The sequence below is a fragment of the Poecile atricapillus genome, chromosome 1, assembly GCF_030490865.1.
Source record: "Poecile atricapillus isolate bPoeAtr1 chromosome 1, bPoeAtr1.hap1, whole genome shotgun sequence".
NCBI lineage: Eukaryota > Metazoa > Chordata > Aves > Passeriformes > Paridae > Poecile > Poecile atricapillus.
In genome coordinates this window covers 33,564,566-33,852,923 of record NC_081249.1, presented here as the reverse complement: position 1 = coordinate 33,852,923, position 288,358 = coordinate 33,564,566, and the positions used below count along the sequence as shown (strand labels likewise).

Below are 288,358 nucleotides of genomic sequence, written 5' to 3'. Positions count from 1 at the left end.
GGTCTGCAACAGCCCAAGAACCTTACGGATCCCCTACACATCACACATACATGGAGTAACTAACAATTCTGCACAAGAGTGGATGCCGTCACTCCTTAAATAATACAAAATTACTCAAGTAGCCAAAGCAACCCTAGAAAGAAGGATCCTCAAGATGTCTGCCATTCTTCTAAAGTGACAGAAATTATGGCCAAAGGTTTGTAATACAGAAACGGAGGGGCATAGCAGGCAACACTGGAAATTGCAAACTTCATGACCCACCTGGCTGATGAGTTGCTGTGGTGCTGGAGGGGAATTTGATGGCACTCACCTGAGGAGGTAGCTCTCCGCAGGCACTTGACCCATATTCTCTGCTGGTTTTGACTTCAGCAATTCCTGAAATAACTAATCCTGCTTCATTTGAAGCAGACCCCAGGGTATCTTAAACATAAAATCTCTGGCAATTAATGTTGGCATTATCAGCATCCACTTAGGCAGGAAACTACGCACAGACTTCTACACTCTCCTTTACTCCTCATTCTCCTACATGACTTCCACTCCATCCAATCTCTTGCTGGTTATTTTCTCCTTTAGCACAATGTCTTATTCCTAGTTCACAAGGCCCTTTGCAATTTTTGTCATAACACTGCTTAGGCTGCCACTGAAATGATCATTTCATAGCCACCTCTCTTAATTTTAGCATGAAATCCCTTTCTCTGTGTACTGTTCTTCTACCTTTTAGCAACAGATTTTCAAAGCATAAAATTTATTTCTGGGATCTGCTTTTCTTTCAAAGGAAACATCAAAATATATCAGTTCTCCCCCTGCACTCAAACAGATAAGCATGAGATTTTTCACGAAAGTTCCACCCACTAGTGTCAGAGAGAAAAGCAAAGACCGGAGCATCTGACTTTGACCATAAATGCAGAGGAACTCTCTTGGAGCTTGTTCTATTTCACTGTGTCTAAGACTTACAAAGGTCTACGTATATTCCCTGAGTGGCAGATTGTGACAATACGCTGTAACAAGTCCACCAGAATGAAATGGTGACCAACCCCACTAACCTTATCTGCTCCTTGCCCATCCACCTGCAGAAAGGCAGTAATTATCTTAATTGTGTGGCTAATACCAATTTATCATTGCCAAGAAGAAGATACGCTCTATCTTGAAACATGGTTTTCAAGGTTACATGCAAGGAGGACAGTGACAGCCATAGCAGGCTTTGCAAACAGCTCCAGGAAGCCTTGACTGATGAGGCAACAGCTCCAACCAGAGTATCTGCCCAGTGTGGTACACCCAAAGATTTCACTCAGCCAAACTTACAGGTCTCCTAGCTTATCTTCCCGCTAAGAAATAGTACAATAGTTTCAGCACATACCTGCTTAAATGGTGCAGTATTTGGCAATGAGAGGTTTAGGCTTCTGGAGAAATGCTACAGCAGAGCTTGTGATCTTCCTCAGTCTGCAGGTGGAAAGCCACAGGGCATGGTGGCAGCATGGGGCAGCGAGTCCTCACAGAACTATTCACCCCCCTTTACCTGAGCAGACTCATTAACAAAGTCTTGATTTTGAAACGTGATATTCTAAACAAGCTGAAGAAGTGAAAGTTTCTCTCATTTCACTACTATGTGTTAAATGTTGTCAAGCCAGCTGGACTTTCTGTTTAGGTAGACAGACAGCTGGTGTTTAAGCTCTCAGCAGTGGGGTTTGCGTACTTATAAGTTCCCAGGGGTCTACATGACTCCGATGTTTGTTCTTGCCTCAACATCTTTCAAGTGCTTTTCTTGAATATTGGTTTCTACCTGTAACCCCTCTATTAATACCCATCATAAGATGCTCAAGGTCCAAACCAATGCCAGTCGCAGAGGTGTTTCAGCATCTGAAATGCAACTTCTCCTGTTTCCAAATCTCTTCTCAGACCAGAGACAAATGTTAACTGAACCTATCAAAAACAAAGCTATTGTAGCACTCCAAAGGCAATCAGGTTTTAGGAATGTAAGACTTGAAAGGACTTCTAGATTGAGAGTGCAGTTCCTTGCTCTGACAAGGACTAATCACACAAACACTTTCATGAAACTCCTCAGAAGCTTATCAGGTTCTATCAGGTTCTTTTTTCATTTTTAAACATACAAACATACATATCTGTGTGCATATTAGATTTTGGGCTTACCATACTATGGCAAGATTGTTCTGTAGTATCATCGCTGTAACAGCTAGAAACTCAATGGAAATTTTGTTCTAATTTTCAGGCAAAAAACCTTCATGACCAGTTTCATTTATTTTGGTATTAATATTTTTCTGTAGCTCATCTCTTTCCTTGGAAGCAAAAAATTTCAGAAAATGCAGACAAGCCCCATATTCAGAATGGAGAATACAGTTTAATATACATAGAGACAGGAAGTCCCCAAACAAAAAAAACTTCTTAAATTGTACTGTCTCCTTCAAACTGCACATTAATAAAAATCTCAATGTCTGGTTTCTAAAAAGATAGCAAAAATAGAAAAATATTGTTAAGTATCAAAAATTTTTAAGCCAAAGCTTTAAACATTGTACCAATTCCTAATGAAGGTTTACTAAACTTCCTAAGAGACCACAGTTGTTTCACAGGAAAATGGAAGTCGAGTGTGTTCAACTCTCTCCATTCAGTCCGTAAGAGGGAAAAAATGCAGATATACACACAAAGAAAATGTGTTTTTTTCCTATCAAGAATATCAGGTAGCTATTTTTGGAGAATATAGGGGAAAAAAAATAGAAATAAGATCACTTCATCTATCTGGAGAGATTACAAAAAACTTTTTCCAGTACTAATGTGAGTAAATACAAATCAGAAACAGATGAAACCCTGGGGTCATGCAGAAGTATGACTGGGCTTTGCCATTGCTTCTCCTATCTGCACAGTGCAGCTTTCCACAGACCCCTGCCCTGTTGCACTGTGACTCCAAGTTCTTGGGAGAGCATTGTGATTCATCACAGAAGAGTCAGTGACAGAAGTTGCAAGCAGCTTTCCACTATAACACAGCAAAGCACTTTAAGACTGTTAACAGGAATGTGCTGATCACTTGTTTAAGCAGACTTCTTATAAAATAATTGAAATTATGTCACTGAGAAAAGGAACTTCAATCATGGCTAGTGCATTTTGATCACTACAGAAGATCGTGACATGCAGGCCTTTCTCATTCATGCCAGCTCTTGCTAGTACAATCAGGCTTCTCCTTTTAAATATTTTTAGTATATTTTTTATGTTGAGTTCTAAAATGCACTGTATTTACCCAGGAGATCAGACCAAGTTTCTGTTTCCAAAACATTTAGACAGAGTTTGGTTGGTTTTTTTTAATTTCACTAGAGACTAAAACTATCTTTTCCATCTACCAAGCAATTATACATGTAGGCATTCAAAAGAAAAAAACATTTTTTTTCCATACCCCAATGGACAGTTGATTAAACACACATTATTTTAGCTGTGGATTATCTTTTCAATCTTTAAATCAGAACATGTAGACTGGTAGCTACCTGGCCTCTTGCATGAAGAAGTAGATTAAAAAGTACAAGTCGTACAAAAGGTGACAGAAGCCACACCAACAGAAAACTAGGCAAAACACAAAGTCAGAAAATCCATCACAGAATAGAATTTGGCCCACAGTCTGTATCTGGAAGTGTCTCTGGCAATTTATCCACAACAGTTTAGCTTTATCTCATTTTGAAATCTTATTGATACACTGACTTCATAAAACCATTAGATTGACCTCACATATCCAGAGGCAGAAGATAAACTTTGTCAGTCTTGCTGCTGAAAAGCTCTTGGACCAGACTTTCATTGTTGCTGCTCCCTAGCCAGGTGTTCTCAGCATAGCACAGAATCTTTCCTCCAGCCAACATCCATTTTCACTTATCATCTTGTACTTCATTTATTTCCATATTATGATATTGGTCATGTGAAGAAGACCAGAACAACTCCAGACCATCACCATGCTAATGCAGATCTGCAGGTTTTAGGACCTATGCTGGTCTCTCCAAATGGATATGCTCCTCCTCTCTGTGCCTCAAGCTCCTTTTTGAGTAGTACCAATGCACTCAAAGCCCTGAATGCTCTTCCAGGTTAGCAGTATAAACCTTTTCATTCAAAACCTGAGTGTAGATTGCACCTTTCTTTTGTAACCACATTGGAGTTTTCACATGAGCCACAAAAATCTGGGAACCCTGGGTTCATTGCCTTTTAGCTGGTGGGATTCATGTGCCTTATTTCGCTGGCATTTTTTACCTCCTCCCTCTAGGCTGTTCTGCCAAGAGGAGGATGCAGTTTCAGCCAGTCTTGGGAGCTGTTTCATTCTGTATCAAAAATTTGACTGTGAATCTCTTTAGGCATCAGTCAGATCAGACACCAGATTTCTCACACAACCAAGACAAATGCTTAGTCACCTGGCTGAAGGGACGAGGATGAGGAGATGGAGAGGTACCCAACAATTCTGTCTTGTGTAAAACTCAATCAAGTTGGTATGTTTGGAGACCCTCTATTGGATTGAGCTCCTCACATAAGCAAAAAACCACCTGATTTAAATTAGTAAATTATTAAAATATAAAACAGACTCTGAGCTGCTAAGACTGTCAAAGATGAGGTGCCTGTGAGAATGACCAGAAGTAGAATTTAAGTTCCCAAAAAAATAAAATGTCATAAACTTGTGCAATGACAGACTTAAAACAGTATTTGAGCAGAATTTGTGAGACTAAGATACAGAAGCCACATTTGGAAATTTTGGTTCCTTCATGATTTGACTCTCATTTTCCAGCACCTGAATTTTCCTTCTTCAAAAGAGGAATAGGAGCTCTCTTTTCACAGGAACATTGAAAAAAATGCAGACACACAATAAAGTCTGTGAGGGGATGAACCTTATAGAAAAAGTGCAAGCCTTTGAAAGAGAAATTACAATTCATAGGTGGATTTTGCAAAGTAGGTCTTCAGCCAATGGCAAAGTTCCAGAAAAAAAACATTTTCACTCTGGAGCAGCGAGGCCTTGTACTTAGCCCAGGGCTGTGCCGGCTGGACACAAGTTAGGCTGTGATACCCAAACACCACTGTCTCATTTATAATACCTTGTTGATGTTGTGATGGTTGTTATCACAACATAGTGTACAGGACTCAATATGTGAGGACAAAACATATGCAGAACATGCTAGTTCCTCACTCTGCCCTGCTCCTGATTCAAGCTGTCAGTGTAGTGGAGGAAGAAACTCTGCTCTTCTCCCATATGAGCCTTCGTCTGCTTCCTCCATCACAGAAATTGTCCAGAGTCCCAGACAAATGTTCACAAGCGTTTGTTGTATGCAAATAGCTGCCAAATAAATCATTGTATATTGCAGCACAACCCCTGAGGGGGTTTGTACCTATGGAACTTGCTACTGTCACTCCACTTCCCCATATACCTTAATCATGTTATTCATTCAGCAAGAAGGATGAATGTTACAGCATGAGACTTTAATCCCTCACTGCTGAGAATCTGATTCTCTGAGAGAGAGCCAAAGAGAAAGCAGGAAATCCAGAGGAAAAAAAAAAAACTTAAGATGAGAGTCAAATACCATTATTTCTTGGCACTGGGTTCAGGCAAGTGTTGTATTATAAAAGCATCTTCCTTAAATACTTCAGGAGAAATTTGTTTCATGAGCATACAATGATTGTGCACGTGTGCATGTATGTATGCGCTCATCTGTAAATACAGGGCCTAAACAGGATCATTAAGGCAGAGATTTGCAACCTTCTAAAGCTTCTGAAAAGTACTTCTCTCTCCCTCTGTGGGCTAACTCTACAGATTACAAAGTAACTTTATAAGAATGTTTCCTCTGTCCTCCAACCCTTTGAATTTTTTTCCATAAAGACATAAAATAGCAGCAGACATGGGAGCGAGAGAAGCACGGCATTTAGGGGTAATCTAAGAGCCTGTCTTTTTAATAGCCCCAGTACATTTTAAAGGTATCAGTTTATTTGATAGCTGTGCAGTCAGTGCTCTCTGTATGAAGGGCAATGCCTATTTCATCATGCTGCCCTTGACAGTAACCCTGATGAATCCCTTCCACTAAGATTTAAGCTCTCAGGCCTCTGTTAAGACTGACAGCAAATATGCTAACTACCAGGTCCTAGAAAAATCTAGAGGAAACTAGAGGGCCACTGTGTCACACCCCACAATGCCCCTAAAACAGTTATGGTATAACACTAAATGGCATTGATACTTTTGCTTACCTATATTCAAGAGTGTTTATAAATCAGCAGATGGGAGATGCAATGTCACTGTAGTTCACTGAAAACTTCTCCCTCCAGCCGGCCCCTATTATTCCAAAAACTAGGAAAGTACAAGAACTGGGGGGCAAAATTGCAGATTTTGGAATTTTCAAACAAATTGAAAGAAAGAGCTAACACAACATCGTCCAGTTTAGGTTTTATGAGAAGTGCATCTAACAGATTGTTTTTGTGAACCTTTCCTCTAAGCCTTAGAAGTGATGACACAATGAGCAATCTTCTTAACTCCAGACCCACTTACATAAGGTAAAGATGAGGTCTCACTTTCTTTTCCAGTACATCTTTCTGATCTCATCCCTGCTGGAAGGATTGACCTGTGTTAATTTTCTAGATCCATTTTGATGTAAGTTGTTTGCAAGACTGCTGACTCTCTCTTCTTCTCATTCCATGTCCTCTATCCATCAACATGGGAAACAGTACTGCCTTTCTTGAAAGCCCCTACTTCTGAGGAGCAGCAGAATGACAAAAGTGATGAATTATTGAAGTTAGATATGACAGAGGTGTTAGTCCATTGACCAATTCACCACCTTTAGTAATTCATTGTTTATAATTAATTAATAATATTATAACAGCCATAAACTGCATTGTTCCTGGTCAAGGAAGGGAGTAGGAAAAATCACTTTTTTATTCAGACTAGTGTAAAAGTTAGAATTTTCTCCCAAAACCCTACCTATCAATCAGATTTCCCAATTGGCTGGTGACTGTGGGGGACTCACTACCATATTACGGTTATTCAGTGATGTTGTGGTACAGTGACACTACTTTCATCTTTCCAGTACTTATCAGTCTCCACCAGACAGACTTGACATCTCTTTCTGCTCTGTAAGCCCCTCACGACTGCTAGTTTCCCAGGTGAGAGAAACCTGGAGTGCAAGAACAGAAGGCCTGAATCCCATTTCTGCTACTGCCCCCAGCTCTGAGTGGCCACAGTGCACAGCATAGTGACAACCATGGCATTCCCGAGTCACCATGGATTTGCTGCACACATTTTATAGTCAAAATACAAAAGAATGTAATGAGGACTGGTGATACAAAGCCCTCCACACTTCTTTCTTGCCACCCCTGCCAAGCTAGGGAAGAATAATAGTTAATGGACAATCTCAGTTTACTCTCTTGTTCATTGCTATTGAATATTCTATGTCAACAAATGAAAGTACAATAGTTAACATTACAGATTAATTGTTGCATCTTGCTCTGTAATTAAACAATAATGTGTGACAAGATTTTCAGGAGTAGGAATGAAAAAGATTATGATGAGACACAGTATCTGGCACAAAAATTTTGCTGATTTTGTAAAACCTCAGCTCAACCTTGAGCTGCTACCCAAAAATGCCATATCATCTCACTTTGTATCAAACACAGGGGAATTAAGGTTCAGGACTACATAGCTTGAAATACTTGCAAGACATAACAGACACCAAGAGCCTAGCTGAGGAATATGCTTTATATTTTTAGGATTTTTTAATAGCCTCCTTAATTTTTTCTGAATCAAATTATTTGGGAAATGTCAGCATTTTATATTTTCACGTGATCCACAAGGAAGGTAATTCTACATCAAGTATTTACTACACAGCACTCCACAACATGCAACAGTCTAGATAATTATGCTTCATGGACTCTCTGTGGATGGACCATGTCATGCTAAACCTCAGAGCTCCACTGAATTTCCCTACAGTCACTATTTTATGTCATGGCCAAGAATAGCAACCATATCTTTGATCCACCTGAACCCAACGATTATCCTTGATCCCAATGTGTTCTACTTCTGTTCCAGTGCTTCTCCAAAGCAGAATGTCATGACAGAACGCCATGATTGCTCATCCCCAACACTAGAAAGTCTAGCATCAAGACTGAGCAAGCTTTATTTGTACAAGGGGGAAAGATGATGGCCTCATGTTCATGATTGTCTTCATGAAACCACAGTTGTATGGGCAATTGAAAATTAGTTTGTTAGTTTTAAACACACACATGTTCAATGAAAAGATTGCTAGGTTATGAAAACATATCCAAATCCTTCCAAAAGTGAGGGTCTGTGCAATGTGAACGTAGTGAACAATTCACTGCTGAATGGTTTGATCAGGTTGCCAGCACTGGTTTCAAGAAATGATGTAAAGAATAGTTTTCTCATTATTTCTCATTTAGCCAGATTGTTATCCTGGGTAAAACTTATTTAAGAGTACCAGGATGTGCTGTTGCAAATTAATGACAGTTACTTTCTCAAAGCCAAAAATATTCTACAGGAAAAGGATTACTTATATTATTCACCACTTGTCTGAGGTTACATTGTTTGGATTCAGCCTTAAGTTTAAGACTGAAATTCAGACACAAACATTTTTGCACTCTTAACCTGCAATGTCACCCTGGATATAAATGCGATTAGTATTTTCTCTTAATTATATTTCTGCTAGTACAGCCTGCATTTTCAAAGATGCTCAGTACTTTGTTTTATGCAGTGTGCAGATTTTCATGAGGGCACATACATACTGTTAAATTACAGAGATATTTAGCATAGACACAAAATAGTTATGCACTCTATTTTCTCTTTTTTTCCTCCTTCTCCTCCTTTCTATATAGTCATAGCTCACTGGCTAACTTCAGCATAACAGCTATGCTGTCAAAAAAAAAAAAAAAAATCCAAGTAATAATGGGCAGAGACTTTGTAAAGAAATTCACCCTATTCTGGCAAGACATTTCTTATTATTTTTTAATCTGGAGAGACATTTTTTTACAGAACAAATAGGAAGACATAAGCACTACCCAAGTGACCTTGCAGTCCAGCTTTTGCAAAGATGCAAAGGCAAAATGTCATGCCACAGACCAGGCTTTTATTCTTGGCTCTGCCTGCAGCCTGCTAGCAATGCTGGGCCCTCACCTTAGCTCTCTGCCCCTCAGTTATCTCATCTGTAAGGGAGGGATAAGGCTACAGCATACACTTAGTCTATGGCTGACTTAAAGATAATGCAGAGTAATGGCTGATCTGCTGAGGGAATAACTGTTATTCCCTGTCAGAGCTTGAGTGAATTTGGGTGGGGCGTGGAGGCAAGTGGGAACCCTACAAACCAAACCAGGGAGGATTTCTCCTCCTTAAAGCCAACAAACAAGCTGCTGCACTGTTCTGGCCTAGGGGTCTTTTCAAGTGTGAGGGATATTTCTGGGACTCAGGCTTCCCCCTCACTTCAAGGTGTTGCTGCATAGCAGCTGGCTTTGAAGAAGGCCCATTCTTCACAAGGCTATACATGCAGCCAGCCACGAGCTGCTGTGTACCATGGAATCATAGAATCATGGAATGACCTGGGTTGGAAGGAACATTTAAGACCATCTAGTTCCAAACTCTCTTCCATGAGCAGGGGTATATAGACCAAGTTGGTCAGAGCCCCATCCAGCCTGACCCTGAACACTTCCAGGGGTGAGGCATCCACAGCTTCTCTGGGCAACCTGTTCCAATGCCTCACCACCCACAAAGTAAAGAATTTATTCCTAATATCTAATCTAAACCTACGCTTTTTCAGTTTGAATTAATTCCCCTTGTCCTACAAGTTTTTGTAAATAGTCTCCCTCCATCTTTCTTGTAGACTGCCTTCAGTCACTGGAAAGGCACAATTAAGTTACCCCAAAGTCTTCTCTTTTCCAGCCTGAATGTAAATATATATGAATATATATATGCTGCATAACCAGCGACCATTTTTACAGACCTCCTTCTGCAAAAAAGGGAAAGGGCCACAATTAGGCATAAAGAATGAAATGCAGCAGATTCAGCCATGAATCACACGTGTGAGGACATGCACACCACATATCCACCCTCAGGAAGGGGCAGGCTCTTACCTTTATTGCTGTAGTACAAAAGTAAACCAAAGCGGTTTTTTATAAATATGCTTCTACCTTCTACACTCTTATTGCATAAGATTGTCAAGTGGCATTCTTACACTCTAATTTCATGACATTGCAATAGCCGTAGATCCACCTGAAGTGTTGTCCCCAGAGTCACCAGCTTAGAGGAATGCTTGGACAATGTAAAGCCATGACAAGAAGTTTTATATCACTCACCAGTGCCACCAGTGGCTATATCCCTTTGGATGGGGCTTGTCTAGGCCTCAGCAGCCAACGTCAGTTTCAGCATCCTAAAGCTGTTAGTGTCCAAAGTTTTCAAATTCTGTCAACTAATATGGTCAAGAAAATAAGGTTGTCTCCTGTGTCATATCAAAACAGACATTTCTAGCCATGAATAGAACTTTCTAACCATACAAGTCTGTATTTCCCAGTGGTAATGTTACTGCCTCAGCATCAAGTGTCAAGGAGTGGTGTGGATAAGTCATGTAGTATCTGCAAGACACGTCTTTAAAGAGCTGAAATCCCTAGACACCTGTGGGCAAGGGAGCTCCATTTCAGGCTGAGATAACCCCTTCCGAGGGTTGGCAGTCCATGCTTTCCCAAACCTCAGCTCTGGCACTGTATCATCACCCAGCCACAGCTCTTCAAGATTCAAGTGACGTGAAAGAGGGAAGTAGCACAGCAAATATATTTGACCATCAGATGTTTAAACTGGCCAGCAAGAAGTCTGATAATTGCGTTTTTGTCAAATGGGCAGTAATATTGCATTATTATTCAAAAATATACCTTTACTAAACTAGGGTTAGGTTATGGAGGCTAGCTTTGGAGCAAGCTGCAGGCCCCATGGCCTGCCAGCCCTGCCTGAGAAGCTAGCCTGGGAATTTCATGGGAGGATTCAAAACAATCCTCAAAGACAGAAAACAGCCTGCAGGTGCTGTTTGTCTGTTCCCGTGTTTTCCTTGCAGGAGAAAGTCAGGGGGTGGTGAACCCCACTGACCAATGATGGTAATGTAGCACTTTACTAACCAATAAGAGTTCCCTTTCTGTACTTTCTAGGAACTAGTCTATATAACATGACTGAAGCAATAAACTAGAGATTCTCTCCTGTTCTGACTCTCTTGAGAGTCCGTGTCGTTCTTTCTGCCGTTCCCAATTAGAACGACAGTTAGGTACCTTTTTATTTTTCAGCTTTTCTTGATGCAAAAGGGAGGAAAGGAGCAAGGAAATTACTCAATAAAGGTAATCAGACATTGTACCTTGTTAGCATAAAAATTTTTATATTTTTCATTAGTTTGAGACAGGCCCAAGAGACATTTGAACTCCTGCAACCTTATTCTTGGTATTCATTATTTTCCATTTAAGGAAAAAGTATAAATAAGAACCCTTGATATATCTATTTTATGTCCTTCATATCTTTATATACATTCCTCATTCTCCCCTCTAAGTTTCCACTCATCCTGTAACCTTTTCATTTTCATTAGCTAAAGAGTTCAGGCATTGCCTTTTATAATTTCTATCAATTTCCCATTCTATTTATGCTCTGTTGTCCCAGTTAAAATTACATCATCACAATCCAGTATTTTCAGTGTTCTCTAGTCCTTCATTTTAACATTTTTTTTTCTTTTTCACTACTGCTGCTCACTAATTTGTCCACTGGCAAACCCTTTTCTGCAGCAACTTCAGTTCAGTTAGAAGGCAATGATCAAATTATTTCTTCTAATATGTATTATCATATATTTGTCAGCACTGAATTTCATCTGACATCATCTTCCCCAGTCACCCACCTTTAAGTCCCATCAGAGTTCCTCACAGTCTTATTTCATCTGGACTAACCTAAATAATTTTGCAGATTTTGCGATCTCAACATTTTCATCCCCCAGTCCTCACAGATTATAAATGGGTCTGTTAAATGCTTGGGATCACACACAGCATCATAATATCATGAAAATGGGCCATTTATTCCAACTCTTTTTTTCCTGAAAACCAGCCATGATTGGTGGCAGAATTTTACCTCTGTCACCTCACCTAGAATGGCTGGATTTTGTTGACTTACTTTTCTTCACAACTTCTTGAAAAATTACAACTGTACCTGCTAGTCTCAGAAACTGAACACAAGTAACATGTAGTCCTTATCAGCTTCTCAGATGCTGAATATATATGTTTGAATAGATATAACATCTTTTGACACGAATGCTTCCTTATTCAGGGAAAGTATACTTGAATGCTTGCCTTGTTTAGACTCTTCCCTAAGCATCTGCTATTGGCCACTTCTGAGACAGAAAATGGAATAAATGGGCCTATGGTCTTACTTGGTACAGCCATTCCTATGCAGTAATCCCATCTTCATTATCTGAAATATTAGGTTTCAGGTTGGGTTTTCCCCAGAGTCCCTGGGATGACGAATGATTTAAAGAAAACATTAAGACAAAAATGCTCGAAAGTGACTGATTTTGGATGGCATAAGATGACAGCTTTGTATCACATCTGAATGTAAATAACTTCCTGCTTACTCTCACCTTCGAATCTTTAATGGAGACAGTAAAATAAGACAAATCTTATATTAGTACACCCTCGAGCCCATCAATCATTTCCCTTCCTCAACAGAATACAATTGCCTTTGTATATGATTTTTTCTTACAGTCTTGAATCCACATGACAGTGGACTCAACCACCTTTCAATGAATTAAGAGAAAAATATTTTTGAGATGCATCTAATGTTTCCCATGCTGTTATCACCTATATGCTCTGAATTTACTGTTTTTTCTTTTTTTTTTTTTTTTTTTAAGGAAGAAAAATAGCAGACAAGCACATATATAAAGCAAATAGTTTATAATCCCATCACTGAGGTCAGAGCTTCCCAAAGGCTGTATTTCTTCCTCTTCTTGTGATATTTGTTTGTTTATGGTATTAGGAGGAGAAGTCCAAAAAGAGATTCAGTCACCCTTCTAGTTTTAGGGATTATTGTAACACTCATCATTATTTAACACTAGATTTGAGTCACTCAGTCCTAGGCTGTCTCATTGACATCAGTTCAAGGTACTCTAGCACTAACATCAGGCTCCACGTTGATAGATATTTTAAATTAGAAGCTGAAGGGTGTGGATGAAGGACAAGTTAACAGCACTGACTTTGGGTTGCTCTTTGTACCGTGACAGATGTGTATGCTTTTGACAGTGGGAAGATAAATCAGCACTGAATATTTGGGTAATATTCCTCCTCTGGGCCTGTTATTTGCTGCCAATTTTCAGAAATATGTGAGGTTTAGTGAATTGGTGATTTGGCTTTGTACTTTTGGTACTAGGTCTGACATCTGGACCACCCAGGTGAAAGTCCACTGCATTTCAGAAAGCAGTTGACTCTAAATGGGAATGTCCCCTTACATTCAAACATCTAAAATTATGTTTGGGGGCTGATCCATGAACTCTACATATGTTACAAACATCTGCTTATGCTCCAAGGTCAGAAGAAGATCTCTGAAATAATGGAATTTTCTAAAAAATAATTATTTTTTTGTTTTCAAGAGCCCCAACCCCAGACCCCCAAATCTGAGCATTACAAAAAAAGAAATAATTACAAGGCAGGTTGAAACAACTTCTTTGGGATTCTTTATCATTGACTGCTATTTAGCCTGGAGATGCAATGTTCCACCCACAAATCACATGTTCAGTAACCAACCCACTCAGCACAGCCAGCCAGTAATTGTTTGCTGCACAAAATCTGTAACACTTCATTAGTTCTGCCACACATCTACTTCCACTGAAGGTACCTTTCCAAAACGAAAAAGCACAGAGCAGCATTACAACTTCCATCTAGTTTTAGTGCAACCTAAAAAAACCAAAAAAAAACCAGGAAATGCAATTGAGGAAAAAGGCTGCTCTCACTGTAGTTTACAATTTAAAGCAAGACTATGACCTGCATTTTTGGTTTGGGGTTTTTCGGGTTTTTTTCTGTCAATCTTACATTTCTCCAATGAGACTGTGAGAAATGTGCAAAGTTCTGTGATCATTTCTGACAGTTCTTGGCAGCTGGGCAGGCAAGCATTGGAAAGGATCTCTCTCTCCTGATCCAAGATTAAATTTGGACTGAAACACAGGGCTCATTTAGGCAGCAATTAAAGGACCTTATAGACTGAGGGAGAATGAAATGATAAATGCAAAGAGGCTTATTTAATGGGGATATTAAGTAAACTGCTGGTAAAAATGCCCATTTATCATCCACTGATTCCTAATTGGTTTCCTGTTCCTGCCTGCATGTGGCATTTTCAGAAGGAATTACCTTCCTTTAGTGCGATTGTTGCAAATGCAATAAATCAAGGCCATAGATTTCTAGCTAATTTAGATGGAGACTAAATTGGAGCCAAAGCATGCAAGAGTGCTTGCAATTAATGTTCATTACAACTTTTAGCTTCAAAAACAGGAAGGATCATTTTAATGCACCATTCCCGAGCAAGGACACTGCTTCAAGACTTGGCTGCCCTTTGTATTCTCAACAAAAATCATTTGCCTTTGTAAACCACTGGCCTTCCTGAAACCTTCCCAGGAATCCAGATTGAGGTCTAGCAACCCTATAAGCACCTGTACTTCAAGAAAATTCCCAGCTTTTTTTTTTTTTTTTTTTTTTTACTTATTTGCCTCATCTCTTATAAAGGCCAATTTACCAAAAATAGCTTACATTCACCATATCATTATTGATCTCAGGCACCTGATCCCAGCAACATACACTTTATTTCCATCAGATGGTGTGAGAAGGTACAATTCTCTAGATGAGAAATTAATGAAGTAAACTTTAGATTCCCATGTGCAGCTTCGGTAGATGGTCTGACGTCTTTCAGTATATTCCTTCCCAAGGGCTCAGCTTTGCTGAAGAGAAGAAAAAAGACTTCTTACTGTGGGAATTTTGCCTCTCTCATAAGGTGCTTTAGAGATGGAGTCTGTGTCTCATTTTATGGCACGTTATTGTTTGATACAGCAAGCTGCTTTTGAAAACACATGCAGCAACCCAGGCTTTCTGCAGGTTTTGGCATTTGCCTCCATTTGAGTGTAGACCTGATAGGCAGCACTGAGAATAAACAAAACTTGGGTAGCTGTTGTGCATTTCCAAACACAGCAAAAAGAACAAAAAGTATTCCACTTCCTGAATCCAGCAAAGATTATGGAACTCATTTATACACAGTGGAAAGAATATTGGTTTACTGGGCCTGAATCCCCCCCAAAAGTTTTTATGTATAAGTTTCTCTTTGTTTCTCTTACACACTGAAAAAAAATAAAATTGCTTGCTTGTCTTTTGCTTTCAAAAAATACAATTGGCACAATCTAAATACCTCATAGCAATAAATAGAAAAATGTTTAGAAATATTCTCTATCCTTGGTGTCACAGAACAATCTGTCTTTTCTTTAGACCTGAATCCAGTCACAGACAGATTTTTTTGTTCTCTTCTGCTTGGTCATTTACCATTTAATTCCTTGTTCTCAGCTTGGATCACCACTCACAGAATTAACATTCAGAATTTACAGCTTTCAGTGTTGGCATGTTTGTTGCAAATGATCAGTTTTGAGTGGAATAGGTTGAAACCCAAGTGGGTGATAAAGAAATCCATTAACTTACTGACACACAAATCTTCCATCTTCCTCTATAATGTACCCATGAATGGTTAAAGGCAGTACCCTGGGGAAGATGAGGGTTACACTTATTCTCCTCCCCTTACCATATGCAGATAAATATTCATTGGGAAAAAACCTGACACGGAAATACAAATGTTGGTATTAATGCCCATTCCGAGAGTCCGTGCTGTGGAGGAAATGGGCTGGCAATCTGAAGATCCAATTTCCTTTTCCCAGGCTCTGCTACCGACTTACTATTTCATCATATGAAGAACATTTAATTTTTCCGTGTCTCATCTTCTCCCTCACAATAGCATGTCTGAATTCCACAGATGGGAATTACCATATACGAGCACTAACTACTTTCACTTTTTAATTTTAAGCAGCTTTAGGATATTTACCCTGAATGCCAGGAGCACAGAGAAACACTAAGGCAAGTCTGGGAATGCTCTGCCGTGACGGAAAGCAAGGCATAAATGTTGCTTAAGTGAAACAACCTGTCTAGCTCTTGCCCCAGCCACACTTCTGTTCCAGTGCTTGCAGCACACACAACTGAAATGACTTAGTGTTAAAGGAAAGTGTGGATTATACTGAGAGGGAGAGCACTTAAATTTGCCATTCTGTCTAAGGATTCCCATTGGTTTGATATTTGATTAAGCCAACTGAGGTTCCAGGTTAAGGAAGAACACGTTTAATTTACACAATACTTCAAACAGTATAAAATGACACTTTTAAAGTACATATCCCCTTTTTTTCCCCTCCTTTTACATTACTCTAATACCTTAACAAATCAGGACCTAGACAACCTCTGAATTTAAAAGCCAAAAGCAGATTTTTACCAGCAGAGCATATAAAGCTGTTGGGGCCTGGTGCACTGAGCCATTACACTTCAAAAGGCAGAGAGTGAAGATCTTGGACTGCAGTGCTTTCAATTCCAAATAACTGACCAGAGCTTGATCTGACATTAATGGGTTTTATACTGCTTTAATGCCATTGACTGCAGTAGAGCTACTGATATATTTTTACCAAGGCAAGTAACATCAGAATCAGGTCTCAAACCTCATGGTTGATAAGCTCTCTTACCTAACCAGCTCAGTAATTTGTTTTAAATCCTTCTCAATTTACCATTCTTAAGGCCTCACAGTCTTCAGAAAGGAAGATGCTTGGGTTTTCCTTAAACCAGATGCAGCTTGTCTGCCAAGCGTTTAGTCCAATTAAGTCCCAATTTTATATTATTTTTCAGCCACATGTTACAATAAACAACAGAGTAAAAACCCACATATGGTTTTTGATATTGGAATAATGAAACTCAAAGAAAGAAAGAATTGAATTTCCTGTGGTTACTTTTAAAAATTCAAAATGTGTAATATTTTAATAGACTAAAATCAGTACACATGGAATATTATTTGGTCCCAACTGAATACAAGGTTGTACATTAATGGAAAAGTTCTGCTGATGTAAATGAAGAGGCAGAACACTGTACTAAATAACTGGGAATTTATTACTCAACCAAAACCATATACAGAATTGATATACATCAAATCCACCAGCAAAAGGGGAGAGCACATTTATGTTAAAAGCAGCTGCCTGTGGCCAGTGGTAGTGAACAGATTCTGATCTCACACACCTACAAATGAAGAGTAATTCCAGTGTTTTCACAGGGGCTGCAACACTGCAAAGCAGTTGTGGAGAAAACTTAATCACCCCAAGGTGTAATTAACTCCACCAAGCTCTCATGAACTCATCAGCAAAACACATGTAATACTTCAGTCAAACGTATACGGTCAAGTGTGTTTCATTTCTTTTAAACAATGTGCCTGTCCCATAAACAATTTCCATAAACAGTGTGCCCTGATAATCAATTTCCTGTCTTCTTGTTTTGGTCTGAAATGCACAGATCTGACAAGGCAAGATTAACACAGATTAAGGGCTCTACAGGCCCTCCAACACGAAGACCCATCAATGCATGGTGTTTCCTACTGGTGTTTCCTGCATGCAGGCTCCACAGACCATCCAGGGTAGGGCACATTTAGCTCAAACCAAAGCCATTCATGCTTTTGACATCATTGGTTCAATCCACAATCTGTCACTTCCCACACCAATAATCATACATGCACCATGGAAAGATTAATTTCAGGGGGCAATAGCTAATATCCACAGGGCACAACCTTCAAATCTGGATGTCTTAAAGCCAGCCGTGAAGACTGTAAGATGCTTAGGTGCAAACAATTTATTCCCTGTGGGGTTCAAGGGGAAAGAATTACAGTACTCCAACCCTCTCTTCCCCCTCCATTTCTTCATCACTTGTCATGATTTAGGAAAGGAAAAGAAAAGGAATTAAATAACATGCCGACCTGTACAGCCCATCTCAAAACAATCCTGTGTGAGGAATACTGTTATTAACCTTCCCCTTGGTATATATTAATCCACAAAATTCTTCACATCTGTAGAATATCAGACACAGGAGAGAAACAACTGGTGTATGTAGAACACAGCACAAAGGAAAACTACAATCTGAGTCTCCTGAACAATAGTAAAATGCAGCAATCCACAAGGGTAAAGTGACCACTACAAAATTAACCATGAGGATTTACAGATGAGAGTTAATTTAATCTCTATTATTATGTCAGGTTAAATAGTCTAAGTTAGATACTAATTTATATGGAATCACAATGGAAATCCTACTTCATTAAGTGGATTAAGCATTAATGTATTACCCTTTCCATTTTTATCTTCATTTCATAAAGTGCCTAACAGGAGGTCAAATTAAGAGACCAAATTAACATTTAAAAAAGTCATAGTGAATGTTATACCACAGTGATTCTAACCACACTATTCTTTATCATGATGGTATCAAGACTATTTTAGTCTTGGTACTGAAATTAATAACTGTTGTTTCCACAGGGAACCATTTTTCCTGAATGTAAATCATTCAGCAAAGTCAGGCAGAAGAAACAAAAGCATTACTCTTTCAGACAAAGGTGTAAGCAGAACAAGAAGAAAGCAAGCAGAAAGTGCTAAATCAGGTCCCCATTCTCCCTGTGTGAGCCATAGAAAGGAAGTCCTCAGCAATATCAACTCATGTTTATGACTGAAATCAAGGGAGTCCACCCTAACGCAGTACATCACACCAGCTCTTTTGAAGGCCTTTCTTCAATTACTGATCATTCAAAGCAAGATGATGTGACCATTGCCCACATAAAAACACACACTTGTGCAAAACCTTACATACAGACTCACCAGAGCAGTTCTCCAAATCAAATTCCAGCTAGGCATTCTCCTGTTAATACACTTTCCTAGTCTTTGCTGTTGGTAATTCATATTATCCTTAACTAACATTAAAAGTTTATCACTCCAATGTTATTAGATCAGTTTTCCAAGGAATTTCTATTTTATTTGTGTAATGTTGCTTATATGTCAAATATGTGTCAAGTCTGAGGGCACTGAGAGTTTAATAGCTTGGAGTAACTAGTGAAATCACATCTGGAAAACAGTATTGTTGGAATCTGAATAATAAACTCATCTTACCATAATAACAAACGGGAAAGATTTCTGTATAGAAATACATAACTTTGAAGAAATGTATTTTCTATTCTAATCTTCAGAAGATGCAGTAACAGATTGTAGCTGGACCATTCAATGTAATTAGTGCATCTGCTTTTTTGCCCCTTTGCTCATTATGAGCTTTCATTTGGAATGTTTTTATACATGAGTGAGGACAGATTTCCCGCATCACGTGGGTGGGAAATGAGTAAGAAGAGTACCAAATGCAAACTGAACCTGTCCTCTGTGAAGGACTTGGATGTGCTGTCCTGCTACCCCCTTTTTCCACCAGCAGGCAACCCATTACCTCCAAGTCTTTTCCTAAGAGCTGCTCTTTCTTTGCAAAATATTTTACAAACATCCTATTCCATCAGTAACTGGCTTCCTCACCATTCTCCTACCCCCACACCCAAAATCAGATTTGCTCTTGGCTGGTATTACTTCTCATTTTTGAGGGTTAGTCTTCCTTTTTGTGAGATTCACCTCCCTCCTTAGAAACTTCCCACACAATGAGAAGAACACAGGGACAGCTCTGACCCCTCTGCCAAACTCTGCTTCCTGCTCTTGTCTGTCTTTCAAAGGGCATTGTGGGTCAGTTGCTAACATGGAAAGAAATGGCTGGTGTCAGAAATGGCTGGTAAACTGTGTTGGGAGAAGAGAGGAAACATGACTGGGGATGCTAAGAGAAAGTCTTCCCTGGACAGTTAGTATTAGTTCTGTGGATAACGTGACTGAAAATGTATCTATGGATCAAGTTACAGAACTTCCGCAAGTTCAAGCTATGTTTGGCAAATCCTGAAGTTTCAAAAAATAGCATGTCAAATTCACAAAAATTTGTATCCTGTAAGATTTGTATCTCTGTAGCTAAAAATGTTATTCTATGAAGGGGGAAGGGGAAAAGGGGAAAGGGGGGGGGGAAAGGCGGGGGGGGGAAGGGGGGAAAAAGGGGGAAGGGGGGAAGAAAAGGGGTAAAAGGGGAAAAAGGGGGGAAAGGTGAAAAAATGGGAAAAAAGGGCAGGGCAGGGCAAGGGGCAGGGGCAGGAAGGGAAGGGCAGGGGCGGGCAGGGCAGGGCAGGGCAGGGCAGGGCAGGGCAGGGCAGGGCAGGGCAGGGCAGGGAAGGGAAGGGAAGGGAAGGGAAGGGAAGGGAAGGGAAGGGAAGGGAAGGGAAGGGAAGGGAAGGGAAGGGAAGGGAAGGGAAGGGAAGGGAAGGGAAGGGAAGGGAAGGGAAGGGAAGGGAAGGGAAGGGAAGGGAAGGGAAGGGAAGGGAAGGGAAGGGAAGGGAAGGGAAGGGAAGGGAAGGGAAGGGAAGGGAAGGGAAGGGAAGGGAAGGGAAGGGAAGGGAAGGGAAGGGAAGGGAAGGACACATCTGAAAAGTCCTTTTTTATTATTCAGGATGGGGTGGCTTTATAAGCACCTCTCAATGTCTGTTTTTCACAGCTATTCTTAATAAATGTAGTCTTGCAGAGATGTTTAGTCAAGATGTGCTATGCTGGTCCAGCTGGCAGAAAGATAAACTTCTCCAAGGAAAAATACAGTTAAGGTTGGTTTTTTTAATGTCCTGTCACAAGTACTGTTCAGAGTGAATCCGTGCTATTCAACCTGTATCTAACCACTTTGGCCCACTGTACATCACGGACAAAAGGTTTGTCAGGCAAATATGTCACCAAGAATGTGGGATTTTCCCTCTGAATGTGTGTCTATCTCTCAGCTGGCTGTGGAGAAGGGGTCAGTCACTAACATAGACTACCTGGACTTCAAAATACCTAAACTGGAAGAAATCAATTATGCTCACACCTGAGCCCATGACTAAATATAATACCATTTTATATTGACACACAACAGAAATACAGTTTTGTGCCAGCCCAGCAAGGTCAACCCAGTAAGACTGAAAAGAAGAGAGAAGACAATGAGATGCTACTGTTTGTACTTGGAATAGATAATCCACCATCTTCTGGTTTTGCACAAAAACAAATCATAGATATGTAGATGGGGAAAGGAAACAGGTATGTGTTGGTCCTAGCCTACAGTGCATTTAAAAAGACAAAGCTCAGGAAAAGTGTGTTCGCTTGAAGCTACATCCTTCCTGACCAGGGAAAATTTCTTCCCTTCCTTTCCATTTGGCCAGGGAGTCATTGGTATGGAACTACAGGTGGGACAAGTTGAAGAAAGTCACTTCAGGTGTTCAGAAACACAGAAAAGAGCTTGAAAAATAATGTTCAGCATTTTAGAACTTGAAAAGAGCCCAGTGTGGGCAGGGAGATAACAGACCTAGCAGGCTGACAAACAGAAAATAGCAAAGGGGTAGAGGGGTTGTGGGTCCAAAGAAGCTGCTGAATGAGGTTATGTCTGATCATTTGACCACATGGAAAACAATATTGGAAAACATGCCAGAACGGCCACACTCGTCAGTCATCCTGATGGCAGTCCTCCAACAGGTGGAGTGGATTATGGAAGGAAGAATGATCTGTTCTGTACAAGTTATTGCTGGATAGTTCCCAGATGTGTTAATAAAGCTGCAAGTTATTCAAACAGCATCTCAGGGTCTATTCTGGCTCTTCCTCTGCCTCTACCCTAATCTTGAGAAAACAAGACTGTTAGATAAGCCAGTGACCAGCTTACTTAAGGAGTCTCACTGTTTGTGAAACAGAGGAAACTTTTTTTGGAATAAAACATAAAATTTCCAGGAAAATCAGGAACTAATGGAATTAAAACAATTGGCAAAAATGGGATGACAGACACTTGAAACAGTTCCAGATGCAACATTTCGATGGTCTCCAGAGGTCAGAAATCTGAAGGAAGGAGTTGCCCTTTTTAGATAGGATCACAAACAGAAATCCAAAAATAGTTTTGTATAAAAATGTACAAGTTTACATGGGTCTGATATAATAATGTGTTTTTTTAAGATACCACAAAAATGGCAAGATAGCTTACTGAGTTGTGGCTTTCTGCCTTTACAGGTATTGTCCTCTTTCCCTCTGCAGCTGGAATGAGACTGCTTGTCTGGATTTTCAGTAAGCCCATGGCAATCAGAAGTCAGGAAAACTAGCTTAGTATGTGTTTTTCTAAGCAATGAAAAGAGACATTCAGGCACACAGAAAAATCAGCAGACATAATGAGATTATGATATTCCTAATGATCTTGCTATATTTTCTAAACACTTTTGTTTGAAAGCAGTGAAGTTTATAGCCCCCTTTAATGCCTTTGCAATGTCAACGAACTGTGGCCAAACAGACTGAAATAATAGCTGTATTCATTTAATAGGGTGTTAGCTTTGAAGTTTAATTATCAAGGATAGGAACTCTCCACATTCAGGGAAATATAGACTGAAGTATGAAATCCACTTGGCTGCAGATCATTTCTATACCATGTCAGTGCAAGGAGGAATTTCAATTGCGTGCCTGCAGTAGTGAAATCAGATCTCTAGACTGTCCTTGTTGCCTCTCACAGTCCCAACATCTGATCCAGTCCATACAACTGCTCACTGATTTCCTTCCAAATCCTGACAAATTCTTCTCCTCTTTCCCAAGGGTGACCACTGGGAAATAGGAACTTGATTGGATTGAATTTTTCATTTCTATTGCTGTCTGTACCAACCTTTGGAGCATCCAGCACTGCAGCTTTGGCACAGACATTAATAACTACATTAATTAAAAAATCCTGAGACTTTGGGAACAATCCCAACTATCTGAAAACTCTCCCAAAAGATGGAGGGACCTTCCTCTGCTGTTCAACACTTTGGGCACTTATCTCACCTACATGAGAGGTAACACACTCTCCTCCTAGCACAACAAAAATTGTTGCTTGCATTTCAATAATGTAAATTGGGTTGATCAATCCAGCTGGCAGATCTGACCCTTGTAGTCCATCCATCCTGGTGTCCTTTTTTCCTATGGCCTCAAAGGAGATCAAGAACAGTTGTTAGGATGGCCCACAGACTACAAAAACCATTTGGAAACCTCTTGTACTTTCAGGACATGGTTTGCTATTTGGAGTTACAAGTAGCCACAGCCACATCTGACATGGAGACAGTTCCCAGGCTGGCACTCAACCCCAGCCTGACTAAGAAATTGAGAACAATTATTTTAATGTTTCCAGGAAGGTAAGGAAAGAACACAAATCTCATGCCTGCAGCAAGGCAGATCTACTTGGGAAGAGAGTTACTTCTCAGGATTTGGGGCTCTGTGAACATTAAGCCTAAGGGTTTATAAACAGAATTCCAAATCTCTGAAAATGCCACTGCACTTCATCCAAACAATCCAAACCTGCGGACAATCAAACCAACCTTTTCCAAATCAAGCAACAGCCTTTCTTCAAGTGTCCGTTCTCAGCTTAGAGGCTTAAATTTTTGTTGTCTTTCCTTGAGTTTTTTTCTCAAGCAACACTTAAAATGCTATGTTTGTGGAAACACAAAACAATTTCCTTTTTGCTCATCTCCAATACTTCAAAAAAGATAATGGATTGCATTTAAACATTTCAAAAATTAGATGTGCATCATTAAAATTTTTCACTCCTGTGCTAATAAAATCCATTACCGTAACTTCTCACACAATTATTTGAAACCTCAAGGTTCGGTTTTTCAAAAAGTCATTCTGTATAGTTGAAAAAACACAATTTCTTTGACTCAGCTATTATATCACAGTATCTTATTGCATTATTTTAGGATTACAATAGATGAACCTATAGTATTGATATGAAAATACAAGATCAAATTCAACAGCTTCAGAGTGACTTAAACCAAGAATTTTAAAGTGTTAATCACAACACTGATTGCACAAGAATATGCAATGAACTGCCCATATAGTGTTCATGGTAAACAGCTCTATACCTCCTCTCCCAGTATTAAAAGGCGACATAGAAAAGCAAATATTTCCTAAAAAAAAAAACCCACTTCACTTCTGACAGATAAATCCCCTTAAGCTAAAACAAAAAAAGGCAAATAAGATACAATAATTAGGATGAGTTATCCAACATGCAAATCAGTTCCTGTGGATTGCTCAGGAGCTGCTGAAGGTTATTCAGCAGGTTTATCCAGACAGTGGATTCCTTTAAAAAACTTATATCCTGGGAAAAAGATACAACAGAACAAATAGGCCCTGCCCTTTCACAGAACATCTAGCTGACATATAGCTTACTAAAAGAGTGTAAATGATTTAAAGAAAGGCTAAGCAGAAATGTACATCAAGTGCCATTATTTTATCACCCACTTTAATCACAGGCTGCTGTTCAGGATGGTTTGGGATGTTGGTTGTTACAGAAGAGATTTCTGTACCATTATTAGTACCTCTGAAAAAATGCAGTGAGCATGGAAAAAAAAAAAGACAGCAGGAGGGAGAGAGTGAGAGTGAGAAGGAAAATGTAGCAGCGGTTAAAGCATAGTTTAATAACTCCAATCTCAGTCACTTTTTTCATATGCATTGTATGTGCAAGTCCATAGTACAGCATAATGTGTCATAATTTGGCCTCCAATTCTGACAGCACTGCTTGACTTGGGCATTAAATCATTGCCCCGAGGAATTCACATTCTGGCAATTCCTGATGGTAGGGCTGTCATCTCCTCCCACACATGACCTATCATTTTTGACATGATTGAATCAAAATTAGTCAGTACATTTAGATGTAAATTAGAGACATCCAAGAATAATAATGAGCACAAAAATATAGCTCTGTGTAATTGACACGGCAACAGCTTAGTACAGTCTTCCACAGTGTCCTCGAAATTATTAATATCATGATAACAGAAGTACTGTATCAAAAAAGTGAGAAAACTTTTCCTTTTTTTGTCTTTTTTTTGTCTTTTTTCTTTTTTTTTTTTTTTTTGTTGGAGCATATTTAACTAACCCTTAAATCCTAAGAAAATCTGTAAATGTTCACCCACCTAACACTTGAATTATCCATGTGGTCCTAACCAGAGAAAGACTTAACCAGACAGACAAGGAGCATGTGAAGGCTCTCGCATCCTGTGTCACTCGTGTCCCATCCTTCCACCTTCACCACCATTCCTCTTTCAGCCACTGGTCACTGCCTGCCCCATTGCCACCACAGATCCCTGAGGGGGATGGCCAGGCGTTGCTCCAGGAGATGATGCCTTCCAAAATCCTGTGCATTTTCCAGAGCTGCCCCACAGCAATGCTGTGCTCAGCATTTTCCCCTTATAAGCTCCTTTCTCATGTATTTTACCTACCCAGACAGGTGACACCATCAGGAAGATGCCAGAAGCCACCAACACAGTGCTCCATGCGCCCAGCTCTTCCCACACCTCCCTGGCCACCTCTGTCCAGACAGAACCCAGACACCATTGGGCTCCATCACCTCTTCCCAGACCTGAGGAACAGTGAGGAAAATCCCCAGTTTTCACTTAAGGGAGGAGGGCTGAAACTTTTGAAGATACGCTATGCTGTTCCTTCCCCAGAGCTCTTTCCTTCCCTGGGCAAAGGGCCCTCCATGTCACCACAACCTGGGCAAGTGCCCACACCTAGAGCTGGTGTGAGGGGTACAAGAAAGAGACACTGACTTTAAGGAGGAGAAACACCCCAACTCTCTCAAGAGTGGGGTGTGTAACACCCCCAAAGAGCTCTTCTGTCAGGTGGAAAGACAGGTAAACAGGAGGAGCTCTCAATTTTTCTGTTTCCCTTCATCCAAAAGGGTTGGGTGCCCTCAGGATGGTGCCTGAGGAACCTTGAAACCAGAGCCACTTTACATGCTGAGCTAAGGCAGATAAAAATAGGCACAAGATTTAGAAACATTTCCAAGTGGCTTCTGTGTTTTCCCTACAGAAATGTCATTTAATGTTTCTGGTGGCATTGCTTTACCCACAGGGTGTGCCAGCTCTGGTGTCCTGGAGGAACGGCTGCCCACCATCAAGCTGTCTCAGAGCTGTGGGGTGCATCATAAAGGGAGGGCCTGATTTTGTTCCTATGTCTCCAACAGGAAAATAAATAACTGTTTAGAACCCAAACAGTTCAATGAATCTTTCTCTCTCTTTTTTTTTTTTTTTCCTTTTTTTTTTTTTTTTTAATATATGGTGGGAGCATTTACATGTGTTAATGTGGCACTCAGTGATCTTGATAACCCAAGTCTGTACTACTACCTTGAAGCAAACCTAAAATCTCCTGGGGTCATGCCAACATCTCAATGGTTGCGTACTGAGTATCTCCCTAAAGTCTTTGATTACCATGTTGCCGGGGGAAAAAAGAAATTAGCTGGAACAATTTCTGTGTCAGTTGTATGTGATGAAAGAGGAAGTGCCCAAGATTACTATGTCCTCAATGTGCTTGCCATACTTTCACTCAACAGAGATGTTAATATTTTGAGTAACCAGGTGAAGCAAGTGTCAAAGCTGTTTTATTGGAATATGTTTTTCTGGAAGCCACAAATCATAAAACCATTTCTGGAACAATATTGCAAACACTACAAAAGTTTCCCTGTGCAGAGCATATATGGTCAGAAACACTCTCAGTGAAAGAAGTGCTGGTAAGAAAAAAAATTTTCTACCCCTTGCAAATCAATTTTCAGGGCTGATTAATAATTTCTACCCTGAACATTGGAGTTTTCAGGTGTCTGCCTCTGAGAATATGGCTAATGAGGGCATGAAATTTGTGAGACTTAAATGACAAAGCTTACTGAGTGAAAAATGTCTCCTTGTATACATGGTCTCACTAGCTCTGTTTAAAAAACAAAAAGAAATCCAAGAATATTTTTGTAAGAGAAGAAAAACACAAGCAGATCTTATGTATTTCAGGTAGATACTTACCACTATTTTCTTTCACAAGAGCTTAAGAAAAAATGCTAGTTTTCTATTTGTTTTTTGGACTGTCACTGGATATTTACTGCCTTTTGAGTTTGTCATACCACCCAATATGTGCTAAAGTATCACATCTCACATTCATAACAAATTCAGTAATGGTTCAGTTGCTTCTTGCAGTTGAGAATGACAGAAAAGCCAGAAAAAATAAACCTAAATCCAGGTGCATCTTACACCAGATTTTTCTGGATGAAATTAATTCTGTAGGACCTATCAACTGGACTCAGAAAAGGTGGCAGCAATTAAACTCATGGAAAGATTGTGCACTGGATAAGAATTCTCATTCATATTAACAAATTACAACATTTTGTTAATTTAGCAAAAATTAAGGGCATTTCAAAATACTGCTCAGACTTGACGCGGAATGCTACTAAAAGGAATGACATTTGCAAATGTAAAATAATGTTCTCTGGCAACAAAGGGCTTTGAAATCTACACAGAGTGCCTGGCTTCCCTTCAAGGATGGTGTCTGAAAATGGCTGTCATCTCCCACTTTCTCTTAGCAAGGACCGATTTATTTTAAAGGCCTGTCTCTTTATTTTTTTATTCAAAGGATGTTGCTTCGAGTAGAGACAAGCATTGTAGTAAGTAGGTAGGAACCAAAGAATAAAAATGAGGTTAGAAAAATGAAAGAGGAGTCCCCTATTCTTTATATATAATAAAATATCCTATGGGGAACTGAAGAAAGAGAGGATAAAGACTGAGAGTAAATATATGAAGTAGGAGGTAGAAATAGGACTGTTATGCCTTTTTCGGACAGCTCTACTGGGCACGAATCAAAAGTTTCAGAAGAAGGAAAAATGAAGGAGTTGGCAAAGATCCAAGTGAGGCATATTTCCCAATTTATGGAGGATGCAGCTGAGACCCAATAAAGCTTCAGTGAACTGCCAATGGGAATGAGCAGGAAGAGGAAGGGTCTGCATTTTAGCGTTACCAGAGGTAGAAATCTAAATTCACCATCTACAAATTCAGGATGAGAACCTCTCACTAAAGTTGAAAATAGCCAGGACATAAACCCTTACGCCTAACAACATTCTATTTCAAGTTCTTATATTTTGGGAATGTGATTATGTTCTCTTAGCTTCTGGTAACACCAATTCTGATAAGCTCTTCTTGCAGTTTGCACTACATTTAGCAATCCAAAAACTCAGGACAGGAACAGAATTCAGCACCTCCAAGCAAGCACAGAAATGAAATGTTGTTTCTGAAGTACTTGAGCAGGCTGCTAAAGGCTGCAATAAGCCCACTCAACAGAACCCCTTGCATTTGCAGTTGTTTGTTTGACTCAAGCATACACACCTCGCATTTGAGCCCTACCCCTTCAAATGCATTTACAGTGTCAAATCAAGGGGAGAAATTGCCACAGTAAATGTCATGTCTGTTACATTATATTTCCCCATGCAACAAAGTGGACAGGGTTTTCTTCTCAGTGAGAACTCATGGGTGAAATCGCTCACATGAAGTAGAAGTGCTCCAGTAGGTGCCTGCAGAATCAGGACCCTGCTCTTTAGTCATCCAGCTGGTTGTGTATAGTTCAGCAGACTAATTGCCAAAGCAACACTTACACTTTTGTATCTGCCTTTTTTTCATGTCCTGCTCTAATGGTACCAAGGAAACCAAATGCAAAAAACAAAGGTATTAAATATTACATTATAAGAGAGAGCATAAAGCGCCTTGATAAGGCTGACAAGCCAGCCTTGTGGGAAAATATTACAAAAATAATTCTCTTGCAAACTTTAGCTATGTTCTTTTGAAACAAGCCTTCAAAAATTGAGGCAAATCCCACCTCAGTATGGCATGCAGCAATAATAAAAGACACACGTGATGTACAAAATTTCTGTCTGATAAACAGATCAACCAAGCTACATCAAATTAGGTAATTAATACTTACTTAGTTCGTCAGATGTGTTTAGGGGAAGCAACTGATTCCTGAAAGTGTCATTATGCACACAGGCAAGCTCCTCTGGCATTTCTTTACCGGACTAAGAAAAGCCTGATACAGTTAAAACCATAGGGTCTCTGTATACAGCTGTATTTAATGATTGCCTCTACATTGTATCAATGACTGGTCTAACTAGGACAAGGTGAAAACCCGCCTCCAGCTCTGTAGAGGCAGGAAAGCAGAGTGTACGTTTATTATCACCCTGGTGAACAGATATTCACAACTAAAATAATAACACATTGTTACAAGTAGGGCAACTCAAAATCCACCTGAAAAGAAGAATATCAGTATTTTACAAAAGTGCTTTGGCAAAATAAACTATAAACTGCATCAAACAAATTATTTGGTAATATCTATTTTAACCTCTTTTGCATCCATAGGTAATTTTCCTTGTACTTCTACTACAGCAAATGCAAAACGTTTTGAAAATTCTGATATAGTCTTCATAGCATCATGGAAAAATTCTGTTACTACAGAGCCCTGCAGAGATTATAGAAAAATGGACTTAATCTCCATATTATGTTTTGTTTGCCTCAAGTAACCAAGCTTTTTGAGTGGCAAGTATTCAGCAAAAAACATTTATCTTGAAAAAAAAAACCAAACAAGTGAACAAAGAAAAAACAACCAAAACTACAACATTTTCTTCCTCTTCCTATATTTGAAATTAAATGGGGTTTTCTGGTCTACAGAAGTTATCACAGAATGTGTCATTCCATGACATTGCAGGATTTATGCAACCCCTGATAGCGTCTGTGTCACAGAAGACTGCATTCTGGAAAGTCCTTAGCAAATTAACAAACACCTGGAGGATTTCACAGGAGAAAGAACAGGAGTTTCATACTCAGTTGGCTCCTCTCATAAATTCCTTAAGGTGCTTCATGAAGACAGTCTCACAGAACACTAACATTAATTCAGTTGTCTTTTTAGGCCCCATTTTCTGCTATCTGTAACACAGAAGGTACCATCTGTTGTCATACTGTTTGACAATATTTCACAGTCTCGCATATATTCTTTATGAGTAAAAGTGCATTTTTGCAAGGACTGTTGCACTGTCTTTTTTGATAAGTAACAGGTTTGTACAGAGCAGTAACTGGCTTTATTTGCAGCATTCCAAATCAAAATATTTTCTTTAGACCATATTAGGTGTTACCCAGATTTCAAAACGTCCCCTTTATTCACACATACAAATTTAAAAGTGAGCCTCAGGAAAAGATCATCCTCCAGTTCCCTGGGCTACCTTGGAAGATATTATTTTAACTGCTGGATTCTCAAGAGTTTTCCCTGAACCTTTTACACACACTGTCCATCTGCATCTCTAATACCCTTGTTCCTGAATGCTACACCTGCTCTTAGTCCAACAACACAGATATTTTTGACCAGATGTTCAAAAAAACAAGTGTTCTCAAGTGGCTGCAGTACACTTGGTCTTGTCTTGGATAATTTTTCTTTAATTCAATTGGTTCATTCCATGAGTCCTTCATCTAGAAATTGAATGGGGAAAAAATCAACAGCTCACATGAGCATTCTATGAACATTTCCAGTCAGAAGATGAACTAGAAAACAAACTCAGACACTCTGAACAAACATGCATCTCTTTTTATTGTAAACGTAATAAACTAAAAATTACCCAGAGTTACATTCTTATTAACATTAAAAAAGTGGAACAAAAAAAGTGGGACTGTTTAAGAACAAGTTCCAATGTCCTCCATAATAGCAAATATATTTTCTATTAAATACAGAATTTATCATGGAGATATACCATGCCTCAAAAGAAAGCCATTTGCCATGTTTTGAGGTAAAGGATCACATGGTAAACAACAATCACCTACTCTAGGTTTTGGATGCTTTAAAGATAGAAACCGCCGCTGATCACTTTTCTCCTTGTTTCTTGCATATTTGATCATCAGTTAAATAATAGCATGAACTCTGAGACAGTCATCATTAGGCTTCAGAGTCAACAAGATATTGAAGTGAAAGGACTGAATATAGGGCATTCTGAGCTGCTGTCTCCAGTTATTACAGAAGCTAGAGGCAACGTGGCATCAATTTGCTGTCAGTCCAAGTGGGGAAGGCTATTTTTGCAATTATATGCTAGAGGCTATTTTTAATGAAGGATTAGAATTTGGAGCACAAGATGACAGCTTCCTAAAACAATAGGGCTTGTTCAGCTGCTGTGAGCCAACATCATTCATCTGCTGAGTCGTGGCCCTGATCCGTCAAAGCACTGGATCTTCAAGGAGACTATTTGCATATTTTTTCAGTTTTATTACTTGAGCACCTGGGAGCTTTTTGTCATGGGCAAGAATGGCACTGTGTGGACACCAGCAAAACAGACCTGTCCCTAGCAGTTTACAGTCTAAGATTTCTTCAAGTTTACGGTTCTGTTGGATTGAGGACTCCCTGGATCTCCTAATCCCATTCTAGTAACACAGATGCTACAAGACAGCAGGCAAGCACAGTATTTCCCCCTTCCAAACTTCACCAGTTAAAAAAATGACCAGGGAGGAATATTAATATGACAGTAGGAAATCCTTACTTGGGCTAGAATACAAGTAGAAAAATGCAGTTTACCAGCCCATAATTATGAAGCCAGGCTGATATTTTTTGCACTTAAGAATGGGAATGTGCTCTGTAATATTCTATTTTAGAAAGTGCACCCTCTTCAAAGGAGCCTGCAGTTTGGTTTCAAAAGTCACAAGTTCTTTATTATGTAATTAATTTACCCCATTAAAACATACTGCAAATTCCTTGGCTAAAAGCAACAGTCTTATTGAAGGGGTAAGCTGGATTCTCAGCTGCCAACCCTTAAGCTTAGTGAAGTAAGAGAATTTAAATGGGCTTAAGTTGTCATTTTTGGAAGAGCTCTGTTTCTCTTAGTGTTTTGGCACATCACAACACAGACTGTTGACATGCACAAAAATCTAATACAACATGGTGAGTCAAATTATTTGGCTAGTGTCACTCTGCAGAAGTCTGTCACTGTGTTAATACCCAGATTTGATAGATTTTGGAAAAATGTCATTGTATATCCAGTGTTCAAGCTCTTTCTGCTGGGAGTGTAGTGAAAGCTATTGGACCTCTTATGTTACAGAGAATACTCTCGCACCTGAAGTTCTGTGGTCATCATTTAGCATGCAACTACAGAATATTACACAGAAATGTCTGCAGGTAAATTAAAATAAACTCCACTGTGAGTACAGCTCCATGGGAACTCAAAGTGTCTTACAGTGGCAAAAAAAGAGAACAGCCCTTAGATGCTTAAACAGGGAATGCAGGAACAAGAGAGGATTTATGACAATGGTGAACACATGTGGTGTCCATTCTCTAAGAAGGAAATGGAAAAAATGGAAAATGTGGAGAAAGCATCCCAAGAGCTAAAGAAAATGCTTTACAATGAGGCACTCTAGGAGCTCAGTATATTTACTCTTTTGAAACAAGACTGAGAAGTAACATGACTTCAGTTAGAAAATATCTTCTTAGGTAGAAAATACTGTGAGAAATTCTAGAAGAGAGAAGTATAGCAAGAACCCAAGGGGTGGAAAGCTTAGGCTTTAGATCAGAATAACTGTATCTAGGTCTTATGCTGCAGGAGGGTGATTAAGTTTTGGAACTCTGTTCCACTTGAAATAGTAGTATTCTTTCACATTTTTGGACTTCTTCCATGTAACACTGGTCACTGTTATGAAGATATTCTTTCACTGAAGCACAAGTTATTTGAATTTATGCCTGTAATTTGGGATATGTATGGGTCTGTGATAATACAAAGTCTAGATTACATGATCATATCCTGGCCTTCAACTCTACATGTTCTGGGGAAAAAACAGGTGCAATTTCTTCAACAAGGATTTGCTCTCCACATTAAAATATTCATATTTAAAATAATCTCATTCTTAAGTGAATGATTCTGCTCTCTGAGTACAGTATTATATAATATCAGATTAGAAAATTGCCCGCTAGTAGGCAAACAGGGTGACCATTCCATTCCACTCAATATTATATAAACAGGGAATACCAATAGCCACTACTCCCAAGAGCCCACATTTCAAACCTGATAAATGAGAGAAAAGTGTAGCCAAAATTATGACAGCCATATGTTCTGTTGATTCCACAATTATTCTTCATGAAAGGGCAGTGTATTAAGGATACTACCTTTCTAAGGATACAGTTGGTTTGTCCATATCACTTCCAACCTCATCAGCAATGAGGAAAAATATTACTGCAAATACGTGGATGTTATATCTTTCTTCCAGTACTACTTAGTGCTCACTGGCCAAAGACAATTAATTCAGTCAATAAGCAACCATGGGTTACAAAGGGAAAGAATTACAGTTCAATAAAACATAGTTATCAGTCCAAGTTCTACTCAACTGGGTCATTCCAATAATATTAATTCAGAATTCTGCGTGGCATTACAGCAGGACCAGTGGCGCTTATGAATTTCTCCATACAGATTTTCCACAGGTAAAAAGGTGCATAATAAATACAAAACCTCATGATGTCTTATACTCACAGAGATATTTTTTTAATGATACATGATATAACTGGTTATGGCAAATCAGCTGCTTCTAGGAACTAGAATTGCTGACAACCTTCTGCGCCCTGAATGTCTTCTGCAGCCTCCAAGTTAGCTAATATATTTGTCTAGTGTAGATCCTTTAGATTGAATGTACATTTTTAATGTGTGGTTGTGTATAGCATATGGAAAGATACACAGATAGTTAAAATGCTATAAAAGAGAGGAGTTAAAATGAATCCAGCTAAACAGGAATAAACACACACCCAAGGGAAAAAAAAAAAAAAAAGTGTGAAGAAAAATATACTACTTTTAATATGAGAATGATGAAAAGGGTTTTCTATAGAGACTATGTCCCAGATCAGGGTGCACCCACAGAACACTTGAGGCACTTGACCACTCCCTAGAAGATGCTGGGTTCACCCTGAGAGGACATCCAAGGTCCCACATCCTGACTGCAGTGAGTGCACTGGTCTATGAAGTGCCATAGGAAGGGAGGTGTTTAGAGACTGGTTGATCTCTATCTCTCCCATCTATTCAGCTGGAGGAGCAGACAGAGTGGTTTGGCCCTCCATAGATACGGGGGGAAACTGCAAACCTTGGCAAATCTTTGCTGGTTACATTTGATTTTGCCTGAATTCCACTCAGATATTTATTTTCTAATCAGACACCCCTGAGCTTGATACAGCATGCCTCTTTTGTGGGGTTTAAGCCACAAAACAAATTACAATAGACAAAAAAAACAATAAAATTTTGTATCCTTTGAGTGCAATGTTTTCCAAAGTGACTGGTGATTTCGAAAGGTTTCCATATGACACACACATGTCCAGCAGAGACCACTTTAAAGTGTCCCAATTTACAGAGGTCAGATAGTCTTCATTTCCTTAAAGTCTAGTGCCTTTCAAAGGCATCGAGGTGAGCATTCAAATCCTGAGAAACCTAAAATCGCTAAATTGCTTTGGAAAAACTTGGGCTAAAAATGTACCTAACTGCAAGAGATTGATTTCAGCTGCTTGACATCAAAACCCAACAGTTGCCTTTTCAGAGGCCAAGAGCAAGGCTTACTTTCTCTGATAAAGTGTTCTCCAAAAGGAACTCATTGCATCTGACGGAAAATTAACACAGGGCATAGAAGATCACAAAAGACTATGACCTTTCTCCTATATAAATATTTAATCAGGTACTTGACCTCACCGGATTACAAATTAACAGTAATTGGGACCCAAAAGGTTTCCTCCTCTTAACAATTTTTTTCAATTGAACATGTTATTAAATTGGTTCAACTATTTTTTTTTTTTAGTAGAAGGGAATTTGTTACTTACGAAAAATATATTGAGGGACATTAGGAAGACTGCCATGCCTCTTACCAGTTTTCTGTATCCATGTGTTCCTCTTCTTCCATACAGAGAAAGTCACCCATCTTGCCTGAATTTCATCTGAAGAGATTGTAGACACAGGGCATAATGTAGTTTGTCCTGGACCCCAAATCCCAGACAGCAGGTGAGATGCTTAGAGACCCCTGTTAATATCCTTTTCACCTTGTACGTGTATGCAACAGAAATAGGGAAACTTCCACCAAAGCTTTTGATCATTTTTCAAAGCAGCAAAGGACAGATTTTGATCTAAGCTGGGACTTCAGTTCCATTTAGGACAATGATTTTCCAGGCTGGGAATTTTGTGTGCAACCATCCTATTAAATAACATGCACATGTCGTAAAAATTATATGGGCATGCCTGTCCACTCACAGAGCTCATGAGTCCATAATCTGCACTCAAGCAAAACTACCACTGAAGTTTCCAAGAAGATTTTCATTTGCCCCAGGCTTTCTGACTCTAAAAAAAATGTTTCTTTCTTTCTTCATTAGTGTAGCAGTCTCCACAACTTATGCTATATTTTTATCAACAATGCAATTATTCTCCTTGCATTTTCAAAAGTTCATAAAGCATACGGAAAAAATTCATATGAAAGGAAACAGCCAGCACATTTATGGGAGAAGACTTTTACTGGACATAAAATAATTTGGTTCAGCTGTGTGCAAGTTAAAAGAGAAGAAAAAGCAAATAGAGCAATTTTGTGGGATTCGTTGCTTTTTCTTTACATCTGTAATTCAAAAACAACTTTGAAATGACAATTCTCTGCTAGCACAGATTCATTCTTATCTACAAAGGGCCATGGGCGTTTTTAATACCCTGCCCCATTGGAAAACTTGCCATGTCACAACGATCTCTACCCTTCTGAACAAGAAGGGTCTCTTTCCCTAGGACTACACATGTGCATCTTCCATTTTAGCAGGCATCACAGTGCTCAACACAGCTCTGTTGCAACCTTTCAGGTCTAACAAAACCTGTTTTGGATGCCCAGAGACTGCCTTGGATACAGGATGTGAGGAAGAAGCCTATGGAATGAAGTGGCAGTAGGAGACAGATTGATGTGTGAACTGCCTACAGCATAAGTGAAAGGAAAACTCAAAGAAATTACAGTGGTAAACAGGCCTTCAAGTTAATCCAACTATTTGCCAAATTAATCTCAATGCCAGGGCTGATAGAAGTACAAAGGCGACTTTGAGCCCAGCTTGGGCAGGTAAGTGCTGGTGATTAAAGAGACATCTTGTTCTTAAAGCTTTTTGGTGCTTGTTCATCATTGTCATGAAAACCATGGTCATGCTGGCCTTCACCCTGGCAATAGCCAAAACCACATTAAACACCAGGCCCCTGAAAGCCACAAGTGCTGTACCAGGCTTGTGCTGGGATGGCTAACTGGGGGAAGTCTCCAGCTCTTTCATACAGCAACCTTGTAGCTCTAATTTAAAAGAAGAACAGGGATATCAGCCAAATCCTAAAATTTAAATAAGTTTTCCTATAAGCCCAGTACTAAGATGATACATTTGTCTGAGAAGTCCATTCACTGGCTCAAGTCCCAGAATGTAAACCAGGTGATGTATCTTCACTCCTTTTTTCTGACAGCAGTAATCTTGCTGAGGTCTGTATTTCTGGGCTGTGGCAAACACCTGGTGGCTCTTACAGTTCTTTGTCCATTTTGACTTCTCTAGGCTGTTTGCCAAAAATCACAGTTATACATTGCTCTTTGATTTAGGCTTGTTTCTATGTCTCAGGTACCTATGAAGACATGTATCGCTGACTTTTTTTTTTTCCCCAGGGTTGTCTTGTGCCAAGTGTTTCCTGAGCAAATTCTTTCTTATGCAGAGAGAGTGTACTCTTTAACCATAGATGCTCTGACATCCATGGTTAAAGAATTTCTGGAGTCTTTATGGGTATATATGGGTATCTATGGGATGTGAGATGCCCTTATGTGTCCACTGTGGCGTCCAGCTTACACTGTAGTAATGCACAGGTCTCCTTTAAGTCCTGCATCATTCCTTGTGGATGTTTCAGGTATGTCTGTGCATCTTAAATGGAGCAAGAAGCTTATACGTGGGTGAATGAATCAAGCCTTTGATGTCTTATGTTAAAATGCATACGCTGTAGAAACATTTGGGAGTTCAGAATTTGTGAAGTACAAAAATAACCATTCGCTTTCTTAACAGTTATGCATCAGTTGTAACACACTTGATCACAGCTAAACCTGTGGTCTTTTCAATTAGTGATATGCCTTGAGAGATGCTATGCTTATTCATATAAATCATGTTTCACTTCTGATTTTGGAACCTGAAACATATCAACAATATAGGCATTACAGGCTAACTTACAGAGGCCTACTTGATGCAGTTAAACCAGTGTCCACTTACATTCACCATTTCTGATATCTGCCTCATCTGTGAATAAAGTGGAACTTCACTGGTATGTTTTTTCACCAGTCATTCAAGGTGTCCTTCTTGATGAAGATCTTCCCTATGTTTTGCTTTGCCTTACTGTGATAACTGCCATTCTTGTACTTCTTGTGACTGATCTCCAGATAATCCAATGTGGGCAAGAGAAATGTTTTGGTGTTTTACCATTCTCTTCTTATAGTTCATATGACTGCTTGCATAATTCATCCCACATCCAGGGTAAATGCAGAGCTTCATCCATTTGTAGTAGTCATACACTGTGTTGTAGCTCATTCTAGGTCACCTGGTTGCTTACAATTACAGCTTCATGTCTTAGCAGGACCTCCATATTCACAGCCTTCTCTCAGCCTTTGGAAAAAAAAAAATTGCAGTAAGCTTGTTTGGTAATGTTTCAGTGAGTCCTTCCTTCCATTTCATGAAAAATTATTGATGCTTAGTGTCTTGTCTTTTGATTCTAGACAAAATCACAGAACCTTTTATGGCTATTACATGTTCTATTTAGAATATGCATTCATACATCTGTCCTGTGTCACTGTCATAGCCCTCAAGGCCTCTTCTGTAGATGAATTAGTCATCATTTATTTTCTGAATACTTCTCTTACTAGCTTGAGATTGACAATTTGGAGTTGTTTAATTTAAGAGTTATTTTTCTTGCAATTTTTAGTGTTCTCCTTAATCATTCCTGATGTTAAAAAGTGGTGCTGCCCATTTCTCTTGTGTCATTCACATGTATTTTCACCCCATAGAGGCCTCCTAGTGTTTGGGGTGTTTTTCTGCAATATGCTAAATGGATTCCAAAAGGCAATCCCAGGAAGCAGCATCTGCAAAATGGTGATTTGAAAGCAAATTTTGAAGTGTTCAGTGTCCAGTGGAGCCTGCCAAAACCCTCCCTCTGTATCTAATATTCTGAAGAACTTGGCTTCTGCCATCTCAGCAAGCATTTCGTTCCTTGAGAGCAAATGGAAATGTTTCCCTTTTTAAATGATCTTGTTCAGCATCTTGTGGTCACTGCAAAATCTAAGACCAATCCTTTTTGCTATTTTTCTCCACAGCTACAAAGAACAAGCCTGTTTTATTGCTCTGACTGATCCCGTGAATGAAGCCATCTGTTGTCATGTTTTGCTGCACTTTTATTAGTGCCACATGTAAGACATTCTGCGTCTTCCATTAACTGTACCTGGAATGTCACCAGGTGACCCCCTTTTTCTGCAAGCACACTTCACTTCACGCATTGGCACATTCATGTCTGGTTCAGGTTGTTCCCGGGGCTATGAATCTACTGGGCTTTGGCACACATTTCAGCGACGAGACCAAACTTATGCCCATGGACTACTTGCTCTCCCTAATGCATTACCACAACGTCTTGTTTTACTCTTTGTGCCTTTGAACATCAGTGACACTTCACACTTGGCCAGGCCTGGAATTTGTCCCTTGCTTTCAGATTTCAGTCTCACCTTTGACTTCTCCAACTCCATACTTTCTTTTGAACAAGTGTGTTTCAGTTTTTCTCACTTCTTTCATTTGTGCTCCTGGGCCTAATTTGTGCATCACATGGAGGCCATTTGTGCTTTGTTTTATTAGGCATTCTTTTGACTTCGCAGCATCTTTCTTTGTTGAGCAAATGCACAGCTCACCTCTGCACACTATTTATTCATTTCATTACCTGCTCTAGTCCGAGTGATTTTGCAAACACATGTCTTGTTTTCCTTTCTATATATTGACACATATACTGGACTGGTTTATATTCATTTGCATCAGCGGAAAAAGCTACTTTTGTCTTTTTTTAAAAAAGAAAAAGTACCTGCATTTCTCCTACAGACCCTTTTGACTGGTGTTCACAGACATAGGCTCAAGCATTTAGTCTGAGCATTTGGAGAACTTTCTACTGATTCACCTCAAAGTGTGTAGCTTTGAATAAGGGCACTTTTCATTGCCCTAAATTCACTAGGGCTGGCTAGTTCTGAGTCTGTGCTGTTAATCTCTTGTTCCATTTATGTTAACGATAATATCTCTTCTAGAGGATTTTTATCACCTGATGGAACTTTGAAGATCAAATGTCCACTTCATTCACTTTACTCTTGGGAAAAATATGGTCCATCTATTCACCAAACTTGGTCAAAAACTAGTCCCTTTAATGTTTTATCTGACTTTAGAGTATTCATACAACCTCTATGCATCTGCTTGAGCTTTCTCCTTACCTTTTCAGCATTCACCATCCTTTTAAAATATTGGAGAATTTTATCTACTCTAGGCACTGATCCTTTAGGAGGGAGAAAATGAATTTCTATTTTTCTGCTCAAGGAAAGCTTATCTCCAGTTGGCTCTTCTTTTGTTTTTGTTTTTCTAGACCTTGAAATAGATCCTCTTGGTGGTCTGCTGATAAAATTGCTGAGCTACCACAATTGTTTCTCTCTGTGATGAAAGCAACATCCCCCATCCATAAGTCAGAAACAACTCCACAAGCCACTCTGTGAGCAATCACTGCATTTCCAGTCCTTATGTCTCTACAGGCAATCACAGAAGATTTGCAGATCTGCCAGCTCTCCATCAGTTTGTGAAAGTTAGTCCTAATGAGGACAGGGAAATGTCACACCAGATTACACTTACCCAGATTTTTGCCAAATCCAAAGCACTCTGTTTTGCTTCCCTCTTCCTCTTACCATTTGTTCTCTTTCTTGGACTCTCAACACCCTGGTTTGTAATGCATTGCACAGGCAGACCTTCAGATTGGTGTGCCAGTAAGGCAAACTACTAAATTTGGAGTTGAGCCTGTTATGGCAATGTCATACAACAGGCATAACCTATAACTTCCTACTTTTAGCAATGTAATTTCCAGGAAACCTGTGGCATTATTTTATAAATCAAACAGAAATGGCCATGAAAAATGATGAATCTGTGTAACAGAAGTTTTGAAAGACAAACTAGCACATTTGAATCCAAATGAATGGTCAAGTATCTAATAGTCTGCAGCTAACATCAGCAAACATAAAGGAGTTTGTCTCTCCGTTATTTCTGAACCTGCCTTGCCAACCTTCCTGCCAGGCTTTATGCAGAACTATTTTGAGCAGAACAAAATTGTTTTGTCTCCTCTCCTAGGTAAGAAAACACCTCAGTGACTGTCATCTCCATGAGCTATTTCTTGGAGTTTTTCACTCACTTCTCACCATATGGATACAGAGGTTTGCCTCATATTTGCTATTAGCACACAGATGGAAAGTTGAATAGCTGGACCAGAAATAGTTGAGATGTTTGGGATGGAGTTCTGTGTTTTTCCCCTATTTATTTCTTCCTTAATCTTTCAAATTGAAAAGCTGTTGTGAAGGCATTAACTGTAGACTTAACAAGCCTGGTGCAAGCATTCTGAAGTTCATTTAGATCAGAATCCTGAGGACTAAGCTGGGCTGGTCAATCCCAGAGAATAACTTTCCATGTAGTTTTGGGACTTTAACTATCGTCATGTTCTTCAAAAATGTAGCAGGCAGCTGAACACTAAGTATTCAGCCCTTTTTAAATAGGTTGTACTGCTCATACAAAAGTGAGCCTGTCAAAGGGGTTACAAGGAGTGCTGTTGTGAGAGGGAGATAATGTTAGGACCATTGAATTTTGTTGACTTGGAACCTTGTCCTAAACATGAGGGATTTGTGGTCTGCAGACTGCTCTGAGGAATCATACTGAAAACTTATTTCAAATATATATATATACATACATACATACATATATACATATATATATGTATGTATGTATGTATTTTTAAAAACCCCATACTTCAACATACTGTTTGAAAGTGTGCATGCAATAATGATCCCAAATGAAAATACTAATGTGCTCTAATTCCCTTAGAGTGGCTTGCTCACTTGTTTGCTTTTGGAAATGAAAGAAAAACAATTCCACCTTTATTCATGAAAGAGTATATTGTCTTTAATGTTTAATTCTTTATTCTCATGGTTTGACTTTGTATTATGAGTCAAATATTTGTACTCGAGGAAAGGTATTAATCTCAAACCTGCCTGATTATGTATCTATGCTCAAACACAAGGGAATCCCATTCTCATGGAAAACCACACAAATTACTTAGGTGCCTGCAAGAGGGAATTGAAGGATTTTGGGATAAGGGAAGGGTCTGGAAGCCCATCCAAAAAGAGGCACCAAATTTAAATTTTGTGACCAGAATCAAAGTCAAATTTAAATTTAAATTTCATTAATTGTAAATATTTTCAATTTAAAATATAACTGATTAATGGGAATTTTCTCAAAGCCTACACCATCCAGCTGTTGTAGCATTAGAAAAACTGGGGAGTCATGAACCATATAAAAAGAATTAGAAGGAAAAATGTGCAATTAGCTGGCCATATATGTTATCCAATAGGGATTTTTTAAAAAAAGAAATAACACAAATGGTGAAAAGATATTTTCCCAACAAGTTTTACCTCCTCCATTATTTCTGAAAAGTATTTTTTTATTTTGTAAATAATTTTATTCATGATACTTTTTCCATAAGAATTGTGTTTACTTTTAACAGTACCCACTGTCACACCCTTTATGTTAAAAATCCTGTTCCTTTGCATAAGCCTCTTCTGCTAAAGTGAAAATATGCCATTTCCATGCAAGCAGCCCATCCCACTGTGCATTTCACTTGTGCATTGGGTGTTCTCTGTAAATAAGAAGAAAAACCTACAAACTCTTAGCATCCAAACAATTGTTTCTTTTAATGTAGAAACCCAAGATAAGGTCTGGAATAGGCAGATATTAAACTTGATTAGTCTAAATATATGCCTAAGGACAGCTTTATGGTAATTCTATGTACCACCCCCTCTGCAGTCCATTGAGTTAAAAGCAAAAGCAGACATGAGGCAAACATGGAAAATGCCATTACTGTATTTTGAGAAAAGCAGCAACCTGGTGTCTATGAAAATTTAATAACCATTGACTTCTTTTTTTTTATTTCTTACTGCAAATCCAGGACAAACTTTTATTTGACAACCATATGTCCTTTAAAAGAGATCCATAAGTCTTCAAATAAACCAGACTGTTCTTCCCTCTCTCTTTCCCTCTCTCTCTCTCTCTCAATCCCTCTCTGTCTCCCCTTTTAATGCCCACATCTCCACTATCAGGAACAAATATGATTTCTGATTGAACATCACTTTATTTGCCAGTTCTGTGGTCTTTTCTTATCTTGTTCCACACTTCTCAGGCTTTGTGGTTAAATTATGTATTAAGGTCAATGTCAAAACACGGAAGATCTGTAATCTACAGGGAGCTCCCTTTTATTCGTTATTACAGTGAAGGCTGAGTGCAACTGTCAGGGAGCTTGGGATGTGCTCAGCATGGAGGCTTGCTACACAGCAGGGCTCTACAAAGCCTCTCTCCTTGTTCTCCCAGGACGAACCCTTGATAGATTTACCCAGATAACCCATCTCACTTTAAAGCTCTCTTGTCTCTGCTTCAATCTGAAAGCTGTCAAGTGCACCTATATAGTAATGTCATAAATCAAACGTAAAATGTGTACACTGGAGACACTGCAAGTGTCATGTATTCACTTGTACTTTGAGATCTTCTAAAGTAAAATGGTGTCAGAATAAGGAAGGCTGGGAGGAATGTTTTTTTCCTTAAAAACGACAGAATATTTGAAGAGGTTGGCTGTAAACTTTTTTTTAAAAAACTTCTGTTGTTATAAAGCCAAATTCTGGTTTATCCTAAATTAATCAGGGACAGATATTTAGTAAATAAATAAAAAAAAAGTTTCAGGAGATCTATCTGTAAACAATGTGATTTAATGCAAGACTATGTATTGATTTTGTTTCTTTGGTTTTCTTCTTGACAGGAATTTGTCAACATGGATTTGTATTAGCTCCCAGGTTTGTTTATTAAAGACACATCATTCTTTCCCTGAACTAGAAACAATTCTCTTGCAACAGGAGTACCACATCAGAGGGATCCTAAAACAAGATGCCAAGCATGACAAGAAAGAAAAGGAGCTCTCTATGCAGAATGTGCCATCACTGAACTTAATTTGTTTCATATCTTTAGATAAGGAGAATTTTAATTTTTTGTTTGCAGTAAAGGTTTGCTATTTCTTATTTAGTGGAGTCTGCATTTTATTTTTCTTACAGGAGTAAGGGGTTGGATTTGCAACATTCATATTGCCTCACAATCAGATAACTCCTAGCAAAACATCCTAAAAATTGATTGTGCACTTCAGACTTACTTGACTTTAAATGTTCTGGCTCCAAGCATATCTATTTTGAGGCCAGTCTGCATATGACATGCAAGTAAGGGAACCTGTGAATCATGCTGAATGGGGAGGTCATTAATCTGTGTTCCACACCATGTCTCAAACAAGTTTACATCATTAATCTGCAAAGAGCACTTAGCATTACTGTAAAAGAATCTCACCAATTGAAGGCCTAAAAGAGGATTTTCTCTCCTTTTAAATCATTTGGAAGTGAAAAGTATCCAGTTCAGCTGCGATCCAGAGCGTGTGCATTTTCTGGTGGAGGGCAAGGTGAGGCCCAAGAGGTGTTCAGCTCTGGAGACAGATGTGTGAGTCTAAGCTATAAACCAGTTGGTGCCAAAGGTCACCCCGGAGGGTGCCAGATTTTTTAGACTGGGGAACCAGCCTGAACAGGATGTGATACTAGCTTTTTCATCCCCCTTCTTAGCATGGATTGCAAATCTCTCCAGCTTCTTCACAAACATACCTCTGGTCTGCTTATGTTCATGGAGGTACTTGGATCTCTTGAAGCTGTAAAATCATTCATCTTTATTTCTAGTGCTTCTGATATTACATCATGCAATATTTAAAAAGGTTTCAGGTACAGGCAGTGACTTTTCCTGTGTTCCATACTACTGACAGAGATATCTTTACTACATGAGGTGTTACTTTTGCACTTTGCTAATCTGCATGCTTTGTCTTGCTTTCATTTAAAACAAAGACCTTTCTACATGGTTGTATCTGCTTCATGCTCTTTCAATTAGAAAATGATGCAGAAATATTTTGCCATCAGGATCTCAGTGTGATCTATCTGGAGACGTACTACAAGAATGTAAGAGTGACCATGCTGGCTCAGGTCAGAGGCCCATTTACCCAGGTCACTGGGCACATTTTTTACAGCTTACCCAGGATCCATAACATGGAAAAAGAGCAGATGAGTGTAAAAAAGAACCTGATTTAAAGGAATCCAGGAAGCATTAAAGACTGTCTAGTCTTGTTGTCATCATCTGGAATCTTTTGATTATTCCAAGGAGAAGAGTACTTTGTGCATTTTACTTTGAAGTGCAACTAGATCTACAACTCTATTAGAGTTGTTATGTAGAAAGACAACACTTTATGAGGGGAGCAGTCCCAACCTCAGCATCTCCAGCAGTAGAAATTTTCCTGTTCTGTCTTAAATATTTTATTCATCGCTATTGAAGATGAGAAAGTCTGAAAAAATGGTTTTTCCCGCCATTCTTCAGCCAGATTTCTTTGGAATAATTCCCAAGTAATGGCAATACTCTGTGTTACTGAAATTTAAAAGACTGATCTCACCAGTTGTATCTCTGTATTGTAGACTTAAATTCAGCTAACGGAGACATTGGCTATGACAAAGAAAATACCTTGGCTGAATGCTTCAGTGCATGGATCTTTGCACACCTTTTCTTTCTCAGGCGAGTAGCATTCTACTGAGACTGGTTATTACTGGAATTAAGGATTTGTGTGTTGAGGATTTTGATTTTCCAGACTGAAAGCAAAATTTCCAGAGTGGAAATAAAGAAAAGGTAAATAGAGCTGTGCTTTTAAATAAATGTACAGACTAAGATATCTATAGAAAATATATTTTTCTCTAAGAAAATTAGAAATTGAAATAATTTCACTTTCTTTAACTATACAAGATAAAAAGGCCAACCCGTGTTCAGATTTTACTCAATCCTTCCTCACTTGTAACCTCTCAAAAGTACCCCTGGGTTCCAAAAGTACCTTGAACTTATATTTTTAATGTAGCAAATATTCTAACACAATCTTTTCCCCCTTTTTGTTTTTAAAAAGAGATAAGTAGGTTTGCTGTTCAATGTTCTTCTTTTTGTAGAGGTCAGAGGGTATACCCTAGAAGCTTGTGGTTACATTATTATCAGCAGTAGCTGATCAAAAGAGGAATGAGAATTCAGCAACACAAATCACATTATTATCCATATTTTGCAATTTTATATTCTTTTCAGTGTCAACATTCCTAAGTTGCAACAGCAAGGAAAGTAACAAGAAAAGTCACTGAAACCCTTGCAGATTTTTCAACAGGTCACTGTTAACAGAGAGCAAGTTTAGGGCTTTCTTTAAATCCTTGATTTTATATTCACAAGCTGTTGAGTGTCAAGCTCACCACTGCTCCACTTTACATGTATGCTTTCCACTTCAGAAGGAAAAGCCATGGTGTATCTGAAACAAACCCTATCTGAAGAGCCATGAAAATAACTTCTGACTACCAGGCCTAATTAATGCCTCCATGCTGACCTCTACATCCAGCCCATATCAAAAATGTTACAGCAGTGCTGATTCAACATGAACTCAAGATCAGGCAAGACCTGGTACTAATGAATACTAATGAACAGTAATTACTGGAACTCTGCCACAGAAACCCACTGCAGAGACATATGCTAATGGGCTTTACACAATCAGGCACAGGACTTCATATCCACTAAGAAACTTCTGCTAGACTGAAAGCAAAAGGAACCATATGTCACACGCAACCCTGTTTGCATCCATTTCCACCCTTACTCCCTCATACCTGGCATCCAGTTTCTGTCTCCCTTACAGGCCAGCTCAGACCCAGCTCAGGTCTGGTTTCCTTAGCAGGCACACAGGGTCATTGGCATCAGCTCGGTGGAAGAGTTTGCTTTTCTGCTCTTGTTTCTCCCTCAAGATGGGCAAACTCTCCCCCTCAGGACTGAAAAAAATTTGGATTGTTAAATTTGGAGAAGAGAAAGATCTGGGAAAATTCCATTGCAGCCTTCCAGTACTTGGAGGGGGCTATAAGAAAGAGAGGGGCAAATTTTTAACATGGCCTATTATGGTAGGATAAGGAATAAATGCTTTAAAATTAAAGGGGATTTTTCTAGATTAGATATAAAAAAACAAGTCATTTACAATGAAGGAAGTGAAACATTGGAACGGATTGTCCAAAGAGGTGGTGGATACCCCATTTCTCAAAACCTTTAAGGTCAGGTTGGATGGGATTCTGAGAAACCAGATCTAGTTGAAGACATCCCTGTTCATTGCAGGTGTGTTGAACTAGATAATGTTTAAAAGGAGCCTTCTAACTTAAACTACTCTGATTCTATGAAAACATAACCTAAGGGAAAGAAATTTTAGAAAGATGGATCTTTGTCTGTAACAATTGTGTTGATACTAATACTTGTTAGTGGGAAGATAGAATGGGAATATAGATCAGCATGTATGATATCTGGATCTCCCCTGATACATATAACAAATAAGTAATCTTCCAGAAGGAACACATGATATATTTTCAAACATGATGGTGGCCAGTCTGACAAGCCCTTTTGTAAAGTCCAATGCTGGTCCTGCCCTACTGAGAGGATACCCTGACCTCAGTGAAAATTGCTCCTGACATTACTTTGATTTTCTTTTAATTTCTGAGGCCTAATCCTTGCAATAAAGGAATAGTCAAAGGACTAAATACACTGTAATCAAATCCCCAAGTGAGATGTTTATGCAATAAAATTACTATTCTGAGTTAATTCAGGAGACAAAGTAATAAGTACATGAGTAAAGGAATCAGGCTTAGGGCTGGATTCAGCATCTAAGGCTCTGAGTGTGGGGCAACATAGAGTTAGAACACCCCAAAATGAAGATTGAAGAAGTATTATGTATTCTTCCTTGAAATCACAGATATTTGAATCACACAAGCTCTATAGTACCTGTGTTTTTATTGAAACCTCAGTTCCTGGAATGATATAATTAGAATCTCAACTTTCACTTTACTAAGTGAAATTAAGGCATTTTCTAACCCTGGTGGGTATGTGTAAGAGCCTGTAAATATGACCCACATGATCACTAATGGCTCCAAAGCAGAGTGCTAATTAAAAAAAACAAAAAAAAAAACCCCACGAACAAAACAACTAGTATTCTTTGACTTTATTTAACTATATGATTTTAAATACACACCTTTGGAGTAGGTGTTGAATTACATCACCTGAAACTAAGGGCTGTGTGCAGACTGTATAGAGATTATGCTGAGAGTGCTGACTGCCGAAGGATTTGCACCCATCTTTGAGCACAATATACAGTGACTAGCCCTGGTGGCTCCCACCAAAACCCCTCAGCTACCAGGATGTTGCTGGTCATAGCTGTCTCAGGCTGTTTAACATGCCCTGAATTTGCCATGTGTTAGTGGTAGCTTCTGTGCTGGTCCTCATGACCATAAGCATAGAAAGGAGCTTCAGGAAGGAAAAAATAACCAGCCTCGTCACTTGCCACGGGGAAAGAAAAAGAAAGAACAAGGGCACACTGCATGTTTACTTCTTCACTTGACTGCACACTCCCTACCCCTCCTTCAAAAGATTCATGAGAGGTCAACTTTCCCCCAGCAAGAGATGACAGCACAGCACTTGTTTACCTGATATAAGGAAGAGAAATGTCTGACATGACAAGCAGCCACATGTTGGGCCCTGTAGGGTCATGAACACTAAGGAACACAGGGATCTGTGGTTAGCACTGCCAGTACTCAGCCACTAGCTTTGGTGTGATTTAGCACTCTATCCATTCTGATTTGTTGTTCTTTGTGACTTTTTGGTGCTCAGTTATTCTCCAAGGGTATTTTCTGCCTCTGATCCTCAGGCCCTGTCTTTTTCTTCTCCATTTGCCCCTACTAAATGTATGGTTTTCCTAGTAACTCACACTTTCTCATAATTCATTCTTCCTCTGACTTTTAAGTTTATTGTTCAGTGAGGCATTGTTTTAGCTGGTGTGTTCAGTCAGGAGTGATGGCTGGACCTGTTTGCATTTTAAAAGTTTCTATCTTTTTGGCTAGAACAGAAATATTTCAGATTTTTCCCTTTAAATAAATGCCTAAACTCTACAGAATCTGAACCTACCATATCACCCAGAGAAATGCATCAAACCCATGGATGAGCGGTTTGACATCTGGTTCTTACTTCTGTACTTCTGCACCTCCTCTCCAGCCTTCTCCCTTCTCTTATCCCTGCTGCATTCATATCTTGCTAACTGAAATTGAACTACTAAACAGATGGTGATGATAAACCCATACCAGTAAGCAGAACCAGAGGTGTATTTATCAGTTGTACTATTTAAGAAAAACACGCACCTGCCAGCTAAAAGACCTCAATATACTTGACTTTCTCTAAAAGTCTTTTAAACTTTTATACTTTTGTCTAAAAAGGCAAGAAACAGAATTGTCTTGCTACTGCCTAGTCAATATATGAAAATCCATATTCCTTGTCATCTAAGATGTTAGTGAAGTTATCCCATTTCTAGAAGCAAAGCAGTATTAAATAAAAAAGACTAAAGATAATAATATAATTATATTAATAATATAATAATATATAATATATTGTATAAATCATATATATAATAATATAATTATAATTTTAAGACTAAATACTACTAAAGAGCAGTACTCTTTTTACCTCCTGACCAGCAATATTCTGCCTAGCACTGCCAAACAGCTCTTGCTCATTTAAGTATCTCCTGAAATTCCTGGGGCTGCAGAATTTACAGAAGGTTATATTCTTTTTTGTTATTTTTTTTTTTCCCAAGCAAGAATATTATTTTTTTCCTCCTTGTCTATTGTCCAAAATTAAGAAATCAAGTTAACTACTGGTACCTGGAGCTGACTGCATTATTTCTGGAAAAGATTCACAGAATCTTTAATTAGTCACTACAAGCAGAAAGAAACAAATGTAGTGTCTATCTGCTTTGTTTGTAAAACTGCTCCTCCTCATTTGTTCATCAGAACAAAAGGTTTTCTCTCTGTCAGCAATCAAGCTGTTAAACTAGAACTGGATTTTCTCAATCAAGTATGTTTTGCAGAATTAGTGTATTAACATTTTTGGTCATCTCCATCAATGCATTTTTTTTTCCGTTTTTTTCTCATATAATTTTCATGTAGGTGATATACCCAAAGAAATTCTCAGTGCTAATAGACCAGACTTTACTAACGCAAAGGAGGTACACACTTTCTTAACTTTCTCAATTCAAGCAAAAAACATTAACATCTTTCAAACTATTCAAGAGCCAACAGTGAGATACACCACCCACTAAATTTAACATTTAAACACCTGCCGATTTCAGTGGAACCAGAAAGAATATCTGAAGGAAAATGCTCCTGCCACCAAGGTCATTCACTCATCAGACATATAGTCCCTTAGCCTTAGAGTTCATTAAGTCATAAAAACCAAGGTTTTATGGCAACTTTGGCACCTGTACCTTTAAGTTCCCTTAAAAATATACTGTGCAGGTCTGGAGATGAAAATAGGTGAGTTCAATGCCTTGAATACTTTGATATCAACAGTACAAGAGTCATATATGAGTAGAAATAGATCTGTTTTCACATTCAGCTGTAAGCTTTGCCAGAAAGATTCTCATCCCACCTGGTAGTCCTTTCTTATACCAAAAGACAAAAAACATACTTTTTTCTAACTTGTCCTGTGGAGAACATGGTAAATTTGAGATATTTTTAAAAGCTGGCCTCTTTCAAAAGCTCATCTGCCATTTCTGAGTTCTTCCTTTTTTACATGTGGTAAAACTTTATGTGTATTTTTGTGAAGTATTCCAGGTTTCAAGGAGGCTTGGAATAGCTGCTAATTCATTCCTAACAAAAAGTTTCTCTGGTTATTAGCAACATATTGCTTTCTACCCATCTTGTTCATCAGCATTTGGGCAGTCTGGTAAGTATTTGAAATGTTTGAATGTTCTAAAATACAGCATCTTTTTAGACTAATTGGCACTTAGCTTCAGCCTTCTATGTAAAAACAAAACAAACAACACTGGCAATATGTAGTGTTACTCCCTCCTGAGCTTGCTTCCCATGTCATGCTCTTCAAAGAGCTGCACAACTATTAAGAAAGTTCCCCACTTCTCTCTAAGATCAGATATAATTATGGACTTTTAAATATGGTAGAATTCATGAGAAATGAAAGAGTTAAGCAATTTTAACCACAGAATACATCAATTCCAGATTGGGGCTTGAGCATTATAATTTTACAGAATCAGGTTGCAAGTTGGCTGAACACATCACTGACAACCTTTAAAACACACAGTGAGCATAAAAACTTCCCACAGCTCAGCAATGGAAACAAGTCAGATGTTCAGTGAGCAGGATTATACACAGTATTAGTCAAGAAGCACTTGAAGGATTCAAAGTTTAACGAAGGATGACAACAGGTTCTGTGTTTGCAACTTGAATCCTTAAAGACCAGTCCAAGGTTATCAAGACAGAGGTCAAGTCAAGGCAAAAAAGCATAGATCTTGCAAGGCAAGTCACAAAGCACAGCAAAACTACAATCCAAAGCAGAGTAGAATAAAATATAAAGCATGCCAGATGGAGATATTTTAAAAAGCTAAGGAAAACTATGATCCTACAAATCTTTGGCTGACATCACTTCAAAACTAGTAGAATCCAACATACCCTTCCCATTACTAGCTGGTTATGGGAGCGTTAAGCTGTTAACAGTTATTACATCATCAAAGAAGACATTGCTTTAATATGCTGTCAGAACAACATGCACCCCTTAAATATTTCATAAAGAAATGAGAACACCACTGTGAGGGGAAGCAAATGGTGGTTTAACATACATCTTGATGGTATCCTTGTATTGCATCATTCAGAGCTCAGTGAGCAGGTGCTTAAATAACATATTGAATAACTAAAGTTTCTGGTCTGGAGGTGGACCAAAAGAAGTGCGTCATGAAAATGAATCACTCATCTTTTATGCTTTATTGTAAATAGCAGTGAAAAAGATCTGGATTTGATAATCAATGCTGAAAATATTCTATGAATTCTGCAGATTTAGTGATTGGTAGGAATAGTTGCTCATCTTGGTGACTGCTGGAAGAGTATTGTTACACACAGATGTTTGCCCCTAAGTGAGTTTTTCCACTGACTCCACCGCACCGTTGAGCAGGTCCTACAATGCTGCAGTCTAATTTAGTTACAGGCAGATTAGAGAGTTTTTCAGTGAATCTTTAAAGACATTCTAAAATTTAGCATTCCCATGCATCTTCATTCAATCATAGCTCAGTACTATGGTTTTTTTTACCAAGGATAAAAATAGTTTTGATGTGAAATGTTATGAGAACATTTAAAAAATATTTATAAAGGGTGGAATTCGGACACTAGGTCTCCAAATTCACACAATGTTTGAATGTCCCACTTACAGAAGAATCACCTCTTTCTCCATTATATCCCTCATCTTCTTTTATCCTTCAATTTATTTAATTGTAAATCAGTTGTAGGAAAACCTCATCCTAATATAAGTAGTAATTTGCCTGAGAGTTTTATTCATACTGGTGGTAATTTCATTAAAGTTGTCATCCTGCAATGTTGGAGAAGTTTCTAAGCAGCTAAGTCACAGGAGAGTAATTGTGCAAATGGTTACCTGTCAGTAATGTGAGAGGAAGTTCTGTCAAGAGACAGCACATTTTCAGTTTTTCAGGAAATGCTACTAAGAGTGTTACTGTTGGACCAGGAAACTGCTGGATGTTGCAATACCATTTCAAAGATTCTTGCTCTCATCTTAAGGCCTGTTCCTTTGATAGACAGAACATTTCACAGAAGGCAACACAGGGCAGCCTCCAAGAATCTATATGATTCTGCACCGACGACAGGTATGTTCACTGTTGAAGGCTAGTACTTGTTACTCCTTCATCTTCACCCTAATGAGGATGGGCACATCATACACCTGTATACCCTTATATATACAGAGGTCCAGGCTTAAGAGAAAGCTGTTGACACAAATGGATAAAAATAAAAATCATGTGCATGTATGTGAATAATTGTATTGCAAATGAACCATTTTTTGGTTGTTATATACTACAACAGAACCTACTTGAGGTTCCTCCTCTCTCCACATTCTATAGTCAGCTCCACCAGTTATACTTCATTGATTTGGACAAGTTGTTGAGCAGCAAAGTAAACGTTTAAAAATACCACAAAAAATCAACTCCTTAGTACTCTCATTTAAATACAAAAGCAGAATAATTTCACAGTGCTTTTCCTCCACTGTGTTAGAATACTCAGCTCTGGAAAATGTAATTGCCTGTTGCTCTTCCTGAAATTTCCTCAGCGAGATGCCCTTTTACTGAGAGCTGTATGAACACACAACTGTCTTCTCTAAGAGTGGCAAAAGGCAAACTAAGGAAATGAGAGACAAAATGGCTCCTGAGACCTTCAGAGAGAACCTACGGCAAGAAAATGCCAACAACTCTCCAGGAGCTCTCATATCTCCAGGAGCTGGAGATATGAGATAGCAAATATATGTTTTATTTCTTGATAGCAGCACTCAAGACACAAGGAGTATGTGATCAATAGCACCTCCATGTCTACAAAAGATAATCAGGGAAAAGGTAAAGGCTTTCGGAGAAGTCTGTCATTGACAGTAACCCAAAGAACCACAGAGAAGCAATATATTCCCTCTTTGGTTGTGCAGCTGTTCAGTGGTGTGCTCCCTTTTTGGTTTTTATTTCTCCATAATACTCCTGCCTTGATCTAGAAGTGTTGTCACTCTGTGTAGAAAACAAATCTTCAGAGTTTTGGTACTGAAGTTCTAGGCAATGGCTCTCTTTATTTTGCCACTCTAGCCTTTCTGCATGCCTGAAAGCACTGTGGAATGAGGGTACAGACAGTGAAATCCTGCCGCCCAAAACATAAAGGAGAAAGAGTAGAATTTACGTTTTAGTCAATCCCTGACAGTACTGTGTTATCCCTGCAGATACCATTCTGCTCTTTTCCCACTATATCCACAGTGTCAAAAATGATAAGCCAAAAGCCTTTTTTTGTACAGCTGAAAAGATATATTTCCCAAGTCTCCTTTCAGATTTGATTGTACCATTTTTATCACAGATGAGATTGTTTTGTGTATGCAAGCACTCTTCCTTCTAGATTCTTTATTTTTATTGAAACTATTGTTTCTCAATTTTTCAATAATTTCTTTTAACTCTTTACAAAATCTTCCTGATTCTTTCCCTGTTTCTTTTCTGAACTCAAATATTCTATCCAATTCAATTATCATTTTTATCCAGTTTTTAGCATGAAGAGTCTCACTGTTTAATACATACAGTCATGTATTTCTTCTGTCCAATGCTTAGTTTTTTCTTCAACCGTTTGTACCTCAAAGAAGATTCATATTTCACCAAAATGTCCAGTAACAGATTAAACATATACCCCCCTCTTAATGTGTTGGGGTATGCAGCCCTCATCCAGTTTCTATTGAGAACAATGAAAATAAACATTTTGTCTTTAAAGCAGATCATTCAAACCCTTGACAAGCAAGTACAGCAAATACAGGTAATAACCAGAAGGAGACATTATTTCCATAAATGGAGGAAGACACCAGTCTTGAAGCTATAAGTCTCATGCTCACATGTGCTTAAAATCCATTAAAATACTCCTTTAAAGAAATAGATAAAAAAATCTCAGAATATCATATGACACGATATAACCTATCAGAGTAATAAATCAAAGATTCTGATCATGATTAAAGATATTATCTCTTATTACCTGCAAAAGAAAATATAAGCCAGATATCCTATTTTGTATCCAGAATGTCTCTAGCGGCTTAGCAGCTTTCTAATGAATATCAGCTTAAAATAAGCTCATCTCCTTGGAGAACTGCTTCTGTGAAGGCGATATTCCCAAAGAAAACCCATGACTGCTAAATAACCTTTGTTATACTCATATGGCAATGATCTATTGGCCTAGGAAGCATGTACATTTTGTATAATTCTCAGTAAAAGGTATTTTTTCCCTGGGAGGTTTTAAGAAAATATCCCTTTTAAATGTTGATGTAAAACTAATTCTCTTTCCTGACTGATTAACAAAAAATATTGCTGCTGTGAAGGAGAAATGTCAATGAATGTGACAGCAACCCAGGCTGTCGAAGAAAGACAACGGCAGAAGAAAGACAAAGCCTGTAAGAGAACTAAATAAAGGTACTTTCAAAACAATCTACTTAGATGATGTGAAAGCTTTTAAAATCTTGCACATAAAAAATGACTTTTTGTCACTTATGTGTATTTCACACCAATTTATATTGAAGAATCCTAGCAGGCTTATGATGTAATTCTTATTCATCCCATGAAAGTTATTGGAAAGTTACCACATAGCACCTTTTGCTAAATAAAGCAAATCAAAAGAAAACCCATTATTATTTGAATATGCTTTTCTGACAGATATAGTGCAGTAATGGGGAAACTTTTTCAGCAACTAATCTGTACCCAACATAATTACAGTATTTGATAGTTTAGTTTTGACATATTTGTTACTTACCTCATTATCTTCCTATAAACCTAGATCATCATATTTAATTATATTTTAAAAATTCTCCATCCATGCTGAAAAGTTTTAAGTAGCATTCTTTCCCTTGCTCTTTCAGTACTTCTGGAATATGTTGTTTGATTAGTGCATGCCCTTTCCTCATTTAAATATGCTAAAATACTCACCTCTTCTGATTAGCAGTCTGCCATGCAAAGCCTTTGTGTGGCACTTTCTACTGATTTGTACTGAATTTCACTGAGATCCAAGTATGTGTCTCCTCTTTTCTATTGAACTCATTTATCTTTGACGGTCAGCCTCACATGTGCATTTGGTGTCAAGTGTTGGAGAGAGAAGCAGTCACAGAAAGGCCTCTGCTCCTTAATCTTAATTTTAGTACTGAAGGGAATGTGGATTCGATGCCTAGCAATTGCCTTTCAAGTCAGCAGCAGAACCACAGATAATTATCAGAGTTTGGATTTGAAAATAGTGTGCCAGACAAAAGGCTTCTTGACAAGTCTGCCTCTAGGGGATGGGAAAACGTAGCACGATGAAAATCACAGTGGCCTAGTGCAATGAGAAAGTGGTATACAACCAGTTCTTGGGTCAAGATCCCACAGTGGTTTCAACATATTGTTGGTACAATTCCCCACCCAGAGCAGGGCAGGGTTGAATAGGTGTCCTGTGTCTTGCTGTCTCAGTATTTCTAGAGATTTTAATAAAACAAAAATTCTTCTGGCCTTTTTCTTGCTGAGTATCTTCCATTTCAGCTGATTTCAATGCAAGTAAAAGGCCAAAGCCTTGGCCCTGCAACTACTTGCATGTAGTTACTATATATTGCAAAATCCTGGCTTACCGAGGCAGTTGACAGCTCAGATGGTAAAATGGAAGCCTCCAGCATCCTTTTATCACTGGCACACCTTCTGTGCTAACTCAGCAAATTCGGGAGCTCTGCACTGAAAAAGGTGTCCCCGCAGAGAAGAGAAAGACTATGCTCAAAATTATGTGAAGAACAAAAAACTGGACATGTATCTTCAAGTTTATTCTGTATATTCTACAGATCTTTTGAAGGGCAGTTAGTGTGTCTTTACTGAAAGACAGTAGAGTTGAAATCACTCAGGTATCAGCACTGAAACTTTAGAGTGTGTTCTTAACACCCTCACAAAGGCACACCTGGTTGTTCAGCTCTGCTTCCCTCAGATGAGCACTCATGGAACGATGTGTGTTAACCCTGAAAGGTACAAAAGGCACACAGTGCATCCTACGGATTCAGAAGACTCACCAGCATCTCTGAGGTCCGAACTGAGACTATGGGCTTTAAAGCTCTGTCAACATTCAACAATAGCTGTTCAAACCACTTAGTTGCATTGAAAGCATATGTGAGGGCATCATATTGCAGCCAGCATAATCCATAAGAAAGCATACCATCTGCAGAGCACCTAAGCCCCAACATTCAAATTCAGCTCTGCAGCTCCATTACAGCAAAGCCAGGAATGGGTAGCCCTCTTCTGGGATAGGTAGACAAGCTGTCTTTAGTCTGCCCATATTGCTGGCAGCTTTCTTGTCCATGTGGCTGCTTTTGTACCGTTCAGAACTTGTAACACTTATTCCCCAAAACACATCCATGTGACATGCAGGGGGTCAAATCCCTCTTCAAACTTTCCATCCCTGAAAGAAAAATCAGGTGGGGCCGTAACGGACAGTCAACTAGATGCAATTAAGAAGTGGGAATGGTGAGCAGCAGAGGAGAGAATGCCATCCATAGCTCACTGATTAATCTGTGACAAATGAATGGACAAGATACTGGGAATTCTTCTCAGAGGAGAATGCTGAGATCCCATGAGGCAGAAAGGGATCTTTTGGAAGGAAAGTGCTGGCAGCCCAAGGACCCAAATGTTTCCATCTGAAGCTATAATTTTCCAATGTGCAAAAACAATGGAAAAAGAGGAACTAAAAGAAAACACTTTTCCCCTAGTAAGGAAGTCTGATAAAAAGTGTTCTTTCATCTAGCATTTGATACTCACATACACTTTCCCATTCACAGTTGGATGGAGATTTTTTTTCAAGTTCAACTCTAATTTATTTATCTTAAAGCAGGCAATGTACTGTAATTTTACAATAAAGGACTCCCAATCAAAGCTTACCTTTTCCAGAGGTAATTAATACAAAGATTGTTGAATTAAAGATGTGAGTCTTGACACTTTGGCGGGGGGTAAGGGACATGGTCTCAAAGGCACAAATTATGCCTGAAACAGACCAATTAACACCATGTATCTTCTTTTATGTTAACTTCAATTAAGGTTTCTTAAAATTTTTAAAGTTATTTTCTTCTTTACAATCTCAGAATGTCAGAAATGTACATCAAAGAAAAACGCTTCAGTATGAACACCATAGGTAACGCTCATTTGCACACAAATCTGCATATTGGAAAGGAGTTCAGAGCCCATTTTGCATGAATTATTGCCGGATGTGAGTCAATGAATTAAACAGCTAAAAAATAACAACCATCCAAGTGATTATAAGCTGCACCTACTTATGTTGACATAATGAATTTCAAAAAAAAGCACATCAGAATTTTCGTTAAGTTGTAGTGGAAATAAATAGGTGATTTAAAATACATTGCTAGTCAGGCCTGTGTTTTTTACAATACTTTTCAAATTCATTTTGCTTATCACGTTTCACATATCCTGCACTGGAAAAGGATATTTTTTTTTTTTACCAGATGAAACAGAAATGGAAAAATTTTCACACTCTCATGTCGGCTGGTTTTGACAGTAAATCCATTGACTTTTTTTCAGTATGTCATCTGCGCAGCTTTTATTCTGCAGTCACCCATCTAAAAGATCACTTTGTCCTTGTACCATTTCTCTTGCAACCTGCTGTCTCTTCATTTGCCACTGATTTGCCAGAACCTTCTTCTTTTCCTTGTGCTACTATGCAAGTAACATATTCCTAAAAATTATCACAGCAAAAAGAAATGTAGGCTAGTATGACTACTGCAGAAATTGATTACAAAAGAAAGAGTTGATTCACTGAAGGGTTAAAATTTAATCACAAATAAATAACCAACTAAAAAGCAGAAATCCAAAGGTTTTTAATATAAAGCCCCTTTTTTGAGTCAAATTTATTCCTTCTAGTACCTGCATGTGGCTCCCCATGATTCCAGTGCGCTTACTCCTAATCAGAATGGGCTGCAAACAATAGACTCCTGTGTTGGGGTCTTTTCTCCCTCACAAGTTCCCCACTCATGAAGCAAGATTTATTTTTTTTTTTTCTGAGCTTGTATCCTATTTGTAATTGTTTTACTGATTGCTTTTATTAATATATTTGGGGTTACAGATTTTCCACCAGAATTCATAATGAGTGTTCCACAGGGCTTTTGCTATATAGAATTCAAACCCCCGATTGTGTGAGTGGCATGCTGCTTCTCTCCTTGTTAGATGACATCCCTCTTATAAAAAGAATGGTAGCTTGAGAAGTCTGAAGTTGACTACATTTTTCAAAAATCAAGAAAGGGCTTTAAGAGTAAAGTGCTAAGTAGGATTGCAAAAATTCTGATTGCACATAAGGTGAAAACATTCCACAGTGAGAACGGCTATGAATGGGAGCAGGCTGCACAGAGAGAGTGTGCAATCTGACTGTCCTCAGAGACATTCAAAACGCAACTGGAAAAGCTCTGAGCAGCTTGATCTCACTTGGAAGTTAGGTCTGCATGGGGCAAGGGGTTGGACCAAACATCCTCCAGAGGTCCCTTCTGACCTCAATCTGTACATGTCTCTAATATGTGACTCTACGGCCTCAATATTAATGGCAAAAGAAATTGACTGGGCCAAAAGCCTGATGTAGTTAACAGCAATGTCTACATTTTCTTACATATTCTTCCTGCTCTCCTAATAGCTGCCACACTCACTATGGTGCTTCAGCCAGTGACAATGCAGAATGCATGCCCAGAGCAGAACTTGGGTGTTTTCATGAACAGCATGTCTGCTGTGGGTTGCACTTTTCTATAGGTTACAACATTTATTATAGTAATTATAGCAGCTTGTCCTTTAAAGAGCTTTAGGAGAAGTGGAGCATGACCCCAGCTTCCACTACATTAAAAATGACTTAATCATTCCCAACCACCACAGGAACAAGTAATGGTTAAGGTCAAATGCAGGTTTTGTATGTACTTTGTTCTCTAAAGACCCTCAAGAGTTGGGTAGTTATAATAAATTTTACACCTGTATTACCTCCATCTTTTTATATTTGTGATCACAGGGCAAAAAGAAGAAAAAAAGGGAACAAAAAAGAAAAAGCCAGATCAGCTTAAATTGTAAGGTCTCACATTCCATCTGTTTTAGCTCATTTTTTTGCCTGAGATGTCAGTTTTTTATTTTTTAAAGACCAACGGTGATAAAACTTATCTTTGATCAACAATTCTGAAAACACTGGCCCTTGGCCAAAACTCCTCTGTTTCTTCAGTTTGGGTTCAATTAGAAGACTAATTTTTCATGAACTCTGTCATGAAACTCCTAAAGAACTTCAGCTAAGGATCCATTCTCTTGGGTTACAGGCAACTTGTGCTACCCCTGCTACCTAAGTAAGCCTTTTAGTAAAATCAGTAACAGAGCTTGATCCTTCTGAGCATCCCAAATCTTGCTCACTGAGATGAAAGAGAATACTATTTGTATTAAGAGTAAATTTTGGCCTTAGTAAAGGAGACAAACCAATCTCTTTTGGTTTTAAACCAGAAAAATTCAGCCTGTAATTCTGTCTGTTTTGTTCCTCAGCTGCAGACTGAGAAGAAAGATTATGGTAGCCAATATTTAGCCAGCTGATGGGATTGTATCAGCAATTGTATTATTTGTAGCAATTGTATCTTTTTTTTTTTTCAATGAAAAGCCTGTGTACAGACACTGACCTGCAATAAATGCAGGTGGTCTGTGTGCTAATTTAGGATTAACAGTGGACCATTGTCCAAAAAGTGTGGAATCACTGCTTAAAGCAACCACCACTACTAGAGAGAGAAGGGGTCATCCATTTAGCGCTTCTGAAGAACACAGTCTGACCAGAAGGCTCAGCCACTAATGGTTTACCACCATAATACTGAACGTGTCTAACTCCTGCTCGTTCAACCTCACAGAAAGCAACAGAAATGCAAAAAAAATTAAAATGTCTCTCCTTCTTATGCACTCTTGCTCTATCTGGACATAAACAGTAAGGATTATTTATGTATAATAAATAATTATACATAAATTGGTCATCTACCAAAAAAAAGACTGAGGCCATTGGGCAAGTAGGATAATTCCACACAATATTGTACCAGGGCAGAGTAGTAGAGGAAGGGCTTGTTGGCTGTGAGTATTCATACAGGGACAGGTTATATGGTTATTGAAGCACCTAAACTGCAAGGCACTTGAATTGGTGTATTCGAACATCAAGAAAACAGTGAATGCTTTAATCTGCCACCAACCCTTTATAAACAGAATTGCAGAATTCAGTCTGCAAACGTCATCATTAACCAAACTCTACAGAAATTTCACAATCCTTACTATTAGGCCAAATAATCATCTCCAAAGGTAAATGATGAAAGTAGTCTTACTTAAGTTATTTAAAGCTAGATTAGACAGTTCTCCAGGGAATTCTGGGGGAGGTGAGGGAGAGAAGTGAGGACTTTGTTATGATTAGGCTGAGGTTATAAATAGGAAGATATTAATGCAGGACAGCATTACTGAAACAGCAATGTTGTTTTAAGGGGTTTTTATAATCTGAAACTAGGGACATTCTCACTTTCCACAGCAGTCTCTGCTATCCCCAATTGCTCCTAGTACGCTGACCAGCAGTAACACCTTGTGGCTTCTCATTCATCTGCTGTGCTTTAACTTGTACCTTCCTTCTCATGACATGTCAGAAACAGGGAAATCTTGTGCCTTTTCCAGGAGGTTGTGTGGCTTTTGATTCCAAGGTTTACAGACCACATGCATTTGGTTGATCTAGTAGGGCTGGGACTCTAAGAGCAGAAGTCTTAGAGCAATATGGTCAAGATAAGTGCCATTTGGCACCTCTGTGCTTCAGAATGAGGAATGGATAATTTAAGATGGACACCTGGAAATAGTGGGATGTTTCATCAGCCCCCTCCCATTGTAAGAACTTACATTTATGCAAGTGGAGGTAAAGCAAAGGGTGAAAGTATTTCTAGTTCATAAAAATCTGTCCTTGTACCTCTACCTAAATCTAAAGATATGCACCATGTACAATGGACAGAAAACCCAAGCACTTCAGGCAACATATGCTATCCACAAAGGCAGAGTTCCAAGGGAACCCCTAAAAAAGAAGAGTTTGGTGCTTTGAGAAAATAGGACATCTACTTTTTAATGTCTCTTCTTTTTTTTTTTAATTTGGGGTGTCTCCTTCCTTTGTCTGAATTTTGTTTGTTTGTTTCAAGAAGAATTACTTCTGCCTTGTTAGCTCAATCCAGAAGCAGTGAAAGCTGTGGAAGGTGATTCTTCATCTGTTGGATTTCTAATTCTGACCCATAACATTACATTACAGGTACCAACAGGCACCAACATACAGTGCAGCTTCTCAATAAAACAAGTATTTTCTTCAAGTCCTTTCTTAAAATGAGGTTTATGTGCCTATCAACATGAGCGAGAGTAGTGTGTATCTACACTTCTGAATTCACCAAGAAAATGGGATGTGACACCCAGCATTATGGGATATTCAATTACTTCCAATCCACCTGCACACTTGGCTTGTCAAGGCCATGTGATTTTGTTCTCTTCCAGCTTCTAACAACCCCACAAACATCATTTGGCATGAGAGTTTACTTTTTTCTCTTGGACTTTAGTGTGTAGATTAAAGATGAAGCCGAGGAAAATGTTCCATAGGCACATGCACTAGAGCTGGGCAGATGGCTTCAATAGTCTGGGTGGCATGCATACATGAAAGAAAATGTGATTGAAGATGGGTAAACATTCTGCTGGCCTAATTCCCATCCTGCTCTCACCCATTTTTCTTGTGATGAAGCTCTGCTTGTTGCATTTGCCTGCAGGAATAGCAGGTGAGTTGTGAGGACAGGTATGTGAAATACCTACAGGAGTGCTATCAAGAAAATCACCATTCATCAAAATAAATAATACCAGCACTTCTGCTCTCCCCATGAATGCACAAGGAGACACATTGAGAAGTATATCACACCATTTATTAATTCTTGCCTCAGTTCTTGCCCTAAGTCCCCACTGCTACTTATTAAATACTAGTCCTTTCTAATAGTTAAAAAAATCCTTGGAACTGTGGCATTCCAGAAAGCACAAGCAAAGCTCAGACCCCTCTTCTAGTGCAGCCAAAATCTTTCTTCTGCCTGATCAATGGTATTTTGCTGCAGCTCACACAGAAGAAAAGCCCAGCACTGCGACAAGTAGACCTTCAGAGACCAAGGCCCACCCCTTCCTGCCAGTGCTGTGTGTGGCCTTCTGGCTTAAAAATGCTTTCCTTTTGCTGCAGTCACTATGTGCTTTAAGCAGGAATTTTGTGCTAGACTTTTTCAAGGAAAAAATGTTCTTCTAAGTATTGTTTAGGCACGCAGGGTGAGGCAGAGTCTGCGCACGTGATGCTACAGAAATTATCACTGCCCTGTTTCAGCCACTTGCAGACACTGCACACAGAATTGCTTGTGACTTCTCAACAGAAGACAAGAAGTTGAGAAACTAGCAAGGAGGAGAAATACAGACCCTTCTTCTTTTTCCCATTCTGAAAGAAAACTTTTAAAATTCAGACCTGTATTTCACTCCCTCTCAGTCTCATACATCATCAAAGTTCTTTCAGGAACAGTAATTTGATTTTTAAGCATAAGAATGCACAGAGCACTCCACTCCCAGCCCTAATCTGCACATACAGATATGCTAAAAGACATTTTCCAAATCTCTCCTGCTGAACCTGCTTTAAAATCAACACACAAACAGCAGAACACAGGCTACAGTTGCCCGAACATTAACAAGTTCTTGTTGAAGATAGAATTAGCAGGAAGGCAAGAGGTAAAAAATCACTGTTGCATCATCTCTAACAAAGACTCTGAAACACCACTACCTCTGATCACTGTTATTTCAAGTGATTTATTTGAAGGGTCTCTCAGTTCAGCCAAATAAAGGTCCCCAGCATAAAGCAAGAAGACTATATAAACACTCAGTGGGTGCACTCTCATCCCTGCTTAGTCTTGCCCAATATATTAATTTTTCCATTTCCACTCAGCTTGATGGACACATATTGATTATATCCCATCAGTGTAATTAAGTACATTTCTATCATTGATATCTTCAGAGCCATGATTTCTTCTACGACAATAGTACAAGAAAAAAGAAATTTATGTGTCTGTTAGGCTACGAACTCCTACAAGTATTTATTTAGTGTTGAGCATTGGTGTCAGTGTTCTGTGTCATTTCTTGGCTAGGACTTTGATCCAGAAATGGTCTTACAGGAGGCCATCACAGTATCCCATCATATGGCAAATTTTAAGGTGACCTTTGGAAGGCAAAGGTAGACTTCCAAAAGATCATGCTAGGAAATGGAAGCTCTTCCAGGAGACTGCCTAGCCTGTCTTATTGTACTGCTACCCTCATTCCCATCAGAGGATTTGCATGTGACACTTCTCAGCTATTCACTGCTTTTTACTGTGCAATTCCTGAAGAAACCCGAAATTATTAAGTGGGAAAAAACAAAAATCAAGAAAAACTTGGGTTTATTTTGTAGCATTTGGGTGGCTGGATTCTTTGTTGCTTTTTATGATACAGTGAAACCTGCGTGATGGCCAGCTCCTGTAATAGAGCACCACATTTTTTCACAGCACTAAGCAATCTAGAAACAAATGTCAGCTACATACAAAGATGCAGTAATTAAGTAAACTCTAAAAGTCCATTGGCTGTTGACGTAATGCTTTCTGTAGAAGTTGTGTAGCAGAAGGCAAATTAACCCACAGGTGACTGTCCCAACCACATCTGTAACAGCAAGGCTGCTTCTATCACATAAGCAAACTCATATTCCTTGCATTAAGTCCTGGTTCAATATGTTTTGGAAAAAAACAATGCAATTTCAAACCTGCAACTGAGAAAGATAAACATATATATTAAAAGAGTGCAAAAAAGATTTCTTTAATTATCTGCTTTCTTATATTATCAAATATTTTTGCAGAGCATAAGGCAGAGAAATGAGTGAGGTGAATACAAGGACGATCATTGCTTCTGCTTATCAAAGAAGTCCAACTTCACATGAGACACATTTTCTTTAACTCTTTGAGAAACAAGACATTAAATAAGAGAAAGAGAGAACATACTCAGGTTAGGTTAAAAAAACAGAAGTATACTTTCAGTCTCTTTTTACACCAGTTTGCCAGTGTTTCCCCTGTGTGAATCTTATCTGTACTGCAGCTAGTTAAAAGGGACCAGATTCACCACTTCTTCCTCTCCTTTAGACAGTAATATCTGAGAAAAATACCATCAAGCCAGGAGGACAACACACAGTGAAAATAACCACTAGAAATGCCACGCAGTATTAACTGGAGCTCAGAGAGAGATTCAGAAATTAATTACATCCAAGTAATTAGGAATGTCTATTTCTTGCAAGTCTTGTCCTCCAGCACCTGCCTAGGACTCATGGATAATATTTTTGCCCTTCCAGCTAATAGCATTTAGGGTGGGAAAAAAATCAGATAATTTCACATTTTGCTGAATTCCAGTGGATTCTGACTGGATCCGGTGAAATAAGTCTAACAAACTGCTCGTGTGAAGAACAAGCTCAATATTATAATGTATTGAAATGCTGATTTAGGTATCGTATCAGTAGATTATACTGTCATCTAGTGGCAACTACTTAACTTGCATTCCAAAATACTGGAGATTAGTCTACAGACTGCAGATTCCTACCAAGGAATTTTCTGTTGACCAGCTCTCAAAAATAACCAAATGTTCAAGGAAACTTTCAAGGGCTTTCACCATAATAATGGAAGACTCGGATATATATTGTGACCTTGATCCTCCTGCACACGTTGGAAATAAAAAAAAAAACATAAAAACTATCTCAGAAGATGCATAATCCTCCCCCTGCCCCTTCCCCCCTGCCCCGAAAAAAAATTATCCTACTTTCTGAATAGTGGAAGGCAAAAATCATGAGCTGAAAGTTAGAGAAAAGGCAGAGCCCACTATCAAGAGGCAAAGAAAAACATATTAGTCCCTAACACATCACATTAGGAACTATCTGGCACTATTCTACTCCTTTTTATAGGAATGCATTTTACTTGGATGCCACTGACAAAAGAATGCATAAAGTCAAATACTAACTTGGAAACAAATTAAGCAATAAACTTTTTTTTTTTTCTTCACAGATGTTCAGAGAGCAGAAGTAAAAAGGACAAAATCATTACTAGATGAATATGAGCAGTGGTTTAAGCATGATGAAGAAACCACAAGCTTGTTCAAGAGCCACAGTTCTAAATGCCCACCTCATTCTAATATAAAACTTCCTATAAACTAGTTGATTGATTGTTAGAATCAATCCACTATTGACAGAGACACACACACACACACACACAGAGTGGCATTAAACAGTTTACCAAGCTAAAGTACTGACCCATATAGAGAAAACCAGTAGTTTTCAATTTTCGTATGCCACCAGCCAAAGCATATAGTCTGAAGTACTCTGCTATCTTTTGCTTCTCTGAAGGATAATACAGATGTGAAAGAGATCTGAAAAAGAAGTTCAAGGAGAAAAAGAGGGAAAAGAGCAAAGAAAGAGCAGATTGAGCAAACACTGAAGGGTGGGCCCTAGGGAAAAATGTACAATACCTTTGGGGCCAGATGCTGATGGGAAGTGAGAAGTGTGGACACAGATGCTGTTATTGCTCTTTAATCATTCTGGTGTCCAGAGACAGGGATGAGTAAGACTTGGGGGAAGGGAAGACGCACAGCCCTGTCTGTGCCCTTGTGCTGCAAGACAGAGCCCTGCATCACTCTCCCAGGGAAACCATCGCTCTGCCCAGGGAAACAGGTGTGTGTACACCCATACCTGCATCTGAGAAGCAGTGCTTTTTTTTTGCTTACACTACCACAGATTAAACCAGCTCTTTTGAAGACAGGTCATGACTCTTACAGTCAAATTCTGCCTGCAGCACTGTGCCAGCGTAACTATAGCTCACATAGAAATTGTCTGTGTAAAAGAAAGCAGGCATGAAAAGTAACCTCTAGCCCGCACCAAGAAGGTGTTTTTTCAGATATGCTGCTGTTATTGGTAATTTTTTGTTGGGATTTTTTTCTGGGCAGATGATTACACTGTTTATCCAGACTATTTTATATCCCATTTCTTGCACATCCTGATATTTTGTTTGCTTTTGTGGATTGCTGTGGGAGAGATACTAATGTTTCCTGGACTAGACCTTTGGGTTGGACTTGTGCAGATGTCCTGGTTGTGAAATCCTGTGTTCTCCAATATCTATTACTATCCATCTCCCAAGCCATCCAGCTCTCCAGTGAATTCTCTTTTTATGGCTGTAAAAAGTAAATTTTCTGGCTTTCACAGCTCATGACAAACAGCAGTGTTCCACAATTTATTTATACTTATATTTTTGCAATTTGCACAAATGAAATGATCTACAGGAAGGGATTTTTAGTAGTATAAATACATGTTATCACAAAGAACACATTTGTAACAGCATTAAAGAAACTTCAAAACTAAAAAGCATTTTGATTGCAGCAGGCCATTTAACATGCATACCCCTCACTGAAATTAAGCTACATTAGCTAATCAGTGAAGAAATAAAAGAAGCAATATCTTGGTGTGAATTAACAATGCTGGTTCTGCAAGACAGTTAATTGAGATCTGAAACATAGGGAATTACAAACAAGAGACCAAAATATTCAGAACTAGAACACATTCTTAAGTTTGACTTTAGCACTCTTACTTAATGAAAAAATTCTTATCTTTTCATCAGAAAGGTATGACCAAAAAATCAAACACAGGATCACACGAATCAAACAAGGGATGAGAACTCATTCATCTAACTGTCTGTAGCTCAGGTTAATAGAGAAGAAAAGTACAAAAGGGGGGTGTAATTTTTTTTATCCTGTGTTTCTAGACTTGTATTATCATATAGTTACTGCTACCAGTACTCACTGCCAGAAAAGTAAGCAGTCTTGAACAAGAAACTCCTGTTCTGGGCACTGCACAGAAAGACACAGGCCCTCCTTAGACACCATTCAGGAGACAACAGATAGACAGAGATAGATCATGTTCTGCAAGGACTTAAGAGCCAGGCAGGAATGACCAGTCCCAGAGCATGGACAGCCCAGCTCCAGTCTGTACTTTGAGAACAGCACTTAATCAAGGATAATAAAACCCTCCACAAGGGATAATGTGATGAATTCTCTCCACTGCATAGATGGCAAGACAATCTCAGCAAAAATACTCCCTGAACAAGCACAAGTTTTATTCATACAGATGATGCTGGTGATTGTGCTGTACTGACACATGCCAGGGAAGCCTGTGGTACCCCACAAGGCTGCCTCAACTGTCCAGGTATGATGTCCAGAAACCAAAAGCCTTTCAGCATAAGCAGTTCACACAAACATCTCTTCCACGTTCTGTGCTCTGCCTGGCTCACGACAGAGCAGAAGCCTGGTTTGAGTGTGCCCATGCTCAGCCCCTTGCCCTAACTACTGAAGATGCTAGCCCTGCAACACAACTTCTCTGCTATAAGCTTATCATTTAAGACACACTACTAGATCAGTTTTAACTGCTGAAGCACAAGAATTACATTCTTATGGACTAAGCTAATGCTCATTTTGTACACTCTTATAATCTTACACTGATTATGCATTTCACTTTTTAAAGAAATAACATAGGTAATACAAAAGAGATGCATATTAGCTTGTAAGAATCAGAGTAAATGTATTTAATTTTGAAAAAGTTGATATGAAGAATGACCAGTAAATATAATAAAAATGAAGTGGCTGGTGGTGGAAGTGGTTGATCCACAACTCAATCTTCACACAGGTAATCAAAAGTTGATTGTCCACGTTTACACGTGCAGTGAGCTCCACTGCTGCTCTTCTGATCAAAAATTCCAGTCCTTGATGGAACTGGGTTGCTTAGGCCTAAGACTATGGCAATTAGGGTAAAAAATTGAAATCTGATCTGTCTTGGTAAGGAGCATTTTGTCTCCCATAGATACAGTTTCTCAAATTGTAATTAGTAAAGGTAGAAATCATGAGTGGTACCTAATGCTTTGCAGGGTATAAAATTTCAAGCAGCCCACACACCTATGGAGATGTAAACTAATGGAAGGCAGCACCCAGGCTGCACATGCATGCTTCACTTTCTTCAAAGCATTCTCATCCATTGTTGGACTGACACAAATGCTAAACTAGCCAAACAGTCATTTTTGGGGTACTTCTACAAAATCAAGCTGTGCTTTATTCCCTCAGAACTTTTAAAGCAAAAATCAAATTAATAGAATTTTAATTTTCCTGCCACAGCAAACAGCAAGCATTGCCACAGCTCTTCACAATACAGGTAGCAGTTCCTGTGTCTTAATACTGCAGTCATAGAAGGGTTTGTTGTGCTCTGAATTTTATTCTAACAAAGAAGTAAAAGTAATAGTACCAGAAAAGTCATGGAGATTTTGTGACATTTTGGAAGCTGTTCAGAAAATCCACCATTTAAAAAAGATATTATGTCCCATCCAAACTCTGGTCTCCACGGCCAATCCCAGAAAACAAGGCCAATGGAAGAAATTACTTATAGAACACAGTGCCTGTTTTCAGTACTGACTGAGAAGAACAGGGAACAAGTGCCACATGACCAGTGAGTCTGGAAGATTTTAGAGTTCCAGGCTTCATCTGTAGTGCAGAAATTTAATTCAAGAGCTCCTTCTGCCTTCTGACCCCCACCACCAAGAAAAATTTAAAAAACAGACAAACAAAAAAAACCAACTTGTTTACTTCAAGAGTTTTTGGGTGTTCCCAAAGAATCAGATTTATTTGTTTGCACTGCTCCAAAGAGTTTCAGAAGCAAGTTGGAAATGTGCCTGGTGCTGGATATAATCTTAATGAATTTACAATCAAAATGGATGAGACAAATGCATTCCAGTTTTACAAATGTGAAACCAAAGCCTCAAATTACACAGAAAACCCATGACAGAGTTAGAAATCCAATTTACATTCCTGAACCCAATTTGAAGCTTTACCTATAAATATCTGTATTTTAATTGTACAAGTTTACTTTATAATTTGCCTAATTTACAAAGGTTATTAAATTTGACACCTGAATATAAAAATTTACACTGTTTAAAGAATTAATAGGAGAAAAAAAAAATGCAGTCTTGTGTCCAGTGCAGTTTGCTACAGCTGAACCTCTTCTGAACTTCACCCGCAAAGGAGTTCCTCTTGGCTAGGCACCAGTGCCAGCCAAGGGAAACTAAAGAGCATTCAGGTGGCTGAGGCTGGGACAAAACTAATGTGCCATAACTGTGTGCTACTATATCAAGACTTGTCCTCATTTAGACAAGAATGAACAATCTTGAACAGCAATATCTTAGTTATGAGAAGATTGAGCAGCAATGGCAGAGAAGAAGCAGAACCACAGGTGACATTAATACTGGCCATACGTGTGGTAAAGCACTCTACACTTGTTCTGTCACTTCCCCTGCACTGTGGCCAAGGGAATGCAAAATAACTCTCCTTTAAGTGCTCTTTAAGAACCCATATTCTTCCACAGAGCAAGATCTTGTTGGCTGCCATTTCTCACATGAAGGGTGTGGGGCAGGTGTTCTGCATTGCTGATGGAGTTTCCCTTACTCTGCTATGTAATGTCACCCTGCTAATGAAAGAATATGGAATAGCACTTTCTATTTATGAATTCCAGACTGGTATGGCCATGAAAATCACAATGCTGTTTCATTTTATTCCCTACTCTGATTGCAATAAGTTCTCTATTGTTCTAATAAATTATATATCTTTAAAGTGAGTGCTTGGAGTAGATTTAGATCCTAGTGTTTAGTGCACTATTTTTTTCTTGATACACCAGAGAGACATGAAGTAATATCCTCATGGAAGTTTTGTTCTAACAAATTTCCAGACTTTAGCTAAGTAAAGGATGGACCTCAGCAGTCTGTTAATAACTGGAGATTGGTCCTGACTGTCGAGTGTGAGCTTCCCTTGGGCTGAATTTGCTGTTCAGTATGCTCAAAGGGATTTGTTATTACTGCAGAGCTCACCAGATTAATCTGGTCCCTCTGAGGCATGGAGAAGATTTGACCCAGGCCCTCCTAGTCAAATAATGCATTCCACAGCTACCTACCTTCTAATAGTCCCCAAAATCATGTCTCTTGCAGAACTGATGATATGTTCTAGTTTTAGGCAGTCCTGCGAAGAGCAGGTAATGAGACTCGATGATCCTTATGGGTACCTTCAAATTTGATTTTAATTACAAATAAAGTATCTGATAAATTAAACATATTTCCTTGCTTATGAACCAGCTCTTATTTCTACTGATGTTTTTGTTCACAAATCGCTGCAAACAGTTTGGACAAACAGGGGGTGGTTTGCCTGGATCATTTACTTTGAATATTTGACATTTGTAATTTACACTGGTGATTCTTACCTTAGATCAATAGTCAGACATGTGTCTTTCTTGATTAGATGATAAAATTTAATGAGAGAAGATACAAATAGATAATGAATAATAACAGCTCTTTACATTAATACTGTATTACACATTACCTAGCCCCAAACCCAGACATTAAGAAATCCAGTGTAATAGACAAGCCACAGTTTAAGAGGCCAGCAGCCACTGTCAACTGCAAAATGAGTATAACCAAATTTCTTCCAAGTTCTTACATTGCAGCATCCAGACAGCTCTAACCTATACTGCTACAGTGTCTCTTAAAAAATATGTAAAAAATATGTCTCTTAAAAACTGTGTGTATACACAGTCAAGTTTTTTGTAAGGCACAGAGACACAGAATTGTAAGAGTCACATTTTTTCTATCTCTTTTTCTTTCACCTAAAAATTACATTTATTCAGTATATTTCTGCAGGAACTTCACTAAAGATTTTCCTTAAGTACTTTTTTGAATAAGAGCCAAAAATCATAAAATTAAGAACTTAGGACTACAGAAATAAAATTAATAAGCTAGTGTGCCTGGGGGAGCTTATAAGAAACCACCATAAAATAATAACAACAGTCACAATCTCATAAGAAAAGGGGGGACGTGTGCACATATGTGTGTTTATGTTTATATTCAGTTACTCCTGGAAAAGTGTATTACACAATGTAAGTCAGTAAAGCACCCCTGAAAATTTTTCTAGAAGACACAATAAAGACCATACCAAACATACTTAATATAATAGCTGCTAGGAATAATTTCATGTATCAGGTACACTCTCACATCATGTGCATCCCATGGCTTGTGGGACTGAACACGCAGGGCACAATGGGCTATGAGGGAGATACTTGCCAGTGCAAAGGTACCATATGAAGTCAACTCCACATTCTTCTGGACCTGGTTAAAAACCACTTACAGGGAAACTTAATATGGGCTCTGTTATGCATAACATAAACTCACACATAAAAACTTCCAGGGTCCTGATCCAGAGTCCACCAAGACAGCAAAAATCTCCTTTGCTCTTGATGAGTGTGGCATTACCTCTCCTTTTTTTTTGCTGATTTGTTATCTCAGTCAAAGTCCAGCTCAGCCCTTCAATTGTATGATGACAAGCCCCAGCTTCATAAAAATTTTTCATGACTTCTAGAAATTAATTTTCTATCTAAAAATGGCAAAGCCTTGAAATAGTCACATGAGATGTTTGCATTCTGGTCTTTAGAGACCATAGATTCAAATGTACTTCCCATTTTTAAGTTGCCTTCATTCCTAAGACTTAAAAAATCATTCTGCTTTTGTTAATGAAAACAGGTTCTCTTGCAAAGACACTTGCTCCAAGGATCTAAGGCTTTAAGATAGACATATTTAATGAAAGTACAATGGTTAACTTGTGTTGTCTTATAGTTAACTTTTGTTAACTACATTAAATAAGGCTGAGCCATAGATCTGCAGGAAATAACATCACTAAACAGTAAATTTGGCATAAACAGATCTTCTAAGGAGTGAGAATATTTGTCAAGTCAAATCAACTCTTACAGACTGTTTTAGACACAAAAAAAATGAAGGAATGTCAGAAATGTCAAAACACTTCTCAATATTTTTTCAGAAACATCAACACCTTGTATCCTCATTTTCTAAATAAGACTCTGATATTTTCTATTAGGAAAGGCAATTTTTCCTTACAAATTGAACTGAGGTTCATAATGGAGGTGCAAGAAAGGGTTAAATAAGCTGAAAATTAAACACAAGGATCTGCCTGAAGCCAACTGGGCTTGGCATTGTTTTTTAAAACCAAAATCTTCTAATCTGTTGTAACTAGCTTCAAGGAAACCCACAGCTTCTTAGCTGTGAGTAGTTGAAATTATTAAGAAGGATTTGCCTCCCTAAATTTGACTTCCCATTTTGACATTTCCTCAATGACCTAGAGTACATCACTCAACAATCTGTGCTTCACCTTCCTTGTCTGCATACTTGGACTTCACTTGGATTGTACTGAAATCATCTCATGTCAAGAATGCCATTTACCAGCATAGACTGTCATTTTCTTATCTGTTTATCTGTGACAAGACATCCCTGTAATGTCATTGCCATCTTATTAATTGGTAAAGTAGAATTTACATGTATTTTTATCCTAGTATGGATTATAGCAGCTTGGTTGGTGTGGTTATCTCTATTCCTCTAAGTAATCAAGTGATTTTTCTTGCATGTTTCCAAGCATTCCTAAACTGTTCAGCTCACACTTGCCCCTTGGTGCTTTCTTCAAAAATAATTTTATTTAACTGTGAAAAATAATGAGAAAAACTGTTGAATGCATAGTGCAGCACACAATTCCTTCCCTGCTGGGGGAGGTTTCTTGCCTGACCTACTGCATTCTCACGTTTTTGCTTTCCTCTCAAGGAAATTAAACGAGTTTCCACAACTGAGCTTTAACCACCAGTAAACCGCCAACCCCCTGGCACAGGCCATTACCAGCAAGGTAAAGCAGCTCACACAGAAGCAGGTACTTGTGCCTAATCTGTGCTCTGGGACCTCTCAGAAGTTTTGCAATATCAATTACTGGGGCTAAGCCATCAGAAAGGTATTTACACACAGCAAGTTTCCAAATTCAGTTGCTTTGTATGACACTTGGTGGTCACAGGGGCTGCCAGGTGGCACAGGACAGGGACAACATGAGGCCTCTGCTCCCAGAGGACCTGTGAGGGATGCAGCTTTGCTGCAGGGCACAGCAGCAGCCACAATTAGTGCAATTTCTCAAGCATTTGATGATGAAAGCTCTCTCTTCCAGCAACAAGCAAGGAGCAAAAATATTGGACAATTCCTAGTATCTGTGAGTTTCATTTTGTAGCAAATGGAAGAATTTGTCTCCTTAACCATAAGAACCCAAACAAATGTGTTTATCTGAATTACACACAGATTATTTTCTACAATACAAATGACCTCTTGCCACATTTGCACTGTTTCAAGGACCAGGAAAACCATCCTATTCTGTCCTGTCTCAACTCCCAAATAAAACAGCCCAGGGACTATTCTCTCTCACATCCCCACTCACCCCAAGCAGGATTGCCAAGTCTAAATCATCATATGGCACCAGCCCCAGGCAGACACTGGGCTGCCCAGCAGAGCACCTGACTGCCCAGCCACATCCAGCCCCTTGCTCTGGTTCCAGTTCCTGTACTGCTACTGGAACATCTTGGGGGCACCAACAAACTTATCTGGAAGGGAAAGAGAGAATGTCACTGCTATTGTCTCAAGGATGGGATACTGCACCACACACTCAAGGCTGCAGCCATTGACTGTGGGAGAGGTGGACAGAAGGCCAGGGCACTGTCCAGCCACTTCAGCGCTTTTTGCCACAATCTATCTTCTGAAAATGAAGAGCCTCAGTACACATCCTATGGCCACTCTGGAGTACAAAGCTTAACAGCAACACTTCAAAAGCATGAAGGGGTAAATATTCAGCTGCTGTGAATTTAATCAAACTATGGCAATGAGTACCAGGAGAGGGTATTAACCACACTCAAAAGCACTCACACACAAATGAGAAACCAAGGTGAAACTCAGGTCACCTGCAGGACCTACCATCTCTGTGGAAAACAGAGTAGGTACTAGAGACTGGGTTTTGATAGGTGATTCTACAGCTCAAAGACCTTCTGTTTCACAATTTTCCAGCTTGTGATAGCAACAAATGGAAAAAAAACTTCTTCCAAGCAGACATACATATGTATTTTTTGGGGATGTTAAACACTATGTTAAACACTTTAAATTAGATGATGATTGGTTGAGGGTAATGGTTTCTGTAACTTCATTGCTTTTGTTCAATTCCGGCAATGATACCTCACAAATTCTTAACAGGACTCCAGTACAGATTTAGCTGCTTTGCTGAAGTGGGATTTTATTCTTCACCCAAAGACAAGCAAATGATTGAATTTGCAAAGCAACTTTCTTGAATTCTTCCTGAAACAAAGGTCAAAAGAAGCATGAACTTCTTTTTCAATCTGAATCCACATTTCTATTTTTTTTTTATTAGGACTAGATCCAGAACAGATTTTCTGATCCTTGCTGAAAGTCACAGAATGTCTTCTATCATCTCATTCTCTTACAGAAATAAAAAGTATTCTTAACTCTATAAAATATATGTTTAGCATGAAAACCCATAGATTTGACTAGACATTGTTAATATTTGTTAATACATCTTTCAGTGAAGGACCATGATTATGGATGAGGGATTCTCCCTGGATTTCCAAACTATTAATGCATATTTTTAACAGACTATTAAACTTTTTTATAAAGACACTGTTTTATAGGGTGATACCCTCTGCAACAGTCATACAAGCATAGTTTTAAAGACACAAATTCTACTGTGTTGAAATCTCCAGCAAATTTGTGATTGAATTCTATGCTAAATCTTCAGCATCTGCCTTCCTTCACTGCATGCCAGTATGCACAACCTTTTATTCATGTACTTAACCTGTGTTTAGAACCTCCCATAGGTTCTGAAGATACCACAGAAGACTGATAATTGGTTCACAGGCTACAGCTTTTCTTGGAACTCTACAGCTGCACATTAATATTTGCTGACTTCTTGTTTGTCACTGCTAAGTACCGCCACATTTGCCTTTATTCTTGCTGGGCTCTTCCTGCAATTATAATATCCAGGTTTTTAACATAAAAATACCTTCATTTTAAATAGATTTGAGGAAAAAATTGTGATCAAAAAGACCAAGTTTTTTATTGTACTTTCAATGAAATAAGTTAATTTGAAACATGAAGTAGCCCCAATCTTCAGAAACTCCATTTCCTATGAAGGACATCTCCCAGAAGCAAATCTTCCACCATTTTTTATGGTCTGTTCCAGGCAAAATCCCAAAGAATTTAGTGTAAAGTCATCTTTTTTGACTAAGGTTTGTCCTCCACTGATTCAATAATAAGGATGATCATGCTTTCAGAGATGTCTGAGGAGACACGCACATTTTCTGTGACAGAATTGCACAAGCAAGACATATTAACACCTATGCTGTCACTAGTGTGCACAATCCAGCAAAGAAGATGCTTAAGAAAGAGGGATTCTTCTTTGGAGATTTTATTTGTCTCAGGCTGGCTTAAAGAACATTTTCTCAGAGCATAAGCCTCTTTTTATTCTTTTTTTAAATAGTCATTACCACAGCAATACCTCTGCAAAAAAATATATGGTAAGAAAAAATACATGTGAAAACTTGTTTTCTTTAGAAATCCAGTGTTCTCCAATACTGTTTTGGTTTTTTTTCTTATTTTCAATTTGTCTTGAGGAAGCACTGCTACATGCACTTTGACTGGTTAGAAAAACCAAGCAAGAATGACTACCAGATATTTGAAATGCACATCTATTCCATTACATCAAGATGAATATTGCCCTCTGCTATAAATATGGGGTCCAGTATCTTTCCCATCAAAGTTAGGGGCAAATTTCCCATTGACTTTAACAGTGCAACAGTGGGCTTTTAGAGAACAGACAGAGTGCATTTTTATTTCTGGATAGGAAATACAAAAAACTGAGTACCAAAGTTTCTGATCAAAAAGAAAACAAACATACCTTATGGGCTTTTTAATAACCTTTTCCCCAATAAAAAGCATAAAGTTGGTCTGAAATTATACGTTTGAACAGAAGGCATACTTTCTTTCTAGCCAGGCATTATATCATTCAATCTCTGAACACAGAGATGTAATATAAAGTAATAAAGAGGAAATACAACATGAAGTAAGATTCAGACATATTAAATTGCTTAATGAAAACACAAGAAAAACAGTGAGTAGAAAATATGGTTTCCTTTATTGAGAAAAATTCCCTTTCAAAAGCTTAATCAATAATAACATTCATATTTCCTGAATTATTTTTTACGTTTATTTTTTTAGAAAATTCTTAAGTATCTTTAATGAATATAGATTGTCATCTTTCTTCAGACTAGTCTGGCAGCGTCCTGGTTAGATTGCTCTCTGCTTACTGTTTCCCATATGATGCTGACTGTTCTAAGCAGCATGTTTCACAATTTCATTTCAGATCATCCTTGTCACTGACTTCTATCCAGTAAAATGTAAATACATATTTGCAAATGTACCTAGGGAAAAGGAAATCCTGTAGGATAATGCTGCCGGTAATTTGGAGATTATTTGAATACTTGTTAACACTTAATGTTTTTATACTTTTGTACTGCAGAGCAGATTGAAGCTATGAGAGTATTGTAGACAAACCACCAACATTACTGCTTCCATATTCTTTGACCCTAATCCACTGTCCACAGTCTACTAAGTATCTGGAGTATAGTGACCAGGATGGTACCCTGTGGGGATGAGGTGCTGGGCATAGAGCAGGAAAGATGCAGGTGGATCTTAGCCATTTGAACATCTTTGAAAGTTTGATCTCTCCCAGATTAGCCCATTTCTTCCCTGTTTGTTCCATGACCTGCCATCAAGACTGCAATCCCTACATGTATGTATGGGAGAACTAGTGTTTTGGACAGCAGATATCCAGAAAATGAGACCAGGGCCAGCAGACAAAAAAGAAAACTTGTGGAAGTTGAAGATCCTTCTGGATTGGTTCCTGATTTCTATCTGGGAGTCTTCCAGCACAGCATCTATGCTTAGGTTATACCTACTCTTTGGCAACTGGTCCCCAGCTGATTAAAAAAAAAAAGGTTTTCACACTGTGTTACAGCCAGATCTCCACATTTCTCCACCTCAAACCACTGGAAACATAAGCCCAAAATTCTTCTTCCCTGGATGAAACCCATGAGCGTCTCTTGAGGTATTACTGAAAATTAGTGAATATTCGTCTGAGGTCCTTTTAACTGCACTTCATAAAAAAGGGGGCAGGAAAACAACAGTGTGCAGAGTGCAATGACTGGTTTGAGCTGCACCCAGGGCTGAGCAGAAGCAGGCAGGTGAGGGGGCTGGAGGCCCCCACATACTACACATGCCACACAACACCAGCTGCAGTGTAGGAGCAGCTTCTGGAGATGCTTTGGGTGGTTGTGCTGGCATGAGGGAAGTCACAGAAGGGGGTCAGACACACAGAGAGTAAAACACCACAGAGTATAGAAGTAATCTTATTTACATATCTGAGCTAAATCTGGCTAGTTTCTAGAGTAGGCAGTATGCACATATCACCTGGAGCATCATCTCCTTCCATTATAAACCTCTACTGATGGTTTATAAACAGAAATGCAGTCAAGCTAGAAATAAGCTGTCACACAAAATGCTGACATCTCGAAATACCAAGAGTATCTGAGAGTTGTTTTTTTCTCATTAAAAATATTGGGTTTGTTTTTCTCAGAGGAAGTAGAAATCACACAAAAAATCAACATTACATTACCTAATCTTTCTCATTTTCATTTTTAATTCCCCCAGCATGGGGCTGAGATAGCTCTGCTCCTTTGCACCGAGCGCCATGACAACCAACAGACCCATCCGGTATCTGCACTGCTATTCAGCTTGTTACCTCAGGAAAAATGTACACACCAAATGCTCAAACTCTTTTTAAACCTATTAAATATAAATAACTAATATGATTTGACCTAGATAGCTGAATGTAATGTGCCATAACATCCCAATATGAAAAAAAGACCCATAGTGTAAATGCATTTATGAATGTTATGGAGACTAAGTAAAGTTGCTACAATTAGTTCATCAGTTCTATTTTAAGAGAAGTTTTCCTTAAACTAAATGTTTTCAATGTCAAAAAGGGGAGAATAGCATTCAAGAACTTTGGTACTAAGTGTATGCTAGAATTACAAATTTCTATGAACAGTGCCGTTAAAGCATTTCATACATATGTACTTCTATAAATTATATACATCATAAATCTGGATAATTAATATCCCCAGAGAAAAGCTAGATTCCCTTAAAGATCTAGTTTTTGCACCTTATTGGAACCTAGAACTCAGAGGTAAAATACCACAGCTTTTAGCAGTATTTGTAAATGAAACAAGCTGTAGTTACATGCACACTTAAACACAAATAAGCAAAATAAATATATATTAGTTCCTTGCCACTAGCCATTACACAAACATCACTTATGAATTGGTGTATCCTACTCAACCATCAGTCCTGTGTTTCCCTTTCACCTTGTAGTTTATCTATGTACTAGAAATCCCATGTGATACCAAATGTCCAGCTTGCACTTGACATACAAATACCAGCAATATATCCAGTTTTACTTCTTGTCCTTATAAATTATGATACAATTTTCACAGATAGTTTATTTAAATGTCCTAATCTTTTCCCTAAGAAGCACCATCATTCTGGCAGCTGGCCTTTGCAAGAGAATGTAGCATTCTGATCTGAAAAATTACAAAGGCTGTTAAGATCAAGCTCACATTCTTCAGCTGATGCAAGGCATGCATTTAATTAGCACATCTTTACCTCTGCCAAATTTAAATGATTGCATCTCTTGTTGCTACAGGAAAAATGCATAGTACTTGCACCCTTAACCTATAACTAACTGCTTTAAAGATGAAGGGCTTGTTGTCTGGAGTTGTCTGGCTGATCTCAACTTTATTCAGTTTAATTCTCATGTTCTCTAAACAGTATTTTACCATTATACTGCAGATTTCTCCTCAAACATTTTTTCAGTCTTCTTCCCCTGTATAACTGAATTCACAAAGCCTTTATTTTGTATTTGATTTGATTTTTGTCCCTTAAATGTCTCTCTAAATACTTAATTGCTTTTTCAGTTTCCCAGATAACATCCAGAGACATTACACATTAATGGCTTTGCTTCCAGCTACTGACCAGCCATATAAATCTGTTCACACACCACAACTCTCTTCAAGAAAATTGGGTTCAACTCTGTCCTAAACTTCAATACAAAATCTGTTTGAAATCTGCTGATTTAAACCAGTGTGCCACAAAAAACCACAGTTGTCAATGCAAACCACCCACCTTTGTGACCCTAATGTTTTGACACATTTGAATCTGTCAGGAAGTGCAAAACAAATGAATTTCATTTGTAGCTGGGAGACAAATAAAATTATTTTGGGTGGAGCCTGCCCCATAAACTAATTTCATTAGATTCAGCATTGCCTTTCATCTGGTACCACATCCATTCATCTTTTGCTCAGAAACAGGAAGAGGAGGCTGCTGCTTCTGCCATCCTTGATTCATACCACATGAGCCCCAGCTCAAAGAGGCACAAGTTGGCTTGAGGCTGGAATTTGGTCCACAGGAGCTGACAAAATCACTTCTCTGCTTGAGATCCAACTACTCTCATAGAAATGCAGCAGAAAGAAGGACTGTAGGAAAACATAACTAAATTTCTTGTACATGTTGTTCTATGCAATGTTCTGCAATCATGTTCTTATTCCTCTCCTTCATGACAGTCTAAGTGGGGAAAAAAGAGGTAAACATTTAGCTAACATGTGAGGTCATCTCAATGACTTATTATTGGTACCTTTTTGTTTGTTTACAGATGCAGCAAGAGAATTCATTTCATTAAAGTATCACCTTGGTATGATTTCCAACAGAAAATATGTTAACTGAAATTAAGTATGAAGACTACCAGTATGCAGAGCTGTGCTATAGAAATGTATTGTTATCTGGTCACCTCCTGCATGTTACCCCGTATTTTTAAAGTTTAAATGAGCACCTGAAAGTGGAAACAGGGTTTAAGACTGAGAGGAAAAACATGAAAAAACAAAGTATCAAATAATCCCTGTTGAAGATATTTCTAAACAAAAAGATAAACAGAGAAATGAAGCCCCATATATGACAGAATTAATTGCACTTGACTATTTATGAAATATATGTGCATTTCTGTGAGCATGAAGAGAAGAGTGTTTTCAGCAAGGGAGGAAGACTGACTGAATGACACACAAGCACCGTTAGCCACAGCCCTCGGGGACCCAAACTAAACAGATCATTGCTCATATAAGAAGAAGAAGGTAAACACGGTAGAAAATGTAAAAGTTTGACAAACTACAGGGCTATGGTCTGACACAGCAGAGAATAATAAGCAAAAGCAAAAAAAGGACAGTAAGCGATGTCAGTGGTAGAGAAATCAGCTGCATCACAGGCAGAGGTACATTGTTTTGGGAATTTCTTATTTTTAAATGAACAGGGAACTGTTTTTGCTGAACCAGTGGCTATCAACTCTGGAGCAGTGTTTCCTTTACAGGCAGGCAATATTTCTGAACTGGATTTCAAATGAGGGTCTTGGCAAAAACGAGTGTGGATAATATAGGTGGATCCATTCTGGATGTGTTCATGGAAGCAAAGGTATATGGAAGCACATGCCACACAGATTTCTCAAATCTTTCAGGTCTGAACTGTAGTAATTGCAGGAATCCAGTGTGTGCCATGTTTGCATTTCAAACACCGATCATGTGTATCCCGCCACCTTCTTCAGCAAACACAACCCACAGGAAAACAAGATATTGACAGAGCTGTGTTCTTCCATTACACCACGCTAGAGTTAGGGCTTCCTGGGGCTTCTATGCCTCTTACCTTCAACAGTCTTGAGTCTATCAGTGGGAAACCCTGTTTGGGGTTCAAAAGAGGGGAAAAGGAGATTTGGTATGGTATTTGCTATGTACAATGTATGTGTAAGAAAGATAAAGAGTCAATTTCTACCACTTTAAAGGGTAAAGACTTTGGCATCTTTAATTTTCCTCCTCCCTCTATCACCTCTATGAAAGCAAGGCTGCTTTTAAATGTTATTTTTTTGTCTTGTTTTTTCTTCATTTTCTGTGTTCTATTCCTCTGTCCTTTTCTCTGCCACAAAAATCAATAGATACTAATACCATTACACGAGCAGGAGTGTTAGCTTTGCAATAACTTCTGGACACATAGACATGCAGTTTATAATTTGTCATATATCTTTGACCAACTCTTTTTCCCTTTGCTCTCTTACAGACCTCCCAGAGCTTCATGCTAAGACCAGAGAGCACTGAGATGCCATAATGCACATCTTTGTTTTACATGAATCAAATGGTCAGGAAAATGTTTTCTATTCATACAAATATAAAATCACCTTTGCTAAATATTACATTCATTTTTACAAGACCAAGGAATAACAAAACTTGCTCCTTTGTTTGTGAGACAGATATATGTAACAACATTTCTACTCAAAATTCAACAACTAAACCCACTGTGACAGTAAGTTTTGCCACATGGAAAATGGACTTCCTGTTTCATGGTATCTTTTGAGACTGCACTTCATATGCATTGCATTACAGGAAACAGTTATGTTGCAAGAATATTGTAATACTCCCTGTCATAGCTATTGTCGTGGTTTTGAACCAGTAATTAACAAAAAGGGGAAAAAAGAATTATTTATTTCTTGCTGTGAGATATGGATTAAAATAAGAGCAAACCAGGCATAAAACTTAAAAGGAATAAAGAAAAGTTTATTGACAAACTATAAGAATAAGAACACCAGAATAAACTTTTAGAAAAACTTTTTCATTTCTCACTGCTCACTATTCTTTCGTTCACATGACAACAGAGACAAAAACTTTATAATTTTGATGGTTTAAATAATCTCAATTCTCTTTACAGTCTTTCTATCAGTTTCTGTAAAGAAACAGAAGTTTCTTTCTGTTAATTTATGGAGTTTGTCACAAGAAAACTATTTTTGTTATAGTTTCTCGTTTTTCTGATATCAGCTGCTCAGAGCTACTGTTATCAAAGCCCACCCCTCCCATTTCACATCATTCTGAAATGTGTTATGGGCCATGAGTTTGAGGATAGCATTTTTAAGGATAAGTTAGTCAAAGGCAAAAAAGTATTCTTCATCTGCTTTTGTGAGCTTCACTAGAAAACAGTTTTCTCATTGCCTCTCAAGGCTTCAAATCTCCCAGCACTTCACTATACCACAATTACTTCACTTTTTACTCAAATTTACACTTTGAACACCTTATTCCTCCCCATACTCTATTATGAATTAAAGAAGTTTTTTTCAGGACTTCATTGTCCATCTCCATAGTTTTAACAGAAAGATATTTCAGCTTAATTAAAGCATCTTCTTAATTCTCTACCTTTCTTGAAGTCTTTTTTCTTTCTTGCCACTAGTAGTTTATAAAGTCTCTTTTCATGTTGATCACTCTCCTTTTCTCTCTCTGGATGAAAAGATTAATCCGCAAGTCTCATCTGGATAAGAAAGAGTTAAAATCTTGCCCAAGCTTTTGTAGATGGTTCGGTGATCTCTGCTGAACAGGAGCTGGAGCTGTCTGCGATGGAAAGTTCCTCATAGCTGCTTTTGAAGAGCGTGGTCTCCATCTCTGCTTGCAGCAGGCTTAGAGCTCTTCTCCTTCTTCACTCGGCAGTTTTCTAGTGAATGTAGTTACAGCAAAACCTGCAGCTGAACCAGAGATCGGGCCGGGCCCGGCCCAGCCCGACCTGGCCCGGGGCAAGCCTCATCTCCCGGCCGGGAGACGAGAGACGCGGCGGGCCCGGCCCGGCCCCCGCCCGGCCGCATGGCTTGGGCAGAGAACCGGAGGCCAGCCGGAGCTCTGCCACCCTTCACAGTCAAGAAACAAAGAAGAACTACAGACTTCTAGTTGGACACTTTAAGGTGGAGTTCACAAGTTGATTCTACTTTTCAATGGCTAAAACTGCTGTCAATTCTCAGCAATGACCGATAATTGGTCAAGAGAAAAGACTCCCAAGAGCCCCCAGCAACTTTAACTTCCTTAAAGGTAAACTAACCCCATGACAGCTATATTATGAAATAGTGCAAAAGGAAAGGAAAATGTTTGTTCAGTAGACCACCAAGACAGCATTGAGCTTCAAGAGAATAAATAGTCCAGACCAATGCAGCATTCAAAAATTGCTCCTCTGCACAGTCATGGGTTTTATTTAGACATTTAGAGCAAAGAATATTCTGCTGTAAGAGATATAGAAACCACTAGTTACTGGGAAACAAGTCTTTTATGAATGCTTTTTAGGACAGTTTTATGTGTCTCAAACATATCCTTGACCTGATTTGCCATAAACACATTGCTGTTTCAACTACCTTGAAAACAGTAACAAAATCCAACAGTATGGTCAGTCAGTCATGAAGATACACACGTTTTACAGCATCACAAGTAGCTCAAGGCTGAAATTTCTATTAAAAGAGAAAATAATTAAAGCACTACATTGGAATTGCTCATTTAATGCTGCTTAACCCATCACAAATAATACAAAAATTCTGTTGTGATTTTGAAATCACTACACATTTTAAGCAAATGAAACAGGTGATGAAACATTACAAGGAAAAAGAGAGGCAGGCACATGTCTTTTTATATGATAGGAGAGTATTTGTACTATGCTATTATCATTTGAGAGGAAAAGAGAGATGCATCAGATTTGATAAGGAGGAGAGAGGTGATTCTTCCTTCAGTGAATAGAAAACAGATATATACAGATTTTTCTTAACTTACAGCTACAAATATACTGCATGTCTTCTCCTAATAGCTGGTGATGCAGTTTATAAGCTTCACTTCAGAGAGAGGAAATCTAATATCCCCAGTAAATGTTCAGGAATTTTGTAGTGCTGGTGACATAATGTATCACGACAAATGTGACCTAGAGGCACTGCAGCATAGCAGATACAGTATGTGCACAGCCTCTGGCATGTGCAGGTGCCAAAGAGGAGAAGAAACAAGGAAATACTTTACCTTTAGCACATTCACATCATTCCCATTTCCTGAAAAACAGGAGAAGCACATACACCAGCTCCTACAATGCTGGGAAACAAAAAGGGTCATTCAGCTGTAGCAGTAATGGGAAACTCTGTTTTTCTTTGCTTCAGGATATGGAAGAGCTGTCTTGCAACTGAGGCCATGATCATAAGTGAGGTTAATACAAGTCTCCAACTGTTAAGAAGTGAAGACTCCTGGAAAATGGAGAAGAATTTTCTCATACTCTTTCAAAATAAAATTCACCTGTGTGGCCTTTAGAGACTCTAGTGCTTCATTTCTTCAATATGGCTAGAAGTATTTCATCTTGTTTCTACAGAATGAAGAGGAACCGGTAGAGGTAAGTTACACAGATCCTTTACATCTCAAGTTATTTAGAAGAGATGAATTTGAAGTTTCCTTATTCACCCTCAGAGGAGTTGTCTAAGGAGTTCAATATTCACAGTTATGTATTTTTAAGCAAAATACTTAAAATTATATCAGTAGCATACATGCTGATGGGTGTTTTATGTTCTGTTTATATAAAAGCCCATTCAAGTAACTGTGTTTCAGCCTTTGGGGATGGCAAGAAGGGAGACTTTACTTGATGAACTGCACAGAGTTACCACTGAGGAGTCCCTGCACACATCTCTACCAATATAATTTTCATGTTCTTTCTTCAGCAGACGGCAGCATGGTCATTAGAGAATACAAGAAAGAGTTTTCCAAAGCTTAATAGGCTTCTGCCTTCTACATCTATCAGTGCCTTGCCCACAAGTACAAGCTTTTGTACTTGACTATGGACCCACCAGTATGGGTTTGATCTACTTCAGGTTTTCTAGTTTTCCCCACCTCTCATGTCTGAAGAGGATGCTTTCAAAGTCCTATCCTGTACAACATCATCTGGAGTTCAAAATTCAAAGAGTTTTCAGATGTTACTTAATTTTTCCCTTTCACTTTCCTCATCCAGAACCTCCCTTCCCACTAGACAAGGATGACAAGTCCATCATCATGCATATGTATTATTCTCAGCTGAATTCTTTGTCTTTGGCAATCAGACTATGGTAAATAAAAGGTATGACCTAAAGGGGATTGTGCTTTGGTTCTTATTTGCTTGTAAGGAAGAGAAGAAAGAAAAGGATGATTCTTCTCTTTTTTTAAAAGATGGGTATCAAAAGAAATAATTTAGTGGGGAAATTCTTTATCTACTGATCTGGTATCTTTTCTAAAACAGACTGTTCTGCAATACACTCATATAACCCAATTATATGATTGGTTTTATCTTTTTATGTGCATTTCTTTCTTCCCGATGGCAAACTAATCATTGGACTGTGCACTTGTGTAAAGCAACCTCTTGGACAAATTCTACTTGAGAGTTTTACCAAATTATAGCTGTATTTTAATAAGCCCATGATCCAACAGACAACAAAGTAAACAGGAAAAGCTCTGCTGGAGCCAGACTCTCTCTGGGCTTTTCAGCTGTTTCTATATGTAAAATGATTAGTACATGTTTACATATTCATGCATGGGGGAGAACAAGTTCAGATTTAACTGTCAATATATATATGTGCATACCACAGTATCCAATTTGTTGTTATTAAAAAAACTAATAAGCAAGGCTTTGTGAATTTACTTTTTATTAGAAAAGCTCAATAAACACAAGTGCTGGCTTTCTCCTAATCTGTTCTCAGCAAGTAACCTCAACATAACTTATTCTACCCAGTGAAAATTTTCACTGTTTATCAGTTTAAAATTGATCCCTCTTTTCTTGTTTACTGTTGCAATAATGGGTCTGCAGCTGAAAGAAAATAGGCTTATTCTTATAAATAAAAGAAACATAGTGATATTCATGTTAACATATTTCCCCGGTATTGTAGAGTTATAAAAATGGAGAAAGGGGGAGGGGGTTGCCATTTGTGCAAATTTCTTTTAAACAGATGAAACAAGTTCATGAAGTATGGTTTCCCATTTCTGGCAGCTTCTGCCTGCCTTTATTCCACTTCTATTTTACTGAGTAAAATTATCTTCTATTACGCCTCTCTGTCTTGTAAAGCAATATCCTGCTGGTCAAAGTATTAAATATTGCTGAAGTCATTGATTTCTCAAAGTATTCAACATGTCATTTAGACTCTGATCCAAAATATACTGAGATAACTGATGCATTCCTCTTACCAGAGTACGTTTCACATCACAATCACCTTTTTTCCACCAGGTAATCTGTAATGCTTCACAGCGTTTGCACTGAACTCAGCTGTTCAGAAAACATGGTGTTGACATGTGGCTAGGAAATTCCCCCATGGAGTGCACAACTGCATACTGCTGGCTAAGACCACGCACCCTTAAAGTCAAAGATGACTCTTCCAGCAATATCAAGGGGAGCTGGAATGGTTCCCTTGGTCAGCATACCCTGGCCTGCAAAACCAACAGTATCTGTAAGTTGCTAAAGATGAAATCTTCAGAGGAAAAAAAAGATTTGCATCACATGTTAGCGCAATCATAAAAAATTTTCACCTACTCAAGTGAGTTCCAAGTATCCTTCTCCAAAAATATCTCTTCTACTCTTTGTGGACTTTTCTAAATATCTGGCTTATGTAAATTCACCACAGATAAAACAAAAGCAAATTAAAGAACTGCATTAGAAAGGTTAGTCCCATCTTCTTAAGCATGGATGCTTATTTTATGGGAGGCCAGCAGAGGTCATATGAGGGACAGTGACTTCTTTTTATACTTTTAACCCTCCCTTCTCTCCCTTCTCCAGGAGCAACAGTCTCAGAGGACAAAGCTTGGAGCTGGAATAGCTCTAAGGAGCCCGGCTCATCCCCTGGGCTGCAGTCCATGATGTAGAATGTTCAAAAGCAATTGAACAAACAACTTGTCTCTAATGATGCCCAGAACCTTGGGGATAAGCAGTTCCACACAGACATGTTGGTCTAGTAAAGTACTTGTCTCCTGTTCCATCTGTGTAATATTTTCTACATGCTGATAAACAATAGGGCTGAGCTGAGCTTACTGCCTTACCCACTGGGAAGCCATGACTATTGAATGCCTAATATCACAATCTTAACACTGTGTGGAAAAGGGTTTTGATACTTAAAACATCTTCCCAAAGGTATTTGATTAAGTAGGTCAGTCTCTTGCCTAGTCAACACAGCTCCTTCACTTTATTGCAGAGCAGTCATCAGGCTGCACTTTCAAGCAGTGTTTTCCCATTTAAATTATCCGCCTGCATTAAGGTAACAATTAAATACATGTGGCCTTTTACATCACTGGTTTGACCTTGCAAGTGCAAGTTGGTACACAGCCTCAGCTCTCACTGAGATCACCTGAGATGAAAATCTCCAGCATCTATCTTACAACATCTCGCAAATCATGCTTAGAGCCTTCCTATAACCCCTTTCCTACTTTGTTGCCTATGTCTGCCAACCCATGTTTTTAAAGTGATACCTCTGAGGGGAAGTGAAGGTTTGCTGCTACATCTTGCTTCTACCCAACTGGCACTTTACTGAATAACTTCTATTTTGCTGCATTCTCCAGCAGTCCAAAAAAGTTAGCTTAAAAAGGAAGGTCTTCTCTACAGTCCAGGTGGTTGACATTGGTTTTAGTTCCCTTTCCTGTATCTTAGGATTTAATAATCAAATTTCTACAGATGATCTATCCAACAGAATTTGATTCCCAGACATTGAGGCTTTTGTTTATTTTGAAAAATCAAGCACATTTTATATTTATTTTTATATTATTTTGGTATAACACCTTTTCATTGGAATAATCTTGCTTTAATTTTCTGTACTATATATGTTCTTTTGTTCCCATCACCCAAGTAGCTGTTTAATGGATAGCTACAAATTAGCATTTGTTTGATCTCAGGTGTCTTTCTGCCTAAAGAATTAGTGGTGCTTTTGATAATATATACTCCAAAGGTATATTGTTTTGAACAACTCTTTTGACCTACTTGTTTCCATAATGTTTGAAGTTTCTGTCAATGTGATTTCTCTTTATCATTTTTCTTCCCTTCCCTTTACCAGAGGCTGATTTCCTTCTAACAACCTATTTCAATTCAGTAAAACTCCCTTTATTTTTTAATTTTCTTAGATTATTGAAGTCCCCAGATTCTAAAAACATTAATTTTACATTTTGTCAAATAGAAGGAAGTTCAGTAGATTCAAACAGAACCAGACTGAATAATCCTACCTATGTAATGTCCTTTTTCCTTCACTTTGAAAAATTCAGCAACTGTAGATGAAATTCTTGTTCCTGTGACAGGCTGAAATGAAAATTAGAGTAAGCCTTATTTCATTAGATATAAAATATAAAACTCTTTGTCATTTTAAAAAAATGTATTCATATCACATTATATAAGTAACATGCAGACAGTCCTGATCCATCTAGTAGGCATTTTATTTTACAAAGACCCCAATCTTGCAGATTGAACAGATTTGAACAGAAGAGTCCTTTCACTTCCACTGAAAGCCAGTGAATCTCTTAGGTACTAGGCTTATAGAGGTGTTTTGGCACTTTCAAATGCAGACAGGCTCATAATAAAATTTTAAAAAATGTACAGAAAATGAATTCTCACTCCAGCTCATTTTGGTGTATATAACATAGCCCATTACATTTCAGATGAAACAGGACAAAAAATATAGTCAAACATAATTTTGGTTTAAATTAAAAAAAAACAACAAAAATTGAAAATAATTCTGTCTCACGGAACAAGAAAAGGATAATTTAGAAAATATTCAGGACATTTGTTTTAAAGACCTTTGAATTTGGGAGAAAACAATCTCTCCAAACTCCGTCATGTGTTCAGAGATGTGGTAGGCACTGCATCATTTACATTTCCAAACAATACCAACTGCATATGCTCACAATGATGCAAAAGGATTCATTTGCATCTGCACATATAGTCCTTGCACCACTTGAGGTGGGATAAGGCTGGGATTGCTAAATTCAGCTTTTTAAAAGGAGACTATTTTGTTGAAAAGCAGAATAGCTTCACAGTCAATATAACATGCTTTTAATCATAGAGTGGCTTGGGGTTGAAAGGGACCTGAAAGACCATCTAGTTCCAATCCCCCTGCTATGGGCAGGGACACCCTTTACTAGACCAGGTTACTCAGAGCTCCATCTAACCTGGCACTGAACACTTCCAGGGATAGGGCATTCACAACTTAATAATTATACAGTATTACAAATACACCAAAAAGGCAATCATCAGATTTGAATTATTACACTGAGTTTGAAGATTTTCTTTCCAGGTTATTTCTCAGAGATGACTGCATTTGTCTTCAAGAGTAAAAACACTTTCAAATTACTTTTTATAGAATATGAGAAAAACTTCACTAAGTTTTAGCCAACACTGGCGAAAACCCAAACTCAGAACTGGTACTTGCAATATGAATGAAAGGCTCCCTAGAATTAAAATATATTTGAATGTTTGGTTATATATGACACCATCTATTCTAACTAGAAAGACCATAAATGGTTCTTTAATGATAAATTATTAAAAATTGTCTCCAAATACAGAAAGATTTCTGTATATATCATAGTGATGTTTTCTTGGAAAGAATAAATGACTGCAAACTAAACAAGTACAGACACAGAATAAGAACTCCTGAGATATCTCAAGCTAATTTTGTAATTCACTGTGTAATTTACAGAGCGAGCTTATGAAGTTGCTAAATTAGCATTCCAGGATCTCACTGGAAATCTCCTTTCCTCTACCATTATCCTCAGCATTAGCCCAAAGGCCTTTATCAAGACCTCCTACCCTGCAGACACAGTGCAGTGATACCAATCATGCAGCCGAGAACTGAGCAAGCGTGGCAGCTCTTGGCTAAATCACTACCTGTATCTGTCTTAGTGCTTCACAGGTGTCCACATTGGGCAAGGTCTGGCTTATTTAATAAGTACTTGGTATCTACACTAAAACAAAGAGAAACTTCAAAATAAAGAGAAAATTAAGCATCTTTATGGCATTACACTATAGTGCTTTTACAATGATTTTGAACGTTTATTATTTAAAATCAGGAGTTAAGGAGGGAAAAAGGCAGAAATTGTTATCACAAACTGTCTTAGAGAGGAAACTGATTACAAACATTTGAGAAGTCTTTCTGAACAAGATAATTTTATCCATACAAATTGTCATAATTAGATATTCATTCCCTCTCCCCACCACTGATGAACAAGCTAAAACTGCAATGGTTAAGGCTATGAAGAATTGGCCGTTCCATGTTCATATGGACTTTTACTATCTCTTTATAACTGATTGAGAATGTTTTCTGATTTATACTTAAAAAAAGAAAAGTTTAAACTGCTTGACAAATATTTCATTGTCTCTATACAGCTCACTGCTGCCACTTGTTTGGAAAAATGAAAGGTAAGTTGAAAAATGCACCTTTTCCATTTTCATCTCTAATTGAATTCTCTCTTGACCCCCTTATTCCCCATGGCTGTATTTCAGGTTTTGATGATAAGAAAAAGAATTTTGTATTTGGATAATACAATTTTCTCACTTGCCTTCAGCGACCTTCAGCTCAATTTCCTCTCCCCAGAGACACTGTATATTATAGAATTGAATCAAATTCCTTATTCATAGAAAAAAAGTTCCAATTTAATCTGAATATTCAGCATTTTACACTGGTCAGGGTGATGGATGGCAAATTGAAATGCTTTTGGTTCAGGTAATCAAATGGCAGAATTCAGACTTGTATTGAAAAAAATAATGAAGTCTATTCAATATTCTCATAAGGTGCAAAAAATGCACATTACATGGTAGAACTGGGTTTTTTTCTTATTATCTAACCAATAACATCTCCATCTCAAAAAGTACAGTAAAACATTAAGAATTTATGTAGGTTAGAACACGTGAAAAGTAGCCACCTTGGGGGGGAAATGCAGGCATCATTTTAAGAGTGCTCAGATGAACAAGTACAAAACTGGGGGAAAAACAGACCTGTTCTCAGTATGCAACTGCAATGTTCAATGGTGGATTACTGAAGCCTTGTAATATGTCTTAAATGCTTTTTGAGAAAGAAATACAGACCTTTTAATCACTTCAAGTTGTTTAATATACTAAGCCACTGCAAAGTTTCATTTTCATTCTTGAAAGTTTTATCAAATAATGTCATCAGGTATCTCATTATTTCCAAAGGACTTCCATTTCATTTTGGAAAATCCTCTTGCTATTTGTGAAGATTCAACCCCAAAACAACAATTGAATTGAGCTTGGCACCACACTAGTGATGAAACTTACTTTGACATCTGGGCTTGAACAAGACGTCTCCAGGAAAACAAGTGTATAATAATATGTATAATAAATTTGGTTTGGTTTAAAAATTCCACCAATAGTTACTTTCCTCCCTTCTAGAGATATATGGGATTATGCTGTTTGACTTTCAAACACTGTATACCAGTTATTTCTTTTCTAATTATCTGGAGTATTTAAGCTGCAAGGAATGACTAACTGTAGGCACCACTAACACTTAATTAAAAATGCAATGCAGCAATTGAAATGCTAAGGCACTGTGCTAAAACTAAGTCCTAGGCTGCCCTTACTGACTGTACTAGAGTTTGTGCTTCCTCCATGTTTCTGCTCTCACCTTGCACACACAAACCTGGTACACAGGCATTATCCAGGACAGCAGGATGAGAGGAACTCCTGCTCAGAGAAACTTCCCCATACCTGGCAGACACACCTTCAGAACCATGGAAGAACATTTTTCATCAATTTTCTTTCCTTCACACCACAAGCAAGCAGTGCTCAGACTTGATCTTCCTCTGGGGAAAGACAGAGCTCTGCAAGATGCTGGACATGCTCACAGGGCATTTGTGTTCTCCGCTGGTTGGTGGAGTTTGTCTTACCAGCTTGTATAGTTTCACAGCCACAAGGTAAAGATGGACTGTGAGGCAAGTGGAAAAAGTATGCACAGAAGCACTCTCAAGATCAGGATAAGTGCTCAGACTACCAAGGACAATTAGAAATTATTTCTTTTTTAGAAATAACTACAAGTTAAAGCTCTTAATGATGAACTAATTCTTAAATTAAGAGACATTGGCAGGAAATGGTGAATCTTACTAAGAACATGCGACCCACCAACAGTTGTGGAGAGAAGAGCTGAACTAAGAAGACACACAAATACATCCATTTCAGTCAAGGCCAAGATTAAATAAATAAATAAATAAATTGCATTTTTTCAACCTTTTCCATAAGAGCAATTTAGGAGCCAAACATTACATGCACCACTGTATGGTGTAAGGGTGGTTCTGCAATGGAAGCCACTAACATGTACACTGAGGAACAAGAAAATAAGAGCCCAACTACTCTTCCCAGGTCCCTTACATCTTCAGGACCTGCAGGAATATAAATAATTAAAATGCACTATTTTATAGGTTAAAGTGAATAGATACCAAATAGATACACAAAGTTTGGAGTGGGTTATATAACAAAAAACACAAAAATTAATTTAAGATGTCATAGAAGAGGATTTAAGCATGTGATTTTGAAGCAATTCAAGTAGAAGATTGCCCCCTGTCCTGAACAGGATGGAAGAGAAGTGCATAGTTCTGACTAATCTATTATCTGCATTTCAAGGTCCAGAACACTAAGGACATTTGCTGCATGAGTTTACTTCTGCTTAGAGTTATTTGGAATGTCTTTTGTGAACACATCTATGGGAATATTAGAAGTGTAAGACAGATGTGACAGAAACTTCTTCTACACACTAAAAAGGAAAATTAGAAATATATTTTAATTTTGTCAAAAAGCTGCATTCCACTCTTGCTTCTTCCAGAAGAGTTCTTAGTACCAGTCCTTGTAGAAGGGCTAAGTACCGAGTTAGGACAGTCAAGCTATGTGAGGAGGTGCTTAAAAGTCAGGAAACAGCAGCATTGAAATACTAATACAAACTGGTTTCATGTTACCATGGGGACTATTCCCAAAGGCCATATTAGCCTATGGCCACTAAGCCCCATGGGGGAACTTTCACAACCAAGGGATACCAACAGGCTCTTCTGGAGGGCAGCTCAGATCAGGAAACCAGCTCCAGCCCAGAGGAGTCTGCATCACCCAGATAAATTTAGCCACTGTGAATACTCTTCATACATTCAAATTACATTCTTTAGCTGCAATTATTTTTCCCAGGATCATGTGGAACATTATGCAAGCTTTGTCTTCTTCCAGTGTGCACTTTTCTCATTTCCATAACAGTGCCGTATTGGATCTATACCTTGGCAGTTGCTGACTGCTGTCACATTGACTTCTTTTTTCAGCTGGTAGTATTAAAAGGTAAATGTTAATTAAAGGGACTATTTCTCTAACCTTGTCTCTGGGATAGAATATTTAGTTAGGAACAGTATTGTTCATCACAGCTGCAGCCTATTTGATAAATGCTTTTTAAAAGCCAGACTCCTTGTCTGCTGGATATGCTGCCTCACTGAGGACTGGGGGAGCAAAGCAGCTCAAGGTAGCCTTTGTTAGTGCCCCTCCAGTGCTCTTTTCAGACCAAAGGACAAACATGGTTGTGACAGTGTGAAAAATACTCTGGCCCAGTGTTCAAGAGGCTTTTGTTCTTTGTGTGCTAACCTCAATGAGCACAGAGAAGAGCAGAGGTTCCCATGTTAGCTGGCACAGCACGCGTGAGCTGCTGATATGCTCTGAATGTACGCCAGCTTGGGTAGCAATTTAATAAAGCAGCTGAAGCTAATGCCATTTTTTGGCACCACATAAAAGAGTTTGTTGTAGGGTCACATATATGCATATAAAGGGTCATGTACCAGCAAATTTTCAGGAAATAGTAGACATGCACATTATTAGACTGAATTGCTGTCTGGCTCCAATATCTAAAATATGTAGCCAACTCTTAACCCTACGTCTCAACATTCTGATGCACTTAAATCAGAAAAACGTGTAGGGTTTCTGTGTCTTAAGTGAAATTTCTAGAGTAGGAGAAGAATATCAAGAAAGTAGCAGATTCTATACAGAAATACTTGAAGAGCAATACTGCTGGAATTAGTGCCACTATTGACACAATATTTTGATTAATAAACACTTTTCAAAATATGAGATTGGCTCTAAAATCTTAATTTTAAAGAAATTAATCTGGGGTTTTGGTTTTTTTTTAATTAGGATTTTTGAACCAATAATTTTGTACTTCCAATACTTTCTTTGCAACTACAAGGACTCCTTTTAACATGCACATTTAATGGAAGATAACATTATTTCATAATCATGAGACTCTGGAGCTTTATAAGAAAAACAGTAAATCTTATTAAACTTGTGATAAAATTATTGGTGTTGGCAACCTTGCAGACATATGCCTAGAGCTGCACTGTGTTTTCCTCCTCTAACTACTGTAACTAAAAGGACTTTAATGAGAGCAAAAGAATGTGGCTCTGTCTGACCAGAATCTTTTGGAATTTTCACTTTTCCCTAATGAAAATGAAAACAAATACTTTTCTTTTTTTTTCCTGTAAGCTTTTACAGACATCTGAACTGACTTTCGTAATGAAGAAGGATTAAGCAAACTCAGGAAAATTATAAATGTGGTTTGTATTAGTGTACTAATTAGCTCATAAATTTAGAAATAGTTAATCTTTTAGTTTTGCTGAATTAAAATAGTGGTCAAATCGCAGCTCAGATCTTGTAAATGGAGTAATGCAGTGGTGAATTAAACCCCCCAGAGCATAGGTGTCTGATCTCATAGCATTATGAAAACTGGAAATCTTGCTACTGGCTTTGAAGAGCACAAGGTCAACTTAGCCAAAGTTGTAAAATATTACTCAAGCAGCCAGATACTTACCAAATAATAATAAAAACAATGTGATTTATTAGGTGTGTACTCCTCATTGTATTGTAATCCAACAATTAACTATATTAATTATTTTTAGTTCCATGAGCTAATTAGACCAGTGGTAGCTGGCAAAATTCTGTGGTTTACTGAAGTTTCTATTTAATGTATGTATTTATGTTCACAGATATTCATAAGACCCAGCCCAAGAAACATATATGTTATTACAGAAAAAATTGTGGGTACCAAGTACAAAAATATACTTGTCCATTACATGATTTACATTTCTTTAGAACTGCCAAAGTAGAAAAAGAGTAGAGGCACTGTTTTACACTGCCTTGTTGATAATCTGATGAAGACTGCCCTGATGAAACAAAGAAAAGTAGATTCTGCCTCAAAACAAGTTTAGGTCTCAGTTCTTCAGACTGGGTCCTAGCCAGGTGATGGAGATGCAAGAGCCAAGCACCTGGGCATGGTAGCAGACAAGTAGTTGGCAGACATTACAGGCTGCTGGATACAAGAGCTCAGAGCCTTCTCTCCCCTTTAATGATTGCACCAGGACAAGGTTAGAAGGGAACCGGGCTCAGTAACACTCACTGTGGAGAATGAATGGACTCCCATTCTCACACCCCATAAACATCCTCACGCACACCTTGTTAAACACCACCCCAGAGACTGCATTTCAAGCAGTTTTCCATAAACTCCATGTGACCTGGATACAATGCTAGATAAAACCATCGGATAAAATACAGCACTAGAAGTATGTGAACCTGGGATTAGAAGATCAGGGTGACTTAATGCGGAACCAGCCTTCACATCTGGACTGCTGTAAACATTGCTCAGGCCAAGGCCCCTGTGGAAAAAAACCAACACACCAACAGTAATTCACTAAAACGTGTAAGAACTGCTCATTGCTAGAGCCCTACAGTGATATGCAGTAGGAATTAATTTAAAAACATGATGGCAAACAACTGCTGAATCAATTTCCTTCTTTGGCTTGTAGTGCACCTGCTCTTATAGTATCTACATTTTATACTCCTTTTTTTTTTTTTCTTGCAGAGATGTAAATATTCCTGCATTAAACCAACTGCCCAGGTTGAGAGAGCCAGGACAAGGTCTTATTCTAACTACATGGAGAATGTGATAAGGAGGAAACAAAATGTGTCTGCAAGTACAAAATGTTTAAATGCCTCTACTTGTGACACAAGCTGGCAGGTTATAAAAGAATTTGTTATTATATCTCTGATTTGCTCTTAAGGAGTTTTGCACCATGAAGCCATTAACCAGATTCTATATTACTGCAGTGTTCTACCTCAGGGTGGTAGGAGACAAAGAAAATTCAAGCCTCACATCTCAATATTAGAGTCTTCAGAGAGCATTGCTGGCTGCCAAATATGTACACCAAGTCAGCCTTGCTGACATATTTTTGCCTGCTTATGATGCTACTTCTGGAGGTCATATGACCTCTAGTTCACCGTCCCAGCTCTATTTTTGGTAAGCTGCTGCAAGAAAGGGTGGAGTGGAATGGGTAACTGGTGTGGGTACATATTTCAATGGATTACCAGTTACTACCATTTTATTAATATTTATCTTGATTTTAAATGATGCAGCATAAGGCATGCAAAACCCTCTCCAGCCCAAATTAGGATCAGGACTAGGAATTTGAGCAACAGTATTTTAGACTTTATCTTCCATTTAATGGCCAGTAACATTTACACTCCCCTGAAGTCTCTCTGACTGCATACCATAAGCAGGTTTACAAGGAACATCATCTTGGCAGCACAACCTCAATGAACCCAGATGGCCAAAATTTTCAATAGCAACAACTTAAATAAAAGTGACCAGTTTGTCAGAGGCATTCAGCACACTTGCTTCCAACTAAGTTGACACATCAGGAACTCAGGACGCAGTTATTTTAGTGCTTATATATAGGTTAGAACTAGACTTCAGATACCTAAATTTAAAAGTTGCGAAATATGTCAGCAAAAGCATTACAAAAGCAAAAGCCTAATCAAAATGCAATATTATCCTTAAAGCAGCATTCAAAAGAAGTACTGTAGTTCTCTTCCCTGAATGACAGGCTATCATGTTTTAACCCCAGCCATTAACCAAATACCCCACAGCTGCTCACTCACTCTCCCAGCAGGATCAGGGAGAGAATTGGAAGGGTAAAAGTGAGAAAAGTCATGGGTTGAGATAAACAGTTTATGAGGAAAGGCAAAAGCTATGCACACAAGCAAAACAAAACAATGAAATTAATTCACTGCTTCCATGGGCAGGCAGGTGTTCAGTCATCTCCAGGAAAGCAGGGCTCCATCATACAGAACAGTGACTTGGGAAGACAAGAACCATCACTCCAAACATCCCCCTCTTCCTCTTTCTTCCCCCCACTTTACATACTGATCATGATGTCACATAGTCTGGAATATCCCTTTGGTCTGCTGGGGTCAGCTGTCCTGGCTCACAATCTCCCATACACCCGCAGTCTGTCCATCAGCGTGGCAGCAGGAAAAGCAGAAAAGGCCTTGGCTCTGCGTAAGCCCCGCTCAGCAATACCAAAAACATTTCTCCATTATCAACCCTATGTTCAACACAAATCCAAAGCAAGCCCCATACCAGCCCCTGTGAAGAAAGTTAACCCTGCCCCAGATAAAATCAGCAGAAAGGCAGATGAAAAGCTCCAGAATAAGGACTCAGAAAGGTCCTGAAGTGAACTGTATTTTGATCTTAGGCACGTGTTCCACCTCAACCTGCCACTCTGTTTAAGGATGATGGCTCTGCTTCTGAGACTGGATTAGAGTACATCTGACACAGCCCTATGCAAGCAAGGAAATGAAATGCTCCAAACACGTTTATCCTATCTAACATTAGACTTCTAAAATGTGGTTATGTATACCTCAAGTACTAATTGAAATTCTTATTAAGTAGTGGAGAAGAACACTTTTAAGTTGTATTACAGCTGATCTAGGTTAGATGGCTACATCTGGATAACATTTATCAGGCCTTAGAAATGTTGCTTCAGTACAGAGAGATTGGAGACACCTCTTTATAACCTGTATGTCTAAATTGTACAGACCTAAGGTTATCAGGGAAAAAGCCCAGCTCTCACTGCAAAATGCTGATTAGGAATGGAAATACTCCTTATGAACACCATTGCCCTGTGTCACTGTACACAGTGATAAATAAAGGAAAAGGAAGACTTTGATATTTAGCCAGGAAGATATATTGGCAGTAGTGCTAACATGACACTTGCTGAGTCAAGACCAGTGAAGTAAGGTCAGAAAGGAGCTGTAGGCAACAGAGCCAACAAGAGCTGCATGTGGCTGTTCCATTTCTCCACCGGGGCTAGTAGCTCCACACACTGGAGATATGGAGATATGGAGGGAGGTACTGTGCTACACGGGTACACCAGCATGGTGTACTAACTCCACTGCACTGGGCTGTTAGGCCCAAGCACTTCTGTTATTAATTGGCTTGAGTTATATCAATGCACCACTCTCTAGCACTTATTAAAGAAGTGCCTTGCCTAAAGCATCATCTGTATCTTTTACAGCAATGCTAAGTGTGATCCCATCACTAAACTTTCAGGTATCAGTTGGATATTGCATGCTCCGTTCTTCAGTATTTAATATTTATTCAGTGGATTTTTAAAGGAGCCCATCCTTAAACCACATGGATACATTTCATAAAAGTGGTAAGATGCTAGAATAGATTTTTGCTTTCCATACATTGAAAGCAACGTAAAAAAGGTTCAGCTTCTGTACTCACCATGTCAAGCAACAACAAGGAAATGGAAGTCAAAAAGGATTTCAAGTTTCAATTCTTGGTGGAAGATCTGAACAAAAAGGTTCAGTTTAGGTATTTCTCCACTTTTGGCCAAGTTTGAGCCCCTGTTTCTCTATAAACACACATCCCTACCAGTAGATACGCTGCTGAGTAAACCTGATTCATCCAGAAACATGTTCAAAACATCTGTCTCAGTTGCCAGTACTGGTACAACCTGGGGAGGATGCCCAAAGTGTCTTCTGCATAACAGAAGGCACGTGGAATTTATTCCTCTCTCACACCAATGTTATCCATGACACAGTCTAATGAAGTCAGAGTTAGAATTGCTTTGAATCTATACTAGCATGCATGAGAGAACACTATGACTGTGTGCATCTCTTAGAGGGTTTTTTTTTTCATTTATTTCTTTCTTATTTCTCATGTTCATCTGGGAGTTCTCATTGCCAGTTTCAACAAAGGGCATCATTTCTTTGCAGATGATATCCAACTCTACAAGGCTGTCAAGTCACTCTCTGATCCCATTCTTGCCACCTGTCTTCAACATGTCAATCAACAGATGGCTACACCATCACTAAGGAATGCTTCAAAGGCATTCAAAATGTTTTAAAAGTCCTCTTTGTTCCATGTCTCTTGCTCTGCGATCAGTCTTCTTAATTCAGCCCTTCAGTTCTTCGCCAAAAATCTTGCTGCTATCCATAACACAGGGTTTTAAATTTCTTTTCCCCTACCTAAAAGCTATTTCCATAATATACAGATTTATTCATACTTTGACATCTGCTTCCGCTGTGTTATGTTGAATGTTTTACTCCAGTTTAAAAAATGACATTTTGTCCACTTTGGCTTTCCAAAACCATATTTTCTATCAACCAATGGGCAGGAAACAGAATACTACCCTACAAAAGTGGACACTCCCTCAAGAACTTTCAATGTCTTCTTAAGTACAGAATCTCATTTTAAGCCTTGTGAAAATATATTTCAGTGTCTACAGCTGAAAGCTAAAGCCTTCTGATACACTTAGAAGAGTAATAGAGGGTCTTGCCAGATGATTGTTATTATCAAAATATCATTCTAAACATAATTGTGTTGGACTGTACCAGATTTCTCTCACCACATCTCAGCTTTTGCTTCTCCCCAGCCCTTTCTTATCTCTGTGCCCTCTCTACAAGCTTCCAAAAGTCAGAAAGCAAGCCCATTCCTTCACTTACCCTATTTTACTCTTGCCTGTATTTTCAAGCCTTCCCTTCAAACCACTGTATCATCTTTGGTACAACCCCATTTCCACAGCAGTAATGTTCCAACAATTTGTAATAATAACCTGTCATAAATCTGGAGTGTCTCTGCTGGTAAAGGAAGCGGCAGAATGTGAAATGTATTAATAGAAGTGAAGTGTAGCCACATGAGGAAAAATCGGTGCAGTAGAAGTAGGGAATCTCGTGTAAAAATACTAAAGAAAAAACTATATGGGCCAATGATCAATCACCTAAACCCCAGTGATAAGTACACCCAGGGAGCCACAAAGGGTGTCTCTGAAGGCTGACAACCACAAAATCCCAGTGTATGTCTTCCAGTAAAAAAAAAGGAGGCTGCAAACAGATTGGCACACATCATAAAGGGATTTTCCTTCTATTTGTTACTGCCTCCACCTCCTCTTTCATCCTATCATTTGCAATCCCATATCCCTGGTGGTAACTATAGCCATTGTGTAGAAAGAGCATTTAGTGCTCTCCTTTTAACAACATTTAGCAGATGGAACCAGCTCACTTTCACAGAATCACAGAATGGGTAAATTGTGTGGAAGGGATTACAGTGGGTCATCTGATCCAACCTCTCTGCTTAGGAGGGATTGTCCTAGAGCACATGGCACAGGAGTGCATCCAGATGGTTCTTGTATATCTCCAATGAGGGAGACTCTATAACCTCTCTGGGTAATCTATTCCAGTCTGTGTGGTCACCTGCACAATAAAAACACTCTTCCTCATATTCAGGTGGAGCTTCCAGTGCATCAGTTTCTTGCCTCATATCTGAGAGGTGTCTGAGCCCAACCCCTCAGCATCTCTGCTTTGGATATTTATACACATTAATAAGGTCCCCTTCTAGCCACGTCTTCTCAAGGCTGAACAGGCCCAGCTCTCTCTGCCTTTCCTGTTGAGATGCTCCAGTCACCTTATCCTCTTTGTCACCCTCTGCTGGACCCTCTCCAGGAGATTAACATCTCTTGGGCTGGGGAGCCCAGAACTGCACACTCCAGACGGGACCTCACCAGGGCTGAGTAGAGGGGCAGGATCACCTCCCTCGACCTGCTGGCAACACTGTTCCTTAGGCATCCCTGGACACCACTGGCCTTGGTCCCAAGGACACACTGCTGGTCAGGGACAGCTTGTTGTCCTCCAGGACCCCCAGGTCCTTCTCCTCAGAGCTGCTCCGCAGCAGGTCAGCCCCAGCCTGTGCTGGTGCCCAGGGTTATTCCTCCCCAGGTGCAGGACCCTGCATTTGCTTTTGTTGAATGCCAGACAGTTCTTCTCTGGCCCTCTCTTCAAGCTGCCGAGGTCCTTCTGAAGGGCTGCACAGCCCTCTGGGGTATCGGCCACTCCTCCCGGCTTTGTGGCATCAGCAAACTTGTTGAGGAGATACTCTGCCCCTTCATCACTTTGCCAGCTCCTCTCAGACAACCAGCGGGAGCAGCCCGTGAGACGCCGAGACCTTGGCCGAGCTCTAAGTTGGGGGCAGGCGGTGGCACCGGGGATCTCGGACCGGGCAGGGCAGCGCAGGCCCGGCCAGCCCCGAGCGGCCCGTCGCCATGGCGACCGGCGGCCGCGTCCCTCGGGGCGGAAGGGCCGCGCTCTCGCGAGATGGCGGCGGCCAGGCCGGGCCGGGCCGGAAGGAGGCGCGCATTTGAAGGCGGCGGCGGCGGGAAGGGGCGGCGGCGGAGGCGGAACGGGGCAGGTGAGTGTGTGTTTTCCGTGGCGTGGAGTCACGGCGCTCTTGAGCTGTTGCTGCCTCGCGGGCGAAGTGAGAGGCTCGCCCCAGGGGAGCGAGGCTGTGGCTGCAGCGCGCCTGTGGCTGCGCGCCGGTTCCCCGTGCCCGGGCGGCGCCGGGCTGGCCCTGCTCCTGACCGTTGCTTTCCAGGCGAGGGGCGCTTGAGGATGGCTGAGCGCAGCCGCCCGCGCCGTGAGGGTGTTGAGCCTCAAAAAGTAGGGAAATGAGGTGGCCTTCGTTTTCAGAAACGGAATAACTGAACTGCGAAGTTATAGCGGTTTGGAAAGTTTAAGCGATGCAGTGTTAAAAGGCATCTAGTTCTGCCGTGGGACGAGGATGAGCTTTATGTTTTAATAGGATGTTAGTTTGCTAGCTGTTACTGGTTTCCAAACTGAGGTGCTTGTTTTAAGGCTTGTTCAGCCAAGTATTTGTACATAGAATCATTACTGTTGGAAGAAGCGTCCAAGATCATCACTCATATATATTTTATCATGTGCTTTATGCATATAGGTCAAATTCTGTGAAAGGCTTTAAAAAACACAAACATGAGGAAGCATAGATTTTATTTGAACTGTACCCAATCATGAAGTAATTGGATGCCGAAAATCTTGATAGTGACTTTGGTTCTGTTCTCAGTGTTTCATTCCAGTCCTCTGTGTCCCTAACACACGCACAAAAATAAAAAAAAAATAAAAAAAAAAAAAGCCAAAAAAAAAAAGAACCACCCACGTTTATTTCAGTTTGTTTGAACCTGAAATCACACTGTTGCAATTCTTAAGTTACATTGGTTTTAAAAAACTGCAAAAGTGAATGTTAAATAAGAGGGTTTTAAAATATCAAATGACAGGGCTTTGGGAATCACTCGCATAGGGGAATGCAAGATTTTAAATCCATATCACAACCTCAGAATGAGAATTGAGCCTTCAGTCTTAGCTCTAAATCTCTTGACTGAAAGACTTGCTTATTAAATATTATTTGTTCTATCACCAGGGCTTAGCATAAACTGTTTAGATATTTAGTTCTTAGTATATTGAATTATAAGTATTTTCAAGTCTTGTTTTTCATAATACATGTGTTTTTAATACGTTTTCTTAGAGGATATTTGTAATATTTGTTAGCTATCTCTTTGAGAAAGCCCAGGTGCAGTTTCATGTTCTCTAGTCTCCACCATTTACACAGTATGCTTTTAAAAGAAGTTATCTGTTATTTAAAATAAATTATTGAAGTTGACTGACTGGTTTATGGCTTACACTTATAAAATGTTGTTGAAATAATATATTAAAATATAATTCCTAACTTCTGTTGGTCTCTTGAGGGAATAAATATCAACACTTTGTTTAATAATGCCTGTGAAACACTGAAAGTTGGGTGGAATATTTATATGATTGTCAAATACTTACTTTGAGTTTGAACCAACAAAACAGGGAAACTGGCAGAAAATGTCACCTGGAAAAGTTCTGCAGCCTGCAGTGAAAATGAAGGTGGATGAACTGTTTTTGTGCTGGTTAAGTCAGCCTGCAACTCAGCTAACACTAAAGGACTGCTTGAGAAGAATCAAGAATAAGGAGAAAGCAGAGTTTGGTAACACAGATTCAGGAAACTGCAAAAATGAGAGTCTCACCAGTAAAAGTTCCAATTCCAAGCAGTGCATATTAGGAGATACCAGATTGCCTTTGATGTCTTTCAGTCCTCCTCAGCCTTCTACTACTCTTCCATTGGCAACACCAGCTAGCTCAAGGAACATTTCTAATGTTAGAACAACACGACGATCCTCAGGGACCAAAGAAGTAAGTTTGTTTCTTATTAGATTTATTTGTTTAAATGGAACTGACTTTTGTGTTTGTGGTATTGGCAAACTATGTAAGTAAATAGTTTCCTCAATGGAGGTGTCAGGAGCAGAGTGAAGCAGCAGCCCTGAACATAAAATACCAATGTCTTTGTGTCATTAGTGTTAGTGAATAGGTGGCCTAAGCTTCCATAAGATTATCTTGGCTTCTTGGTATCTAATTGTGGATACGTTGAAGTCCTTATGTTTGTGTTCCTTTTATAACGTACTGCCTTGACTGCGAATATTCCTTTGTCTAATGATACCAGGCACTGTTGTTAGTACAAGACTCAAATTTGGCTTCACTGAATCTGCATATTAACAAAGTAATTGTTTTGGTACTGCATGGTACACTCAGCACTTCCTTCCTAATGAGCTCTTTATTTATAACAGACAATGCCCTCTATGCAAGGATGACAACCCTGCCCCCAACCTGAAATTTTCTTTTTAAGCTTGCAATTCAGTTCAATCTAGTTCCTAGCTCTTTTCATAAATTGTAAAAGCAAAACTGGATAGAAAACGTTGTTGTAACTGTCAAAAGTTAAATGTTGCTTTCTTATGATCAATGATCATAGAATTATAGAATGGTTTGGACTGCAAGGGACCTTCAAGACCATCTGGTTCCAACCATTCTGCCACGGACAGGGACACCTTCCATTAGACCAGGTTGCACAAAGCCCCATCCAACCTGGCTTTGAAAACTCCCAGGGATGGGAAATGCACAGCTTCTTTGGGCAACCTGTTGCAGTGTCTCACCATCCTCACAGTAAAGAATTTGAATAAACCTACCCTTTCAGTTTAAAGTTATTTCCCCTTGTCCTGTCACTATATGCCCTTGTAAAAAGTCCCTCTCCAGCTCTCGTTCCCCTTTAAGTACTGAAAGGCTGCTGAAAGTTCTCCCCAGAGCCTTCTCTTCTCCAGGTGGAACAACCCCAACTCTCTCAGCCTGTCTTCTTTGGCAAGGTATTGCAGCCCTGTGATGAAGACATCTTTGTGTCCTTCCTCTGGTCTTGCTCCAGCAGATCCACATCCTTCTCATGCTGAGGACTCCCAGAGCTGGGCACAGCACTCCAGCTCGGGTCTCACCAGACCAGAGCACAGGGGAAGAATCACCAACCTTGCCCTACTGGCCAGCTGATTTTGATGCAGCCCAGGACACAGTTGGGTTTTTGAGCTGCAAGTACACATTGCTGGGTCATGTTGAGCTTTTCATCCAGCAACATCCTCAAGTCCGTCCTGAGGGTTCCTCTCAATCCATTCCCCACCCAGCCTGTTTTTGGTTTGAGATTTCCTTGTCCAAGATGCAAGACCTTCCGCCCACTTGACCTTGCTGAAATTCATGGTATTCATAAGGACTTCAGAGAGTTGCTATGCTATTTGTGCTATAGGACTATAAATTCATATATTTTAATAATACTGGAAAATTCAAAGATGTTGTAACTCCCAATCACTCTATGTACTTTGGTATCTAACTTATTATGGTGTCCAAACCTGATATCCCAAGGTTTGTGCTCAGTTGGGTAAAGGTAGAGAGGATAAAGCTGGAATATTTAAGAATATCAGTTATTTCTTGTTTATTGTTGATATGCACTGAGTGTATAGACTTACCCTTTAACCCACAGGAGTAACACCATGACTCTTTTGCACTTAAGCATTTAATCTGAAGTGACCTCTTGGTTTCATAAATACTAATTTTCAAATCTATTTTGACAACTTCTTAGCTCCAAAACACCATGTATCCAGTCTAGTGTTTTTCTAGATTGACTTTACAATAATAGGGACTTGTATTTATGTATAATCACCAGCCAGACAGCAGAGCATGACTATTGATTTACTTTGTTGTTGTTGTTCACATTATTGTATTTTCTGTTCTAGTGAAATGCAGAAAGTCAGACAGCAGATGCTCAGTTTATTCTTGTATCAGATAAAAGCAAGCAAAGGAAGAGTTTCCATTAAAACCCACTGTTATTTGCTATACTTGATCACTAACTTGTGTACTGTAATTTCTCTTCATGTGTCTTGGTTGATTGCTTGAAGTAAATCCCATAAAGAAGTACTAGAAGAGATTAATGAAGAGTAACGTCCTTGAATTAATTGGAATTGTCTGTATAGTGCTGAAAGAGAACGCGCAGGGGTTAGGTTGTTGGTTACTTGAGCAGGTTGAGGAGAGGGAATTTCCAAGCAATGACAAATTTGTTTATAGCTTTATAATTCAGGTAAACTGAATTTTCATCCAAAAGTTTCTCAATCTCTAAGTGTAAATGGCATTTGCAGCTGGCATCAGCTCTTAAATACCACCAAGAATTGCATGCTCTGCCATGACAGTGTGTTTTCTCTTAGAAAGCATAATGTACCCTACTTTCTTCCACAAACTACCTCATGCAGTGTCAAAACTAATGCATCTGCTATTGTGCACCTTGCTATGTTTCTCAGATCAAGCCAAGGTTTTATCTACCTCAAATGAGTGTTGAGACCCTCATCTTGTTTCTGTAAGTGGAAGAAAATGTTTCAGATACTGGTCCTATAGTACAAGCTAACGCAGATTTAAATTCTAAGTAGCAGTCCTAGAAAATGGTAACATTTAATGTATTTAGCTCTGTGTGCATGAGGGTGTTATTAGGAAAAGGCTTTTACATCCAGCCATAAAGAGCTAGAGAATTTATTTTTTTTTGACTATATAAGTCAACTTAAGCATCTTTGTAAACTTATTGCGCACCAGAAGTCTCCCAAGGCAGCATACAAGCAGTTAACTTACTTTGGCATGATACATTCTCATCACTGAGCTAAATCACTGCATTTGATTATGGGTAAGGCTGCTGTATGCCTTTTTTCTGTTTCTTAAAATGTTCTTGCAATTTTTTTGACGGATGCCAAACAATAAAGCTGGTAACAGAAAACCACCATCCTTAGGTAATTACCAGGAGGTAAATATGAATGTGTAGGAAAACAACATTTTCATGCTACAGGTTTCTCTACTTGTTAGCAAAACATGTTTTTCTGAACAGGAAGCATTCTTAATTAGAATCTAATTAGATATGTAATCTTTGATACTTTAAACAGTAGCACATGAGCAAAATAAGCTGATGTGCTGATGGCAACCATTAAACAGCATTAAAAGTACCATAGCTGTCAGCTATTGTATTCAAGGCGATATTTTCTTTTTTCCAGAGATTAGCTTGTAATTGAAGCCCGCGGGTTATACTTCTATCCAAAATTCAGAAGTTGCCATATATTTTGCTGAAACACGAATTTATTGTCAGAGGAGAGTTTGCTGTCTTTCAAGATAGTTGAAGCCCTCCCCTGATGAGCAAGTCGCAAGTACTTATTCCAATAAGTACTTTTTGATCATGGTCTTAATGGAATTTTTTCATCTGGACAGGTCACTTAAAGCCATGTTAAGCGTAAACTGTTGACTTAATCCAAATGTACATTTTAAAATCTATTCAGAACTCTACCATGAAAATTTATCTATCAGTGTGTTTTAGTGCAAATGAAAGCAAGACACGGTTTGTTTAGGTATTGTTGGGTTTTTTTCCTTTATGAGAGGTACTTTGTTTTGCTTGCATGGTGTTCACAGTGAGGTGGATATCTGACTGTACCTGTTGTATAAACATGGTAATTGCAAAGTTCTGATCACCTTGGTTATGTGATGTTATGATGTGCTTGTTTTGATGTGGTGTAAAGCATTTGCTAGCACTTGGTATTCTGCAAGTAGGCCTGTGATTTGTGTGTACTATATACTTCAAATAACAAAAATTTAGAGATATAAAAAAATTTCAGCATTCAAATCTCAAATGTTTTCTAAGTGTATTGTTTAAGAAATTCTAGCTCTGTGACTTTGAATCTTGAAGGAGAAATGTTGCAGATATCTTCTAACCCTTATCGCTACTGATAAATATAACAGTGTTTCTGGGACTCTATTGTACACTGTTCATCACATTGTCAGAAATGCCAGTCCTCAAGGCCTAAAAGGTACCACAGGCAAGATGTTTAATCCTAACCAGCTGGTGTGCAAGGCATCTGGAGAGACAATTCACAGAATTCCCTGTGGGCATTTTGTGGGATGGTGGTGCAGAGAAAATGTGGTATAATCAGAAATACTTCGAAGTTATTTTACTTTTCTCTGCCGGGTCAACCTTTTATATCAAAAGTACTTCTTGGAGTATTTTCTCTATATTCTTTATTTGATAAGCATACTGTTCCTATGTGTTATCCTGTGGCAATTAAAGCTCATTTTCTTCCTGTTTCTATAACTTGTAAAATTTTTTACTTTAATATATGGCTACTTACCTTTTTTTATCATGCATAACATTCTTGCCAAAATTTGTAAGCAGGTGCTTGACTTAAACAAGTCCTTGTTAGGAAGTTACTTGATTTGAACAAGATACTGCTACCGTCCATTTTAGTTTAAAGGGAGGCTAGATTAAAACCTTTTAACTTTGACTGAAGTCTGAATAACACTTAACAGTTGCATTTTGAAACTAATTCTGAGGGCTTGCAGTAGAGGGTAGCTGGGCTGGTACCACCAGTTTATAAGGTGTCTGCATCTGCATTGTTGCCTTGCAGAAGCACTGTTAACTCCAGAGCCTGGGCTGTGTGAGCTGTGTTAGCATTGCGCCACACACCAGGTTGCGCTGTGTGGACTGTGTAGTCTAACACAGCCACTCCCCAAGTATATAATCCAAAGATAGTGTTAGTAGTGCCATGTCCTATCACTAAGTGGGGAGGATGGTGGACTTGGCTTTCAACTCAAGCCCGTGACTTAAAGGGAGACTGTAAATAACCTGGTATCAAACTGATGTACTTTTACAATGATAACAGGGTAGTATGAGAGATGTCAGTATTAGTGTGATCTCAGTAAAGCTCCTTCTTATGGTGCCAACAAAGGAAGGGCAGCCAAAAGTTCATATTAAGGTCTGAAAGAGTGCAGCTATAGGTGTTCCTATAAAATCATTATTAGTTTTGAGTGGGATGACATAACAGTCATCAGTGTAAGCAGCACTGGTAGTATGTTGTGTTATTCATCTTAAGCTGTACTGAATAGCTTGGAGTAGAAGAATCATTATCCTGATTAGAGAACAAACTGTTCTTTTTATTTACAATTGAGAAACTGAAAGTTTATTCACTGTTGTATGGTTTTGATAGTGCTCCTTATTCTAAGTGTATCTTGTTACCCTGGCATATAAATGTTACTTTTGTTAGCAGTTATATTGATTTTGTTTACTCTTTATGATTTATTAAAATAAATAGTGAACTTCTGTCCTCTTTCAAAGTGGCAGTTGCACTTGTGTCCTTCTGGAAACTCATATTTTTTGTATGCTGCATCCAGTCTTAAGAGTTTTTGGCATTTCTAGTACTGTAAAATGGAATTCAGGATTGTGTGGCTTTCTTTGAGTTTGATGCTCACCTGAATCCTGACACAGGACAATTAAAATTAATTTAATTTTGAATTACAACATTTATTAATCAGTCACTTCTTTGTGAGTAACTGACACTTAAAAGCAAACCAAAAAAAATTCAAAATTATATAATCACAGTTTACAGATCAGTACTTCCAGTTGCTTCTCTGCCCAGTCTTTCAAAACAGATAAACTTAATTATAGCTTTACATCAGTCATTTAAACAGTACATTTTTTAATGGCTGTTCATTCTGTGAGGAAATTAAGTATTGATATAGAGGAGATAGCATCTTTTTTTTTTTTGCCTTCAGTGATGCTTGACAACCTGTTTTTTTATTTTTTTGAGAGTCTCTTCATATGCCTTACATTTACTGTCAGCAAGAGAGAAACTTGAGGCCAAAAGTATGTAAGGGCTTAGTTCTTTACAAAATTCATAAGAGCGGCTCATCCAGTGAACTAGTTTGTCTGTTGGACCTAGTCAATGGCTGCACAGGATTTTTCAGAAATCCATTTTATGAGAAAAATCTTCAAAATGCCAGTGGTAAAATCAGATGACCGAATCTTGGCAAATAAATTTTGCACACAAAATTGTCTTAAAGTTGTCTTGCTTTCATTGAAGTAATTGCATTGATTCAAGAAGATACTAATTAAACATACTCATTGTTTTTCACAGTCGGCAACAAATGGTTATGAAATTTAATGTTTTAAGTGTGGCATAATATGTAAATAACTTCTTTGTGTTGGGCCGTTAGTGTAGTGTTCTTGTCTTCCAGTTAACCATATGGTACCAATGTCTTGGTAGATAAGATTCATTAGTATTCTGGGAACAACAGATACAGCATACAACATAAAATGGGTCCATTGAAACCTATGGTCACCAAGAGGTGTTTTTAAAAGTGTGTTCCAGTATGTAATGGTAGATGTGCCCTTTTTGCATAGGAATCACATGAAAAATAGCTAGAAACTGTAGAGCCACCCACGTACTGCTTCTTGACCACGGGTACTTGCAGGAATGGTGAGCTCTTGGGATATGTCCCGCTAATCTTGTGCATGCTGTTTAGTTTCGTCTCATATGGCACTAGCCTTGCATATTTGTTCTGTGCAGGTTTTACTAGTAACTTTGGCTGATTTTGGGTTAAGCGAGATGAGCTAGAAGTCTAAAAGGAAAATGTACATGAAGTCTGCATGGAAAAATGTAGGGGGAAAACATCAAGTGAGTGCTGAGGAAATCATTGCTAAATACTTGCAAGATGTTCTCAGTGTGAGTTAGGTTCAGTTTTACCTTCTTGACAAAACAAGGCTTGTAGAACTTATCAAATGGCTTGACTTGATCAGGTTTTTTTGATTCAGCAGAACCAGGGGAACAGTTTCAAATGAGTTTTATTCCTTTAGAAGCTAGATTTGTATTGATAAACAATAAATAATCTTCTAAATTTTTACAAAATTTCTAGTAGATATGATCAATACTGATATATTGATAATAATAATAATAATCCTTGTGACATACTTTGCCAAAAGATAAAGCAAATTATTTGAAATTATGTAATATTGAAAAAAATGGTGAGCTAGATTATTTTTCTACCTGCTAAATCTTTGTGAATGGTCATAATTTACGGCAAATACTATAATTCTCCTGTTGTAACATCAGATTTTAAACAAAAGATCACTTTTTCTCTTACTTGTTTTTAACACAGTAAAATTTTGACTTCTTGGTTGACAAATTTAAGCTTAGTATTTTAGAAATATTTTTCTAGAATTCTTGAAAAAATATGTGAACTTCACATGAAGACTTACAGTAATGGAGGTTGGAGGAAAGTCAGGAGTACTGTTCCTGCTCTGGCAATCTATTTATGATGTTTTACCTCTGTAATATGTCTAATTTCTCAGGTCTTTGTTCTTCATGTGTAATGATTGCCCTGTTAGTTATTCTGAAAGCTGAAGTTCATGTGGTTACCAGTGACCACCTTCTTTGCTCTGCCTTCTTTCTTTGCTTTGTCCTTTGGCACTGTACCTTGCTTGCAATTTTGGAAGTGCACAGCTTTCTATTTATTTCTGTAGAAGTTAGTATAGTTTCTGATGCTTCTATTTCCTGTATCAGCAATGATTTCAGACTGATAAACAACACCAGTCTAGTACTAGTTTGTCTTCTATGATAGAAGTTCTATCAGAAATCCTGTTTTTGGTTGGTAAATTAGCGATCTGTGATTTTTACTGACAGACTTGTAGGACAAAGTCTGTGTCTTAAGCTTTTCAATTGTTGGTTTTGTGTTAAGATCTTCAGGGAGGGACATCTCAAGCGAAATCATAAGCAAGAAGCTGTCCTGCAGTTGTCACTGACACAAAATTATTGTCTTGTGACTTCAGGGACTAAATTACATGTTAGCCTTTGATGCTGGATTTAAAGCAGTAGTTGTACTTTAGTGCATCAATCATTCAAGTCTGGGGAAAGACATTTTTGAAAGGATTAATTGAAAATTCAGTTAATGTCCAAAAGATGGAAGTACTGAACAGCTTATACAATGTTTAAATAAATTGCTGGACAGTTATAAAATGTCATTCATATTCTTATAACCAGACTACTCTGTCAGCTTCTAAATTAAGGTGACAGAATAAAAATAATAACAATCTAGAAATTACTAAATATCCAAAATGGCCAGTGTGACTTTGAAAAGTTCTAAAATGCATATCATTAGACATAGTTGTAAAAGCTGCTGTCTCTTACAGGAAAATCTGGCATTCTGAGTCAGGCTGAACTGATCCTTCATTTCCACCTGGTAAAGCTACTAGTGCATATATTGTGGACTGTAACTTCATCTGTGGATAGTCTCTGTAGCATAACAGTTCATCTGAAATGTAAAAACACAGCATCTTATTAGAGGAAATATGACTTTAATTTGTGTAATCCATACTAGATTTTTTGCTTAAATCTTTCTCTCTTTAATATTCACGTCGTGAGCATCAATTTGTGTCCTGGTTTTCAGGATCTGATGAATAGGGTCATCTGAAGATCATGAATAATAAATGGACTCTATCTGCAGAATTATTCTAAAAACCTTTTTCCCTTAAAATTCAATTTTTGCTGTACACAACTAAATAAAATGTGATTTTTTTTTTAAGATGGCGGAGAACATGAGAATTGTTCTGAAGGTATATAAACCATTCCTTTATTGTCAGGCATTGATTTTATAACTTCTAGTATTGACGCTTGCTGAAGTTAGTCTGTCAAATGCAGTTAACAAACTGAAAAAGGCCCTTGCTATGTCTTTGGAGTCCAGGCTGTGTAATCATACCAAGGTGACATGTATCTTATTTTAGTTGTAATCTGATAATGGCCCATGCCATGGTGTTCATACATGGCTCTCTTTTGGTCATGTGCAGAAAATCTGATCGGCCCCTCCTTCCTGGCCTACCAGCATGACCACGCATCTGCCATCTAACTGCTGTCTTTTTTCTTACTGTCTTGCCTCCTAAGAATTCTGGATTCTCTTAGCAACTGTGGGAAGAACAGCCAGACATAGTTCTGTCTAATCCAAGAGTACTGGAAAATTTAAATAATCATTCAAGAAGGCATTTACATGGAAGACTTCCCGTTCCAATGGGGAGCCCTTGCATCCTACAAGAGAAAAATTATGTATCTAGGCCCAGATGCACATGAACTCCTTTCCAAGACCAAAGGATCAGTTTCTTCTTGTGAAGGCAGATTTCTTAACTGCACAGTGTTAACATTTAGCAGTTCATGAGTATGTCATACTCAAAACACTGTCCATAACATTAAAGCAATCAGTTTCCATAACTGGTAGTTGAATATGGGCCTAATAACTTGATTTCTTCTGCTACATACACACTGTACATGTTAGCTCCCTTGGGTTTTGTGAGTGTACTGTTTAAAAGGGATGAATCCCATGCAAAGGAGAGTTAGGGATGGATAGTAGTACTTTGTTATTCTGTTCAGATCACAAGTGCATTGTTCTCTTGTTCTCTTTTCATGCACAGCAGTTACAATTGGGAAGTTGCTAGCAAGAAATTAATTTTGGGAACTTTCAGTATGGCAAAGGCCAGGTATGGACTATCTGGTTTAGAAATAATTCTTCGTACCAGTAAATAATGGTGATGATCTAGTCACAATGTTTTGTGAGGGTAGGAAAAAAAAAAGAGCTCAGCATTTCAGGATTGTTTGGTTTGTGTTTGCTGGTTTTCTTAGTCTAGCAAATAATTGCTTCTTTTGTTTATCTTCTAGTATATTTATATAATTTATTCTTTGTATTTCCTGCCTCGTAGTAGCTCTCTTTTAGCAGGCACGGTTAGCTGATTGACTTCTTGTATATCTTCCCAAGCTATTTGTTTTCACTAGTGCTTTCTTTCCACTTTTAAAGCTCTAGAATATATCTTTAATACTAAATTAGTGGTGCTGTTACTTTTTTTTTCTCCTATATTGAAAAGTTGCCACCTTGCCTTACTTCTCTTAACTGCTGTCCTACCCCTCACTATTAAGTTACTTTTGTAACTTTTGTGACTAGACTCCAGCAACTACAGTTTTTATATGGCTGAAAATTATTTTCTTGGGAGCTTTCTGTGATGCTGGGGGATGCTTTTTCCAAAGATTTGAGGTCACTTTCTCTTAATCTCTTAAGACTTTAATATGCTGTTGGTCTGTGCTTCTGTCAAGAAATTCTGGTTTGCTAGGCAAATAGTTAAGGTTTTTTTTTAAGTAGTCTTCAAGGTTATATTTCTTCTACAATACCCAGAATATCGTGTTATTTATGTTGTGTTACTCTTGTGTATGTTCAGATCTTTGTTAAAGTGGTAAACTTTGGCCGCAGTCCCTTGAGTCCAGTCCATTCATAGTGTGTATCTTTAGCTTTGGAAGGAAGCTCTGAGCATGCATCTTCCCCCTGTTTGTTTATCTAGCTAATAATAAGCTGCCAGGATACTTAAACAGCTTCATGGCTGGCACCCAAACCTTCACCCAGTGAAGGATTTTGCCTTAGCTTTCACTGGAGAGAATTCAGATTTAGAATAAATGTAGCACTAAACTTGAATACTTCCAGTTCAATCTGGATGAAAGCTGACTTTCCCCTGTGGTTAATTTATGACTGAAAATGTTAAAACAGATCTTAGGGGATTGATGACCACATTGCATTATAAATGCTCAGCCTCCTTAAATGTGACAATACAAACCCCTTTACAATTTAGATGGTGAAAAAGATGTGATTAGTAGCCAGTGAATTTAAGTGTGGTCAATTGCATGGAGATTGTTAATATTTTGCAACCTGTGAACATATATTAACAAATATCCAGGTATATAAACAACCACTAGGTTGGAAACCATAGTGCTAAAATACATTAGGCTAACAATGGGATTGACTTGGAACAGTGAAGTAATATTATGAGAAAGCAATGCAGAATATTCAAAATACTGAACCTGGTTTGCTGGTTAAGTTATGATGGATTCTGAGTTCCATTTGAATAAAGGAGGGAAATACCCAACTCTTTCCAAAATGGAGTTCAGAGCATTTGTTTATACTGAGGCTCATTCAGCAGGTTCAGGAGCTCCAGGCGTTTTAGGTTCCAGACTGGCGCTTTTGTAGGTTAGCTCTCCATGTGACAGTTCATCATCTTAATGACATAATACAGCCACATCAAATAAGACTGTGAATGTAGCAGCAAATGGGAGTGCATCACCTGGTTGAAAGGGATGAAAATAGAATGCACTTTAGGTGAGGAGATACTATTCCTTACCTCAAGTAAGGCCAGTTCTGCCTAACTTGAAACACAATCTGCCTTGCAATTCAACCTTCCTGACCTTCCACATTTTGGTCTGGAATGGTTATCTGTTGCCAGAGTAGGATTCCTCTCCTACTCTAACACCTCAGTCTTTCATCTCAAGTTCCAGGCATGCTGCTGTTGTGTACTGCATGCCCAGTTTTCTGTTGACTTCCAGGTGGCCAAGGTTTATGCCAGGTTAGTTGATTTAGTCTTCCTAAAAGACAGTGAGTGACAGCCAGATTTGCTCAATGCAGTTGGATAGTCTGGTCATGCCAACCACACCATGTCTGACTCTTGCCTTGTCAATTCCTTTCTTGTTCTCCCACTTCCGAAAGAAATAAATATCTTCATAACAAGTTGCAATAAAGAAGCAGGAGGTGAGGACAGGACTGGATACTAAATTAAAACCAAGAAAGCAGGTGTTTTGTTATCATTTACTTTCTAACAATGTGTGATAAACTGAAAAAGGATCTAATTAATACAAATTGTATTTCACTAGTACTTTTTTGTAATTTCCTTTTCTTAATTGAACAAGGATATTTACTGGGGGGTTACTTTATAGAATGGCTATGAATGGATGAATAGGGCAAAAGATTATATGGGAATAAAACAGTGCCGTCCAGTAAAAGAAATCTCTGATGTAGTGGTGAAAGAGTTGTTTTGGGCTGTGTACATTTCTGTGTAATCAGGAAAATGGCCTTATTTAAAGTAGGAGGGATGAAAACGGAGTAGGAATGACCAGGTCTTTTCTTTTACACTGTTAGTAACTAAACTTGTGTATGACAAGGTACAGATAATAAATAGCTAACGCTTCTATCTTAAGAGAATTTAGAGGTGCTAAGAGTGGAATATCTTGGAATAGTAAGAGTTGCCATACTGATAACTGTAATGGTGATATTTGAAAAAAAATTCCAACAAAATAGCAGCATTTCCTAAAGACTGCTGTGATAAAGGTATATCCATTTAAAATATGAAAACTCCACTAGTTACAAGTTAATGTATCTAAAACTGTAAAGGAGAAGGAACTGAAGGTCACTTAATTTTTCACAGAAACTTATCAGATTTGTTTCCATGAAGAATATTGATGTGTACTAAAATTTGGCCTCACCACCCCCGTAAAATGTATTTGAGAGTCAATACACTGAAAATAGAGTGGTAGCAGAGTCTAACTAATGCTAATGAAATGTGACAGATATGCAATCTATTATGTGGATGTTAATGTTTATAAAGCAATTTAAGAAAAAAGTATCTGTCAACTTTTTTTCTAATTTTATGATATCATTTGTATTTCTAATGTAACATTTTGGTAAAACATGATTTAAAGCAGTGTTTCAGTGTAGTAGCATTAGCTTAATTTCTGCTATGGCTTTCCATCTTAACATTTAAATTTCTGAATTCTTGAAATACTGTAACTTAGATTAATGCAAAAAAAAATTATTTCTTGATTATGTGAGCCATTCTGAAAGCCTGTCTGAAGCTTTTTCTGTCATTGCATTCATTTTCCCAGTGTAATAGGCTTCCCACTAAAGGACAAAAGAGTTTAAAAGGATTGCTGGGTAATAAGCCTTATCCTTTGGTGAGGTGGTTCATTGAAGCTAGACAGTGAGTGTTTTGTGACAGAAGGGAAAGCTGAGGGGGATGGGAGGAGGAGGAAGCTAGAAAATAACCACGACTGGCCTCTCTGCATTCCTCTAGGGCTTGGCTTTTTTAAAATTGGAAGCTGCTTTTATAGATGCTCCTCCAAACACGGTTTTCATTTTCCGTACTGTCCCATTTAGACTTTGGAATGCCTGGATGAAAGGACAGGCCCCCCAAGTGACTTCCCAATCTGTTTTTGCAATTCCAGCCAAGTTCCCTTTAATGTATGGAGCGAGCGAAGTTGAGCTGACTCTTATAATATCACAGAACTCGGGTGCAGCTGCTGCTTTAAACAGCACTGTGTGATAATACAACAACTCTGCTGTTTACTGGGACTCAAGTGCCTGGACTGGCACACAGAGACATTATATGAAATCCGAAAGCATGAGGATAAAGGAGATTTCTTTGCGACAAGATCCTGATCTAAGAAAGGAGTTGGCATTGCTAGCTCGAGGATGTGATTTTGTTTTACCTTCTAGATTCAAGAAGAGACTGAAAGCTTTTCAGCAGGTTCAGGTTTGTCTTTCTGTTCTTATGCAATTAAGTTATTATTGTCAACTGTACCTTCACAACCACTCAAACTGCAGGCTGTAACTAAACTAGCAGGGTTTTGATAGTCTGTTCCATGTATGATGATTTCTTCTGTGTTTTAAAAGACTGTGCAGGTAGTTTTGTGCAAAGAAAATGTGTCTGCTGAAGCACATTGCACAACTAAAGTATAATGTTTGCACATAGGTATATGCAGTGAAAAGTTGGTGCATTTAATGCTATTATACTTTTAAAGACTGTTTTCCTTAATCTGCATAGTTATAATATACATGCATTTCCCCAGAGGGTTTAATTTACCTTTTTCCAGATCTGGGCATAAAAAGTATACTGATACAGGCTGTAACTTTACTAGCTCAAACATAATATGGTAAAAAGTGCTTTCATACTTTTATTATGATCCTGAATTCCTTTAGAATGTTTATTTTGAACTTTTTATTTGGATGAGATCAGTTGTTGCTGCTTGGTCCACGTGTATTTTTGCTGTTTTGTAGCAGTGGGTTAAAGCTACAGTTTTAAAGTGTTATTAAAATTGAGAATAGAAGTATTTGAGAAGTAAAATCAGAAGGAAAACTACTTTTGGAGTAAATGTTCAAAAAGATTTGTTATCTCATGGAGTGAGAAAAAGTGTACAACTATTTTTGAGATACTGAAATTTGGTATTTCTTGAAATACCCTTAAAGACATACGGTGGTATCTGAAAGCATTCACTTTGACCTTACCTGACCCTCACTTCTGATTCATATACTAAAGGTGTGTCAGTGAAGGCATGTGTGAATTTTTTTTACCCTTTTTTGATTAAGGAAAATTTAGCAGTTGAATAAAAATTACATTAACTTAGAATTTCTGACATTGTTAGCTATTCTAAATATAGCCTGCTACTTAATTTTGAATTCAGTGCACTAGTTTCCCTGTCAGGTGACCTTCAAGAGAGGAACATAGAGCCCTATGACCCTAAGAATGTACTAGCCTTCTATCTGTTTATTTAAAATTGGTTTCAAGTGGTGTTTATAAGCAATGTTTATTCCTTTGTGCAAAGCAGAGTGTTGACTGTGCTGGTTTATACCATTCAGCACAGACATGTGAGTGAAAGGATTTTTGACTTGTCTTCTGTGCTAAACTGGAGACAGGTTAAACTGGAGAACTTGTTGACTAGAGACAGCAAGAAAATACTATCTTAATTACCCAAAATTAGTAGTAGCAGGTAATATTTAGGCAGCTCAGAGGAGGAGGCAAGTTTAGTCTAGTCATGGCATCCTGTTGTAAACAAACACAGCATTACCTTGTGTGGTGCCCCTTAACTTGATCTGTCTTTCATCGAGCGATAGTTGGATCGCTTGTACTTTTACAGGGCCTTTTTATGTTGACCTAGAAAACATCTCAGTGTAGCATGGTTAAGCATACCTCCAAGCTACTAACTGCTTTAGAAAACAGCTTGTCTAATCTGTAGGGGTTTTTTCTGTTTTAGGATGCTGCTGGCTATAAACTTGGAGTGGAGACAATGAGCAAACACTTTGCATTTTTAACCTTGTCTTGCACTTCCTGGGCAAATGGCAACTGTAGGATAATGTATGATAAATTACTTAATTATATTACAAAATTCTTTAGGCAAACCAGAATTAATAGGAGTATAAAACTAGAATGTAAGGTCTGTCATTGCTCAGTTGGATATAAAGTATTTTATCCAAAGTTCCTTTTATAAGTGGTGGTTTGCTTCGACTTCATGATTTTAAGGAGACCTTTTGGAACTATCATCAAAAACTAAATATGAGTGCTAGTAACTTGGTACAGAAGATGGGTATTCTTTACCTGCCATTTTATGTTAATGTTAATTCCAATTAACAATTAATGGGTTCTAGGTCCATTTCAAAGAATAGCTCTTTATTTGCTACATAATTGTTGAAGAAATTTTATGTTAAAATTAAGACTGCTTAGAAATTTTGTAGAATAACTTGAAACAAAACATCATTTCAGTCGCTGAGCTTTGTTGGTTTTGGAATTTTCAACCTCTAGTTGAAAAGCTAGTCCACTGTATAAGCTTTCAGACAGAATAATTCATTAATGTGATGTAAAATTAGAATCCTAAAGTCAAGCAGAAATGGAAGCCCATCTGTTCTTCCATATTTCTACTACAATCTTATAATTTTATAATTTGTTAAACAAATAACAGATTCTCTTTAAGAGGTTAGTGCTATTAAAATTAGCATCTTAAAATAAAAGATTAGTAATGGTGGTGGATGGTGAAATAACATGTGGCTCAGAATCTTCTCTGAGGCAGGTTGGAATGACTGGGTCTTCCACAGGTTCCAGGAATTCTAAGGCAGTGGCTTTTCATATAGGGCCATGTAAGTAAATAATCTGTGTAGGTAATCCCCTGTGGTTTAGATGGGGTGATCATTAGAGCACAGCACATCAAGTTTCTTGAAAATCTTTAAATAGACCACCAGTAGTGAGGTGGGTTGAAGTAAAACTTCAGTCCATCTTACTCTGATCTTGATTCTAAGACCAAGATCTTTTTTAAGTGCTTAACACCTATGGGGTATATTGAACTGGGAATGCAGCACTTGAAGAGTCACTGTGTCAAACTTGCTTGTTAATTTATCTGAAACTTTGGAGGGAGAAGAAACTATCACCTTGTCAAATGTCTGGGAAACTTAAAGAATATGAACTGAAAGGCTGAGTATTATGTTTTAGCCAACATCTGGTGACATCCCCACCTGTCAGAATAGGAATATAAGCCGCACCATTATGCATGCTATATGAGGAAAATATACCTGAAGTTTGAAACAGAAATAGAATAAAATACACATATGCTTATACATTTGTAACTCAGTGTTAGCTAAACTACAAAAAGCAGTATTTTTTGCTACTTAGAGGCTGCATCACCTTACTAAACTGTGGAGTTCTAACCTTAAAACTAGACTTTTTAAAAAGTCAAATTCATGCTGAATGTAAGGATTTTTAAAAAGGAGCTTAAAAAAAAATCTGGCAGAAGTTTTTAATTAATCTTCTCAATGTTAGTGACAGACCTGTGCAGGCATATTTTTTGATACTTTTAATGAATTATACCTTTATCTGCTGTGCCTACTGGGTGATTCCTTGGTGTAGTTGAATGCGTCACAACTCAGTGTGAAAACGGAGAACTACTCATTTCATGACCACCTGTTAATGATACTAAATGCTGCTTACACATGCTATTTATGTCAGCTGTATGAGAACTATTTCTTCAGCTTCTGCAGTGCCTCACGAGATTGGCTTGCCTTCTGAGTGAGGTAACTTTAGACTTTAGTGCCTCTCGATCATTTTTACATTCCTTTGTTACCAAAATGCTACATAAATGCTCGTGGCATGTTCAAGACAGCAATGAACACAGTCTGTAGGTACTAATGTGTGCTGGGCTGATGTATGTTTGTGATGTAGTGCACACAGTGATTATTTTAGTCATGAGGATACCAGTCTCATTTCTGAGGTAAAACTACTTTCAAAAGATTTGAGGCTGTTGCGTTTACAGCTACAGTCTCAGAAGAAGGTTTTGTAACAATTAGAGGCTTTGGGCACAGCAGCTTTCCTGTTAACATCTGTTTTCTAAGTTAACATCATTTGTAGACCTTTTAACACCACAGTGGGAGGACCAAATATTCATTTTTACATAATGCTTTTACATAAGGCACACAAATGCCTTATTAAAGAATACAAGTTTTCTGAGAGGACCAGAATGGAATACAAATCTCATTCTGACTGTAGCTAATACAGACGCTTGATGATACAATGCCAGTTTTCCAGAGCAGATGCCAACGTTTAAAACAGAATGAAAATATATAGGCTGCCCACTGAGACTTACTAGTTAAGATGAGGTTTTCCAAAAATGGTTCACTGCTAGTGGATTGCCAGGTTTTAAGCTCTAGTCTCTTAAAAAGAAACTGTAAGCAAGCTGGTAGATTTTTACCACTTCTGTAATGGAGACTCCTGGTTCAAACATAAAATGTATTGGCTGCCTATCATAGCAGTTTCTTTACCTGCTCATGTCTGGGGATAAATCTAATTTTTAAATTATTATTACAGGAAATGTATGCTATTTCTATAGAAAAGTCAATATGGTGAAAGTTTGTTACAACTTTATTTCATGCATCATTTAAGAGTAAAGATGTCCGTTTCCACTGCAGCTAAGTTTTGTGGTGAAGCAATTCATACATTGAAGAGTTCAGATATACTTATTTTTCCCTTGGAATAAAAGATTCAATATTCTTTTCTCCATTTTAACTAACACTACTAATAGTAGATGTTGCGTGTCTGTTGGTTGTAGTTCTAGAAAGCCTGAAACAGTTCAGCATCCAGCACATCTTCATATAAAATGTCCTTCAACTTTTACAGGGCAAGAGATTGTTTTCACAATTGTCCAAATCAGAATTTTCAGGGCATCAGCAGACAAGCAGTTGACAGAATACTTGCTCCAGTTGTTGACTTTGTAGCCCCGTAGCAAGGCTGAACTTGGTGACATTTCTTGTTTGAGAGGATTCTTCTTGAAGTCAATTGCATCTAGTGATTGAAGCTTGCTTTGTTGCAAACATGTAAGGATAAAAAGCTATTGCAGAGTTTAAGTGGATGTCTGTCTTAGCTGTATGTGTTACTTTTGATGTTGAGCTGATGGCCTGTCCTGACAAGGGCTGTTTTCTGTAGACAAATGTTAGAATTGCCTCGGGTGTACCTGTCAGTCCCTTGGCTGTGTACAATCAAAATAATCATGTACTAGGAGGAACTTACCAGCTTGTGCCCTGGAAACATTTGGGGAACAGCATACACTGGGAAGGAGTAGAACTGATTTAACTTGTGCAGAGTATTTTCTGAGGAAGATGCAACTATATGACAAACAGCATATATTAGCAACTGGAATACTTAATTTGACATAATTCATAAATTGTAGCCTGTTTGACAGCAACTCACAGGCACTAGTAGTCATACTAGCAGTGACTAATTTTTTTTTCACACTACTTTTGTCTTATCACAAAATGTATTTTTCTGAAGAATCTTTCTTTTTTGCATTTTATACTGTATATCCTTTTCCATTTTTAAGGTAGTAGGTCATGTGAAAGAGATAAAAAATATCTTCACTGGGTAAAAAAATGTCATCCCCACTAGTGGTGGCAAATTAATTCTCAGAGGAAGCCTCACTCTAGAAGCCTTTGGTAAAAGTTTTGTCAGCAAATGAAGCAAGTTACAATGGATATGGATGTAATGTGGAAAGGTCTTGTGTTCATGGTATTGGGGGGCACAGGTAACTGCATTTTCCATTTTATCCCCACCCAAATGTTTTCTGAATAAATCAGTAAGCTCTTCATACTGCATACTTTTGATATTTGAGCTCTATATGACTGTTCAAAGAAGAAAGTGTTTAGCCATATTTGGAGGTGTTTTTACAGCAATAATGCTTTTGCAATAACATCTTCCAGTTCCTAGCAGGATTCCATGATTTTACCTATGTCAGCTCTACCAAGCTGCGAACTGGGAGAATCCCAGTGTTTCCAAAAATCAGAGTTGTAGAACTTGAGTGAGACATCGGTTAGTGCAGCTATGTATTACTGAAAGGGAGGAGATTGGTAAGCGTATGCTATAATGGTTGGGTATCATGCAGAAAAATGCCAGTTTACCTCAGCCTTCGCTAACAAGTGAAAATCAGATTTTGACCATTTGAAAATTTCCCAGTGCTACTTTTATTTGTGTGTATGTGATATGACTTGCCTGTGGTGGCCATTCACAAATGCTTTTAGTTGAATATGCTTTTAAATTCAGTACCCAAGATGGTATGTATGGAATGCATTTCATAGTTTCAGGTGGAAGCTTTTGCTGGATGCCACTGCCTACTATCTCCTCCTACATTAGAACTAACATGCTTTCCCAGATAGGTTTGTATAGATGGTTCAAAGTTTTGCATGCTCTGCTGCAGTGCTTACACTTCAGTGGCTTTTTCTTGAGGGTCATTTTGGCTATTTCTGATTGGTTTGGTTAAATTAAAGGGGAAAAGTGTTAATGGTAGTTGTACCATAATTCTTTATGCCTTTTAGTAAGACTTTCAAGACTATCCAGTGGTGGCCCTCAGCACAGCATTTCCATTCAACCTGGACAGGGTGCTTCTTTCCCATGCTATCACAAAATTAAGACTACTACTACTTACTCTGCTGTCTTAAGAGAAGAAATTAGCTTCCTATAGTGAACAGCTTAAAAAACCCACTTCTTTTTTTTTTTACCTCAGAATCAGAAAGTTAGGGTCTTCTTTAGACTTAATTTTTACTGTACCTAGGATCAGTCCTGATGTTACTGGTGACTGCACTAAACATCACTGAATTTCTTTTGATTTGCTTATGGAATTGCTACATGCTGTAACGTGTCAGTGATCCCAAAATGGGACAGAACAGTGTACTGCTCCATCTCTAGAGTAAAGTTGATTTAGCCTTGAGGATTAACATTTACATGGAACACAAAACCAGATTACCATATACTTTTTTACAGAAATAAATTTGAGAGTAAAATGGCCAAGAATATGCATAAATGAGATGAGAATTATAGTCCATTTATTTAAAACTGAGATGAGTGCACAATCTGGTATGCAGGAAGGAGGCTCCCACCATATTTTTCTGGTCATTTTGAACACAGGATTGCTAACTGGAACATAGACTGCATTGGTAGAGTTGCTGAACCCTGCTTTCATGCATTAACTCAGGTCACATGTATAAAATTTGAAACAGTGTAGTTTAAAGTACCTTTTTTCTTCTAATGGTGTATTGCTACAACTTTATGGGAAAGTATATAAATTTTTCCATTTCCTTTCCCTTATGTAGCACAAATATTGACTACAGACCAAACTAGATGAATTAAATTTTCTGAGTTTAGGCTAACAGCAAAAGTAAGCTAGTGTAAAACTGCAGCAGGGTTAAAATTAATGGATGTTTCTCTCTCACTGTGGAAGGAAAGAGGAGCATGTATGATAAAATTAGTCTCTATAGTCCATCTAAAAACAGCTGCCAGACAGTGACTGAAGGATAGCAAGCTGAAGTCCAGGAAGGAGGAAAACAACTGGAACTAAATTGATTGTTGCCAGAGGAAAGGCTTTTACATATATACCCTGATGACTGGTTTAGCATGGGTTCATTCTCTGTAGGTATCTCACTGGGTTTGATCATATGTTTTATATTTCTGACTAAGCTATGCAAAATGAATCACAATCATAGCATGGTTTTAAGCCTAATGTAATCTGATTTTAAACAAAACTGCCACAGTACTCCCTGATCTTCCTTATGTTAGCAGCAGAACCATGTTGCTTCCAAGTGGCACCAACTGTGTGAGCTTGGATAAAGACAAATAGGGGGGTTTAATTTAGCTCTTTAGCTGTCTTGGTGACCTGAGGCAATTCACCATATTGCTTTGCTGTCACTAGTGAAGCAAGTAAATTCTATGTGGCCATGGGAGAAGGGGAAGATGTAGGTATGCTATGGTGTAGCTTACCTTATACCATGCTGCAAATTTCTTTATTAAGATTTCAGATAAACTAACTGTTTTTAACCTGATTTTCAGTGCAATAATTTTAGAGTAATAGAACTTGGCAGGGGGAAGAACCCAGAAATTTTCAAAGTTTTAAGTTGTCCAAGGATCATCTTTCACAGAGGGGAAAATACAGTTTAGCACATCAAGCTGAACAGGAAGTTGTACAATCAGTGAACTCTTGCAGTAAAATATCTCAGTTTGGCTGGAAAGATGTTAATGAGGATGACACAGAAAGCAATAAAAAAAGCATCACACTTCACCTTAAATAATTGTAAATGAAAATGTCTACTACAAGGGAGCTTATGTTACAGACATATTTCTCTGGGCTTCTGGGGAAAGTTCTGTTTCAGGATAGATAAAGTAAGGTTACTACCAGATCTTTGAAGGTACTTCAGCATCTTACAGTATCTTATGTCTTAGAACAGCTTTTTCACAACTGTCGTCTTTTCTCCAAATGAGAATGAACCCTTTTCTAAATATTAGTAGTGCAAGTCTTTTATGTGATTTTTTTTTTTGAGATTTGAATTTCATGAAACTACTGATAATGTCAATTGTTTATCTAGAGGGGAAATATAGACTTTCACTTTGCCATCAATTAGACAGTAAGTTAAAAAAGAAACATTTCTACGATTTTATTGGTCAGACAGCTTGACAGCAATAACAGAGCAGAGGGATGGGAAGGCCGGTCAGGTGTTCCTTGTGAGGATGCTTACTGATAACATTTTGCTACATTCACAATTACTGGTTCACTTATTGGCTGTAGCACTTTGTATTCTTAAGAACTCACTGAATTTTAATAAAGGAAAGACTCATACAAAAAAAAAATGCTACCCTTTGAATCTCCATGTTGGCTTCCATTTTCTGTTGTGTGTCTCTATGCAGTTATCAGTTTTCATTAAGTGGTTGGTGAGCTTTATATGTGGGTGGTTGCAGGGGTGTTAGAATTTAAAAGGCTGAATAGCATATCTCTGCAGAAAATCCTCTTAGCTTATAGTGCGCTTTGGTTCATCCAGGTAAGTTTAGCATAAAGTAGAATATATAAGAATAGAAGACCTAGTCTATTGAAGAACTAGATTAACTTATGTATTGCACATCATAGAGACAATATTGCAACAGACCTTTTTTCTTTAAAATGCCTAATTAAAAACTACTAAGGAATTGAACTGGACTTCTGTCTGTTTGATAGGCAGAAATATCTTTATAGTATTTTCAGTATTTAATGCCTTTTTTTTTCAGTGGGGGAGATTGTGGTGCATTACTTAGTAAAATCCTAATTTGAAATTGAATGTAAATGTGAGGAAGAATTTTTTGCAGTCCTTTTTTGACCCCATCGTATGCATTGGTTGTATTCATTCCAATGACTTTGCTCTAGTATGGACACCATCATAGAAATTCCTGTCAAATACTATAGCAAGAGCTGACTGCAAACATGTAAATTTTTTTTAAATGCTTCAGGTTGGGCTTTCATTCAGAGAAACAGGCAGAAAAAAATGTTGGTGTCATCAGCATTTCTGCATGAAGTTATCTTATTCTGTAGTCCTCTCAAAATAATGTAAATACCAATCGGTTCAATCCAGACAGTGATACAGGACAAGGGGGAATGGTTTCAAAAGAGGAGAGGAAAAATTCTTTACTATGAGAGTGGAGAGGCACTGGTACAGGCCGGAAAACCACCCAGAAAAGTTGTGGATTCCCCATCATTGGAAGTGTTCAAGACCAGGTTGAATGGGGCCCTGAGCAACCTGATCTAGTGGGTGGCATCCCTGCCTCACAGCAGGAGGGGTTGGAACTAGATGTCCCTTCCAACCCAAACTCATGTCTTAGTCTCAAAGATGTCTAAAAGAGTATTACATTCACAGACATTTATCTTGCTTCTTTTTCCAGCAAGTCCTTTATAAGTGAGGTGTTAGTCCCTTGCATTTGAATCCACATATTCAACTCCTTCATGGCTCTCAGTATTTCTGCTTGGCAGTTGCTACATGCAAACGTTGGATCTAGACATTACTGAGCGTACATTATTAAAATATCTGGAAACAGGTCCTCGCATCCTTATTTCAGAAATATATCCTGTAGCTGAATGATTGTATCATAGCATCAGCACTTACAGTTAAGAGAGAAGGAAAAGCCCATCCTTTTAAAATTTCCACTGTCTTTATTTTTTGGTTACAACAAAGTTAACTGCTGAATGCAGCTCATCAGGTGGTAGATGTAAGAAGGCTGTCTAGCTTGAAGAATTAATTTCTCTCTTTGGAATATGGTGTATCCATGTTCTCTGGTATATACTGATATATTACTGTTTTGTAATTATAATAGTGATTTTATGCCATTTTTATAAATAACTGCTGAGAGAATGGTTGGGAAAGGATCTGGAAAGTTGCAAAATTAATATTAGAAGTTTTGCCCTTTGAACAGTGACCTCAATGGGATAAAAACTTCCATTTCCTCCACTGTAAAAATTAAGGCAAGTAAAGGCTGGGTAGCTGTGGACAGTCCTTACAATTCTGTATGTCAAGAATGTAAACTGGTTGTGTATTTAAGATTTTCATGAATTCTCCTATAGACAAATCTTACATTACAAATTTGTTTACATTACTGCAAACAAGAAGTTTTCAAGGAATACTCTCTTCCCATCTGTTATATAAAACCTAAACTGCCGTGGCAACTTTGCAATACACTTACAGATCCTGGACTTCATATATACTTACTGCAAAGGTTAAAGTTCTCTTTAGTCCTGACACTGCAGCACACATGTGTTTGATGAGTAACTTACAAGCTTATACAGCAGTTTTCCTTAATTCCAAGCATGCTGTTGTTGGTAAACTTTCTCAGCAAGTTGAAGTGAAAAATTTCCACTGACCAAACGAGTCTCTTTTTTTGAGTTCAGCTTACTAGTACAAGTTTTAAAAGTTTTAACTTAAAACCACAGGAAAATGTAAATCACTTTCTAGATGTTAAATTGACTGCTGAAATGGAGTAGTTGTGCAAAAAAGATAAATGAACTGTTCCTGCAAATTTTCCAGTCAAAGATTTGATATTAGCAGACTTCTGGCAGTTCTTGTTAGTGAAGGAATTCCCCAGTTAAAATTATAATTAATTTTATAACAGCCTAATCTCACATAATTAGTGCATTTTGAGTTTCCTGAAATAACAGAACTGACTCCTTCATCAACCAGGCATCACCTCTACAGAAGTAACTAGCACCTGAACAGAAAACAGTGAAGTTTTTAGAGCCCTTTTTTAACACACAATCATTCATTAGAGTACATTCAGGAGAGCAGCCTCTGTTGTACAAGGAGCCTTTTGGTTATTGGAATTCAAACTGAGAGAAGAATCTTTGGCTCTTCTTGGGAAGGTGAGAAGAGGGAAGAGATGCAATATCAACTTTATAGTGCATTAGTTGGAGCTAATGGTTTTGGATGACATGCTTCTCTCTTTGGTACTGTTCCTATCCCTGTGCTGACTGACATTAACAGCACAATTCAATTGTCCCATTCCAAGTTGCTGGTGGCATTTAAGAAGCATTAACATGCTCAGAACATCCACGTGGCAGATGCAGAGAGAGAGCTGTGCTCGGAGCTGCCTGCTGGATACCACAAGGAATGTTCAAGGGCATTTTGTTTCGTGCCCTAGATGGCATTCTCACTAGATGCCTATACGTAGGCACCAAATAATTCTAGCAGAAATGATTGTGAAGCAATCATACACTTGCTAATGCAAATTAAGCTAATGCAAAGCCTTTTTATAGTTTCTTCTTTTGCCAACTTTGAGAAACCAGCATGTAAAAATAGACATCTTTCAGTATAGGAAGAGTTAATTTGTCTTGCCATGACAGATTTGTAGTCTATATTTGGTCTTAGAACTCAACTAATATTCTGTCTTGTAGATTAAATACATTTTTAAAGTAAGCATGCTGAATTCAAACATTTAAATATAACATTTTCATCTTGGAAAAATCATTTTTCTTCAATTGTATATTTGTCTTAAGTTCTGAATTGGTTGTTGAACTTCTTCCTTATGGTCTTTGTCTGTTGTGAGTATGTTCCAGACTATAAGATGAAAAATAAATAAAAAGCCCTTATCGTATAACTCTTTTAAATAACTTGTGCTTGGATAGGTCTTGCTACAAATCCTGAACTGAGATTTCCATATGTGCTTAAGAACAACTTTTAACCTGGACCAGTGGAAATCATTTATTGTGTAACTGAGGTATCCAAATTAGTGCTTCCTGAAAAAATACAGTATCCAATGAACAAATGGTTCTGATGATAGCTTTTCTTTTTCTCTTGGGGTCTTTTCCAGTGTAGTCTTCCCTCTGCTTCTTTTAAAAGAAATTTTTCAATCTGAGGCTGTGGGTTTTAAATATGCCTTGCCTGTCTGTACTAAGCTTCCTTAAAATGCTAGTTTATCTCATGTTATCTGCAACATTCAGGGAATGTTAGTAGTCTGTGATTTGCACTTTTCCTTTTCTCCAACAAGGCATTCCTCATCGGGCACCTCTGAAGAACTGGAGCACCTGCTGCACTGTGCCCATTTGAGCAGCTCACATGGGAATGGTTGTCAAAGAATCACAGAATATTCTGAGGAATATTGGAAGGGACCCACAAGGATCATCAAATCCAACTCTTAAATGAATGACCTGTATAGGGATTGAACCCATGACCTTGGCATTATTAGCACCATGCTCTGACCAAGTGAGCTGATCTTACGTCAGTCCAGGCAGTTCTTGGAAATGGGGGAAAGGGGAAATAGGGTAACTACAAGGGCTCTTGTAAAGTGCTGATGGGTCGAGCTGGGCTTTTAGAATGAAACAAGGTGTTCATCCATTACAGACATTATTTGTAGTGCTGGTGGTGATGTTAGCTAGATAATAAAACATTGCTGTCTTTATACTTCCAAAACTTTTGGAAGTCTGAAGTTGGAATGGATTTTTGATACCCCGTAGCACTCTTATTTTAAGCTGCCTCATCAAGTGGACTGCTGAACCAATGATAAGATATCAAAAGTTGTTACAGGATTCTTAGAAAGTGACAGACATCGACTCCTGGTGTCACAGATTCAAGGTAACTTTTTCCTCCATGAAGTAAAACTTGTAGCATAATTAAGGTAATTCTGCAGCTGCAGACAGGAGTTCTGGCTTAAATGCAGAGGAGGGGAAGGAAAGATTAGTTCAGGCTTTTTTTTTTTTGCATGTAGAGTATTCCAGTAAAGGCTTCTGGGCTGGAACGCTGCAAATTAAAATCTGTTGTCCATAAGCACCTAGTCCACTCATATAAAGGACTTTAATTGTGGTAGGAGAGCTATGTATCTTCATAGGCACTTTGGCAAAGATGATAAGGAATAAAACAAAGGGTTGAAAATGAAAGGTTAGATGCAGCATCTTGAACACATTCATCACTAGGACAAGTCACTGTATAGCAGTGTTTTTACATTTGAATAGTAGTGTAATTGCTAAGTTTGAGTTGTCTCCTAGCTCTGTTGTTACTTTGCCTATTTTCTTTGTTTCTCTGCCCTATTTGACATCCTTTTGGAAACTGACTATAAGGTAAATTCTTCTTTGCTGAACTTAAATGTTTTAAATACATTTCTCTTGTTACAGGTCATTTTGGGGGATTTTTAGTAATACAGTGTATCGCAATCCTTGAGAAACAGATTTCTAAGCTCTCATAATTGTATATACTTCGCCCAAAAAAATTCCTCTGCAGGCATTGTTTATTACAATTACAAAATCTATAATTTTTTAGGGAAAAAAGAAAGCAAATCTTCACCATAACTTCATTAAATAGGTTGGTGGCTTGTAGCAAAATTATTATACTTATTTCAAAAGCTTGAAGATGTAAAACTAGAAGTATTTCAAAAGCAAATTCTTCCATAATGTCTGTTAAGATAGAGGTTGGAAGGTTTTTTCTGAAACAGATAATAGAACTTTAATAATTTCAGATGTCCTCAAGAAGCTGTCCAATGTATCAGTCTTGAAATCTGCTATGCTGAGGATTGAAGTTGTTTTTATTAAATACTTAACATCCTAGAAGAGCTTTTCTAAATGACCGTTTTTGGAAATACTCATTAATTTTTTCAATGTGCTCTTATTTTATAATAGTTTATTCAATTTATAATCTGAAATCTTTTTGAAGGTGTGTTGAAACATAGAATACCAAAAGATTTAAGTCATCTGTGGAGGACTATGTGATTTCATTGTACTTGACTGCCACATGTGTCTTTATCTATTTAGGTTCAAACAAAGAAAGAAGAAACTTTGCCACCATCACATAGTCAAAACATTCCAACTTTTTATTTTCCTCGAGGATGTCCTAAGGAAAAAGTGAATATAGATGCTGTGATTGCAAAAATTGAGAAAACTTTTTCTGAATTTCCAAATGAGAGGGCAACATTAGAAGACATGGGTAAGGTTGCAAAGGTGAGAACTTGCTGGCCATCTTCTTTTCATACTGTAGTCCTATGGAAAGGAAAGATGAGTTCTGTGTGCTTGGTTTTCTTGTATTGTGTGTTTCCATCTCCCACACATTAGTATTTAATGATATTCTACATTGTTGATAGCACAGTTCTGTGGAAATTTCTACATTAAATGTGTATCAAATGACCTTATAAAAAGAAACAAAACATTAAACCAAAACTTGAACTACTTTTTTTACTGCATAAACAACCAAATACTAAAGAACAACATTGTATGTTACTCTCCATTCCATATTGACCAAGAGAGTTAAGGCAAAAACATTGCTAATGTATATTTTGTTTTCAGATATTCACAGAGGTTGAGGTTTTTTTCTCATTCTGCTGAACCTCTGTTGTAAAGACACTGGTAAAGACAGAATGTTTCGGTAACCTGAGATTATAGCTCTCAAGTTATTCCTGAAGAGCTAATTTAGAGTTACAGCAGAGTGATAAAATACTTAGCTTAGAAAGCAGCAGTTATTTTTAAACTTCTGTATAAACAGAAGTATTGTACAGACAATAAGCTAGTTAAAATAAATTTCCATTTTGTTATATTGAATCAGTGCTTGAAATTGCACTGCAGGTCATGGTCTTGGTGATGAGTATGGTACTCATCCATGTTCCTGTCACTTTGTCCAGGGTCAAAGAAAATAGAAACTGTGACTGCTCACAAGAGCAGGACTGGTTTTGCCTCACCAAAACCTTACTGCTAAGCTGAATGATAGGATACCTGTCTTCCACAGCTCCTTCCAGCATAGAAGTGAGGAGGTAGGGAAGAGACCCTTCTCTATCAGCAAGGAAGGTGAAAGGGTCTAGTCACCTACAATTCAGTGATGAAAGACACCTTCCTGAAGAATACTGTCTGAGGACAGTATTCATCAAAACCACTTTTTTTAATTTGTTTGAAGTACTAGTTAAACTATTGCATGAGAAGTAATTGTACTTTCGCACCAGTGACCTTACACATCTTGCAGTTCACAGTCTCTTTGGAGATCCTTGGGGATGCCAGTTTGTCTGACTGCTCCCAGCTGGAATCAGTTTTAGGAAAACTGGGCACTTGGCTGTGACAGCTGCGGACACTTGGACCTTAGGTGCACGTGGTCACACTGGAGTTGGGAATGTGTAGCTGTTGAGTACCCTAAAGTGAAATAGTGCTGCTCAGGGCAGGCTGGCCTGCTCCTTAAAATTGGATAGAGGATGTGCTGTGCATGTACAAGGATGCACATGAGTTGAGCCATCCTCTGAGCCAGACAAATGTCAGTTTCTCCAGTTCAGGTCTGTAAGTGTGCTGTCTTGAGCTTAGCTTAAAGATATTCAGCTCTTGAGCAGCACTTAAGATGGACTCTGTTCAGCTGCTTGAAACATTGACAGACAGACATGTGACTCTCTCAGTTGGTTTATCAGGAATGCTACAAGTTGCCCTGTGTTTTGCTCTCCACTTTTGGATTTCAGTCTAAAGCAGTTGTTTTAAATGGATTATTTCAGAAGGTGAAGCTGGTGTCAACAAATAGTTTTTTAAAATATCTCTTCCCAACGCTTTCTTAACATTTGTAATTTTTGAAGGATAAATGAAAGAGTAACCCTTAGATAAGCAATAAGTAAACTGACCTGATGTATACTTTAATTGTAGGCTTGTGAATGCCCACTTTACTGGAAAGGTCCTTTGTTTTATTGTGCTGGAGGTGAACGAACAGGATACGTATCAGTTCATAAATTTGTTGCAATGTGGCGGAAGTAAGTAGATTACATTTTTTTAGAAGTACTGCATTTTTTTTTTCATTGAAATGTGATATTTTAAGCTCTGAATGTGATCCTGACTGTAAAAGGGAATAAAACACTTTCCCATAATCAACCATTGTCAGCAAACTTGTACATGGGAAAATGTAATTAAATAATACTTTAATATTTTAATATAAACAAATCTTCATTTACAGGGTTTATAGATTTTAAAATGTTTGGTAAATTGCTGACAGCTCATAAGAAAAGTGAAAACCATGGGCCTTGCTTGTAGATGCCAGTTCTGGACAAAGTGCTTTTTATTTCTAGTTCTTCTCTAATTCTAACTTTAAATTGTCCTTTCATGTAATCAATTACATGGTGTACCCACCTCCTTTAACATAAATTTACTGCTTTGATAAGTTCATTTGGAGCATGGTTTGATGTTTGTCATGAACTTTTGAATAAATACTGTTTCATAGACCTTGCTCTAGGATGCTTGCATGAGGTAGCATGAGCAACTTTCTGTAGAATATTAAGTGGAAAAATTGACATTTCAGAGTACTACAGACCTGCTATGATGATGCTGCGAAGTTTGTTCACCTTCTGATGAACCCTGGATGTAACTACTTGGTGCAAGAAGACTTCATTCCTTTTTTACAAGTAAATTGCAACTGAAACTATTTCTAGGAATGCAATAAAATCATGAACTGGCAAAGCCCTGAGTTGTTTGAACTAAACATACTTTTTCATGGTCATCATTAAAGGTCATTGATAATATTTAGGTCAACTGACTTTGCATGATCCACTAAGATGCTAGTGAGTGACTTGTTTTACAGTTAATCATTTTGTATGAGGTGAGGTCTTTTTAAAGCGCCATGGTAAGATTTAAAATTGATTATGGGAATAGCACATGTATTGGAATCTTCTATGTTTCAGAAGGCAGTTAAAGTTGTATAAGTCAGGATAGGCCTTTGGACAGCAAAGGAGAAGTGGGATATGAATTCAAAACCTAGTAAATCTTTGTTGGAAGAGCAGCAAAAAACTACAGAAATGACTGAATAAAACCTAAATTAACTTCACTGAAATACAGTAAAGCTTTTGTTTATCTGATTTATTTAAGAGATCATTTTATTTTTAAAAAGGTTTGTAGTGTTTTTTTGTCTGAAGCCTAGGTGAAAATAAAGTTATCAGTAATGATTTGGGCTGTTAATTTGAACTGTTCTGGTTAAGGAAGCAGGTCTGCTATTCTTTGCTAATTGTCTTATATGGTCACTAATGAATACTCCTTGGGATATTATTCAATTTTTTTTTGTAGGATGTGGTGAACAGTCATCCAGGCCTTTCATTTTTAAAAGAAGCATCTGAATTCCATTCTCGGTATATTACAACAGTAAGTGATTTGTATCTGGAAAAGCTATTTTTTGGTTAACTGAGAAAATCAAAATTAAGATTAGTCAATATGTCTGAGTAACTTTATCCCTTGGGAAGAGTAGAGTTAGAGTAGGCTGTCAGTCTTCATTTCTATATAACTAGAAATCTTGTGGAAAAAGAGTCTTTCTTAAGCATGATAGTTCTTCTTAACATTTGTAAGAAATTGCTGAATTTAATACTAATAAGAGAAGCAGTAAGTTGTAATAGTGTTGGATAAGTTAACGAACATTAAATGAAGAGCAGGCTGTTATCTGAAACACTTGATTGTGGCTGTAGACTGCATTCATTAGAATCCTGACCTTAGTCTGGGATTAATTAAATGAAATCTTGAATGAAACATCTATATTAATATGATTATGTTCAGTATTAAGTGAAATAATGATAATATTGAAGCTGCTTGGCACTTTTCTCTCTGGGGACTTTTCTTCCAAGGAAGGTTTTATACATGAAAAGTTTCATTTCTGTCTTCCCAGGGTTACGTGACTGAAGTATTTGTTCTGTACCCAAGGGAAAAATCAGTGACATTAGACTCAACTGTAGACTAGACAGTCAATTCCACTGAAGTCTCGGAAGATTAAAATTCTTCAAAATGACATTCAGTTCACTTTCTTTGTGCATGTGAAAACTAGCTTAATGAATATTCTCCAACAAAAAAAAACATGCAGTGTTGATCATCTTTTATCCATCTTATACTTTGACCCAGGTTAAAATTGTGGAAGGTTTTTTTTGAGAGCATTTGGGTTTTGTTCGTTACATACTTCTTACAGAGACTTGCTGGCCTATCAAGTCTGTCCTGCTGCATTAGGTTTTGCTTCTTGTTATAATGATTACCTGAGCTCACAGAACTTTCTTGTCAGTTGTGATTGAAGGAATTATTCTGCCTGTGAGTTGTTTTCTTTCTTAATGGATTCTTGGTTATATCAAAGCCTGCTCTGTTTAAAATTGTGAAAGCTTGCTGCCTGTCCTGAAGAACGGTAGGAAAGAAAAGGTCCTGCCATTTCCAGTTTCTTTTCTTTGGAGGAACAGCTTATTTTAGTAGGTCTGAGTCTAGCAATATTGAATAAATTAGTATGAAAGTATTTTATTAACAAAATTTAGTGTAGTCTTCACCAGAAATTGGTGTTTAATCAAAAAATAGCTGTTGAATCAGAAAGTAAGCTAGTATGAAAATATCAACATTTGGAATGCCATTCTGCAGATTAAGAAATGGCAGAAGCACTCTGCCTTTTTCTTGCTATATTTTAGGATGGCATAACTGTTCACAGAATCACAGAATATTCTGAGTTGGAAGGAACCCACAAGGATTCGAGTCTAACTCTTAAGTGAATGGTCCATACAGGGATCAAACCCACAACTTTGACATTATTTGCACCATGCTTTGATCAACTGAGATTGTTACAGTCTTCTAAAATTCTGTCCTGCAAGTTATTAATGATAATAGATTATTTTACCTATGATGAAAGAAGCCATTCATACCTGTATTCAGTTAGCTTAACCTTGCTACATGAAGTTTTATCTGAAGGATACCTCCAGTTGCAAACCAAATGAGCCATTCTTCTGCTGGGTTTTTGTATACGCCTACATATATGTATGTGTATATGCATATACATTACATACATCTCTTTAGCACATGTGTAAGCCAAGAAAGCACTCTGTTCTGCCTGCAAAGATAGGGTATAGGTTTGATGGTCAGTCTAATGGTCAGGTTAGTTACATAAGGCCAAGACAGAGCTGAAATAGGTTTAAAATGTTTGCTGTGACAAATGAGGTACTACGTTTATTCTGCCAGGATGTTAGGTGCATACCTGAATGATGAGTTCTTGAAATAATAGTCTCTGTATTGCACCATTTCTTCTCCCTTCTGAGAAAGCACTCTGCAGAATAGTAAAGGCAGTTCTCTGACAATTTGCTTATAGTCTGCATCAGTTGGCTTTAGAGAACAGTTCAAGTCTGTTCCTCATTGTCTTTACCAAACATTCAATTTTGTTTTTATTTTTAGACCAGTTAAATGTATAACAGATGAGATAATGACATGCAGATGGATTAAGTTGCAAAGCTAAGGCAAAAACCTTCTTAGAAAAAACTGCTTTGTAGTAAAAGCCAAAAATGGGCCTTCCTTAAACTCACAACTGGAATTAAGTTAATTAAGTTTCAGAAGCAGGATAATCTATTCTTCTGTCTAGAGTCATTGAACCAGCTGTTCTTGTTTGAAGTAAGCACTGAGGAGCTTGCTGCTCCACAGTTTAAGCTTTCTTTCAAAATTTCATCAGTACATTACTCTTCTATTTGTGATTTAAAAATGATTGGTAAGTTTAAACTATTGATTTACTGTAATTAAAGTCTGAAGTGATAAAAGCTTAGCTTGTAGTTGGGACGACATATTAATTGCAGGAAAGGAGTTCCTAAAGAGATGGAGATTTTAGTTAGTAACTGCTTTCTTACAAATGAAACACTACACATGCAATACTGAGTCTTGCCAATTAGCAGGTATAATCAATCACCACTTATTGAGCAGTTATTGTTCATAATATGTTTAGGCTTTTTTGTCTGGGTTTTTTGTTGTTTTGGGGGTGTGTTTGTTTGGTTTGATTTTATTTTTTTTTTGTTTAGTGGTGAATGACTGACTTGAAATGTACATCTGGTTGTCTTAAGTCAAACTAATCGAGGAGAATACTGAATTCAGTTAAGTAGCAGAAAAAACATATTTTAAAGTCTTTAGTTTGTAAACTAAACCCAAGAAAATTATACTGAATGCATGAGTTGTCCAAAATAGCCATAGAACCATTAGTTTGGAGAAGACCTGTAAGATCATTAAGTGTTGGATACTCAACTGGATGCATTTGTTTCTGGTTCCAGTATCAGTTATGGCACAAGAACTAGTCATCAACTAGTTTTTTGTTGGTTTGTTTGTTTTGATTTGGTTTGGTTTTTTTTGTTCTTCACTTGGAAAATATTAATGTACTACATCTAATGCTATTAACAGGGGATTTTTTCCAAGGAACTTCCAAATAGAATGAAGTTAAATGGGGAAAAACATTCTCTTTGCACCTGCAGGAAGTATTTGCCAGATGTAGATCTGTTGGTTTGTAGACTTCAGAAATAGCATCTGCTGTACTCTGATCCTTAAACAGTCCCAATTCTATTTCTGTAAATTCAATTATGAAGTAAAACAGTCTTATAGCAAATGCAGGTCTTTAAATCTGAAGTAATAAGATACTTTAATAGGTTCATTTGATTATATCCTTTAGATGTGAAAGACTTGAGGTAGTGAAATCACCAATATACAGATTTTGGATAGCATATGAGTGTTCTGCAACATTACTGAATGAGATATAGCTACTGGAGCATTGGAATAAAACTGATCTAGATGAGTTTAGATGTAGATTTAGAAACAGTGGATAATATGACACAAGAGAAATTCTAGCTAATGAGAACAATAGAAGTAGAGGAAAGATGGAGCTCTCTAATGCAGCTGTACTAAGACATCTTTGAGAAATATTTGGATGGATATTTAATTACCACTGCTAAAGCTTCTTTCCATTTTCTCTTTCTTGCAGGTCATACAGAGAATATTTTATACAGTAAATAGGTCCTGGTCTGGGAAAATAACTTGTAATGAGCTCAGGAAAAGCAACTTTTTGCAGGTACATAATACCTAAAATTTTGTGAGACAGATATTTCTAGTTTAAAACTAAAAATAAGTTTAAAATTTAAGTTTTAAAACTGCATTAACTAAAGGCTTAAAGGAGTAACATAAATAGAGTTTCTTACTTTTCCAAAAAGTAATGAAGACCCAATTGCATTAATTCTCATACATTAGAATATGTTTAAATGTAATTTTTTATATCTAGAGCTGTATACATGTAAATGTGTGTAGCAGAAGTTGGTCCAATCTACTCAGTCTTCAGTTTCACTGTCACACTGTATGGTGTACATTGTCCCTGAAAACAAAAATTGTTCCACTGAAATAGCATTAGATACTAACTTGGTTATGAGAACTCAGATCATTCAACAAATAAATGTCTTACAAACTCTTTAATATGTTCTGTTTATCCTTCTGATAATAGAATGTGGCATTATTGGAAGAGGAAGCTGATATTAACCAGCTGACAGAGTACTTCTCATATGAACATTTTTATGTTATCTATTGCAAATTTTGGGAGCTGGATACAGACCATGACCTCTATATTGATCGGAAGGATTTAGCTCGACATAATGATTATGGTATGACAAACGAAGCATCTTTGTTTACATGTATTAAATGACCTGTAAACTTTGAGCTGAGGAAGTGGTTTAATGCCAAGGCTGGTTTCTGTTGGTGTAGCTGGTCCTGCTGACTCAGTGAACTAAAGCAGGACGAGTTATCTGTGATGCTACTTTGCATCTATGAATACCACATTTGAGGAAAGTTCTGAATTTGAACTCTGATCTTGACAGAGAAGTAGAGGAAATATCTCTTAAGGGTTGGTGTATTATAAATTGTTTTATTTAGTAATTTCGGATTGTTATCTTGGACACAATCCATATTACTGATATTATTCAAGTACCATTATTTTATGGCAAGGTACAGAAAGAGTAGAAAAGGCAAACATACCTTCAGGTACTTGGCTTATTTTGGAGTTTTGCTAACTCAGCTGCAGTGTGTTTTGGTTTAATACTATTTAGCACTAGTTAGCAGGTTTACATTTGCTGAATGTATAATATGCAATGACCATGATTCTGTAATCTTGCACACTTGTTCTTATTTTAAATATTCTTGTAGCTTGTATGGAACTGTTGGGGCTCTTTTTAGGTGCCTTGTGTCCGTCTTAACAGTGTTCCTTTCAGGACCAGAAAGCTTACTTAAGCACAAAGTGATTATGGAGTATTATCCCACGTTAAAAGGATAAACACAATTCTGATTGCTTCTGAAAATTTGCCTGCTAAAGTTTGACTATGCTTAAGACAGTAAGAAAGGAAAACTGCTTTCATTTGAGTGGCTGCTCTATTAAGTTAGTACATTTTAGAAAGAAAGCACGACTAATACAGTGCCACCTGCGATTTAATTTTGCGAATTCTTAAGGATAAATTGAATATCCTTTACAAAGGTAGTGCTCAGTTCAGACATGTCTCTAAAATCCCTGAAATGGTTTCAAAATAGAAACATGGGTCAAAACCATGTCAAAAATAGACCCCTGTCAGAATCAGAAAGGTATGTTTATTATGTATGATCGTGCCAGTTCTGGTTTGACTCTTTGCCAATGTCATGTAAAACTTAATGCCAATGGAAAATATGATTTACATGTCAAAGAACTGGGAAATGCAGTTTTATTAATCAGCTAATTTTATTACCTGTATTACAATTTTATTATTATTTCTGCATTAAGTTTGAATTCAAAGCTGGGTGGTTGTAGCTTTGCTGTGGGGAATTTGTGTTAAGTGATCCTCTCTAAAAGGATTCAAAGGGATTAATGAGCACTGCACTTGATCTTTCTCACTTATCTGTGTATATAAGAGTTCCAGTAAACTCTTCAACAACACAATATAAAGCAAGCAATAACTTGCATAGAGTTGACACTGTTTCTAACTTTTCACAGCAATTTCAACTAGGATGATAGAGCGCATCTTCTCAGGAGCAGTAACAAGGTACTTCTTTTTTATGCTGATCTAAATCCAATTTAATTTTTGCTTGTTAAATGATGTGGTATTCCAAGGGTACAAGATAGCCCCCCTCACAAAGGAGCAGTGAATTTCAAGATTTAGTATTGTAATTTAAACTCTAGTAGTACTGGAGTGGTCTTGGAACATTTGGCAAAGTTCAAGTTCTTCACTCTCTTTACCCATATGAACACTGGCCACTGGATATTGTATGACTTAGCAGGACTGGGAATGAAGAAAGAAGAAATGTTATCATCATTCTTTTTCCATCCTTCAAACCTGAAAAATGTCCAAGGAGAATTGAGCTTTTAAGTACTAATTGTAAAATCAATGCTTATTGCATCAATAAACTTACAAAAATGCCTCCAGTTGAGTTAATTCAGATTTTTGACAGTTATTCTTCATTTCTCCCCTTGGGATTGACTTCCTCTTTTGTATTTATGGCATTTTATTAACTTTTGAAAGGTTTCCTAGCACAGTATCTGAGATGGAAAGCAACTGATAAACAGAAATAAAAGCTGAAATGAGAGATTTATCAGGCATATGTCTAGAGCTTACTCCTTTATCTGAGTCTCTTGGGCAAGACAAAACATATACCATATTTTCCCAGACATCTTGAAGACACAACAGCAAAAAATGAATTTCATTATTGAAATGTAGTATGTCTAGGAACTTCCAATCTGACTTTTTACTAGACAGGTTGACTATGTGCAACTTATTTGGTTGCTGCAGTTATGAGAGTAGAAACAGACAGTTATGTTCTTGCCATGGACACTTACTTCCTGGATATTTCTTTCATTTTTATCTTCATGTTTTCATTCAAAAACTTTTAGCTACTGGAGTTCTGTCAAGCTTTTAAGTTCTCATCACTTCTACTTGAACAAAAATTCTAAAAAGCATATGTACTTGTATATAATATATCATCAAAAATTATTCAAGATGGCTCTTCTATTAACAATTAAACACCTTATGAACACTGGATCGTTTAGGAGTAAATAGTTAATACCAACAAGGAAAACAATCCTTAATTTTGGTTAGTAAAAGCTAGGTGTTCTAAAATGAATTTTCTATCTTTTTCCTCATTGGCCTTCAAGAGGAAGAAAAGCACAAAAAGATGGGAAGATTAGCTACGCTGATTTCGTCTGGTTTTTGATATCTGAAGAGGACAAGAAAACACCAACTAGGTAAGAATTAATTTGTTTCAGCAGAAATAAAAACTGACTTTGTTTTTCCAGCCTTTAAATGGGGACCACTGGTGAACAGCTGCAACTCTAATGAAAGAAGCTAAACTATGAAAACATGAGTGGAAAACTTGCCCAGTTCTTTGCACCATCCTTGTTTATCAGTGTCTCCTGTTGTTGTAGCTGCAGAAGTCTACTTTAGTGATTTTTAAGAGGCTAATTCAATGTTATTGTTTCATAAGTTGTGTGTGTGGTCTGTTTATGAACAGGGACATATTTTAAGGATGTTGCAGCTGTTTCATGATGCCAGTAACTTTGGGAAGCTGTGCAGCTACTATTAGCTGTATGGTACTGATATGTGATCATGTGATACGTCACTAGCTTGTTCAATATGGGAACATACCCAAAATATTGAAGTTTTCATGCACAATTCAATTTTTCATTGTCTCCCTTGATTTGTTTTTATGTAAAACCATGTCTTCTCCTTACCATTAACAAATGTGTTTTCAAATGCACTAATGGATGGCATAGCAAATACCAGCAACTCTTATCACAGTAAGTGGTGTTTAATGACTTTCCATGGATTAGTGGAATGTGCTCTTAAGTCTAGTTTTTCCTTTGAAAAAGTCAACATGAATTCTTGAAATTCTGTAGTAAGTTTGTCTCTTTGCTGTTAATGACTGAATTTCAGCATCGAATACTGGTTCCGCTGCATGGATCTTGATGGGGATGGTGCTTTGTCTATGTATGAATTGGAATATTTTTATGAAGAACAGTGCCAAAAATTAGATAACATGGCCATAGAACCTTTGCCATTTGAAGACTGTCTGTGCCAGATGCTGGATCTTGTAAAGCCACAACATGAAGGTAATTAACTCCTTTTCCATCTGTAACTTGTGTTTCCCTGGATTTAGGAGTTAGTGTAGCCTTAAGAGCACTTGGTTGGTCATACAAATAAAATGCCTTGAGGTTGTCTTTTCACTGAAGTCTGTCAAAGCTTAATAATTGATCAGTCTTCCAACAGCAGGCAGGCATTCTTTCCATACTAAAATTTAATACGCTGCTTTAAAATTCCTTGTCAGCTTTCATTTTGCGCTTGTAGCAACATTTAGTCTTAAGTAAAACCTTGTCACTATCTAGCTGAGGTGAGGCTCTCAGGAAACCTCTTGATGGTTCGCTCATTTCTCACCTCTTCCAGTGCTCATTCAATTGAGTTTCTCTGGAGGGAACCGTTTCAAAACAGTGTTTGTCTCTTAGACCTCTTAAACTTATTTTACATTAGAAGCCTAAGCTGCCCTTAGGAAATGCATGACAAGAGGCTTAAAATTAACAGAATAATAAACTGTTCTGAGTTTTTGGGTATTTTTTACACCCATCTGAACTTTTCTAGAGCTGCATTCTACTCTCCTGCATTTGACATTGTATCATCTTTAGGTGATGAAACTTCAGTTTACATTTTACACCTGAAAAAATATTAAGAAGTGAGCATCATGTTCTATACAATTATGGTTAGACAATAAATTAGTAAGTTGTGCTTACTTTCTTTCTAGTATGAAGAATATTTAAATTACAAGAAGCTTATTTTTTTTTAAAAGACACTTATCATTTATTGAGATACAATTTTTTTGCATGCTGAGAGAATTGAAATGGCTGAAAACTAGAATGTAAAGCTTGATATTCTTATTTAAACAAGTTCAAATGGATTTTCTTAGTGAAAATACATCTCTAAATACAGATAAAAAAATTGTAAAACAAAAAGGAGTGTTAAGTGTGAATCATCTGAAAGCTCCATCCCTAGTATCAGTGGAATGAAGTCTTAGACCAACATTGTGTTATGCCTGGGGGCTAGGGGGCATTTAAAATGAAGTGAGGCAAGCTCTGAGAGGCACATTTCTGTTATATGGTTGCTCACAATCCTGAGCTCAGTAGTTCCCTTCCAGTCTTACATTATTATTTTGAAAATCATTCATAATAATATTTCTGTTCTGCATTTAAAACAAAACAAGATTGATGTATCTCCTCTATGTCATGAGGATGATAAAAGAAGGCTATCAAACACAGCCAAGATGAGTTATTCAGGGTAACAAGAATGAAAGCCAGTTGAGAAGAGTCAATATTTTTTTTTTTTTGTAAAAACTTAACTATGTTTAAAAGGTGGATTAAGAAAAAATCTTCTGGTTTTCTATTACAAAAAACTAGCAGCATAAACTCATGTTTCACTTTTTGAAGCAAAAGAAGACACTTTCATAAAGTTATGCCTAAACTGTGATATCATTTCTATGGAATGCTCTTTGTACAAAAAAGCAAACTTTAATTTTTGGAGACCTGAATTGATTACTTAAATTCTACTCCTGTTCTGTTGGTGTTTGAGAGACAATGGTAGACATCTACATGAGTGTTAAGTGTCTAAGCTCCCATAAATGCAATAAATGGAAACTGGAGAGCATATCAATGAACCAAATATAGGAGTCTAACTTAAACTGGGAGCTTATGTAACTAGGATTCAAATCATTTGCTTGGTTGTGGAGAGCTGCTGCCACTTGAGATGGCATAGTGCATCAGACATCTGTGTGGGTCTGACAGATACGGCACAGGTGCCACAGGGGATTTGTGTCGTTCTGGAGCACCAGCTAAAAGCCAGGCAGAACACACCGGGGCCCTTCATGACAGATGCAAGTGTGGCAACCATGTACAAATGGAACTTGGATTTTGCTTCCCTGTGATGTCCTTGAGTTACACTTTGTTAGAGGCTGGGACAGTATGCTGAGGAAATACTGAGTTCCAAGTCTGGCTTTTATCGAACTCTTCCAAAACATCTTCAGTTAGTTCCTATTTGATTAACAATGGAAGACTGTCTGTGTTCCAGTTGAATCAATAAAGGAGAGCTTTAAGGATAGTCATCTGTCTTCCCTTGTGTATCTCGTATTTTTTAGCCTTTCTGCAGAAGCTTCAATATTCAGCTTTGAAATAAGGTAACATTTCTGAGCAAGCTGACAAATACTTCTAATGCTTAACACATCCATTGATTTGAGTCTTTAAAGTATCACACTGTAAAAATCAAACAAAACACCTCTGAGCATTTAGCTTTCCTCTCAGGCAGTAAATATTGATCAGACTGGACAAGTGTGGCAATCTTGACTCTATGAAAAATTCATCTGTATGAAGCATAGTCATACACTGTCATCTCTGTCATATATTCAAGTCAGGGGAGAGGGCTGCTGCCATAGGACATTCCTACCTGCTACCCAAGCACTCCTTGGGAAGGAATGGCTAACTCACTGGAGACTTTTATCTGTTGAGGAAGCTTAAACTAATACCTTAAATGATTTTTAATAGCTAAGGGAGGTAAGACAGCATCTCACTCCAACACACTGACAGGCTGTGGGATATGACAACCACAGCAAGGAAAAAAATCTGAACCATTTATAAGTTTTGTACACTTTGAAGGACACACCTCTAGGTATGCATTTCATCTGTTTGCATCTCTCCCATTGCTTTCAGGATCAGTGACAAATGTTGTTGAGCAGTGATGATTGAGTAATGATAATGTACCTTTTGATTCCTCCACTTTTGAGAAAGGGTAACTTCAGCTCTAATAATTTTATCTCTAATTATCTTATCTCATAATCTTCTTTACAGGAAAAATTACTCTGCATGATTTAAAGCGATGTAAGTTGACAAATGTGTTCTTTGATACTTTTTTCAACATTGAAAAATACCTTGACCATGAACAGAAGGATCAGTTTTCTATGTTGCGGGTGAGTGTGAAGCTTTAAAAGTCTTTACAGCTATGGGCTTAGCAATTAATACTGTTTTGTGTAACATGTAACATGATTTGTTTAGGATGGTGAAGGTGAAAGTCAAGAGGTCTCTGACTGGGAGAAATATGCTGCTGAAGAATATGATATCTTGGTAGCAGAAGAGGCAGCAAGTGATCAGTGGAATGACGGGTAAGAATGCAGCAGGACCATTTATATGAATCCTCTAGTAAAGTAGAGCCTCACCACCACTATCCTTCATTTAAAAAACACATCCTTCTCAAAAATATGTAATTATTGGTGTATGAGACTACCAAGTATACATGTGAGAGCCAAAACTCTTATTCTAGAATATGCATCTTTACAAGCTCTTGTTTTTAAATTTGTGACTTGGTTAATTGAACTTTCAGATGACTTTTGCTTTCTGTTTAAATCAGTGGTGAACTCATGGAAAAAACCTAAGGTCCTGCTCTATTTTACTGTTCAGAGTGGATTCTTAGTATTTAACTCTTCTTTGCCCTATGTCTTTCTCTGAAAGAACAACTGATGAGCACATAATGCTTTTATAAAGCAATTTTAAATAACAAGAACTGCAGTATCTAAAGCTCATTCTCTGCACAGTCCTGTTAAGTAGATGAAAAAAAAAACGTGATGAAATTCAGTAGTGGTTGGGAATATACGCACGACCTGAGTCACCCTAACCCAGGAAATGGTCAGTTTTTTAATCTGCTACAATCTCCATAGAGACTTTGTGGGATTTTTTAGAAGCTATGAATTATAGATTGATCCCACCTAAAGTGTTGAAGCTAACCTTTTTTAAATACCAGCCTTCACTGCCTTGAATTAGTTAAGCTTACATTTCATTATCCATCTATTCATCTGCATCAGCAGCAGGTGGTTATCAATAATTTCTGGGTTAACAGCTGGGTTCTGCTTTCAGCATCTGCTTAAAAGCATGGCTGCTATTGCTTCCTGGTGCTCATGCACATGGCAGTAAGACCCTCAGTCCAGTATTCCTTCTCTTTTATCATACCTACTGCAGCTGCATTTCATTCTTCCTAACTAAGCCTCACTTCAGCTTTCTTGAAAAGAACTTGAGATGTTTCTGGCAAGTACTTAAAGTCTTGCATTTGACTATTTCTAGCTTATAAGTACTCCACTGGAGCAGTGTTTCAGTAGAGCTGCATTTCATACTGGAGAGTTGGCATGCAATAGGAGAGTAAGCGAACTTAAATTCAGGGAACTATTACAGAACCCTGGTGCTGTTCTGATTATCTTTCTTTATTACAAAATACTGGAAAGCATGTTCTTCCTGTATCTGCCATGTTAGTGTTCCAATACTTAGGCACTCCCTGGCAAAGTTAGACTCTTTCACTTTATTTTTTTTTTGTCTGCTTCTAGGTATGAAGCAGAACTGAATCCTGTAGACCATCAGAAGGCCAGTGTTCTAAAGTACCAAATGGAGAAAAGACCATTTTTTGAAATGCCTTCCCATCTGGCTGATGTAGACTTGGATGAATATGACTATGATGAGGATTTTGAGTAGAGGTTACTTATGGTCAGCACTTGCAGAAGAGAAGGGACAGTCTGCAGCAGGTCTGCTACACACTGATATGTTTCAGTGAGGTTTGTTTCCAGGAAGTCAGCTTAGTTTTGTGCTAAAAATACCTAATCATTACACTACCTTTTAAGTAAAAGAAGTGCATTTATATGGAATGATGAAATTTTTGTATTTATTCAATAGTTTATCGTTTGTAAAATAGATTAAAATATTTATTTACAGATGTTGCATAATTCCTTTTTGGAAGAATAACAATATTTGACTTAAGAGAAAAGTAATCTACTGTTTTTAAGAGAACTGTATAATTCTCTTGAAGTTGATGTGTGGTGCACTGACCATCTCCATCTCACCTGTGAACAGGTATTTCTGTCCTGGTTAGGGAGGTAAGGACACAATTTACACCTGCCATGTGTGCTCATGCTCATAGACAGCCCTCTTTTAGGTTTTATTCCTTGGCAAGGAAGAGACGTGACAATGAGTGTGCAGTTCAGTGCTCATTTACAAGCAGAGTTTTGTTTGACAAGCTGTGCATATTAGAATACACTGAAGTGAGCACCCAAGATAAGTTGTTTTTCTACTCTGTGTAGTCCTTGTTTGCCCCAACTTCAATTTTGCATGCCCTTTTAAACTGTCTTTTTGTTGATGGTCATCATAAAAAGATTATTTAACAGTGAAGTCTGAGTGTTCATACTTGATCCAAAATGGGTGTGTTAATTCATGCAGAAGGAACCAATTTTTTTTTAAATCCTTTGTATAAATGTTACTTGATCAGTGATGTGCACTAATTTGTTGCGGGCATTCAGTGCTTTTGTCTGTCCTCCCCTTTGCTTGTTTGCTATTGACACATTCCATGGATATTCATCAGTGTCACAGCAGCTTGAAATTGTTGCCTCACTCTTAACTGTTAAACAGGTTTTTTTGGGGAAAAAAATGTACAAAAAGATGTAAGTTATTTTTTTGGTTGCAGTGTAGATCTTTTAAAATGTTTAAAAAACATGTTTGTATTTTCAAATAAAGATTTTCATACATGTAATTTAACAGTTCTAATTTTTACATACTGCACACAATTTATGTCTTACTATTAAAGAACCATTCACCATAGGATAGGTATACAGTCTGATTGGGTAATTACAACAAGCTGCATATGCAGAGCAGACAGCCTCTATCAGGTTTTCCTTCGTCCAAAAAAGAGTACTTGCTGAGCAGCTGCGAAAAACCTGTTGTGCTCAACTCCTCACACCAGCTCCTGCAGAAACCTACACTCCTACACAAGAAACTCATTGCTGAAGTGCTGGTGAAGTAATTTTAATACCATTTGTAGGATTTTGGTTAATTATTCCAGTTATAATAGAGACTCACTAATGTCACATTTCTCTAGGATTGGCTGGATACCTTTCACTAACTGCCCAATTTGCTTTGGGGCTTTTAAACAGTAAAGATAGAGCATTTCTGTTAAGCTCTTTTCCCTCAGGGACAGGATGGCCAACTGCCTTTCCAGAGGATGAGCCTGAACATCTGATGTTTCCTACCCTAAAACCCTTCTTAAGAAGGGGGCATGTAAGTGGGCAGTGAACAGCCACAGACTTTCCCAGCATGCAGTGACACATCTGTCACACAGCACTATGGTGCAGAGTCGATCTCTTCTGCAGAACCTAGAGCTGTTGACACTTTGTATTTAATGAACTACATGTTCAGTCCTTCTCTCTATTATACCTGTGCTAAGTCCCTTCTTTCCTAAGTAGAACATACCCTCCTGTTATTGTAGAAGTCCTTTTTCTTAAAATACATGAGCTTGTGAGGATTACTGGACCTTGCCTCTGCAGGGTAATTCCCATCTCCAGCCCATTGTTACAAAAATTAAAGTGTCCATATGCTTGATGTAGTTCCAGGTGTAACTGTTCTCCTAGTCAAGCTGTATTTTGCTTACCTGGTGAGTGCTTAGGCCTAGATCCACAAATCATGCACAGATGGATGAGGGAAACATCAGTCCCCAATCCAGGTAGGGGCAGTTACTGATGGAATCATAGGGAAGCCTGAGAGCCACATGATGTGGGGAGTGGTAGCTCCCCTGTGTCAGCCTGCACACACAACTATGCACGAGGAAAATCATGGATTCACTGTGGCCACTTCAGTGTAACCAATACCTGGGCAACAGTCATGGCTTTCAATTCCATCTTCATCTCCATGCTCAGCCTGTGGAATAACACAACAAATGCAAAGGCCAGCACACATTGCTGCCATTCTTTCTCCAGACATGGTGTGGGAGTATCACTTACACATTCCATAGCAATAGTTCTGTAGTTTATTTTACACAGTTACAATCCAAAATATATATATATATATATATATATTAAAAATAAAGCTGCTATGATTACTTCAATGTACAATTCCAGGTAGCAGTGAGAAGGGTCAGGGAAAGCAGCCTGCACTCCCCAGCCTATTGCCACTGCAACACCCTTGAGTGAAGATAATTTCCAAATTCTTAATGCAAAAATCCCCTATTTTTGAATGGCCATATTTACAGTCTATTTACATTGTCTTTCCAGGGTTTTTCCAAGTAAACACCACATGATCACTGTACAAAGGACTTCTTCCAGAGGAAAATAGTCAGCTGGTCCACTGTTTCTTTGTTACTTTTAAGCCTTGACACAAGCTCCCCAGGAAAATGTCCTGATGCTTATAGACCTCTAAGCATTGGAATTCAGAAGTACTTTCAGATGATTGATTGATGCAGGTTTTCCATTTTACAGGCAGGAAATGGCACTTGCCATCACCCAGCAGGTCCCAGTGTTCACAGCTGGACTCCTTTCTCCCCTGCACCAGGTGCAAGGAAACACACAGATCTCAAACAGTGAAGAACATGGCCAGCACAGCACTGTCCCCACATGCTTCAAACAAGCTTGTCTCACCTGTTTCAGTGTCTTTGATTCAGTGTTTGTCAATACCCTGATTCCAATCCCCCAGCTGCAAGCTTTTCCAAGGCAGCATCAAGGATCAGGATGCAGTTGAGTGATGATGCTCAGAAGGCCCAACCCTAGAACTGCAGCAGCCACATCAGTAACACCCACAACCAGCAATGGTGAGAAGCCAACCATAGTGCTACAAACTGGTTCTGGGTGGATGCCCATGGGCACAGAGACATCTTGATCCATGTCTCCTGCCACCTCAGTTGGTGCTCTCACACCACATTGACAAGTTAAACGATTTGCAGGAAAAACATAGCGTATGCTTCACTTCTGTTCATCCTCAGTGTCTTAATTGTCCTACATCACAAGAAAAAAGAGATTAAGTCAGTCCTCTACTATGACCCCATGTAAGAGCCCATAATCTCAGTAACAGTGTAGCATCTAACCATTGAGCCAGCTCTTATAAAAAACTACAGCTTCCAGAAAAGGAAAGAAGCATTTCCATGCCCCAAAAAGCCCAGAAAAGGCACTACAGGAAAAGGCACCATGATGCATAAGTAGTGCAATTTCTTATGGCTCTGATCTTTGTCCATGGAGTTAAATTTTTCTATTATCTATCTTCAGTAGGAGCTGTTTCAAGTACGTGGGCCAAACTCTACATTTTAACATGCATATGACTGAAAGAAAAGGTAGTAGTCCCTTTTTTCTCATTCTAGTCTTCTTTAAAAAGAAAAGCCCACCATATGTTAAAAAAACATTGGCTGGACTTTACAGCAAAAGGTCATTTAAATAAGACAAAAATCATGTGAAGTCTGAATGTGATTGTTAGATCCCAGACAACCAGAGTCACAGGAAATAAAGGGGTTGCCTGACTCACTGGAAAAATACTGTCTGCCAAACACTGAGTTATGTTCTGAAGTGCAGAGAGCAGGGAAAAATACAGGAGAAAAACCTGAAGGAACTGCTCAGCACCCTGTAGTGGCTGACACAGAAACCTTTAGGGGGCAGAAGGGTTGTGACTAGCTGCAGCACAGGAAAAATCACAGCCTTTCTTTCCCCCCGCTTTCTTTGTACAATCATTCCACAAGCCCCTGATGTACAACATCCTGTCTGAGCCCTTGCACTCCACAGGCCCAAAGTGATGCCTTAAATTTTAGCTTTCATATTTTTCAGATTCTGTACTGCATTAGTATGTAACTCTGAACTTTATATAAAGTGTTAGCAAGTTCTCTTCACAGTGTAGTTAGACAAAACAATCCTTTCCCAGCTGAAAACCAAGGACACTGTTGCAGCTTTATGCCCGAAGAAGTATAAACAACAAGCAAACTGAGGAGAGCAAGCTGGGAGGATGGGACTTTATAACCTGAAGCTGTAATTGGACAATTAACCCCAATCTGTAAATGGACCCAAACTTATAAAAGTGTGAAAACACATGACCCATCATCCATGTTGGGTGTAGCCACAGCCAGGCTCTTGTACTGCCCAAGGTGTATCCTTTGAAGGCCTTTTAATAAATACCTACTTCATTCTTTTAACTCTGTCTAGCCTCTGTTCTAGGTAGCCTCTCAAGGCATCAGTTTTTGCCAACTCCACTGGGACAGCAAGGCATCTGGAACTAGGGGTGAAAGCGCTTCCCTGCTGAAAGAATCCAGTCCAGGGCTGAACTGAAACCCAGACAGACAGCTGCAGCTCTGCCAAACTTGGATCCCAAAGGCAATCAGTGCCCAGGAGACAAGCCCCTGGCTATGCTGGTTGCCACTCCAAGCCCACAATGTTTTCATGCTTCCCTTCAAATTCCCGGATTGTTCAGGCACAATTTAATCTGCCCAACAGCCTTGACTGGAAAAGGGCAAGTAACATGGGATACTGCAGCAAGAGCCCAGGGCTGTCCAGTGATCAGACACATTCCAAGTCTTTCAATCCAAAGAGCACAATGCAGACACCATTGCTGAAGCAGATACTCCGTGCAGGCCATGCAGCAGTGCCATGTCTGCAATGTGTCAGTAACACGAAGCAACTGCAGCAAATGGCTCTTAATAAGGAGTCTTCACAGCATTGGAAAAAAGAAAGGGGATCCTCCTCGTTAATGCATCCTAAGTGACATTCAATCCTTATGAATGACCTAAGGATGTCTAGATGCTCCAATGAGGATTGCCTCTAAAATGTAGATCAAGCTGAAGGAGGAAACTACAGTTGCAGCTGGAAAGGGAAGAGGGCATCCCCCCTTTCTCATCCTGAAAAGGGCCATAAAAGGGCAACCCCCTTTGCTGCTATATAGCTGCCCAGGAGACTCTGACCTGACATTCACCCACCTCAACTACAGCTGTCCTCAGAGCTGGAAAACCAGCCAGATTTACCTGGTCTGTACCAACGACATCAACATCTTCAATTGTGTCTTCTGCTGGACCCTCCTCGGAGACATCTTCTGTCTTAATCTCGTCTTTACTGGAAATGAAAAACAAACAAAATAGCTAAATCTTGAGAAATGTCATAACAGAGGCTGCACATGGCACAAGTGTGCTTAAGGCAGTGTATTTCACATAGTAAGATCTGCTGCTGATATCCATATAAGGTAGCCTAAAGTTACTGGCCCACAATTTCCCTGTATGAAACAGGTTATGCTCTGAGGAATTTTCAATAAAGCAGTTCAGAAACAAAACACTGATTTAAACAGGGACTACCTTCATGTTTAAAAATTTTTTGCTCTATTTTACTTATATTCACCAGGCCCATTTAACAGGTGTCCCAAAACCTGGAAAAGTATGTATTTTCCCAGGATTTGTGTTTCACCTTTTAACCTACTAATAGGAAATGGCACCTAAGACCTCAATAAATTAACTAAATTAAAGAAAAATACTGCAACTGAGCACTTTGATTGCTCAGAAATAGACTCCAGACTCCTTATTTCTGCAACAGCTCTCTCACATCCAAGTTGTGTGGGGTTTCACTCTGGCATGTCTGCATGCTGCACACCAACGCTTCTCTAAAAGAAAGCCACCAGGTACACAGTAGCTTATAGCAGATCTGCAGAGACAAGAATCCTCTTTTATTTTCAGAGATGCAAAAAACATTTATTGTCTGGTTGCAGCAAACAGCCGAGAGTAACTAGCACCACAGATCTCCAATCTGGACACAGGAAGTGGGACAGGGAACTTTCCTCCATCCTCATCTTTTTCTCTGCACACTTGATATTACTCCAAGAAGGCACAGAAGCCCTGTGACAGTGGCAGGAGAAAGCAGTAAATGTAGATATTAGACAAAGGAAACAAAAAACCCCAACCTGTCCTTGGGACACAGCCCATAAGAAAGACAGGAGCGGCACACACCCTTAGCTCATGATGTATTACAAAAAACAGAAGGTGGATAGAGAAGCCCCAAGTGTCAATGCCAGAACAGCTGAAGGAGCTTGTAAGACATCAAACTCTCACCAGTATCTTCTACGCAGCCCTCCTGGACAAAGGAATGGCAAATGTTCCTGCAAGCGCATCTCTTGAGACTTCAGCCTCTTTCTGCTTTTCCCTGCTGCAGAGGGAAGCTGGGAAGCACACTGCTGTTCTGGGGCTTTGCTTGCTGCTTCAGTCTGGCTGGTTTCAGGCAAAGAGCCTGCAACAGAGAGTGAACACAGTCATTCTTCAGCCTCACCCTCAGAGGTCTTGAGGTGGACATTTCCAGTATGTTCCCCACAGCACTGAAACAATCGGGCCAAGCTCAAAAGGACATCTGGAGCAAAGCATTCCTTTATTGAAGGAGACAGCTAAAAGCCACTTAAAAGAAAATCCATTTAATTTGCCCACTGGTCATTTTTGCAATCTAGATTTATGAACTTGGCCCTGGTCCATAACTGCTATCAGTACTGCTGAGTCTATATAATGCTCAAGAAAGGAGGGCCTTTGGGGACACAAGCTCTCTGAAGGCAAGTCACTGAAAAGAAGATTTATGAGAAAGAATGAAAAAGAAACTAAAGGACACTGGAAAAATTTCCTTTCCTCCACATACAACTGCATATGTCCATAACACTTAGCATTTTTATTAGCAATTGTTTTCATAATGACTTTATTACATTTTAACTGAGTCCCACCATATCCATGCAGTGAATGAATACTTCACTACAGACTGGCAGTCCATGAATGCTGCCAAAACCTATAGTTAGATGCATGCAGCCCACCTAACTATAATTCTTTAAGGAAGGAGTAGAATCTTACAGGATCCCTAGATATTCAACAGAAAGGAAAACCCTAGATGATAATTTGGCCCAGATAATCTGGCCTAAAGATCTGAATCAACTTCTAGAAATACCTTTCCTGTCTCAACTATCTACAGGGCCTAAAGCAACAATGCCCTGAAATTAACAATTAAAAGCAATCAACCAGTCTCAGTTGCTCAGACAAATGCTAGATATTAGTACACAGCACAATTCAGACAATCTTGAAATCTCTTCACTTGGAGTCCTCAGCCCAACCTTACTGCTATTGAGTGATCAAGGGACCTTTAACAACAACAAAGCTGAAGGCAAAAACCACAGTTCAAACTGGGAAGTCCACAACATCCAACACACCATAGTTGTGTACTGCTAATGCAAAGCATTAAATAAATTTTAACATGTGCAAATTTGCTACAGCAAAGCAAAACAGCAAATACAGCAGTTTTGCCAGACAGACAAAGAAACAGCTGATCAAGAACTGGGAAGTTTTCATACCATTAGACAGTTTCCTTTTAAAAGAAGATGTCTTAGATGAGCCCATGGGGGGCCACCCTCCCAAACTGCCAAGGACAGAGCTCTCCTCATCATCGTTTGCCAATAAAGAGTTTCTGTACCAGACCAAGGGCTGCCATTCGTCTCCTCTGCAGGGCAGTGGCTCTGTTATGTACCTCTGTAAGTAACTGTACCTGGGACAAAAACAAAAGCAAGCATGAGGAAACTCACTGTCCTTCTCTTCAATATCTGGGGCAGGTATTGCAAGAAAGGATTGGCACTTTACTCTCCAAAGGTGCAAAGAGAACTGTTGAAGAGAGGGCACTGTTTTTCTCTGAAATACCTGACATCTCTTAAATACCTATTTAAAATGAAAATGTCTTCAAAGCTAAAAAAAATTCAGCATTTTGTGGGTACTAGCTAGGTAGTTTTTAGCACTAGAAACAACACGAGATCCACAGAAATTACAAAATTACATCAGCTTCTATAGTTTCCTGTGCAGGGAAAGTCTGCCAATTGCTGCTGCTAGTAGCAACCTGAACATAGCAGAATTCTGCGAGGATTCACCTCTTCTGGTGACCTTTTCTGCCTCGTGGACTGCAACACAAAGGAGATCCCAGGCTATATATATTCTCTATGATTCAGTAGTACAGGAAACAGTACAGGTCAGGCAATGGGGGTTTTACACCATGATTTCCTGTTCTGTCAAAATTAAAAACAAGAACAACCAATTAAACCATTTTTCTATATTATCAGCTCAAATTCATTTCTCTCACTAAAATGTCAAGTGCCTGGAAGAAACAGTTGTGGCAGTTGCAGAAGCTCTGCAGTTGTGACAACACATGGGATGTGGGAAATATTGTCTCAAATCCCTGTTCTGTCTGATTCAGTCCAGAGACTTGACACTGGGCCTTCCTGAATGTCAGGTGAAGCTATCACCTTTCCTAGAGCAAAAAAGCAGCCTTCAAACACTCTATTTGAAAAACAGGACATTTCCAACAAAGTTTTTCTGATGCATTCCTACTTAGTAACAATAAGAAGAAAACCAAAGTCTGACTCAGGATTAGAAACTGGATATTCACCACATTTCAGCTACAGTTCATCACTTTAAAATCAAGCCCAGTGTTGTTAAAACAGACCCCACCTTAGCAAATACCAGAAGTGGCAGTTTTAACGCCAGCCTGTGCAACTTTTTTTTTTTTTTTTTTTCCTGATTAGAAGAGTGGCCTGGAAAATATCAGAAGTTTCATTTGCTTTGCAAAACAAGAAAACCAGTGCTGAGAGGTCAGGGTAAGCACTGACTCCAAAACAATTAGAGTCCTGGACTCTGGGGGCCCCAGGGATCAAGAAACCCTGGTAATGGAATTTGTTGGTTTCAAACAAGCACATATTGTAACTACAGTTTCAGGGTCTAATCCAACTGCTATCAATGTCAATGGAAAGACTCCTATTGATTCAGGAATCAGGCCCTTCAAGCTGCTTGCTATTCAGCAATTCATTTCTTGTGTGCATTTTGCGGCACAGAGCAATTGACAAGCCAGGTATTTTACTGCTACAGCCTGGGCAATTACAGGGGAGAGGGTTAAAGTCCATATACTTTGATGGTGTTGAAATATAGTCCTTTCTAACAAATGCCCATATTCTGTATCTCATCTGTTACAGGTACATTCACATATGTTAACATACAGACCTAGACATCAATCCCACGATTAATAAGAAAAATGAAAATAACCAGATGTTTGTTTCTCAAAGTTAATGTTGACCTAAAACATTCCATCCAATAATTTATGACGGAGCTAAACCTAAATATTTCTAAGAGGAAATATAATCTCCAGCCTCTGCAAGGCACTTTAGGCCTCCCAGAATAGAAACTGTTATTCCAGAAACATAGTATGAAAGTACTTGTGGATAAATTACAATTTCCCTCCTAGTGAATTTTATTGTTTCCTATTTGTTCCCAGCAGGAGAGGGAAGGCCCAAAGCAGTAAGATCTGAAGTCAAGTGCATTCCCTACTAGGTTCTGTTATTCCCCACAAAACTTTCCCATGAATAAACCTACCTGAATGTATCAAGTATAAGTGATACATTCAGGAATATACTTCCAGAATATATCCTCTGATCACAGGGTTTAATATACTCCCAGGAAAAAAATCAGGATTTAGCTTTGATCTGACACATCAACAATTAAATATCTTCCTCTTGTTTAATTAAAAACTATTCCCAAAAGGTAAATGAAATGACAGTTTTTCAAGGATGGTTTAACAGAAAACTACTTATTGCATGGGTGTCACCACAGATACTTACAACTCTTTAAAATACAGACAACATAGACAGGGTCATACAGCAACTGTTCAAACTGGGGCCTGGAGCAGTTCCCCTATGAAGACAGCCTGAGGGAGTTGGGATTATTCAGCCTGGAGAAGGCTCTGGGGAGGACTTAGAACACCTTCTAGTACCTAAATGGAGCTGACAAGAGAGCTGGCTGACAAGGGGGACTTTCTATAATAAGGTCATGTAGCGATAGAACAAGGCTTTAAATGGCTTTAAATGGCTTTAAACTGAGCATGAGTTTAGATTAGGTATTACGAAGAAATTCTTGATTGTGGCCATGGTGAGGCACTGGAACAGCCTTGCCCAGAGCAGTTCTGGACTCCCCATCCCTGGAAGTATTCAAGGCCAGGTTGGATGAGGCTTTGAGAAACCTGGTCTAGTAGAAAGTGTTCCTCCCCACGGCATGGGGGTTGGGACTAGATGATCCTTGAAGTCCTATGAATTCTATGAAAACAAATTTTAGTAGCAGATCTCAAAGATTCTCATCTGAGAAAAATGCAAGAATAGCAAATGAAATTATCCGTACCCATAGATTATCCACTTTAGGTTTCTCAGGGTCTGTAATCTGTGTCTGTTGACTATTTTTCTTCTGCATTTTGCATTCCAGCTTTGAATCACTTTTTTCAAATGAATTGTCTGTGTTGATGGCAATCATTAATAAATTGTGTCATGTGAAGTACAAGAAAATAGACATTTTACTATTCTTGACCCATGTTACATAAAACGCAGTTGATGATTCCCATGGAAATTATCCTCCAATTTCAGACAAAGTGACACAGGAAGAAGCAAGTTACACAGAGCTCAGAAAGATGTGACTGCCCATTTCTGCTGACTTCCTTTCTTCTTGTGTACTGTTGTGATTTGCTCAGAAATGTAAAAAGGCAGATGTGTCTTACTGCCCCAAGTCTTCAAATATGTTTTCAGAAAAATGGAAATGCCCGTTTTTTACAGTATCTGTAACTACAATACTGAAGTGCAGAGATCCAGTTCCAAAATGAACAGCCCTGACTAAGGAAGTAATGCTAAAAGTCGAACAGAAGGAAGAATGTTACTTCCGTCTCAAAAAAGATCAGAGCTGAGGCAGGTGAAGAAGGGAATGAGATACATACTTATACATTTCTCCATTCAGGTGCATAGTACTCCACTGATGCCAAAAGAAAACTACCACTCTTATAGTATTAAATGTAAATATTTAAACCACTGTAAAACATGGGTCCACTGGATTTACTGTGTAAATAGTAAATTCTTGGATTTAAATATCTGTATTTAGAGAGTGTCGCATATATTTCTCTTCCAATTACATTCATGGAATCTACATAATTGAGACCTGAAGCTGTGGAAATCAGTAATTACAAAATAATGATCTGTACATTATTTCTTCCACAATCTTTTGATTTACTTTTCTGTTCAGAAAAGCATTCCTGCCACTCCACTAACCAGTCAAGTCACAAATCTCTTCCACCAAATTAACAGCCTTTCCTTAGAAGAATTGCCATATGTGGCCACAAATATGTATAAGAAAAATCTAGAATGCTTACTGCACGTACAATGTAAAATAACTACTACTACAAAATTAAACAAGTGTGACAAACTAACAGCCTGAGGCATAGACTGATTTCAGATTTTCTCTGAGGAGCCCTTGAGCAAGCTCAGCCACACTGAAGTTCAAGTGTCCTTTGTACAGGGAGACAGAAATCACAAGTGGTGTATGATGGTGTACAAGACCTTAACTTACACTAGTCTTTTGTCTGGCTTTAGCAGCTTGTTGGAAAATTCACTGATGATTAACAGAAAGCTCAAGTTAGGAGGCAAGCATTTTCCATCGACTCCAGTCGCTCCTTGAAAAGCAAATTCAATCCCCTCCCTATTGAAAGAAAAACAGAAAAGAAGAGAGTAATAAAACAGATAAAACAGACAACTACCAAAAGCAATGACCACGGACAACATGATGTTACATGGCACATACTTGTGTATCATGGCTATAGATTCTCTAGATTTCACTTGGTCCCAGCCAAATGTTAGTGAAAAGCGACGAGCAAGTTCTTTGATGTTTGCAAAGGAAGGAGAGGAGAAGTCCACACCACTACTGCTGTCTTGGCTTTCTGCATGTGTCTGAAACAGCTGCAAGAGAAGTCTCAGATAAGCAAACACAGGTAATCCTACAGGCAAACAAAGCACCAGGCAGACAGAGAGACAGGCACAGCATGCAACAGTCACCTCACACAGACAGAAGCCTCACAGAAGAGCAGGTAAATCATGTGTCTCTGAAGCACTGAATGGAACAATGACAAGGAACTGACACAAAGGACACTGCTGCACCCATATGACAGGCACAAATCAAAAAAGAGAAATAAAAAATTACATGCATAAACAGAGAACTGATTCCTGACAATGATGGTCCCATTGATCTCATCTCCCCTTGGGTCTTCTGAACTAAGCCCCAGAGGCCTAATTTGCCTGAGATGCTTTTAGAGTAGCACAGTGCAGATACAAAGCAGCAAGTTTGGCAGCACCATAGACCAATTTTGGAGATAACAGTAGGTCAAAAGCGCATCTTGAGCTCAATTAACTGTGCTTTGGGGTTTTTTTCTAATGGAATATGGAAGTAGCTTGTTCTCATAAACCTGTTAAATTTCAAGGTCAAGCAAAGGCCAAAAAGGGCCTGTTGTCTATGTGATACCTAAACACAAAGTCCTGACTAAGTCAGCAGAATATATGTAGCCAAATGCTGCTTAGACTCATCTAAGCTCAGATTTCAAGGGCTGGTTCACAGATCTAAGCCCCCGGCAGTGTGTGTGAAATGAGCAAAGCTCATGTGTCAGTATCTCCGGGAGGAGCCTGCTCTCTGGATTACAGGAGGACTCCAGGCTAGAAGCAGCTCTGGCCATGGGCAGAGCTGGCAAAAGCAGCTGCTAAAATAGCTAACTGGCTATCAGTCAGCAGCTGCAAGCTCCAGCAACTGAGATCCTTCAGAAGAGCTGTAACCCATTTTCCTCCAGGAAAAAAAAAATTAAAAAAATAAAAATAAATAAAATTTAAAAAATAAAATAAAAAATGCAAATACAGGGCGGGGTGGAGCTGACCAGACACAGGCACATCTAGAGTTCCTCAAGTTCAGAAGGAATCTCAAGTTCAGAAGGAATTAAGGTAGTCCATAAAACACAGCATAATATCCTTAACATCTGTTAAACTTAGGAGACACTATGCCCCAAGAAACACTTCATAATCTCACATCAGTTCTAACATACTATGCACTTGAAGATTAAAAACGTGACCAAAAGATCGTGGACAAAAGCACCTTTTAAAATAGATGTAATGATTTGAAAGGAGTTTTAATTATGACATGCAAAAACAACATACACACAGAAAGTGCAAGAAAGGAAGTAATTTCTGTCACTAGGTTTCCTAATGATTTTGAATAATTATAGCATGGGAGGTAAAAATCTTTACTGTGAATACAGCTATATGAGCCCCAAGCCTCTTGCTTAACCTTACCTGCTGCAGACAGAGAATCAGCGTCTTGGCACTCTGAATTTTGTTATTGAACCTCGTCTTGCTTAACGTTTCTTTAATTATGTCTCCAAAATCACTGTACGTCTATTAACAGCAACGAAACAATTAAGAGTTATCATTCCCCTTCTTTAGCACTGGGAGTACACAAACCACATGACTGTTCAAGTGACACAAGAAGTTCCTAAAACACTCCCAATATCAGAACATGTAAGTTAAAAGATGAAAACTGGATCTTTTCTAATATTTTGTATGTAAAGTAATGGTATGCTCCTTTAAGAGTAATGTGAGGATCAAAGTTACACTGATATTGTTAAGTATTAACAACTAATGGGTTGTCAATTCTTAATTCAGAATTAATTGTAATTCATTAAAGAGAGCAAAGCCTCATCAGGAGAAAAACAGACTTTTCTGTACTTTACCAGTGCTTGCCAATGAAGCAAAGAACAAGATTCATATTCAGGTATTTCCAAAATTCTGTCAGTTGACTCAAGGAAACTGCCCACTCTGATGTTCTTGGCCCTTCTGAAACCCCCTTCAGAATGGTTTATGCTCCACTAAACCCTGGTCATCTAAACCCTGGGACTCGTGAAATGCAGGCACCTGCATGTGCACTGTGTGAGCTGTATGAATTAAGCTGACCACTTCAGTGTGAGAACCTTAATACATTAATCACCCTCCAGCCATAAATTGTTGCTCTGCAGTGACCTCTCTGGAGAAGATGAGGAGCAGATGTCCAGACAGACATGTCCTCTCCTCAATTTCCAGTTGCTTGGTCTGCAGTGAGGTACCTTTGTGGAACCGAGAGGAGATCTGCCCTATTCCTGATTGATTTTACAGCCCTTTTGTGATTATTCCAGGACTCTAAGCCATAACATTATTAACACCCTACCTTTCACAAGCACTGGAGACACTTTCAAAAACTAAAATGCACTGATAGGAAAAACAACCTTATCCAAAATATTACCTTCACATAATACTTATAGATCTCAGCGGCTGCAGTCATCTCTACCACATTATACACTATTAACTTGCAATATGCTGCCAGAAGACTCCGCTTTTTGTGCAAATCATCAAGTTTGCAAGTTTCATCCTTTCCCTCTTCTGTCAGATCTAGGGAAACAAAAGCATTGAAGCTTTGTTCTATTACTTTATTCAAGGTATCTCAGTTTAAATGACCAACTTTCACCTAAACAGCACAGACTCAGCTGTTCAGTAACAGATGCCAGCACTCATTCCTGTGTATATCAGAAGACACAGGTTTATTCCCACTTCAAAGCTGCAGCTGATAACAGTGGAAACAGTCTTCTTCTACAGTCTCCTTCTCTGATCTTCACAGGACTTTGGCATTTCTACTAGTCAGAATCCCCAAGTACAACACTGCTCACAGCTACAGAACTGAACCAGCAAGTAGAATAAAAGGCACCAACACACTAAATGGAAAGGACCGGAAAAACTGCAACCACATTTTTTTTCCTAGAATAAAACAGATGGTAGAAAAGTAGTACATAACTCACTGGAAACCCTACAAAAGTCACACACAGTCAGCAACAGTTCCAATGAAATTCCCCAAATGCTTAACAAGACTGAAAGGAAGAAAAGTCACTTAATAGCATTAAGAACATATTAAGTGTCTGGAATTTGAGTTAGTTACTAGCTGGATAACTCATGGGAAGCAGATACTCTTAAGACTATTCCAACAGTGCTGCAAAGGTGCTTGGGGAAAGTTTCTTGCAGCACAAGAGCCAAGACATTCTCCTTCCTGCTGCACATGCAAGTTATCAGCTACCAAAAGACTTCAGTCTCTGACCCACAATTTTGATGTGGACTGGGTCTAGAAACAAACATAAGGCAAATGACTGATCAGAAGTATGTGAAAGTTAAAGTTTAAAATGGAATGAAACAGCTGTCAGTTGTGCACACAGACAAGCACACATTGCATGACAAAATCACTTGTTCAGGAAGGAATCTGCAATAGGATGACGGTGGGGAGAACTGAGAAATTGAAGGCATCACAGAATAAAGGTTTGAAAATAGATCTCAGGCCATCTAACCCAAAGCAGGATCAATTTTATCAGTTTCAGATACATAACATAAACAACGTGAAACATAACCTGCTTCAGTAACTCCCTACAACCTACTTGTGCAATCTTTTCTACTGTATCTTTACTAATTCAGATGCTCTTACTATCTCTCTGTTGCAATTTTGGCCATGCAATGTTGCCCATCAGTAGTTCTTGCATATGCACCATGACCAAGGAAGTTTGGTGCCCAAAACTGCATCTGAATAGCTGAAGGACAAGACTTAGACAGAGAAATCTAGAACAATGCTTGTTTTTTCAAAGCATGGCACTTGAACTTGTCCTCAGAACCACAATGAACAATCTATTTTCAAAACACTCCTAAAAGAAACCAGCCTTTGTAATTACAACCTCAATAGAGCATCCAAATGTGTTTGAAAAAAGGCAGTATTTTATAATAGAAATACTATTTCCCACTGGATTGAGAGCAGCCCTGAGGAAAAGGACTTGGGGGTGCTGGCTGATGAGAAGCTCAGCAAGACAGCAATGTGTGCTCACAGCCTAAAAAGCCAACTGTGTCCTGGGCTGCATCCAAAGCAGTGTGGCCAGCAGGGCAAGGTTGGTGATTCTGCTCCTCTGCTCTGCTCTGGTGAGACCCCAGCTGGAGTGCTGTGCCCAGCTCTAGGGCCCCAAACATAAGAAGGATGTGGACTTGCTGGAGTGAGTCCAGAGGAAGGTCATGAAGATGCTCTGAGGGCTGGAGCACCTTGCCTATGAAAACAAGTTGAGAGCTGGAGTTCTTCTACCTGGAGAAGGAAAGGTTCTGGGGAGACCCTGCAGCACCTTCAAGTACCTAAACAGGGCCAACAAGAGAGGTGGAAAGGAACTTCTTACAACAGCATGTAGTGATACAATGGGGAATGGTTTTAAACTGACAGAGGGCAGATATTTCTTAGACATAAGGAAGAAATTCTTGACTGTGGTGGTGGTGAGACACTTTGCAATGTGGATGCCTCATTCCATGTTCAAGGCCAGGCTGGATGGGCAACCTGATCTAGTGGCACATCCATGGCAGAGTTGTTTGGAACTACATGATCATTAAGGTCCCTTCCAACCCAAACCAGTCTATAATTCTGTGAAATCCCCCCCACAGCCCCAAAATCAAAATCCCCTTGCTTTTTACTCTGATGGCTTAGCAGGGTCCATGCACTGACACACTGCAACACTGCAAGGCCTTCCTTCCTCCAACACCATGGAATTCAGTCCACCAAACACTTTTACTCACCCAGCCCTGCTTTACTTCAGCTCTTTTCATCATACAGGTAAATTTGTATCTGTATCCTGTGGTTAATCCACAGTTAAGTACAGATCAAAGAATTATATGGTTTTTTGTTTGTAAAGGGGCCCAACCAGAAAAAAAACCAAAGCAACTCACAAAACAACAATAACAAAAGAAAGGCCAGCCCTTTACCCCAATACATTCACTGCAAGTGAAAAATGATAACAAAAATGGTAGATTGTTTCTCCAGTGATGAAGATGTCTAACCTTTTTTTTCCTCTTCTTCATCCATGAAAACGTGTTCCTGGATAAACGAAAACAGCTTTTCCTGAAGTGGTGTATTAGGAAGATATCCTAGGAGTCCCACTACTTCTTCATTATTATTTGAATCCAGGTGACTCAAAATCAGCAACCAGTCACAGAGTATCATGAAGGCCTGTACCACGCAAATAAAGCCAAAGAAACATTTTGTGCCAATTCCACTTCGCCTTTCCATCACACAAAATCAAGTTTCCATCCTACTTCCTCCTTGCAAACTGAAGATTTCTCTTTACCTCAGCTGTGGTGAAATGCCCCAGCTAAATCCTTAAAAAACTTGTACGTTAAGATGCAGTGTATACAAGTATCACACATGAATACCACCTAAAGATTTTCAAAGTTCCATGGGCAAAAAGAAGAGCTGTATTATGTTGAAATACCCCTCTTTTAACACATGAACCACTGGACAATTTCTCCATTTCTTTAAGTAATATTCATAGCAAAACATTAATGAAGCAATCATACCAACCAGTACACTGCTAGGTCTAATCAGAAAACACAATGATTTTCAGACTGAGGCCTTGATTCTGCAGATGGACTCATGCAGACACAAATCTATGCTTGACTAAAGCACTAACTTGTAGCATTTTAATTAGCATAAGTTTGGTTTTTATTTAAAATAAATAGTTTAATTCTGGTGGTTTTATGTGTTATTTCTCTGCTAAGACACAAATACATGGCAAAAATTTAATAGAATGAAACACCAGGAATAAAAAAATGGCAGGCATTTAAAAGGACATCTGAGCACAAATGCTCATTAAGTGATAGAAAAACACAAACCTTTTCTCTAACATCTTTTTCCTTATGGTGGAGGAAGCATGTGCAAATCTGACTGAAACGTCTCAGTTCCCTGCTTAGTGGAATAAGAGTCTCCTAAAAACCCATTTAGGAAAAACAAAAGAACCAATATGTTAGAGACTATGATTCAATAGAGAATTACAGGACAAACAACAGTTGAATCTTTCTTCCACTCATATTATTCATTTAAGATAGCACAGCTGATGACATGATGAAAGAAGCTGGCATTTCACAGAACAGCTTACTAGCTATGAACAACTGCATCTGTCACAGTTGCTGAGACCAGTGGAATTAAGCAAGTCACAAACTCTTTGTTTCTCCATCTGTAGGGAGGGCAGCATGTATTCTCTTATTCACTTCATCTTATCTGTATAAAGCAGTGATAACAATGGAAGCAGAGTCATAAAAAACCTCTGGTCCATCCCACCTAATATTCAGTGTGCACTGCCTTCTGGAGTTGGTTTTCCCCCTTCCTCCCCTAATGACTACAAAGGGAATAGAGTTTAACTTTGACACTCAGAAACTTAAGACACCACTCTTCGTTAAGATAAATCCAGCATGGGAGACTATTTGGTTTGCTCACAACCATCCAAAAGACTTTCTGATCCTCCACCACGTCCCAGCTGCACTGCACTGAACTCTGAGCCATCAGTGTTAAAGGAATGCCCTTACAAGAGAGCCAGATTTCATGCTATGCAGCTTTACATTTATAAAGGGATCCATCCCAGGACATGCTGAGGAGAACCAGGTGAGGGGCAATACATCGCCTTAACACTGCTAGGGGAGGAGCAAGAGGGAAATAACAGACCTGCTGCCCATGAAATATTGTTTTTCTGCTCTTGGAACTTCTCTATTTGCCAACATCCAGATTTGGCCTTGCAGAGTGGGCTGTCACATCTGCTTCCAATCAAAATCTGCTCCCATATGAAAGGCCAAATTAAAATATGTGCTGCCCCATAACCAAGTCGAGCTAACCATGTCTGGAGTGAAAGGCAGAACACATTAGAGCAGTGAGAGATGTGGACATCCACACAGGAATGGAATGGGACGGGAATAGACAGTGAATCACTGGCCAAGTGGGTAATCTACCAGCTAGCATTTCTCACACAAATGTCCGTGTCAGCGCCCTGTCCTGTATGCACAGGAGCACCAGGGAAGGGGACAGAATGACAAAGCAGCACTCAGTGAAGTCAGAAATCATCATGAAGAGGAGCCCCACAGGGTACACATTCACATATGAAACAAAACATAAAGGAGTTTTCTTTTCTGGAAACTAGACTTTCTTCTGAAATACCAGCTAGAGCTTGGTACTTTATAAATTACGGAAGTAAATAGTCAACCGATGAGAAAATTACCACTTTCACTGACCTTTCTGACAGAAAATGTATGTAGGTAAATCAAGAAAATAGAAAAAGAAACAAAGCTACAGAATGTCCTGGAGTTTTCATTGAATATTCTTTGTTGCTTAAAACAAGAAAACTACAAACTCTTTGGCAGTGAGACAAGTTCCTTATCTCCATCAAGCCTTAGGAATTTGATGCACATGTTTTGCAGTAAAAATAGCGGTGAACCATTGTTCCTGCAGACTGAGAAAGCACACAGTTTAAAAGAAAAAAAAGGAGGAGAAGATAGAGAGAAAACGTCTCAATTTGGTTTCTTTATGAAAATAGACAAACTATCTTCTTATAAACTTGCTTTTTCAACAAATCTCAGAACTGGAGAATTAGTTTCAATTTCTATAAGCACAACTCTGAGTTTCAAAATTACATCAGCAACCAACCTTGGTAGAATTTTCTGAAACTGCAGCTAGTTGCCACAGAAGAGAAAAATATGTGCACTGGAGAGCTGGTAGGATAATCTGCAAAGAAAAACACATGTCCTTTATTTACATGAGAGGCTCAGCAGCAAAAAGCGTAGGACTAAACAAGGCGTTCAAGCCTGACATTCTGCATGCTACTTGCATGAATACTTCCCAGTTGTTTTTAAAGCCTTAAAATAAATTTAACAGGTTTACATACAAGCAAATACTGCCCCCTGAGAAACTTCATTACTAAGGTGCTGCTTCTGCAGAACTTCTCTGACATCTTGATGAGTTCAAGGGAAAGCAATCCACATATCAAAAAGTGTGTTCCCAGAGGCTCACTTTAGCTTGGGAGCTCCTTGGGATTTCTTTGAAGCCTTTGATGAAAGGCAGACTTGTCCAGAGGGCAGTTCAGAGCAGGAGCCAAACCTTAGTGCTTCGATGCTCCATCTAAAGGAGTCCACCTCTACCCACTGGCTGCAGGCTCTCTCTACTCAACTAAACTTCACCCCTTGCCAAAAAACCCCCCAAGTTCTCTCCTGCAAATGGGGGCTGGTTAGCATTCATAACTGCTGAAGTATTTCACCTTGCAATCCTAGAATACACAACTCCATCTTTGCACAATGTTTGAGGTGAGGCAACCAGGTAACCAAAAGGCTGCAGCTGAGACAACTGGTAATTATAAAACACTACAAGAGTCAACACGTAAGCACCAGATCCAAAGTATTCCAATTTCTGGTTACATGCAATCTAAAAAGGGTTCCTCAGGGTCCCAACAATTTCATATGTACTGAAACTGAGAATGTGCAATCATTGGAAGTAATGAACATGACAAAGGATCAATCCAGATGTCAGATGATTATCACAGTTCTGAAAAATCTCAAAAAATTAATTAATATAAAGGCATGAATTTAGAGATTCCAATCACATTATACCAAAGACAGCCTCAGTTTCCCATGTGAGAAATGGACACAGTATCTTCCTGTCTCATAGGACATTGAAATATAAGATTTTTTAATACTTTGTATTTAATTGCGCTTTCATAAAAAAAATTTTAAAAAAAGTTTTTCAATGTTAAATATTAACTACTCACCAGAACAGGCAAACTGCCATGTTCCGTTTCAAACACCAGGAACCTTAATGTCTTGTCATACAGATTCCACTTGGTGAGATCATGGGCACTGCAGGTGAAAATAAATAACAATGATACACTAAGCAAGAAATTAAGACTCACCTGATCAAACAAGTTAAACGTATCCTATTTTTGCTTTTCTGCCAATTGCACATGTATTGCATACCATTAAACAACTAAATGTTAATTATAAGGAGGAAAAATTAAGTTTTCATCATCTAACACTGCACCCTTTAGACTATAGCTTTACAATCTGCATTCCTACCACAAAACTGCAGTGTTATAAAGAGAGGAAAAAGAAGCTTGAGTTCTGTATCTCTTGCTATACTTTATGTATACTTCTTAAGTGCCCAAAGAGGTCTAAAGAACAATTTCCTCAGCCAACTCTAAAAGACTGTCTTTAACAGTCTTGAGTATTCTCAACTCAACATTAGACTTCTCTTTGCAAAACCAGACAGCCCCAGCATGCTGGACAGGTAAAAAAACACATTGAGAAGAAGGCACAGTTCCCCTAACTATCTTGCACAACAATTTACCAATCTCTGGAGAACCAAGGTTTTGAGAAATCATATTTTAACAAAAGAAGATCAGATAAACTAAAAATAAAAAGCAGATTACACCTGCTGCAAAGAATGACTGCATTCACTATACCCTCTTCAGACTGACCACCAGTATTGTCAGTAAGGCTGTGGAAAAACATCCAGCTAGGACAGAGGCACCACAATTCTGCAGCATACACTTCTCAGCCACATTAGGGCTGATGCTCAGCAATGAGTCCAAAAATAATTTCATATCCAAGAGTACAGTTCTAGTAAGAAGAAACCAAACCTTGCAGCAACTGTCATAGAGATCCTTTTCATTCTCTTGTGAAAAACCCCACTAAACCCAAGAAGCAATTCTCACTTTGCATGTGTAAGGTTGACACTTAAAGTATATGGGAACATAAATTGTGTAAATAAACTTTTATCTCACTTATGAAAAGCTGCTACTCTTCTCAAAGTAGAGTGCATCTGGGAAATTTCTCCTGCGTCCGTACAAAGTCCTCCTTCCTAAATCATGAAAGTTGGGGAAAGAGAAAGGAATTAACCAGTGTGGGCGAAGGCAACTACTGTGCTCTTTCCAACTAACCCACAAGCTTGGATCACCCTCCTCCAGCCCTCCTTTAACCTTTACCTTTATGCACTCTACTCATGTCTTGCTCTACAGTCAAAAGAAAACAACATAACTGCACAGAAATTTTCTATAAGGGAAAATTCCTGTCATTAATAAACCAATGGCAGCCTCCCTAGATTGCAGTATTGTTAACACAGAGTAAAAAGTAGCAATTAGTCTAACATGGTCCCTCACACAGTCATTAAGGATCTCGGGAAAGCTAAGTGTTCACATGGTGCTGACCTTCCTTGCTTCCAGCTGCCAGATCACATTCAAAGATAGCTAAAAATATATTAAATACTTTCCCATAGATGCAATTGCTGTAGTTTCCACAAGCGTACTATGTGATTCTGAGGGACGAAATATACAAGCAGGAATTAGAAGGGAGGAGAAATATCTCTTTATTTAGACATAGATCACACTACGGAGGAGTCGAAGAATCCCTGGTCTTGCACTTATCTTGTTTCCCATAAGTACACATTCTCCTGCATTGACACAGATCTCTATTTAAGACCAATAAAATTAATCCAATCTGAGGTTAGGGGATTTTTTGGCTTGACACATTTTGCAATATCCCTGTGTCCAATAAAAACCTGCCAGTGTTAACTCTCATACCATGGCATGACACCTGTTCATGACGGCACAGTTGATCAGATCAGCTGCAGGCTTCTGTTGTTCAGCTCAGCCAGCAAGCTATTCATATCCCCACCAGCTGTTTCTGCTTTTTAGACCTAATGAAAAGCTTTGAGGGAGACTGCAGTCCTCTTTCAAGGGGAAAGTCATTATTTCAAAGACCCTCAAAGCTATACAATCTGCATTACAGACTGCTGTTTGCTGTTTTTTTCCCTACATCCAAAGTGACAGCACAAAGGGCATCCTGTGTTCAGTCAAATATGGAGAACTACAGAATTGCACCTTTTTGGGAAGAACCTCGTCACCTGTAAATTGACGGCACTCACTAGCTGATTTTGCACATTGTATCTTTAGCACAGTACTGGAGTAACTACAAAGCAACCACAGACCTTGGGCCCAGAATATATGGTGTAGCTATTTTGTTCCTCACAAGTACACATTCTCCCACACTGGCACAGATCAACAAAATAATTTCAGTATGAGGTTAGGGGACTTTTTGGCTTGACACATTTTACAACATCAGCATCCAATAAAAGCCTGCCAGAAGACATACAATGCCCTGTTGGTGGTGTGGGCTACTTTGTTTATTATTTTCCCAACTCTATTCCTGCCAAAATATACTGCCAAAATATATCTGCTTCATTAAAATGTGAAAAACCATTATTTTCAGAGGTGCAAACCCATCTTTTAGAGTTCTGCCTCCTTCAAGCAGAAATGGTAGGCAAAGAATAGTTCCATATCCCCCTTAATTTTCTTTGTTTTCCTTTTTTTTTTCCTAGGGGAACATTGTGCTTCCCCTCAATGAGTCACACTCACCTTTTGCCAGAAGCAATCTAGTAGCTGGTTAAGCTGTTTCATCAACTCATCTATCATTTGAGTTCGAGCACAATCCACCTTACTATAGATGGCAATTTCTTCACGACACAGGACATAGTAAGTCCTGGAGGAAGCCTCGAGGACAGACATGTCAGAGTGTTTGGCCACAATGTCTTTTATCTCTCTCAGCAAAGCATCCAAATGCTGCAGATGATAAAAGGGGTATTTATAGGTAAATTATACAAAAAATCCTCCTATGCTTTAAATCACATCACTAGGCCCACATATCCCTATGGGTCATATAAACAAGATGAAACAAATGCCAGTCTAAGGAGAACAGAGGTAGGATTAGAGGACACAACTTTTTTTTCAGTGTTTATAGCTCTCTTCCATCATTATATCTCTGGATCTTCCTAAAGTATGAAGCAACTGCTCTAAGTTCTACTTTAGCAATACATGTCTAGCACTACATAGGGAATAAAAAATGCCTTCCCAAAGGACAGGTCTGTCTTCAAACAATGGAAGTTGTCTCCCTCAGCAATGGAGAATGTTTTGAATTGGGTCTTCACTCGTAGTGGGACGAGGTAACTTGTGCCATTCTGCTGAATTGCTTTCTTCCAGTTCAAGTTTTGGGCTGAAATTAACCTCAGTGTTTGCCTAACACTGCCTCCCTGTAAACACCCCTGCTTAAGAATACATTCAGCTATTTCGAGGATTTCATCTATCCATTTCTGACCATCCCTTTCCCATCAGCAGATATACTATCTCCATTCTTATCTTTCAGTTACTGTCCGTCGCCAGCAGCTGGGAGTCAGCCTTCATCGAGAATGAAACCCATTCTGTAGTAAACTCCTGGGAGACACCAACTTAAGACACATGGCATAACCCACCCTCTCTCCAGCCAGGAATGAAAAAACCCAGGGCTGGGTCTACCACACAAAACCACGAATTGTTACCCACCTAGGCCAGACACAGCATAACAGAACTGACAAGCACTAAGGCTTTTCTTTGCAGCTCCAAATCAAAAAGAAAAGTCTGAACAAGACCACTTTCCCTAAGGTATGAGACCATTTCATTGTATTTCAACAATTTTCTTCTTGTTCCAAGTCCCATTAAACTCCCTACATTCTGACATAAACTTAGTACATTCCACATGAACCGATTACCCCAATTCCTATTCACCTTCTCTAGATGACCCGTACTGTAAACATCTAAATCGTAATACTGAGGAATCTGCAGAAGATTTGCCACTTTTTGTGCATCTGTTGAATACTGCAGAGAAAAAACAGGATATGAGTACATTGCAGGAATTTTAATGAAATATTTAACATGCATTCAGAGAGCAGCTGTTAAGTTACCTTTGCCAAGAGCTGAGGAAGCACCATAATAAAATGTTCAGTAATTTTGGTACAATCTTCCAATTGGATTTTCTTCTCTTTTACTGACAAAATCTGCAGATAAAGCATTTGGTTTCAATTATAAAATCTCTGGGATTTGAGTGGAATCTTACAAGCTTAACTCATATTGCATTGTCACAAGCATATCAAGCTAAGATAGAGGCACTTGTCCATGAAGAAAACCAGATGCTTTTTTTCTGTTAACCTTAAATTAGATGCAAATTGCTGAACAGCTATATGTCATGGATAAAATGCTCATCATTTGTGAATAACATGCTTCAAGTGATTCTCCTCTAATGCTCATCTCCTTCAACATCCACTTCAAGTAAGATCTAGAGGTGAAAAGACATTGCAACATTTCAGAAAAATAAGCTATTTTATTTCCTAAGATACATCTGCAACTGGGAACAAGCTATCTGGCAAAGTACATGAGGCAAAGATAATGTGATGACAGGACAATAAATAAGACTAAGATGCACTGACTTTTTTGGCTGCACCTCTGCCCACTGGAGGATGACCTTCAGCTGCTTCTCTGACTGTTGCAAGGATGATTTCGATGAGAGCACTTTCCTGGGCATCACTCAGTGCTGGAAGTAAATCAGTCTCAGCATCACACAAAAGAAAAGTGCAGATGCAGCAACAACTGATGTAAAGCCTACTCATTTACCTGAGGAACTGTGGAAGGACACTAAAGAATAGGAGATGCAGTGCTGCTAAATAAACAGCTAGAGAGTGTTTGACTTCATTTGAAGGAAGTTATTTTCTACATTTACTGAGTACCATTAATCCCTTAATGGCTGAACCTTTTGGGGCAGTTGGGCTTGGAAAAACACAGGCAGTTTTAATGAGGTCTCCTACTGACTAGTCTCATTTAGGACAATCTTCTTTGAGTACCAAAATGCCCTAACTCACTGGGTCTACAAACTGATTTTAATCACACAACTAACTCCAGTTCTACTACAATAACTATTCATAGAATCATATAATGGTTCGGGTTGGAAGGGACTTTAAAGATTTAAGCTCACTTCAAAATAATTCTACAAGAAAAACCCCTCTAGGGTTAGATGTCAGTGAACTCAATATATTACTCATTTTCTTTTGAGGCAGGAATAAAAGCCTGACAATAATTGCATTTCAATCTATTAATACTTTGAGATTCTAAAGTTTTGGACAAACAAAGTAAACACTACATAAGTGTTATGGCTTAATTACACAAGTATTTATTGCACAGGTTCTAAACTAACATTACATAAATACAGAATACTGAATAAAACAAATATGTTGATATAAATATTACACTAGCAGTGCACTGAGTTGCATCTGCTTTGTGACACTTGTAGACCACAGTTTGGGACCAAATGGTACTGCAATATGAAATGATCCTAAACTAGCTAAGGTAAGGTTCAAAAAATAGCATGGGGAGATTCGTTCAGACAAAACTAAATTCTTAGTTTACCCACCTTCTCCAGCTTCTTCAGCATTTTTTAACAGAAGAGTGGTCATGCACTCCCAGTCCTTCAGGAATTTGCCTGCCCAGTCCCACAAGCTGTCTACTAGGTATGCAACATGTTTGTGTAGCTAGGGATTAAAAACATGAGCTTGTAAAAGCCAATACATCACTAAAAGAAATAGAGCTTCATATGCTCCTCTCCCTTTGTCCAATGACAAAGCTCTGTCATTCACACATATATTCACATGCAGTATTCCAACATATTTAGTTCAAGGCCAATCAACATTTAAACACCACATCTTCAACCTGATATAAAGCAGGAAAGGGGTGAAAAAGCAGGAAAAGCAGGCAAAAAATACTTAATTTTCTCCTTTTTTATACAAATTTAATTTTAATGAAATATAAATTAAAATACAAATACAAATTTAAATTAATTAATCTCTGAAACGAAATTCTGTATTGTTTTATATTGCCAATCATAACAGCCAAAAATCCAGGACTAGAAACAAGTCATCTATCCAATTCTTTGCAGAAAGATTCAAAACTGCTATGCCTGAGACACTTTGGCCAGATAGAGGCACCACTGCAAAAGCTAAACCATGAATTGTTTATCAGCACTTAAGGTGATAAAAGTCTCAATAAAACTACAGTTTTTGGTAGGCATGGAGCCATGGTACAGCAACCCACATCTGCCTCCAGAAAGACATGGACACATTGCAAAAATCCCTCATTTGGTCTTTTCAGATTGTTTCCAGAAACTGCCTCAGCACTGATTCTCTCCATTAGCACACTTATTACTAAATTAGTTTTAGTACAACAGAATAGAAATGGCTTCATTAAAAACTTAACCTAGTGTCGTGGTTTCAAGCTAGTAATAAAAACTTATTTATTGGTCAAGAAGAAAAACTCCCATCAGTCACCAGTAGCTTCAACTTCCCTTTTTTTTTAACTCGGTTTTAAAGGTGAAGCTAACCTACGACACCTAGAGAGTAAAAACATTTCAAACACCATACATTTCAGAGCTCACCAACAGAAATTGCTTTCAAAAGCAGAAGATAATTGATTTAATATGCAACACTGGATTTAAAAGGCTTACTGCAGGGGCTGTTCTCACCTCACTCTCCAGGAAAAAGTGTATTAATCTTTTCAGTTGGTCAGTGCTCGCCCCAAACTTTTCTCCTCCTTTGGGCTGAACTTCTTTATCTCCCTCACGACTCAGCAGCCTGCCAAAAGAAAAGCACATCAGTCCAGTTCTGCCACATTCTCCTTCCTCTTACCAATGTAACACTAATTCTGTCAAGATCACGAGGATTGTATTTCTCTTTCTTAAGTGTCTACTCATTTACCCCAAATCTCATTGGACTTTTTTATAAGATGAAAGGAAAAGAGATTGTTTTCCATTATGAGAAATACGCTATCCCTGTGGATGCAGAGACTATTTCTGACAGTTTCACCTGGTACCCTGCCACCTTTCTGGATGATGGATGCAGATTCCACAGGACTGATCATACAACAAGGTAGGCATTTGCTTGTGCTTGAAGAGTCTTGCTCTAGGCCAAATTTAAACCTTAACAACACAGCAGAGATATTACTACACAACCACTGTTCACATCACAGTGCATCTTGGAACTGCAGCTTCTTAAGGAAAGCACAGTATCTTGTAATTATAAGAGGCAATTAATGTCACAAATACAGTGGGAAATCTGTTCTTCCTCTTCTGTCTCAAATATGAAGCACAGTAAGAGACTTCCATTTCCCCCTTCATCCAAAATTACTCTACCATGCACAAAAAGTGCTAATCCCAAGAAAAATACAGGAAGGCCATCCCTGCAGATTAATGGAAGGCCCCAACAGCTTGGATTTAGGAGCTGGACCACACTACTAAATGTCAGCAAAAGCTTGTGCATTCAGGAAGAGCTTCTGCTGGTACAATTTACGCCAGCTAAGTAACCTAAGTTAAAACATGGAGGAGATTTTGTGCAAGCCAAGAAGAAGGGGCAGCAGGGGTGGAAAGCATAAGCATTTATACTGAAACTCAGCCGTATAACCAGGGAAAGAAGCATGTATTTCTTATCACACCAAAACGAACATTCTACACTGGAAAAAGTGCTGGAGAGAGGCCCTGGGCAAACAAGAACAAGGATGAGATTTACAGGGTCAAGGTGTCCACAAGGCACTGGCAAGCTGGGTAGAAAAAGTGAAGTTATCAGGGCAATCACTTTGGTAGCAAAACGAGGCAGAGTTCTGAGAGGAGACACATCTAATTTATGAGAGCATACTAGGACCAACACAAAAGACAAACTCTAGCAGATGTAGTAGCAGACTCATCAAAACAGAAATTTCTCTTAATTTGTCTTTCTGTTGGACTTAGCTCCACAAATTCCAGAATGCCAACATTTCAGTTAGACGGGAAAATACAATTTGGAGGAGATTCTATATGCGTGGAAACACAATTATTATTTCTGAATGTTTCCCCACAAAATCCGTGCCTAAATATTTTTATCTTCATTCCTTTTTGTAAGTCAAGATTATTTCTTTCAGCCACAGAGATTGTCTCTTCCCTTTTTAGCATGCCAACTCCGTTCAACTTCATGCAACCATTGTTATAAGAAGCCCATTTATTAGCTACTCCTGTATTTCATTAACCTGACAGCAAATTGGGAGGGCTTTTTAATCTGCTGCATCTCTCATTATTCAAAGCCTTTACAATGTATAAGGCAACTTCCAAAGGGAGAAGAAGGCCGTTTTTGTGATTAATCACCAAACTATGAAAACCCAGCAGATGCCAGGTGACAGATTAGCTGGTAAGAAGTAAAGTAATAGGAAAAGAAAGTAGAGAGAAAGAGGGCATGTTCTCAACATGGCATTGGCACTTCATACTCCCTATGTTAGTCTTGCAACTTTTCTCCCACCTATTGTTTCAGGCCTGTGCAGGAAAACATGCAATTACCCCCAGACAGCACTTCTCTTCTGATTCACCAGAATAAAGATGGCACACACTTTCAGCAGAAAAATTAATGCTTAATGTCCCCCTTAAATAAATCCACCTTCATTCCAAAACAAATGAGAATATGCAAGAAGTAGGCAGGCAGAGATACCTTTTATAAAGGAATTCCCCAGCTGCTACTGCAAGTGGACGGTGAGTGGTATAAACAAACTGGTATAACATTTCACAGTCTTCAGCTGATAACACATCCTCACAGTTCCTAGGCAAAAATAACAACGGAAGTTATAGTCCAGGTTTATCTGCAAAGAATAGTATGAATGCTATGTCCAGCTTTTACTAGACTTGATTCTCCATAACTGTGCAACTTGTTTATACAGCTATGTGTAAATTTTTGTAGGGCATTTCTAAAAATGCTCTCAAACAAAATTGGCAGCATTCTTTTACTCACTGTGTAGAGAAACAGAGGTCTGTGTAAGCCATGACAAATCAGGCTCACTGCATAAACACAAACATTAATTTAAAGTATAATTACAGTTGATCAGTGATCACGGTAAAAAGAGCAATAGTAATAAAACAGGAAAGTCATGCCTTTACTTTATGCTTAGATGTTCACCAAAGAAGATAATAAACAAGAAACCTTAATTCTGCAGTACAAATTATTTTTAAAGTTATTTATTCCAGTATTTAAAAACCAATATTCTATTACACTAGAGTCCCACATAAAAAGAAATCAAAACACATTCTTGATGGCACATTTATGGCTGTGACCTCTCTGCACAAACACACTCAAAGTCATGCCTTTTTTCATTCAGCTACACATCTTGATGACACCACATGCCAACTAGTAAATGTAGAACACTTTCTGAGAGGTAGAAATGGTATTCATATGAAAGATTTACAAAAAAGAAACTAAAGCGTCAAGGTTGAATAACCCAACAAAGAGATACCAGAACAGTGAAGTCCAAAGCAAGAATTACAGTTTCCAAATACCTGTTTCTTACTGCCACAAAAATGTCACTGGACTAGGCTACTTCAGAGAATGAAAGAGCAACATATGAGATCCTTACACTTACTACACCCAGGTGAGAGGAAAGGGTTTTTACTGATCAGTGCATTCAATCCTCAAGTAGGAACACTTTAAAATCATCTACAGCTGTGGTCCAACACCCTCTCTGCAACTGAGGATTCATGCTATTCTCTTGCTAAGAGTGATGTCCCAAAAACATCAGCAGTCCTTCCTATGCTTGCCCATTTGTCTCCAACCCATCACATCCTTTAGCATCCTCACAAGTCACAGAGCCCCAAAATATCCTCCAATCTGACTGAAAAAGAAGTGAGCTCACATTAGGTGAGAACATCACTGGGGCATCCATTAAAAAGGTCTTTAAATAAAAGTGCTAATGGTATGTCTCCAAAAGTGACGTACTAGTCTCACAGGATAATGTGAAATAAAAGCTGCCTTACATACTTAAGGCAGGTTTTGGTGGACTCTTTAAACATGCAATTACCTTGAGCATATATTTGCAGTAATAGAACACATAAGAAGTGTAAAGGAATACATATCAAGAAATCAGCATAAAGGAAAATATTTACGCCTCTCATTTTACTATCTACAGAACTGGGAAAGTAGAGTAAAGATGTGTTTATTGGTTAAACAGTAAAAAAATGAAAGAAGTAAAATGGTTTTATGGTACATTAGAGTATATGAATAAGCAGTGGTGTATCCCATGAGGCCATGAATGATCAAATTTATTAAACTTCTACAAGTTTAACAAGTGAGAGTAAAACAAAGAATGACAACAAAGAGCACTTACAGGAATAAAAAGACATGATATAATAAGTATTAAAAGGCTATGGGGGTTTACAGTAAAAAAACTAGCAGTCTGACAAAGTTTCTTTCATTCTTTTTAATGTCGATCTATTATTCAGTTCTTTTAAAGCATTGGTTTCCATGAAGATATCTTTGTCATTTTTTCTCCATACATATTTTTTTCAAAATTAGTGGACAACTTGGAATATAAGAAATTTCACAAACATACGGTGATCTAGACTGAACCAATACAGAATCACAGAGCACTGAGGATGGTCAGCACCTCTGCAGATCATCTGGTCCAATGCCCTGCTCACAAGAGGATCAGCTACAGCACATCAATGTGTCCAATCTATGAAGTCAAAGACTTTACAAAATCTCTGGCAATGTGTTCCAGTATTGGATCACTCTCACAGTGAAAAACCTCTTTCTTATCCTTAAATGGAATCTCCTGTATGAACATGACAGTCAAATGCACACAATTTTTAATATTTTTTTTCTTTATATTTCAGGTTTACTCTCTTTAGCACATTTATAGAAATAATGAAATACCTGAATGTTTCTATTTTAAAATAGTTCCTTGATTAAATTGTCAGATAGCTTGAAGAGCTCAGCAGCACCTATCTCTCTGGCTAGAAATTAAGGACTTTCCACTACTAATGAAACTACTTTTCCATAGGTATTTTCTATCCTTAGGAAAGAACCTGGGGATCCTGGTGGACACCAAGTTGAACATGAGCCACTAAGCCAACCAACCAAGGGTTCTCTTGCTGAAAAGAAGGTGGATGGTATTGCAATCTGCAGTACGTGTTAGCAGCAGATTTGGGGAGGTGATTCCCTCCCCTCTACACAGCACTGGTGAAGCCACACCTGGAGTGCTGGGCTGGGCTCCCCTGTACAAGAGACATACTGGGGAGAGACCAAGGAAGGGTCACAAAGATGATCTGGGGATCATCTCTCCTGCAACGGGAGCATCTCTCCTTTGAGGACTGTTCAGCCTGGAGGAAAGAAGGTTCAGAGGGATCTTAGCAATGTGTGCAAGTACCTGGTGGTGGGAGTAATAAGACAGAGACAGGCTTCCTGATGCCCAGGACCAGAAGCAACTGGCACGAACTGAAACACAGAAGGCTCCTTCTGAACATCAGGAAACATGTTTTCACTGTGAGGGTGACAGAGCTCTGGCACAGACTGCCAAGGGAGGCTGTGTAGTCTCCATTGCTGGCGACACTCAAAAGCCATATGGATGCAGTCCTAGGCAATGTGCTCTACGTGGCTCTTCTTGAGTAGGGATTTGGACCAGATAACCCTTCTAATTTCAGCCATTCTGCGATTTCCAAAATCTCAACCTCCCTGTTTCTAACTTTGTCTTCTAAGTTGGGTTGGGTTGGGAATTTACCCGTTACATTAATCTAGTGCACTGTTATTTCCTCCCTCCTTGAGAGATGAGTAGGTGAGATGCTGCTCCAGCTGCACATGAAGCACCCCTAAACAGCAGAGAAGCAAAGGAAGGGAGAATAATCCATTTTCTTTGTAGCACAAGCTGACAGATATTCCTGACACTATTGGAGCACCTGATCTTTTGTTTCTTCCTTTCTCAAGTGGGAGAGAATACCTGTGTGTACTACTACTACAATTACTGTTCAACCACTACTGTCTGAGCCATAACTCCCTCTGAAATGAGTGCTCAGGTGTTTTACCTTGCCTTTACCTGCAAGCAGCAGCACTGGACTACACTTACTACCACCAGCACTACCACACTAAACAGGTGCCTTTCTTTTTTACATCTATAGGGCAGTCATCAACCACACAAAGAATACTTCAAATATAGCAGTAATACTGCTGCAAATTTACAGCCATCAGCGTGCCAAGCAACAGATAAAGGTTAAGCCAGAAGTGCCTGCCAGTGTTTAGATGCCTAAAAATAAACAGGCATGGCCTTCCACATACCAATCTCATGACATACCATTTTCTCTGCACTTCAGTGTGAACATGTCACAAAGAAGAAACTGGGACATTCTAGAGGGAGATCACAGACCCATTTTGTTCTGCATATGGCACCAGTTGAAAGATTTCTTATTTTGCTTTTTGCTTCATTTGTTGCATGCAAGAGGTATGACTGCTGTTGCTGCTTGACTTGGGTCTGTGGTGTTGCTCATACCAAGGATAACCACCAAAACCACGAGAGTAAAATAAAAACACACCTGATGCGCTTCACAGAGTTTTACACTAGTCTTTGTTTTTAGTGGCTGTGCAGGGTAAGATCTCGTACACATTATGGTGATGACAACCCAAGGTACAGCATCTCAATCAAAAAAGAATCTGTTCACTTTGCATTTAAAATTAAGTCAAGTTAAACAGATGCATTATAAAAGCAGTATTTGTGCACAGAGCACTATCAACCAAAAAAAAATTATATGTTTAAAGTATTCTAATGTCTGCAATAAAAAATTTAAGTACAAAAAATCATGTACTACTAAACTGTTCTGTAATCTCACTCTAGCTCCTCTGCTCTCTTTGCAGTATTTCAACACACACCTTGGTGATCAGCAAAATGACAATATGGTTGCCACTGAAATGTAACAATAGTCCTTTCCCACCCAATGGGAAATTACACAGTACAATGGGATTAGCATGTTGCAATACACTGTGATTATGCTGTGGCAGACCGATTTTCTGTGTTTAAAACTCAGTTTAATTTCCAGTTACATTTGACTAAAGTAAATCAAAACCATTTTCCGCTGGGCTATTTACATATTCAAGCTAATTGTAGATTTGTGCCCCTACCCAGACCACCTGTAACCTTTCCCCATGCACCTACTGCAGCTACCTAATTACTTTTGCTGCTCTTCCAAAATCCCTCTATGCTTTTAGGTAGTTAAGCACACAAAAATTAACAGAATTGTCTATCAGTAGGCACACCAAACTAATTTGCCTCCTAAAAGGCAATGTTTTTTTTACCTTGGTCTCTCACTGTCACTCATGTTTTCTCCTTCTTTATTTCCTTCCTAGTTCTATTCCCTGTCAGAACCTTTGCAACATTAATGCTAACAATTATGCATAATTCAGTACCATTAATAATTTCTATTATGCTAAGCCTCATAGGCTCATTTCCACTTCAGGATCACATCATGCTGTGTAAAAACAGAAATCTACTAGCCCAAAGACTACCATTCAATAGAGACAACAGGCAACAAACAAGAAGGAAAAAAAATCTCAGCTCACAGAGATACACAAGAAGAAAATACAAATATGGATTTGAAAAAAACTAAGTATAGTTTTTTATATAGTTAACTAGTATATGAATAGCAAGAGAGTTCTGAATTAGCACTGGGATGTTTTTTTTTAATAATGTAACACATATAAGTGAATTGAAAAGATCAGTGTTTTCACTGCCTCTCTTGCTATCAAGAGAGAGAATGTAAAGGCACAGCAACTTTATGGGACAGTAGTACACAGAGTAACCAGTAACATACATGGAGCACACCTCTGCTGCCACTGTAAAATATCACAAAAATGGCCAATTAGAAACAAGGTCTTGCTGCTATGCTCACCCAAAAGACAACTGTGGAAATCAGTCAAAGAAAGTTACTGACATAATATACTTTTCCCAAGAAAAATTACCCAATGGAGTAATTGGAAGAAAGAAAGCTATTTCTGGCCGTACCTCTTGAAGACTCATGACATAACAAAATATGTATTACAAGATTAGAGACATGTTCTGAAGGTCAATATCTCACCAGTGAAGACTATAATATTTTTTTTAAAAATTAATTACTCCAGATCAACTACAGGGAATTCAGATTGAGATTCTTGCCACTAGCTTTAAAAATAGAAACTTGACCTGAAAGGTCTTTCATATCTCACTAAAAATGCAAGTTGGACCACTTGAATTCAGTTCCCAAATCTGCAGATGACGAGAATTAGTCACTCAAAGAGAAGACAGCATGACAAAAGTAGTAAAAATTTTATTATACCAATGCATACTAGTAGTCATGCCACTTACACAAGCTACTCTTATCAAAGAGAAGAGCTGTTGTTGAATTTGCTTGAGTTCCCAGCTCACACTTTCACCACTCCAATAATTAAGCCAAATCAGCAGGGCTCGGAGCAGCTGGGGTAGGACAGTGGAAGAAAGTGGACGAAAGCAAGATGGCTATGCAACAGATGAGCAAAAAGAAAGAAAATAATGTATTTGCTAGGTCTCTATTTAGCTTAATTAAAAATAATTTCATAATGTATTAATTTTGCTTATGAAAATTGCATCTTATGATGGAAAAATATAATTCATAAAACTTTAGAAGGCATTTATTCATACTAGAAACCATATTTAAGCAAAATTCAGAAAAAAATTTCTTCAGGGAAGAAGAAACACTGATCAAACTTTCATAACTGCAGCTTGCATTAATGAGAACATGATCCCTTATAATAAAGCCAGCGATGATAAACAGCTGCAGTGCCAATATAGCTCTTGTTAATTCAGATACGGAACAAGTGCAGCCATAACTGGTGTATGGAATCTTTGTACTTCAACAATGGTGAGCTGCTCCTCCTAGCACAGGGACATGTTATCCATGGACACAGCATTGTGTTTTGTTCCAACAGCTAGGCACCATGGGGAACCAAGAGATGTAGAAAAGGACATTGTGAACACAGGAACAATATAACCCTGGCTACTACTAGTGAGGCCCCAACAATGGCACTACCCTCAGAAGAGGGTGCAGTGCTCACAGCATTGTATCCTGTTCTGATATGCCTCTTGAAGGAGGCCTGGAAAAATGCCATTCACACCAGTGGAATGTGAAGTGAGACAGGAGACTATAAAGCAGCACCCCAATATACAAATGTATTTGAAACTAAATGTAAATATCTACAGCACCATATTAGTTGGACCACTAAGGTCTACATGCTCCTCTAGCAATGACTAATATTTCTGGCTTAAATAGAAGAGCAAATCCCACAAGGTTGTTGGATAATGTGTCATGCTGTACATGGAAATAAGCATCTACATCACCAAAATTCAACTTACACTCTCAGAGGAGACACTGAGTCCTAACATCTCAACTGTATTAACAATGGAATACAGTGAAGTTTTTATTCCCATTTTGCTTTAAATACAAGGGACAGAAAATTTATTCTACACATATTTTGCAAATAAAGACACTTTAAAATAAATATGCTGCTCAAGGATATATCAGAATAAGATTTATATACTTCTGTAATACTAAATCTAATTCTTCCCCACATTTCCAGCTTGCCATTATCCTACCAAATCTATGGCTGGCAGGTAAATTTCCCAAGAAAACAACTCTTTTGTTAGTTTTCCACCTCAGCAAAATCACACACTGGCTGATTTCCTGTCAGTCAGTCTGCTATGGGCTCAAAGGCTACCAGATTCTCTGCCCTGGAGCCAAGAATCTGAAAGTCCAAATTCTAGCAACAGTCTCAAAGCTCAAGGCTTGCTGCATCAGGTGCAGAGACAGGGAAGATGGCAGAACTCCATGGTCCACCAAGCTCCTGATCAAGGCCTGGCAATCCTGGGATGGAAGATGGGCTGGGGACCCCATCTTCAGTGGGAACTTCCCCCAAAACAGTCAAATCCTCTTTTTGAGAAGAGCCAAAATTAAAGAAGATGGAATTTCCTTTCAGAGGGAAATGTAAAGATATAAAAATGTAATTTTCAGATTGAATCTCAGCACAAGGGTTTTCTTAACATTGGCATTTTCCCACAGAAAGAAAATGTCATGTCTTGAGCAGCTTTAACTGTAACTCATATCCTGCCAGAAGCAACTGTTTCCCAACAAGTAACTGATTACAGGAAGATTCATCAGGTTTGTGCCTGGATCTTGTTGCCATTAAAACAATACAGTAAATTAAAAAAGAAATTATTTACTGTGACATAAGCATCAAGAGTTTCATGGCTTGAACTGCTACTTCATGGTCCTTGTCCAGAGGCATGGACACAATTCGATCCTAATGGATGTAAAATGACAATAAAAAGATGTAACATGGTTTGTTCTCAATAAACATGTATTTTTGCTACAGCTAGATCATCTACACTAGTACAGCAGAGATTTATTTTTATTTCAGCAGCTATTTCCTAAGAGACATAAGGCAACTTGATTACTACCAAGGAGCTCCCCAGCCCCTGAAAATTAACAGCATGTTAATTTTTTAACTGAATTAATCATGCAGTAATATGATATTTTTTATACATGTAATGTATGCGTTCACAAGAAATTAAGTACACACTACAAATTAAAAGTGACTGACAGCTTGTTTCTAAGATGTTACTACTGGCACTTCAGTATGGTAAATGAAGGTAAGCCTCAAATTACAAGCATTATCTAATCAGTTTCTCCCATCAACAGTAAGGTGCCTTCACCTACACATTACAGAAGTCAGTGCCTTGCTGAAAAGACAGTTAGACTTGAAGTCATAAAGATGCCCCATGGCATAGCAGCAATATTGCTGACCTCCAAAATTAATAATATTGTAACATTGTACACATGCAAACAGCTCAGAAAAACGGAAAACTTTCCATCCAAAGAAACCAGGAACTTGCACACCTCAGTGTAGCCTGTATCTTTAAGATATATTACACCTTTAGACTTGCTTGATTTGGGACTAACAGTTTCCCCATTAACATATGGTTTCTAAATTTCTACATTCACTTTCCTTTCCACCCTCCTTTTTCTCACAATCCAGCTGGAAGGTGTCTAAATCCACGAATCCTGAATTTGAACATTCAAAGGTAACAGAGAGAGCGTACGTAACTCCTGTTTGCAGGAAACGGATTGATGGTTATATGATTACACTCCCCATCACTAAGAAAGTACAATTTAAACTTTAAGACTGGTATTTTGTGTGCAGCTGTTTGGATTTCTTTTGTTTAGGGGGGAAGAAGTTGTTTTTGGGTGGGTGTTTTTTGACTGCGGGATGGAGTTTGCAATAATCCATTTATACTGCATCCTCCACACAGGAAGATTGTAGTACAAACAGCCTGGAGCTATCCCATCAGTCTTTATTGAATACCAATCCTATGTTTGGTTACACAGCTTACAGCAGACAGAAAGATAAGGGACTACCACATAGTCATTTAAAACAGGGTCAATCTTAGATAGCTGAGTTTAATTGTGAATAATTTACTACTAAGATGCCAGTATTAATCTATTTGGGGTTCTTTGAGGATATATGATAGGGATTTTTCACTATTAGCAACTGTTTTGATGCACAGATAGGCCCTGCACCTTTTGCAGAAAGACCATGGATTGCCACCACATCCAGACATTGAATCATGTCCTGATTCACAGGGACTGATTCAACAGTTACATCATCTTGAGCTTTCTTATTCAAATACTGAGAAGGTGCAACCCTGCTAGGGTAAGAGTAGCTGACAAAATCCTTAGCAAGGCCAGGGTTAAAAAAAGTAAAGGGCTTACTCCTTTAATGATATATGGGATATTGGAGTATGATAAAGGCAGAGTACAGGGTCAGTGAATCCACAAAATAAGCTCTCAAAACGACAGTGTATCACCTGATTTATTCAGAAAGGAGATAAGGGATCCCTCTTCAAGACTCATACCGACATGGTAGATCATGGTAGATCTAGAAAGAGCCATTCCCACATCATGCTTGATGTGGATGTGTGATACATAGACAACCAGTCCACTACAAGGTTAACCCATTATCAGGGGCAGCAGAAAGAGGATCTTTAGCATATGAAATTCTTTGTGATCTGCCAAAGATCCTGTAAAAAAACCTGGGCCAATCTGAATAAATGGTAGAGATAACTGACTACAGTGCATGCTAACACCAATTTGTGTGAGCTGAAGCAAAATGGAAGAGTTCATGGGAACAGGGGGAAACATCCCTTCAAAACATCTTCATCTATTCAGTCAACAAGGCTGTTTCTGCAGGAGTCTAAGTTCCTCTCAGTCATCAGAGTGGGGAGATCAGCTCTCATCTAAACATCAGGCCCTGTGTATACACCCAACCTAAACTTAAAAAGCAGCAAACAGTAATTTATTTACCTTGAATTTGTTAGTAAAGAGATCCATTCTGGAAACAAGTTCTTTTCTGCTATAAATTCCCTGCAGTCCCAGAAGACACTTCAACCGCACCTCAGCTTGCTGCAAGACAAAGAGAAATTGGCTAACAGTAAAACACATGTATCTTTGTTAGTCACTATCAGCATTTATATCATGTAGATAAGAGTTCTTTGGGGGTGCCTACAACAGACTATCCAAATGCTGCTTCGTCTTCTTTATTAGTGACATCAGTACCAGTTTGTTTGTGTGTACACACACTCATCCTTCTCTCACACACACAGAGGAAGCTCACAGTGAGCCAAACTTAAAGGTAACATCAAAGTTTGTGTTAGGCTCCCCTAAGAGTCAAAGAAACTCTTACAGACCTCACAGTTAATAAAAGCAACAGAATGTAAAAGGTACAGGGATTTTGCTATTCATCTGTTAAAGACACAAAGACAAGAGTATGGATGACCTACTTAGTACAACCAGCACTCTCCCATACATCAGACTTTGCTTGCATCTTGTCAACAGCTGACTGGGACAATTGTTAAATACAGACAGGGAGTCCAAGAAATTATTTCTCTAGACTCCCAGAGGAAGAAGCACAACTTAAAAATGCACTTAAAGTGGCTTATCATTGTGGATTCTTACAGAGTTAAGCATCATGCCTTCTCCCTACTTTCATTTTACACTAGAATATGGTATTTTAAGTATTCTAGGAAAAGAATTGCTTTGGATTCAGCCTAATTAGCTAATTTAGGCAAAACATATTTATCCATACAAGGTGTTATTTCATACTATTAGTACTGCTGCTTCACAGATGCCTCAAAAAGAAGTCTTTTCCTTAGACAGCTTTTCAATTATCTCATGCATATTGTTACATCCTTCAAAGGACAAAGCTTTAAATGCATTAGGAAAGCGATTTTGATGATTCAACATAGAAAAATCATTTGTTCTGTAAATTTATAATTCTAAGCATATCAACCAGAGACACTAAGATGAACTGCATGCTTTGAATCAGTCTCTTCATATTTCCTTCTCAATTCCTCTTGCTAACAATAGCAGTAAGAATAAACATGGAAATCCAAGAAAGGAGACCTCCTACACATAGGCTATCCATTGCTACAAGTTCCTGTTCACCTGCTTAGATGGAAAGCCAAGGATGATCCCCCGTGGCAGGCTTTGACTAACAGTCAAAGACAGCTTTTTGTTAGAAATCTAAAATTAAAGATCAACAGGTAACAATGTACACTGCTCTCCAACCTGCCCATGACACCAGCAGTACTTAATCTACACTGCACTTTAATTTTAAAGTCTCTGTGGAAGAGACTGTTGCCCACATCTGCTGCTGCCTGCCACCACAAGGGCTGCACAGCACACAACTCACTCACTCACAGACAGTCCCAAGGTGGCACCCACCACTGCACTCTGGCACAAACTCAGCTCAGCCAACGTTCTGCAAAACTGGCTCCAGCTGCCCCTGGTTCTTTTTCACAACACTCTGGTTGCGACTAGGGACTGAATTTGTGTGTGGGGAAAGGGACAGCAGTGTGCACTGGTTTGCTGAATGGTCATGTAGCTCTTGGCACATGCCTGGCAATGTCATTTGTCAGTCGGGTGGAGTCAAGTGTAGGCCTGCAGACAAAGTGTAACACAATAAAGTGTACCATCACCCTTCTGAGATATCCTGTCCCCACCCAAAAGCTCTTAGTCACAATCCCATTGACATATATTTAAGTGCTGAGAAAATTAGTAGATAGAAACAAATAACTACTTCTATGACTACTTCTGTCTGACACTTTCCTATGTTTTCATCTGTATTTTCTCCTGCTCAACCACCTCCCCTTTTCTAAATTCAACATTCCCCATTATTTTGGAAGGATGTGAAGTAGTGTTGAATGATCAAGAATATCTTACTACATTCAGGTTCTTCCAACAGCAGCATCAGCAAACACAAATACCCAGCCACCAACTCCCCTCATCAGAACTACCATTGTAATCTTGACAAAAAACCTGCCTGTTTGGTCCTTCAAAGCTGTGACAGAGTGAAGGGGAATTATATAAGCACATTTTCAGGATGCTCTGAACACATACACTGTCCCTCAGCTGTATCATAGCATATTTTGATCCTGACCTGATGACAGAAAACATCAGTGAAGTGGTGGGCAGCTCTAGTGACCTCAGAGAGCTCTGCACAGGCTCCAGCGCTGCTTGAGCACATTCAATTATGAGATTTCAGCCCCACCACTATCACAGAGATGGGGCTGTTCAACAAACCTTACAAATACAGGCTGAGACCTGGATGGTTTGATAGGACAGGACTGCTGGGTCAACACTCCCCAGATTATGAACTGGGAAGGTCTACTTCTGAGTTACTCCTGGATAGCAAAGACAACCCAACTGTCCTTTGAGGCAAAACAATTTTAAAAACTGCTCTCCTTCCCTAGCCCCCCAAAAGAATCTGTGACAGTATATAAAAACACTGCAGTCCCTGTCAGTGCTCTCATTTTGAAATCGGGCAATTTGACAGTGACTGCAAATCACAAAGCACAGCCAGGACTGCAGCCACCAGCAGTGACACACTATCAGGTCTCAGCCAAACGTAGAATATGTAAGACACCTACTGTATCTCAGTCTGCTTGCATCTGCATTGCTTTCAGATATAAAAAGCCTTAGTAAAAAACAACTATTTCCAGTTTCCAGTAAATGGCACTGGGTGAGCTGTGTGCATTAATCAGAGACATCAGCTGCTAATCTTTACTGTAGAGTACTGCAAATGAAAACACATCATCTAAAAAAAAAAAAAATACTTTTTCTTCTGAGAATTCTCCAAACTGAACATGTACTAAAAAGATATTGCGATCAGACAAAATTTATGCGGGAACAAACGACACAGTTCTTGATAGATGTGTCTCCCTGAAAGCCCCAGTGCCCCCTTCCGAGGGACGGCAGCAGGCGGGGATGCAGGAGCCCGGCGCGCCCCCTCCCGGCCGCCCGGCGGAGTACAACCTGACTCACACTAACGGCGCCCGCAGCTAACACAAATCCCGGGATGTTTCGGGATGGACACAGGAGTTACAGACACCTTCAAAGGAGGCCTGCAGAAGTATAGCGTGTCGATTTCGCTAATTAGCCGTTCCCAATAAATATTCATATCCCCCTGAAGTCTCTCAGGCGTTTTCGAAGCAAGAAAAAAAGCGTATTTCCACAGAAGCACAGAACGGGTCAGGTTGGAAAGCACCACAGCACATCATCTGGTCCAACCTCCCTGCCCAAGCAGGGTCATCCCAGCACAGGGGTGCGTCCAGACAGTTCTGAATATCTCCAGTGAGGGAGACTCCACAACCTCTCTGGGCAATGTCCTCTAGAGAACAGTCACCCACACAGTAAAGAATTTATTTCTCATGTTCCAGTGCAACTTCCTGGGTATCAGTTTTTGCCCATTGCCTCTTGTTCTACTGCTTGGTGTTTTGGACTTACTGACTTCTTTTGGGTTTTTTTTGCTTGTTTGTTTTGGTGGTATTTGGAGGAATTTAAAAGTGCCTCTACTCAAAAGAAAAAACAAACTATAAGGAAAAGGTAAAAACCCTTTGAGAAATGGCTGGACTTCCGGTAAATATATTCTGTATCTGTCTAACTCCAGATGCAAAATGCAACATTGAAGACTATTCTACTACAGGCTATATTTATTTGTTTAGTTTTTATAAATCTAAACAAAATTTTAAATGTCCATCAAGCCTAAAAGCAGAATTTCACTCAACATTTAACTCTCTCAAAGGATATAAGCCATTCTATAGTTCAGGAATAACTGCCAATTCAATGACATATAAATACAACTGCACATACAGGAATTCACACAGAACTGGAAAAAACCTTCTCTATTATTTAGTGTTAAAATGGCTTTTAAAATAAAACCTGAAAGAGGGAAGAAAGTAAATTCTTTTTGTACCACTACAGACTTAAGCATCTACTCTCAAGAATTTAAGTGCTAGGATTCTCTAAAAAAAAATTTAAACAAAAAACCTAATGTACTGCCCAAGTGAAAAAAAATTTTAAACTTTACCTTATCGTACAGCATCCATCCAACATACTTTAAGTAGCTATCATTCAAAAAAGCATCTGGGTATGTTTTAATCCAGCTGCCAATTTCTTCAATGCAAGTTGCTCTGATCTCAGGGATTACATCACTGTGAAATTATAAAATTAATAATATTAATGCATTAAAAATTATTTTTAAACCAAATTATATTATTTGCAATATTTTTATGTTCTGGAATTTCAAAAGCATGTATAATTCAAAATATTCCAAGTATCTTCACATTAATATTGTAAGCTATTAATCAATACTTAGATCACTTTTAGGCACAAATTATTTTGCAATTCTGGATATCTTTTCATTCACAAATGCACTGCTCTACAGCCAGCAGGAAGAACGGAAAGAACACACTCTAGAGGTCCTTTTGGAAGCCTGGATTCTTAAAAATAATTTAACTGCTACACTTTTCTTGACACCATCAGTGCCTCCAGGACGTTTAACTTGATTCTCGTATCTGTACAATCTGAGCAAGAGTTTCTGGGGAATGCAGATACACGTCACAGCTTCATTTTCACTCTTACCGGTAACGGTTTAGAAATGTCCCTTTGAAAATAGCATTCATCATGTTCTGTATCTCTAGAAGCTTATACTCATACTGAAAAACAAAGAGAACTGAATGTTAATATTGGTCCCACAACTCACTACACGTGAAAAATTTGCATCAGGGCCCATGGAATACTACTGTGATGCAAACTTCTGGTGTTTACACATAGTACCAATGCAAAATGAGTGGTCTGTATCTGCACTAGCAACTGGCCTTTTTTGTGGCTACATCCTCAGGAAAGGTTTATTGGATACCAACTGGATACCTTGGAAAACAAGGTAGTTGTTTGATACACTGAGTCTTGATCTATCAGAAATCACACAGAAAGATACAGCACAACTATTAAGCAATCCTCACATACAGATCCAAATTCTCTTTTCATGTACTTGAACAGAGATGGAAAAAAGGCAGACAAATGAATTTTCAAAATACATAATGAGCATATTAAAAAACTGAATCCTGAAAATATAGGTAGGAATTTCTGAAAATCCAAGTCACCTAATAAAAATATTCTCTCATCAGCAGCATCAGGAAGGCTGACGAGTTTGGGTTTTCCCTCCAGCACACCCACTTCCTCTGTCTTTCCTAGAAGATCAGATTTACAATGATACTAAAATATTCTGTCACACACAAACACTCCTCCCCACAAAAAGGGTATTGTCTCTGTAACAGAGAAGCCCACAGACATCTAAAACGCAGAACAGAGATAAGTGATTCTAAGGTCAGGAGACAAGGAACTACACTTGATGTTCATTCATCAAGTCACCTTCTCCCTCAATCCAGAGTTATTTTTTACAGTTATAGCTCTGCCTCTGGGAGTTGAAAAGGAGCTGTCTTTGAGCAAGGAAGAAACAATAGAAACTGAAAAGTAAAAATTATGGACATCCCTGAAGTTCAAACCATTTTTTTAATGCATTAGTTTACACAGAGATGACACTTAGCCTGTGTCCTTTTTGATTCATTGCTAAAATTTGGGCATATAATTTGTACAAACATATACAAAACTGCACTCCCACAATACCAGAGCTACTGAGACAATTAAATCTGTGTGTAAATCCGTATTTGTGTGAAGACTAAGGGCTAATGATGCCAATTTAGAAAAGCAAGCAGTAGGAAAGACATCACAGATTAACAGTACATAGGGCAGTTACTACCTCAGTCATTTTTGTACCACTTAATCCAGGCAGTCACACCTGCTGTGGACCATGCATTAGATAAATGTATAAACCTCAAAGAACTGCAGGGACCCAAAAGCAAACGGCCAGCAATCCTTTTACACTTTCACAAATCTCCCATATAAGACACTTCCCTAACCTCTTTCCTTTTTCTCTCTAGCTGATCAAGTCTGTAACTGGTCCTCTTGCCACTTATCCTCTTCTTCTCCACCTCATACAACCTTTGAGCATTGTGCTTGTTGACGTCAAGGTTCAGATGGACGCTTACAACTGCCGTCAGAAGTTTCATTGCTGAAAAAGAAACAAACCCAGCACAATTAGCTTAGCTCAGAGATATTCAGCATAAATATATTCACCACTTTACCACAAAAAGGATATGGTTAGCCAAATCCAGTTTATATCGAAAATATGAACAATACTAGATTATATAGTAATTTGTTTTAAAACACAGTGTTTATTTTAAAGGCAAACAATAATCAAAAAGGGAAAATTAACTTCTATTTCTGGTGATTTACAACTTTTGGTCAGAGTTCTGGTCAGAGAAGTAATTTACTGGGCAACTTTCTTTTAAGTTTATGTAGTTCTGACTTTTCTGCAAAAGAATCTAGAATTGTGGAACAGCTGACTGTTGGCAATCAAGGAAAAAAAATTTGAAAAAACAGTGAAGCTGGCTCAGAAATGGCTGAGAATCTTAGTATACTGCTGGAATGGATAAAAATTCACATTCCTCTAAGGATTGCTGGATGGTTTGAACAGATTTCAAGTCAGTTTTTTGAGCCCTCAAAGTAAACAGCATACTTTAGAATAAATTATACTTTAAGTGCTCTTTGCATGGCAAAGAGGGTATTTACTGGCTTTAGGGGAAAAAGTAGTAGCTTCCGTATCACCACACTGCATGAAACAAAAATATGTAACAAGTAACATTCTTTCCAACAGAGACCATAAGAATAGCAGTTCTCCAAAGAAAGCTTCTTAAGGTGAAATATCTACTGCAACCTTACCACATTGGTTAGTGGAGGGAGATAAACAACCAAATAGAAAACTGTGAAAAATCAGTTACTGAAAAATACAATACTCAGAACAGCAAAATTCTGAAGTCAGTCATGTCAGGCCTTAAAGAAGATTTCTTTAAAAAGAAAAAATTGTTTGATCTATCATATCTAAAGCATTCAAATTCATATTCAATTCAGATACACGTGGGAACATACAGTTTATATTATAGACATTTATATAACATACACTAGGAGGAAAGTACTCTCAGTGCATAACAGAACTGCTCCAGTAAACAGTTTTTCAATTTAGAGCAGTTTTGTTAGTACACAAGTCAATAAAACTCAGCACCTCTATGCAACTCTGCAAGTGATTTTACCTGCCAAAGTGCTTGTGTGCCTGAATGCTCTGACCATGGAATCTGCTAAACCTGTAAGCAGCGAGATGATGGTGTCCATCAAGTAGTTATCATACAGGATGCTGCACTGGCACTGCTGGACAAGCACCGCAATGAATTCACAGAAATTGGCTTTGAACTTCTTCCAATAGGGTCCTGTTCTGATCAAAGGATAGTCCTCATTGTCCTGCAAAAGAAAGACAAGTTAAGAGAAAACACACTAATTAGTTCTGCTTTTGCATTTGCATCTCTCCCACTGAACATCCAAGAGTTTTGCTGACAGTCAGTTTCACTTCATCCCCCGTGACTTTTTCATGGTTAGTATTCCAAAGCAGGGACAAGCAACTAGGATGCAAGCAAGCAGAGAGACAAAATAGCTTTATTAGAGCTATACTGTCATAACAACTCACGTTTGAAAGCAATGTATGAGAGGCAGCTGTGAACAGACAGGAGGGAGAAAGTGTGTGAAGGCATAGCGCAGTAAGTAACTTTAAACTCTGCATATAACTATGAGCACTCCTGGCTTCTTCTACTTTCTCCCAGGTAGCAGTGTTTCCCCACTTCCCCATCCTTCCTCCTCCTGCAAAAGCATGGTAAAATTCAAGCAGAAAATGAAATAAGTGAAAAGTGGAGACAAACAACTGTGGTGTGGACAGGATAGGACTGTTCTCTTCAGCAGCACTGCTAGCTTGAGCAGTTTATCAGGCTAAAGCTTAATGCCAGATATTCAGTCATTCACCTATACAGCCTGCACCTGGGTCTCCAAAAACCCCCAAAGAAACAGTAAGTGGGCAATATCTTGGACATCATGCAAAAAGCAAGTTACAATAAAAACTTATGTGTCCACAGTATGGTTGATACTGACAGGAGGAAAGCCGACAGAGGGGAAGGTGAAATGAATTCTCACATTAAATAGTGGAAAATACACTGAACACTTTGTAAAAGGCAACCTCAGACAGTGTAAACATTTATTTCATATACACCTCACAGATCCCAGGAATGGCTCAGAATATGAATTTGCATTTTCTTAGTTTCCAGGTGTGAGTGGAGTCAAGGAACTCCAAAACTTCACTCACTATAGAATATCTCTTCCTGAAGGCAGCCCACTGCTCAGCTGGTCCTTCACCAGAGGGCAAACACCTTCTCAGCCACATTCTAACATAGCCTCACACCCAGCATGACCTCCTGTGCTTATAAAGTACACTTCAGGCTTTTCTCTTGTCACTGTTTCCAAAGTATAGGGGCTGCTGCTTTCTTTAAAGTGAAATGCAAAGACAGACTGATCACAGGGCTGGCTGCAACCCAAAGCACATCGGGAATCTGGAATATGTTCCTGACCAGGCTGTAAGAGTCAGTTCAGAGCCTAACAGTAGCAGCAAGTACCAAAACAGGAAGTTTCCAGCAAGCCTCATTTAACACTCCTTGATCATGACATGGCCAGTAGAAAGACCATCAACAACTTCAGGAAATACCTACTTTATCACCATAGCTTACTCCTCAATCTGAAAGGCAATACAAAATACACAAATGGTAACATGCGCACTAAACATATACAAAACATGAAGGGCACACTACCTAAATTTAGACACATAATTTGGGATTCCCTTAGATTCCTTTCATAACCACTAGAGAAATAACTCTGCTTCCAGAAATCAAGTCATATTAGGCCCTTAACACAGGTTCTTCCAGAGAACTATTCAAATCACTCAACAGAGTGATGTGAGCTCTTGCTCTGACCCAACCTGGAAATGTTTCCTTCCCTCATACAGAGTCTGCGGAAAGTCAAAATTAAGTGCCAACAAGGAGTTTAAATAAATTCCCCACAGAAAAAGCTATGCTACAGTTGTGGAAAACTACAACAGCCCTACCATGTCCACTGGCCAAGTTACTGTCAGGATCCAAGGATAGGCCATGAATTTCTTATACTGCAACCCAGTTTCCTGTAATGCAGGAGACAAAATTTTGAAAACTTGTTAATGAAATGGCACAGATAATTCATAGACAAAAGCATTACAAAACATGCAACGTATTTCAAAGGCCATTAGAACTTCAGCCAATGTGTGTTACAGGTGGCCTACACAAGCCAAAATATTACACAAAACCTAAATCCTTCTCATCTGGTTTTTTTAACAACCAACGACAGAAGAAAGACACACTGTTACATAAAACCTGAGTTATCTTGTTACTAATAGGATACAACTTGTTTCAAAAATTTATAAGCAAACATATACAAGGTATAAACCTCATTATTAATTCCAAGAAAAGGTCTCTCAGCAAGTCTAAATCCCTTTTCAACGTTTGGTACTTAGATGTAAAAGTCTAAACCCTAAAAAAAGATCTAAACCCTAAAAAGACACATTCTGAGCTTTTCAAATTAGACAGAAAAGTTTTCAACACTAGTGTGACTTGGTTCAAAGATGTTTTCTCAACTCTGTAATTATTACAAAACAAAAGGCATTAAATCTAGAGTTCAATACCAGGTTCAGTGAAGTGCAAGTATTTCTATCCCCATCTAGCTGCACAGTTAAGCATCAAAGTTAATTCTTCCCTTCCTAAAGGTTTGAGCAACAAAATGGGAAAGGAAAGAAAAACTACATAATAACAAAGAATTGCAAGAAGTAAATGTCATAAACAGGAACAAAAGCATAAGAGAGAAACAGAACATCTTAATATAGAAGAAAAACAAAAAACAGTGTAAAGACAAAACTGTCTCTTCACTGAGGAATATCACGGCTCACAAAGACGAAATAAATACCTCAATGCCCATATTAACGCCATCCTCTTCTCCCAGTATCAGTACAAATTTTCACAGAATTACAAAAAGACTGAAACTGAGAGGGACTCTGAGATCATCTAATCCAAACCCATCTGCTCAAGCAGGGTCAGCCAGAGTGGTCTGCCCAGTGCTGTGTGCAATGAGCACCTCTGCTCTCAACCCCTGGAAATGTGGTTAGCATAACTAATGCCAAACAGGTCATGTATTCATTCCCTCCCTCATTACCAGGCCCTGAAGGTCCTGTGAACCAAGCAGACAAATCAAACAGATAAACTTCCCTCCCTCATAGCCTCACAATCCCTGGGTGCCAGGCCAATTCCTCCCTTCCTCACCGACCCTGAAGGTCCCAGGCATCCAGCCAGGAAGGTGATAGCAATGACCCAGTCAAAGAACAGGGAAGCATCATAGCACCCAGAGTACTGTCAATAAAGGTACTGCAAGGTCTAAGTGGTGAACTTTGACCAGAACTCCTGCTGGACAGTGAGACCTGAGCTATATTATAAATTCTATATTATGCTATTATATTGATTCTGCTTGTAGAAATCCTGTGCCATTTTAATCATAAATTCTGCTCTATACTAATAATAACATACTGTTAAGAAATAAAGCTTTAATTTTAACTACAATTGGTGCCGTCATCATTCTGTCAAGGATCCCACAAAGAACAATCTTCTCCCTCACTGTCAGGTGATGCCATGAGCAGTCAATTAATATCTTCAGAGACTCCACAACCTCTTAGAGCACCCTGTTCCACCATTTGACCGTCCTCGCAGTAAAAGTTTTCTGGTGTTCAGGCAAGATTTTGTACATTTTAGTTTGCACCCATTGCCCATCTTGGTTTGCCTTTGCATTCACCATCTCCCCGCACAGCACTGAGTGACAGCATTGAGCTTCCTCCTTGTTGTTCTGTCACATCAGGTATTTCAACACATGGGTGAGATTCCTTTGAGCCAGCTTCTTTCCGGACTGAACAGGCCCAACTCTCTCAGCCCCTCCTCATAACAATGACCATAAATCATCTTTGTGGCCCTTCACTGGACTCACTCCAATAGACCTATCTCTCTGTTGTTCAGTAAGGTCCAGAACTTGAGTCAACACTCCAGGTGAGTCTCAGTAGCATGAGCAGAGAGGAAAGATCATCCCCCATGACCTGCTGGCAAGACTCTGCCTAAAGCAGGCCAGAAGGTTGTTGGTCAACTTTGTGGCAAGGGTGTGTTGCTGCCTCGTGTTCATTTTGTCACCCACACCAACATCCTATTCTGAAGAACTGCTTTCCAGTCAATCAGCCCACAGTGTGTAGTGGTGCACAGGGTTATTCATCCCCAAGTTCCTAGGGCTTCCTGTTGTAGGACTTCGTGAGTTTCCCCTCTGCCAAACTCTCCAGTCTACTGAGGTCCCTCTGAACAGCAGAACAACCACCTGATTTGGCAGCTAATTCTCCCAGTTTTGCATCATCTGAAAACTTGCTAAGAGTAAACTCTGCCCCCGTGTCCAGGTCATTATTAAATATATTAAACAGCATTAGCCCCAATTAGCTGGGGTACAGCACTAGTGACTAGCCTCCAACTGGACCTTTTGCCACTGATTGCTCCCCCACAGGCCTGGTTGTTCCACCAGTTTTCAGCCCACCTCACTGACCACTTAACTAACTCCTACTTCACCACCATGTCCATGAGGATGTTACAAATTCTTTTCTTGCCATACTAAACTCTATTAACATTTCACACTAACATTAGTAACAATTCTAGGAGGAAGCATTGGTACAAGGATCTAGTAATCTACAGTTAACTGAACAGAAAAGCCATGGTTGAGTCACTGAAATCATCATGAATGAATCATCTGAATGCTAGAAACAAACAATAAAAATTCAAAGGCAAGATACTGAGCAGGCATCTGGCAATATTCTCCACTCTCATTACTACTTTCACTATTACTGTCATTAGTTTTCAAAAACGTTTTTGAAATCACAGTAGTCCCATATGGCACTACTTCTCAACTAACTTAAACCACTAACTTACATTTCCATCTTATTTATGAAAAATATAAGAGAGAACTTACTTTCTCTACAGAGCATGGAGGATGCAGCCTCTAAGGCAACTGCAGGACATGCCTTTTTGCTCACCAGGACAGGTGAAAAGGTTACAGAGCTGTAATATTTCCAGGCTGATGGTAACAATAATCACATCTTTGTATCTGCCAGGGTGCCTGCACTATCACCAGTGTTATTCAGGGCTAATTTAGATGGCAAGTAAGTGGCAGACTACTAATTCACATGGTCAGACACATATAGGTTCATTTCTGTCAAAAAATTAACCCAAGTGCTACTACACTTCTAAAATGAAGAAAACCGTGTTGGCAAATCCATCCTCTGTGGGAATTTCTACAGCAGCTGGTCTTTGAGAGATGCTCAATTAAAACAAGGCTGATGGCTGCTGCTTGACAAATCAATTCAGAGGTGACAAATACAGGGAAAAAAAAGCACAAAAGCAACTGTGAGAGCACTGCAGAAAATTTAATGTTGCCATAATTAGTCAAGGAGCAGTCAAGCAGTGAAACAGTATTGTAAAGCTATGTGCTTTACTTAACAATCCACAAAAAATGAGATACTCACTACTGTTTTCACAATTGTCTAAAAATCTGAAATACATTTTTATTCTTCCATATGACATAATACAGTTATTAAAAATCATAATTGTCAGTAAAGCAGAGAGAACATATTCAAATAAAATATCAGCTAAAAATATATTTTAATTAACTCATCAGTAATCTATATTACTATTTTTTAAGGACCTATCAACCAAATACCAAAGGAATTATCTACCTGCTGCAGTGCTGGATTATATTTACATCCATAAAGTCATTATCAAAAGAACTCCTAAGAGAAAGATTCAGGAAGACTGCAGTTAGACAGCCCTAATAAAACTCTCAAAATAAAAATCTCTTAAAAAAAACATATCCTGCTGCTGCTAAAATGGGTCATTATGACACCAATTTTCTCTTGCAAAAAAACAGGTTTATTTTACTAAATTAATGAAGTGGTACAGAGCTCCTGATAAGCAATAGGAATTCCATCCAGGTTGGCTATTAAGGTAGAGCTTATTGTTTATATTAAAAAGACATGCAAAATCAAAGCCTGTGCCTACCTTATCAAAGGTCTCTGTCATTTTTTGCATGACATCCTTCTTGTACAAACTTTGAAACATCTCTGCTGTTACCATGCCTAAAAATATAGTGTTTAAAAAAAAAAATTAGTGACAACTCTACAACATTAATCAAGTCCAAACCACAGTAAGGACTTTATTAAATTTAGAAACACCAAAGAAAGGGAAATCTGTTTTATGTGTGTGCACTGGTAGAGAAACATATATATAAAGAGACACATAAATTAACTGATAGGAAAAAGTACTGATGAACCGAAACTGAAATTCCCATTACAGAAGTCTGCTCTGTGCTGTCTGGAAAGGCTGTTTTCTCCGTTCATTCATTTACTTCAAGGACTGACTAAAATTTTGCCCACTGCAAGTCAAAAACCCCAAAGTATTTCCCATAAGAGAAGTCATACTAGTCAAAGACCTAGGGAAAAAAAAGACGTGTAAAAAGTACATTTCTAGCTGCTTAAATACACTCAGAAGTTTCAAACTAACAGGACAATCTTCCTAAAACTCTTACTTTGCCATCCTGAAGCATTTTGCTAGCAGACTGTCCCCAGAAGCCAGTGCCTCAATGTTTGTTATGAAACAGAGAGCTTCACAACTCTCTAGTAAAAGCAACTGCAATGAGTCAAGAGATTGCTTTTCTAGCTACCAAAGCAGGGAGCTGAATTTGCTAGCTGCTTATTTTCAAACAAGGATACTAGTAAAACAAAAGATACCAGGAAATATAACACAAATGGCAACTGAAACACAGGATTTTAACTAGAACACTCATCAAAACTACTATCAAAAAAACTATGTGAGGATTCTGCAAAGCAATATGACATGCCACTTCAGAAACCTGACCCTGCAAACCTTGTTCAAATACAACTCTCAGAGCTGGAATGCTGCAAGCACAAAGAATTTAACCAGCAGCATTCTTTTCTATTTTGCCTGCCCATCTGGAGTTCATCTTAACAAACAGCACAGATTGTGAGTACATGATTTACTGGAGAGAAAATTCCATTTCAGAAAGCACACTTCAGACTTCTCTCACATACAGACAGTGGAAAGGGTTATGAAGAAAGTAAATTACCTTGACAGCCTGAGCACTGAATGAAGAAGTTGATGAGATCCAGAAGTGCCACATTCCTGTCTTGTTTATAAGCTTCAACCCAGTCAACTACTACAGACTACAAGAGATTAAAGAAGCTCATTAGTCAGGAGATGAACACAGTCTGCTGCACTCCACAATAAAGACAAAAACTAACACTGTTCCATCTCCATTAAATTACAAAACCAAGAATAAACTCCAAGCAATTCTATTCCATTTCTAATAGTTCTAAAAGACTCTTTCAAGTCTCAAACTGCTTTAGACAATGTTGCCTTTCAAAGATTCTTTGCTTCTATAGGGAAAATAACCAGTTTTAATAAATGTAATATTAAAAAATAAAATTTAAAAGTTGTCCTCCTGAGTTCATGACAGCACTGAGGTAACAATTTAATATAAAAACCAAGAAATAAACATAAACAACAAAAAATTCCACACACACATTTAGCCTCTGCATCATCTAATAATCAGTACTAATTATACTAGCAATTTACCCTGGAAGTTCTCTTTTTCTCTAGCACGTGATTTGTGCAGTAGGTTTGAAACAGTTCATATACTACACATAAGCCAAAAAAGAACTCCAAATTTCATTTCTAGGGTAGTACAGCCTGCAGCCTATAAGTGACATGGGTCTCCTGGTCATCCAGGTTTCGACCCACACAGGCCTAATAAATTCTAACAGCAACAGAACTCAAGCTTTCAACTTTGCTACCTTTCTAAGACCTTCCCATGATGGTGGGCACAGCAGAAGACAAGCTCTTCAGGGAGCTCTACTGAAGTTACCACAGCTGTAGCATGACAAGAGCCATCCACACAAATATGTTGGAAAAACAAAGGTTTCATATCCAAAATATAAATGTACTTTTTATGCATGCGCGCACACACGCACACACACACTTTGCTTACAGTAACTACACACTACAGACATATCTATAACTCTACATAAAAATATTTGGGGCTCCAGATTTTCATACACATATAAAAAGATAATATATACATGTGCTCACAGAATACTGGGAGGTGGGCTTCCTCACACTGAAGAAAATTGCTAACTATATAGATGAACAGGGAACCTGGCTATTATGCAAGCTGCAAACAAACTGCATTGGAATGAAGGTAAAAGACTAATAGTACAAGGGAAGCACTGGAGGGAAAGAAAGGGGGAAAAAAAGAAAAGAAAAAACAAATAAAACTTTGATTTTTCAGAATTCTGGACAACTAGAATTTGCTATTGATGAACCTTTTCCACATTTTTTGAAATAATTATCTTTTTGTATGTTAAGGCATTGTTTTAGAAAAACTGGTTTAGGTACAATTTCCTTCCTCTTTTTAAATATCTGACAGCTACCTCTTCAGTAATTTCTTGAAGCTGCAAGATGTTCTTTCCAAGAGCCATATTCACAGCAGTTTTCCAATCAAACATGTTTCTTCCCCACCTAAGCCAAATTTAAATGTTCCACAGTACAAATAATGGAAATGACCGTTGTTTATTCATCTTCCGTCTACCAAGTGCTTTCAGAACTCAGTGCTAGCAATACCTGCATGGCCTGTTTCCCCATGCAAACCACTTCAAACAAGGTAACTGCCTCAACCACTTCGCCATTCTGCAGCTGGCGCACTCTTCTGCTACCAGTAGAATTCGTCCTTATGTTCTCACACTGCTCTCGGACCTTACGCTTCTCTCTCTGAAATGAGCCAAATAAACAAAGAATGTGAGAAAACACAACACACAACAGATATTCACAGACACAAGATTCTTTTGCTCTTACTGTAATCACTTCCCCAGGCTGCTCAGTTTCATGCCCCAAGGACTCCAACAATTCCTTACCAAATACGACCATACTAAAAGGGGATGAAAGAAAAGATTTACCAGTTTGAACTTTACTCTTAACAATGAGTCATAAGCACAGGAAGGTATAACAGGAAAGAATTTTTTGTACAGTTGCACACTACCCAGAAAGCAGTTTTCAGTGGCAGCTGTCATTTCTGAAGAATAGAAAGCAAGCACAGAAGCTCTTCTACATCTTTTCACTCACAGGTTAAACTCACTACCTGCAAATTAACATCAGCTGCACACAAAGCACAGAAAGAAAAAGCATATGCTGAAATGAACTGACTGCTCAAAAGCCAGCATTGAGGCTCTGCTGCCAATGGAATTTGAGGGTCAAGCTGCATCCAGTGATCAGCTTTCAGATGCACTGTGATTGCTATATATGCAATACTCAATTTTGTAACAAATGGATGAGACACAAAATAAATTCCACAATTTAAAATAATTAAAACTTTTAAAAGCTTTAAAATTGACTTACTGGTGTTTTCAGGTTGCCATTTCTCATGCAGGTGCCATTCTGAGCAGCAGACTCGGGCACAGTCTTGTCATGGACTGCATTCTCTCTAAGGTGTAACAAACATGTTGAAGGGGTTAGCAGTAAGCACTCAGAACTACACACTTCAGGACAAAATGAGAAGAAAATAAAAGGAAATACATGTATTTTAGTATTTTTAATTCATTGTTTGGAAGTAGTGACATTTTTGTCACTAAAAGCCAAACAGCAAACTTTAAAAGTACAACAGAAATTTGGGGCCTTCTTCAGACTGTTGGCTTTCTTGTAAGATATGTAGATAATTAGAAAACCAGCAAAGCTATCAAAGGCATCAAGGAAGTATAAAGTAAGTAAATGAAACAGAAAGCAGCCTTTGTTGACTTAAGAGCTTTGCCCCATGAACCAATAACACAAGTAGGCATTCACTCTGTGGGTGCCCTAAGCTAAACAAGGCAGTAACATTCGATGTGTCTACATTTTAAAATGAGAAGAAAAAATTGGTTTAGTTTGTTTATAAAACATGCTGAAGAAAAAAGACACATTAAAAACTTCATTTTCAGGTCACTACTAATATCATGGAAGAATAATTTTATAAAGAAAGATGCACCTTCTGGGAGATCTGAAGCCATACATTTATCTGCAATGAAACCATGCCATTTTTCACCATTCCCAATGCTAACAATGTGCTTTGCCAAAGGTCATGCTTGAGTAGACGAGCTGGATCCCACTTGTGCAGTAGGTCCACTACTGGAAGCTGACTGCAATGGCCTCCTTTAAACTACAGTGGCCAGGACATGAAGCCAGTTGATTTGTACTACAGGAAGGCACAAAAAGAAAGTAAATATGAGAGTGTACAATTACTTCTATTTTCAGATACTACTGCAACAAGAGTGTGTACTAACTCAAGTGACCACTTTACAAACAAAAAACCAGTGTGTTACACCAACAGATACAGTCCATTCTCCAGCATTGTGCTGGCTAACACAGATGGCGAATTAACTGTTCTATGGATGCAGAGCCACCTCAACTCCACCTAGATTTATCAATGCCAGATAAGCATTTTTATCTTTCTTCCCAAGATTGGTTTGCAAAGCAAATTCTGAGACTGAAGAGCATCAACTGCAGGACCAAGGTCCTGATATTATTCTGTTGGTAAGAGCAGACAGGTTTTATTTAAACATGTCTCTGTTTACTTTTTGGATCTATTGAGACACCTCAAGAAGTGATGTAGAATGAGGCTTTCAAAGACTCCTATAAAAATTCTATATAAACATAAAATTGCACAAAAATATAAAAAAAAATCTGAATATAATTATGCATATGTTTACCTTCCCTACAGAGAAATGTCCCATGAAAGTTAAATTCCACAAATTACTTGTTATAGAAAACTTCAAAACACGCCACAGTGTTTGATAGATGGAAGTAAAGAAAATAATTCAGGATGAACCAACCCTTATACTAGCTGTCTGGACTTTCTGCATGTGAAGAGTGGGATGAACTATAGCTCCCAGATGAGTCAGCGTTCTATAAGCAATCACTCACAAAAGTTTATAATTGTCTTCTTTGATTTAAAATTGTGAGCTACAGAGATTAAGTATCCCAAGTACCACCAAAGACTTCCCAGCTGAAAAGAACAGCAAGGGACAGCAATACGTGTTGCTTTTCTGATGCCAGTTTGCTCTTAGATTCTTCTACAGTCCACAAAATCAAAAAGAATCCAAACATGTTTGTCAAGGAGCTGTTTCTCCGATGTGATTAAATCCTTTCACTCTTGATTTCAAAGCAGAATGCATCCCTGTGGAGCTGGACTGACAGGTTCTTACTTGCACTGTTTCACTGGAACTACAACTCAGGCGCCAGCCAGCATCATAATAACATGAGTTACCAGTTTCTGCATTGTACCTCAGCATAACACTCAACACACCTTCAAAACCTTTTCTGAATTGTTTACAAGTACTACTTAGCAGCTTACCCCATCCCATAATGAAGATAAATGCACTGCATTTGATTATAACAACTATATTTGAGTCCAAGTTGGTTTAAAACACTTAAATAATTCCAAAATCAGAACTGCCAGAAGACAGTTCTGTCAAGGACTTGCCTGATCATGTACTGCTTTTAGTATCTCTGTCTGGAACGTACCTCTTTGAAGGTTTAATTCACGCCTCGCTTCCCCAAGAACATCCTGAAGAACACCACTCCGCACAGTATCTACTGGCCTTGTGCTACTTGTTTAGTATCTTATGCCAGACAAAATGTACTTGTAGCAAAAAGGGCCCAACAAAGTAAGGAAATACCTGGCATACGGAACAGCATGTTACCAAAGCTCAGCAACACCTGCAAGAGTGGGAAGACTACAGATGTACAGATCCCTCACGATGGGCCAAATAAACACCAAATTAAACATATCTGGGGTGAAACCTGTTAGAGTAACTGTTACACATCAAGTAAACATCTATCTTAAGTACTCAACAAATTTAACTAAGCACTGAATACTAATATTAAAAAGCCATTTAGTTTTTGCACTGTATTGGTTACCAGTACATCACAGTGCATAGCTATGACTCAGGAAGCACTGGGAAATAACAGATAACTTACACAAAAACAGTTTTTTTTAAATCCTACTAATACTACTAATATTCATGTTTCTTCTTTTTCTCCCTTTTTTTTTTTTTTCTTTTTTTTTTTTTTATTTTGTAGCCTTTAACACTGTTTCCAGTAAGGCTATTCGTAAGGGGGGTACAAACGTTTGCAGAAACTAGACCAGCACCTAAAAACTGAACCCCATGAAACCACTGAGCAATTAAATGGGATATTTAAATGGAATTTTCATTTGCTCAACTACATTTCTGCTGAAGAAATTGTTAAAAGAATTAAGACATCCTCTTACCTTCTTAAGCAAAATAGGAACTACTGTGCTTAGCTGGGGAAGACACAGGGGTACTTCTGCAGCAATCCCTATACGTATCTCCATTTAATATCTTTTCAACTATAGGAGTGCAACGGTAGGTTTGACAAATTTCAAACTAGCCAAAGGGTTTTTTTCCTCCCCTTGTTATTCCACACCGTGTTGAGCACTTTTGCATCCATACATTCACTGCTTCATCCACTGGAAGAAACAGCTCTCAGCCATTTAGTTTGCTTCCATCAGCAACAGGTAAGAAAGTATAAGCAGAATGCCATTTCTATTTCCACATTTATACCCTGTTATATGTGGCTCAGAGACTCATTTTTACCTTGTGTTCCTGCCACAATATCACTAGCACTTGAAGTATTACCGATAAAACACTTGAAGTACGAAGGAAGCCAAATCCCACACCTAATCCTCAGACACAATACTACTGTGATAACTTCTGAATTCAGTTTTCTTATCTTAATAAATATTTAGAATAGACTTGGTGACTCACACTTGGAAAGAAAACTACCTCTTTACCAAGGAAGCAATATGTTCATTTCACTGTGTAAAAGGAACAATTATTGCTACTGGAAGAATCCTATCTGTAAATTTTTAAAATTATAAACTTCAAAACAATTGGCTCGTCCTTTACAAGCAATATAAGAAGCTCCACTAAGCAACTGTCATGCATCTGTCTAACACTTCTGAAGGTAAAAGGCTGGTTTCAGATGAAACATACTGGAATGAACATATGGGAAGCTACACATGTCATCATGGGCTACAACTCTCTCAGCTTTCATTAGAGCATAATGAAGCAAAATGGGGCAAACGGGCCCAGAACGTGACAGGGTCAGCAAAGACTGGGCTGCAGTGAGTTCAAAGCACACAACAGTGGACATCTAAGAAGTGTCACTCTTTGAAACCAAAAAATAAATGCCCAAACGTTTTAACTTTACCTTTTATTTATTTATATTTATTCTAGTAGACCACCTAATTACCATTGTGTAATCAATGATATGAATACTTTAGCTCATCTCGACAGATGACTAAAAAATATGTTATAAAAGGGAGAAGACATGATGGATTCCTGATAAAAACAATACAAAATATATAGAAGCAATGCCCCCATCAACGCCTACAGGGAGCCTACAGATTACTTAGCACTTTTCCCCCTCAGCATCCCCAAGTTCTCCAAGGAAGGAAACACATGCATTGACAATGAATCTGCCCCTTTTTTTTAAGGTAGGGTACACATTTGCACCGTGGTCAATAAGGCACAGAAAAGCTTGCAAAGCGAAGGTCCCTGTCAAACAGCATAAAACACTACATTAAGAAGATGCTAATTAGTACACCAAAGGAAATAAAATGAAGATATTAGTAAGCACAATGCACAGCAAATCCCTTTTTCCCCCCAAGATGACACACTACAGATTGCCGCGGTATCTGCACGGCACAGACCCAAAGGACAGCACCCTAATTTACCAAGAGATTTTACAGGCAACCTGTGCCAGGTCTTACTTTTGGCTGGGAAGGTTACTGGCTGTGTTGGGCTCGGCTATCATTTCCGCTACATTATTTCAGCAGCACAAGCAAGCTGACACGACCTTCTGAGGAACCTTCACCGAAATCGAGAGTGTTAAAAACTTAACAACCCTTCGGCTTCTGCGGGAGGAACAGCGGCCGAAAACTGTCAAGAAAGGCACACAAAGAGACTTAATTCCAAGCAAACCAGGGCAAAACCACACCACACCACCCCCCTCCATCCCCCCTCACCCGGCCGTAGAAGAGGATGAAACAGAAAGGAACCAAACCTACCGACAACCCGGCCGTCCCTCCCGGGCGCTGCCCAGCGCGGCCGGCTCGGGCCCGGCGTCAATCACGGCGGCCGCTGGGCCCGGCGGGGCGGGGAGCGCTGTCACATGGGCGGCGGCGCCGCTTCCGCAGCGGCCGGAAAGACGCGGCCGGTGACGGTCCCTGCCCGCCGCCTGGGCCCGGCCGTGCCGATGGGGCCCGGCCGCCTCTCGTGGTCGCTGCTGCTGCGCTGCCGGCGGGCGGCGGCGGCTCTGGGCGCGCCCCGGTACCGCCCGCTGCCCGCCCGCCCGCTCAGCGCCGCCGCCCCGCTCCGGGCCCCCCTGCGCCCGCCGGGCACGGGCAGCGGGGCGCCCTGGAACGGGGCGGCGGGCGCCGGCGGGGATGATGAAGAAGAAGAAGAAGAAGAAGAAGAGGAGGATGAGGCGGCGCTAGAGGAGCTGCTGGGACCGTCTCCGCTGGCCCCGGGGCCCGGCGCCCAGCGCGTTGCCATCGTGCACCCCGCGGTGAAGTGGGGCCCGCAGAAGTCGCCGCTCACCACGGGTGCGGGGCTGCGGGGGGCGGGCGGGCTCCCAGAGCGCTGGGAAGGACATCCGGGGGATTCGGAATGGACTGCCCTGGGAGGTGGCGGAGTCACTGCTCCTGGACGTGTGTAAGAAAACACTGAGTGCCATGGGCTCTTGGCACGGGGTGTTCGGTCACAGGTTGGACTCGATGCTGTCTTTTTCCAACCTAAGTGGTTCTGTTGGCTGTGCCCCTAGTGTGAAGTGGGTGAAACCTCTGTAAAGCGACGTGCGGCTTGCAAAGGACAAGCTTGTATGGAAGGTCTCGGTTGCTCTTTCCTACTTTGAAAACTTTTTAAAAGATAAGGAGCTGTTAGTGAGTGTTGGCAGGTCTGTGTTTTGACTTGCAAAGCATGCTAACTATTTTGGACGGCAGAACCCCTCAGTGCAGGTTGGTCAGGGAAACAGTCGGGTGTCCCCCTTATTAGCACAATGTAATTTGCCCTCAGCCCTCAAACTCAACAGTCACCAATAATTCGTCTGTAAGGACTTCTTTTAGGACTAAATTTAATTTTCTAAATTAGGACTACTACGATTTCTCTCAGAAATCGTCATAACTAACTAATATATAAGCATTAATCACACACAATTAAGATATACATTATGAACTTGATGCTTCTCTTTAAACACTTCTCTGGTTATAAGGTTGCAGTGTAAAGGATTAAGTTAAGCATCTTGTAAGTTAGCTTTTTATGAATAGAATCATATTTGGCTTGGAGGGAGCTTTTAAAGGTTATCTAGTCTGACCCCTTTGCAGGGGACAGACTAGATAAGCGCCAGGACATCTTCCACTGGACCAGGTTGTTAGAGCGCTGTCTAATCTGGCCTTGAATTTTCACAGGGATTGTTTACAGGACCACCACCTCTCTGGGCAGTCTGTTCCAATGTTTCACCACTCTTGTAAAAAACTTCTTTATATCAAATCTAAATCAAATCTCTTGGTTTAAAACCACTGTCCCATTTTATTGCAACAGGTCCTCCTAAAAAGTCTGTCCCCATCTTTCTTATAAGCCCTTCTTACATCCTAAAAGGCTGTAAAAAGATCTTCTGAGGAGCCTTCTCCAAGCTGGACAACACCAACTCTCCCAGACTTTTCTCATAGGAGAGGTTCCACCTGTCTGCTCATCTTTGTAGCGCTCCTCTGGACCTGCTCCAACAGGTCCATGTCTACCTTTGCAGCACTGCAGGTGGGCTCACACCAAAGGGGCAGAACCCCTTCCCTTGCCCTGCTGACCGCATTGCTCAGGATGCAGCCCAGGACACCTTTGGCTCTCTGGGCTGCAGGTACAGAGTGCTGGGTCACGTTCAGCTTCTCATCCACCAACAGCTCCGAGTCCTTCTCAGCAGGGCTGCTCTCCATCTGTCCATGCCCCAGCCTGTATCAATATACTGAGGGGCTGCCCTGACCCAGATGCAGGACCTTGCACTCGTTGATCCTCACTAGTTTTCTTGGGCCCAGTTCTTGAGCCTGTCCATGTCCTTCTGGATGGAAAGAGATAGTTTATATATACTTACTCTTTTATTCCGTTTTTTTTATGTGATGAACCTAAATCTGACTTAGTTTTGTTAGTGCTGCTGATTCTAACAAATTGTCACATTGCAGAATAAAGTTTTTAACCTTTTCAGAATTTATGTGACGTAATTTTACAACTGAAAAGAAGGTAAAATATGAAGGCACCTTTGTGTCCAAACATACAGAAGAATAGCAATGGTCCCTCTCCATTTATTTAGGCTCTCCAGATTAAAAGCCTGAAGTCTGAACAATAAAATGTTCAGTGAACAGTAGAATGATTTTTGAAGCACCACAGATGCAATGGGAAATCTGTATTTTATAAGAAACACAAACAATATGAAGAAAAAGTGGATCATGATTATCTTTAAAAATATGTTGCTTTTTGGACCGATTTAACCTATTTAGCATATAAAATACATTTTGCAGTCTAGAAAAACTTGGCAATTTTGTTCTGAAGAGGAAAAGTTCGGCATATCAAGACTAGAGTTGCTGATCTGATATTCTTGTGTAGTCTTTGTGATTTCACAAAGTCCTCAGAAATCATTGTTTTGCAGTGTAGATGTTAAGAACTCAAAAGTAATTAATGAACCAGAACACAGGATTCAAATCTGCTGGTGTTGTGGTTTTAAACTAGTAACAAAAATTACTTATTTTTGTTGTGAGATATGGATTAAAATAAGAGCAAAACAGGCTTAAAACTTAAAAGGAATAAAGACAGTTTATTAATAGACTATTAGAATAAGAATACCAAAATAAACTTTCAGAAAACCCTTTTACTTCTTACTACTCGATTATTTCTTTGTACACATAACAACATAGAGACAAAAAAAATAGTTTTACAATTTTGGTGGTCAAAAACAGTCTCAATTTTTAGAGTCTTTTCATCAGTCCCTGTAGAGAAACAGAAGTCTCTTCCTGCCAATCTATGGAGTTTCTAGAGTCCACTCCTCCCATTTCACACTATTCTGAGGTGTGCAATGGGTCAAATTGAATCTAGGGATGTTATTTTTAAGGATAAGTGATTCAAAGGTAGAAATCTTCTTCAGTTGTTTCTGTGAGCCTTCCTGGAAAACAGCCATCTCCCTGGCTCCTTTAAGGCTTTAAAATCTTCACTTCACTCGCAAGTTCCAGCAACTCACAGTATCACAACCACCCTTCTTTTCTTTAAAGTCCACACTTTGAATACTCTATTCCTCCCATACTCTAGTCATGAATTAAAGGAGTCTTTAAACTACTGTCCATCTCCATAGCTGTAACAGAAAGACTTTTCAGCAACAAGCATCTTCTTTTTTCTCTCTTTCTTATTTAAACTTAACTATTTTCTTCACTGTTTTTGGTAGTTTTATGATGTCTTACATGTTAATTGTCTCTCTCTGTCTTTTCTAAGAAAAAGGAGTAATCTGTTGTTTATTTAGGTAGTAAAAGAATTAAGAGTTTTAAGAAAGCTACAAAAGTTCATAGTGTCAAGTTTCAGTCTAGCAGCAGACCTTGACAACTAAAACTAAGCTGCCAAGCTCTGCTTTTCTCTCCTTCCCCCCCCCCCACCTCCCTGCGGCCTTGTCCTGGGCCTGGGGGTGGGGGGAAAGCCAAGACGGAGCTTGTTACCTCTCAAAAGCTGGAAACCAAAGAGAACAAGAGAGCTCTGAGTGTACTTCTTAAGGGGGTGTTTACAAGTTGAATTCACTTTTTAATGGTCAGCTCTGCTGTCAATTCTTGGAAATGACTGATAATTGGTCAGGAAGAAAAACTCTCATCAGTCACCAGTAGCTTCAACTTCTCCTTTTTTTACTCGGTCTTAAAGGTGAAGCTACCCCATGACAGCTGGCTTTAGCAAGTCACAGACCAGTTTAGGTCCCTTATGAAAGAGTGGCTGTGAAGTTAGCAGCAGGATATGCCTATTACTAACTTCCAAATTATTGCTGCAAAACACCAGAATGTTAATATTGTGGCTTTGTGCTCATCTGAAATAACAGATTTTCCAGATAGTTATTCATTTCAGGTGTTGAGGAAAGAAAGCTTGGTGATTTCTTTCCTGACAATACAATTAAAAACTCTCCTAAGCCAACAGCCAGAAAAATAATTTATACTGTCAGAAAGATTCTTTGTGTGATAAAATTGCATCAAACAGTTCAGTTACTCTAATTTGAGGTAAGACACTTGGCTCCTTGTGCTAGAGGCTAAAAGAATTTCAGTGTAGCTTAGTTTTTCCATGTTCATGCATGTACTGTAGTTAGAGATCTGAGCAGAATTATGATGGTACATTGTAATATTTATTTCTTTTTTCTGTTATTGTTATGTTCCTGAAGCTGAATTACAGATTGCCGAAGCCGTTGCTCTTGTAGACACTCTTCAGAATTGGACAGTTCTAGATAAAATCATTATTCCTACAAAAAATCGCAACAAGAAGTTTGTTTTTGGCAAAGGAAACTTTCAGGTTTTGACAGGTAAGGACTCAGATCTTTCAGCACTGAATCACTCTAAATGGAAGACTTTTGCATCCAAACTGTTCAAAGATAGGTGTGAAAGCTGAAGAGAGGGTGAATTTTGTTTATCCATCATGCATGTTTGCAGGCAGACTTGAAAGAATTTTTAAGGTTACTAAAGCAATGTAGAATAGACATAACCCCTGGTCACTGAAAATGTGTGAGGCAACTTAGTCTGTAACTTTATGTGATTTACATAAATGAAGCTGATGCTGTTCTTGGCACAATACTGAATTAGCAATTAAAATTGCTCTATGAACAAAGAATATGGTGACATCTGATGTTTTATAAGCACTCTGCTCAATGCAAAATGGTTTATAGTCTGGGAATTTTAAAAAGAGAATTGACATTTAACACTGTATTTTGCAATTATTATCCATCTTTTAGAAAAGATTAAAAAATTGCCCCATGTGACAGCTGTCTTCTTGAATGTGGAAAGAATATCTTCACTAACAAAGGTAATTAAATATAATATCAAATCATATTCTTTTCATCAGTATTGCTTGGAAGCTATTGATGTTAGGAGAAGTGGTCGGTTAAGATTCTGAATTTGCAAATGTTAATATCTGAAACACCAGGACTGAGTTTTGTTGAAAAGAATCTCAATACCTATTGCATTTTTCCAGTTGATATATGTTTCCAGCTCTTGTGCATGAAATTTTCCAGCAGCTTAGTATAATTTATTATAGACTCTGCTCCCACATTTGACACTGTCCCTATTTAGAATGTTAAAAAAGTTACTCAAGGTTTTACAAAATGATGGTGTTAACACAGCTTTTGTTATGAAGGATGTCAACATTTTTGATTAGTTATATGCTCTCATTTCTATATTTATAATGGATAGCATGTTGGTTTTTTTAATGCTGTGGATGCTGAATTGTATTTAGAATATGAGGTGTAAATTCTAGCAAGCTTATAATTGAATGTTTCAAATACTTAAACTTTCATTCCTAAGCCTTAAAAAGAAGCATTGAGGGGTGCAGCATCCTGTTTTACTGGTAGTAAAACAACTGGTACATGAACTGCAGATACTCTAGAACAAACTTTTCTGGGTTCTTAGTATGTGCAGCATCATGCGGGGTGTAAAGTGTATGCGAACTGCAAGCAAGCATTAATGCTTTGCTGATAGTTTTGAATGCTTTTCCTAATTATAAAATGAAGAGATGACAAATATCTCTAAGAGATGGTTATTCAAGTGCTTTCATTTGTTGATGAAAGGGAAGTTGAAAATGTTTCATTTTAATTTCCTAGTATTTAGGAAAACTCTTTATTTTCTAGTATAAGTTCTTTCATTACTAGTTTTGCTAAAAATTGTTTTCTTTTCAGAAATATAGATCTTGGAAGCAATTAAACAGGGTTGATTCAAGAAAGGGTTTGAGAACATGTATACAAGCATTCTGGATTTTAGAGATGGCATAAGAGAGCTACTGCATATTTTAAGTGTCTTTTGCTGAATTAGAGCAAGGATGAGGGGTTTGGGTTGGTTGGGGTTTATTAAGTATTTCATTAAAAGCTTGCTATTAAATAATTTCCCTGCATCCCTCTCTATTTGTTTGCAAGTTTTAGTAATATTTTTGTTCTTTATTTTATCCCTAGCCTTTCCCATTCCAGTATTTCATAATTTATTTTTTACAAGGATTTAACAACTGATTCCTGATTCTGAGATAGGCTGTAAGACTTTGTTGCAAGAATCCATAAAGGGCAGCGGAAGGATTCTCGCTGAATTTGATGGGTTTAGACATAAAGTTCTACTTTCTAAACTCTCTTTAACTCCTCTCTTTCTGGTCAACCAAATTTTGACTTTGTATGTTCATGATGATTGTCCATTCATTGCGATGGAATCCTGAGATCCTCTGAGTTCAAATGTCCATCAGCTAACTAATTGTACTTGCTGTGTAGGAATTGATCTAGTGATACTGTGGGGGACAGAAGACATCTCGATTATTTTGTCTTACATGGCTAAAGAAAGAGCTAGAAGCTGCCTGGGGTGTGCAAGTCTTTGACAGATACACCGTGGTACTTCACATTTTTCGCTGTAACGCCCAGACCAGAGAAGCAAAACTGCAGATAGCATTGGCTGAAATTCCACTTCTCAGGTACCTCGGGCTGTGCAAATCACATACTCATATCTACTTGTTTTAGTGACTATTTCTTTACAGTAACAAAACCCAGCAATATTTACTGTAGAGAAAAAATACATAGGGTGTTCAATGATTGATTAGAGCACAGAATTATTTACTATAATGTCGTTATTTTAAGGTTCTGCAGTGCTGACAGGCAAAACCAGAATGTGTTCAATAATCTCACAAAATGTATTTTTCATGATAAGGACCCAGTTCTTTCTAAGACACAAGATGGATTGCCAGAATATGTAGGAATTGGATATGTATATCCCATATATAAAATTGTTGAGTTTAATAAGGAAAGCTATAAGTAAGGAAGATTAATTTGTATTTAAATTTTCCATATTTCTGCATTATGTGGCACAGAAATGTGTACATGGCAGTTGGTGTGAGTTATGTGGATGTTTTAGAGGTATATTTGGCTCTCTGAAATTTCAGAATAGCAATTATAATTTGCCAAGAGAGTTGTATGCTTTTCAAGCTACAGTTGAGCCAGAAAAATCTGGATTTTTTTCTCCAGGCTTCTTGCCATGCAGGTTTTATTTACAACTCATTCATTTATTTAGTGGTTTTATTTGTACTATCAGAATACTACTACTGCTTCACAATTTTTAGGTATTTTGGTATAACTGGATTAAAGAAAAATGCTTCTAATTAATTGTTACTCTGCTGCCAGGTCAAATCTGAAAAATGAGGTGTCTCAGCAAGATCAACAGAGAGGTGGTTCAAGATACATCATGGGCTCAGGTAAAGTCTAAATATTCTCATGATTTAGAGGATTTTTTTCTCCATAGCTTTTAAATAAATTTAGTTGCATCTTAGTTTATTTGGAGTAGGTCAGGAGGAAAAACGGTGTTCTGCATCTAATTAAACAAATTACAAAACGTTATTGGAAAGTAAGTTAAAGAATAAAGTTTGGGTCTGCACTATGCAAGTTTTTTGGTCAGTAAGTGGTCAAGGATAAACTATTTGCTTGCCACAGGGATTTTTCATAAGTGTACATGGCTATTTTAGAGTGGTTAGCATGTTTTATAATTACTCGCTTTCTTAGGCAAGAATACACAGGTTCAGTGGCTTATTTTTAACTTCACAAGACCTAGTGCTAACTCACTTGATTTCCAAATACATCACTTGCTTTACAGTTTCTCTTGTAAACTATTCTGCCAATTACTCATTTGTATGTTTCAGGTGAAACATTTCTAGAAACACAGAATCGTGTCTTGAAAGACAGAGAACTTAAAATTAGGAACGCCCTGGAGAAACTAAGGAGAAAAAGGGCTTTACTTAGAACTCAGCGCAGAAAATGCGAGTTCCCGATGATCTCAGTAATGGGCTATACCAACTGTGGTAAGCAAAACCTCCTGAAATCATAACACAAAACAGCTTATATTGTCTAATTTTTAATTAGAAACTCCAGCCAGATTCTCATTTGTGTGTGTATAGGCTTGGTATTTTAATTAGTTTTTTTAATTGTGTAATGAATATCTGTCAGTTAGGATGTAGTTAGGAAAGCAAATTAAGCTGCTTGGTTTTTTCAGTCTTGAAGACATGTTTTGGAGAAATGCCTAGCGCCTATTGTGCCAAAAAGATTTTATATACACTGCTGAAGACTGCACTGTTAATGTCCCTTTATATGAATTTCTACTACTTGAGCAGAATGGGTACAGAAAAGTACACGGGTGTTTAAATCACCATGAAGACTTGAGACACAGGAAGAAAACTGAGAGTTGGCTATTGATCTGGGAAACCTGCTTAAGGAGCACTGTAGCTTTCCATGGATTATGTGCAGCATTCTCAGATGTGTTCCTAAGAGAATTTAAATAAAGCTAAATAAAGCTTCTGCCTTTTTTGGTTTGGTTTTTTAGCTTACACAAGTGAATTCTTACTCAAAGCATAAATAGACTTTGGACTAGACACTTTTTTCAGATTGGATTATCTTTAAACAATTTCATTTTCTTATTCAACTTCTTTAAAAAACACAAACCTATCTTACAGTAATTTTGTTATGATTTGTACACTCAAAGTTTTGAATTATACTGTGTGTTATTCTTAAATTTCATACTTCCATACTTTTCAAACTGAAGATTCAAATATATATATAGATATAAAACAGTTTGGTATACACATAATTGAAATACTTTAATTAGGCTATATACTGAGCACTTTAATGACTAATTATGTGAAATATTTATTGAGTCAAATAAATTTCTCTAGTATTATGTTCATGAGGAAATGCCCAATAAAGACCTCAGCCTAATAAGGTGTTTATTATTAGTGCTTCTCTTTATTTTTTTTATTTAGCAAGTAAATTATTTCATTTGACAACAGAAGCACTGAGGTGTGTAAAAGCAAGCTTCCTAATGCTGTCATGGCAGTGCTCTTCAGAGAGTCTTACAGGTGAGAGATGTGGGTAGGTCACTTTGCAGGTAGAGTCTTTGATTTCACAGCACAGCTGTAGATACCAGTATGTGATTACATACCTGACCTTAAACCCAATTCCAAGTTATAAAATGTAGGACTGTTTTTGGGTTTCCTAACATCATACTGATCACAAGCTACAATTAAACAACTAAAATAGATGTTAAAATATATGTTATATCATACATTTCACCTGAAATTAAAATTTTACTTGGAATAAGCCATTAAAATCTAGTCCTTTTTTATTTAATTAGGAAAAACTACTTTGATCAAAGCCTTGACTGGGGAAGCAGGACTTCAACCCAGGGATCAGCTGTTTGCCACTCTGGATATTACAGCCCATGCTGGCTATCTGCCCTCACATATGGCAGTTATTTATGTTGACACCATTGGGTTTCTGACTGATCTTCCACATAATCTGGTTGAGTCATTTTCAGCTACACTAGAAGAAGTGGCTTACTCAGTAAGTAGTCACCTATAAAAATTGAGAAACTAAGTTAATTTCCTCACCCCTTCAAAACAGGGCAAGTTAATTGACATTCTGTTCTTAGCAAACTATCTGGCTGACTATAGTAAACTGTTGAGATAATGATGTAAGTATCTTAAAATAAACTAATTTTCTGATACTTTATTTATGCAGAACATACAGCTATGAAGGGATTTCAGAAGTGTCTTATTTTGAATGTATGTGTCCATCTCCATGATACCTAAGCCAGATAAACCAGATTTTTCTGATAAAATTTCCAAACAGTGCATCCAAGTGAGTCAAGGCTAGGTTTCCTGGGAGTTAAAAATGAAATAAAGCATCTGAAATTACCTGGTTTTAACTTAAGGTTTCCTGTAGAACTACAAGTGGGTGATTGTGATGTGATGCAGGCAGCATGTAATAAATATAAATGTACTTTAGCAATTATTTTCTCATTAAAGTTGTTTTCCTGTGCTATAACAAAGTGTAAAGCTGCATACATACACACAGACGTTCAAACAAAAATCCTGTCTTATGAAAGGTAATGAAATTCAGTGGTAGCTAGATGCCAGAATGCTGCTAAAGATCAGACTTCACTATATAATATCAAGGCTTTCAAAAGCTGGCTGAAACCATCCTGGTTTTCACTTACTTCTAATTTTTCAAAAGTTTAACGCAATGTCTTTAGCAAAGATGATGAAACAATTTGAATGCAAATGTTGATTTTGTTTTCTTGGTTTTTATTATGGCAAACATTATATATATACTTGAAACTGATAACTTTTCAGTAAGCATCAGTAATAGTATCCTGGGAGCTAAGCATAAGGATAATCTGTATTTTGAATGTAAAAACAGAATTACAAGTTACATGGAGGGTTTTCTTTCCCCTCTGTTTTTGAAACAGTTTTGTAGCCATTACTCTCCTAAAAGCTTTTTTTAGCATCACTCTTCTTAATCTCCAGTGTTTTTGAAGCCTTATTGTTACAAAGCCTGGGCTTTAAAAAAAATGGATCAGTTATTACTTGAAATCTGATTCTGTAAGTAGCTTGATTGACAACATTTGCTTCAGGTTTGTGGGAGGCAATTTGTACTCACTAGAGGTGGAAGACTAAGCTGCTGCAGATTTTCTTCCATCATGATCTAAGAAACAGTAGTTTAATACTGCTTTAGTAGTTAATTTTACAGTGCCAATCTGCCAATGTATTATCAAATGGATAGGAAAGTATTTTACATGAATTAGCAATGCAAAAATGGTATACAGTGTCTACAACCTGGTAACAGATGTTTCATATTGATCTTTGCTAGGATCTGATAGTTCATGTGAGGGATATTACTCATCCAGAAACCATCCTCCAGAAAGCAACTGTTCTGTCAGTTCTGAGGAATCTTAATCTTCCTAGCCATTTACTGGACTCAGTGGTAGAAGTTCATAACAAAGTGGATTTGATAGAAAGGTAAGCAAGAGATGCTAAGTGTACTTAAACATTTCTTATGTTCTGGAAGCTTTTTAATTCTTAGTCTAGAAAAGAGATCCCACACTTCAGAATATATTTAATAGTGTATCTCAATCTTTTACATATGTAACTATGGTCTGAAAAAGAATTAATTATCTTTTAATTACAAAAGAAATCACTTGAGTCATACAAGAACTGGCCTCTGTAGAAGGTGTCAGTACAAAGTAACTCGGTTAAATTGTCCGTGCTTGGAATATTTTCACAACCTAATCTTCACGAACAAATGTGCTAGCAATTAATTTTCTTTCAGTTATAAACCCGCTGAAGAAAGTGCTTTTGCTGTTTCTGCTCTGCATGGGCATGGTTTAGAAGAACTGAAACAAGAAATAGAGAAAAAAATACTGACAGCAACAGGGAAGAAGATTCTAACAGTAAACATCAACTTAGAGGGACCTCAGCTAAGGTAAATAATTCTGAATTGTATGAAGGATTTGGAGAAGTATGAAACACTTAATCATTCATGTCTTAAATTTCTCAAATCATATGATACTGATTTTAATCTGCATTAAGAATAACAGAGATAATAATTTCATTTCATCAATAATCAATCTATTTAATAATCAACCTATTTAATCAATAGGTTTTACAACCTATTGACAAAAAATAGCTCAATTGGAGAAGTGAAGCAAAGCGCTTTATCTTTTAAAGTGTTATCTAGATAGAAACCTTCTGACCTAGACCAAGGATCACATTTTGTGCAGTGTGTCATACTTTTAAGATGCTGATATGCTTTTACATTTACAGTTGGCTCTATAAAGAAGCAACAGTTCAGGAAGTTGAGGTCATGCCTGAAGATGGCACAGCCAGGGTGAAGGTGATAATCAGCAGTTCTGCTTTTGGGAGATACAAAAACCTCTTTCCCAACAGTAAGATTTTCATGTCATGAAACTACATCCTGTTGTAGGAGAAGAAACTGATCTCCTCAAGAGAATGTGAAATGAAGTGAACGACCTGTTAGTCTCGCTGCTGAACAGTTTATTTTTCTTCCCCACTTGATGGTTTTGGCACATTTTATAAATGGACACTGTTTCAGAAAACTTCTGTATGGAAACAATAAGAGCTTTGAGCTTAATTTTGTCAGCAAGTACCAGGACAGCACTAAATTTTTTATGTTAAACATGCTGTTGGATATAAGCTGAGGACCTCAAACATGTGGAATGGAATCTGACTTAACCTTCAGAAAAGTACAAAGTTTCTTATATAAATAAAGCTTTTTATTGCCTTTTTCAGAAGAAAATAGTATTTATTGTAGTTAAGGTGTTTCAGATGGTCTTCAGAAAATGAAAGTCAGTGAACAAAATGTTGTTAGTTGTATATAAATATGTGTTCAAGCAGGATGCATAGATGCCAAATACCTGCCATGTCTTATTGCAGTGAAGAAAAAGAAAATTAATTAAGGCATTAAATAAAGTTAGCTGTGAACATCTTTTACCCATACAGTTTTCTTGCCTACAGTAATTTATCCACAATACCTATTACTATATCAGTTCTTGGAGAAAACAGTTAAGGTACAGCAAACCTTTTCACAGAGGAAAACAAAAAGAAGTAAAAACCCACAACAGATCCATTTCTTCTGTTATGAATTACTACTGAGAACCAATAAAACAGTATCACAGAAAGGAAAAACCAAACTATTTCATTCCATATTACAGAGAGAGATCAAGTTTTATTAGAATAACAAGGGTACAAAAGAGGGCACAAAAGATAGGCAGAAAAACTTCTGCAAACATTATCAGACAACTGAATTTAGTTTTTGCATGTAAAGTGCATCTAAAAAGTGAGGTATATGGGTGAAGTTGCAGAGTGAACTTTACACAATAATTGGTTTTATTTTAGTCCTGATGTTTGACATTTGTCTTGCCTTCATAATGATCCGTTACCACACAGTTCATTTAGAAAAACAGAATTAGTATGCAATGGGAAATAGCATAAACCTCTTAGTTTTGACATACACAAAAACTACTTAGTGAGAGGAAAAATAATTACAGAGCTACTAAAATAGCTAAATAAAAGACCAGGTGTGAAATCCCAAATGAGCATGACAGAAGCCAAGAATCTGTATTCCTAAGGCAGTTTAGGTTAAGATCAGGAATTTGTTCCCTCTGTGTTTATTTTCAGTGTAAGGCATACTTAGGCAACACCTAGTAAAATGTTCAATCGCCACAGACAAACTGTGTAAGGGCCTTGTTTTGGTATCTTTATCCCTGCAGAACTGGCATGACTAAGTGCAAATTCAATTAACTCTTAAAAATTCCCAATAATTTTGGGGCTACCCTGTTAGTAAAATAGCTCACAAATGATACTCAGCATGTTGGTGTATATATAAAATCATTTCAAACTGGATTGTCAGTACAGCATCTCTGATATATCAAAAATATTTTTTAACTGTTCCTTTTGTTTATTTAAGAGAAACTATGAAAACAGACAAGTCAATTTCAGACTGATATAAAAGAGTAAGAATTTGGGTTGCAAATAATACAGAATATTCTTACAGTTATAAGAAAGATAAAATCTTACCACTAAATCATGCAGCTACTGACATTTTCCTCCTTCTTAGTCCTATGTAAAATAAGATTGAGTTCTTGGGACTTTCAGTTTTGCCAGCTGCTGCAGAATCAAAGCACCTCCAAAAAAATTACACCTATATCATAGTTCTCTAGAGACTTCAGCAAGGTACACCTGCTCTCTTTTCTGTCCAAAGGCCTCAAAACCCTGATGATGTTGAGAGACCTCTTCCTACTGAGCCTTGAAAGCATTCCTGATTTAAGTTAATTGGACCTTTATGGGATTCAGGATGTTTACAGTAGGGCACAATGAATGCAGACAAAGCCTTTTCAACTTTTCATAGATTAGGAAGTTGAGAATTAAATGCTGTTTGTTCCAGTTCACTTTGGCAGTGCAGTGGAGGATTAATTTTTGTGTTAAGTTCTATCACATCTTTGACAAAATCATTGTTTCCTATAAAGTCTCCAGCAATTATGTTAATACATTTTTTTTTTTGTCCTGGATACTGCTGCTTTATCCAGATTTTCAAGCATGGAAGACTCTGGAGTGTCATTTTCTTCAATGATCCAAATGGGTGTACAAGAATATATCTTAAATTTTCAGTAAGGTTAATCCCTGCCACAAAGAATTTTCCTGAAACAAAAATCAGAAAGTGGCACATTAAATATATTTTTGAGGAGAAATTGCTCCATATTGCATTACTTTCACATCTCATTCCAGTGGGGATCATTAAAATACTAACTGCACACTCTTTCTGTATTGTTTGATGTCCCTACAACTGTTTCCCCTTGTTGCAACTGCATGCTGTAGTAAACAATTCCTGAGCCACACTCGGTTATCCACACGTTCCAGTTTAACTAAATTTGTCTAGTTATTCATTGCAGTCTAAAGGTTGTCCACTGACTAGTCCTCCTCTGTAAATTATGTTTGTTTCTGTGAGGGTTGCTCCCGAACACTTAGCCTTCCCCCTGCAATGGATGGGAACACAGGGTGCACCCACACAAGCGTTTGCCTTCGGCTGGGGAGTGCACTTCTGGAGCGGCTCCCCTGTCACCGCTCTGTGCATTCACTTCAAAACCCATGTCAGAGGTTCAGAACTGAACCTCTGTCAGATTACACTGCACAAGCACACCTGAGTGCTGCTGTTTCATGTGCAGCTACACTCTTCTCGTACTGCTCTTGTATCACAGAATCATTAAGGTTGGAAAAAGCCTCCAAGATCATCGAGTCAAACATTTGACCAAACACCACCACAACAACCAAACCATGGCACTAGGCGCCACATCCAGTTGTTTCTTGAACACCTCCAGGGATAGTGAGTGACTCCACCACCTCTTAGGGCAGCCCATTCCAATGCTTAACCACCCTTTCAGTGGAGAAACTCTTTCTGATTTCCGACCTCAACATTCCCTGGCAGAGCCTGAGGCCATTTCCTCTTGCTGTTTGCCTGGGAGAAGAGGCCAAATTCCACCTTGCCACAACCTCCTTTCAAGTAGCTGTAGAAAGTGATAAACCCCCTTGTAGGGGCTCCCTTTCACAACAAGGCTAGTGGAATGCACTTCTCATCACCTGTGCTGCCTAAAGCAACAAGCACTGCACTGAGGAAGCAGCCCGTACCCGTGCAGTGGGAACAGCCGCGCCAGCGAGCTGGCCTGCGCTGAGGGCCACCTTGCTGTGGGTCACACGAACCAGCTGGCTGCCACAATCTCTGTGCATGTGCATGCACTGACAGCACCACCAGGGACTACGTGGCACTCGCCCAGGGGAGGGCAGAGCCCTCAGCAGCCATGGGCACACAGCACACACAGGGTTGTTATATGCCATATGGCAACAATTGCTTGATTTCCCAAGTTGTTTTACTTTGCTGTCAGCGCCCCTTCTCTCCTCCGAGCCAACTCCCTGTGCCTACCTGGACGGCCCATCCGCTTCATGCGCTCCAAATAGCGGATTAGAGCACGAGTGGACGTTTTGTTTCCCCACCAGTATGGGATGGGGGGCCACAGCTCACAGTGCTTCTCCAGTTCCACTTCCTCTTCGTACGAGACTATAACCTGATGGCCGAGGTGCCACATGGTCCGCAGTGTTGGTACCACCTAAAAGGAAGTGTGTCCAGTTTGAGCTCAGCAACACAGCAGCATTCCCAAAGTCCAAATACTAATGTGTGATATCACCTTGGCACAAATTCAGTTCAGATAAAGCTTTTAAATGAGCAGCCCAGCAAGTGATGGGCTGGTTTACAAGCTGCAGGGCAATAGGACCCTGGGAGCTTCAGCAAATTCCTCCTTTCCTCAAACAAGTCAACTATGATCAGGTCTTACACCTGTTTATAGGGAACCATCCCTGTGTCAGCCCTCATGCACAAGCCACTGAAAGTTTGTTAAGGGAGGGAGATACCGACCATCTGCTGCAGGAATGCAGATGGAGAGAAGCAGGAATCATTTTGGCAGATTCTGCATATTGATGCAAACTTGGCACAGTAACCATCAAAAAATACTGAAGTGCTTAAAACTTGGTAAGACTAAATGTGAATCACCAGGAGCTACATTCTCGTTTCTCTAAATAGAAAGTTTATGAAATTGGGATGCTCCTGACATTTTTAATTGAGAGAGAGGAAGACCTGAGTCAGATATATTCTATCTATCTATCTAGATGGGCCAAAAGAGCTGTTAAATTTAAGTGTCTCAAGACAAAATTACATTTTCCAACCTCAGAAGTTACCATTGGAGAGAACTGAGGTCCTCTGACTAGTTTTATTTGCAAAACCACCATATTTACCAGGCACTGTTTTTTCTGAGAATGTTGTAGTTAAAAACTACATTTGCTGCTTGTGAAAAAGAAGTTGTGGCTTTTTGATGTTCCAATTAGTTTATTAATTTAAATAAAAGCCAAAGGCACTTGAAAATTAATAATGTAAATATTTGAAGAAAGCTGAGGGTTGAATGAATCCCTCTCAGTTCATCTACAAAAGAGAGAATGCAAGCTCCCATTAGGTCAGAAAATATTGCAAAATTAAGGCACAAGCTACTTAAGCTACAAAACTTTGTGGCTGACTGAAGCTTTTGCTTTACTCCAGCTGCCTTTCTAAAGCTGGAACTTCTTAAACAAACAAGCAGAGATGTTCAATAAAAGCCAAAATAAAAAAGCTACCAGAGATGTGTATGTGAACACAGGTGCTTATTTTGCAGACAAAGCAGAAATGAAAGTCTAACAAGGGATTTTTAAACCCTAGTAATCCAGATCAAAGGAAGACACTTTGAATAGTTAAGACAATTAAAATTTTAAATGCAGTGTAATATTGTCACACTGTGGTCTGTGCCAGTACTACACACAGACCTTGCCTGAGCAGCTGCTTCATAAACACTTTGACACTTATTTCTGTATAACAACAGAGATGCAGTCTTGAAAAACAGTAGGTAGCAGTTTATTTTAGAATAAGTCAGCAAGCACTTGGATATTTGATGGCAAATCTAAATCTGTGATCCTGAAAAATCCCACAGGTGCCTAACTTGCCATGGTACCACTAGCAAAAATGGTGAGACCCATTGTGCTGGTCACTGACACCAGAGATATGAAGTTTTCCTACTCAAGGGAAGTTCTTGGTTTGTCTTTTCTCCAGTTGTCTTTCTCCATCCTCCTGGACACAACTCAGAAATGTTCTTTCCTCCATGAAGTGATCTCAGACCATTCTTTCAATACCTCATTCAACAAATTGCCATCAGCAACTTTCCCCTTTTGCAGTTAATAACTTTCTTCTTTTTAAGAGCTGGCCTTGTGTCTGAAAGCAAATTTGACCACCTTCTCCAGTATCTCTGCTCATCCACAACTTGCATGATCAAGTTATTTGGGGAAACAATAAAACATTGTCACTCAGGTCTTCAGTTATTCAGCTGAGGCCTGAATATTCAGAATCCCCTAGTTTTGCTGAGAATTGTTCTATTTTAACTCTGCTGTACAAAACGCTTTGAAATGGTAATACTCACACCTTACTGATACACCAGCTTCAAAGGCTGAATTTGAATCATGAACAGGGTCATCATTCTCCTGTACCACTCACATCTCCAGAGAAAACTCTCTGTTCCTGTGCATCTTTGAAATGTTAATTGTTTAACTACTAAAAGCTCCCATACCTTGTGAAAAACAGAGAGAGATAAAAGTCTCAACTTCTAAAATCTAGCAATCAAGTATTTTCTGATTATTTAAATTAAGGCTTTTCTGGAGGTGTGGGTAACTGTAATACTGGTTAGGAGGTCAGCTCCAGGAAAGTCAGTACCACCAGAAATGCACTGAGGGCAGAGACGCTATTAAGAGGGACCTCAACACATTGATAGAAACCTCATAAAGCTCAACAAAAGCAAATGCAAAGTCCTGAACAGACTAACCCCACACACCAGGACAGACTGGTGGAAGCTGGCAAGATACCTGCTTTGCAGAAAAGGACCTGAAGATTCTCATAGACATCAGGCTGCACATGAGCCAGTAATGTGTCCACCTGGCAAAGGTCAATTGTGAATTGGGCTGTATTAGCAAAGGCACAGACAGCAAATCAATAAAAGGGGATTTTCCCTTCTATTCAGCAGCTGTGGGACTGCAGCTCAAGTATTGTTTCCAGCTGGGGCTTCCCCAGTAGAAAGAAGTCACTGACAAGCTGGAATGAATCCAGCAGCACACAACCAGAGTGAGCAGAGGCTGGAGCAGAAGCCGGAGCAGAAGCTGGAGCATGACACAACAGGACAGGCTGAGGGAGCTGAGTCTGTCCAGCATGGAAGACCTAGACAGCTCTTACTGCTGTCTGCAAATACCTAAGGGGTAAATGTAGAGAAGACTCCTCAGATATGCACAGCAAAGGATGGAAGTCACACACAAGAGAGATTCTGATCAGATAGAGAAGGAACACACAGTTCTGTGACCACTGTGAGAGTGGTCAAATTATGCACAGAAAAGTTGTGAAATCTCCATCCTTGGAGATAATCAAGAATGAACAGGCCCCAGCTCAACATAACTTTGAAGCTGGTCCTGCTTTGCATGGTGGTGTCGGACCAGATGACCTCCAGAGGTCACTCCCAACCTAAACTAGAATTTTGAATAGAAAAAAATTAATTTATAATTATTGCTGTGAAAAGGCCAAAAATGGATTATTTAAATTCTATAAATATGTAAGATGCACAACTTTTATTTTCTTTTGTTTTTTCTTTCATTTTCCTCTCTTTTCTTCTCTCTCTTCCCTCTCCTTTCCAAGAAAACTCAGGGCAATAGATTACAGTTGTCTCTACTATTGTCCCAAAACTCAACAGACATAACAAATTTAATTCCCTCCTCCACACTGTGGAATGTAGGTTTGCTTTATCTCCTGAGTTCTATCAGATAAAAATTTAACTCTGATGCAGCAAATTGTACCTTTCTGAGGTTAAAAATGTAGTGAAAGTAGAATGTATCTAAAAATTTGGGAATCAAATATCTCACTGTGATGTATCATTCCTTTAAAAATGAGAACAAAAGGGATCTCATACTTACATTTCTAGGACACAATTTACACTGGAAAATCGATTTTATACAGGCAACAAGATGATTATGATGTCTTTTTGTTAATCCATCAAAGTTTCTGCAGGCTATGATAACAACTTCCTGAGGATGAGTTTCTAACCACCTCAGTATTTCCCACAGAATATCCTACAAGAAAGAGGTATGGCAGCTTAGAAAGTTATCTGTGCTATGCAGGGGAAAGGACATACAATCAACAGAGCAGTGATGGTGGAGAGGACTCACAATTACAATAACAAAAACCTGTGTTTCCAAAAAAAAAAAAAAAAAAAAGTGTTTCTATAATTATATAGGGCTTTTAATGCCTTCTTCCCTTTAATAACTTCTCTCCTTACCAGGGAAACAGGAATCCCCTGTGTATCATCCTGGGACAACAGGATAAACCCCAGGACATCGGGCATGTGGTAGGGGATAGGAACTAGAGAGCAGGTACAAAGAGTCTGGTTTGAGGATGAGGAAAAGATTGATGCCCCAGTATCATGTGGAGCTGCTGAAACTAACTTCCAGCCCTGCTGATTTTCTCTAGTTTGAAGACCTCACAAAACAAAAACAAATAACTTACTCAGAAGACCTTGAACCAGCATTTTTAGGTTATGATGGCCCTTAAATGAAAGAAATGGCACTGCTTTTATAGCCATCACAAAAGTAAGGGAAATACCTGCACGGTAACAGTTGTGTAAACCATATGCACAAAGTACAAATTCATAGATGGATCATTAGCCTTGTGGGCAATCCTGAAATCCAGGTATCTAACTCCAGACTCAAGTTGCTCTGTCACAGTCAGGACCTGAAAGGTGAAACAGAAGATAAAGGTTCTGAGAGCACAAAAGAGATTTATTTCTTTAGTTTAGAAAGCTAAAAGAAGGGTACAAAGCTAGCCTTATGGCATTTTTCACAGGTCTTTCATCTTTAAAATGTGACTGTATGGCACCAAACTGCAACTTGGAAGCATTTTGCCCTCTGACAAGAGGGATTCCAATTTCCCTGCAGCATAAACTGCAGGTACAGATTACATTAGTTTAGCTCCCTTTGTTGTGTTCTGAAAGTTAAAGATTGATTAACCTGTGCATAAATACGTGATCGCTCTTCACACAACTATTCATTTAAAAAACAACTGCAGGATCAGCACTTTAGAAATGCCATAATTTATTTTATTAGATCAAAGACTTTACCATGGTTGTCTCTGCGGACCTCACACATCCTCAACAGAAGGAAAAACAAAAATAGAAAAAACTACTGGCTATTGTTCTTTTTCAATATAAAGTTTCTTATAAAGCTTGAATTAACCTGTAGAAGTCCTACAAAACAGAGGCACTCCTCTAGATCCACTTCTCTCATAGCACTTCCACGGGGTTTGAGGGCTGAATAGAACAGGTGATAAAGCTGTTTCCGAGGCAAAAAGTTCGAAATTATGTGTCTTTTCCTTATATCAAGACTCTCTTAGCATAAGAAAATAGAATCAATTTAAATATGTTTAAGCACTAATTTGTCTCAGTTCAACTTGCTAGGGATAAAAATTCAGGCTTCAGACATCATACATGGTACTGATTTAAGTGAGAAAGGATCCAACAAAAGCTAAATCAGTACAAGGCATTGCTCTGGAACATCCAAATTTGCAGCTTTAGCACTGAGGCAGAGATAAGACACATGGCAGGATGCTCACCTTGCCAAGTTTAACCACTAACTTCCTGTTCTTTGGACACGAATTTAGCTTTCCCAGGCTGTGCTGGGACAGAGCAGCCCCGTGTGCCCCAGGGGGTGCAGTGGGTCTGGCCAACAGCTCCTCCTGTGCCTGCTTGGCCTCCTCCAGGCTGAAGCAGCTGAAGGGAGGATTCATATGGCTTTGCCTGGAGTATGTTGGAGATGGGCATGTATATGGCTGTAGGTCACATATAACCTTTGTGGCCAGAAAAAGCACCAAATGAAATAGCTGCTCTGAACTGCCCTTCAGACAAATTCATTCCTTATCTGTTGACGAGACAGGAAAACGAGACAAATGAGACTCTCTAATTAGTCTCCTGGGTTTGGGTACTGAACTAGGCAATGTGAACATTGCCCCCTAAAGGGCAACTTTTAAAAGGAAGCCCTGAGGAGCAATGCTGCTCAGTGCCTCAATCTCACACCAGGCATCCAGGGCATGGCTGGAAGTTCCACGGCCATTACACAGGAAACATTTGTGCCCCTAGACTGACAGCCACAGCAGCTGAGGCTCAAGCAGACAACCCCCAGGCATTGGGCCATCCAGGAACTTGTGGATCCTACCATCAGTAGGGCTCCCTGGTGTCTGCTCTGGATACCAAAGGGTGGAGTCATCTCCCCACAGAGATAACTGGAGCATGGCAGAGCTAAGGAGGGGCAGGATTGTAGCTGTGCCTCTTCCCTATCAGCACTGGGCCACTTCCTGCTTGTCACACTGGGTTTGGACCAGAAAATTACTATAATGATGTTAAGAGATGTTTGTCACCAACAGGGTCACTTTGCTGGCCAGAAACCCACAAGTTACAAGTTACTTCAGGCAATCTTCCATTGCCTGAAGTCCCCTCAAAAAGCAGCTCAAGATAAACAAAGATCTGTGCTAAGCAAGTGCCTTCAACATCAGCTCATCATTGCCGGTTCAAATTTGACACCTGGTAGTGTCTAAGTCCAGTTTTCCAGAGCTGCTCAAACACAACAAAAGAAACCTTGGCATGCTTATTGCTATTTATCAATTATTCAGTTTTAATTCCCTAATAATGAACTACTCCTTCAATAAAAACAAAAAACAGAAAGATTTTTGTTTTAGGAAAGTCTGTTCTTTGGAAGAATCTTCAAAAATTCAAAGTGCAAGAGAATAAAACCCTCCATTAGTGACATTAATATTAAATGTTATTTACCACCACAACAAACATGTGGAAAAGGGTTTCTAGTACCAAAGTGGTCAGTATCAAGCTGTTTAACAAAACCAGCACACATCCCTGCCTCACTGCATGCTTTTTCCCCAGAAAAGGTGATCAGATATGTATGGCTCCTATCTCATACTCCAAAGTGATGGATTTAGGAAAGAGTAAATTTCTTCATATTAGCTGGAATGGAACTGTGGTTTGGATTTGCATTGGGAACAGCATTGGGAACACAGGGATGTTTTTCCTGTTGCTCAGAAGTGCTTACACAGAGCTGGGGCCTTTTCTGCCTCTCAGCCCACCCCACCAGTGAGGAGGCTGGGGGTGCACAAGGAGTTGGGAGAGGACACAGCCAGCAGAGCTGACCCCAACTGACCCCAGGGATACCCCTCATCATAAGGAGTCATGTTCAGCATATAAAACTGGGGGAAGAAGAGGGGAACATTCAGAGTGATGGTGTTTGCCACACTAAGATGCCTTTACACACAATGGAGCCCAGCTTTCTTGGAGATGACAGAATACCTGCATGTCCATGAGAAGTGGTGAATTAATTCCTTATTTTGTTTTGCTTGCACATGTGGCTTTTGCTTCACCTATTAAACAGTCTTTGTCTCAACCCACAAGTTCTCCAGCTTTTACCCTTCCAATTCCCTCCCCTATCTCACCCAGGGACAGCAAGAAGCAGCAGTGAAGGGCTGAGTTGCTGGCTGGGGTTAAACCACAACACCCAAGTATGGCATCTCATGAGAGCACAGATTTCTGGTCAGCAGGCTATTCTACCATTGCACACTCTCAGCCCTGCAGCACAAGCATCAACTTTGCCAGGCCAAGAAGAGAATACCAGACAATAGTTACCTGTGTTATAGACCACTTCATGATAATGGGGTGCACAATGCAGGGCAGACATTTGCTTAAAAACTTCACCAGCTTGGACTCATTGCCACTAACAGCAGAGCTTTTATCCAAACAGTAGGTCATAGTGTCGTGACTCCCTGTAGTATACAAAAATAAATGTACAGAAAATCTCATTTCTTCACTACTCAACACCACATTCCATGGCTACATTTAATGTGCACACCTGACAGGCCACCACATTTGCAAGCCACACACCTATATTGTTTGTGAGTCTCTGTAGTTATGGCAAAAAGGTGGAATTGTCTCTAGAGGTTGCTCACCTAACATTAATAAGCTCAGTGTGGAATCCTTGTGAAGGGAAGGCATTGACACTTTTCAATAAAGCAGTCCTCATCTAAACTACTCATTGCTGTTGTTTGCCCCAAACCACCTGGGTGGTCTGTTTCAAATGGTGTCTTCCCTCAAAATAGTTACCTTGATGTGAAAACTTCTCTTTCTTTCAGAGAATAAATAGCTGAAGGCTGAATTTATCTACAATTTGTCATGTTTTCAGAGTTGTCCAAATGCAGGATTTCATTGTCAATACCCTCATCTGTGTATGGGAGATTATGACTGAAAGCAGAAATTCATGTTCTTACACCTTAGACTAGACCAAGACTTAACTTGGCACTTTAAAAACTTTTATCTTAAATGTCTGCTAAAAATGTCCTCCTGAACTCAACCCCCACCTCACCTACAAAAACAACAAACAAGGTGGGTGCTTGGAGGTTTCTGAGGCAAATCCAAGTCTAGGCTTATGAGTGAAAGATGAACAAGATCCTCATTTGATGGACTTCAAAAATTACCTGACTCTTTCCAGCACAGGGAATTACACAGGCATCAGAGCCAAGACCAGTCTGCCCAAATATTTTATTTCCTTGAAGACTTAATAAATCTGACACATCTCTTGCATGTTTAGATTAAACTATTGCAACTCACAATTTCATTAGGACACGGAACCAGTGGTTTTGCTAGCTTTTCTGTTCCATTATTTCTTCCAGTTTTATAAAGCATCAGTAAGAACACCTCAGTGAAGTGACTTGCTTGGACCTTAACAGACTATCTTCAAAGAATCTGCTTATTTTTGGGTTTAAGTCTTCTGTCAAACTAATTGTTCACTGGTGCTAGAAACTTCTTTCTTGAATTGTCAGTCTTACTGGTGCCAGTGGTAATATTTCTAATGAACAAAATAAAAAGGACTAGTTTGGAAATAAAAGTTCTTCAGCACTGTCAATGATAGTTTGATGTCTCACTCAATTTTTTCACCTTCTAAAAGCCATTTTTTATCTATTTTACTGCTTTAAACACCCAAACCTCACTCATTGCAGATGGAAGATCAATACTGAGGGCATGCAATAGAAGTGTGTGTTAGAAGATGTAAGAGTCAAACTATTAAATACCCATGGGCCAAATCCAAGTCTGAGAGAGATGAGCAGGATTCCATTGATGGGTGTCACACCTATGGATGCCAACCAGCAAACAGATAGTAATCTTTTACTTATGAGTCTTTTGTGATGTCATGAGCTACAGTAATGAAAGGAAGATGGGTACATCCATGACACAACATATATGATGCAAAGATAGTGAGCTAGCACCAAGCTAAGTAGCTCCAGACCTTGAATCCACACCTCCCTAGCAGCACTGTGCTGAATCTGGTGCAAGCACAACACTAATTAATGACATTTGCCATTGTTTCCTCATCATACCTTCAGAATCCACTGTCATGTTCCTTGCATGCCTTCTATGAGATAAACTTCCACTTCCAAACTGGGTTTCCTCCCACTGGAAACCTGCCAGAGCTGTCTTGACCTGGTTGGTCTTGATCTGTTTGTGTTCTGAGTTGGGCTAGATCAGCTTTGTAGGTCAGCTGGACAGACACTAAAATATTCCAAACTAATAGCCTGCAATGCTCTGTAAGAGTCCTCTAATGTTTGCTGAAATGGACTCGCCTTCAACTGTTCTTGATGCCTGTTCTCCCTGCAGGCATATTCACAAGAACAACAAACATTTGCAAGAATAACAAGGTCACCCTTAGGAGGAGAGCCAGGAAGGCAAACAAACCTGTCAGCAGGTTCTCCACTTTCTATGACGGCCAAGAAATGCCAGGTGAAAGTCTTATAGAAACAACATGGCTCATTTTCCAACAAAACAAAATCCCACTGAGTGTGCTACTGACTTTTGAATGATTCTTGCAATAGGAATAAAAATAGGAAAAGAGAAGACTATTACCTTCTTTCATCAGTCATAAGACAGATACATATTTTCTTTTTTTCCTCTCTTGATGGTAAAATAAGAAATCTAGAGGGTTTTTTTTTTATTAGCACCTTAGTCCTCTTACATAGGCTTTTTCCTAAACAGAGATGTGCTTGTTTAGAAGTTAACATCAATTCAAATTACATTATCTAAGAAGTCTCCATGAAATAAGTTCTTGAGTTCTCCCAGGGCTCTACCCACTGAAGACAAGACTTCACACTATCTCTAAATATATGCCTTTCCTAAAATTAACCTATGATCCTGTGGCCTACATAAAACATTCAACTACAGGCTGTGCTGTTTTCCCCCCAGAAAACCTGTAACATCTACAGGTGTGAGAGAAAACATGGGCTAGACTTTTCTTTAGTACCATTTTGGATGTGTAGGCAAAGGGAATCATTCAAGAGCTGATGGTCCTTCAGTGCCTCCCCATGTGTCAGTGAAACCACATTACACCATAAATCTTTTTGACAGAACAAAAGAGGGGAAAAAAAATCAAGGCAGCAGAAAGAACCAATAATATGGCCAAAGAAAGGTTAGTAATACACAGGTATCATTTAAATGCATTTACACATAACATAAAAAAATCAGTTTTTGTAAGGTGGATCATGTAGAAAAATAGCAATCTACATTAATGAAAACATGTTAATTACAAGTCCAAATTCTCCTTTTTCTGCAACTTCAAAGCCTCTTTTAGGCAGTACAAAGAAACAAATAATAATGTAAAATGTTCATCCTCCCCTCCTGGAAACATTTTATTATATAGGAAGTCACAAGAATTATATCATTGTATCATTGTATAAGTATTGTATCATTGCCCGAAAAAACCAGTCCTTTGATTATTAATAGTATCTGACAAGATGACACAAAGTGCCTCTTTCTTTTAATTTCTAAAAAAAACAATAAATAATTCCTTTTTAACCCTACCCCTCTAAGAAACCCCAAACATTTCAGACCAACATTATTCACATACCACCACACAAACCCTCCCCCACACACTGACCCAAATAATAAACATAGCCATCCTGAAATGGGACAAACAGGATATTCCAATGCTTAAATGGCAAGCTAGCAAAACAGTGGAGAACAAAAGTAAATCTTTACCTGGAAGAGCTAAGTTATAGAGGGGAATATCCCAGAGTTTCTCTGGTAACCGTGACATCCATTGACCATTTTCATGACACACGTGAACAAAGGTTTGCAAAGGGCCTTCCATTGGTATGTGCTCTGGGACTTCATAGGGTGTTCTGGGAGGAAAAAAGAAAAGAAAAACAATAAACCGTTCCATATACTGTGGCTGAATTGACATTGCACCTGTGTAGGGTGGATTTATAAATGTTTAAAAATGCCAACCCTTCTCTCAAGTAGTTGCAGCAAAATGTCAAGAGCTTGTCAGCCACGACACATGCTGCTTTTGATAACACTGTCTCCCAGCACAATGCCAAAGGGTGGGTTCCAACTTCAGGCTTGAAAACTGACCAGGTGAGAGAAAAACAACGAGCCAAGACAAATATACGCGGTTTCATTGGTATGGAGAAACTACTGTCTGTATTGGCTCTTGTGAAATCACAAGGAGAACCTCCCTCCAGTGTGAAACTGCATCCATTCCTTTACCCTTTGCAGTCCCAGGAGCATGGCAAGGGGACTGATGGCAGGGCTGGGACAGAGGTTGGGTCTCCTATCCTCAGGTCCCCAGAGAACACTTACCTTGAAGGATCAAATCAGATGCCACAGGAGTACCTCTGTGAAAAGCCTTTACAAAGATGTCAGGACACTGAATTTGCAGGTCATGCCAGCATCCGGGGTCAAAGAGGAAAACTTTCCTTTCCTTATTCCTGCTTTGTAGAACACCAAAGATGCTTTTATCATCCCTACAAGTCCACAATCATAAGTATTTCAGTTTGGTCTGACCTTCCAGAAACTACTCTGGAACTGTTCTTCTCTGGGATCTTCTGAAAAACTTGCAGGGGTCATGGAGGAGTGCCAATGGATGGAACCCAGATGAGACATCATGGCATCATGAGGGCCTATTAGAGTTAACCTGTTCATTTTTCATTCTATGATGTCCTGGATTGTACAGAACACAAAAATAAGTTCTCTGTGTTGTGGGGTTTTTTTTCCTAGGATGTTCTTCGTTCAGGTGGTGGTGTGGGGCTTAGAGCCATCCTTCTTTTCACTGCTTTCAAGGCTTTGTCACAGCTAGTGTGAGAGTTTCTTTTAGATCATGGCACAGTTATTACCATCATTAATATCACGGCTTCCTTTTTAATGCCTTTTTTAAAAGCTGCCAATATAAATGATTCCTTCTTGTCTGCTACAGCAACTAGAGTCAGATATGTATTTTTGAGATTTTGTACTCTGCAAATACCCTCACTGGTCCCTGGTCCCTTTTGCTGCACCTTAGCACATTCATTCAAGATTGTTTCTCCTAGGAAGTGGTTCGTTTTCCCATATATACTGGAGAGCCACAGCATTTATATGAGGAACATTTCCTTAAACATGGTGCAATAGATTTTTTTTTCTTCTTTTGACAGTCACATAGGGTCACCTGAAAGGCAACTTCAGGAATTGCATTCTAAAGTTTTATGTCCATACCACACGAAAAGATAAAATCTGTTTTTATACATGTATGCACACAGCATCACTTGCCTAGCCTGCCTTGCTGTGCCATTGGTGTGTCTTTGAGTTGAAAGAGACAAATGGTATCTATATGCTACATCAGCTAATCTTATTCTTGGAAAGATGTTCAGATCTCAGGCAGATCAACTCACCCATCCTCTGGTTCTGCACTTTAACATGATGAGCTTCTGTCCCCCACGCACCCTTGTTCAGACAACAGATGTCTGCTGCTCATTTTGTCACCTTTTGCTGTTTCACACTTTATCGGACTGCACAGCACTGCTCACTCTCAGCTGCTCTGCTCTAGTCTCTGTACCAAGTAGCATCAGTGTGGACAGGGACTGCAGGTGCTTAAAACAGCATTGCTGTTTAATAAAGACTGGATGGTTTCTCTTCTCCAGCTCTAATGCTGATAGGACCTGTGAGACGGCATATGGCAACACTTATGCAGGTCCTGTGTGCAGACTAGAAATCTGACTGTAAGCATTGCTTTTCCTCTTTTGAGGGGGGAAATGTGCAGCTCCCTTTCCAGAGCCTTTGGGGCTCTCCAATTCCCCAAAGCCACACACACTCCCCCAGAGCAGGTACCCACCATCCCAAGGACCCATAGCAAAACCCTTAAGTCCTGCCAGGAACTTGTCCCAGCACAAGCTCCTCTGCACTGACAGCACCCTCAGGATGTGTCCAAGGCACACATATGAACAAAGCAGGATTGCCTCCTCCCACTCTCCTCCTGCCAAGTGCTCTCACTGCCTTGCTATGGCTAACACAGGCACAGCCTCACAGCTGACAGAAAAAAGATGGGTTTCTGTCATGGTGGTGCCTTTCTCCAGTTCACCATGGAGTCAGGATAGCACATGCTGAGGAAGTCCCTGCAGAGGCATCAAGACTTTGATGAGGTGTACAAGAGACCCCTTGGCATTACCCAGCCAGAGCCCACAGGCCCCAGGTTCTCAGCTGCCATCAGTGCCCCTGCAGGACCAGGACACTTCCCAAAGAGTGTCCTGCTGAGCCTGAGGAAAGCTGGCAGAGAGCAGAAACAGCAAGACCAACACATGCTGCAGTCCTGCAAACATAAACATGTGAGAGATGCACATCTCATTCTCCTCTTCTTCTTCCACAGTACCCTGAGACTGGGGATGGCAGCCACTGGCAGTGCATGGCAGGAGCTGCACCATTGCCATCTGCTGATCAAGTGCTGTACAAAACTGACTGGACCAGGTTTTCTCCTGCTCTCCCACGCAATGCCCTAGATGTTCACACTGCCACCTCTAAACTCAGCTGCTGCCTCATGTTTGAGAGGCAGCCTTTAGGGAGAAACCAAGGCTTGTCTGGAGAAACGAAACTGCGACCATTAGCTGCCGCCTCTCATGGCTAAATGCTAAACTTCACAAATGAGAACTGTTTCTTTATTCCACTTTTCCAGACATGTAATTTCATCCTACACAGAGTACTGTGATAAACTGCTGTGTTGGGTTTGCATGGAGTGATTTTGGTAGTGGGGGAGTCTACAAAGCTGATTTCTGTGAGAAGCTGTCAGGAACTTTCCCCATGTAGAACGGGGCCAACACCAGCTGGCTCCAGGGCGGGCCTGATGCTCAACAAGGTTGAACTCATCAACAACAGTGGTAGAGACTCTGGGGAAACAGATTCATGAAGGAGAAAAAAGTTGCTGTGCAACAGCAGCCAGGAAAAGAGGAGTACAGATATGTGAGAGAGACACCAGGGCCAGTGTAGAAGGAGAGGGAAGAGGTGCTCCAGGCACTGGAGCAGAGATCTGCCTGCAGTCCATGGTGAAGACCATGGTGAGGCAGCTGTGTCCCTGCAGCCCATGGAGATCCATTCTGAAGCAAAGTCCTCCACCTGCAGCCTGTGGAGGGTCCCACACTAGAGCTGGTGAATGCCCAAAGGAGGTTGTGATACCATGGGAAGTCCATGTGGGAGCAGGCTCCTGGGCAGAACCTGTGGTCTCATGGAGAGAGGAGCCCATGCTGGAACAGGTTTGCTAGCAGGACTTGTGACCCCATGGAAAGGACCCATACTGAAGCAGATAATGAAGAACTGCAGCTCATGGGAAGGACTGATATTGGAGAAATTTGTGGAGGAATGTCTCCCTAGGAGGGACCCCATGCTGGAGCAGAAGAGTGTGAGAGGTCCTCCCCCTGAGAAGGAAGGACACTGTTCATCAACAATACTTGATGAACTGACCTCAGCCCCCAGTCCACATCGCCCTGTGCCCCTGCAGGTAGAAGAGGTAGAGGAAAACAGGAAATCAGAAGTGAAGTTGCACCCTGGAAGAATGGAGGGGTGGGAGGTAGGTATTCTAAGATTTGCTGGTTATTTCTCATTACCTTACTCTGATTTCATTGGTAATGAATTCAGTGTTTTCCCCAATACGAGTCTGCTTTGCCTGTGATGGTACCTGGTGAGTTATCTCTCCCTGTCCTTGGCTCATGAGACTTTCATTACATTTTTCTCTCCCTTTGCTGAGCAGGAGAGTGATAGACTCTGGTGGGCTCTTGGCTTCCAGGCAAGAACAACCCACCTTGACTACCCTCGCCCCCCTTGTTCACATCAGCTGTGGGTCCTCTGCATACAGGCAGCAATTACTTTTTGAGGACTTTACCGGGGTACATGCAATAAACGAGCAATAAAACATGCAGACGTGTAAAGCCACTGCGGATCACCCTCCTCCAGCCGCAGCAGACCGAGAACATCGGGCGGATTGTCCCCGGCCCGGGCTGTGCCCCGCCGGAGGGTGCCTTGCACGCACAGCCCCGCCAGCCCCGAGCGCTGGGACGCGGCCAAAGCCCGGCCAACGCAGTTCCGGGAGGGAGACATAATTTAAGAACGATTCATGATTACATCAGTAAAACATATGCTGCAGCCGACCCAGAAGCTAAAAGAACCCTCACGGGAATGACAGGAAGCCCCGTGAGGAGCAGTACCCGAGCAGCCCCGGAGCGGAGGGCGCCGCCAGCCCCTCGGGGGCGAGGGGGACCAGGGCTCCGCGCTGCCCCCGCCTCCCAGGAGCCCCATCCCTCCCTCTCCTTCGCAACTGCTCTACTCACCCCCAGGAACGATTCCGTCTCCATGCCGGCTCCTCGGGAAGCCGTGCGCACCCCAGCTCGCCCGGGGCCCCGCAGCCAGGCGGGGCGGAGCTGCCCCGCCCGGCTCAAGTGGCCGCAGGTTTGAGGAAGGTGAAGAAGGGGCGGGAGGGTGAAGAAGAGGAGGAGAAGTGGTTTTGGTGAAGTGACGCTGCCCGAAGCGCAGAGCCGCTCTCTGGATTGACGAGGCATTGCTCCCAGGAGGAGCCTGCGGGCAGGGATAGGCGGAGGAACCTCTAGGTAGCAGCGTATGCCATGCTGCTGCTGCATTTGAAATCTATTCATGCAAGAAGGCTTAAAATATATATATATATACCTTAAAAGTACCTTAATTTCCTGCTGTGTCTGTCCAGCAAAGTTTGGCAGGCCCTCAGCTGTGGTGAAATTCACTTATGATGCCACCTGGCAGAAATTTTGGCAAGCTCTTCAAAAAGCTTTTCTGTGTAAAGAGGCAGGAGGTAAATAGATGAGTGAATGGCATGTAGAGGCAAACATACAAATCCTCGGTGCAGTTCTTGAAGCAGGGTGTGTTCTCAGCCTTCCCAGGCAGATGGAGAAAGGATCTCACCTATCCCTTATTGTTCCAAAAGCACACTAGAACACACTGTTCCCTAAGTAAAGAAGTTAATGGATAGAGAATATTAGCTCCCCTTTCTCCACAGGGCAGCATTCCTAAAGGGTCACCTACAATGGAACTGGGATCTAACTGCTCTGGGATCATACTGCAGCTGGGACTAGCAATACTTCAGGCTGCTGCAGTGTTGTGCTTCTTAATGCAAGGATGTATTTTCCAGACAGGCCTTTTTCACTGACTTTTTCACTAACTCATTTTTGCACGAGGCAGAGCATATATGAGAGCAAAACTTGCTATGGTACCAACAGCAGCAAGATCATGTTAACATTCAGCTAAAGGAGTAATTTCCATTGATGAATGCCAGGACAGCAGGGCTGCCTGGGCTTCAGGGTGATGCTTACACACCAGTTATATGTATTAGTTCAGGCTGCTGTTTATATATCAACTCTTATATATGCTTATATGCTGTTTATATATCAACACAAAACTAGCTGCAGGTAGGTGCAGAATAGATATGCACCAAGCTGTAGCACTAGACACAAAAAGGATGAAACACCAAAAGAAATGAAATAAAGCAAAGGAGAAGGTAGGAAAGAAAATACACTATTTGATGGCTGTGTGTTTTGTACCACCATGATAGAAGGTAGCTGAGAACACTTACAGAGAAGTGTTATTGTGCCCTTCTTGGAATGAAATAAATAGGAAAGTATTTAAATCAGAAAAGGCTAGGAGTAAAAAACAAAGTCAACTTTAATTCTTCATTTGCTTAGAAAATTAAGACTGTGAAGGTGTGACAAAATGACAGTCAGGATACAGTCTCTGGGTATACCATGATGAACACAGTACACTCAGACAGGGTTCTAGTCTTATGAAACAAACCTGTGTGAAGCTGCTTAGACTAAAAGGAAAAATATGACTGTGGAACAAAAATGAAAAGCTATTTTGCTGTGGATTTGAAATGAGTAACAGAAAACTCAAAAAGAACCATGAAACTGAAATCCCATATTTTATTTTAGGGGCTTTAACACAGGACTTTACACCCTAGTAATGTGAAGTGTCTGCTGAGTGGTGTGGATATGATCTTGCAGGTCTCACCTCAACAGAAGTACTCTATCAAGAAATCTCAAGCCCTGTCCAAACCCTTCTAATTCCCACCCTTTGAAGTCTGAGTTTGTGTCTCAGTTCTTTGTTTGCACTGGAATTACTAAAGATGTCAAGAGAGTTGCTCTTGGTTTAGTACTGAGATCAGTCTCTCAGGAGGGATTTAGGAATTCCTTAAACCATGGAATGACAGGAAGTTAGCAAATTGTTAAAACCCTGAATAAGCATGTCTTCTGAAGAGAGGTCAAGGCAAGGATAACTTTTAGCACTGTTTGCAGAAATAAAGATGAGCAAATTTCAAGATGAGGAAGCAAGGACATGAAAAAAGCCCAAGATTTATCCTCCTCACAAAATAAATTTCTGCATTAAAAAGACAGGACAGAGCTCAAAATGCAAAGAACTTACCCAGAGGGAGCTTATCAGGTTTTGAAGTGTTCAGTACTGAAGAGGTTTGAAGATGGTAGCATCTGAGTGAGTCCAAATAGCCAGCTACATCAGTATGGGGACTGATGGAAGTGCAGGTCTGATTTATAGCTGTGGACCAAAGGAAAATCTCTGGTTTGTTAGTCAGAGAGGCAGCAGTCATGGAGCCTTAAACTGGATTTTATATCTTTAAACACTTTGGCATACTAATATGATGTTCTCTGTCTGAGAGAAATCAGTTGATTTGTTCAGATGAATTAGAGGTTTATGACATTTTTTTGAAAATGTACACTGTTTGAGATGTTGCATGAGACCTCTGTCTTCCAATCCAGTTTTTTTTTTTATTTTCAGATATGGATCACCTGTGCTGCAATGTACAAAAATATCAGTAAGTATTTAAACAACCTTAACTGAGTTCCCTGAATATGGAGTGTTTGTTCTGAGGATGTTTGCAACGCCCTGGGCAATGTGTATATTTGTCCCTGTCCTGACTTACTGATAAGTCCTCTCGACCTTCACCTAATTTCTGGCTTTAGAACAAACAGGCAGCTTAATGTTTCTGAGAGGTTGTGTATCTAGGAGCAGCAGCCACAATGTCTCCTAAGAGCAGGGGAATCATCGAGGAGTCAGCTTGAAGCACCAGGGAGGTCACTCTGGGTAATAATAAGAAGACCTGGGAAGAAAACTGCAGCCCAGATCTTCTGAGAGCTTGAAACTGCTTCCCTGCGTTTGCTTCTAGAGTTATGAGACCACAATGGCTACTCAAGCTTGCAATGTTGTGAGCAGGATGTGAGGAGGATGGGAGGCAGTCTGGAGCCCTTCTTTGCACTTGGTCCCTGTGAGTATCAGTGGTGTGACTCTGACAACCTGGCACCAGATGGCAGGACACCTTAGGCAGAAGCACTGGGGTGGGATTTAGGTTGCCCAAACACATTGCAGCATGCCAATTCCACCATGAAGAAACAGCCCTGTTTTATTTGGAACAGGCAAAACCAGTGATAAAGTTTGGTGGCTGGTAAAAATGCTACCAGGGTGGTTAGACATGGGTTACAGTGTTGCTGAGAGGAAAAAATAGAGCTGAATTTTATTAGTGAAAATTTTAACTGAAATATTTAAAATGGAAGAATGTAGAGGGAAAAATCTTTGAATTCTTTCATTTTGATCCTTTCCCATCAATATAAGAGAGGCCTCAGTGAGCATGGATAAAGGTGCAGACAAAATAATTTTTCTCTCAAACAGAAACAAGCAAGATTTTCATTTCAATTTAACTACAGCATTTATTGACAAGAAGAGTTAAAATGCCCCAAAATACTTTTGGTACAGCCAGCTTACTTCATGTCTGGTACTAACAGTGTTTAAAGCAAGATAAGAATAGCCCTTCCAACATGCACAGGAGAGCTGTTCATAATGTCCTTATAGGAGAAGAAACTTAAGGGGGAAATAAACAAGACTCTGTCCTCAGACCCAGCACCTGAGAAAACATGAGCAGTAAAAGAACTGAGCTTAACAGAAAAACTGGGGAGACATAAAAAATTAAATGCATTCCTGCCCTAGAAAGGATTCCCAACTAGGAAGGATTTCAAGTTACAGGTAGGAGGGAAACCTCCTCGTTCCTCCCTTTGCTTTTAATTTGTTATCTAACCCTTCAAACTTGTGGAAACTCCCTGTCCTGCAGGAATCTCTGCCTTTTTTCCCTAGTTGGAACAGGTCAGAAATGAAGCCCTCTACTCTGATGCCCCAATCCCTGGAGAAGCTGAAGTGACTACCGACTCACACTTTTCATCCACAAAGGCAGCTCTCATTTCAGCACTAGAGGCAGCTGCCTGGGCAGGATGAGGCTGAAGCACTGCCCTCAGAAAAGCAGGACCATCAACACACCATGCCCTATCCATGGCTTTCCTGTGTGCAGCTTTTATCCTGGTGGCACATGATGGGGAGGAGGAGGAAGGACTCTTTTTTGTGCTTAAATTCATCACTTTGATGAGGCTGAGGGAGAGAGTCTTGCCCCCTTCAACACCGTAAATAGCATCCCACTTTCTTCCTGTGATCAGCTGTGAAAATTAGGCTCCTGTGTCCTTGGGGACAAATTTCCAGTACTGGGCAAAGGTTGGAGGTAACAATGTCTGGGTCTTTAAGTCATCCAGACTTTAACTCCTGTGGTTCTCACATTGGTTAAGTTTTGGTGACCTTGGGTTGATAATGGATTGCTGGGAAATAACTGAATATTCTTCTAAATCTGGTGAGCTCTTTTCCCCCCATGCATTGCTGATTTGTTCTGTCAACCATAACCTGCCATGGAGCAAGACCTTTTGAAGTCCATGCTTCAGCAACAAAGATGACTCAGAAGGTGATACAGATCAGATAAACTGGATCCTCAGTGCAGAGCCAGTCCTGTTCTCTGCCCTGCAGAGCAAATCTGTTGCAATTTCATAGCCTTGGTGCTTCTTTTTGGTCTCTGCCTGCATTTCACACCTATTGGGACACAATAGCAAAAGCAGGCGAGGATGGATGTCTTGGGCATCTCAGGCATGATCTGCAATGATCTGCAGTAGAAGCTCATCTTTCAACAGAACTTCACACTGCGAACAGCACAAGTCATCCACGGCAGAGGATTAAGGTGCAGAGCTGGTGGAAGCTGAGCTCAGGATGTCAGTCTGGGTCAAACACTGCTAATCCTGGATGCTAAAATCTACAACAGAAAAATGATGTAAGTTTCCCGAAGGGACAGATAACCTAAGAAAGTACTTCATCTCTTATTACATGTACTTATTTTATTGCAGGGTAACAAAGCACCATGTTGACCTCCCACACTACCACAGGGCAGTAATTAATAGCATAGTCATTTATAAACTACATGATACATATTACTGGGCCTTTTTTTTTCTATCCACATCTCCTAAATCCCACTGTCCATTGGCAGATTGCTTTCCACTGGTAATTGTATGAGGAATGTGGAGGTGAAAAATTGCACAAGGGCTGCAGCTACCAGGAGAGTCCCACTCTTGCACACCCAGGATAGCAGTTTTGCTGGAAGGGTTCATATAAACATTCCAGTTAACATTTCCCACCAACAGTTTGTGTTATGGGCTTTTTGTAGCCTGAGCTAATTAATCAGTATTCAGACATACACTAAATATGCCCATCTTTAAACTTTATGATAGTAAAATAAGTACCCTTCAAGTTGCTACATAACATTTTTGTTAGGGAATGTTACAATCACTGTGTAGAACAAGCAGACTGCAATGTTGTCTGGCCATAAAAGCAGATTTGCCAAACCCCAAGGTGTTAACAAACCACCTTCTACTAAAAGCAGAAGCAAGAAGCCGCTCCAATGCACAGGAAGCTCAGCAGCTGTCTACATGAACGTCACAAGCAAGACACAGAGAAGCTGCTCTAGCAGTGACCAAACCCTACATGACTGAAGTTGTTTTCATGCTTCATTTTCCATAGCAATTTTCATTCTGTTGGACTCCAGATGAAGTAAGACTCTTGTAACCACCCCATGTCTAACCAGGGAAAAAATCCACTGCGTCTTATAAACAAAACTAATCCTAAACAAGACTTAAGTGTGAAGACTCTTTTGACAATTGGCTTCTCCATGGATTAGGATGCTCCTGATTGACAGTTTTTTCTGTAAAAACAAAGCTGGATTTCTTTCTTTCATTTATATACCTCCATATCTATTCTACCTGAAATTATGGCAAGGACAACTAATCAATTTATATTAATAAAGCTGAGTAATAAATCTCCCTTACAGAAGCATATAAACACGTTAGAAGCTACAGGAAGCAAGGACATTTATGGCAAGTTGAAATACAAGTTTTTCCTGTTCCCTGGCTACAAGAACATGATGTCCCGCCCACTGTTCATTGTTGCACTTATTGACTTTTTTATATGAACAGCTGTGCAAGAAAGATGAAAGAATTTCACTAAGCTCATGGGTGTGATAAGAACCATCACTAAAGGTTCAGACATTACTTTAAATATATTTCAACCATTTCTGATCCTGAAATGGTACTCAGCTCCTCTGATGAAGACCAAACTTTGTATCGGCCTACAGTGTTTGACCCATATTTTCAGTCTCTACACCATATTGAAAGGAAGGTCAGGGCTCAGCTAGTGGGGAAAGGAGGTTAACAAAAAAACAAACAAATGATGATTTCTAGGAAATAGAACTTGGCAACTAGGAGGGTTATTTCTTGTTTGATATGGTTATTTTTTGTTTGGTTTGGGGTTTTTATAAGGGGAACGGTTTTTTGTTTTTTAGGGAAATGAGATTTATGCAGTTGCCTACTCTGGTACAGTTTTTCTTCCTATTTTCTTACCCGCAGCATTTTTTAAACCACAAGCTGAATTGAAGCAAAATCTTATCAACCATATCATGAGGTTCATGAAAATATCTCTTCAATGTTTTGATAACCTGTCTAACAGACTCTTGGGTTTTAGACAAAATGCAAAGGAGTAGACATTGCTTGCCTCTTGTGGAGCTCACATAGAATTCATTAAGGTTTGGGAAGTGACCTTTAAGATCACTGAGTCCAGTCTTTAGCCCAACAACACCATGTTTACCTCTAAACCATGTCCCCAAGTGCCACATCCACAGACCAAGAGGGCAGAAGGTTCAAGAAAGGGGATTTTTTTTCACTTTTTTTCTACTGCCATGGCTAGAGGGGTCTGGTACCCTTGAAGAGGTCTGTACACTGTAGGGCGTACTTGCTACTGATACCTTGTCTAAGAGGGCCCTGGTGATTCACCTTTAAACATCTGTAGGCCTTTACATCTAAAACCCTGCTGCATCTCCTCATGTAGCTGTGTTGCAGCAAGTGGACCAAGCCCTGAGCAGCCTATCCCATCCCATCCCACCCCGCCCCAGAACTGCCTGGCTTTGGCAGGAGGTTGAAAAGGAAACCCTGCAAGGGCTCTGCAGCCCCAGCAGTGCTCTGCAGCCATATTCCAGGCCGGGAGATGTGACTAGAAAAATAGAATTAGAAGGAGGCTAGCACAATTAGGATCAAGCAGACCTAGCCTCATGGGACATACAGTTTGCCAGACTAACATGATTTTTTAAATGGAGCTTCTTTTTAGCAGTTAGGGTGTATGCAGCCACGGTGTCATTCACCTGCTTCTCCTCCCATTATGTCTTCTCTTTCTTCCCAGCTGCTCCTGGGTACAAGCTAGCAAGCCTAGAAAGTCAGCTGGGGGAAAGGAGCACAGCTAGCATGCCCATCATCTAACCTTCTTCGGACTCCAACAGAGACATACTGCTACCAAAGACTTCTGATTGATTTCTACCTCCTTCCTAAGGACACCACATTACTGAAGACTCACATTTCAGGTGCCCTCACTTTTTCAGTGGTGTGACCATAATCTCCAACCCTGCTTTTCTTCAGCTTGACTCTTTCCTTTGCATTGATGATCATCTCAGCGAGGAAACTCAGTCACTTTTCAAAATATCTGCTTTCCTTTATACTGTCAACCAAGGGATGCAGAAAGCTCAGCCTCACATGTCAGGTTGCTCCTTTCCAAACCTGCTTTCTCCCACTGGATCCTGTGATCTGCAAGGACCATGCTTGGGGCACAGAGCTGTTTCTCAGCTCTGGTGTTGAGGAGCACAATAGGGAGTGTTCCAGACCTGTCTTATGCACACAAATCTCTATGCTTCTCATTTCTGTACAAGGGACTTGAGCAGGTCTCCCAGTTTGGACAACCAGAAGAGAAGAACCTCAGGACAGAGGCAGCCAAAGACACTGAATTTTTTTTTTTGCCAGTGAGAGGAAGTATGATAAATTTGAAATGGTCACCCACAATGGCTCACAGTAGCACTGTAAGGCAACTGTGAAACCATGAGGAAAAAAGGCCACAAGATACCACCATGCAAGAGCCAAAAGTTAGCAGCTGGAGAGCAAGTTGGACAGCTAAAAGGGGAACACAGTTCTGCTGACTCTGCATTCGTATTTTACACACTAAGTGTACTGCTGAGAAAGGAAAGTGCTGGTGCCACATTCCTACTATTGCAGCTTTAAAAGAGACGGTGAGATTATTTAGTTACAGCTAATAAATCACTGCAGGACTGGGTGAAGGGGAAAACAATGGTCCTAAAAGGTTAAAATTTTTTCTGTGAACATATCCATAAGGCATCAAAATATGTGAAACTCATTCTTCACAGAACAGCCCTCAGCTGTTGTGTAAGCAAAAAATCCCCAAATGATTTCAGGCTTGCAGCTATTAGCATGAGGTTGAGAAACACAAGTTTGTTTGCTCTTACGGTCTCAACTCCCTTTGCTCTCACAGACAGAATTTAGGAGAGGGTAATTTAAAAGAAATAAAGTATACAACTATGCAAACACATTTATGCAGAAATCTATGTTCTTTTTCATTGTCTTGCTTACCAGAATGTGACACCCTAGAGACCCAAAAGCAGTGATATGCTTGTGAACAAGAGGAGAATGGTGTACTTGCAGCTTATCTTTGCTCAGTATGGGCTCTGTGTACCACCCACATTCACACTGATGGCAAGCACTGGTGGTCAGGATGCAGTTCTTCCTTCAGGTCCTCCTGTGTGGGCTTTCTACCACTGTTTTCAAAGAAAAGCCAACCAACAATGATGCAGACAGACAGACACACGGAGCTATCTTAATGTCACATGTTAGAGGAGCCACCCCAGCCACAGAAGTCCCCAGCTTGCGCAAGGCCTTGGCATGATAATCATGGCTAAGAGAAGTATTTGCACAATCTCCAGTTACTATTTAATCCAACACCTAGGGCAAAATGTCAGGCTATTGTCTTGCAAAAGTGCAGAGTGATGTCAAGGGCTGTAAAATTTCTTATACAAGCTTTCTCAATTCAGGCTCAGAAAAACACAAATAAAAACATGACTCATATTCTGACAGAGCAGCTGGGGCTCAGCCTCCACTTTGAGCAGTGCCTGAACAGGCATGTCCCTTCATACTCCTGTCCCTCTCATCTTGATTAGACAGGTCTCCCTCCAAAACAAAAGACAACCATTTTGCTCACCACATAAGAAACAAAGGCTGGAGAACATGTTTATTTCTCCACTCTACTTAAAAACTTATCTCCAAAGGTTAGCCCATAGGCAACAGGCACAGCTTCACTTTGAAAAGTGTACAGACTGACAGGAGTACAAACAAAATATGGATTAATGGATTTTCCTGCAGTTTTTCAGTAAGCCTACAGGTCTTTAGGGAATTTCTTAAATACACACAAGCTGTCTGTGCAGGTGCCCCCAGGGGACTGGAAAGGAATACAGATATTTCCTAGACAGTAAATTCTGAGGTATTTAATCCTTGTATGGGAAAACAGCGAATGAAAACTCCTTGTACTAGGGCAGCTATAGTTCACATAATCATCTTCCACTCTCATTCTTCCCTGCACACAGTCTTCGTTTTCCTGAGGGTATTGTACTCCTTAGCAGCATTTTGATTGCTTTACCCATCGGCTGTTTGTATCACCTGGAATTTCATCTGAACCAAACCTGGCTTGCACCTGGAAATCATTCCCATCAAGAGGAGGATCAGAGCCACAGAGCAGAGATTTCGGTAGAGAACAATTTCTAGAGACTAAGTCATTCCATCCCAAACTAAAATCAGAGAGACAGCAGCCTTGAAATTGCCATTTCTCTCCGCCAGCTTCTTTTAATGCTTCTGGCAACTAGCACCCCATCTCCAGGAGAGAAACAGCTCTAATGGGAGCTAATTGGTTGCAGTTGCTTCAGGGCGTTGCAGACAAGTTCACTGACACAGGCCAACCCTGCATGGACAGATGTGTCTGATGGTTCATATTGCCTGAGGATGATGTGACAGTGCAGGGCAGGCTGGAGTCAGGGGCACACAGTTCACCACTGAGCCATAGCATCTGACAGAGACATTGCACACACTTTTTCTTTAGTTATGTGTTCATAACTAAAAGTATGTTTTCTTTAGTTCAGTATTATGTTGGCACAGAAGGACAGACAGCCAATACCTGGTCCAACTCAGACCCTGGTACAAAAGAAATCATCCAGTTCTTATGGCATATTTAAAACATATGATTGAGGGTTTCTTCAGGAAACCAAGTCATTATTATGCCCAAGAACTGTGGTTTGGTTGAAGAGTCACAGTGTTCAATTTAATGTAGCATTGGAACATGGCTTCATCATGAGCTGATTCTGCCTCAGGTCTTGTCTCAGATGTATCATCTATTTTCTGGAATATCAAATTCAGCATTTAAAAGGAGTTTCAGTAAGAAAGAATGATGCCAGCAGAGGTCAGTGCATCACCGTACTCAACCTCTTCTATCTTATCTGGTAAAAAGCAGTTCAACTTGCAGATCACAGGGCTTTTTGAAGGGGGAAGTGATTTTTAAAATATTTATAAGTAACACGTTTGAAGAGGAATTATCCTAGTCACTAGCTTATCCTGAGAATTATAATAGAACAAACAACAGAATTCCCAACTTTTTTTTAAAAAAGAAAGAACTTTTATGAATTAAGCACTTTCTGACATCAGTGTCTCCCTCACTCCTCAACTACACAAACGTTTAAATCAGATGCTGAAAATAAATGAGAAGTTTATAAAATTATCCTGTGTGGTTTAAATTATAAGAAAAGTCACTAACATGACAGGAGATGTCCCTTATGAACTTCACCTTAAGACACTGTCTTTGCATCAACAATCAATTACATGGAAATGAGTGTTTGAAATGGATAAAGCCAATTCCTGTTAAACAGGAAGTTTGCTATCTGCCCTATTGGGAAGTCCCTAGTGACACATTGTAGAAAATAGCAACTCATTCTCAGTGACCTGCTTCTTATGGAAAACCAAGAGCAAATTCCTAGGATAGCCACCCTAAAACTGCCCTGGCAGCTTTGATGGGTGCATGCCAAGCAGAGATCACCTACACTGAAAAAGTGGTAAGGAGCTGACTCATGTTACTCCCACGCACTCTTGTGAAAGTGGATGCAAACAGACCTCATTGGCATGGGCAGAGAGTGGGAGAATGCAGTAACATCAGCAGCAGCCGGAGCATGAAAGATGGACTCTGAAGGGCTTGCTGTCAGTCTTCCTGGGCACTAACTTTTGCCTTCCCTTCTCTCAGCAGTTACTCCCACTAATTGCAATTACTGCAGTCCCCATGTCACCAAAACCCACCAGGTGTTAGTGAAGTAGGAGGCAGCAGATGGGGCTCTGCTGGGGCTCTTCAAATCTGCTAAAGAGTTCTTAAACAATCTGGTGTGTGCATCAGTTACCTAAGAGTGTTGAGATGATAATTCTGATGTCTCCCCAGCTCTTCCAGGAAGATGGTCCTTGTGATTTGTACAAAGTTTTCTCTAACAGGGTATGCTCAGGAAAGTTGTGGCGATAGGACAAGGAGTAAGGGGTACAAATTGAAAGAGGGGGAAATTAGGTTAGATATTAAGAAGAAATTATTTACCATGAGTGTTGTGAGACACTGGGACAGGTTGCCCAGGGAGGCTGTGAATGCCCCAACACCGTCAGTGCTCAAGTCTAGGTTGGATAAAGCCTTGGGAAATCTGGTCTAGTGGAAGGTGTCCCTGCCCAGGGCAGGAGTGGGTCAGATTAGCCGATTTTTATGGTCCCTTTCAGCCATTAACATTCTATGGTTCTGCAATAAGATATGGATGCCACATCTCTTGCAGTGTTCAAGGCCAGGCTGGATAGGGCTTGGAGTAACCTAGTCTACTGGGAAGTGTCCCTGCCCATGGCAGGGGAGTTGGAACTAGATGACCTTTAAGGTCCTTTTCAACCCAAACCTCTTCATGATTCTCTTATCAAGTGTCCTTGGTATCCTTCACATCCCACTCTCATACCAGCAGTGTAATCATGACATCACGAGCTGCAGAGAGGGCTATTAATTGTGAAAAAGGAAGCTCTTATCAAATGAGAGGAAACAAATTGAGCAATATCAGGCTTCAGCATCCTTTAACAGAGATGATTCCTGTGCCAAACTACATAAATTGCCTCCTGAGAAGAGAGCTCCAAGCACTGAGAAGGTAGAAGTGACCACTGCCACTATAGAGCCTCACCGCCCAAAGAAACGAGCCTATGACATCACTCAGTGATCTCCCAGGCAACATTTTGACCTTTTGACCAATGCTACCAACATTTGAGGGACAAGTCCAGGTCACCAGAACACAGAAGTGGGGTTCAGCTCAATCAGCTTCACAGATACGTGCAGCAGAGACATCTACTGATGCAATACCTATCTAAGCACTACACAGCTAAAACTCCTTTTGCAATCAAATGGAGTAATTAATTAAAAGTGTACAATTCGTCAGTCTCTAAAATCAGTCTGCTGAGTTACACCCTAAAGCTGCCTGTTTCTCTTGACCACATAGTGAAGAATTTGTTTCTTTTGAAGCAATAACCTTTTATTGAAGGTTATTGAGATTTGGAATTGTGTTTTGCAGAAAAGAGCTCTGGCCCAGGTTGAAAACTGGCAAAGGCAACAAGAGCACACTGCTGTGGGTAGTCACCCCAGAAGTAGTGCCTGCAAAGTATTAAGAGATCCCAGGCTGGAAGACACAATTCCAGATGCCCAATTGTTCAAGGGCAGCAAATGGACAACCTTCCCAAGCCAAGATAGCACAGTCAAGTGTGTCCATAGCGTTCTTTTTTAAAGCCAAAGTGAGTCTGCCTGTTCCCTGCTGTGCAGAATCTGACAAAGCATTTGGGAGCTAGCCCAAAACCCACCCACCCATTTACACCCATTTACAGCTTGCATGAATCTTGTTTTGGTGCAGGAGGGGAACACGACATCAACACCAACTGTTCCTTTGACTTTCAGGTTGTCAATACTGCAACACACAACACAAACTCAATAAACTGGTGCTTTATGTGGCTCAAACAAGCTACAATCTTAAATAAATTTAATTTACAGCTCTTTCAAATGGTACTTAATGAATAGGTCCCTGGCAGAATAGAGGAAGCTGCCTTGCTGACATGACATGGCATTGCCCAGTTTTCAAATCCTGTTCTGCTGTAGGAAGAAATGACATGGATTTGATAATTTCTTATTGGCTGCAGCTCATATCCTTGTTTTTTTTTTCAGTACTAACAAATAAATTTTTTTGTCAGTTTTTTTTTTAACATTTTCTGAAAGCAGAAATTAAGCTAGTGCCTGAATCATACCCTAATCTTCCTTTCTACTTATTTAAAGACAATCACTATATTTTTATTCATGAACCTTTCAAGGCATTTCCTGCCTATAACATGTTCTCCAGTAAAACATTATTATCCAATATTTCTTGTGAAGTTCTTTAATACCTTCATGAGGAAACTCATAATCTCTTGCTGACTAGAAAAATTCTACATTTTCTTTTCTCATTCAAAGTTAGCATCTTTACTTATATCGCTGGTATGTATCATAATATCCTTCAATTGAAATCGATCATTCTTCAATGAGGCAAAAAAAGTGTTATTACAAAATTTTACCATCTGACTATCATCTAGAAATATCTTTTCCTCTCTTCTGAACAGCTGACTAATTCATCCTTGTTTTCACCTTCCCTCTGTTACGACTGCACTTCTAAAATTATTTATACCTCCTGCAGATGCATCTTGTTTTGAGCTTTTATTTTTTAAAAGTTTGTTCCTCTATCTTCATGTTATATTTATCACTCATCCTCAGTAGCCTGACCTACTTTCTGCTCCCAGATTGATCCTTTCTTGTGTTTAAGGTTCATGCACAGTTCATGCTTTAATCCAACTGATGTTTTACTGCGTTTCCTCTCTTTTTTTCTTTTTTTCTTTCTTTTTTTGGGGTAGTGCATGCCTGTGAATATTGTGTTATTGTGTGTATTTTTTGTAAAGCACAAACCCTTCAACAGCTTTTATTGAAGTCTACCTTGCATCACTCAGGTGCTATTTCTCCATCTTGTTCTGGAATAATCATGAATCATTTTTCTAATGGCCACTCTTCAACAGACCTTCCAGCCACATTTTTTCCAGAATAGAGCAAAAATTTTCCAAGCAATCTGTTGTATCTCTTTCCCAGCAGATATTTTTCATTATCCCCAGTACCCTTGTGCAACATATAACAATCTGTTTTATTTCCCTGCAGTTCATTTCTGTTTATGCTACAAACCTTGGGAATAAGATGCAATTTAAAGGTCTATCTTGCATTCTAAAAACAAATTCTGCAAAATTTATGGCTAGCACATGTTTTGATTGGTAAGAACACAAAGGTCAGTTTCAGGATAGCTTCAGTCATCAACAGTACAACCCAGAGCACTTGAGATCTTGCAAGTAAGGTCATTCATTCCATGTGCTACTGATTTGGCGTGGGAGGGTGAATATGTCTAGATAGTCCATGTGCTTGCCTACAGTCAATCTGGGGTTTTCCCACAGGGTTGAAGGGTCTGAACACTGGAAATCAGTGGATCTGGGAGTGTGCCAGGCTGCTGGCTGCCCATGTATATCCTATTTAAAGTCATAATAACATCACTGAATCACAAAAGAGAATACTGTGGAGATCTCTTGCATTAAAAGCACACCTTTTTCAACACAGCTGGACGTACCCCTGAAAACATGACATTTTTTTATACCAAATTCCCCAAATACACCAAATCTAGGTAATTATGCTAGTTTCAGTGCTATGAGCAGAAAGAACGTTAAATATTTATATATATACACACATACACCACATAAAAATAAGGTAATTCTATAACACTAAATGCAAACTCCATTTTATTTAAACAAGCATGGCATTTTTTATAGTCCATAAAAATACAGCATAGGAATAAAATAGTAATATCACAATATTATATTTGTCAGGTACCAGCATACAGGCCAAATGTCCATAGAAGAGGCAGATGTGGAATTTGTCATTTCATACAATTACTAGTCAAACAAAATGCAAATGATAAAACTTAAAGCTTGCAAGCTGAAGTCCTAGGCAGACTTCAAGATCCTAGGTGTTCTTCAAACAGAACACAGGGAAGAAGAGTCTTCCTTTCCCTACTGTATATGTATCACAAATGGGTTTTATATCAGAGCCCAGAAAAAACCTTATTCTCTATCAGATCATATATGGGCCTTGGGATCATATCTTATTATTTTGACTTTCATTCTACAGCAAAGTGTTTAGGCATTCTGAATATTTGATGTAATCAACATCTTGATTTCTGTGTCTGTAAAGATCCAGAATGAAGATATTTGAAAAGCACAAAAGCGCCCCAATTTCATTATAATGTCTTCTTTTCAAGACTGGTAAATAAATAATTTTGACCTTCTAAGTTTTAGATAGATTGAGTGAAGCTTTTTAAGTTCTAGATACCTTTAGGGCCACAAAACTCAAGAGCATATGGCCACCTGCACCATAAATCATGGAGGCCTCACCAGCTTACTCTTTAGGGTAAACAGTTCTTGCAGGAAACAGAACAATGGGAAGGATGAGCTAGTATTTTCCAGAAACTAGTTAAATCAGCACAATGGTGAATAACAGGTATCTGTACTTGTCTTAGGGATGTAAAGACTTAGGGATGTAAAGACTTAGGGCTTAGTGCTAAAGGAATAGAGAGCTTCAAACTAAAATGGCTCCTTCTGTACTGAACACAGAGAAACCTCTCCTTGCTAGTGCCATCAGGAATTGATAAGAACTTAAAAGTTAGCTTAGACTTAGCTAAGTTAGCTGCAGTTGTCTTCCATCAGTAAGAATCTCCTTCCTTCAACTCTGCTGATGCCTTGAGTGTTGTGTTACTCTTCAGTTGCCTGCTGTATCCCATGGTAAAGAATGTAGGTATATTTTTACCTTCTGGGTCACAGACACTTGGTGTCTCTGCTGTTGATTTCTGATTCTCTAATTGCCACAGTGCAGGATTATTGTACTTATCAGAGTGACTACTGGGAAATGACAGGTTTACAGAGACTATCTTTGCTGCATGTACAAGAGGAATACACTATAAGAATGCAGTGGGACTTAGCATAGGCACTTACGTTACTGGTGAGGGTGGCTTTCCTGTCCTCGTGGAATACCTCCTAGTCCTGTTGTCAGGGGAAGTAATGTTTGTGAAATTGGTGTCTTTACATCAAACAGGTAAGAAGTCCTTCATCACAGTTTATGAGGCCTCTTATTCGTCTCACATAATAGGTGCTGGTTAGACATTTTAATCTCTTTTGGAGCCAATTTTAATTGTGAGCACAGAGCACAGCTTAATTCTGAGCCATTGTTAAAGGGCTCTGAAAGTGCTGAAAGGTGGTCTTGTCACATAGTTAATGCTCTGAAAGACCTGTAGCATATTTGGCTTCTTGCTCTTTCAGTAAGGACCCCAGAATCCCACCTTAGATTAGGTTCGTTCAGGTGCTGCACTGGTAAGTAAGTTGCCCATCTCCATCAATCTTGTTGTCTGGCTCGTATTAAAAATTATATCAATAAACATTTTCTTCAATCCTTTCTGACTATTGTATGCTGATCTCGGAGTCCTATCTCTAAGGCACATAGTAAAAGTTTGAACTTATACCCTCCAGTATTACTTGAATCTTTTACTACTTGAATCATTGACCTGGTCTGGTCTTGTAGCCTAAGAAAAATGAAATTTTGCATAAGCAGAAACAATTATAAGAGGTCTTTGACACGCCAAGTTGATTTTAATAGAGATGGTCAAAAGTATGTGATAAATATGATTTGTATACCTCATAGAGATGTAAAAATAAAGGAGCTGTCCCACATGCAGAGTTCTGCCTTTGTTTTATTTGGGATTTGGGGTTAAGCATCTACCTGTTGGAGCAGTCTTCCTCAAGTAAATAAGTCAGCAATAAAAGAAAGAAAGTGTTTTGGAGATGTCCAAAAAAGCTCCAAGTTAACAAAAGTAAACTCTTAGTTATTGACATTACAAAACTTAAAAATTCATTTTAGTTGGAGTAGATTTCCCATTGGAGGCCTTCAAAAGCATCAAATATTTCTCCCACATCTAGGAAATTTATTTATTTGTTTGTTTGTAATTAAAAAGATATTTATTTATATTTTTTTTTATTTATTTTTATATAGAGAGTTACCGGGAGAATCACCAGGAATCATCACCCAGAATGAAGATACAAGTGCCTGTATAAATAGGTCTCCACACAGTATCCTTCCTTTGGGAAAGCAGAATTAGGGAAAGGTTTTTAAGAGAAAATGAAAACAGCAAGCTAGCACCATTGCAGAACAAAATAATTTTCCATTTTTCTATTTCTAAGCTTTCTTGACAGTAGAGCTATCGGTAGGAAAGCAAAAACTGAAGGTGAAATAAATATCTTTCCAATGTTAAAGACTAAAATTGAAGTCCTTAATAAAGATTTTACATCTTATTTACATATTCTTTATCTTAAGGCTTGGAAAACTTCTCATTTCTTCTCTCATCTCCGTGTAAGAAAGAGAGCACCCTAAATTTTTCCTAATAATCTCCCAAAGTTTTTTGCTAATGTTTGTGTGGTTTGTGTGTGAATATTATAATAAAAAAATAAGAAAGACAACTATTTTGTCAGGCTAATGTACCCCAGCAAAGGAAAAACTGATAAAAAAAGCACTGAGCCTTGAAGCAGTTTCTGTAGTGGAAAATAAATGCTTGGCCTGAACACAACTACACAGATGTAATGCCAAAAATAAAGTAACTCCTCTCTTTAAAGCCCTGGAGAGCCATTGGAAATCTTGCCCAAATTTCAAATTACACTGTAATTTAATTTATTTTTCACGGATTCTGTAGTGGGTAAATCACTGAACTGACGTTGAAGAAATGGAGTTGGTTTCCTGCTCCTGACACAGATTACCTGCAGGACCCTGGATCAGTCACTGTGCAGTAACCAAGAACAGCCCTGCCAGAAGGACTTGAGGCTGCTGGTGGATGAGAGGCTGGACATGAGCTGGCAATGTGTTCTCACAGCTCAGAAAGCCAGATGTGTCCCGCATCAAAGGCGGGCTATCACAACCTGTACAAATCAAAAGCTTTAAATTCCAAATTCTATAATTATTTCTATTCCACCAGTTTGCTGCATTTCAAAAACAAAGTTAACCAATGCCTGGTTACTAAGAGAAAGCTGAGATCAACTTTTGCTGCAGTCAGGTAGAGAATTTCACAAAACCAGTCAGTCACCAGCACATTTTTTAATATGCTTCACAAGGTGAGCCCTTAACCATGGAATGGCTAACTTAAAATGCTATTAGTTTAATATCATCCAGTGTGGTATAGGTTAAATATAGATAAAACATAATAAATACTTATAAAAGGATGTACAGAGCAATCCCTTAAAACGGAAGCCAGCTCCCATCAGTCTGTGCCACATTAGCTGGTTTATTTTCTGTAGGTTATCCCTGGGCAGGAACATCCTCCCTGTCATGCTTGTCAATATGTAGGGCTGACCCTCACCAATCGAGTACTCAGCCACCCAGTAACCCCCTCAGAGTGCATCCTCAGCAAGAACTATGGATACCATATTGTTCCCTACTAAAGGAACGAACCCAGTCCTGTACCTGTTTCCTTCGTGCCTTCATCCTTTGCCTCAAGGCAAAAGGCCTTTGCCTCACTTTGGTGAACTGAGGTTGGAGAACAGCCTCAACATGGTTTTCAATTACCACTTTCTTTTCAGCAAGCAAAATCACAAAACAGCAGCTTCTGAAATCTGAAGAGAAGCAGTGGGCCTTTGGGTGACAGAGAGAAACTCATCTTCAGGCCTGTTTTGGTTTGAGAAGTGGTGCTGCAAAGAGAGAGTTCCCAAAGGAACTTGGATCTTGGAATATGAGAGCAGCACAGACCATGTCTCCCTTTAGAAACGGAAGAAGGAGTGGTTGGAGAATAACAAACCAGCAACCCCAGCCTACATGCCTGGCAAAGCTCTAGGAAAAAAAAAAAATTGCAGGGATAGTAAGTATTTCTCAAGTGTAAATTGTTTCAAAATTCTCTACTCTGCTTTTCTGGCAGAGTAGTAGGTAGGCAATTTTGCAAATAACTGGGTATTTTTTGTTAAATAAAGTATCTGCACTCGTTTCCTATATTTTTTTTTAATTAAAGGTTAGGACACTCGACTTGCCTCCAAACACCCTGCCTCACATTCCTCTCCAGATGGGGTAAACAGGAAATCCTGCATAATTGTCCTTGTTCCTTATACCAGTTTGGAATTGACATGGTGACGAAGGGCATTTAGCACCCTTGCTCTTAAGAACCCCCAGCAGTTTAATTATGATTGGAATTATGACTTAGGAAGAAAAACAACAGCCTATTTGTTGAGCAAACATTACAATAGGCTGAATGTTTTATTTCTCAATCAAGTTGTCTCTGTGCAGCTCTATGGACTCACCTCCCTACCAGGGCAAAAGGTAGGAGTGATAGGCCAAGCCCCTTTATCCTGTTACACAAATTATCTGGTCAAGTAGCCCAGGAGCACAGTACTTGCTAATGACCTAAAGTAAACATCTACAATAAGTGTCTGAAAAACTCCTAAAGTGGGTTTTAGAGTAGACTTCAGGTGACAGCACTGAAATAATCATGACTTTGGAAAATCCTGTTTGTGGCCAAGCATATTCAACAGTACTTCCTGGTCCTCTGGATCTCAGATTTCTTTCCAGACTGTGGTCCAGTTCAACTGAGGGACCAAATATACCACCTAAGCTTCCCCTGTCACACTCACCTTTGAAACAGGTGGGACTTTTTCCTAGAACATGTGGCTTGACCTAGCCCCTGCCTGATCAGATCTCAGCACCAGATCTCCTACCTGTCAGAAGGCCAAAAGGCTACCACATAAGAGAGTTGGGAAATATGGGTATTTTTAAAGGAAAAAATCAACCCAGCTTGGTTCTTTCAAAACTGTTGTGAGGGACCCCTCACTAGGATGCTGGGTTTGGAGAAAACACCTCATTCTAGAGGCAACGTGTGTACAGCCCTAAGGAAAATATGTTTAACATTTCTGCAGGCTAACCACACTGCTCTGCCCCTTCATGCAGGGTTTATTGGGGGAGATAATCCTCATGAGGCATTGAGTACTTTCTCCCTGCTCATAGTGTCTGAGGGCTTTGAGTAGCAGGGGTGAAAAGGTCAAATACCTCAGAGGGAGGCACTGAAACATCTGGTCTGGTAAATGATGCATCTTATTGCCTTCTTTGCGACATTACAAAATGTCAGCATGTAAATCTGAAAACATATTTTGTGCTGTGCATCTTTCCAGGCAGCAAAAGGAGAGCAAACTCAATGCAAAGGCTAGATTTCACTGCATATCTACAGGTCTCAAGCATTCTGAAATGCTGAAAGGATCACAGTGGTTTAGTGAGTCCAGGGTAGAGCTGGGTCATTATTTAAACAGCCTCTAAAAATACACCTTGATGTTGTGCTTTCTGGAGGGTGAAGGAAGGGGAGGATCTAAAGGGGAAAGGGAGGAAAATACTTGAAACAGAAGAGGATGAGCACCAGAAGAAAGTGGGACAAGACAGTGAGGCCATATGCACAATAAGATGCGTAAAGCAAAGTGTGTGTGGGTGGAAATATCTCCTGAAGGGACAACTCCACTGAGCATCTGTGTTTGGTATCCCAGGCTGTCCTGGTGGCTCACAGCCTGTGTGTGCACTGACTGTGTGTGGTCAGACACAGTTTTTATGGTAACATCTGAATGCAGAGAAAAAACATCTGTAAGCATTTCTTTAAATATAGTTGTGTAGTTTATTTTCAGCAGCCTAAGTGGTGTCCTAAAGACAGGACAGCCTGGAAAAAGGTTAATGAGGATGTAAAAATGTAACCTGGATACTACAAATATGTCTGATCATGAAAAAAAAAAAAAAACAACAAAAACAACCAATCAAGATACCTCAGGGGAATCCTGCAGCAGAGGAACAGTCCAATTCAAGACACCACTCTTAAAAAGTTTATTAAAATCTGCCATATTGTTGCTGGTGCATCACTGTAACATGAGGAGTCAGATTCTGCTTTGGGAAGTGCACAGACTTGAAAATCCAGAGCTGGTCATCAGAAAGTTCAGCAAAACTACGCTTGAGCATTTAGAGGTTTACGGAAACAAAAGCTATCAAGGTGTAACACAGATTAACTTTACCTCTCTAACCTATTGCTTCAAGCCACAGGCCCACAGAAGAAGAAATATCTTCAACTCCAAAAAGGCACACTCACAAATGTGGGCTTAGAAATCTTCACACAAATAAATTCTGTAGTTCATTTGACTTCTTCCAGTCAGAATTACTACAAGATGGAAGCATTTCTTCTTTGCTGTTTACTGTCAGGGTTTAAGCAGCATAGAAGTTCTGTGGGATCCCTTTCACACCCAGGCCTGTTATCTGTTTTAAAAAATTAAAAATTAAAAGATAAAAGAAAGGAAAGAGATAAATCTCCAACTGAGTATAATAAAAACATTCAAATATTGTAGAACAAATATCATAGCAACAAGACTACTACGTGGAGGATCCCCTGCTTCAAGAGGAGCCCAAAATGAGTCATTACTTGGAGTTCTTTCAAACTCTATAAGATTATCAAGCACTACTGAATAATTTTGCTAATTTAAATGTTATCTGTAGCCCTTACATGGAGTCCTTATCTTCAAAACAATTCATAGTAACTCTTAACACGCTTTGCCCATGCAAGACAAATGTGAGTTTGAAAAACACCAATTCCCTTGTGGAACTGGAAAACAAAACCAAAAAAGAGGCTTATTTAATCCTCCTGTGGGCTTCCAAATTGTGCTGCTTAAATATATCAATGCTCAGCCATGAGAAATCTAAGCACTGCTTTCAACAGAAGTGTCCCAGACCCCAGAATAGATCTCCATCCCTCATGTAATGTGTTCATCCTGTGGCCAAACCAATAAAAGAGTTTGGTTTGGGTTGATGGCAATTGCTGAGTATGAACAGCATTTTATTTTCCTGATGTACTTTTTACTAATGGAGCAAAAAAAAATGAAGAGAGAAAAGTTTTTGGAATGAGATGCAAAATTTTGTTCTGGTAAATATAAACATTTAATTTTTAAAGGAGAAATATGTTCTGTAAGCATTTAAATTACCTGGCAAAAACTGAGAAGTAAGAGAATGAAATTTCCAGAAGTGATTAAAATAATTAAAAGAGATAAAAGCAATTCCTTGCAGTGTATTACAGAATACACTATCCACATGGCAGATCCATACCCACTCACTGCTTTCAGATCCTGCCCAGCCATCTTTGGCCAGCCCAGCTATCAACACTATTACTTGTAATTTCTCCAAATCTTCCTTCCAAGTGCATGAGCATCTATGCAAAAGCAGCTGGGCCTGGCTGGGGGACAAGCAGTGCACCTGGAGCAGCTCATGAGGTGAGTGGGATGAGCAAGGGCAGCCGGGGACACCTCACTCTCAGAACATGAGGTTTGGCGGGTCTGATGTATAGAAAGAAAAAATCAAATCTGCTCACCTTGAAAATCTCTCCTGCATGAGGTTCCTTGGCTAAGGTGGCCTCATCCAGTCCATCATATGCAGAAGTTACATACATTTCTGAGTAATCTTTTCCACCAAAGCAGCAAGAGGTGATCCTTGGAGTAGGCAGCCTCACAGTTTGGATTCTTTTTCCTGTGCAATTGTGCAACAAAATGTGCAATTGTTTTCTAATATTCATTTTTTAGGAATCATGTAATTATGAATGCACTATTAGTATACGTGGCACAGATGTGACATTTACTCAGAAAGCACCTCCCCTTCAGACAGAGACCATATCCCAAAGGACAGTTTGTGGGGAAATCAAATTATTTCATCTCATGTCTAACTATTTTTCAGGCTCTCCCCCACATCTGCAAGGCTCCATTTCCTTTTCTCAAAACAAAGCAGTACTGTGTGTGAGGTCAGGAAGGGCAGGGACACCTGGCCTGGGATGGATGTTGTTCCTTAAACATTTTCCAGTTAAACATTTCAACATGAGAAATTTTATATGCAGTATTTTGTGGGGGTTGTTGATAGCGGTATTATTAAGGACAGTGTGCAGTTCATCAGCCAACAAGGGAGCAGGAGTATCTGACACTGGGAGGCAGAACAGGGAGCTGAACTCTCTACATGATCAGAGCCTGAGCCAGCGATGCTCTTGGCAACCCATGGGGCAGAAATGGGCAATAAATTCCACCTTATCTCACCTTCAAACCACTCCTCCTGCTGCCATTTCCCTCACATTTATGTGCACAAACCAGTGGAGGCCTCACCTGTCTCTGGGTCTATGCGAATGACTCTGCCACCATCAATACAGGCCACCCAGAGTTTCCCTTCTGCATCTATGCACATCCCATCAGGCATTTGCTCCTCCTTTTCCAGATGGTACAAAAGCTTGGGGCAGGCTGCAGGAAGAGTTACAAAGCTGATGTTATGTGGGCTGCTACGGATTCTGTATCAGATCCCAATCTAACATCTTCCATGCCCTTGCAAACAGCTACGTTCATTTTCTGTGAGGAAGACTCACTGCAAAATGTACATCACACCTGCATTTTGCAGATGTGTTAAAGGCCTAATTCAGCCTGGCAAAGGCAAGTCCCCAGTACAGCCATTTCAGTCTGGGATTGTACCAAATTAGTGTTCCTGTTATTTTACCAAGAGAAGAGAACTAAGTGTCCTCATCTCTCTTGTTAACCCACCTGCTGCCCACCATAACACAACTGCTGCAAGTACAATAACTTTTCCTGGACTTTCATTGGTCATGGCAGCCTGGATAGGTCACCTAAGTAATTACCTGACGTTAAACATTGGTGATAAGCAATCTCTCCTAGCTTAAGATCAAAAACTTTACTTTTTAATGTCCAGCCAAGCAACCAGTTTTGATTAAGCCTGGACACCAACTGCTCATGGTCTAGGATGCAGTGCAGATTTGTTGGTGAGCACATCTGGTTCATGGAGTAAGGCCCATGGGCCATGGACCCAGCCAGCACCTTCTGGTCATTACATTATCCAAGAACAGACATAAAGCCAAGCCTAGGAAGCTCAAACATATTACTTTTTTGTATTTGCAGGGGGAAAGGCTGCATTATATCTTCTTTTGAAATCTTATATCTTAAAATCTATAGAAAGACATCTTCTCAACAAAATGAAATCTGAGTGAATGTAATTACTTTGTGCAATTTTCATTGTGATTACCCAAAGTCTGCACTCTTTAAAGTACAAAGGCAGTTCAGCCATTTAAATTCCTGTGAAGTACATCAGGCTGATATAGTATGAAAATATTTCAATGAGTTTTGAAATGAGGTTAGATACATTTTGCTTACACTTAAATTTTCTTCCTTGAAGATATAATAAAAAATGTTTATCCATAAAATTAATTTCAGTTAAATTTGAAAACATCTTAATTTCAGAAATTTGCTTGGGAAACCTTGGTCACAATGATAGCTCAATTCTCTGAACATCTTTCTGTGAAATACATGCACGTTCTCCACTTGTATTTAGGGAGCGAGTACAATCAAAGTAATTCCAGTAGATGGCACTCAAGAATAAACACCATCCTAAAAGGTCTTTCTCATTCTGCAGTGTAAATGGCTTCTTCCCTGCAACTCTTTGAACAGGTCAAAGTATGAGCCATCTCTCCAGATCAAAGTAAGCTGAAAGACTGTCAAAAGTTGGTTCACCAAATACACCTGGTGTGTAACTAAATTTGAGAGATATCACAGTCAGCCAGCTGACAAATTATAACCAGAAGATATGTGATCTGTCAAATAAATCAATGCCGCTCACAGGCCCAGGTCTTGCTGCAGACAGAGCAGTAGCACTACTTGTCACCAAAATTAAAAGCATGTGTACCAATCTTTCCAGTGTGCACATCATAGTTGAAGGCATGGACAGCGTATGACAGGCTGTCAATGTGAAAGAAGGTCCTGTGGTCCAGGGACCAATCCAGACCATTGGAGATGTCCAACTGGTCTAACTGTTTTATTACTGAATGGTCAGGGAAGAGTGTATAGAGAGCTCCTTGCCGCCTCGCACGGACCCCTGGTGCTGTCTCTTCAGCCATCGTACCTGAAATGGAAGTGGGAGCACTGGTTAGAAAGTAGAAGCTTGCTCCTTGTGTTTGACCAAAAACCGCCTGTAAGTGTTACCAAGAGCTCCTAGGGAGAATCACAGGACTGTGAATTTATTTACTTTTCTTCCCAAAAAGAGAAGATTTTTAGGAAGAAATTCTTTCCTGTGAGGCAAAGGAACAGGCTTCCCAGAGACGCTGTGGATGCCCCATACTTGGAAGTGTTCAAGGCCAAGCTGGATAGACCTTTGAGCCACCTGGTCTAGTGGAAGCTGTTTATGCCCATGGCAGGGCATTTGGAACTAGATGGTCTTAATGATCCCTTCCAACCCAAACCATTCTACAATTCTACAATCCTTTGGTGAAAGGGACTAATAGGTCCTGTCAGATTGATAAAAGAGCAAAAGGAGCAGATCAGGTGCAGCTGCCTCCCACAGAGCTGATCCTGGCCAATTAAAGGATGTTTTTGTATTGCCATGAGCTTTAAGTCACTGACATCAAAGACCCAAAGGACCACCAGGATGCGCCAGGGGGTTGAGGCTTCGCTCACAACAAAAGCCAAGATGCAAGCAGGCATCATATGCTCTTTTTGTTGTTGCTCTTTATAGGCTACTTTCATGGTTTATATGGGCTGTGACCTTAAAATACAGGTGCACACCATGTGCCTGAGAGCATTGTTCAAACAGTTCTTGAACTCTGTCAGGCTTGGTGCCATGACTGCTTCCCTGGGGAGCCTGTTCCAGTGCCTGACCACCCTGTGGGTGAAGACCTTTTACATAATATGCAACCTGAACATCCTTCTTGCCTTCAGGAGGCTGAAGATCTCACCCAACATACTTATTTTTCACAGGTTAACCACGAGAGGCTGCATATAAAGGGTGCAAGCTGAAGCTCATGTACTGCTCTAGAAGCTGCATCCTTCTCTACATCTCCAGAAAAAAAATCACACTTATATGACCCCTTCACTGGCTTTTTCATGAATGCAGTTGTTTGAAAAACACCATCCACCAAGTAGGAGAGCCTTCCTGACAGATGGCCCTTGTCAACAGCATCTGTCCTCATCTAGGTCAGAAGATGTGGATGCCCCTGTCCTCCTCCACTGGGCAGTAACCAAGCAGAGCATTCACAAGACATGGAATGAAATGCCTTATATAAAATACACTGTAATTAGTTTCTCTTAGCTCCAGGGGAAATTTCTGCCAGGAACTTACCAGCAAAAAACCTCCCCTTTGGATCCACTTTCCCATCATTGAACCTGTTGTTGGGTTTATCCTGCTCCAGCTCGAGGATGGTGGTGACTGCCTGGGTGTCCCAGTCCAGGCAGGCAAACCTGGTCCCCAGGGCGATTACATAGCCCCCACACTGGCGCAGAGCCACTGAGCCGACACGGGCATCTGTGCGTGAGAGAGAGCAGAAGATGAAGGGTGCCTCTGGGGCCATCACTCAGCCCTCAACAAGGGCATCTGGGCTTGACTGGGACATCCCCAGCCAGGAAAGGCTGAGCTGATGCTAAGATCCTTCTCCCCTGGGATTGTTAGCACATCTCACTGGTGCTCTGTTCTATGGATTTTTCCACGTTCTAGGATGGCACAGCCATTAGGACTGTACCTTTTCCTCTGCAGTTCCCAAATGAAATATTCATTCCCATTTAGGCTCATCAGGGACAACATGTTCATGGTCCTCTCTGCTTGGCTGGCTTAGGCCACATTGTGCTCAGCAACACATTGTGGGAAGATAGGGTGGTCCCATGGAAAGGAAGAGAGACCACCAACCTGCAGGATTCCTACCAGGAGGGGTGGACAGGACAGAGAAGACTCCCAGGATGAAGCAGTGAGTACAGACTCTTACCCACAGACACGCTCTGCACCTCATTGGTGACTGGGCTCCAGCGACAAACTTTCTGTGAGTTGATGTCTACGTAGACGAGTGCATTCTCCCTTTCCTCCCAGACTGGGCATTCTCCCATCCGGTTCTTCTCCTTCACAACAGACTCAATTTTGATGGAGGAAGACATGGTCTGAGGGGAAGTGAATAATGGATGTAATTAAAAACTCCCATGTGGATTTTTTCATGCCAATGATCCCAAGGGTCCTCCAGACCACAGTGAGGGATCAGAAGGCAGCACCAATGAGTCAGAAGTCTTCTTGTGGAAAAACAAGGCTCTGGCCCATTAACACAGGTGCATTGACTTCCTCCATAGGAAGACATTTACACCCACAGCATCCACTCTACTTCACCACAGAGGCCACTACACAACAAATGCCTGTTCCCACACCAAGTCAGTGAGAATATGCAAATACTGAGGAAAGCTCCTGCCTTTGAAATTCTGCTGCTTTGTTTTCCCTCTAAGCATTTCCTCTTCATCACTGCCCCAACTTCATCTCCAACCCCTGCTGCATACACCAAACTTTGCCCAATGCCAGGCTGTGGGGTGCAATTACCCCAGTTGCTGCTTGAGGGGCCAAAGCCACCAGTGAGGCTCCCTTTCCATGTGCCTGCTTCTGCCAGAAGTTGCTCGTGCCCTGGCTACCCCATCCCCATTGGAGCAGGGTGCTCACAGGGACATCAGTCAATCAGCTACAGCTGATTGACATCCACACAGGGTGCACAATCCATCAGGTTTGTGTCCAGTACCCACTGATGTCCTCCAGAACACAGATCCTGAGCCTGCCCTGACCTTGCTGAGGGGTGGGATGTGAGCAATAACCTCCACCATTCAGCTCTGACAAAAGAAAGGGGCCCACTCACTGCCTCAGTCACCCCTAATGGAGCCGCCTCCACTGCTGCACCTACTGGCCTCAGCATATTTTTTCCACAGATAGGGAGATAATTCTTGGGAAGCAGCCAATCCCTGACATAACATCAGTGCTAGGGATTACTATCTTCAAGTGGGTATTGTTTCCTAGTAGGTGAGCTGGCGATAAGGTTTACAGATAATTAATTAGCATTAATGCTCTTCAAAATACGTGGGCAGAGCCAGTCAATCACTGTGAGTGGAAATGCCAGGGCTGAGGGACATGGGATCTTTCCTGCAATGAGTCACACCATCAAGGTAAGTTTCAAACAACCTATCTATCAATTACATCCTTTCCCTTCCAAAAAACTCTGGCCACAAGAGGCTGGGAAGCAAGCCGTTCCAAATAGCAAATAGCATCTAAAGCGTAAATGAGGATACACAGCAAGATGCCAAGTTTTAACCTCCAGAAACCTGTTAAACAATGCTTGAGCTGGAGGAGTGAGTTTTTTGTGGGTTAAAGCTTTGTGTCATGTGACTGCCATATGTGGGACCTGAGGCTTGGAGACACAATGCTGACTTTATTGTATCATGGTCTAGAAAGCACAGAGCTGTTCTCACCCGGTGGGGAAACAAGATTTCAGCAGCACTGCGGTTCCTGCAGAGTCAGAAAGGCTCCAGATCTGCAGCAGCCAGTGTGCATTTGCCTTATCAGTTGTTTCATTGACCCAGCTGAGCTTTATTAAACCTTTATTTTCCCACCAGCTCCTGTTTCATTTACATCCCTTTTGTCCAACTTCTGCAACACCAAAACAGGGGCCTGGCAGATAAGCTGTGGTGAAATACTGATTCACAGACCCACCCCACGTGCCACATGAGGAGTACACAATCACACTGTTGCCAGCTGTTTCACAAGGCATAGGCAGGGAAGAAACCATCCTGCCTGCACCAGCTGCTTGCTTCCCCCTGCCCTGCTCCCCCAGCCATGCTGCAGAGACCTGCCCTGTCCCATGGACCCTCAGTGCACATCCTCCCTCCCTGGCTGCACATTCAGCCACAGCATCCATCCCCTCTGCCAAAGAAATAACTCCTGCGTGTCACTCCAGCTGTGGAATTTTCCATACTGGTGAATACTGTGGCTCAAATCATCATTTGTTTTTATGTTTTTATTGCCCTCCCTGTTTTTAAGAGGGCAATTAGAAGGGAAGGTCTGTGCTTCGCTAGCTGAGGTTTCACTAATTTTTACAAGCAGCTGAAAATGGAGGCTTTTAACAAGAAGGACCATCCAACCCTAAGTGGCAGCATTGCTCTCCAGAAGAGTCCCCACAAGGTGTGAGGGACTCAGCCCTGATCCTATCCAGTCCATGTCCCCCCTCTGCTCAGTGCTCTGCTCATTTCCTGCCATGCCCTCCCTGCTGACACCCCATGGAACTATGCAGCAGTAACTTTTCACCAAATACAGCATCTCAGAGGGAAAAATGAGGAAATGACCCCCAAAAACCCAGTTGAAAATATCCCAGCATAATCAGTCCCCAGGCATCCTGCCACCTTGCACACCTTCATCTGTGGTGCCTCACACCCTGCTTGGTACAGCACTGACCCATCAGAGATGAGCATGCAAGGAAAGATGAGAAATTCCAAGCAAAAATCACCAAATACTTCTGCATTTTCTCAAAGCAAAATCCCTGCAGAAAAAATCACCACATTCACCCTGCCCATATCCTCTTCCCAACATTTTGTTGGCTTTGTAGCCCCCTGGACTCATGCCCAAACCCCTTATAGAGACTAAGGGGCAGACAGGTGTCACTGAAACATTTTCCAAGTTAAACTGTTAAAAGTTAAACTGGTAAAAGTTACCAGAATTTGGAGACCGTAAGAAAATTTTCCTGTTAGGAATAAAAAAAATAATGTAAAACATGCTGTATATACTAGAAAGTAAACCCTCTCTCTGGTAGCTATTTGAAAATAGCCTTTCTAGACCTCTGTCCACATTCCTTTTCAAATCATCTGGACAAAAGTTGGTCATTTCAGTACCCCTAAAAAGATACAGGTAAAATACAAATGAATGACTGGCCTTAAAAGCTTTTTTCTGCTTCCCTCCCTCTCTCCCTCCCGCGCAAACACACATAATTTCATTTTTGATGTCAAACTGAGCCTTCAAATAAGCAGGCAGACAGCTAAAACTTTTAATGTACAGTCAAGCAACCATCTGCATAAACCTATGAATTTTAAGAACCCTTTTCCCCTCAGTCAAACAGCTGAATATCTTTACCAAGCTGGAGGACACCTATGCGAAACTCTGCAGTTCATCACATCAACGCACCTGCTGAGGAAAATATTGCAAGACCTGGGTTGGTGACTCTTTTCCCGCACTGGTCCAATGAAACTGGCTGCTGTTTTCAGCGACGGTTAAAAATGTGCACCAGTTGATGTTATCTGCATGGAGCAGGTAACCTTTTACATTTTGTATTCAGTCAGCAGTCACATGAATGATGAGGCAGGGACCAAAGCCTTTCTGAATGGTCTGGTTTGCAGTGCCAGCAGCAGGACATGTGATAGAGAAAAATCCTTGCTCAGTATTTTTCTCATGTCAGGAGAGTGTGAGAGGGAAACTGAGGCATTGCACCATTCAATTGCCCCAAGGGCTAGCCCAGTCTTCCAAAATTTAGGGTGTTGAAAAGGGAAGGTTAATGAAAGATGCAAGGGAGGGTTTTGTATTACTCTGATAAGGTAAAAAAAAATATTGTTGTGATTAAGACTTATTATCATCTTTAAGACTTGGCTCCTACTCCCAGCTGTGCCACAACCTTCTTGTGTGTGAAGTCACAGGGCTCCTCTCCTCGAGCATGCAAAGCCTGATCCCACTTTAGCAAAGAGCTCCAAGCTGCTGCCTGTAGCACAAACAGGGAAAAACTTCTACCAGAGAGTCTCAGCAATTGCCATGGGTGCTGCAGGATGGCGGTGTCTTGCCTAGCTTTTATTTTCTTCTTTCTTTGGCATTTGCCTTCTTTTTTTTGTCTGTGGGAGGCAAAGGTGGGAGATGCCAAGTGCCCTCTCTCACTGAGCCCTGCTCAGCAGACGTAGGTGATAGCAGGGCCAGCAAGGTGGGGACAAGGCAGGCTTGTCATGGAGACAGAGTCCAAGCTGGACAGAGCCAGAGCGACCACCAGAATTTTTGTGACAGGGCCACACTCAGCGAGGGCAAAGGCCACTTGAGAGAAATCACCCTCAATACAGCATGCAGGAACAATGCCTTTCTTTATCCTGAAAGACTTTAATGAACTTTTTAATTTGATGTTCAAGTGATTCACAGGATGAACATGTTTCCCTGATAAGCAAGTAGACAAGATAGACGTATTATCCTATCATAGTCACCATCAACCACATCCAGAGATTAAAAAATTACAGCCCTAAGACAGAGACAAATTCAAACATTTCTAGGGAAAAAGCCAGTAATATTTCCAATTCAAACTCCATCCAAAATCACTGAATTACAAAGTGATTCTGGGTGCCTTGAGGACCCGTCTGAGATTTCCTTGGCCTCCAATGGTTCCATCTCATCTCAGCACAAACCCTCAGTCTCCGCTTGCTCTGAGAAAAATTACCATGTTACCCTCTGCTTTCCTTTTTATAACCTTTTATTTATAGCTTTGAAGGGAGGTTCAAGTAAAACAATATGCTTTTTTTTTTTCACAGCATTTTCAGCTGGAAGACACATTCAAAAGGAAAATTCTGGCTTATAATAATTTTAACTGAAAATTAATTTTCAACTAAAAAAAATAAAAAACATAAGTTATCTTGTTTTCTGCAAAATATTTTCCAAAGCATTTTCTCTTAATGGATTTTAGAGGAGAAAACCACATTTTCCACGCAGCTCTTCACTTCTGGTGGCTTGACTAACTTCCCCATCACAGGCTGCGGCAAAATAAAACCAACTCAGGCAGAGGGACAAAGAATTCACCTTGCCACAACAGAAAACACCAAACGTGAAGCTTTCTGGGTGAGCACTCGGATGCTGGATCACTGGTGGCACAGAAAGGACAGCAGCTGGGAAATGTGATGAACACATCTCTCTAATTTATTCATGAAGCTACAAATGCTCTGGGATGCCCCTGCCACATTTTGCACCATCTCTTACTCCTACCCTGACCACTTCTAGGCTACCAACACAAATACCACATCTCCCACTCTGCCAATTCAACATCCCCCACGTCTGCCTTTCCAGAAGTCGGTCACTTTAGGAAGAGACACATCTCAAAGATTTTGTGGGTGCTGTTGATAAATGGTGCAACTCTGCAGTAGCAAGTACATGTATTTGCTAGCCAGCCAGCCATTCTTTTAATTGTTTCCACAACATAAAGAGCCTGGCCCTGCCACGCACTTTGTTTGTTTCTGATGTTGCTGGGCTGTAAAGCAGAAGTTTCTAGTGAAGTTGGCCAAAGGCAGCCACGTACCCCTGTACTGACACCTAATCACTTCTCTCCTTCTGGTGTGGCTTCCTCTCTCCCACTGCTTCGGTGTCCTCCGATGCAACTCTTACCACTTCTTTTTACAGTCCCTGGTTTTTATCAACATAGAGTAGTCGTGAGAGTATCAAGGCATTATCGCACCACATAATGTGGTATTTAAATAATTGTACTTGTCTTCTGTTCCCCACAGGCATGTGCTCAGACAATAGCTTGGAATTTGTTCTTGTGGCTTTGGAAATATCTAGTAAACCATTGCTTCCCTCTTTTTCCCCATAACTCCCCAAAATATTCTTGTGTTACTTATTCCCTTGAGGGTCTGTCCTGTCATTCATTGCTCTAGAAATTCAGCTTTGCTTGTTATTTGGGTTGTCCCTACCCCTTACAGTATTTATGCACCTCTGCAGCTGTCTCACTCTTGGAGGGAGAGCACTGCCTCTAACAGGCATGGTCAGAGTTAACAAAGACTCAGGTAATAAAAACCCTGGGCAGACACAGATATAGGTACTCACCCCAGCAGTATCCCACTTGACAGTGTTGCCCAAAAGTGAAGCCAAAGTTTATCTTTTCGTGGCTTCGCCCTTTTGTAGGAAAGGCCTGGTCCCTCCCTTGTGCTTGAGATGGGAAGAACTGGAGCTCCTCAGGCAGTCAGTGCCGCCTGCTTTTATTTCAGCAGAGCTATTTTGCCAGCAAAGGATTACAAGAGCTTTCTCCAGCTTGGTTGGGAACAACTACGCTTCACCTATGACTATAGATTTTGGTCATGAGGGTGAAGAAACCCTTCAGGGCACAGCAGCTGCTCCTCCTGATACAGCCTATCCTGTCACTGGGTTCTTGCTCAACCCTAATTGAAATCAGTGCTGGTATTTGATCAAAGAGGTGAGCGCCATTAATAAGCGAGGGATTAAACTAAAGTCAGGAAGCCTTCCTAATTGAGGGAACCGGCAACGGCTCAGCTCCAGTTTGCCAGATCCAGCGCTCTGTCATGAGACTCAAGTCAAAATATGCCAGCAGCACCAGTTTGGGCTCCTCGGGGCTGGGGTGCAGGAAGCAGCTACAGCCTCTGCACTGGAGGCTGTGCTGAGACGCGCTCCCAGGGCATTTCGGCAACATTAAAAATGCAACTCTCCTGGCAGAGTTGGCTATTCCTGCTCATGTGAAGCCCACGAAACCTGCATAGCAAAGCCTAGCAGGTGCTTTTACAGAAGGGGGAGGTGGCATTCATTTGTAAAATGTCTGCAGCAGCTTATTTTACCTGCCTCTGTGCTCACACTCACAAGCACAAAGAAACATGTTATTTAGACGTTTGCCCAGTGCCACCCATGCACGGCATGGAGGAAGAGGGGCTCCAGCAGCCATGTCCTCTTCCCTGTGCCTCCTGGCCAGGGTGCCTCCTGGCCAGCTCTGATAAACTAATCTTTGACCCAGTTTTTCATGCCTGTACAAGCTATTGCTCTTACTTTTCTAATGCAGCAAAAACATAGAAGAGCTCAGCTTGTTTTTTTTGTGTTGTGCTGGCAATCACCCTACTGGCATTGTGGTGGTATGAAGACGAGCACAGGTACAAAACCTCAACAGTGATGGCAGAGGGATCTTATCTGTGTTTATGTCCACTTATTTTCTGCTGCATCTCTAGATCTCCACTAGTGATCAACCACAGCAGCCCAACCACCCGAGCTGCAGGTATCACCAGGTTTGTGACTTTAGCGAGTCAGAAGCCTAAACTTGCCACATTCACCACCTCCCTCAACTTGTTGCTGTGCTTTTAAATTGCCTTGTAGTTCAAAGCAAATGAAGGATATATGCACTCCAAAGAGCAAGGCCCAGCTTCCTTCACTGCCTCATACTCATTCACACTGAACTGAGGCTGCTTAAATCTTTTTTTTCCAGCTGCCAAGACAGATCCCTGTGTGATTAGAAGAGGGAAAACAGTAATGTGCACAAAATAATCTTTGAACCCTAGGACCAAAGCAGCATCAAGGCCTTGGTGGGCAGCTAAGTCACCCACTGCACACTCGAGGGCACAACCAACACAAGATGATCCATCAGAAACCAACTGCAACAAGCCTGCAGAAATGTCAAACCACTGTGTACTGATTCTTGGAGCTACCTGGAGAGAAAACGTGCTGCCACAGGCTCGCTGGGCAGTCACTTGGTGGGTTACTCTCACACAGCAGCATGGGGACACACAGCTATAATTCCACCTGCAGATGGAAGTGCACTAACATGGGAACATGTAACATTCCAAGAGCAAAAATCTGCAGTTTAAAATCCAACAGAGATCCATGACAGTTGTTGCAGCACACACAGGCCTGAAGTTAAAAGCAAAAATGCAATCCCAGTGAGTAGGTTTTCATATACAACAGGTGGTGTAAAGAAATTGCAACAGATCTTGCCCTTCCTTCATATTTATAAAAGCAGTGGCTTTTTGGGCTTGTGGGCTTGCCTTGCCTCTCTGTACTCTGCGAGAGGCTGGTTCTGGAGGAGCTATGTGCAGGCTGTCCTTTATGCACAAACGGCCAAGAATGCCCAATGTTTTCCTGTCATCGTGGACATCCCCAGAACAGGACAAGATTTTCAAAGGATAGGAAAGGATGTGGTTCTTGACTCGAAAATTTTTGGGTTTGTATTTAACAAAATGTGCAACATGGTAACGGGCACCGGGGAGAGAGGGTGATCAGTTCCAGCCAGAGTTAATTAAGCACAGCCACAGCTGAGGCCTGTTAGAAGGAAGCTGCAGATGCACAGTGAGAGATATTAATGTTTGAGTTGTTGAGAACTCCACAGGACAAAGTTACAGTTAAAACAGTGGTAAGACCACCAAAGGGCATTTTATAAGGAACTTTGAAAATACGTAAAAGAGACAGTACAACTAGTTTAATCAGAAGAACACTATAAGTTGCAAATGAGACAGAAAAATACTCAATAAAAAGGTATTAAAATATTATTTAATCATAAAATAGCATTACAACAGTGGCTTATTACGATGAGAATCTTTTTAGCACAACAGAAAAAGTACCATCATATATTTAAAGTAAGTTTAGAGGGAAAAAAAAAAAGATCAGTTTTAAAATATTCCATGTATCTTAGCAGTTTTTCATCCTTTCCTGATAAAATATTCTAATGGTGTTATGGTTTCAAAGCAAAAGATGCTGAGCACCAGACTAAGACCTTCAGACTCATCTTGCTTATGTCAGCCCTCTCTAATCCATTCTGAAGAGTGTATTTAACCTGCAAATTGATATGGTGGAATTCCTTTCACCCCCAGTCCTGTTATCTGTTAAAACACAGAGAAAAAAAAGAAAATTAGAGAGCTAATTCACCATTATCAGACACTTGGTTTCCTTACACAACTAGACATGCTTTAATTTAGAAAAGGACTGTGTCCTCCAACTTGACATCCTAATATATTTTGCACACATCAGCTCATCACAGCCTGGAATTTCAATGCATGCTCTTTCTCTAAAGCTCAGTAATCACAGGCCAAAGTCCATTCCCCAAAAGCCTCTTCTCTTAGATACTGCTAAGCTTTAATTCTGCAGTTTACAATGTAACCTTCGGCATGCACACACAAAGAGCAGGGCTTTAAAACAAATCCCAGTGGAATAATTTTTTAAAGAGATAACTTCATGATAATTAACTAGAAAGTAAATAAAAGCAGATGCTTTTATCAGCCACTGATTAAGGCATGTATTTACCCATCCTTTCCATAAATAGAAAACGCAAACAGTGTTGGGAGAGGGAGAAGTATAAAGAGAAAATTGCATAGAAAATTTGCACTGTCAGCATTGGTACAAAGTTTAAACTCTAAAAGTATCTTCAAATCTCTAAATGCATTTAACTTTCTGCAACAGGAACAAAAAATACAAACAGCAGGTTAACACATATGACCAATGTTCTAACAGCTATCCTTTTTCCAGCTTCCCACCACTGCAAACTGGAGTTTTGCTACCTGAAACAATCAGGAGTGAAAAAATGGCCTTCTAAAATGAAAGGAGAGCGTATCATTCACCTTGAAAATGCCACCAGCCTGAGGCTGCCGTGAAAGCCACTCTTTATCCATCCCATCACTGGCAGAAGTCACATACATTTCTGAATAATCCTTTCCTCCAAAACAGCAGGAAGTTGTTTTGTCTACGGGAAGTTTCACAGTCTGGAGTCTTTTTCCTGAAGGAAAACATGCATGATGTTTCCTGCTTGTCTACTTAGAACAAGAAATTTAAACAAATTATGGCAAATAACTGTTGTGGAGCCAGGTGTTCTGCCAAAGCGGGAACCAGGGCTCGGGGAGGTCCCATCCTGACTGATGAGCACCATGACAGGGAGAAACCAGACCTCTGTGAACCCTGTTTGCTGACAATTTATCATTTAACAAGTTTCAGTTTCAGGTATCACCAACAAATCCAACTTCAATCCCAGCTCGTCCTCTAATTAAATGCTAACATCCATAGCACAAACACGTATCTGAGCTCGGCATCTAGGCTGTCCATGGAGCCAATGGAAATGGGATAGAATTCCTCTCTGAAACAGGTCACACGAATCACGCCCTAGACCTGCTGACTTTTCTACTTTTAACTACAAAGGCAGCCTGGAGCGAGCAGACCTCATGCAGCGTTACGGAGCCGTACCTCCTGCTACACCTCTACTGCCTGCGGTTAAGGAAGATTAATTCCTAGAAGTTTTTCCTGAAATTTCAATAGTCTTTCAAATCAAGTTTGCATAAAACAGGGATCATAGGACATGTCTGATGTTTATAAAAAGCTAGCACGACCATAAATAATACTATGCGTCATTTATTATGCCAACAAATAACTAGAGTCTTAACGATGGCAGTGAACAGATCGCCTCTAGCCCTAACCAGAAGGCTGTCAAGACATCTTGCAGCAGATTTTTCCAAAACTTCTGCTAATCCTGCGCAATAACAGCCTATTCTAATTATGTCTATTTTATGTACCTACAACTGACTTTCTCTTTCTAGAAATATGCTGAAGTACATGAATTTCCTTACAAAATGCGTAACTTTTCAGTCCTCCCAACTGCTTGTATAAAGGATTTGGTCCCCTTATAGCAACTAACTTTAGTGATGTATTGAAATAGCAGGAGAGTACCTTTGATGCTGGGAACCCTAGAAACTGACTGACACCAAGTCTGGGAGAAAGTGAGTGGGAAGGGCAATCAAAAGGAAAAAACATGGACTGTAAGAAAGGAGGCATGAGCCCCAAAGACAAGAGGATAGACCCTGGTTGCAGTTGTACAACTGTATCAGTGGATAACAGCCTGGAAGACATAATTTACAAAGCTCTGAGGTGTCTCCCTGGAGTTTCAAGAAAATCTGCACCTGGATGCTCTACAATCTATCTGAGGTATTACTCTGTGCTTGATCCCTATAGAAGAGACAAATATAGCAAATCTTTTTGACACTATAAAAGTCAAAGAATATTAAAAACAATCATTAGGAAGAACTATAAAATATTTAATTGTGGTTTAGATTGGATATTAGGAAAAATTTCTTCACTGAAAAGGTTTCAAGCATTGGAACAGGCCGTCCAGGAAACTGGTGGAATCATCATCCCTGAAAGTATTTAAAAACCATGTAGATGTGGTACTTAAAGAGATGATTTAGGGTGGACTCCATCTTGGAGGTCTTTTCCAACCTTATGCTTCTAGGATTCCAATTTAAAGAATAAAACTAGCAGGTCACCAAGTGATCAGAAGCTATGACAAGACTTGGTAACATGTAAGCTAAACATCCCTTGAGTCCTCTGCAAACCCCGTGGGATCAGCCATCAGCCTTTCCCTGTAGCACATCCTCCATACAAAGGCAGCAGCCATCTCTGCTAAAGAAGCCTAGACCCAAAAAGCTGCTTCACCCTGAACCTAAAAACCTTCACTTAGGAAAGATGCCAAACAAGTTTTCTCATCCCGTTGCCCTAAAAACAAAGTCCAGGCTCTGTTATCACTGAAACCTGAAAATCCCTCACGTGCTTTACATGAGCTCTTTATCGATGGATGTATCTGCAACTGGCTGACAGCCATTCAAGCCACACTTAATGGCTACTGTGCATTAAAAGAGGCTCTCATAGGATTCTCTTCAGACATGCCTGGGTTATCTCCCTAAATAATTTCAGTTTGTTCTGAATTCAGCAAATTCCAGATTTTAGATATTATTTTAAAACGATAGCATGAAAGGGCAAATAAGCATAAGATATTCACAAAAAAAGGTGACATGGACACTTATCCTCTGAAACTTCTTAACGCTGTTCCCTGCAAGTGCTATGACATGGGTGAGGGGGAGACAGAAGAGGTTCATGGAAGAGAAATAGACTACCTACACATCAGTACCTCATCCATCTCTGAGCATGGTTAAAGACTGGGAGTGCATTAGGGATATGTACTCTTCCATCAATATTCTTACTATCCTTATCCATCTGCTTACAGACACTATTCCTTCTAGCTTTCCCATATGAAAACACCTCCAAAAGGGAGAAGGAAAAGGAAAATAAGCAAAAAAAGGAAGGAAAAAAAACCGTCAGGGAGGAAAAAAAAAGGCCAGGCAGGAAAAAGGTAAAACAGTGAACCAGAGAGGAAAAATTATTTAATCTGTTACTCTCTAAATACCCCAGGAGGGTATTTAGAGGGCTGGTGGATATCACCAAGGAGTGCTGTGCCCACCAGAGTGAGAGGATGTGGGTCCAGAAACAAGTCCCAGCACTGCTGATATCTCCCAACTGGAACTTCTTTCTCCTAGGGCTGGGGTGCAGACTCTGCAGAACTGGAGAAGTCCCACAGGTTGGCAAGACTTCGGATGGCTGCAGATCAAAAGGTGAGGGGGAAAGCACAGCCTGAGCCTCAAGTGAAGGTTTCCAGCAGAGTCAGAAATAAGGCTGGTGCACATGTGCCAGGGTCTGCTGTGCACTTTAGACAAAGCACTGGTGTCCCTGAATCTGCAGTCCCACAAAATCTCTGGGCTTCAGACGTATCCCAGGGCAGTTGCTCTTCTGCTGCATGATGCAGACTTGTGCTGTCTGGGATCTAACAAAATCATGCTCCCATTCTCACCCAAAAGCCCGTTGCAGCCAGTGTGGTTCAGTTTCCCTTAAGTGCTTTACATGTGTTTTCTACCCAGAGTAAATCATCCCTGGCACACCAATGAGTCCAAATGAGAGCAGCAATGAACAACAGACTCAGACAATGGGCACACCCAAGACATTACTGTGGGAATGATAAAATGCTGTGGAATTCATTAAACATTTTTTTAATTGTTTCATTGCAAAACTGATCGTGCAAATAACTTCCAACAATAAAAAAGACGTTGCTGGCATCAGTGTCCTGTGGGGTTTTTAATAAAATCCAGCAGGCTGCTCAAAATAATACTCTAAGCTGAAGAAACAAGACTCAAAATTGGTTTAAGTCATCTTTCCCATTTATCAATGAGATAAACACTGGTCTTAATTTTAGAGGATGCAAGAGGATGCTAACTCAAACAATTCACAAGTAGAATGATGGCCTCCTTAGCAACTTTATCTTTTCCAACACCACAGATGCTGGGAACAAAAGAGACTTATTGACAAAGGTAATTTTTTGAGAGCAGGGACATAAAATTGTTTGAAATAATAATAAAAAAGAAAAAAAAAAAAAAAAGAAAAAAAAACACATTTCTGTGAGGTGAAAAAATCCTTACCTCTCACTCTGGGGTTTTTTTGGTTTTTTTTTTTTTGTTTGGTTAGTTGGTTTGATTTGTTTTAACACAAAATTCCAGTTCATCTTTTGCAAGGACTTACCTGTCTCAGGGTCAAGGCGAATCACTCTCCCACCATCATAACAAGCCACCCAGAGTTTGCCTTCTGTGTCAATGCACATCCCATCAGGAATGCTCTCTTCTTTTTCCAGTTTGTATATACTCCTACGGTTGCCTGCAGGTTAGAAAAACCACAGAACTGACCGAGACAGTTGCTAAAATCTTTATCAGTCACAGCCCAGCAGAGTTGTTTGTACCATTATTTTCAAAAGCTGTGCTGAGGCCCTGAGTTTTTTTCTCATGAAAGAAATAGATTGTGTCTGCTGCCCTGTTTGTTTCCTGAGACAGTTGTTTCTCAGCATGAAAGCCTGTGGATCAGTTTCTATCCATTGAAAGTATAATCCTTCTTTCTGGCATTCATTTCTAGTGCACCACTCATGTTCTCTACTTACAATATTAAATGAATAACTGAATAAATTAATGTTAGATATATTCATAAAATTAATTACTTGCTTTAAAAGCACTTTGAATCATTTCCAGTATGGGTTGCTCCGGCTGGAGACTTTTCAAACAGTTTGCTGGAACATGCCAATAATCACTGCTCCAACACAAAACTGACTTTCAGATATATAAACTGAGAGCTTACATAAACAGAGTTAGGAAAAGCATCAATTTCAAAGGCATACTATCGACCTAAAAACAAACAACTCTATCTGAACTTTTATCCACTGTTATTAAAGAAAATTAAACCAAACTTCCCAACATTGTTTATTTTATGCTCTGACAACTTCAATGTTTCTCCTATGCAGCAATATTTTTAATGAGTTTCCTTTTTGCTCCTGGGGATTGTCAGACTGCCCACAGAATGAGCGAGCAAGAGCGAGTGAGAGAGAGAAGTATCTTATTTTCTAAGGAAAAATTCAGTTGTAAGCCATAGCAGAGAGACATTAGGACAAGGTGCTACATCCTTTACTTTAAATTCAGAGTTCTAAAACTAAACATCAAATTGGCTGGGTTCTTTCAAAGCAAAATACTGCAGCCCGTGTACTCAAAAGCAAATTACTAGTCCAAGTCACCGGAATTTTTCTTTTGCCCAAGCTTGTAGAAGCCCTTAAGGCGTTGTTTTGTTTTAAATTAATGAAGGAAGCTTTGATTTACTGCTACAGTTGTTGCCTTGTTCTTTCTGCAGAATCTTCATTCAGTAGCTTGTATTTTAAAAAATAAAACAGGGTGAGGAGTGAAAAAATACCTAGTGAAGCTGGCAGAGGTTTTGCGCAAGACTTCAAGTTTGCTGTCACTTTGCCTGTGCTCCCAGTAACAAGAAACACGCAGCCACAGGAAGAGACAGATGAGATACACTTTGTCCTTTTTACTGGAAGATCAGATATGCCTTGTGTTTAGTAACAGTAGTACAGATTACTACTCAAACTGCCACGCAATTTAAATACTTTATAGTATTACCAAACGACCCTGACTGGTTTGAGCCAGGAGCCTACGCAGGCACAGACAGATGTTAATATGGCTTCTGTTGTTTTGCTCGAAAGAGGTTTCTGGATTAGTGCTCCCAAAGCTCTGATCATCTCTGTGGAATAACCAGAGCAGAAACAAACATGACAATCTTTAGGCACAAACAATTATTTTAAAACACAACCATTCATACCAATTTTTCCAGTTTGGAGGTCATAATCAAAGGCATCCACCGAGTAGGACAAGCTGTCAATGTAAAAGAAGATTCTGTGATCCAGTGACCAGTCCAGCCCGTTAGAAATGTCCACCTGGTCAAAGTGCTTGACCACTGAGAGGTCAGGCAAGAGGGTGTACAGAGAGCCCTGGTGTCTCTCCAGCACGGCGGGACGAATCTCCTCTGCCATCGTACCTGTGCAGAGCCAAAGGGGAGAAAGCAGGTTCAGACTAAATGGACTCTCCTCCAGGTTTGGGGGCAGCCTCTCACTATGGTGGTGATCACACTGCCAACGTAGAAGGGAGCGCCACAGCGGGCTTCTGAAATTTGAGGAAGAAACTGAGTTAAAAGCAAAAAAAAAAGGTGAACTTCCAAAGTGTTTGCTTTTAGCAGAAAGTGGCAAAACACAGCCTTTGTTTTTTTGATGAACATTTCTGTGGCAGAAATGGTGTGCAGCACGATTCCTGCAAAATGTTTCATTCAGTCATTCATATATTAAGATAGGTGTGGCCAGCATTTAACTTACAATACAACTTCATGTCTTGTGGAGCTGAGAGAGTGGAAAAACATTACCTCCTCCCTCAGAATGAGTCTTACACTAAAGCCTCTTTTAAAGCAAATCTCGTCTTTGAGGTTGAAGTTGGCAGCTGAGACTGGCTCTTGAAGAGGTTGGGTAAATGCAGGTTAAGGTAGGCCTCGGGACTGAGCGACACAGCAGAAACACAGAATGGTGTTTTAAAAAACAGGAGGACAGGATCACAGCTGAGGCTGGAGGGCACCTCTGGGCATCATCAGGATCACCTCCTGATCAGAGCAGGGTCAGACACCACAGGTTCCTCCCACCAGTGATGGGTGCTGAAGATGTCCATGGATGAAGACTCCATACTCTCTCTGGACAATCTGTTCCACTGTGTGATCATTCTCAGTAAAATATTTTTTTTGTGTTCATACAGAATTGGCTGAGTTTCAGTGTGTGCCCACTCCTGGTCTTTCAGTAGGCATCACTGAGCAGAGCCTGGCCTCCAGCTCTTCTACTTCCTCCCCAGTCAGGTGGGATCCCCTGAGCCTTCTCATCTCCAGGATGAATAGTCCCTTAATTTTTAGAAATAATATTCTGAGTTACAGAGAGCAAACCACACAATATAACAGATTTCTCACTGGAAAAGTATTTTCTATTGGAACCCTTCCAAAGTTTAAAACAAGCCACTGACAGGGAAGAGGCAAGGCCAGTATCTTAAACTAGACAGGCTCCGAGTAGTCAGCCTCTTTTTAACAAAACAGTCCAGATTAGATAGTGCCCAGGTGATATAAATAGATTTGTAAATGGGTTTAAACTCTGTTTGAAGATAGCAAAATAAATCCCCACCGTTTAACCATGAAGGAAAACTTGCTGCATCCAGAACTGATCATTACATGCTATCACCACAACCCAGCAAGCACCAGAGGGAGGAGAGAGACTACAGCATACCTGCGAAATACCTCCCTGCAGGATCCACCTTCCCATCATTGAACCGGGTATTTGCTTTATCCTTATCCACTTGAGTAATGGTGGTTACCAGCTCCTCCTTCCATTTCAAAGCAGCAAACCTGGTTCCCAGGGTGATGACATAGTCCCCAGACTTCCGGAGAGCCACAGAGCTCACAGGAGCATCTGGAAACGGGGTGAAATTGAAAAGTGAGATGTGCTGTGAAGAGATACATACCTCTTTTCTGCCCACTTTAGACATGCCAGCTGAACTCGGCGAAACCACAGGCAAGAGAAACAATCTACTTTTCTACCAACAAAATTGATGCTTAAATACATAGAAATGGATTATGCCACATGAACTTGAGCATTACCACTGCTACCAGGAGCTATAATCATTACCAGCACTTAGTTGTGCTAGGTGCTTTATTAAAAAAAAAAAAAAAAGAGTATAAAAAGGGGGACAGGAACATATGCTTTTTACAATAGCTTACTGCATGTGTTTCCCTTTCACCAAGGGAAAAATCAATTGCCACAAGAGCTCTAGAGCAACCATGTTTATTTCACACAGCTCCTGTGTAAATGAGCCCCGCAGTGATGGAGGCAGAGTATCTCTGCACTGGGATAGGTCACACTGGGCAGGAGAGACAACCTCCCACACCACACTCTGCTGTGCCACTCAAACCAACCTCCAGCAGCACCAAAAACACACCATGGAGTGGCAGAGCTTCCCAAGAGCTAAAACAAAACTGAAAACTAGTAAGTGCTCCATGATTAGTTTACACTCACTTGAGCTATTATGCATAAAACCTCAATTGCAGGTTACTATAAAGGAATTAATAAACAAAAAAAAGCAAACAGTGAGTGTGAAGACAACATTTCTGTAAAAGCCTACAATCAGAGGAATTGCACAAAGCCTGCAATCTAAGGAATAATAATTTTAGGCAAGGCAGCTAAGTCTGGCATAATATTTTCTATAAATGGGACTAGTCACTAATTTTCTAATTTAAAACTGAAACATTTCTTGTATTTATAGCTTTGCAGGGGTATAATTAGGTAATACTTTCACATTTATAACCACCAGCAGCCACCACTGGGTGACAAGAGGAACTGCTCCTTTCCAGCTGTTTACTCATGGCTCAGGATGCCCCTTCCCTGTGGAGCCCTGGCAGCAGTACCAGCACACCAGAAATCCGAATGCCATTTGCCCCAGCACTGGAGGTGAACACCTGACTGCAAGCTCAGATCTGGCAGCCGAGGCTGCTGGTGGTCTGGGCTCATTTACACTGGGGTGCCACTCCTTCTTCCCGTGCCAGCACGGAGGGCAGCAGAGTCCCCTCAGCCGTGTGCGGCACCTGCCACATGAAGTAATTTTGCTGCTCTTCGGATTGCCAGTAACCACACCAATAAAAGTGTTTTTCTGCCTGTATCAGCAGGAGGGGCTTTCCTAGCTGAGCATGGAATTGCAAATATACTTTTGCTCTCACAGGAAAACAATGGGGCCATGGCTTAGCGGAGTCCTTCCTCCTGGGCAGCACCCAGGGCACCCCCCTAGCCTGGGGGGGAGCAGTCCCCAAGCACAGCTGTCCACTGGAGCTGGTGGACATCCAGGTGCCCCTGCAGCCACAAGGACAGCTCCATACCTTCCTGACAAATCACCCCAGAGGAAAGGGGTGTATGAGGACACAGCCACCCTGCTGTTCACTGCACAGACCCAGCGCAAGAAGCGCCTCAGCCCGTGCACCCAGTTCAGTGCCCTGCGACCCCGGAGGGCTTTGTTAAAGCAGCATTCTGCTGGAATTGATTGATTTGCAGCACCATCTTATGCCCAAGAGAAAACTGACCATAAGGTGTCCCCTCCAGGCACAGTTATGCAGCTATGGTGTTTCCCCTGCGGAATTATAAAGGGCATTTGAAGTTGTTTCTGAGCACGGGGTTGTTGTAATTCTCTTATTAAAAGCTGTAATAATGAATAATTTCTCTTAGTTTCCACTTTGGAAACCCACTACTATAATCACATGACATTCTTTGGTTGTTTGGGGTTTTGTTGGCTTTTTTTTTAATCATGGCATTCCCAAAGGCACAGCTATTAATCATAACTATTTTATCGTTAAAGAGAGGAAACAATACAATTAAAAAAAAATTAAAATAATAATAATAATAAGCTGTTCTCAGCTGTTCAGCTGTTCTCTCTTCCACATCTCCAGAGAGGCCACAAGTAAAATACTACACCTTTGAGAGTAGATCAGTTTGGGGGAAAGGCAGGGAGAAGCACACTCCCTCAACTAAGCTAAGAGGAGGTAAATTTGGGAAGCAACATTTCCAAGATTAGCATCAGGCCTTCTCTCATCTTGAAACTGGCAACTACAGTAATCTGAAAGGCAGATAAACCCAGATCAGTTTCTAGTGAATAACGCAAACATCCTATAAGTAGACAAAATTGATTTCCACCAAGTGCTAGTGAATGTGAGAAAACAACAAATTGTACTGAAACCACTGAAGGAGCTGTCTACCAACACAAATATTTACTCTATCATATCCAGCAGTAAATTTGCAATCATTTTTTAATGCAATCATTTTTTAATAGCCTATTTCTTCCTTTCTGGAAAAAATACTTGAACTGTTGAGACTCTAGCTGGTGACACCACTGCCTTAGTATCAACTTCTTAACTCGTTATTGGAAATCTTCCTTTAATACAGAAGATGTTATGAGCATTGATCACTCACATCAGAACTACTACAGACGCCAACAGAAGAACTTACTTCTGGGACAAGGTACGAGCTAAGGAGAGCAAGCTGTGGACAGCTTAGAGGGGAAAGCAATAGATCAAACATAACCCAGTAGCAAAAAGTCCTAAGGAAAGTCGCCAGGACTGGGTCTGGTCTGTATTTAGTGTCTCCCAGCATGCTGGCCAGCGAGGACAGGCAGGCTGTAGGGGAAGCTCTCCAGCTCTGAGCACCGTGCAGCTGCCGAGGGTCACAGCCCGAGTCCAAGCACGCAGCTCCCGCACACGCAGGAGGGTTTTCCAGCGGCTCCTTACCCACGGGAATGGCCTGCGTTTCCCCGGTGAGCGGGCTCCAGCGGCACACCTTCCTGCCCGTGATGTCCACGCACAGCAGCGCGCCCTCCTTCTCGTCCCACACGGGCGACTCCCCGATCCTGTAGCCCTCCTTGGCCACGCACTCGATCCTCACGGAGGACATGGCCTGCGGAGGGGATCGTCACCGCGTGTTACCCGGCCCCGCCGCGGCTGCGGGGAGCGGCAGCGGCGGGGAGAAAAAGGGGGGGTTAAAAAAAAAAAAAGAAAAAGAAAAAAAGAGGGGTAATAATAAAAGGGAGGGAAACAATTAAATCGGGGGGTGCGGGCGGGCGCAGGGAGGCAAAGGCCGCTCCGCCGGCGGGCCCGCCCCCGCATGCCCGGCTGCTGGGGCGCACCGCCGTGTCCCGTACACACATGCGTGTGCATGTGCCTACCCACCTGCCTGTGAACACGGGAGAGACGAGCAGCAGCAATAAATATGAATAACAGTAAGAAGGAAGCGCGCCCCCAGCACGGCCGGCCGTAGCTGCTGCAGCTGCTCTTATAGCGGGCCGGGAGAGGGCAAGCGGCCGCCTTGGGTACCCCGCCAGGGGCGGGCTGGCCTGCCGGGCCCTTCGGGATCCTCCTCTCCCGCAGGGCCAACGCCTGGAGCCTGCCGGGCGCCGGTCCAACACCAGCGGCTTGCACCCCCGCTTCCGAGAGCTGCTGGGAGGGGAAAAAGGGAGAAGAGCTTTCCCACAGCGTGGCCAGGTTTGTCAGCCCCCAGAGAGACTGATTCCCGAAAGGCCTGGTTTCTGCCTGCCTTCTTGCTCCGGTGCAGGCGGCCACAGAGACTCGGCCCTGATTTCAGCACCTCGGTTATCCAGAAATCCTGGGCCTTCATCGTGACCCATCCTCTTTTACTCCTCGTGCTGTATAGTCTCAAAAAATTCCAAAGGCACGAGGCAAACAGCTGGCATCAGAGTTTGCAGACGCAGACATCTGTTGCGCCTGCTTATCTCTGTGCCGTGGCCACTACAGCTCCCAGGCCTCAAGTCTCAAAGCAGTGGGTACTTCTTATAGCCCAAGTCTCCTCTTCAGCATCCCATGACATACTGCCTTTTGTCCATATTGCCTTTTGTTTTGGGGAGATGGTGATCTCCATAGGGATCAGTGACATTAAGTGGCTTCAGTCTCACTGCTCCGTGCCTGGTTTGTCTCCTCCTGGAAACTCAGGAGCACAAGGCAGGCACGGCCTGGCTTGCTGCTGTGTCCCCACAAACCAGAATTAACTCAGCTGCTCCAAAACTTGCCTCTTGCCCATCCAGACTCCAGTTTCCAGCTGGCTCATGTAGCAGCCCCATTATTCAAGGGGCACTGTGCACCAGTAATCACATAGCACTCAGCAGGGTCTTTTAGGAAGTAGTCCCCACACAGCTCCTCTTAGAGATTTTATCTGTTCCTTATCATACATCCTCCTCTTGGCAATTATCTCTTGTTGAATATTTTTATTTAGTTGCCTTTATTCATAAAGCAGGTGGCCACAGTCTGGGCTTCACTTGGTCACGGTTTTTTCTATTAGTGGTACATTTGGAAAGTTCATGGGCTACATGACCTTACCAACAAGTGTTTCATGTAGGCTTCTTCTGATGGAGTTCTGATGTGATATTCATTAACTTTTTGTCACTTTATCTGAGCAGTTAGGCTTCTATTTTATAGGCTTCCATTCCTTCAGTGCATAACATTGAATTTCTCTTTCTGTCCTACTGCTGCATGTACAACAAATAGCAGGATTTCATCTCAGACCTGAGGCCAGCAAATCATTAGCAACAACCAACACAAAGAAACTAGTTAAAAAGTGCCACATCTCTCTCCTTTTTTCCATACATTTTAGAACATGGAAAGAAGACGCAGAAATTAAAAAAAATAAACAAAAAAAACCATATGTGAAGAATTAAGTACAATGAAGAACAGTTACTGCTTCTTACAAAGCTTAGCCACATTTACTGCTCTCCCATAGTCTTTGCACACTATAAGGCCATTTAGGATACAATGCAAGAGCTTACTGAATCCAGTCTCTCTGTTCCTTGCTGACTTAAGCATTTGCCAGCATGGTTTGGAGGCATCAAAACAAGCTGTGTGCTGGCACACACCTTGGGAGAAAATTAACAGCTTCTGTAAGCACTAGGTTACAACACAAACCCTGTGCCATGTATTTGGAGCTTGGATCTCTAGTTATATGGGACAGCACCCCTACTCTGTCTTCTCTGTAATGGCCAATCCAAGCTTGTTGAAAGGTAGAGGAGGGAGGAATCCATGGTGAGGTGCCTTCACAGAGAGCATGAGATGAGGTCTTCTGCCAATACAAGCTCACTGTGGGAGAGAAGAGCACAGAAGTGGCTGCCAAGGTTGTGCTGCCTTGTGCCTTCCCCACTGAGAACTTTGCACTGTTGCACCGCAGACACAGAGTAGCCACCGTGTGGCCTCCAAATCTGACTGATAGGGAGCTGACACAGCACCTCTGTGGCTTCCAAAGACAGGCTGGTAGTTTAGCATTTACCCCACATGGTGGGAGGGAGCAGGGAAGTGCTTATCTACAATCATGAAGAACACAAAGAAGAGATATGGGATGTGGGAGGCCTTGTAAGGTGTCACGGTCCTCCCCGAGCCTACAGGTTCCCTCAGCCTGCCAGAAGCCATTACCCTTCTTGCCAGTCAGAAAATGCTCAGCAGTTCTGAAGAACAGCTCAGAGCACCACAGAGCTGGAAGAATCTCCCCACCATCAAAAACTGTAGGCAGGAAGAGATGCTGAACTATTTCAGGCCCTATAGAGACTGGGTTTTACTTCTGCTCATTCCTAGGAAGTTGCAGTTGTTCTCTCCTTTTACGAGCCTGATCCTGATATTTCTTCATCTTTAGAGCAATCCTTGTCTTTTTTCCTTCACCTGTAGTCCTTACTACTTTTAGTCCTTCCTGCTTGAAGGTGTGAGGCCTCTATGCCTTATCCATGGCTGGTATGAAGTGCAAATTCTGTATATCAGCTGTCTGTATCCCAAGAGCTCCCTCTGAATACAGAGTCTGTCAAGCCTCCTCAGCAGATGGGCAAGCTGAGAGTGGGGACTGCGCCCAGGGCAGTGAAGCCCAAGGAGCCACTACCTCAGTAGAAGCCTGTTAAATCTATTAGGGAAACCAGAGTGGGCACATGGGAATTCTCCACTAGCAGGTAATACTGCATTTGGGGGTGCACAGATGGAGGGACGAGCAAAAAACACTGAGCAAGAGCAGAGGTAGAAATATGAAATCAGTCACTGCAATCAGTTGGCTGGAAAGCAAGAGTTGGCACTGCCGTGCACTTGTTTGCAGCCAAGTATAGTTCTGGGAACTCGCTTATGTATCCAGATCAAGTTTTATTTATTAGCAAGCAACAAGTAACTCCAGGAGAGATCAAACTGCTGAGAAGTTTCAATTGTTTACTAGTCTGGATGATCACAGTTGTGTATTTAAATATAATAAAACATTTGCCAAAGTACTCCATTTTCCTGTTTGCAAATGTCTGCTTAGTAGTAGGTGGTACCAACAGATTTGTGCCCATTGACTAATTTATGTGTCTAACACTTACCACTGTCACACAAATTAATCCAGAATGTATTAAGAAGCTCAGAGAGGGAATCTTTTCTACAAAGGATTGCACCAATCATCATGAAATCATATTGAAGTATTTATCCTTTAAAGACCGGTTTTCACAAAAATGACAATTGTACCCTGTACTCATTACAGTTTATTACACAGACTTCTTTCAGCACAATTCCTTCTGTACTGGCCACAGGCTCATGAAAAAGCATCTCTCAATAATACAATGCTTAAGCAAGTGACCCTTCCCACTGCAGCCAGTCTCCCCAGTGCTTCATGAACACCCTCACACTGTCACACACACACCTCCAACATCTTTGTCATGGAAGCAGCAACACATGCAAGTTTCTGCAGCCTTAAACTGCCTCACAAACCTGGAGTTCCCAGGCTGAGCCTCTCCAGACCTCTGCTCTGTACTGGGAGCAGTTGGGCAACAGGGTGCTTCAGGAAGCATTCTTCAGTGGAGCACAGCCAAGGCATTTTTCATTTATGCCTTACTTTTCTGGTCTTTGGACCCCATGTGACCTGGATTTGCATTTTAGTTGCCCCAGGATAAAAAAAAAAAAAAAGAGCATTGATATGTGCTACAGCAGAGGTCATGCAACAGAGCCAGGACTTCAGGGACAGGTAGCATCTTTCATTCAAATAACTGATATGAATGAAAGATGAATAACTGAAGCAACAGTGTTTTCAGTGTTTGCAGCTTACAGGCATGCAAATCCTTCCTCTGGCCAAATAAAAAATAAATTTCAAATTAACTGCAGATTTCGGGTGATTTCACAGAGCTTTAATTTAAGATGTTCAACCAGACAATTACAGGAGTCTGGTTTATGTACTAGCCATTTGTAATGAGTGTAAACTATAACTTGCTTATTAATATCCACACTACCTGGCCCATCCAGCTTTTAGGCATCTGTGCTTCCTTTAACCAGGAGAGATGTCTGGCTTATTGTAGAATCGAAACAATGCCCCTACTTCATTTGAGAGGAGACAACAGAACAATAGCTGAACCAGTTTTAAGGAGGGTTTGGTCAGGCTCCATTCAATCGGATGCAAATGGAGCCTAAAATGCCAGTGACGGGGTTCCCAAACTACCCGGCACCACCCTCTGAGATAAGGAACCACAAAGGAATACAACCACAGTGCGGTTTCAGGTGAAGTAGGTGGGCTAGTTTAGAGATGTTTTTCCCTCTCAGATGACTCATTCCCTCACTAGGGCCTGCACTTCCCAAGATATAATCAGAGCCATTTTCCCAAACGGCATATAACAGTTTTTCTTTTTATAGGTACTACTCTTGAAGTCTGTCACAAGCTCAGGAGCTCTCAGATAACCAGGAGATTTCTTGATGGCACCTTCCTTTTATGTTACTATTGTGCTAAGTTTTAAATTCTTCCTCAGGACACTGGCCCACTGATTTAGTGAGCAGAACTCTAG

General features: G+C 39.5%; 6 protein-coding genes and 1 long non-coding RNA gene across 14 annotated transcripts; 3 read left to right on the top strand and 4 right to left on the bottom strand.

The window, feature by feature from the left end:
* Positions 1–81,260: 81,260 nt before the first annotated feature.
* LOC131587305 (uncharacterized) lies at positions 81,261–91,300 on the top strand. 2 transcript variants are annotated; one of them, XR_009279345.1, is made up of 6 exons: positions 81,261–81,347; positions 84,151–84,377; positions 84,987–85,091; positions 86,229–86,448; positions 90,357–90,389; positions 91,164–91,300. It is a non-coding gene; the product is annotated as an uncharacterized LOC131587305 (long non-coding RNA). The 2 variants fall into 2 exon arrangements; XR_009279344.1 differs by lacking the exon at positions 86,229–86,448.
* Positions 91,301–101,442: 10,142 nt separating this feature from the next.
* PPP2R3B (protein phosphatase 2 regulatory subunit B''beta) lies at positions 101,443–146,989 on the top strand. 2 transcript variants are annotated; one of them, XM_058829681.1, is made up of 14 exons: positions 101,443–101,526; positions 102,984–103,346; positions 130,499–130,684; positions 132,350–132,453; positions 132,996–133,098; positions 133,754–133,828; positions 137,427–137,513; positions 137,937–138,093; positions 139,446–139,494; positions 140,601–140,690; positions 141,379–141,554; positions 144,327–144,445; positions 144,531–144,637; positions 145,847–146,989. In XM_058829681.1, exons 2-14 carry the CDS (start codon positions 102,999–103,001, stop codon positions 145,989–145,991), a joined length of 1,746 nt encoding a protein of 581 aa, XP_058685664.1. In that variant the 5' UTR covers positions 101,443–101,526; positions 102,984–102,998; the 3' UTR covers positions 145,992–146,989. The 2 variants fall into 2 exon arrangements, with proteins under 2 accessions (XP_058685664.1, XP_058685665.1); XM_058829682.1 differs by lacking the exons at positions 101,443–101,526; positions 102,984–103,346 and adding an exon at positions 116,200–116,703 and having other exon boundaries at positions 145,847–146,985.
* Positions 146,990–148,290: 1,301 nt separating this feature from the next.
* LOC131574862 (cohesin subunit SA-2-like) lies at positions 148,291–206,415 on the bottom strand. 3 transcript variants are annotated; one of them, XM_058829677.1, is made up of 33 exons: positions 206,286–206,415; positions 205,989–206,157; positions 201,560–201,644; positions 200,789–200,935; positions 199,236–199,332; positions 198,152–198,228; positions 194,101–194,172; positions 192,215–192,419; positions 190,985–191,136; positions 189,648–189,721; positions 189,094–189,217; positions 185,031–185,129; positions 182,891–182,970; positions 175,342–175,449; positions 173,358–173,466; positions 172,254–172,371; positions 171,277–171,380; positions 170,755–170,847; positions 170,579–170,668; positions 169,397–169,600; positions 167,768–167,844; positions 166,757–166,844; positions 165,643–165,720; positions 163,845–163,937; positions 163,014–163,182; positions 160,414–160,559; positions 159,432–159,533; positions 157,903–158,057; positions 157,672–157,800; positions 153,609–153,799; positions 152,341–152,515; positions 151,225–151,357; positions 148,291–149,269 (listed from the first exon to the last, which is right to left on the bottom strand). In XM_058829677.1, the coding sequence occupies exons 2-33, from the start codon at positions 206,030–206,032 to the stop codon at positions 149,261–149,263; spliced, it is 3,627 nt and encodes a 1,208-aa protein (XP_058685660.1). In that variant the 5' UTR covers positions 206,033–206,157; positions 206,286–206,415; the 3' UTR covers positions 148,291–149,260. The 3 variants fall into 3 exon arrangements, with proteins under 3 accessions (XP_058685660.1, XP_058685661.1, XP_058685663.1); XM_058829678.1 differs by having other exon boundaries at positions 151,270–151,357; XM_058829680.1 differs by lacking the exon at positions 163,845–163,937.
* GTPBP6 (GTP binding protein 6 (putative)) lies at positions 206,375–218,796 on the top strand. The gene is made up of 10 exons (XM_058829683.1): positions 206,375–206,822; positions 210,662–210,799; positions 211,226–211,296; positions 212,804–212,934; positions 213,638–213,708; positions 214,150–214,308; positions 215,634–215,842; positions 217,151–217,299; positions 217,610–217,762; positions 218,104–218,796. Exons 1-10 carry the CDS (start codon positions 206,390–206,392, stop codon positions 218,243–218,245), a joined length of 1,656 nt encoding a protein of 551 aa, XP_058685666.1. The 5' UTR covers positions 206,375–206,389; the 3' UTR covers positions 218,246–218,796.
* A 136-nt stretch (positions 218,797–218,932) lies between these two features.
* Positions 218,933–237,365, bottom strand: PLCXD1 (phosphatidylinositol specific phospholipase C X domain containing 1). Of its 3 annotated transcripts, none has more exons than XM_058829686.1 (8): positions 237,119–237,364; positions 233,136–233,266; positions 232,533–232,675; positions 229,137–229,273; positions 226,061–226,189; positions 225,376–225,531; positions 221,774–221,957; positions 218,933–220,497 (listed from the first exon to the last, which is right to left on the bottom strand). In XM_058829686.1, exons 3-8 carry the CDS (start codon positions 232,642–232,644, stop codon positions 220,202–220,204), a joined length of 1,014 nt encoding a protein of 337 aa, XP_058685669.1. In that variant the 5' UTR covers positions 232,645–232,675; positions 233,136–233,266; positions 237,119–237,364; the 3' UTR covers positions 218,933–220,201. The 3 variants fall into 3 exon arrangements, with proteins under 3 accessions (XP_058685669.1, XP_058685667.1, XP_058685668.1); XM_058829684.1 differs by having other exon boundaries at positions 233,136–233,263; XM_058829685.1 differs by lacking the exon at positions 233,136–233,266 and having other exon boundaries at positions 237,119–237,365.
* A 20,976-nt stretch (positions 237,366–258,341) lies between these two features.
* On the bottom strand, positions 258,342–264,217 carry LOC131573309 (regucalcin-like). The gene is made up of 6 exons (XM_058827132.1): positions 264,037–264,217; positions 263,400–263,582; positions 261,972–262,187; positions 260,393–260,524; positions 259,618–259,772; positions 258,342–258,515 (listed from the first exon to the last, which is right to left on the bottom strand). Exons 1-6 carry the CDS (start codon positions 264,200–264,202, stop codon positions 258,465–258,467), a joined length of 903 nt encoding a protein of 300 aa, XP_058683115.1. The 5' UTR covers positions 264,203–264,217; the 3' UTR covers positions 258,342–258,464.
* Positions 264,218–272,318: 8,101 nt separating this feature from the next.
* Positions 272,319–283,908, bottom strand: LOC131573298 (regucalcin). Of its 2 annotated transcripts, none has more exons than XM_058827120.1 (7): positions 283,752–283,908; positions 283,314–283,479; positions 280,276–280,458; positions 278,787–279,002; positions 277,170–277,301; positions 273,401–273,555; positions 272,319–272,665 (listed from the first exon to the last, which is right to left on the bottom strand). In XM_058827120.1, exons 2-7 carry the CDS (start codon positions 283,474–283,476, stop codon positions 272,615–272,617), a joined length of 900 nt encoding a protein of 299 aa, XP_058683103.1. In that variant the 5' UTR covers positions 283,477–283,479; positions 283,752–283,908; the 3' UTR covers positions 272,319–272,614. The 2 variants fall into 2 exon arrangements, with proteins under 2 accessions (XP_058683103.1, XP_058683096.1); XM_058827113.1 differs by having other exon boundaries at positions 283,314–283,523; positions 283,752–283,858.
* Between the last annotated feature and the right edge of the window lie 4,450 nt (positions 283,909–288,358).

Coding starts and splice junctions, on each gene's coding strand:
- PLCXD1 (XM_058829685.1), bottom strand. CDS start 232,644: ATGGAAGGCCCTTTGCAAACCTTTGTTCACGTGTGTCATGAAAATGGT. Junction 226,190..229,136: donor TGAAGTGGTCTATAACACAG/GTAACTATTGTC, acceptor TTCACCTTTCAG/GTCCTGACTGTGACAGAGCA. Junction 220,498..221,773: donor GAAGCGGATGGGCCGTCCAG/GTAGGCACAGGG, acceptor TTTTTGTTTCAG/GAAAATTCTTTGTGGCAGGG.
- GTPBP6 (XM_058829683.1), top strand. CDS start 206,390: ATGGGCGGCGGCGCCGCTTCCGCAGCGGCCGGAAAGACGCGGCCGGTG. Junction 210,800..211,225: donor AAACTTTCAGGTTTTGACAG/GTAAGGACTCAG, acceptor TCCATCTTTTAG/AAAAGATTAAAAAATTGCCC. Junction 217,300..217,609: donor AAAGTGGATTTGATAGAAAG/GTAAGCAAGAGA, acceptor ATTTTCTTTCAG/TTATAAACCCGCTGAAGAAA.
- LOC131573298 (XM_058827120.1), bottom strand. CDS start 283,476: ATGTCCTCCGTGAGGATCGAGTGCGTGGCCAAGGAGGGCTACAGGATC. Junction 280,459..283,313: donor AACGCAGGCCATTCCCGTGG/GTAAGGAGCCGC, acceptor CCCCGTTTCCAG/ATGCTCCTGTGAGCTCTGTG. Junction 273,556..277,169: donor TCGCCTTGACCCTGAGACAG/GTAAGTCCTTGC, acceptor GTTTTCCTTCAG/GAAAAAGACTCCAGACTGTG.
- LOC131574862 (XM_058829677.1), bottom strand. CDS start 206,032: ATGATAGCCGAGCCCAACACAGCCAGTAACCTTCCCAGCCAAAA. Junction 171,381..172,253: donor TGCTGAAGAAGCTGGAGAAG/GTGGGTAAACTA, acceptor ATTTACTTCCAG/CACTGAGTGATGCCCAGGAA. Junction 158,058..159,431: donor TGATTCTCTGTCTGCAGCAG/GTAAGGTTAAGC, acceptor CTTCTCTTGCAG/CTGTTTCAGACACATGCAGA.
- PPP2R3B (XM_058829681.1), top strand. CDS start 102,999: ATGTCACCTGGAAAAGTTCTGCAGCCTGCAGTGAAAATGAAGGTGGAT. Junction 137,514..137,936: donor GGAAAAGCAACTTTTTGCAG/GTACATAATACC, acceptor TTCTGATAATAG/AATGTGGCATTATTGGAAGA. Junction 141,555..144,326: donor TGTAAAGCCACAACATGAAG/GTAATTAACTCC, acceptor TCTTCTTTACAG/GAAAAATTACTCTGCATGAT.
- LOC131573309 (XM_058827132.1), bottom strand. CDS start 264,202: ATGTCTTCCTCCATCAAAATTGAGTCTGTTGTGAAGGAGAAGAACCGG. Junction 263,583..264,036: donor GGTGCAGAGCGTGTCTGTGG/GTAAGAGTCTGT, acceptor TCTCACGCACAG/ATGCCCGTGTCGGCTCAGTG. Junction 259,773..260,392: donor TCGCATAGACCCAGAGACAG/GTGAGGCCTCCA, acceptor ACAATTGCACAG/GAAAAAGAATCCAAACTGTG.